The 222735-nt window shown below is 46.7% G+C and overlaps 5 protein-coding genes across 5 annotated transcripts; 4 read left to right on the forward strand and 1 right to left on the reverse strand.

The window, feature by feature from the left end:
- Window positions 1-12924: 12924 nt before the first annotated feature.
- Window positions 12925-53966, forward strand: LOC122944439 (CREB binding protein). Its single transcript, XM_044302710.1, is given in 33 exon segments — window positions 12925-14060; window positions 31076-31737; window positions 38054-38230; window positions 38315-38564; window positions 38684-38797; window positions 39201-39419; window positions 39530-39629; window positions 40066-40212; window positions 40304-40421; window positions 41440-41632; window positions 41733-41786; window positions 42095-42219; window positions 42310-42492; window positions 42796-43218; window positions 43666-43830; window positions 44363-44546; window positions 44642-44760; window positions 44955-45194; window positions 45294-45382; window positions 46073-46153; window positions 46339-46395; window positions 46476-46553; window positions 46946-47013; window positions 47174-47324; window positions 47459-47605; window positions 47757-47870; window positions 48550-48715; window positions 49024-49191; window positions 49288-49449; window positions 49984-50091; window positions 50093-50266; window positions 50366-50767; window positions 50769-53966. Coding segments are annotated over 33 exon segments (7215 nt in total). The 5' UTR covers window positions 12925-13972; the 3' UTR covers window positions 52458-53966.
- A 15610-nt stretch (window positions 53967-69576) lies between these two features.
- Window positions 69577-85483, forward strand: TRAP1 (TNF receptor associated protein 1). Its single transcript, XM_044303248.1, is given in 19 exon segments — window positions 69577-69706; window positions 73563-73733; window positions 74766-74848; window positions 74928-75068; window positions 75255-75326; window positions 75415-75575; window positions 75743-75852; window positions 78768-78841; window positions 78924-79079; window positions 79200-79320; window positions 80013-80082; window positions 80811-80958; window positions 81910-82095; window positions 82175-82313; window positions 82395-82480; window positions 82565-82710; window positions 83737-83809; window positions 84831-84851; window positions 84853-85483. Coding segments are annotated over 19 exon segments (2133 nt in total). The 5' UTR covers window positions 69577-69612; the 3' UTR covers window positions 84934-85483.
- A 3634-nt stretch (window positions 85484-89117) lies between these two features.
- On the forward strand, window positions 89118-109593 carry SLX4 (SLX4 structure-specific endonuclease subunit). Its single transcript, XM_044304749.1, is given in 16 exon segments — window positions 89118-89155; window positions 92725-93106; window positions 93552-93704; window positions 93798-93975; window positions 94560-94766; window positions 95012-95199; window positions 95712-96031; window positions 96109-96325; window positions 96402-96493; window positions 96629-96775; window positions 97137-97306; window positions 98230-100306; window positions 100308-100821; window positions 101507-101609; window positions 103329-103664; window positions 108834-109593. Coding segments are annotated over 15 exon segments (5310 nt in total). The 5' UTR covers window positions 89118-89155; window positions 92725-92826; the 3' UTR covers window positions 109162-109593.
- A 2313-nt stretch (window positions 109594-111906) lies between these two features.
- On the forward strand, window positions 111907-130272 carry NLRC3 (NLR family CARD domain containing 3). Its single transcript, XM_044304853.1, is given in 20 exon segments — window positions 111907-112145; window positions 113784-113896; window positions 114465-114722; window positions 114815-116492; window positions 116575-116661; window positions 117843-117926; window positions 118011-118094; window positions 118531-118614; window positions 123703-123786; window positions 123868-123951; window positions 124538-124621; window positions 124711-124794; window positions 125338-125421; window positions 126123-126206; window positions 127245-127328; window positions 128574-128657; window positions 128751-128790; window positions 128792-128835; window positions 128926-129009; window positions 129987-130272. Coding segments are annotated over 19 exon segments (3213 nt in total). The 5' UTR covers window positions 111907-112145; window positions 113784-113889; the 3' UTR covers window positions 130078-130272.
- A 1633-nt stretch (window positions 130273-131905) lies between these two features.
- On the reverse strand, window positions 131906-190779 carry CLUAP1 (clusterin associated protein 1). The gene is made up of 12 exons (XM_044305027.1): window positions 190688-190779; window positions 187085-187196; window positions 182976-183060; window positions 172360-172539; window positions 171375-171470; window positions 154513-154596; window positions 150692-150825; window positions 150465-150606; window positions 137210-137282; window positions 136618-136731; window positions 134821-134870; window positions 131906-132567 (listed from the first exon to the last, which is right to left on the reverse strand). Exons 1-12 carry the CDS (start codon window positions 190707-190709, stop codon window positions 132388-132390), a joined length of 1272 nt encoding a protein of 423 aa, XP_044160962.1. The 5' UTR covers window positions 190710-190779; the 3' UTR covers window positions 131906-132387.
- Between the last annotated feature and the right edge of the window lie 31956 nt (window positions 190780-222735).

The following is a 222735-nucleotide window of genomic DNA, read 5'->3' on the forward strand; positions in this document are numbered from 1 at the left end:
CATAAAGAAAACCTGAATAAAAGATGATGAAAAACTTGCATGTACCCCAAAATAGAACCAATATAAACTACAGTTCACCCTGCAAAAAAAAAAAAAAAAACACCCACAAAAATATTAAAAGTTATGGGTGTCAGAAAATTGCCATGCAAAGAAAATGTTTATTTTTTCAAAAGATTTTTTCCCCCCCCGTTTTCCATTGCAAGCTATGGTAAATGATATGGTGCCAATATAAATACAACTTACCCTGCAAAATAAGAAGCTTTCATACCGTAGGACCATATGAATGAAAAATTTAAGGCAGGGTGGAAGCAATGAAAAAAACTAAACATTGGCCGGGTTAATAAAGGGGCTAATTTAGGTGATGTCATGAACCACCCCATGAGCGCCCCAAAACTCCTGCCAAAAAGTGGGCCCTGTGGGTAACTGGTGATCCTGCTTGTCTGACTGCTCACTGGCTACACGTGGCACCCTCATACTATAGTACCATGGATGCTGACTACCATACAGGACCCACATACTGGGCGCAACAATTATCTCTCAAAATGTATATGAGTGCACCCTGGTGTCAGACTTAGGCCGAATGCACGTGGCCGTGAGCGGTCCGTGGTATCCCGGCCTGGCATCCTGCTGAGAGCAGGAGTGCACGGCGTCATTGGTTGCTATGATGCTGTGCGCTTCATGCCGCCGCTGCACTACAGTAATACACTCGTATAGATCATTCGGCCTTAAAGGAATTTTCCAGGATATCCTCAGGATAGGTCATCAATATCTGATTGGAGGGGGCCAGAATGGCGGTATTACGGCCTATCAGCTGTTGGAAGGGGCTAAGCTGGACGCTGCGGCCTCTTCCTTGACCTGTGACGTCACACCCATGGCCTGTGTGTTGCTGAGGTTCTCAGATACACTGTAGCGAAACCTCAGTTGTATAGGCAGGATTAGGTCAGAACCGACTTTTATCTTCAGAATTCAAAATGGCGCCAGCCAGAGCGCAGAGTTAATATGAAGCCCTCATGTGGTGAGCAGATCCGTGTGGATTGTCAGATCTGTGTCTCCATAGGATTTACAGGATTGGGTTGTTATTGGCAGCAGGCCCCATCTTCTTTGTTGCTGCGGTAACGAATCCCATTCATCACCCTCCTTCATGGTCTGTACACCAACTCATGTCTGCACCCAGAAACAGAATGAGAACGCCATATGCCCTCGGCCGAGTGGGTAGCAAGTTTCCAAATTTTATACACATAAGTCCTGCCCTAAATGGTGACGACACTACCGCCATAAACAGTGACGACACTACCGTCATAAGCAGTGACAGCACTACCGCCATAAGCAGTGACAGACACTACCTCCATAAACAGTGACGACACTACCTCCATAAGCAGTGACAGCACTACCCCCATAAGCAGTGACAGCACTACCCCCATAAGCAGTGACAGCACTACCTCCATAAGCAGTGACAGCACTACCACCATAAGCACTACCCCCATAAGCTCTACTGCCATAAGCAGTGACAGACCCTACCCCAATACGCAGTGACAGCACTTACCCCCATAAGCACTACCACCATAAGCACAACCGCCACAAGCAGTGACAGACACTATCGCCATAAGCAGTGACAGACACTACCTCCATAAGCACTACCGCCATAAGCGCTACCGCCATAAGCAGTGACAGACACTACTCTCATAAGCACTACCGCCATAAGCAGTGACGGAGGCTACCCCTATAAGCAGTGAAAGCACTACCCACATAAGCAGTGACAGACACTACTCCCATAAGCACTACCGCCATAAGCAGTGACAGCACTACCTCCATAAGCAGTGACAGCACTACCCCCATAAGCAGTGACAGACACTACCTCCATAAGCAGTGACAGCACTACCTCCATAAGCAGTGACGACACTACCTCCATAAGCAGTGACAGACACTACCTCCATAAGCAGTGACAGACAATACCTCCATAAGCAGTGACAGACACTACCCCCATAAGCAGTGACACCACTACCCCCATAAGCAGTGACAGCACTACCCCCATAAGCAGTGACAGCACTACCTCCATAAGCAGTGACAGCACTACCACCATAAGCAGTGACAGCACTACCACCATAAGCAGTGACAGCACTACTGCCATAAGCAGTGACAGACCCTACCCCCCATAAGCAGTGACGGCACTTACCCCCATAAGCACTACCACCATAAGCACTACCGCCACAAGCAGTGACAAACACTACCTCCATAAGCAGTGACAGCACTACCTCCATAAGCAGTGACAGCACTACCCCCATAAGCAGTGACAGCACTACCCCCATAAGCAGTGACAGCACTACCTCCATAAGCAGTGACAGACACTACCTCCATAAGCAGTGACAGACACTACCTCCATAAGCAGTGACAGCACTACCTCCATAAGCAGTGACAGACACTACCTCCATAAGCAGTGACAGCACTACACCCATAAGCAGTGACAGACACTACCTCCATAAGCAGTGACAGACACTACCTCCATAAGCAGTGACTGACACTACCTCCATAAGCACTACCGCCATAAGCAGTGACAGCACTACCCCCATAAGCAGTGACAGTCACTACCTCCATAAGCACTACCGCCATAAGCAGTGACAGCACTACCTCCATAAGCAGTGACAGCACTACCCCCATAAGCAGTGACAGCACTACCCCCATAAGCAGTGACAGCACTACCACCATAAGCAGTGACAGACACGACCTCCATAAGCAGTGACAGCACTACACCCATAAGCAGTGACAGACACTACCTCCATAAGCAGTGACAGCACTACACCCATAAGCAGTGACAGACACTACACCCATAAGCAGTGACAGACACTACCTCCATAAGCAGTGACAGACACTACCTCCATAAGCAGTGACAGACACTGCCTCCATAAGCAGTGACAGACACTACCTCCATAAGCAGTGACAGCACTACCCCCGTAAGCAGTGACAGCACTACCCCCATAAGCAGTGACAGACACTACCTCCATAAGCACTACCGCCATAAGCAGTGACAGCACTACCTCCATAAGCAGTGACAGACACTACCTCCATAAGCAGTGACAGCACTACCTCCATAAGCAGTGACAGACACTACCCCCATAAGCAGTGACAGCACTACCCCCATAAGCAGTGACAGCACTACCACCATAAGCAGTGACAGACACTACCTCCATAAGCAGTGACAGACCCTACCCCCTTAAGCAGTGACGGAGGCTACCCCTATAAGCAGTGAGAAACATTGCCTCCATAAGCAGTGACAGCACTACCCCCATAAGCAGTGACAGCACTACACCCCCAAACAGTGACAGACACTATTCCCATAAGCACTACCGCCATAGGCAGTGATGACACTACCGCCATAAGCATTGACAGAGGCTACCCCCATATGCATTGACAGACCTTACCTCCATAAACAGTGACAGAACTGCCCCCATAATCAGTGACAGAGTTACCCCCATATGCATTGACAGACCTTACCTCCATAAACAGTGACAGAACTGCCCCCATAATTAGTGACAGAGCTACCCCCATATGCAGTGACAGCACTACCGCCATAAGCAGTGACAGACACTACCCCCATAAGCACTACCGCCATAAGCAGTGACAGCACTACCTCCATAAGCAGTGACAGACACTACCTCCATAAGCAGTGACAGCACTACCTCCATAAGCACTACCGCCATAAGCAGTGACAGCACTACCTCCATAAGCAGTGACAGACACTACCTCCATAAGCAGTGACAGCACTACCTCCATAAGCAGTGACAGCACTACACCCATAAGCAGTGACAGCACTACCCCCATAAGCAGTGACAGCACTACCTCCATAAGCAGTGACAGACACTACCACCATAAGCAGTGACAGCACTACCTCCATAAGCAGTGACAGACACTACCTCCATAAGCAGTGACAGCACTACCTCCATAAGCAGTGACAGCACTACCTCCATAAGCAGTGACAGACACTACCCCCATAAGCAGTGACAGCACTACCTCCATAAGCAGTGACAGACACTACCTCCATAAGCAGTGACAGCACTACCTCCATAAGCAATGACAGACACTACCCCCATAAGCAGTGACAGCACTACCTCCATAAGCAATGACAGACACTACCCCCATAAGCAGTGACAGCACTACCTCCATAAGCAGTGACAGACACTACCCCCATAAGCAGTGACAGCACTACCCCCATAAGCAGTGACAGCACTACCACCATAAGCAGTGACAGACACTACCTCCATAAGCAGTGACAGCACTACCACCATAAGCAGTGACAGACACTACCTCCATAAGCAGTGACAGACCCTACCCCCATAAGCAGTGACGGAGGCTACCCCTATAAGCAGTGAGAAACATTGCCTCCATAAGCAGTGACAGCACTACCCCCATAAGCAGTGACAGCACTACACCCCCAAACAGTGACAGACACTATTCCCATAAGCACTACCGCCATAGGCAGTGATGACACTACCGCCATAAGCATTGACAGAGGCTACCCCCATATGCATTGACAGACCTTACCTCCATAAACAGTGACAGAACTGCACCCATAAACAGTGACAGAACTGCCCCCATAATCAGTGACAGAGCTACCCCCATATGCAGTGACAGCACTACCGCCATAAGCAGTGACAGACCCCACCCCCCCATACGCAGTGACAGAACTACACCCATAAGCAGTGACAGACACCATAAGCACTACCGCCATATGCAGTGACAGCACTACCCCCATAAGCAGTGACAGCACTACCCCCATATGCAGTGACAGACTTTACTTGATTTTAAGGGAGCATCCATGACAATCCAGATGGTTGGCAAGCATGAGATAGAGAGACAGGCATAGAGAAGATGTCGGTGAAGGAGAAGACAGCATGATGTTTGAATATAATGTACAGTTGCAAGAAATATTAAGTGAACCTTTTGCAATTACCTGGATTCCTGCACTAATTACTAGTAAAAGTTTCAAGTCAGAATTCTAGAAAAACACAATCCAACTAAACTAACACACAGACCGTTGTACCGTTCATGTCTTTTATTTAGCACATTGAATAACTATCCTCAGTGCAGGGAGAAAAAGTAAGCGAACCCTTGAATTTAAAGGGGTTATCCCATGATTATGTTAGAAAATGAAAAAAGACATCATATAGAACATAATGATGTCCAGCCCTGTACCTCACATGGATCCAGAGATCTCCCCATTCTTCATTCTAATTGCTCTGCTACATTTATTTCAAGCTGGAAGCTCAGGGCACATGTCGTTTCTCAGGGGGCATGTCGTTTCTCAGGGGACATGTCGTTTCTCAGGGGGCATGTCGTTTCTCAGGGGACATGTCGTTTCTCAGGGGGCATGTCGTTTCTCAGGGGACATGTCGTTTCTCAGGGGGCATGTCGTTTCTCAGGGGACATGTCGTTTCTCAGGGGGCATGTCGTTTCTCAGGGGGCATGTCCTTTCTCCAGTTAAGTGTCCTTTTTCTGGGGATGTGTCCTTCCTATCTTCCTGTAACTGTCACCACTTTTAACAGTACATAGGGCTGATGGCAAATAAAGAATGGAACTGAGCATGTGCGTCCACCTAAGCCCAGTGGACAGAGAAATAAGGAAAAGCTGGTGGCACAATACAGAAACATTTTATTGAATAATTTGGCGGCTATACTGAGTTTTTAATTACATGCAATTATAAAAGTATTCAGAGCCAGGTCCTGCATTGCAAAATGTTTAATATTTTTTGTGATACAACTCCTTTAATAACCTGTAGATCCCCTTTAGCAGGGATGATCTCCACCACATGTTCCTCCAGCTGCAAATAAGACTACTTTCACACTCGCTTTTGGTGCGAATCCGTCATAGATCTGCACAGATGGATCTGCACAGACGGATCCGTTCAGATAATACAACCGTCTGCATCCATTCAGAACGGATCCGCTTCTATGATCTTTAACATAGCCAAGACGTTTTCTATTGTGCCAGATTGTGTCATAGAAAACGGATCGTCCCAATTGACTTACATTGTGTGTCAGAACGGATCCGTTTGGCTCCGTTTCGTCAGACGGACATCAAAACGCTGCAGGCAGCCTCCAGAGTGGAACGGAGACGGAACGGAGGCAAACTGATGCATTCTGAGCGGATCCTTTTCCATTCCGAATGCATTAGGGCAAAACTGACGCCAGTGTGAAAGTAGACTAAGATTTTCACAAGGTTGAGGAGGATTTTTGGACCATTCCTGGGATGTCTTGTCATTCATACCAACCTTTAAGTTGATTAATTGGGGCATCTAAATGTCCCAACTCTGCCTGGGAACACCCACTTGTGTGCAGTGTTATCGTTAGCCCGCCTATTTTCAGTCCGGGACAGCCCGAATTTGCTGGGACTGTCAATTTTCAGGGACAGTCCCGGAAAATTTGGGACAGTTTGCAACTATGTCTTGTGTGCTTAGACCTCTTCAAGTCAGTCCACTGCATCGCCATACGAACTTGGTCATTCTAAAACACAAATCTTTTTCAACCATTCTTTAGTTGATTTACTTGTGTGCTTTTGGCCATTGTTATGTTGTACCATCCAAAGTCTTTTCATCTTGAGTTCATGGTCGCTGCCCCTGCATGTTTTCCTACAGATTAGAATTTATTGTTCCCTCAATGATCACTAAGCATCCAGTCCCTGATGCAGCAAAGCAGCCCCAAACCATGATGCTCCCTCCACTAGCCCCAAACCATCATGATCCCTCTTCCAGCCCCTTACCATTGTGCTTCCTCCTCCAGCCCCAAACCACCATGCTCCCTCCACCAGCCCCAAACTAACATGCACCCACCACCAGCCCCAAACCATGATGCCCCCTCCACTAGCCATAAACCATCATGCTCCCTCCACTAGCCCCAAACCATCATGATCCCTCTTCCAGCCCCTTACCATTGTGCTTCCTCCTCCAGCCCCAAACCATCATGCTCCCTCCACCAGCCCTAAACCAACATGCACCCACCACCAGCCCCAAACCATGATGCCCCCTCCACTAGCCATAAACCATCATGATACCTCTTCCAGCCCCATACCATTGTGCTCCCTCCTCCAGCCCCAAACCATCATGCCCCCTCCACCAGCCCCAAACCAACATGCACCCTCCACCAGCCCCAAACCATGATGCCCCCTCCAGCAGCCCCAAACCACGATGCCCCCTCCACCAGCCCCAAACCATCATGCTCCCTCCACCAGCCCCAAACCATGATGCCCCCTCCAGCAGCCCCAAACCACAATGCCCCCTCCACCAGCCCCAAACCATCATGCTCCCTCCACCAGCCCCAAACCATGATGCCCCCTCCACCAGCCCCATACCATCATGCTCCCTCCACCAGCCCCAAACCTTCATGCTCCCTCCACCAGCCCCAAACCATCATGCCCCCTCCACCAGCCCCAAACCAACATGCACCCTCCACCAGCCCCAAACCATGATGCCCCCTCCAGCAGCCCCAAACCACGATGCCCCCTCCACCAGCCCCAAACCATCATGCCCCCTCCACCAGCCCCATACCATCATGCTCCCTCCACCAGCCCCAAACCTTCATGCTCCCTCCACCAGCCCCAAACCATCATGCCCCCTCCACCAGCCCCAAACCAACATGCACCCTCCACCAGCCCCAAACCATGATGCCCCCTCCAGCAGCCCCAAACCACGATGCCCCCTCCACCAGCCCCAAACCATCATGCTCCCTCCACCAGCCCCAAACCATGATGCCCCCTCCAGCAGCCCCAAACCACGATGCCCCCTCCACCAGCCCCAAACCACAATGCCCCCTCCACCAGCCCCAAACCATCATGCTCCCTCCACCAGCCCCAAACCATGATGCCCCCTCCACCAGCCCCATACCATCATGCTCCCTCCACCAGCCCCAAACCATCATGCTCCCTCCACCAGCCCCAAACCATGATGCTCCCTCCACCAGCCCCAAACCATCATGCTCCCTCCACTAGCCCCAAACCATCATGCTCCCTCCACCAGCCCAAAACCATCATGCTCCCTCCACCAGCCCCAAACCATCATGCTCCCTCCACTAGCCCCAAACCATCATGCCCCCTCCACCAGCCCAAAACCATCATGCTCCCTCCACCAGCACCAAACCATCATGCCCCCTCCACCAGCCCCAAACCATCATGCTCCCTCCACCAGCCCCAAACCATCATGCTCCCTCCACCAGCCCCAAACCATCATGCTCCCTCCACCAGCCCCAAACCATCATGCTCCCTCCACCAGCTGTTACTCTTGAACTCTTTCTCCCGTTTCAGGATTGCCCATGTGTTCTTGGAGGATGCCCACAGGAGATTAGGAACAGTCCAAATTTTTCTCCATTTGTAGATAATTTGTCTAACCATGGACTGACATACACACAGGTCTTTAGCAATGCTTTTATAGCCTTTCCCAGCGTCGTCCATCCCTATAACACTTCCTTGGATGTCTTCTGAAAATTGTTGGAATCAAGGTATGGTCTACACTGACCAGTCTTTCTTGGAAAGAACAGATTTGTCAGTAACCAGGCTTTGTGTGCCTTTAATAGGCAAAGCACCTGTTACACCCATGTTTCCAATCTCATCTTCTTAATTATAACACTATTTTGCCAATTGGAGAGGTCATTAACCTCTTCACTACCGAGTCACTTTTCACCTTAACTCCCAGGTCGATTTTTGCAAATCTGACATGTGTCATTTTATGTGGTAATAACTTTAAAACACTTTTACTTATCCAGGCCATTCTGAGATTGTTTTCTCGTCACATATTGTACTTCATGACAGTGGTAAAATTGAGTTTAAAAAAATCAGTTTTATTTATAAAAAAATACCAAATTTACCAAAAATTAGCAAATGAGCAAATTTAGAATTCTTTACTTTTATAATAGATAGCAATAACTCAAAAAATTGTTATTACTTTACATTTCCCATATGTCTACTTCATGTTTGGATCATTTTGTGAATGACATTTTATTTTTTGCTTAGAAGGCTTAGAAGTTTAGAAGCAAATCTTGAAATTTTTCAGAAAATTTCCAAAACCTACTTTTTAAGGGCCAGTTCAGGTCTGAAGTCACTTTGTGAGGCTTACATAATAGAAACCACCCAAAAATGACCTAATTTTAGAAAATACACCCCTCAAGGTATTCAAAACTGGCTTTACAAACTTTGTTAACCCTTTAGGTGTTCCACAAGAACTAATGGAAAATGGAGAGGAAATTTCAGAATTTCACTTTTTTGGCAAATTTTCCATTTTAATCAAATTTTTTTCCGCTAACAAAGCAAGGGTTAACAGCCAAACAAAACTCAATATTTTTTGCCCTGATTCTGTAGTTTGCAGAAACACCCCATATGTGGTTATAAACTGCTGTATGGGCACACGGCAGGGCGCAGAAGAAAAGGAACGCCATATGGTTTTTGGAAGGCAGATTTTGCGGGACAGTTTTTTTGACACCATGTCCCATTTGAAGACCCCCTGATGCACCCCCTAGAGTAGAAACTAAAAAAAATAAAATTACCCCATTTTGGAGACTACACCCCTCAAGGTATTCTAAACTGATTTTTACAAACTTTGTTAACCCTTCAGGTGTTCCACAAGAATTAATGGAAAATGGAGAGGAAATTTCTGAATTTCATTTTTTTGGCAGATTTTCCATTTGAATCCATTTTTCCCCGTAACAAAGCAAGGGTTAACAGCCTAACAAAACTCAATATTTTTTGCCCTGATTCTGTAATTTCCAGAAACACCCCATATGTGGTTATAAACTACTGTACGGCCACACGGCAGGGCGCAGAAGGAAAGGAACGCTATATGTTTTTTTGAAGGCAGAGTTTGCTGGACTAGTTTTTTGACACCATGTCCCATTTCAAGACCCACTGATACACCCCTAGAGTAGAAAGTCCAAAAAAAGACCGCATTTTGGAAACTGCGGGATAAGGTGTCAGTTTTCTTGGTATTATTTTAGGGCACATATGATTTTTAGTTGCTCTATATTACACTTTTTGGGAGACAAGGTAACAAAAATAGCTGTTTTGGTACCGTTTAAATTTTTTGTTATTTACAGTGTTCATCTGACAAGTTAGATCATGTGGAATTTATATAGAGCAGGTTGTTACGGACGCGACAATACCAAATATGGTTGTTTGTTTCAGTTTTACATAATAAAGCATTTTTGAAAAAAAAAAAATGTTTGTGTCTCCATATTCAGAAAGCCATAATATTTTTTACATTTTGGGCGACTGTCTTATATAGGGGCTCATTTTTTTCAGTATGAGATGACGGTTTGACTGGTTCTATTTTAGGGTGCATATGACTTTTTGATTGCTTGGTATTACACTTTTTGTGATGTAAGGTGACAAAAAATGGCTCTTTTGACACACTTTTTTTTCATGGTGTTCAACTGAGTGGTTAGGTCATGTGATATTTTTATAGAGCAGGTTGTTACAGACGCGGCAATACCTTATATGTATACGTTTTTAAAAATGTATTTCACTTTAGCACAATAATAGCAGTTTTGAAGCAAAAAAAACATATTTTAGTGTCTCCATTGTAAATTTATTTCACTTTAGCACAATAATAGCATTTTTTAAGCAAAAAAACCCCATATTTTAGTGTCTCCATTGTTTAAGAGCCATAGCTTTTTTATTTTTTGATCGATTGTCTTAGGTAGGATCTCTTTTTTTGCGGGATGAGGTGACGGTTTAATTTGTACTATTTTGGGGGGAATACGCCTTTTTGTATCGCTTGGTGTTGCAATTTTTGTGATGTAAGGTGAAAAAAAATTGCTTTTTTTGGCACTGTTTTTATTTTTTATGGTGTTCATCTGAGGGGTTAAGTCATGTGGCATTTTTATAGATCGGGTTGTTACGGACACGGCGATACTTATTTTTGCTACATTCAACACAATAAAAGCATTTTTAAAACAAAAAAAAATCATGTTTCAGTGTCTCCATAGTCTGAGAGCCATAGTTTTTTTTATTTTTTGGGCGATTGTCTTAGGTAGGGGCTCATTTTTTGTTTCTGAATGAATCAACCTTGGATCTACCATCCGAAGCACGTTTCGCTCCAGCCTAACTGCAATATACATGCAATGAAAGTATTCTTAATTTTTCATGTACTTTAGAGTTTCCTCCCCGGTAGCGCCCCCTACTGTTTCTCCTGTGGCCAAAATCCTAGTCCACTTTTCCTGCCTCCAGTGCTGGACCCAATGGGTCAGTAGATCCCCTGCTCACTTCTTCCGCTCGTAGTGATCTCATGGTGAAGGCGCCCAGACCCTTTCATTCATTCGTCGGTGCTATTTACTAGTGGAATAATTGGGGCTGTGGGTGAAGACAGGAGCAGTCAGGTAACTGCAATCCACTCCTGGGAGGTGCAGGTGCTTGACGGTCACACGGGAGGAGCTGCTATTGCAGCGGGCCACCCCCTGGGGCCCTAAAGGATGACCCGAGTACCCAGGTGTAGGAATGGCCGAGTGGTATAGGGTGGCCTAAAATGTCCCTTTATGTTGAGTGCGAGTGTCACAGTGTTCCTACCTGGATACAACTGGAACCCCAGGCGTTGGCCCTGAAGCAGACAAACAGGGGGTAGTAAACGAGGGATGAAAGAAGTAACTTGAGTCCAGATCTTGTATGCAGTTGAATAACAGCTTTACTTTCAATAAACGTTCTCCAAAACGGTTTACAGACTTTATCTTGGTCCCAGCAGGCTTTAGCATTAAACTTGGCAGGCAAACTCAACTCTGCTACATCTGTTGCTCTCTGACTCTGCTGTGCCGACAGGCTGGCTGTATAACTCAGCTTCTTCTGTATACTGCACTTCTCTCTTTGTAGTCTGACTCTTGATTAGGTTATGCCAGGGAATCTCTCTCCTGAGGTTTTTAGGCTTCTTCCTCCAGGGCCAGCAGAGCTGAGGGTGCTCTGACTGGCTAAGCTAGGGCACATCCAGCAGAACTCCTAGAGACTAGTCCCCACACTTCCTACGGGTGTTAGAATGGAACGGGAAGGTCCATTCTACCTAACTGTAGCTCTGCAGTGTTTGCTGCCACCTGCTGATGAACCAGGCACATTACATATAAACATAACGGTTGCAAAATAGGAAATGCAAGGTGTTTGGACCTGAAATAAATACACATGATGACATGAGGTTAACCAATAAAGACAGTAACTGGGTGAAAAGGTGGTAATGCCACTCTGGGGCGTTACCCACCTACGGAAAATGAAGAGACACCTGCTCCAAATATGTAAGTAAAAAGGATATTAGCGGAACTAGACGGAACTACAGAGCGCCATCCGTAGTGTTGTAGAGGGAGCTGGTAACTGCAGCGCTGCTCCCAATGAAGCTCCGCCCACTGTGAGCGGGTGTCAGAATTATCCTGAGGATAAGGAGTGGACAACCCCTTTAAGGTCTCCATACACATGCATGCTCGGACGATCCCGTAGGTTTTTCTTCAATAGGGAGAGGGCTGCGGATTACAAGGCACAATTTACACACAGATTTTGCAGGACAACATTGCAACGGGTACAAATTTGGAATTGACAAAAGGTCTACTATTAGCGCTTTGGAGGGAAGCAGCCATTGGGTTTCACCCCTCTTAAATGGCTGTCCCTTACCAGTCCTGTCACCTGCTCCCACGTGACCAGGCTACATAGCAGCCTTCAGCCCTTTACATTCTAGGTGTAGCCAACCAAACGTAAGCAGCGGCGGCCAACCAACGTGGGCGTGTCCTACCACGCCCTACAGGCGTGGCCGGCCCCTCCCTCCTCCCCAGCAGGCTACGTGAGCTTCCCCATCCACCGGGCTCCTTTCGGCTTCATTCTCCACAGCATTACGTGCTCCTCCCCCTCCTACCCTCGTACGTGCTGTGCGTCTTGCGTGGCCCCGCCCCTACTCCCGCCGTCGTAGAATAGAGGGGAAAAAAAAAACTTTTTTTTTTTTTTTTTAATTGAGGAATCAACAGCCGCCATCTTGTCGCGGCTCGGTCAGCGACGGAGATCTCCGGGGCCCTGCGAGGACTACAGGGGATTAGAGGGCCGCCATTCAGGACAGCGGGGGCCTCCGGAGGCAGCAGAGGGGGGGCCTCTTCTTCCCCCCACGGAGGTGGCGACAAATTTTTTTTTCCTCCTAATCCGAGGCCCCGTTTGGTGGCAGCAGCGGCGGCGGCTCCTTCATTGTTTTCCCTCCCCTCCCGGAGGAGGAGGAGGAGGAAGCAGCGAGCGCACGGTTGCGTGGGCGGGCGGAGGAGAGCACCGGAGGGGGAGGGGACCTGGAACCGAGGCCTGACGCAACCCTCTCCGGCGCCCCGCAGGGCCTACCCTCGGCCTGACACCCCGGCAGCCGCCACTTTTTGGGGGGCCGGAGCACCCCCATATTTGTCGCCCCTCCTTTCATCGCGGGGTCATTACCTCATCCCACTCAGGGGGTCTCCGGCTGCTCAGATTTAAGGGGGGCCCTGATTTTTTTGGGCAGAATCTGGACTAATTTTGGGGGGTTCCCTGGTAGTCAATCACCTGCGCCCGGAGTCACCTGCAGGGGGCGCTCTAGTATCTTGCCGGTGAGGGTTCATTGTAGGTCCTGATTTTTTTTGGGGGGTCACTAGACTATTTTGGGGGACCCTCGTGTTTTTTTTTTTTGTTTTTTTTTTACTTGTCTGCCGGTGACTTCAGCTGCCCCCTCCAGTGAGCAGTTACCCCCGGGGCAGGGGGCGCTCTCCGGGCAGGCTGTGTTTTTGGGGGGTGACAGCGGGGGGTGTCCTCCACTTGCTGGGATCGGGGGGCTCTGTCCTCGGGCCCCCCTCGGGATGCAGGACTCGGGGGGCCGCTGAGGTGTTGGCCGCTAGTAGTAGTAGTAAGAAGCCGGGAGGGGGTGGTGGCAGGGCCCGGGCATCCCCTCCTCCTCCTCCCCTGCACGCTGCTCCTCCTCCGGGGAGGGAGTCTTGTCTGTCTTCGGTGACCGATCAGAAAAGGGGAGAAGATGGCCGAGAACCTGCTGGAGGGGCCGCCCAACCGGAAGAGACCCAAGCTCAGCTCGCCGGGCTTCTCCGCCAGCGCGGACAGTACAGGTAGGAGAGGCCGCCGCTCGGGCGCCCGCACTAGGCCCGAGGATGGGGAGGGGGCTGGGGATGAGGAGAGACCGCTGCTGCGGAGAAGAGGCCGGGACCTGGTGTGGGCCATGATTGGGAGGGAAGAGCAGATGTCAACATGGAGCGGAGCGAGCTGCACTGGTGTGTGCAGTGCATTACGTGGGGCTGGCTGTGGAGCGTGCAGTGCATTACGTGGGGCTGGCTGTGGAGCGTGCAGTGCATTACGTGGGGCTGGCTGTGGAGCGTGCAGTGCATTACGTGGGGCTGGCTGTGGAGCGTGCAGTGCATTACGTGGGGCTGGCTGTGGAGCGTGCAGTGCATTACGTGGGGCTGGCTGTGGAGCGTGCAGTGCATTACGTGGGGCTGGCTGTGGAGCGTGCAGTGCATTACGTGGGGCTGGCTGTGGAGCGTGCAGTGCATTACGTGGGGCTGGCTGTGGAGCGTGCAGTGCATTACGTGGGGCTGGCTGTGGAGCGTGCAGTGCATTACGTGGGGCTGGCTGTGGAGCGTGCAGTGCATTACGTGGGGCTGGCTGTGGAGCGTGCAGTGCATTACGTGGGGCTGGCTGTGGAGCGTGCAGTGCATTACGTGGGGCTGGCTGTGGAGCGTGCAGTGCATTACGTGGGGCTGGCTGTGGAGCGTGCAGTGCATTACGTGGGGCTGGCTGTGGAGCGTGCAGTGCATTACGTGGGGCTGGCTGTGGAGCGTGCAGTGCATTACGTGGGGCTGGCTGTGGAGCGTGCAGTGCATTACGTGGGGCTGGCTGTGGAGCGTGCAGTGCATTACGTGGGGCTGGCTGTGGAGCGTGCAGTGCATTACGTGGGGCTGGCTGTGGAGCGTGCAGTGCATTACGTGGGGCTGGCTGTGGAGCGTGCAGTGCATTACGTGGGGCTGGCTGTGGAGCGTGCAGTGCATTACGTGGGGCTGGCTGGAGCGTGCAGTGCATTACGTGGGGCTGACTGTGGAGCGTGCAGTGCATTACGGGGGGCTGTCTGTGGAGCGTGCAGTGCATTACGGGGGCTGTCTGTGGAGCGTGCAGTGCATTACGGGGGGCTGTCTGTGGAGCGTGCAGTGCATTACGGGGGGCTGTCTGTGGAGCGTGCAGTGCATTACGGGGGGCTGTCTGTGGAGCGTGCAGTGCATTACGGGGGGCTGTCTGTGGAGCGTGCAGTGCATTACGGGGGGCTGTCTGTGGAGCGTGCAGTGCATTACGGGGGGCTGTCTGTGGAGCGTGCAGTGCATTACGGGGGGGCTGTCTGTGGAGCGTGCAGTGCATTACGGGGGGGCTGTCTGTGGAGCGTGCAGTGCATTACGGGGGGGCTGTCTGTGGAGCGTGCAGTGCATTACGGGGGGGCTGTCTGTGGAGCGTGCAGTGCATTACGGGGGGCTGTCTGTGGAGCGTGCAGTGCATTACGGGGGGCTGTCTGTGGAGCGTGCAGTGCATTACGGGGGGCTGTCTGTGGAGCGTGCAGTGCATTACGGGGGGCTGTCTGTGGAGCGTGCAGTGCATTACGGGGGGCTGTCTGTGGAGCGTGCAGTGCATTACGGGGGGCTGTCTGTGGAGCGTGCAGTGCATTACGGGGGGCTGTCTGGGGAGCGTGCAGTGCATTACGGGGGGCTGTCTGGGGAGCGTGCAGTGCATTACGGGGGGCTGTCTGGGGAGCGTGCAGTGCATTACGGGGGGCTGTCTGGGGAGCGTGCAGTGCATTACGGGGGGCTGTCTGGGGAGCGTGCAGTGCATTACGGGGGGCTGTCTGGGGAGCGTGCAGTGCATTACGGGGGGCTGTCTGGGGAGCGTGCAGTGCATTACGGGGGGCTGTCTGGGGAGCGTGCAGTGCATTACGGGGGGCTGTCTGGGGAGCGTGCAGTGCATTACGGGGGGCTGTCTGGGGAGCGTGCAGTGCATTACGGGGGGCTGTCTGGGGAGCGTGCAGTGCATTACGGGGGGCTGTCTGGGGAGCGTGCAGTGCATTACGGGGGGCTGTCTGGGGAGCGTGCAGTGCATTACGGGGGGCTGTCTGGGGAGCGTGCAGTGCATTACGGGGGGCTGTCTGGGGAGCGTGCAGTGCATTACGGGGGGCTGTCTGGGGAGCGTGCAGTGCATTACGGGGGGCTGTCTGGGGAGCGTGCAGTGCATTACGGGGGGCTGTCTGGGGAGCGTGCAGTGCATTACGGGGGGCTGTCTGGGGAGCGTGCAGTGCATTACGGGGGGCTGTCTGGGGAGCGTGCAGTGCATTACGGGGGGCTGTCTGGGGAGCGTGCAGTGCATTACGGGGGGCTGTCTGGGGAGCGTGCAGTGCATTACGGGGGGCTGTCTGGGGAGCGTGCAGTGCATTACGGGGGGCTGTCTGGGGAGCGTGCAGTGCATTACGGGGGGCTGTCTGGGGAGCGTGCAGTGCATTACGGGGGGCTGTCTGGGGAGCGTGCAGTGCATTACGGGGGCTGTCTGGGGAGCGTGCAGTGCATTACGGGGGGCTGTCTGGGGAGCGTGCAGTGCATTACGGGGGGCTGTCTGGGGAGCGTGCAGTGCATTACGGGGGGCTGTCTGGGGAGCGTGCAGTGCATTACGGGGGCTGTCTGGGGAGCGTGCAGTGCATTACGGGGGGCTGTCTGGGGAGCGTGCAGTGCATTACGGGGGGCTGTCTGGGGAGCGTGCAGTGCATTACGGGGGGCTGTCTGGAATATACATGACATGGCATTGACTAGTGCCTACAGTGCATTACATGAGACTAGCATATGCAGTGGTGCAATGGGGCTGGCTGCGGTGTATATACGTACAGTGCGTGACATGGGGCTGGCTGCGGTGTATACGTGCAGTGCGTGACATGGGACTGGCTGTGGCATATATACTTTTATTGAGTGACGTGGGACTGACTGGTGTATACATTCAGTGCGTGACATGGGACTGGCTGTGGTTTATATACATTCAGTGCGTGACATGGGGCTGACTGGTGTATACGTACAGTGCGTGACATGGGGCTGTCTGCGGTGTGTGTATACGTACAGTGCGTGACATGGGACTGGCTGTGATGTGTATATACATTCAGTGCGTGACATGGGACTGACTGGTGTATACGTACAGTGGGTGACATGGGACTGACTGGTGTATACGTACAGTGGGTGACATGGGACTGACTGTGGTGTGTATATGCGTACAGTGCGTGACATGGGACTGGCTGTGATGTGTATATACATTCAGTGCGTACATGGGACTGGCTGTGGTGTGTATATGCGTACAGTGCGTACATGGGACTGGCTGTGGTGTGTATATGCGTACAGTGCGTGACATGGGACTGGCTGTGGTGTGTATATGCGTACAGTGCGTGACATGGGACTGGCTGTGGTGTGTGAGTACAGTGCGTGACATGGGACTGGCTGTGGTGTGTATATGAGTACAGTGCGTGACATGGGACTGGCTGTGGTGTGTGAGTACAGTGCGTGACATGGGACTGGCTGTGGTGTGTATATGAGTACAGTGCGTGACATGGGACTGGCTGTGGTGTGTATATGCGTACAGTGCGTGACATGGGACTGGCTGTGGTGTGTATATGCGTACAGTGCGTGACATGGGACTGGCTGTGGTGTGTATATGCGTACAGTGCGTGACATGGGACTGGCTGTGGTGTGTATATGCGTACAGTGCGTGACATGGGACTGGCTGTGGTGTGTATATGCGTACAGTGCGTGACATGGGACTGGCTGTGGTGTGTATATGCGTACAGTGCGTGACATGGGACTGGCTGTGGTGTGTATATGCGTACAGTGCGTGACATGGGACTGGCTGTGGTGTGTATATGCGTACAGTGCGTGACATGGGACTGGCTGTGGTGTGTATATGCGTACAGTGCGTGACATGGGACTGGCTGTGGTGTGTATATGCGTACAGTGCGTGACATGGGACTGGCTGTGGTGTGTGTATATACGTACAGTGCGTGACATGGGACTGGCTGTGGTGTGTGTATATACGTACAGTGCGTGACATGGGACTGGCTGTGGTGTGTGTATACGTACAGTGCGTGACATGGGACTGGCTGTGGTGTGTGTATACGTACAGTGCGTGACATGGGACTGGCTGTGGTGTGTATATACGTACAGTGCGTGACATGGGACTGGCTGTGGTGTGTATATACGCAGTGCGTGACATGGGGCTGGCTGCGGTGTGTGTGTATACATTCTGTGCGTGACATGGGGCTGGCTGCGGTGTGTGTGTATACATTCTGTGCGTGACATGGGACTGGCTGCGGTGTGTGTGTATACATTCTGTGCGTGACATGGGACTGGCTGCGGTGTGTGTGTATACGTACAGTGCGTGACATGGGACTGGCTGCGGTGTATATACGTACAGTGCGTGACATGGGACTGGCTGCGGTGTATATACGTACAGTGCGTGACATGGGACTGGCTGTGTGGGGCCTTCAGTTAGTGATGCATCATGTATATGGAATTTACCAATACATGTTCTGTGTAATGTGAGCTCTATGTTCGACAGTCCTATGTCAAATTTTGTGTTGTGCAACATTTTCTATTACGCAGGACTGACCCTTTATATTAGAGAACATGTTTTGTGCCGCATAAGATATGAGAGCACTCTACCACCACAGACCGCCGTTCCGTGCTGCGCAGTTTTTGCTATGTCACCTGTTAGGTCCTATGAAGGTTCATTCACTCTGCTGCCCTCCGTGTGTCTGTGCGCCCGGCATCGCTCTGCTGCCCTCCGTGTGTCTGTGTGCCCGGCATCGCTCTGCTGTCCTCCGTGTGTCTGTGCGCCCGGCATCGCTCTGCTGTCCTCCGTGTGTCTGTGCGCCCGGCATCGCTCTGCTGCCCTCCGTGTGTCTGTGCGCCCGGCATCGCTCTGCTGCCCTCCGTGTGTCTGTGCGCCCGGCATCGCTCTGCTGCCCTCCGTGTGTCTGTGCGCCCGGCATCGCTCTGCTGCCCTCCGTGTGTCTGTGCGCCCGGCATCGCTCTGCTGCCCTCCGTGTGTCTGTGCGCCCGGCATCGCTCTGCTTCCCTCCGTGTGTCTGTGCGCCCGGCATCGCTCTGCTTCCCTCCGTGTGTCTGTGCGCCCGGCATCGCTCTGCTTCCCTCCGTGTGTCTGTGCGCCCGGCATCGCTCTGCTTCCCTCCGTGTGTCTGTGCGCCCGGCATCGCTCTGCTTCCCTCCGTGTGTCTGTGCGCCCGGCATCGCTCTGCTGCCCTCCGTGTGTCTGTGCGCCCGGCATCGCTCTGCTGCCCTCCGTGTGTCTGCGCGCCCGGCATCGCTCTGCTGCCCTCCGTGTGTCTGCGCGCCCGGCATCGCTCTGCTGCCCTCCGTGTGTCTGCGCGCCCGGCATCGCTCTGCTGCCCTCCGTGTGTCTGCGCGCCCGGCATCGCTCTGCTGCCCTCCGTGTGTCTGTGCGCCCGGCATCGCTCTGCTGCCCTCCGTGTGTCTGTGCGCCCGGCATCGCTCTGCTTCCCTCCGTGTGTCTGTGCGCCCGGCATCGCTCTGCTGCCCTCCGTGTGTCTGTGCGCCCGGCATCGCTCTGCTGCCCTCCGTGTGTCTGCGCGCCCGGCATCGCTCTGCTGCCCTCCGTGTGTCTGCGCGCCCGGCATCGCTCTGCTGCCCTCCGTGTGTCTGCGCGCCCGGCATCGCTCTGCTGCCCTCCGTGTGTCTGCGCGCCCGGCATCGCTCTGCTGCCCTCCGTGTGTCTGACTGAAGCGACCAGCAAACTTTACTCGGCCCTTTGGCTTGCACGTTACAGGAGCAGAGCCAGCAGCGTCACTGCGGACGATTCGTACACCCGTCGTTATGGACTTGATCTCTGGGGACCTCCAAACCCTGCTTGGGGTTCATTCACACCTGGCATCTTCAGTTTGTTCTGTTGCTGCACTGTTGTGTAAAGATGACAGGACAATGTTTGAATGCAGCACATGTGAGCACGCTCCTAAGGATAACGTCCACGCAGGACGGCTGCGCTACGGATGTTGCATTGACACGCGCACAACATTGTAATGCGTTTTGCACTCGCGTGAGAAAAATCGCGCATGTTTGGTACCCGAACTTCTTCACAGAAGTTCAGGCTTGGGATCGATGTTCTGTAGATTGTATTATTTTCCCTTATAACATGGTTATAGGGAGCATTCTGAATACCAGAATGCATAGTAAAATAGGGCTGGAGGGGTTAAAAAATAAATAAAAATATTTAACTCTCCTTAAAGGGAGTCTGTCAGCAGATTTACCCCTTTTTAACAGTTGCCATACCGCTGTAGCCGCAACACAGATGATTAACACAGTACCTTTATTTGCTTTGGTGGACTTTTAAATATGCCAAAAACGAACTTTGATGAGGGCTCGCAAGTGCCCAGGGCGGAGTCCACCGGGTTGGAGCCCAGGCAGCTCTGCCTCTTCGGCTCTTATCCCCGCCCAGCCTCCTCCTCTGCTCGCCTATCTGTTGTCTCTCCCCCTCAGCGAGATCCCGCGATGACTTCCTTGGTCGGGGCATGCGCATAAGCTACTGCGATGCCGTGTCAGCAATGGGCATGGCAGTGCGCATGCCCCGACCAAGGAAGTCATCGCGTCGGCGCGGGATCTCGCTGAGGGGGAGAGACAACAGATAGGCGAGCAGAGGAGGAGGCTGTGCGGGGATAAGAGCCGAAGAGGCAGAGCTGCCTGGGCTCCAACCCGGTGGACTCCGCCCTGGGCACTTGCGAGCCCTCATCAAAGTTCGTTTTTGGCATATTTAAAAGTCCACCAAAGCAATAAAGGTACTGTGTTAATCATCTGTTTTGCGGCTACAGCGGTATGGCAACTGTTAAAAAGGGGTAAATCTGCTGACAGACTCCCTTTAATCCACTTGATTGCGTAGCCCTGCTTCTCTTCTGTCTGTCTTCTGTGCTGTGTGCAGCAACAGGACCTGTGGTGACATCACTCCGGTCATCACATGATCCGTCTGATCCATCACCATGGTAAAAGATCATGTGACGGACCATATGATGACCGGAGTGACGTCACCACAGGTCCTGTTACTGCACACAGCAAAAAAGAAGACAGACAGAAGAGATGCTGGCTACGCGATCAAGTGGATTAAGGTGAGTTAAATTATTATATTTTTTTTTTTTAACCCCTCCAGCGCTATTTTTACTATGCATTCTGTATTCAGAATGCTATTATTTTACCATATAACCATGTTATAAGGGAAAATAATAATGATCAGGTCTCCATCCCGATCATCTCCTAGCAACCGTGCGTGAAAATCGCACTGCATCTGCACTTGTTTGCGGATGCTTGCGATTTTCACGCAACCCCATTCATTTCTATGGGGCCTGCGTTACGTGAAAACCGCACAAAATAGAGCATGCTGCGATTTTCACGCAATGCACAAGTGATGCGTGAAAAACACCGCTCATGTGAACAGCCCCATAGAAATGAATGGGTCGGGATTCAGTGCTGGTGCAATGCGTTCAACTCAGGCATCGCATCCGCGCGGAATACTCGCCCGTGTGAAAGGGGCCTTATGTGAATTAGACATTAAAGGGGTTCTCGGGGCTACCAATATTGACCTGTCCTCAAGATAGGTCATCACTATGAGATCGGTGGGGGTCCGACGCCTGGCACCATCACCAATCTGCTTTTTCAGGGTGCCACAGTGCAGGGAGCTGAAGCCTAGACTGCTCCGTGCACAGTGTCGCTCCCACAACAGTGCGGTGGGGTTACCAGGTGTCAGCCCCCCACCAATCTGATATTGGTTACCTATATTGAGGACACATCATCAATATTGGTAGTCCGGAGAACCCTTTTGAGTTGGCAGATGTGTGTGGCGTTTCTAGTTGGCATACGTTTTCTCATCAATCTGCTGCTGCAAGCTTTCCACATGCAATATGGTTGCCACAAGTCCACAGCTTATCTGCCACATGTGGGCAGGATTGCGGGCAGCAAAGTGGATGAGATCTTAAGAAATTGCATCCACACTCTGCATCAGTTCTCCAGTGGAAATTGACTGCGATGTGGAATCGGATTTTAAAGGGGTTGTCCTATCTTGGACATTGGAGGCATATAGTTAGTATATGCCCCCAATGTCTGATAGGTGCAGGTATAAACTCTGGAACCCGCACCTCTCCTTAGAATGGAGCCTGCAAAGTGATGGACCGCGCAATTGCGGCTGCTCTCCATTCATTTATATGGGACTGCTGAAAGTAGCCGAGCAGCACACTCTCCTTTTTTCTGAAGTGCACCGTGCAAGCGCAGCCAGCGCTCCATTCGGCTCTATGGGCTTATGGAAATAGCCGAGACGGTGCTTAGCTATTTTCGGTTCTCCCGACGGAATAAATGGTGGACCGCCACACATGTGCGGTGTGCCTTCCGTCACATTGCAGGCTTCTTTCTAGGGATAGGTGCGGGTCCCAGCTCTATTAGACATTGGGGGGCATAGCCTAGCCATATGCCCCCAAAGTCCAAAATTGGACAACCCCTTTAAATCTGCACATTTCTTTAGCCTTTGCAATGCACACATCCGCATGTAATGCACGACCGTATCTCTTTTACAGTCCTCAAATCGCGGATCAGCAAAATAAGCATGCGGCTTGTGTACCGTCCACACTTTATTTTATTTTTTTGCAGACCCCAATGACTTCAGTGGGTCCCTGGTCCGTATTTTGCCGACATATTTTATCTACCGCGTCCGTGTGTCCATTCCGCAAAAAAGATTAGAGGGGGAGATTTATCAAACTGATGTAAATAAGAACTGCCTCAGTTGCCCCTTTCATTTTCCAAAGGAGTACTGAAAAATGACAGGTGGAATCTGATTGGTTGCTAGGGGCAACTAAGCCAGTTCTACTTTACACCAGTTTGATAAATCTCTTATACTTGGCCGTAAAATGCGGACCTCTTACCCATTGAAGTAAGTGAGTCCACAGAAAAAGCAGATGCAACATGGACGCTATCTGTGTTTGCAGATCTGTAATTTGCGGACATGTGCGTGAGGCCTTCGTAGCAGTTCTTTTTTATTTACATTTTTTTAATGTCAAATATGGACAAACCCTAATGTAGAGCAGGTAAGAGGAGCATGATGCTAAAGCTATAGCGGTGAAGTTGTGTCCCGGTGTGCCCTCCGGGTACTGGAGAAGACGTGATTCGTGGGCTAGGGATTTGGGCAATTGATTGCTTTGGTCTGTACCAGCGCTGTTTCTGCACCGTGTGGGTGACTTCCATGCCTATTGGGTCGCTTTCCATGTTGTGACTTTAAGATCAAGGCTTTATTCACACCAGCCAGAAAATGCACAGCAGGAATTTTTTTGCACTTTAATGTAATTTTATTTATTTTTTTACTTTTGGCTCAGGCTTTGATAACATTATTTTATTATTTATTTTTTTAAGTTTTTTTTTTACTTGTGACATGCAAAGTGTGCACGTTTTGTGGGTTCGCTATAGCCTTCGACCTCTCGTATGATGGAGGACTATTGGCTTTTCGCCTGCTGAATTATTGGCATGAACACTTGTTGGGCTGATCTGTACTACAAGCAAAGAAATCTGCGGGGCCCGATGGTTTCCTGCCTTGTCTTACGATGCATTATTATTATTGCTGTTATATGCGTGAAGGCAGCATGTGGCGGCACACAGTATGGAACCGTATGGTTGTGTGTGCCATGCGTAAGGGCGAGGAGTGGACAGGATGTGAGCAATGGCATCAAGAAGTCAGTTGTCCAAACCCAGGCTCACAGTATTCCTGGTAAAGCTGCCCACATTCTGCCAATGGTTGTGGCACACACTGGCGTGTCACATTGTGACTGCGCTGGAACCGAATATCGCCGAACCCAACAGCTTCTGCCTGTCCTGCCGTTTTCAGTTGTCTTGGAAGAGATGAGGTTTTGGCTGTACCACTAAATGTAGCCGAGCTGGGCACATGCCACCCGCTAGCTATGTGCCACAGAACCTAGAGCTGAAGCAGGGTTGTGAGGCGGGGGCAGGTGGTTAACAGGTCGGGAGAGGCGACGGGTCCTCCTTAAGGCCTGTCTGATCATGGCTCCCCATCTCCTCATTGATTTATAGCGCTCACAAATTTGGCAAACAAAATGATGTCTTTGTTGTAGAAGTTTGCCGGAGCCGAGCGCCTGGTTACTGGCGATTGCTCTGCTTGTCATAACCACATTTCCTCATATGGCCCGCCCTGATTTCAGTGGTCTGTTTGATAACCGTCCTGCTGCCAATAGCAAGTTCCCCCTTCTGCTGAGTGACTGCGCGGCTGTGATTCTTGGGACTCTGCGCGATTACCTTCCCCTGAAGCTCAGCGTTCCCGATCAGTTTGGTCTAAGAACTTGCAGGCGGTTGTAGTTTTGCGGTTGCGGCAGCCGGAGAGGCACAAGGCTGTCGGGGCATGCTGAGAGTTGTAGTTTTGCAGCAGATGAGAAGGCATGAGACTGTCAGGGCATGCTTGGTGTTGTAATTTTGCAGCAGCCAGAAAGCTGTGAGGGCATGCTGGGCGTTGTAGTTTTGCAGCAGCCAGAGAGTCACAAGGCTGTGAGGGCATGCTGGGCGTTGTAGTTTTGCAGCAGCCAGAGAGTCACAAGGCTGTGAGGGCATGCTGGGCGTTGTAGTTTTGCAGCAGCCAGAGAGTCACAAGGCTGTGAGGGCATGCTGGGCGTTGTAGTTTTGCAGCAGCCAGAGAGCCAAAAGGCTGTCAGGGCATGCTGGGCCTTGTAGTTTTGCAGCAGCCAGAGAGCCAAAAGGCTGTCAGGGCATGCTGGGCCTTGTAGTTTTGCAGTAGCCAGAGAGCCAAAAAGCTGTCGGGCATGCTGGGCCTTGTAGTTTTGCAGTAACTGGAGAGCCATAAGGCTGTTGGCATGCTGGGCCTTGTAGTTTTGCAGCATCTGGAGAGCCACAGATTGGGCAACACTGATCTGACTCTCCATATGTGCCGGCGGCACTATATAGTGAGTGACTCCACCATGCGTAGTGTCACGTGTTGCTAGGCAACAGCTCAAACTTCTTCATGCCGTGCTTAGCAACCATTGCAGGTTCGTTCTTTTCTCCTGCCTATAAACACCATTTTAGCAAAATTTGGGAAGCGTAAAAGGCATTAAAAGCAGCTACTGACTTTGACAACCAGTGACAGTACTGTGCTACGTTCTCGGGTTGCGCGCGCAGAAGTGTGAACATTATTCCTGATCACGCTCGCGTCTTGCACATTTCCATCCCGCGCGGTCGGCCAGATGAAAGCTGCACGCTGGGGATCCTGACCCCTCAGAGGAGGTCACCGATGCAGCGTCCACAATGCAGTCACCCGGGTCTGTTAGGGTTGCTTCTGTAGCATGGACATGGATTTCTGCAAGCCCCTGAGACGAGATACATGTAGCGCGCTGCGGACCGGACCCTCTAATAGAGCGCAGCCTAGATTTGCTTTGAAGTACCCTCAGGCCCTGGCATCCTTGGTCTCGTGTCTGCCTGGCGTGCAACGCTTGTGTACCGAGGGCTGTAAATACATCTAACTTAATGTAGAGTACACGGGCGTCTGCCAAGTGCCGGGTGTCATCAGCGGCTTCACACTTTGTTCTCCCCTTTTGTCTGTCTACCTGGTGTGGCTGTAACCAGAGACGTCTGTCTCCTCGCCGTCCTCCGGTACGCATTACAGCAGCTTGATTTTGGGCATCAGATGTGATTTAAAGCAGTGTTTCCCAACCAGTGTGCCTCCAGCTGTTACAAAACTACAACTCCCAGCATGCCCGCACAGCCAAATGCTGTCCGGGCATGCTGAGAGTTGTAGTTTTGCAACAGCTGGAGGCACACTGGTTGGGAAACACTGATTTAAAGGGTCTTCCCTCTAAACGCCATTTATCATGCATGTATGATCACTGAGGGTCCTAATGGGACCCCCACCGATCAGGGGCCCCTGAGTCTCCTGTGTGCATGCGTGACTGTAGAACCGGTGAGTACAGCGCTCGGATGTCTCAATAGACGGTCCTCAATTCACACAAAGGGGGGAGGTTTCATCACAGACTTCGTCACATCCTGCACGCAGAACTTTTTTCTCCGCTAAAAAGAACTGAACGGTAACCAAACGAATCCCATTAAAGTCAACGGGATCTGATAGTGTCAGTTATTTGCCGAATTTGCCACTCCCGTTATTCCTATAACGGATCAAAAGAACGGGAAAGAATAGCGCTAATGCGAGCGAGCCCTTACACATATATGCTTTAAAGGGGTTCTCCAGGGTGTTGATTTAAGCCTAGCTTGCAGACAACCTGTGGAAGGTAGATCATTTCACCACCACCTCTGATACTTGACAGATCGCGCGCCGCCGCCACCTCCCTGGTTCTGTTGATCCGGCTGCATTGGCGACATCACTTGACCACTGCATTCGATCGCTGGCCTCAGCAGTTTACTGAAGATGATGATCCTTACCTTACTGAAGGCGGATCCCTTGTCTGGTCCCATTTCTTCCTTAAACCGGGCAACCCCTGGTCAGGCCGTGACCAATCCAAATAACACGGAACACGGACCCTTTAAAGGGACTCTGTCACCACTTTCTAACCCCCACTTTTTTAACTATCGTTTTATTCATGGTGCCCTTCTGATTACAGTTGTCATCTTATATGTTAGATCTGCGGTGCCGTTTAGGTAAAAAATCGATTTATATCACCTGTCAATCAGCTAGATAAGGTGCCCAGGGCGTTCCTCTCCTCTTGAATCTGCCGCCTGCCGCCGCCGCCGTTGGTGCCCAGCTCCTCCCCCGGTCTCGTCAGCGCTGCTTCAAACAACACAGATCCGCCTCCGGCTCTCCCTCAATGCCCCCTCCTTTTTTTCGGAAATCTCGCCCGTGCGTACGCATCCTTTCGGCATCATCGCTCTAAGTTCGCGTTATGCGCATGCGCGAGAAAAGGATGCGTACGCACGGGCGCAGGCCTGTGCGCACACGCGAGATTTCCGAAAAAAAGGAGGGGGCATTGAGGGAGAGCCGGAGGCGGATCTGTGTTGTTTGAAGCAGCGCTGACGAGACCGGGGGAGGAGCTGGGCACCAACGGCGGCGGCGGCAGGCGGCAGATTCAAGAGGAGAGGAACGCCCTGGGCACCTTATCTAGCTGATTGACAGGTGATATAAATCGATTTTTTACCTAAACGGCACCGCAGATCTAACATATAAGATGACAACTGTAATCAGAAGGGCACCATGAATAAAACGATAGTTAAAAAAGTGGGGGTTAGAAAGTGGTGACAGAGTCCCTTTAAATCCGGCCTTAGACTCTGTTCACATTTCTATCAATTTTTTTATGCTTCAGTTTAGCAAAACATGGCCTAAAACCTCGATACCTCCCCAACCCCTGATCACCGCCTTGGGCTACTTTCACACTAGAATTCGGCAGGCAGTTCTGTTGCTGGAACTGCCGTCCGGATCTGTCAAACCGTATGCAAACTGATATAATTTTTTTCCTTATCCGTTAGACGGATCCGGTGATATACTGGATCCGTCTCATCCGGTTTCAAACGGAATAACTGATCCGTTAGATCAAAAGCGAAACCAGCTCCTCCTATATCATATAAAACCTGGATCCGGCGATGCGGCAAATTTCCGGAACACTTGGTACTGGATCCGGCATTGATACATTTCTAAGGAAATTAATGCCAGGTCCGGCAAGTGCGGTATTGTTCCGGGATTTTGTCTGGAAAAATACGGTCAAATACCGTATAAGGGACGGAACGGAAGACATCCTGATGCATACTGATTGCTTTCTATTCCGAATGCATGGGGACAAAACTGATATTTTTTTTCCGGTATTGAAACCTTTTACCTGATTTCAATACCAGAAAAGAATAACGCTGGTGTAAAAGTACCCTTAAGGGTCCATTCACACGTCCGTTGTTTCTTTCCTGATCTGTTCCATTTTTGCGGAATAGATCTGGACCAGTTCTGTACCCATTCATTTTCAATGGGTCCTGAAATAAATCGGACAGCTCAATGTCTGATTTTTTTTTTTTTTTTTTTTTTTTTTTTTTTTTTCAGGACCCATTGAAAATGAATGGGTACAGAACTGGTCCAGATCTATTCCGCAAAAAACGGTACAGATCAGGAAAGAAACAACGGACGTGTGAATGGACCCTAACTGGGTTTTGCCTAATTGCGGTTAATCTCTCCCCAGGTTCCTCGGCCCCTGTATGTTGGGGCCAGAAAGTGCTAGGATCGGCCCCTAGAAGTGTCTTCCTGTCTAGTATACGGGGGTCAGGGACTGATGATCCACAGATCTCCGTATTCTTCTTGTGGCAGGCTGGGTGATTGGCAAAATAAACCAAGAAACGCGTCGGCTCAGAACATTTTTTCCCCCCCTTCTCTCCTCCTTTTAAGCGTCTCCAATAAAGCGAGCCGTTCTTGCCTTTTTTTTGTCCGCCCTGAGTTATAAAGTCGTCTTGAGTTCTTTTGTTTTCAGGCGCTCGCTGCCAAGGACTATCCAGTCGGTGGAGTTTACATGCAGTGATCATGCCTTATCCCTAATTCACCTTTTGGAAGTTTCCTGAGGTCATCATGTCTGGTTCCTGATGATTTAATGGCGGCTTAGGAAGGGAATAGATATACTATACTCCGAGAGCCTTTGTGGGTAACTTGTGACTTCTCTCCCCTCCCCCGGTAGGGCTTTGAAGGATTATTGTGCAATGATTTTAATGTATGCATGCATGAGGTCTCTGTGAGCGCAGGCCTCCCTTACACCGTCCGTAGTGTAGACTCTACAGTCTCCAGGTGTACAATTTCAAGATAACTTTGCAGGAAGTCCTGATTTTTTTTTTTTTTTTTTTTTTTTTTTTTTTAATACGTCCACATGAGATACCCTTGGTGCTCTCTTGAGGTGGCTGCAAAGTGGGACCCCAGCTGTTGGCTCTATACCACTGAGGACGGTGGACTTGTGCAAACTGGCAAATGATGGGCTGCATTTGGCCGATCGTGTACCATGGCTGAAAAGATCTGACATGACAGATCATTTTTGGGCTGACTAAAGTTCTCTACCATTAGGGGGTCTGTGTACGTCTGTCTAGTGGTCTTAAAGGGGTTGTCTCACTTCAGCAAGTGGCATTTATCATGTAGAGAAAGTTAATACAAGCCACTTACTAATGTATTGTGATTGTCCAGATTACCTCCTTTGTTGGCTGGATTCATTTCTCCATCACATTATACACTGCTCGTTTCCATGGTTACAGACCACCCTGCAATCCAGCATCGGTGGCCGTGCTTGCACACTATAGGAAAAAGCACTATCCTATGCGCTACCATTGTCCCGGTCACCAGAGAGGCTGACCCTTTTTCCTATAGTGTGCAAGCACGACCACCACTGATGGATTTGAGTGGTCTGTAACCATGGAAACGAGCAGTGTATAATGTGATGGGACAATGAATCCAGCCAGCAAAGGAGGCAAAATGGACAATCAAAATACATTAGTAAGTGCTGAAGTGAGACAACCCCTTTAATGACGGATTACACTTCCAATGTGAATTCAGTGTGGAAATGGGGGCTTCTTGCTTGTTCCCTACAGTCCAGGAGAGATTTGTCATTAATTTTTTAAACTTCACCCCCCCCCATCCCAGATCTGTCAGTAGTGAACGTGTAGGAGGGGGCGTCAAGCACCTCCTCATTCTAAGCATCGCTGGGGGTCCCAGAGGACTGCCCTCCCTAACCTTGCTCCATTCCCACGATGACCTAGCCTGATGATATTCCGTCACTGTATTGTATGGCAGTACCCCCTTTCAAGAGGGAGTCTTGTTCTATGGTGGTTTCACACTAGTTTTTGTTGGCTTTTTTTTGCCAGGCAACCTCCATGACAGGTTGTTACATGTTGGGCAGTCAGGAGATATATATATATATATATATATACACACCGCAGCACATCCATCAGGTGAAAAAATAGTGGGATCCTTTTATTCACCCAAGTATCTATATCTCTCGCATTTATTTTTTAAACTACAGCGTGCTCTGGGTATAACTTATTATTTTTTTTTTCTTTGCGTTTCCCCTAGACATCTCACTAGCGTACTTTCACACTAGCGTTTTTCTATTGAGTTCCGTCCTAGGGGCTCAATACCAGAAAAGAACTGATCAGTTTCATCCCCATGCATTCTGAATGGAGAGAAATCTGTTCAGGATGTCTTCAGTTCAGTCACTGAACGGCGTTTTGGACGGAGGAAATACCGCAGCATGCATTGAAATGTATTAGTGCTGGATCCGGCATAAAAAATACCGCAATGCCGGATCCGTCCTTTTTAAAAGGTGAAAAAATATATATAACTGATCCGTTTCTCCGGATGACATCCGGAAAGACGGATCCGCATCCGGATCAGTTTGCATGCAGATTGCCGGAACACTGTGCCACAATGTGAAAGTAGCCTAAAGCAAAAAAATATATAAAAAAAATTGAAAAACAATTAGACTAAAAAACACCAAGAAAGTTGTAATAAAATGCTTACATTTTATTCATTTTTTATAATTTTATTTTTTCAATTTTTTTTATTTGCTTGCAAAAATCCAGCGTGGCAGCTCCCTTACCTGGGTATCGCGGGTGTTGCTTTTATGCCTGGGTGTGACCGATGTTCAGAGCGGGGACCCCGTAGACTCCGTAGCGATGGTTGGGCTGGCTCGCTGCCACCTCCTCGGGGCGTGTGGGGAGACGGTTCAGCTCTTTGATTTGTATGTTGTATTATTAACCAGCTTGTAATTGCTGCACTGTTGACACTCCCCAGATCTGCTGCTCGGCACGTGTTTGGTTAAACGTTTCTCATTCATGTGGGATGATCGTGTATGTCGTGTTTTTTTTATTTATTAAATATGCAGCTTTTCCGTGGTGGGGGGGGGACAGATGCAACATGTGGTGTCAGGGTCCGACCTGTGGGATCATAAAGCGAAGGCACATCCGAGCGGTATACTGTTGCTTTACGGAACTGGAACTTAAAGGGGTTTTAAGTTAAACAGTTGTGACTAGGTTTCAGATGAAGCCCCCTCTGCCGTCATCTTTGATGGGGTCATTCATGCATTTTCTTTTTGTCTTTCCAGATTTTTCTTTCTTTGACTTGGAAAATGACCTTCCGGACGAGTTGATTCCAAATGGAGATCTCGGCCTCTTAAACACTGGCGGAGGACTAGGACAAGATGCTTCCTCCCAAAACAAGCCGCTCTCGGACCTTCTTCGTGGAGGGAATCCAGCACTGGGCATGGGAAGAGGGGGCTCTGGTAGCCCCGTACAGCAGAACAGCCCAGGCCATGGCAACCTGGGAGGCCTCAACAAGAGCCCTCTGAACCAAGGGCTGTCTGTCACCCCACCATCTGGATTAAACAAGCCTGCCGCTGGCACCTCTGGTCCGTCTGTTCCCACCTCGCAGTCTCAAAAGCAAGTTGGCATGGTGGCAGGCAGTCCTGCTGCTCAACAGGCATCTGCGGGTATCTGCATGAACTCCAACTTCAACCAAGGGCATCAAGCACTGTTGAATAACAGCTCTGGGCACACACTAATGGGCCAAGCCCAGCCGGCACAGGGACAGGTAGTGAATGGTTCACTGGGACCTGGAAACCGTGGTCGGGGAGCGGGCTTACAGTACAGTTCACCCGCCATGCAAGCTAATCCAGGGAGTGTACTCGCTGAAACGTTAACACAGGGGTCGGCGACTATGCCAGCTCACACAGGAATGACCACCACCCAATCGGGACCCATGGCAAAGGTAGGTGCTGGTGAATGGTGCCACTTCTATACATTTCTGTATGTTTTGTGTGTGTGTGTGTGTGAATATTTTTAATTTTTTTTCTAATTTAGGAATATGTGGCACTGTATGTCCTGTGACACTCCAGGTGTTGTAAAACTACAATAGCATGGTGAGAGTTGTAGTTTTGCAACAGCTGGACTACCACTGGGTGGGGCAGCGCTGCATTAAGAGAACCGTCGTCACATCACGGATAAACTGTTTAAAGGGGTTATCCAATTCTCAAAGTGCCCCTCCTATAGATTGTCACTCCGGATTCCTGCACGGCCGCCACTGCATCTGCCCATCATGGGAATCAAAACATCCGGCGATGTGGGAGTACAGCCAATAGCAGGCCGCGCCGGTGACCAGCCTCTCCTAGCGTCATGGATGGCTGTGCAGGTATGCAGAGTTACGCAGGTGCCGGGGGCGCGGGGTAGGTATGATCTATAGTAGGGGCCTGGGCATTGTGGGGGGCATTTTTAGAATTGGGTAACCACTTTAACAAGGAAGCCATTGGGGTTGGCTGTTGAGACCTTAGCACCCCCCCTTCCCCTAACCAAGAACTTGTTTGGATGATGATGCTCATTTCTGCTGTAGCGGTCTCTACAGTGAAAATTGAGTCTTGCAGGCAGCCATTCAGTTGAAGGGGATTTCCAAGATTTTACGGTTGTATCTGCAGTACCTGATTGGTGGTGGTACACCCTGGACCCCCGCTTATCTGCTGTTTGAGAAGGCAGTGGCACTGGCAGTAGCTTTGCAGCCTTCTCGCAGCTGTCCCCTAGGCCAGTGACGTCATGTTTATCAGTCACATGGCCTAGGTCAGTGATGGGCAAACTGCGGCTCTCCAGCTGTTGTAAAACTACAAATCTCATCATGCCCTGCTATAGGCAGACTGGTCATACTGGGAGTTGTAGTTTTACAACAGCTGGAGAGACGCAGTTTGCCCATCCCTGGCCTAGGCGAAGCTCAGCCCCAAAGAAGTGAATAGAGCGGAGTGTGATGCCAAGCACGGCCGCTATACAAGGTACGGCGCTGCGCTTGGTGAGCTGACAGAAGACGGAGGTGCTCACATGAGCTCAGGGTGTTGGACCGCCACCGATCAGATGCAGATGACCTATCCAGAGGATCTGTAGTAAAATCTCAGAAAATCCTGATCAGATGTGACAGACACTGGGACAGATTTACTAATCCTAATCTGTTTAAAATGTAAAGAACATAAGCTTAGACTGGTTGTCTAAAGATGCGCCAAATTTCTCACTGGACGATACATTTGGACGGTGCATGGCAAGATATTTTTGCATGACTTTACACCAACTATTGGTTGGCTTACTTTGCACCAGTATTTTGGTGTATGTTCTTGCCTCCCTGTCGAGCTGGGAGACCAGAACAGATGAGCAATTTATTCTTTTTGGTGCGTTTGGTCTAAAAATTGACCTTGAGCACCAGGAACGTGCCAAATTTTGACGCACCTTAGGACAGGATTTTACAACATTAGTATTTTTTGCCTCATTATTGACATCATCATGACGGTAAAAAATCTAGAAACCGTTGGCTTCTAACAGGCTTTTGAAGTCTGCAATATCTTGCCAACAGCAGGTCTCTTCTGCAATACCGGACATAGACCGTGGACAAGAGTGGCGCTGTTTTTGGAGGGGAAATCGCCTTTAAGGGTTTATTCTCCTCTCTTGGTGGTGGATCTGCCTTTAGATCTGATCTTCTCGAAGGCTTTTCAGGGTCCCGTGTCAGACGTCTTACCTAGTATATCACTCAATCGCTGCGCAGGTCTTGGTTAGATTTCTAGGCCATTTCTTCTGTATTGTGGCTTTGACATCCCGGTTACTAGTTTTTGCTTTGAAGTGGTTTTACTTGTGTGTTCCCATTTACTGTGATAGGAGCCATTAAAATACTGTCAAGTTCTTTCACCTGTGTTTTGTAGAATGGGTCAACTTCTGCTAAAACAGAAGGCGCGATGCCCTCGTACATGTCCGCAGTTCACGGAGCTGCTTCTGCCATGTGACCACTTGAAGCACAATAGAAACAAAAAAGACAAAGTCTCTGATACGTTGCCTGGACTCTTGGCGCTGCTGATCCTAGAGAGTGACGTGGGTCACCATGTAATTCACTGTATTTCTTGTATAGGACGGCGCTGGGATCCCTCTTTACACCATAGGGCTCCTTCTTGTTAACCTGGACATGGAAAAAAGATGGATTCCACAGAAACTTCTCCCCTAAGGCCTCATGCACACAACTGTTGTGTGTTTTGCAGTCCGCAAATTGCGTATCCGCAAAACACGGATGGCGTCCGTGTGCTTTCCGCCATTTGCGGAACAGCACGGACAGCCAGTGATATAACTGCCTGACCGCTTTTGTGGCCCCGTTGAAGTGGCCCCACAAAAACATGCAAACAACCAAAACAACGGCCATGTGCGTGAGGCCTAATCCACACAACCTGTAGAATGCCAAGGGGTCGCAAGATGGTGAAGCACTTTCCTCGTCCGTTTCAAATAAAATTCAATTATACTCCCAAGCATCCACTTGCAAAAGGCATATCGCAAAGATAAAATCGCCACGCGTCTAGCATGCCTCAAAACATATACGTAACCTAAAAAAAGGTCTTGAAATGGGTAGTGTGTCTTTACACTTTAAGCAGGCTCCCCAGAAGAACCCAGGAGGGCTGCGGTTTGTGGGAGTGGCGGTCGTGAAGGCGCCTATACGATCAATAAACGGGAAGTTGAATGGATGTATAAGTTGGGCACCTGCATCCCCATGGACTGAATAGAGAATGCGATATCGCACAATGTATAGTTTAAGGTTTTACATAAAAATTAGGTTTCCTTTTGCCGCTCCCGTAGTTGAATAGGTTTGAGGACCTTTTGGGTAGGTGGAGTCAGAATAGGGATCGGCTAGGATTGTGACGTAGTAAATAGGTTTTATGAATGAAGGGAAGAGTAAGGCCTCATGCACACAACCGTTTTGGTCCGAGCCGCAGTTTTTGCGGCTTGGTTGTGGACCCATTCACATCAATGGGGCCGCAAAAGATGCGGACAGCACTCCGTGTGCTGTCCGCATCCGTTGCTCCGTTCCGTGGTCCGCAAAAAAAATAACCTGTCCTATTCTTGTCCGTTTTGCGGACAAGAATAGGCAGTTATGTCAATGGCTGTCGTGTGCATGAGGCCTAAACCGTATGAATGTATTCCTGGAGGCTCGGGGAAGATAAGGGAAATGGTGCAATAAAGGAACGTAGAGGCTGAATATAATTGTGATCCCGTATAGATACGGGTATGTATTTTAGGGCTCTTTCACACTTGTGTTCTTTTCTTCCGGCATAGAGTTGTTCCGTCGTCGGGGCTCTATGCCGTCTATGCCGGAAGAATCCTGATCAGTTTTATCCCAATGCATTCTGAATGGAGAGAAATCCGTTCAGGATGCATCAGGATGTCTTCAGTTCAGGACCGGAACGTTTTTTGGCCGGAGAAAATACCGCAGCATGCTGCGCTTTTTGCTCCGGCCAAAAATCCTGAACACTTGCCGCAAGGCCGGATCCGGAATTAATGCCCATTGAAATGCATTAATCCGGATCCGGCCTTAAGCTAAACGTCGTTTCGGCGCATTGCCGGGTCCGACATTTCGCTTTTTCTGAATGGTTACCATGGCTGCCGGGACGCTAAAGTCCTGGCAGCCATGGTAAAGTGTAGTGGGGAGCGGGGGAGCAGTATACTTACCGTCTGTGCGGCTCCCGGGGCGCTCCAGAGTGACGTCAGGGCGCCCCAGGCGCATGGATGACGTGATCGCATGGATCACGTCATCCATGCGCATGGGGCGCTCTGACGTCATTCTGGAGCGCCCCGGGAGCCGCACGGACGGTAAGTATACCGCTCCCCGCTCCTACTATGGCAACCAGGACTTTAATAGCGTCCTGGCTGCCATAGTAACACTGAACGCATTTTGAAGACTGATCAGTCTTCAAATGCTTTCAGTTCACTTGCGTTTTTCCGGGTCCGGCGTGTAATTCCGGCAAATGGAGTACACGACGGAGCCGGACAACGAAAGTGTGAAAGAGCCCTTATTGTTGTATGTTTTTATTGATATGTGGGAGGTATCTAGTGTGTGTGGGGAGGGGGGGGGGGGGTTGTTTTTAGGGATTTAAAACAGCTGTGTTTTGAGGCATGCTAGACGCCCCTGATGCAATGATTATGATGCTGGTTCTCAGCAACCCCTTACTTTTAGCTAATGAGTGACACACCGCTGACATCAGCATTTCTGGCCCTCCGTGAGATCAGCATAAAGTTGATGACGGGTTCCCTTTAACAACCTGCGAGACCGTTATCAGCTGATATCCATGTGTGCATAACTGGGCATCGCCATATTTATGACCAGTCTTGTCTCATCCAGGGTTTACCGTCTGCTGAGACACTCCTCCTCTGTCTTGATGGTCACTGTAAGGACGGGCTTGTTCGCTGTGTCAGATTTGTTGTCCCTGGAACACGCATGTTGTAGGGGGGCGCTTCAGGGCCTTCTCTTTAGCATTGGATTAAAGCTGGAGCTACATGGAGATTTTGGCTCCCACGGCTGATCCCTGTGTAGCACTGCAGTCATTGAACTGAATGGGGCCACAGTGCAACCCCAGAATTGTGCGCACACACAAAAAAAACAAAAACAAAAAAAAACAGCCATGTATTTTTTGAAAACCTTAGGGTCACTGCAACTTGCGAGTTGTGATGCGACCCCCTATTCGGCTCAGTGGCTGCACTGCTAACGCGGTGAACCTCAGCCTAAGGCCTCATGCGCACGATCGTTCCGTTTTTTGCAGTCCACAAACCGCGGATCCGCAAAAAACGGAAGCCGCCAGTGTGCCTTCCGCATTTTGTAGAACGGGGACGGCCCATTGTAGAAATGCCTATTGTCCGCAAACCGGACAGGAATAGGACATGTTATTTTTTTTGCGGGGCCACGGAACGGAGCAATGGATGCGGACAGCATCTTTTTCGGTCCCATTGGAGTAAATGGGTCCGCTTCCGAGCCTCCAAAACTGCGGCTCGGATGCGGACCAAAACAACGGTCGTGTGCATGAGGCCTAAACCTCCTGGTGTTAGAAGAGTTGTCCAGGGTGAGAAGTCGTCGCCTATCCGCTTCATAGGTGATAAGTGGCCGACGGCTACGACGCCTGAATCCTCAACGAACCAGCCGGCGCTGCCACTCTATTCACACTGAGAATGCCAGAGATAACTTCAGCAGGCCCTCCATTCAGCTTGAGACCCCAGTTGTTGTGACGGACGGGGGTCCCAGCGTTCAGTTCCCTGTTGCTGTGGATGGGTAATAAGCTGTCATTCCTAGTCTTGTCTATGGCCGGTACGTGTGCGCTAGATTGTAATATGTCATCTGGGCATTCTCTCATTGATGATGCCTCTGGCTTGAGGGTAGAATCTGGGCATATGATGGCAGTGATGTGGCTAGCAATTTGTCAAATGCTTCTGGTCGTCGCCCAGTTGGCATTGGAGGCTTTTGAATGGAATGGTGGTCGAGCATTTGTCAGGTCGCTCCATTCAGAGTCTATGGCACTGATGGAAACTGCTGACCACTGTGCCACAACTGCCCCGCCTGTGACGTCAGTGGGCTGCTCGCATCCTGACAGCCTCTCTGAGATGTTCATTGACAGCATGCCGTTGTCTGGAACTGAAATATTATACGCTATAACCTGTCTTCTGGATAGGTCGCCAATATCAGATCGGTTGGGGTCCGGCTCCCTGTTTAAAGGGGCAGCGGTACTTGGACAAGCGCTGTGGTCTTTTCATATTGTACCAAGCACAGTGCCATCCATTGTATAGTGGCTGTGCTTGGTATTGCAGGCTCAAAAGCCATGTGCAGGTGATGTCCCAGGCCTCGGAGGAGGCAGCAGTGCTTGATTGGCGAGGGTGTCTTGAGTCGGACCACCCTTTCAGCAGCTTCTGTATTCTGCTGCTTGTCCTCCATACAGATAAATGCTATCCTCCCGGGGCAGAATTACTGCTTAATACATTGTCTGCTTTGTAAGATGCTTGTAGAGCAGGGGTCAGCAACCTTCGGCACTCCAGCTGTTGTGAAACTACAATTCCCAGCATGCTCCATTCACTTCTATGGGAGTTCAGAGAAGAGCAGAGCAGGTATGCATGCTGGGAGTTGTAGTCTCTCAACAGCTGGAGTGCTGAAGGTTGTCTAATCCCGGTTGTAGATGGACCTCATTCATGTTTTGATTATCCTTGTGCAACTTTTTGCATTCTCGTACCATTGCTTTACACTTTTCCTTCTTCCCCCATAGATGGGACTCCAAGGCAACAACGGCCCTTTTGGACAAGCGTTCAACCAATCACCGGGGCAACAAATTCGAGCCCAGGGGGTAAATCCTCAGCTTCCCAACAAGCCTGCCATGGCAAATAGCCTTCCACCATTCCCTTCTGATATGAAAAGCTCACCCGTCGCAAATGTTCCCAACATGGTAAGTTGTAAGAGCATACGCTGCGTTCGTTGCATGACGTTAATATCAGGAATGCGGTTGATAGTCTCCATTTTTGTTTTGCAGTCTCCTTTGCAAGCGCAGGTTCAGCAAGTTGGCATCGGCACCACGCCCTCGATGGGAACCGGCCCCACTGCCGACCCGGAAAAGCGCAAACTCATCCAGCAGCAACTGGTCCTCTTGCTGCATGCCCACAAATGTCAGCGGCGTGAGCAAACTAACGGTGAGATGCGGGATTGCGCCCTCCCACACTGCCGTACCATGAAGAACGTGCTGAATCACATGACGCACTGTCAGGCCGGGAAAGCTTGCCAGGGTAAGCGGCTTCATAGTGTGCGCATGTTCATCAGGTGTACACGCAGACTTGTATGTATGAGAGTAGCCGGAGTCGCCCTTTTTACAGTATGATTTTTTATTTTTTTTTCCTTTCTGTAGTCGCCCACTGCGCTTCCTCAAGACAGATAATCTCTCACTGGAAGAACTGTACGCGGCATGATTGTCCGGTGTGCCTCCCTTTGAAGAATGCCAGTGACAAAAGGAACCAGCAACGTGAGTCTCTGATGGGTAGCGGTTACCAGTCAGGTCTTTGGCCCTTGCCATGAAGTAGCTATATACATGCACATTACATGGACAAACATCTGATGTGTATGGCGGCTTTCCCGACTCTCCGATAACTAAGGACAGATTGGACATCTTAGATTTGAATATGCCAGATCCTGGCACCGCTGTCTGACGCTGAATTATTCCTCGTTCCCCTCTGAACACATGGCACGTGTCTATGTGTATGGGAACAGGGGTGTCGGGAGGACTAGCTGTTGGCCAAGCTATGTAAAGTTGTCCAAAATCTTTGCTGTAGAATAGGTACAGTTGACATAACCCCTGCTCTCCTGCATATACTTGAACTATCTTGTCTTTACCTGGACTGCATGGGCTTACGCAATTCTCTTTTCAGCTCTCCTTGGATCTCCTTCCAGTGGAGTTCAGAATCCCCTTGGGGCAGTAGGAACCCAACAGACTACTCCTACCCTCAGCAGCCCCAACCCAATTGACCCCAGCTCCATGCAAAGGGCGTATGCTGCACTGGGTCTTCCTTATGGTAACCAGTCTCAGGGCCCTGGGCAGCAAGCACAGTCTCAAGTTCATCAGCAGATACGTGGCATCAACGCACTGGGTAAGGGTTTGTAACTAATGTGTGACTTGGACTCTGTATGTTGCAGCCAGTCTACGCGTGAGCTGATTGCCCTGTATGTGTTTAAGAATCTTCTTCTCTTGGCCATCTAGGTGGTAATCAGATGAACCTCTCCGCTGGAGGAATGGCGACGGAACAACAGACTAACCTGCTCAATGAAGCTTCTCTTCCCACTGCACTGGCAAATACAAAGTAAGTAACTCACGTTTTTTTGTTTCTCCCTGTAAATCTAGTGATCATGACAGATAGTAACTGAAATGAAGACGTTGTGCTGTCAGACATGCATTGCTGAGTATTGTGTAAGCCATTGTCAATCATTACAGGCCGGTTCTCCTAGCATACCCCCCTGTCTGATCTTACATCGGGCGTGGAGAGACACCTCTGAATGCTGGGCTGTTGAGTTCCCGCGGCAGATATCGGATGCCCAGCGAGTGGTCTGCATGGGTGCTATTTAATGGGACCCATGCACGATGCTTTCCGGGTATCGGACAGATGCTGAGGCAACTGTCTTACCCTGTGTGCAGGTGCGTCTCTCCACTCCCAATGTCCTAATAGGCCGGCGTGTATGCATGGACAACCCCTTCACGTGAACATCCCACGTAACTTATATTTTTGTTTCCTGTTGCAGCTCCTTGTTGGGTGATGGTAACAATCCCAGCTCTGTTGGCAACTTGGGTACCATGCCTACAGCAGCACCACCTTCTTCAACAGGGGTTAGGAAAGCCTGGCATGAGCATGTGACCCAGGACCTCCGAAACCATCTTGTTCACAAACTGTAAGTAAAGCGTGTGAATCTTCACAGTAGTTATGAGGTGTTTTGGATCATGGACTCTCATGAAGATCTGTCACTGGTTTTCCTCTTGTAGAGTCCAAGCAATCTTCCCCACTCCTGACCCTGCAGCCCTGAAAGATCGGCGGATGGAAAATCTGGTGGCTTATGCCCGGAAAGTGGAGGGTGACATGTACGAGTCCGCCAATAGCAGGGTATGTGACCAAATCGTTAAAAGCCTCTTGTAATGCTGGGGCCTCTCTCTAGGATGTATTATGGTACTTGGAGGTTTGACCTCTGTGCCAGACCTGGGGTCACTTCAGCATTTTCCACAGTGGTGCTCAAAAGGTAACTGTAATAGTTAGGGTGTATTTACACTGTCACGTCCATATTTTGCGGACTGCGGACACCAGCTGTGTGCACCCCGCATCGCAGCGCAGACCCATTGACTTCAGTGGGTCCGTGATCCGCATATTGCGGCCAAAGATAGGCAGTGTCCTATCTTCGGAACAAAATGTGGGTCCTATCTTTGGCTGTCGATCGCTGACCTATTGAAGTCAATTGGTCTGCACCGTGATGCGGGAAGTGATGTTTTGTGGTTTGCATAATGGAAATGGCCGTGTGAATACACCCTTATTCAAATAAAAATGCGGTTCTTTTCTGGGAAAAACTTAAATAGGTATTACCATCTGAGACAATGGGGGCATATCGCATTGTCTGACCCACACGTATATCGAGAATGGAGCGGGGAAGGTGGTGGCTCGAGGACCCCAGTCCAGCCACCGCCAAGCGTTCTCCCTATAGAAGCGAATGGGAGTGCACTGCTCTTGCGTGGCCACCTCTCTAATTCATTTCTATGGGGTCGACAGAAATGAATGGAGGGTGGCTGCACATTTGAAGTGCGCCCTCCACCACTTTTTCATGGCTCTGTTCTCGGTGTAGCTCTCTCCTAGCGATATGCCCCCATTGTCTGAGATGGGAATACCCCTTCTAAAGGGCCCCAGTGCATAACTACTGCTGCGGTGCCTTCCTTCTGAGGACCGTGGGCTAGTCAGATATACACGTATCAGGGAGTGGTGAAGCATCCCATCGATTGTCAGATGCTTATTAGCAACAGGTTGGAAACCACTTATGTAAATGTGAACGTTAGCTCGTTTGTAGTCTTTCATGAAGACATGGGTTCGGATGCTTTCTGCATTTGCTTTACTAAGTCTCTTGTGTTTTACCATCCAGGACGAATATTACCATTTACTCGCTGAAAAAATCTACAAAATCCAAAAGGAACTGGAAGAGAAGCGAAGGTCTCGTTTGCAGAAACAAGGCATTCTGGGCAACCAGACCTCTCTACAGACACCTGGTACACAGGCTCCAGCTCTTCCACAGGCAGCTGCTGCTCTTGGCCAAGCACAGCCTGTCCGGCCAGCCAGTAAGTTTCATGGAGTCTGAAGACTATATGGACCAGTCGCATCCATCATGTTGTGATCTAAGATGGCATATCACAATTTTTTTTTCTGTTTCCTCCTTAGATGGCCCACTCCAAATGTCTCCGGTTCCTATGAGCAGGATGCAGCTGCCTTCAGGTAACAATCCCTAATGCTCTCTAGTACTACGATTCTTTTCCTTATTACTCTTGATATGGAGTTTGGCAGTTCAGGCCTGTATATTTTAACTGTTGCTCTGCCAACCAATTTTATCTAAACCTCTCGAGGATGATTTTTGGCTGATGAAAGCTAAAGTACATAACATCTAGGAATGCAGTGTATCCGTTCTGCAAGGCGTGTTTCTTTAATAAAAGATTGGATGAGCTTATCCATGCTGCATTAATACTTGATGCAAGCCTTTTGCAACTGATTTACAGTTTAGTAAAAGTCTGTCCTTCCCTCTTCAGGAATGAATCAGTTTAACAACCTGCCCATTGGAAATGTACAGATTCCTCCTGCTCCGATGGGACCCCGTGCAGCTTCCCCGCTCAACCACCCCACACAAATGAACAACATGGGATCGGTGCCGGCTGTAAGTAACTTGTGCCCCAGGACTCGCCATGCCTTAACCGTTTTATGTAGGGGTCATGTTAAATGTTTGATTGGTTATTTCTTCCCGTAGATGGCAATGTCTCCTTCCCGCATGTCCCAGCCACAGACCATGATGGGCGCACATGGCAATAATCTAATGGGTCCAGCACAGACTCAGAATCAGTTCTTGCAACAAGGACAGTTTCAGCCCAATAATGGAGGCTTAGGAGTGACACTAGGGCAAACGGGGGCAGCAGCGGCTGCGGTGTCACAGGTAAGGAATGCTCCATATACATTCAGAGTGCAATTTTTTTTTCTTCCTCTTTCTTTGAGAGGTTTTCCTTAAATATATATCTCTGACTTGTCCATAGGTTCTTATGTACCCAGCATATGTTAAGAGTATGATGCCATATGCTGGGATATTATGTGTAGGCATGGAATTTTTACAATGGGAGTCAATGGTCAGTGTATGGCTATACAGTGGCAAACATTAGGGATATATGTCTGGGAAAACTCGCCAAAAATGAGATGTGAACATTTTTTTATTTTTTTTATTTTATTTTTTTTACTTTACCAGCAGGGACAGGCGCCCACTGCATCTTTGCCAATCAGCAACTCCATGAACATTCTGGGCCCTCAAACCAGTCAGCTTCCAAGGCCGGCCCTCTCCCAGTCTCCCCTCCATCAGACTTCTCCTTCTGTTGCTGCTGCTGGTATGCCTCCTGTTCAGCACCCAACACCAGCCGGCATGACTCCACCACAGCCAGCAGCGCCAGCCCAGCCATCCACTCCGCTGCCACCAGCAGGGCAAACCCCAGCACCCACCCCTGGCTCCGTCCCGAACGCCATGCAGACGCAGAGCACCCCAACGGTGCAGGCAGCTGCCCAGGCTCAGCTCACTCCACAGCCTCCTACTCCTGTGCCCAGCCAATCTGTGCCGACCCCCCAGCCAGCTCAGCTGCAACCAACATCTGTACATGCAGCAGCTCCTGGCACTCCAGTAAGTATATTACATCTCGGGGTCTATTCACACGGCAAGTTTTGACTGTCAAAATCTGCCGCATATACTGTGCCAGAGACCGCCCCGGTTGTTCATTCTGAATGCCATGGGCCTGCTTGCGGCTTAGCTCCACTGAATGGAGTTAATTCACAAGCGGACGCCCACTGTGGCTCCGCTCGGCGGCTGCCCGCTGACTACACCAAGATGGGATGTCCCTTCTTGTCACAGCTTTGAACCACTGGGCTGAGAAATGCAGAGCTGCATCCCGTATAAAACAGTGGGAGGCAGGCACCACGCAGCCGCCGTCTGAATCTTGATGCGGTGTCCGCACCAAAATTTTAACAGCATATTCCGCCATGTTAGTGGTTGTTAGCTGGAACTTGCGTATAATACTTGCACGTAATCTGTGCAGATGAACTTCTGCTGAAAAGGCTGTTGTGTTTTCAGCTTTCACAGGCAGCTGCAAGTGTTGAGAATCGTGTGCCTACTCCTGCCTCGGTAGCCAGCACAGACAACCAATCAGCCCCTGATCATCCAGTTAATGATGTCAAGCCAGAAATCAAAACTGAGGAGTCTGAGCCTAGTGAGAACCCAATGGAGCCCAAAACAGAGGTAATTTTTAGCTCAATCGTTCTGAGCATTGGTTGTGCTGTATTTCTTATTACGAGTGCCAATGCCTGTAGATGACATGTTACTGATCATGCTAAATTTTCGCAGTCAAGTTGACCATACACTTCAGATAGCTGAACAGATCGCCTAAGCTTGAATGTGTTCTCAGTGGTGACAGGGCTGTTGCCAAACCCCTCTAGCGGATGCCTATCTTCCCTGAGAACAAAAGGATTGGGCATATTGAAATCCAACTTCCCTAACCCAGAAGGAAGAGTCTGGACACTTTCATACATGTCTGATGGTCGGTTAGACCTGCCTACGTTTAACTAATACCTGTTGCCATCTTTTAGGACTTAGGTCTGCATCTCGACCACACTGAATCCAACAAGGTGTTTGGATGCATCCTCTGTCCTACATCTCTCTATGGTGTAGGCGTTAGTAAGCCTCAGACTCATGACATTTATTTTAGTGCGTCCTACATAGGCGTTCCTAACCGAAGAGATGTATATCAAAGATTTCTATCCATAACTTATAGGTGGAAGAAGAAGTACCCGCTCAGGTAAAGGAAGAACCAGTTGAAGGAACAGAGACAAAAACAGAACCAATGGAAGTTGAGGAAAAGAAGCCAGAGGTAAAGGTAGAAACCAAGGAAGAGGAAGAGAATTCAAGCAGTAACACTACACCTCCGTCCACATCGCCTTCTCAGCCACGGAAAAAGAGTAAGTGCAAGAAAGGGTTTAAGCTTTTTTAATACCTGCTGTGACATTGTAAACGTCAAGATATCAAATATGTTTTCTGTCTTCCTTGGTTTCAGTATTTAAACCAGAGGAGCTACGCCAAGCCTTGATGCCTACCCTTGAAGCGCTATATCGACAAGATCCGGAGTCATTGCCTTTCCGGCAACCCGTCGATCCTCAGTTACTGGGCATACCAGTGAGTAACGTAAGAACCTCATCCATGATGATGCGGTTTATTTACTACAGCAAGGATGCTTCACTATAGAGCCAAGTGACCACCTTGCCTCCCTTCCCCCTAAACTGCCTGATGTCCTTGCATTTCTAAGCTTTTAAAAGTAAACCATATTAATTTGACACACGTTCTAATGCCCCGCGATACTTTGATCTTAGGATTACTTCGATATTGTGAAGAACCCCATGGACTTGTCAACCATAAAGCGGAAACTTGATACGGGGCAGTACCAGGAACCATGGCAGTATGTGGATGACGTGTGGCTCATGTTCAATAATGCCTGGCTGTATAACCGCAAGACTTCCCGGGTTTACAAGTACTGCACCAAGCTTGCCGAGGTGTTCGAGCAGGAGATTGACCCTGTTATGCAGTCACTGGGCTACTGCTGTGGACGGAAGGTAAGTTGTGGATTGAATGGTTTTTGCTTTATATATATATATATATATATATGAGGAGGAACTTCAGTTTCTAAAAATCTGTGTTTTCTTTCCCCCTAGTTTGAGTTCTCCCCACAGACATTGTGTTGTTACGGGAAGCAGCTTTGTACAATCCCTCGTGATGCCGCCTACTTCAGCTATCAGAACAGGTAACTTCCCCTCTGCGTTGCTTTTAAATCAGGTGCTAGATAACTGTGCAAACAGTCAGCTGTCACCTGGCCAGGCCTGAAGTAGTGTCCTTCTGTCTAGAAAGCAGGTATCATTCCGTCTATTGAGCGGTTTCTTTTTGGAGCCATATGAATGGCTATGCTGATGCATTTACATTAGTATACCCATATAGATAATGTGCGCCAGGTTAATTTTGTGGTGGTATCTTGTGGACTGGGGTTCAACCTAAATTCACACAGGAAATTCATCTTGTAGAGAGAATCCAAGACACCTCCTGGTAGAGTATAAGCTGCTCTTTTCGGAGCACAGTAGTCAAGAACAGCGACGTTTCAGCACGCAGGGCCATGTACAGCTTGAGAAAGGCCTGTTTGCCAAAGGGTTGCTGTTTTGGGCTAATATGCTCTAAATAAAGAAGTTTATACTTCATCTTCCCAGGTGCATTTGCATAGGGCACTGTTCATAGTGTACGTCAGTTATCCTCTGGTCCTGTAGTATGCTGCACGGTAGGTTGGGTAACTGTATGTGAATAGTGCAGCACCGCAGTGCGATTTTGCCCTTAGACAAGATCCCAAGAACAATGAATTATAGGTGTATCCTAGGGATCACCATTATAATGCAGTTTTCGTTAATATTCTGGCTGTAATGCACATTTCTTTCTTACCCGATTTTAGGTATCACTTTTGTGAAAAGTGTTTCACTGAGATTCAGGGGGACAACGTAACTCTGGGAGAAGATCCTACCCAGCCTCAAACGTAAGTTATACCACTTTTAAAACCGTACTGTGTTGTCTATGGTGACATTGAGCTGTTGTGTAACGGAACTATGTATGCTGGATTGTATATAGGGTGCTTGTAGGCGCTGTATGAGAGAGGCAGGATAGGTGCACACAAGTAACAGGCTGACCAGGCGGCTTTTTTTTTTTTTTAATTTTATTCAGGACAATCTCCAAAGAACAGTTTGAGAAAAAGAAGAACGACATGCTGGATCCTGAGCCGTGAGTACCACTTCTGCAGTCTGGTATTTTTCCAATGCATCCTTGCAGCTTTTCTAATCTCCTTGCTCCGTCTTCCTCAGGTTTGTGGATTGTAAAGAATGTGGCAGGAAAATGCATCAGATTTGTGTGGTACACTCTGACATCATTTGGCCATCTGGGTAAGTTCCTGGGTTGATGCACCCGATCTCATAGCGCCTGCATATTTTTTTTTTTTATATCTGCACGTTTGGTCAGGGGTTTAAAGTTGTTTTCCAGGTTATAGATATGGATGACCTATCCTTAGGATAAGCCATCAGATTGGTGCTGGGTGCCCCACCAATCTGCTTCCGCCACCTGAAATGCCACAGAGAATGGAGCTGTAAGCACAGCTCCGTTCTCTGCGTAGTGGCCGTGCCATGTTACTGCGGCTTCGCTTGAATGCCATTATTCAGAATGGACCTGTGCTTCTGTGGCTGCTGCAAATGGTGAACATAGGTAGTCAATAGCTATAACCCAGAAAGCTGCCTTTATAATTGATTTGGGCTTAATCGCAACCTTTTTTGCTTTTCAGATTTGTCTGTGATAACTGTCTGAAGAAAACTGGAAGGGCACGGAAGGAGAACAAGTTCTGCTCAAAGAGTGAGTGATTTGAAATTGTTGCCAATTTAATGTAATGTGGCCCCCATTCCTAAGTGGATCTGATTTGGGTCCATCTGCATTGATTATGGTGCCTGTATATGAAAAATGATTTTTATACCTGCACATAGTTTAGATGGGTTGATTTTCTTCTTTTCTTCAGGACTCCAGTCAACTCGACTAGGAAGTCATCTGGAGGACCGTGTTAACAAGTTCCTTCGGCGGCAGAATCATCCTGAAGCTGGAGAGGTTTCAGTCAAGGTGGTGGCCAGTTCTGATAAGATAGTGGAAGTCAAGCCCGGCATGAAATCCAGGTAAACCATTTCTAGTTGATGGCTGAGCCGGCTGCACAGTTACGGATCTTTCTGTATGTGCACCTTTTTAGTTGAAATATATATATATTTTTTTTGTTATCACTAATCCATTGTCTTGATCTCTCCCTTTCAAGGTTTGTTGACACAGGCGAGATGCCGGAGTCCTTCCCTTATCGTACTAAGGCACTTTTCGCTTTTGAGGAGATTGATGGGGTGGATGTGTGCTTCTTTGGGATGCATGTTCAGGAATACGGATCAGATTGCCCGCTTCCCAACACCAGGTATATAAGACAGCCGGTCTGTGCATATCCCACATCTATACCATCCGCTGTATAAAGCCTTGCAGTGCCATCATACGGGCGCAGTCCCTCTGAAGTGGTGCAGATGTGCTGCGGTTTCTTGTCTTATCTTGAACTCGCTCTCTCTCCGCAGACGTGTGTACATCTCGTACCTGGACAGTATTCACTTCTTCCGGCCACGCAGCCTTCGAACAGCGGTTTACCATGAGATACTCATTGGCTATCTGGAATATGTGAAGAAACTTGGGTAACCCTTCCTTCACTCCAAATCTTTCATTTCAATGGTCATATAGATATGAGTGATCACAAACACCAGTAAAATAAAGGGTTAAATGGTTTAGCCAACAGAAAGCGGATTACAAGAGGTACCCGGCCGGGACTTCCAGTGATCCCATACCTGTTTGTTCCCCTCTTTTCCGCCACAATCACCGGGGAAACAAAGCCCTACATGCCCACTTGACATAAGTATTGTGTCCATGCAATGCATGACATGGGATGTTATCCAGCGTGTTCTTTGATCTGGCTAATAAAGGGACCCTCTCTATTAAAAGGGTGTTCCCATTTTAAAAACTGATAGCAGTGTCACTAAGATTGGTTGGGACCCCCACAGATCCTGAGAATGACTAGGCCACAGCACTGGTGTAGCACCGCATGCTGCATAGCCCCTAAACCAGTGCTGCTTCCCATTTTATTCACAGGATGAGTGGGTGTCCCCAAATGTTGGACCCCAGTCAGTCATAAAGTGATGGCACATCCTAATATATGCCATCACTTTGTAAGATGGAAATATGCCTTGAACTCATCGCATAGTATTTGAATTAATAGTTTTTTTTGTTTTTTAACCACCCACCTCATTATTAGTAGGTTAGTTTTGTTGTTTATGGATTTATTTTTTATTTTCGACCTTTCTCTCTCATTTCTTTTAGCTATGTCACAGGACATATCTGGGCCTGTCCCCCTAGTGAAGGAGATGATTATATCTTTCATTGTCACCCAGCTGACCAGAAAATTCCAAAACCAAAACGTTTACAGGAATGGTACAAAAAGATGCTGGATAAAGCTTTCGCAGAGCGTATTATACATGACTACAAGGTATGGTTTAGGCTTTTTAGAAGGTACGGTAAATTTCGAGGGGGTTTCCATAGAATACAGTTTATATCGTAAATGGGATAAATGAGGGTGCAGTTGTGTTTTTTGCTCATTATGTAATTTTTTTTTCTCTATACACGGTGACTACAAACTCCTCTTTAGTTTCCATATCTTTCAGCTGAAGCAGCCTTACCTCTGCCGCTTAAATTATGATCTATCAGACTAACCTGTCCCTAAATGGTTTTCACTGGAAAATCCCTTCTTTTACTAAGCATCGTTTCTTTAACACCCGTCATGCTTTTGCCATACAGGACATCTTTAAGCAGGCCACAGAGGATCGCCTTACCAGTGCCAAGGAGCTTCCGTATTTTGAAGGGGACTTTTGGCCTAATGTGCTGGAAGAGAGCATCAAAGAACTAGAACAGGAGGAAGAAGAGCGGAAAAAGGAGGAGAGCACAGCAGCCTGTGAGATCCCCGAGGTAATGATTGAGGTGGGGCAAACTATGCTGGGGGGTCTAACGGGATATTTGTGGCAGTAATCCATGAATGCTAAAGGTGACTTTTGCATTTAGCAGGGCTGCCAGGGCGACAGCAAGAATGCAAAGAAGAAAAACAACAAAAAGACCAACAAGAATAAAAGCAGCATGAGCCGGGCTAACAAGAAGAAAACTAGCATGCCCAATGTGTGCAATGATCTGAGCCAGAAGCTGTATGCCACCATGGAGAAGCATAAAGAGGTACAGTCAATGGATGGCGTGAAGGATCTTGATTCTGGAATGTCCTGTGTTTAGTCAATTTTGAGGAGATTTTGCTTTATTTCGAAGGGTTAGTCTGGGATTGTAATAGTTACGACCTGTTAAGATAGGTTGTCAATTTCTGATCAGTGGGCGTCCGACGAGTACCTGTTTAAAGGGTCCACAGGGCTCTGACAAATGTTTGCAGCCTTTTCATAGTATACCATGTGTCGTATAATGGCTTTGCTTGGCTATTGCAGCTCAATCCCACTCACTTGAATGGGATTGAGATGCACATAGGCCGTGTGAGCGATGGACATAGTGTCCTTGCCTAGAAAGAGGCTGCAGCATTCATCCAAGCACTGTGCCCTGACTGGCGGGGTGCAGGGAGTTGACCCTCGCTGATCAGATATTGATTTATCCTGGGGATATTAAAATCTCAGACAACCTATTTAAGTCATGGCGGTAACGGAGTTGCATCTGTTCTGAATATTCATCCATTGCTTGGTCAGTAATATTTTTGACTTCTTGTTGTAGGTGTTTTTTGTGATCCACTTCTACGCGGGTCCAGTGATCAACTCCCTTCCTCCTATTGTGGATCCGGATCCACTTCTGAGCTGTGACTTGATGGATGGGCGTGATGCAGTTTCTGACTCTGGCCCGTGACAAGCACTGGGAGTTCTCCTCGTTGCGTCGATCCAAGTGGTCCACGCTGTGCATGTTGGTGGAGCTGCACACACAGGGACAAGACCGATTTGTGTATACCTGTAACGAATGCAAGAACCACGTGGAGACGCGCTGGCACTGTACTGTATGTGAGGTGAGCAATCATTTGGCGCCTTTATTAAGTAAGCTTGCTGTGTGCGGTGCAGTACATTGTGCTGTAAAGGGACTAACTCTTCCTCCCATCCTTTTTCAGGATTATGATCTGTGTGTGAACTGTTACAACCTGAAGTGTCATGAGCACAAGATGGTCAAGTGGGGCCTGGGTCTGGATGACGAGAGCAATGGTCAAGGAGAAGCGCAGTCTAAGAGTCCACAGGAATCAAGGCGTCTGAGCATCCAGCGCTGTATCCAGTCATTGGTGCATGCTTGCCAGTGTCGCAATGCCAACTGCTCGCTGCCTTCATGTCAGAAGATGAAGAGGGTCGTTCAGCATACAAAGGGTTGCAAGCGCAAGACGAACGGCGGGTGTCCTGTCTGCAAGCAGCTTATTGCATTGTGTTGCTACCATGCAAAGCATTGCCAGGAGAACAAATGTCCTGTCCCCTTCTGTCTCAACATCAAGCAAAAGCTACGGCAGCAACAGCTACAGCACAGACTTGCAGCAGGCCCAGCTCATGAGGCGGCGTATGGCCACCATGAACACACGAACCGTTCCTCAACAGCCTCTACCTTCCCCTACGCCTGCAACTCCTGGCACACCCACACAACAGCCCAGTACTCCACAAACTCCACAGCCTGCCCCTCAGCCCTCTCCTGGAGGAATGGCCTCACCAGGCTTCCCTAGTGTGGCTAGGCCTCAACCTACCAATGTGGCATCACAAGGGAAGCCATCAAATTCATTGCCCGTAGCGCCTCCTACCCAGCCACCTCCAGCTGCTGTTGCAGCCGCCCGTCAGATAGAGCTGGAGGCACAGCAACAGCAGCAGCTGTATCGGGTTACGAATATTGATGGCATGCCTGGCGTACGCCCAGGCATGGTAAATCCAACTGTTGGACCAGTAAATTCTTTGCAGCAAATGGGTATGAATGTGCCACGCCCTGCTCCAATCAAACCCCCTCCCATCATCACGGGTATGCAGCCAGGAGGACAGTGGCCTGCCAATCCTATGCCTCAACAGACTCAATTACAGCAGAGTATCCAGCGTCCAGCCGTGATGCAAATGACTGCTGCCCAGCAGGTAGTGGCTGGGCCTCGAATGCAAGGCGTTCCACAGCAGCAGCCACGCAACATATCGCCCAACGCTTTGCAAGACCTTCTACGTACCCTCAAGTCGCCCAGCTCTCCCCAGCAGCAACAGCAGGTGCTCAACATCCTTAAATCGAACCCTCAGTTAATGGCTGCTTTTATTAAGCAAAGAACTGCGAAATATGTGGCCAATCAGCCCGGCATGCAGCCTCAGCAGGCTCCGCAACAGCCACCGCAGCAGCCCGGCATGCATCCTCAGCCCGGTCTGCAGAACATGAATCCCATGCAAGTTGGGATGCAGAGGCCCAATGTTCCTCAGCAGCAGCCAGGGATGAACCCACAGAGCCAGGGCATGGGCCTTATGACTTCAGGTCACAATCCCAGTCTAGCAAATATGAACCCGCAGTATCGAGAAATCTTACGACGGCAGATAATGCAGCAGCAACAGGGCGGAGCAGGCATGGCAGGTGGAATGGCAGCTCACGGGCAGTTCCAGCAACCACAAGGAGGGTACCCACAGTCTCAGCAAGCGCTACAGCAACAACGTATGCAACACCTCTCCATTCAGAGTGGAGCCATGGGACAGATGCCGCAGATGGCACAGCAAGGGTTGGGCACAGATGGGACACCGACAACCCTCCAGCAAGCATTACGGATCCAGCAGCAGCTCAAGCAGCAGATTGCTTCCTCCGGCCAGCCTAATCCCATGAGTCCTCAGCAACATCTCCTGACGGGCCAGCCTCCGAATACTCATCTTCCCCCTGGCCAACAGATTGCCACCTCCCTGAGCAATCAGGTGCGCTCGCCTGCCCCCGTCCAGTCTCCCCGCCCTCAGTCGCAGCCTCCACATTCCAGCCCTTCACCCCGTGTACAGCCGCAGCCTTCTCCTCACCACGTCTCGCCACAGACGGGCTCGCCTCACCCTGGCCTGGCAGCTTCGATAGGAACCTCCTTAGACCAGGGCCACCTGGGAAACCCCGAACAGAGCGCCATGCTTCCCCAGCTGAACCCTCCCAACCGTGGCGCCCTGACGAATGACTTGTCTCTTGTGGGAGATACTTCAGGGGATACCTTGGAAAAATTTGTTGAGGGATTGTAGCATCCCCCCCCCCCCCCCCCAAAAAAAATAAAAATATGCAGCGAACTGGAGAACTGCAATGGTGGATGGGAAGGGGGGCTCTTGTCTCGCTCTCTGCCCCCCATTTGTTATATATAAATATAAATATATAAATATCTATCCCCCCCCTCCCCCATTCCTTCCACCCCTCAATGGACTTTGTTATAATTTTTATTTGCCTACTCATTGCTGGTCTGCACATCAGGGACACCGGGCCTCAGTCTGGACTGAGACCACCGCCCATTGCCAGATTCCATGCCGGCACTGTTGGAGAGGATGGCAGAGCGCTGCTGAGCACCGCCTTCACCTTTCTCTGGCACTGTCAGTGGCTGCTCTGAGTTTCGACACAGTTGAACCTATTTGTGTATCGGGAGAATTTTTTTTTGTTTTGTTGTTTTTTTTGTTTTTTTTTTCTCTTGAAAGCCGACCAGAAGGCCAACATTTAAGATGTCTCCACTGCCTGGTCTGACAAGGGGAATATCCGGCCCAGGAGCGATTTGTAGAGGGGAACTACCCTTCTTTCATCCTCGCTCTACATGTGGGGGTGAAACATTTCCTTCCCTGCCAGATCGGTGCAGTATTGCGTCTGGCAGTGAAGGGGTGAACTCTTAATTACGCTGACGTGTGTAATTATATCCTTTTCTTCTTTTTTGAGGACTGTCTTATTGGGGGGGGGGGGGGGGGGGGGTGTTCTCCTGCAGCTTCAAGAGCCTAAAACAAAGTAGTGGACGAGGTTTCACTTTTTGCCACTTGTAACTACATCGATCTTTTCCAATCTGGTATTTTTTATTTTATTTTTTTGGACCGCTTTTAAAGAGGGTGAAGGATGCTGTAAAAAAAAAAAACACACAAAAAACTGTCATGGTTTACTTTACTTTCCCCTTTCTGGGGAGAAAAAACCCGAGACATCAGAAAGCTCTTCCACCCGATATTCCCAGCATAACCCCCTCCTCTCCCCCTGTACAGTCTTTTTCTGCGAAGCCGAAATCGTGCAATCCGATTTCACCACTCTCTAGAAAAATTCCCCCCCCCCCCCCCCCTTTATTTTATTATAATTATTTTTTTTATTTTATTTTTTTGTAACGGCTGGGGCATGAAAAACGGAAAACTGCTCCCTCGCAACTTTTTTTTTTTTTTTTTGAACTGTGTATTAAAAAAAGAGGAAAGAAAAAAAAAAAAAACAATGGAGAGAATCGAGATCCGAGCAATCAGTGCGGAAATCATGCTGGTTCTACCCCTTTGGAATAGGCGCAAAACAAGGCGGGAAACACAAAACTTAAAAAAAAAAAAAAAAAAAGACTTGAATCATTGTACAGAATGGTAGAACGCGTGACGAGACGTTGGGAGCATTTCTTAACCTATGACATTGTTAGCCACTTTGCTGTCAGATGGGAGAGGCGATTCTTTCATCCCTCTGGCAGGGAAGGGGTGGAAATACTGTCTTGACAGCAGCTGTTTTCATGCTGAGTAAAAGTGTACATGGTATTAAAACTTCAGTGTTCTGTTTTTTTTCTTTTTCCCCCTCCCCTCTTGGTTGTTCTGTTATGCAGATGCTGTTTTTTGAACATTGTACGCTGGACTATGCATGTTTTTATTTTATTTTTTATATATATTTTTTTTTCTTGTATATAAAGTATTGCTTAAAATCGATATAAATTACTGAAATTTTTACCATGTAGTTTGTTCCTTATGGCCCCTAGAGCATGACCGGATCCAGGTGATTATAGAAAGCTTCCTCCGGGGACAAGTTCTCTCTCTGCTTCCCTATGTAGGGGTTACTTGCAAGGAAAGACGGGTGGGGGAGGTTTGTGACCACTCCTGACATGTCTGTTTTAGGCCTCATTCACACGTCGGTGGATCATCCATCCCATCCGTGTTTGGTCCGCGTGTCATCCGTATTTCACCGGAACGGCTAGGCTGAAAAATTCAATGCCGGAGCATTTCCTACTGAAAACCGCAGACCAAACACAGGATGCATCCTGTTGTGCCTATGGTTTGCACGGACCCATAGACTATTATGTGTGTGTGAGACATCCGTAATCACGGATGAAAATAGGGCGCGTCACCACAGACCCAGGATCTGTGAGATGTAAATACATTAAAGACAATGGGTGCGTGTGCTGTCCATGGAGACCACAGACGGCACATGTACGTGATTGACTGACGTGTGAATATTAATGTTCCCCATGAAATAATTACCTTTTTTTTTTTTTTTTTTTTTTTTTTTTTTTCTTTCTCAGCATTTTGCATTTCCTCTGTTATTCCTCCTAGAAATGTACTGTGACTGGTTGTTACTGTTTCCTTTGTCATTGGGGCGTGTCTCAAAGGGCTCATGCACATGACCGTATGTATTTCGCATAACACGGATCCGCAAAAACCACGGATGGCGACCGTGTGCATTTCGGAACGGAACAGCCGGCCCCTAATGGAACAGTCCTATCCTTGTCTATAATGCGGACAATAATAGGACATGTTAGGCTACTTTCACACTCACGTTTTGGGCGTATCCGTTACAATAATACAACCGCATGCATCCATCATGAACGGATCCGTTTGTATTATCTTTAACATAGCCAAGATGAATGGTTCCGCACGAGCCCTTACTCAAGCACTATTAATGGAAAAATCCAGTTGTCATCTTTTTTATTTATTTTTTCCCTCCATACATTTCCAGGAGGAACAATGTAGATTTCTGGGAAAAGTTGCTTCAGAATTGGTATTTCATGGGCAGGGTAACAATTGTCATCAGGACAAGTCCCTCTTATATTTAGGGGGCAAGCTCTGCACAGGTGAGGTGTCCCCCTAGGTACCAGTCAGTAGTGCGCAGGAGAAATGCTGTGGATTTTCCGTAGCTTATTTTCGTGCAGCAGGTCCGCAGCGTTGTACGGTACCAGCAAAGTGGCTGAGGTTCTAAGACCTCTCATCCACACGCTGTGGTTTTATCTTTTGTAATGGAGAGAGGAGATCCCACAGCCGTTTAGTGGGAAAAACCGTGTGTAAAGTGGTTGTATCCTAAACGTGACCCTCTCCTCTCGTGCATACAGCTCTAAAACACCATGCTTCCCTCGGCCAGAGCGGAGGTTTTACAGACTGACTGAGTCTTCTGAGATTTTTATATTGAGACCTTGGTGAAGAACTTTTCCCAAATCTCCTAGTTTAGGTTTAAAGGGACGTCCGTGCAGTCCAATCTGGAGGCAGCAGGTTAGAGAGCAGGAGGAGCTGAGCAGACTGATATCGTTTTATAGGAAAGGACTCAATGGAATGTGTTCTATTTATAGATCTAAATCCCTGCTTTTTCTAGGTTTGGGAGTCCAGGGGGTGGTCCTATCAGGGATTTGACGGCTATCTATTTGCACTTTTACACATTAAGACTGTCAATCACTGATTAGACCGCCCCCCTGGACTCCTAAACATAGAAAAGATCTATAAAATACAAGTTGTGCTGAGGCTTTTCCTATAAAACTATGCTCCGCTCCTCCTGCTCTATAACCTGCTGCAGATACCAGTTCCCTTGACAGGGTTTCCTAAGACTTTTATGCTGAAGACCTTTTATTCTGGATAGGTCATCCGTATCTGATTGGTGAGGTCTGGCACCCGGGACCCCCGCTGATCTGCTTTGAGAAGGAACCGGTGCTCACAGTAGCGCCGCTGCCTTCTCTCGGCTTTCCCTAGGCCATGTGATGTCACGTTTATCGGTCACATGACCTAGGTACAGCTCAGCCCCATAGAAGTAAAGGGAGCTGAACTGCAATACCGGGTACGGCCGCTATACAATGTACAGCGATTTGCCTGGTGAGCATGGAGAAGCCGTGGCATTACTGCAAGTGCCGGTGCCTTCTCAAACAGCTGATCTGCGGAAGTCCTGGGTATTGGACCCCCACTGATCAGATACTGATGACTAGGGATGAGCGAACCTGACAAATTCTATGACTGAATGCAAAACAGAAGCCTTTAAGAGGCATTCCGTCCTAATAGTAGTCTATGGCCAAGCATAACGGATCCTTCTGGCTTTGTTTTCTTTTTAGCTTCTTCATTCCCCTCTGCAGCTCTGGTCTCTTCAGTTTCTGAGGGTGGGCAGCAGCTCCCAGAACTGTTGTGTAGTGCAGAGACATGGATGACCTATCCTCAGGATCGGTTGTCAATATCAGATCGGTCGGGGCCTGCCTCCTGATCAGCTGTATGAAGGGGTAGCGGAGCGATGCTTCCACCACAAAACTACCTCTGCGTCGTCTTGTCCCATTCAATTGAACACTACGGGCGGTTGTAATTAAACTGCACGACTGCTGCAGAGGAGATGACGCGAAAGTCATTTTGAAGAGGAAGCAGTGCTCACATGAGCGCGGCTTCTCCTTCAAGCAGTTGATCGGTGGGGATGCTGGGAGTTTGACGGATAGGTCATCAATATCTTTGCACTGCACAACCCATTAAATGATGTCTGCAATGCATTCCTGGGAGCTGCTGCCCACCCTCAGAAATGGAAGAGACCAGAGCTGCAAGAGTAGGTCATTTGTAATGCATACTTTTCCCGGGATAGTCCCTTTAACATGGCCGGCAATGGCGTCTTCACAATTTCTGTCTTGGGCTAGGTTCACAGCGGCGGCACATTTTCTGGTCTCTCTTCTGGTGTAGGAACAAATAAAAGCGCCAAATCCAACAGCACGTTACAGATCACAGCTATATTGGGGCGTGTTAGTCTGTGTGAAGAATTTTTGTGTTGAAACTTGCAATGGTGGCTTCTAATAGAGCTGCTGGTCCCTGCCACAAGGCATGCTGGGAGTTGTAGTCCTGCAACAGCTGAAGCGCCACATGGTGGTGTAAAAATCTAATACCCTAACTTTTCTGCGATGTTCAATGCTCCCTCTTTGTCAGCCATTTGTATGGAGTCTGGAAACCTGTCTGCCCTAGTGACGCTTGTCCACCCCCCCCTAGCCTGAAGTACTGCTATGTGCTATATGAGGCTAGTATCTCTTTGGGAGGGGGTGGCATATTCAACGCTATCCTAGGATTAAATTTGCCTCCATTTAGGAAATTGTCAGCCTCCTGACATTTATGACCTATGAGTTGGGCCGGACCACCTGCAACCTCCGATGCTGAAGCCCTTTCAATGGAACAGGAAGCACAGCGCCCTTCAAAGTGTAGTGGTCAGACCGGGTTACTGCAGCTCGGTCCCCATTCAATGGGAAATAAGCTGCAGTAGCTCAGCATCACCACTACACTTTGAAGGGCGCTGTGCTTCCTGTTCCATTGAAAGTGCTAGGTCCAGGGCTGGAGGCTGCAGGGAACAGCTGAGCAGTGGGGGTGTAGGTTGACCCCCCCACTGATTGGATATTAATGACCTAGATCAGGGATGCCCAACCTGCGGCCCTCCAGCTGTTTTAAAACTACAACTCCCACCATGCCCTTCTGTAGGCTGTCTGGGAATGATGTGAGTTGTAGTTTTGCAACAGCTGGAGGGCCGCAGGTTGAGCATGCCTGACCTCGACTGAGGATAGGTCATCAGTATGGAGGACCTGGAAAACCCCTTTAACTGTGCACTTACAGCACAAGGCTGATTGATTGGCTGCAGTGGTCACGGTACTCGGATCTATAGTATGTGATTTCTGTAGGGAAGCAGGTGAGGATCGGTCAGGACTTTTTTTTTATCGCATTTCCTTATAAACAAACTTTTAAAAATATCAACCTGCCCCTTTAAAAGAACCTTTTATTTTTTTTAATTAGGGTCTAGTTATTACCCCCCAAAAACTAACCCCCCATATATAGCATTGTGTCCGTACAGCAGATGTGCTCTCCTCAAGCGTCAGGCAGTGAATGAGAAGTGGAAGCTCCTCCCCCAGCCTCAAACACCAATCAGCTGCTTGCAAAAAAAAAAAAAAATACTTCTCTTGCCGCCTATGTTACGCCCTCGCTTCTAGGCTCCTCCTCCTCCAGGATGATGATGGACGGCAGAGAAGCGGTGAGCGACTGATGCAAGAAGATTCCTCCGTCCATGCAGATTCTTCCACATTACTGAGCGGCGGATGTATTGCTGCAGCTTCCTATATACATCTGATTTTGGCTTAAAGGGGTTCTCCAGTTGACGTATCCTCAGGATAAGCCATCAGTATCCGATTAAGTGGGGGTCCGACCCCCCCCTGTGCTCCCAACAGATCAGCTGTTTTCAATAGCTGCCAACGCCGTGCAGAAAATCAAGTGAAGTGCGCTAAGCTGCGATGCCCTGGACAGACCCATCTGCTTCTGACGCCATGCACGGTTTTGTTTAAAGGGAACCTGTCACCGGGATTTTGTGTATAGAGCTGAGGACATGGGTTCCTAGATGGCCGCTAGCACATCCGCAATACCCAGTCCCCATAGCTCTGTGTGCTTTTATTGTGTAAAAAAACCCGATTTGATACATATGCAAATTAACCTGAGATGAGTCCTGTCCCTGAGATAAGTCAGGGACAGGACTCATCTCAGGTTATTTGCATATCTATAAAATAGTTGTTTTTACACAATAAAAGCACACAGAGCTATGGGGACTGGGTATTGCGGATGTGCTCGCGGCCATCTAGCAACCCATGTCCTCAGCTCTATACACAAAATCCCGGTGACAGGTTCCCTTTAATCATCTAATCGGTGGGGTGGTCCCGGGCATCAGACCCCACTGCTCTCATACCGATGACCTATCCTGAGGATAGGTTATCAAAATATTATTTTTATTTTTTTAACTTTAAGATGAGCGTGAAGACATTTAGCAGCCGCTCATTTTCCCACTGCTTCCATGGAGGTGCACGTTTAAGGGGTATTCTGATATTGATGACCTATCCTCAGAACAGGAGGGGACTGACTCCTGGCACCCCCCATAATCAGGCCTCTTTCTAAGCAGTGATGTCATGTCCATCGGTCACATGGCCAAGGCGCAGCTCAGACCCATTCAAGTGCACTGCAATACCAAGGACGGCCTCTATCCAATAGGTGGCGCTGTGCTCGGCCTATATTGAGGAGTCTTGGAAAACCCCTTTAACCCCTTCAGGACCCTGCCATTTTTCACCTTAAGGACCAGGCCATTTTTTGCAAATCTGACACTTTATGTGGTGATAACTTAAAAACGCTTTTACTTATCCAAGCCATTCAGAGATTGTTTTTCTCGTCACATATTGTACTTCATGACACTGGTAAATGTGAGTCTAAAAAATTTATTTTTTATTTATAAAAAAAATACATTTACCAAAAATGTTTAAAAGTTTGCAATTTTTGTGATACCTCCTAAAATAGTTATTACTTTACATTCCCCATATGTCATTTACAAAATGATCCAAACATGAAGTAGACATTACCTTTTTTTGGGACATTACAAGGCTTACAGGTGCAGCACCTGAGAGGTTAATTGTACAGATCACAGCCCCCTGTAAGAGATTGGGTGCTGCCAGGCAGCAGGGGGCAGTCATGTACACAGTTCTTAGTATATTCTAACTAGAAGTGTCCCCATCACTATGGGAACGCCTCTGTGTTAGAATATACTGTCGGATCTGAGTTTTCACGATGTAACTCAAATCCGAAGGTATATTCTAACATAGAGGCGTTCCCATGGTGATGGGGACGCTTCAAGTTAAAATATACCATCGGATTGGAGAAAACTCTGATCCGATAGTATATTAATAGGGACTCCTGACTTTACATTGAAAGTCAATGGTGGACGGATCCGTTTGCAATTGCACCATATTGTGTCAACGTCAAACAGATCCGTCCCCATTGACTTGCATTGTAAGTCTGGACGGATCTGTTTGCCTCCGCACGGCCAGGCGGACACCCGAACGCTGCAAGCAGCGTTCGGGTGTCCGCCTGCTGAGAAGAACGGAGGCCAAACGGAGCCAGACTGATTGGGGCAGTATGGATCCGTTCGGGGCCGCTTGTGAGAGCCTTCAAACGGAACTCACAAGCGGAACCGCGAATGCAAGTGTGAAAGTAGTGAGCTAATTCTGTTTAACCCTTCAAGTAGCCTGAGGCTACTTTCACACTTGCGTTCGGTGCGGATCCGTCTGGTATCTGAACAGATGGATCTGCACCTATAATGCAAACGCTGGTATCCGTTCAGAACGGATCCGTCTGCATAAAAGCTTTTTCAGATCTGAGTTTTCACATCGTTCCCATGGTGATGGGACGCTTCAAGTTAGAATATATTAAGAATTAAGAACTGTGTACATGTCTGCCCCCTGCTGCCTGGCAGCATCCGATCTCTTACAGGGGCTGTGATCCGCACAATTAACCCCTCAGGTGCCGCACCTGACCACCAATGAATTTAATACTGGGGAGGGAGGGAGGGGGGGCTGCACTGGCCACCAATGAATTTAAAACTGGGGAGGGAGAGGGGTCTGGCCCCTGCTGCCTGGCAGCACCCGATCAGGGGGCTGAGATCCGCACAATTAAGAAGTTTACAAGCAAATCTCAAAATTTTTAAAGGGCTTCTGGCTAATTAGTGCGATTATTCAATATATAGGGCTCTTACATTTTTCTGTGGTTTAGTTTCTTTAAAAACGGCACTTTTATAATATGTAAATTACCTGGCTACCAGCAAGTAGGGCGGTAGCCGCTGCATCCTCCTTTAAAAAAAAAACGCCCCCTCCTCCTGTTGATTGACAAGGCCAGCGAGCGCTCTGCGGATAGATCTGCGTATGTGTGAATGAGGCCTAAGGGCTGGATCTCACAGGCTTCCGTGGAAGGCATCGGGCTTGCCTTCTCTGCCATCAGGTCCCTGCCACTGCAGCCGCAGCATACAAGGGGTTAACACGCAGGCATCGGTGTTTTCCTGCACCCTCCCGATCAGCGCACCGTACATGTACGGCGCTGGTCCTTAAGTCACGTCCATCAAGGCCGTACATGTACGGCGCAGGTCCCTTTACGGGTAAGGGTATGTTCACACACAGCAGATTTGCTGCAGAAATGTCTGCAATTAAAAAAATATATAATTTTGTGAATCTGAATGGGATTGCGGGCATGTGAATTTCTACAAGCACCACTCTGATAAATAGGACCATTACAGAAACGCCTGCGTCAAACCTGCAGCGTTTAAATTTAGCGTAAGGGTGAGAAACATCTGCTGCAGAAATCCAAGGTTGACGTTTGTTTGTCACGGATCTGACAATGGATGAACCCCGTTCTGGAAGGAACATGTCCTTTCGTGGCCTGGTTTTAAAAATGTGCGCGGAAAAAAAATAAAAATAAATCGTAGTGTGGATTCTGTGCTAAAATCCGTGAAAAAGTGGTCAGTGATCCATTTGTGAAGGAGTGTCCGTTTTTTTTATGTCTGTGTCGTCTGTGTTTCGCTGACACTGAACAGCTGAGAAGTTTCAAAGCATCTCTATCTAATAATCAGTGAAACATGGATGGCATCCGTGGATTTCACGGACCCATAGACTATAATGGGTGTGATGGATCTGAGAACACGGACAAAATAGAGAATGCATCCGAGCTAAAAACACTGATGTGTGAATACATACATTAAAATGAATTGGTAAGTGTGTTGTCCGTGGAGAACATGTACAGCCCTCGTCCGTGGAACACAGACGTGTGAATGAGGCCTTAGGGCAGGCATCCTCAAACTGTGGCCCTCCAGCTGTTGCAAAACTACAACTCCCACCATGCCTGAACAGCCTACAGGTATCAGCCTACAGCAGGGCATTGTGGGAGTTGTAGTTTTACAACAGCTGGAGGGCCGCAGTTTGAGGATGCCTGCCTTAGGGTGTATTCAAACCCTACAGGTATAAACCACACTGGGGAAAAATACAGGTTTTTGCCACAGTTTTGGACACAAATGTGTTTTTTACACATTTACCATCTCACCAGTTGCAGTCCAATTGTGTTTTTTTTTTTTATATACAGGTCCTTCTAAAAAAATTTGCATATTGTGATAAAGTTCATTATTTTCTGTAATGTACTGATAAACATTAGACTTTCATATATTTTAGATTCATTACACACCAACTGAAGTAGTTCAAGCCTTTTATTGTTTTAATATTGATGATTTTGGCATACAGCTCATGAAAACCCAAAATTAATCTAAAAAAATTAGCATATCATGAAAAGGTTCTCTAAACAAGCTATTAACCTAATCATCTGAATCAACTAATTAACTCTAAACACCTGCAAAAGATTCCTGAGGCTTTTAAAAACTCCCAGCCTGGTTCATTACTCAAAACTGCAATCATGGGTAAGACTGCCGACCTGACTGCTGTCCAGAAGGCCATCATTGTCACCCTCAAGCAAGAGGGTAAGACACAGAAAGAAATTTCTGAAGGAATAGGCTGTTCCCAGAGTGCTGTATCAAGGCACCTCAGTGGGAAGTCTGTGGGAAGGAAACAGTGTGGCAGAAAACGCTGCACAACGAGAAGAGGTGACCGGACCCTGAGGAAGATTGTGGAGAAGGACCGATTCCAGACCTTGGGGGACCTGCGGAAGCAGTGGACTGAGTCTGGAGTAGAAACATCCAGAGCCCCCGTGTACAGGCGTGTGCAGGAAATGGGCTACAGGTGCTGCATTCCCCAGAAACAGCGGCAGAAGCGCCTGACCTGGGCTACAGAGAAGCAGCACTGGACTGTTGCATGTCATTCGGAAATCAAGGTGCCAGAGTCTGGAGGAAGACTGGGGAGAGGGAAATGCCAAAATGCCTGAAGTCCAGTGTCAAGTACCCACAGTCAGTGATGGTCTGGGGTGCCATGTCAGCTGCTGGTGTTGGTCCACTGTGTTTTATCGAGGGCAGGGTCAATGCAGCCGCTATCAGGAGATTTTGGAGCACTTCATGCTTCCATCTGCTGAAAAGCTTTATGGAGATGAAGATGTCATTTTTCAGCACGACCTGGCACCTGCTCACAGTGCCAACACCACTGGTAAATGGTTTACTGACCATGGTATTACTGTGCTCAATTGGCCTGCCAACTCTCCTGACCTGAACCCCATAGAGAATCTGTGGGATATTGGGAAGAGAAAGTTGAGAGACGCAAGACCCAACACTCTGGATGAGCTTAAGGCCGCTATCGAAGCCTCCTGGGCCTCCATAACACCTCAGCAGTGCCACAGGCCGATTGCCTCCATGCCACGCCGCATTGAAGCCTCCTGGGCCTCCATAACACCTCAGCAGTGCCACAGGCTGATTGCCTCCATGCCACGCCGCATTGAAGCAGTCATTTCTGCAAAAGGATTCCCGACCAAGTATTGAGTGCAGAACTGAACATAATTTTTGAAGGTTGACTTTTTTTGTATTAAAAACACTTTTATTTTATTGGTCAGATAAAATATGCTAATTTTTTGAGATAGGAAATTTGGGTTTTCATGAGCTGTGGCCAAAATCATCAATATTAAAACAATAAAAGGCTTGATCTACTTCAGTTGGTGTGTAATGAATCTAAAATATATGAAAGTCTAATGTTTATCAGTACATTACAGAAAATAATGAACTTTATCACAATATGCATATATATATAGATTACTGATTTTGTTGTACAGTTGTGTTCAAAATTATTCAACCCCCACTGAAATTGAGTGTTTTGACCAGTTTGACATTGATTTTGATCATTTCAGTCATCTTGCTTACAATTAAATCAAAGAGGCCCTTGTAAGTCAGACAAATATAACATAACATTTATAATGAAATAACCACAAATGTCTTTTCTGTGCTCACATCATTATCAGTTTTATTCAACCCCCAAGTGACATTCAATCTTAGTACTTAGTACAACATCCTTTTCCAGTTATAACAGCTTTTAAACGTGAAGCATAGCTTGACACAAGTGTCTTGCAGCGATCTACGGGTATCTTCGCCCATTCTTCATGGGCAAAAGCCTCCAGTTCAGTCACATTCTTAGGCTTGCGCGCTGCAACTGCTTTCTTTAAGTCCCACCAGAGGTTCTCAATCGGATTTAAGTCTGGTGACTGCGATGGCCACTTCAAAATGTTCCAGCCTTTAATCTGCAACCATGCTCTAGTGGACTTGGAGGTATGCTTGGGATCATTGTCCTGTTGAAAGGTCCAACGTCTCCCAAGCCTCAGGTTTGTGACGGACTGCATCACATTTTCATCCAATATCTCCTGGTACTGAAGAGAATTCATGGTACCTTGCACACGCTGAAGCTTCCCTGTACCTGTAGAAGCAAAACAGCCCCAAAGCATGATTGACCCCCCGCCATGCTTCACAGTAGGCAAGGTGTTCTTTTCTTCATAGGCCTTGTTCTTCCTCCTCCAAACATAGCGTTGATCCATGGGCCCAAACAGTTCTAATTTTGTTTCATCAGTCCACAGAACACTATCCCAAAACTTTTGTGGTTTGTCCACATGACTTTTGGCATACTGCAGTCGACTCTTCTTATTCTTTGGAGACAGCAAGGGGGTGCGCCTGGGAGTTCTGGCATGGAGGCCTTCATTACGCAGTGTGCGCCTTATTGTCTGAGCTGAAACTTCAGTACCCACATCTGACAAATCTTTTTTCAGTTCCTCAGCAGTCACACGGGGACTTTTCTCCACTTTGCGCTTCAGGTAGCGCACAGCAGTCGAAGTCAGCATCTTCTTTCTGCCACGACCAGGTAGCGTTTCAACAGTGCCCTTTGCCTTGAATTTGCGAATGATGCTTCCTATGGTGTCTCTTGGTATGTTTAACATCTTTGCAATCTTCTTATAGCCATTGCCCTTCCTGTGAAGAGAAATCACCTCTTCTCTTGTCTTCCTGGACCATTCTCTTGACTTCACCATGTTTGTAAACACACCAGTAAATGTCTAGAAGGAGCTGAGTATCACAGTCCTTTTAAATCTGCCTAATTGGTGCTTATTATGCTTGATTGCTGCTCCTTGACATCCACAGGTGTTTTCAATACCTGATCGAAAACACTTGAATGAACCTCTGTTCTTAAGAGTGGTAGTCTTTAAGGGGTTGAATAATTGTGTCAATGAAGAAATCACAAAAAAAAAACATTTAATACTGTATTACAAAAACAATTGATGTCATTTTAGTTGCATTTGGTTCTTTAAAAAGTCCTTGTAAGATTTCATTCTGAACACAATTACAAATGTACACTAAATTCCCTAAAACCCTTTACAGCATTGGGGGTTGAATAATTTTGAACACAACTGTATATACCAGTGGACTTGAAGTGGGCACCAAAAATTTCCCTTCTCCCCAGACCCCCAACCCCTAACAGGAACAAACTGTCTAAGATGAAACCATCTAATACAGCAAAGAAATATAACATTATCTCAAATATTCGGACTTCACTTTTTTCCAGCATAACAGTATGCGTGTTAGCTAAATAATAGAAAGAAATAAGGACATTTCTACCTGTCAATCATAGCATAAACCATGTCGGGCTTCAGGTGGTAGCAAAGATGCCCTGCGTGAGTACCTCAGAGGTCCTCGGACCGATATAACAGGGGACCAGGATGTCCTCCGCGATTCCCTCCCACGGTCAGATCATTTCAGGGGTGCATTATGACGGCAGTTTCAACAATGAACCATTAGGTCATCTTAACATATTCTATAACAGTGATGAAGATACTGAAGGGACTCTCCCTATGTAGTGTATCAAAGGGTTACTGCCCGAAATGAACTTCTCCCCTTCGGTGTAGTTAAAAGGAATGAGTATACACGGTCAAACATCTTTGGGGAGCCATCCGTAATAAGTAGAGTTTTGACCAGTACCGATGGGCAAACAAAAACTGAAATTATAACCGTGAATCGCCCATTAGATTGATCACTTACAGTTCGTACGTAGATCTGTACAAATGAAGGTGATTCCCGCCACTGGCGACTTGACTGTTGCAGATTACGACAGCCTTCAGTTCGTATATTCAGGGACAGTGTAAATCGTATCCCCTGATAAAAAGAAAGGCTCGACTGTATATATACTCAGGTGTTCGGTTGTCCCGAGTCTTGTGTATCTCCATTGGGAGGGAGTTCATTATGGCGGGAAGAAGGCAAATCGTCTCTTGATGTTGTTTTCCTAGGTTGTCTGTGCGGTTTGGGAGTTAAGGAACTCTCCGTGTACTCCAAGGCTGGTAGTAGATGTCGTTCTGAGAGAGTCTCTCCGAGATGCATCTTCGCCTCTTCTGGGCTATCAAATGATATAGATAAACCATCAGGCAGTGAGACCCGGAGGATAGCCGGGTACAGTAGGGCAAAGAGGATTTGCTTCTTATGCAGTGCAGAGCAGATTGGAGTGAATAATCTCCTTCGTTTTGTGACCTCGGCTGAGAAGTCCCCAAATATTAAAATGCGCTGACCAATTAGCGACACTCCAGTGTCCTTCTGCTTGTATGCGCTCAGCAGTGCGGCCTTGTCAGAGTAGTCCAGGTACTTAACTATGACCTGTCTGGGTCTTGCATTACTGGTCCGAGCGCACTTGTGTTTTAACTGATCTGCCTGAGGGCTCTGGAGGTATTGCCTGGCCCACCCTGTGTGCTCGTTCAACCTTGCAGCAGGATAGTAGTCCCATGGCCCTGGGGAGCTCCAGTTCGCAAATGGTTATAAGCTCTTTTGCTGGGATTTGTTCCGGTAAACCCACTATGTGCAAGTTGCTCCTTGCCCATAGTTTAGTGTTCTCATCAACCGCCTGGGCACCTCGCTTCTTGATCACTGCCTTATCTGTCTCCACCGCCACCAATCTTGTCTCCAGATCCTCCAGGTGAGCTGAATTTATCTCAGCCTGTAGTGCCCCCAAGGGATTGGGCCACGGTGGAAGAGAGAGCTTCCTGTAGATCTGGTATTATGCGAGTGGCAACCTCCAGTGCCAGATGTTTATAGTCGATGTTCGACTTGTTAGTGTCTTGGAAGAGATCCCCAGGATTGTCTGTCGGTGGCGCCGGAGATCGCGCAACCTCGTGCTCTTCTGGTGGGGCCTGCCATCTTGGGATCCGCGGTATGTTTGTCAGCTTTCGCCATTTTCTTCTTTCCGCTTTGCTCCCCATATGAATCAGTCCATAAACCGAAGGTCTGGAGTCAGAGTGTTTGTGTCCAGCTGCAAGTCTGTTCCTGTAGCTGGGAAGGTGAGGGAAGCCGTATTTAGATTGCTTCAGGTACGGAGCTCCTGCTACACGCTGCCGCTCATGCTGGCGCCGGAACCGGAAGTCCCAATTGTGTTTTTTCTACTGCAAAATGCTGGGGTTTTTGTGAACTATTTCTGCAACTGCATACTAAAACCTAGAAAGACTTTAATCCAGCTCACCTTCCTGGTTTGTAGATAGTCCCAACTCCAAAAACCCTAGGGGTGTGTCCCCGTTGCAGGCTGCAAGTAACTTTAAAGGAGAAAGGTCTCGGATGCAATGGAGGTCCTCTAAAACTTCATCTTTATTAAATACATCATATTTGTAACTTACTAATGTTCAGTAAATAGCAATGTAAATTGTTACAATAATAATAACTTGCTGCTTCTGGTTTAGTATTAATTTGAAATTAAAGCATATATGTATTTTTTTCAATCTGTAATCCACTGGAAGGTATTAGGCCATTTTTGGTTTCGAAATATATGTTTTTATCTGTTGTATGGATTATGTTGTAACACTGTGCTGTTTCTCTCCTTTCCCTGTATTTGCGTTGCAAGAAAGGATCATAGCACCCTAAGGGTTAAAATGGATTGAGAGCTCCAGCACAGTGTGCAATCAATGTAACATGTGATTAGTGTGTTAAAAGAAGGGTGTGATGCACAGCGTGATAACCAATAGTGTTAGTGGCTCCCCCCCCTGAATTTTGGAGGGATGGGCCCTAAACTCCTTTAAATAGTGGGGTCACACTGTGCAACTCTGTTACGACTAAGGGTCTAGAACCTGAAACGCGTCAACGTTTGTATTCCGTGTACCAAGTGGCTGCGTCCGCTGTTTATTTATGATTAATAAAGATGAAGTTTTAGAGGACCTCCATTGCATCCGAGACCTTTCTCCTTTAAAGTTACAATATAAAACCTGTCCGGTCTGCAGAAAAGGGACGTGATTCCATCCATGTGGGGTCTGCATCCTCTCTGACAGTGATCCATTTGCCCGTTTTTGTGTTCGCATGGTGTTGGAACGTTATCACTTTTTCACATCTGTCAGAAAAACTGAAGAATGCCCCCTCAGCATTAAGTAGCCACCATCCATCAGAGATGGCGTCCGTGGGCAGGTTTTTTTTTTCCCCTCCACAAACACACTGACTAGAACGGTCAAGTCTTGAGTGGACTGCGGGACCAAACAGCACATTCTGCCATTTCTCTTTGAATTAGCCTGTTCAATGCATCAGTGAAAATCGCCGATCCCTAGGGCTATGTTCACACACACGTTGGATTGGCACAGGTTCTGCACCCTGTGCATGTGAAAAAGGTTCCGCAGCTTCTGTTTAGAGGTCGTGCAAAATTTCCACATAGGAAAAAAAATAAATCCACAATAAAAAGCAGCGCGCTTCTTCCTGCGAATTCAGCGTGGGAGAGCCTCGCCCCGTTGAATACGGTGTCAGATTTAGAGACTGTGTGTGGACGTAGCCTAATGCACATGAACCTGTGCCGTGCATTGGGGACAGCAAATTGCAGTCGCCAAAAGCACGGGGCACCATTTGTGTGTCCGGCGCTGACTGATGCAGATCCATTCAACTTGAATGGGTCCGTGATCCGTCCGCACTGCAAAAAAAAAAACCAGCATGTTCTATCCGAAACACCACGTTAGCACTCTGTACTGCCTCCGCACCGTATCTTCCGGATTGCGGAGCCATTCAAGGTTATGGGTTTGCATCCGCAATACTGTGCGCACGCGGCCTATGTCCGTATATAGGTTTGGATTTCTGACAACTGGTGGGTCACTTACTGAGCTGCAATTTGACAACACTCACTATCAAGTCACCGTGTGGCCCCTGCCCCTAATACATCGGGCTCCCAAGCTTTGGTCCCACTTTATAATGTCCTGAGTGGACAACTCCTTGTAGTTACTGGCTGACAACCTCTGTCTGTGGCTGTAATATTGGTTGTCACCCGGACTGAAGCAGCCGCCTTGTGTGCACACGATGCGTTACTGCTCTGGGTCTGTACATTTAGAAGCCGCGCTCAGGCCCTCCCAACAGTGCGCCGAGACGCGCCCCGCGATGACGTCATTGAGGACGTACTCTCTCGGTCGCGCACGGCTGACGTCACTCACGTGCGTATCATCCCTGAGAAACAACATGGCGGCTTCTGCTCTGCTCAGAGGAAACCTATGCCGGGCGCTGAGATCGTGGAGCCCGTCCGGGGCAGTCGTGTCAGGGAGGAGCCTGAGCGGTGAGTCTGACGTCAGGCTTAACCGGTCTGACGTCATATTTTTATTTATTTTTTTGAATCCTCTACGGCTGTCATACCCACGTGGTGCCAGTGAGCACTGTGTCCTCTAATGTCCTATCCAGGGAGCAGTGTGGAGTGTCACAGGCTCTATTCTAAATTGGTGACTGATGAACTTTTACTTATCGTGGGCACTCTTTAAGGGTTAATTCACACACAGCAGAGTTAAATATTTTTTGCAGAGAATTTCCGCGACCGTCCTTCCGGATGAGGCCTTATGCTCATGACAGTATCTGTTTTGCGGACCGCAAAATAGGATGACGTCCACGTTGCATCCGTTTTCGCAGACCGTTTAAAGTCAATGGGGCCTCAAAAACGGATGCAGCACGGACGCCATCCACATGTTGCGTACTGCAAAATACATTACGGTCGTGTACATGGAGCCTGGCATCCAAATACTTACCCCACCATTCAGAACTGGTTTTCAGTCAGCCAACATTTTACGCAATGGATTTGCCGTGTGTGACTGTGCCCCGAGGTTTGTATTTTTAGAAGTCTCACATTTTTGATGGCGTGCATCGGCCTGAGCAAAAACCGCTGCACGCTGCTGTATTTCTCTGGCCAATTCTTGGCGTGTTTGCCGGATCACCGCCGGACGCCATTATAGTTAATAGGGCCGGGCAGCATTCCGACAGGCTGCTCCCAGTCTGGAACAGCCTGCTGGATCGGCAATCAAGAAAATGTTTAAAAAATATATATATATACCAAACAAACACCCTGTTCCTGATGGAAGAGATGAAGCGTGACGCGGTAGGAGGGAATAGTATCCGTCATGTGGTACCCCCTGCATTGCATGTGTATGACTGGTTGCCCCCTAGACTCTTGTAATGGGGGGAGGGATGCAAGTCCTTTCCATTGGCTTCTATGCAGCACCTCAGCGCCGTCTCCAGTCGTCACCGCGCTTCTCTTTCTTCGCGTCTTGTGCCGTTTGTAATGGAGGAAAAACAACTCTCTTGGTAATCTGGCAATGAAAGAGTCAGCGCAATGTCACAGAGGACAAGACGACCTTTATAGAGAGGATGACCGCCGGCTGTGTCCAGTACGGTATGTGATCTGTCAACATTGCGACACCCACTGACCCCCGGTCAGGACAAGATGAAGAGCGTTACCACATAGTGACCGGCGCCCTGCTCTGCCATGCGACAGTTTTCATCGTTATACGCTTGTCCGAGATTTCAGTGTCGGAATCCTAGATCTTGCCTTTAAAAGGATTGTCAATGATGTTTCCAGAAACAGCGCCATTCTTGTCCATAGGATATAACTGGTATTGCAGCTCAGCACTCTTACACTCGAAGGCTATGGCCCCCTTTAAGGATTTTTATTTTATTTTATTTTTTTATGATTGCATTTTACTCATTTTGAGCTAAAAATAATTTCTTCAATTGGTCTTTATTAAAAACATTGAGCCATTCTGTCACAAAGGGTTAATTTTTTTTTCCTTCACTTTAACTTTGTGCCCTCCTCTAATAAACCTCAGCTCTAAACTACTGAGAGGTCATAAACACTTTTTTAAGCCACAGTCTTATCAGGAACTGAGCTATAAAGAGTGTTTATAAGGTCAGAGATAAGGAGCCGTCAGTTGAGCTGCCTGATGGAACAGAGTGAAAATTCTGAGAAACTCACGGTTGCACAGAGAAAGGGGCTCAAAATGTTTAATAAAAACCAATTGAAAAATGCTTTTTTAGCTCAAAATGAGTACACCGCAATAATAAATTAAAACTGCCCCAAAGGTGTACATAGCCTTAAAAGACACCTTGTAATTGCAGACATGACCTCTGGGGGGCACTGTTTCTTGTCCTACTTTTCTATTCTATGAAATCTTTGGGCAAAATCTCTGTAGTATTTAGTGGGTGGGGATCAACCATACTCATGTGACATCAGCAGTCTTTGCTCAGAGATGTGCTGTTTATATACCCCCCTAACCCTCCTCCTCCCGAAATCTTTCTTGGGCCGGCCGTACAGAACACATAGCATTTGACCAACAGGCATCTCCCCCCATCCCTCCCATACACAGGCCGGCTCGGCCGAGCATGCATGTGTCCTAAACGGGGCGAGGGGTGAAATCTGCTGCCAAGCACATCTCCCTGAGAACAAACGGGTTGGACATGTTGAAATCCAGCTGCCTGATCCTTTTCTCCCTCCGATATCTTCCGTCATTGGAGAGTTGCCACAATCGCCTGGATCTGTCAGGGCATGCTGAGAGTTGTAGTTTTCTACAGCTTTGAAGCCACAGGTTGGGAAACTGCTGTGAAGTCATTTCTCCGTCCTGGCTCTCACCGGTCTTTTATGAGCTCCCATATTGGGGAGTAAGGCCCCTATAGTCTTTGGCCGCCCCCGCCAGTGGCGCGGAGGAGGAGAATATTTGCCCATGTCGTGCAGATAAGGGGAATCGATTTCCTGCCGCCTCCATGTTATTGACACTGCATAGCAATAGCGCCATATCGCCGACAGATGGAAAGATTGGATTTTTTCAAAGGGGCGCTAATGATTGTTGTAAATGCGTGAAATGAGCAATTCCAGATCGTCTATTCTCACTCTCCAATTTTCCATCCCTCTGTCGTTCCTCCTGGAAATCTGTGACTAAGTTGACTTTGAAATGTTGTTTCAAGCTTAAAAAACTCATATGGCAGCCAAGCTCGTCATAAAATCACCTACTGATGATATCAATGATGTGACTGGCAAGGATGATTGTTAAAGGGGTTGTCAGACATTTTGAAATTGATGGCCTATCCTCGGGATAGGTCATCAGTATCTGGTCAGGGGGGGTTTGCCTCCTGTTACTGATCAGCTGATTAAAGAAGCCGTGGTGTTCCATGAGCACTGTGACCTCTTCACAGCTCGCCAAGCACAGCGCCGTCCATTGTATAGTGGCTGTGCTTGGTATTACAGTCCAGGCCCATTTACTTGAATGGAACTGAGCTGCGCCTAGACCATGTGACCAATGAACTTAATGTCACTGGCCGCAGTGATCACTGCAGAACCACAGCCTCTTCTGATTGGCGGGGATGCCGGGAGTCAGGCTGCCACCCGAGGACAGGTCATCAATAATGTACTCCTAGACACTGGAATATGCTCTTGTCCAGATGTTGAAATGTAATAATTATATACCGTATTTTTCGCCCTATAAGACGCACTGGCCCATCAGACGCACCTAGGTTTTAGAGAAGGACAATAAGAAAAAAATATTTTTCATTAGACCTCAGATCAGCAATCAGACCCCCAATATTAATCAGATCTCAGCTCACGGCCCCAATCAGACCCCTAATGTTAATAAGACCCTCAATCAGACCTCAGATCAGACTCCAATGTTAATAAAACCCCAATCTGACCTCAGATCAGACTCCAATGTTAATAAAACCCCAATCGGACCTCAGATCAGACTCCAATGTTGATAAGACCCCAATCAGACCTCAGATCAGAGCCCAGTATAAAGACCCCCCTTCCGATGAGACCCCATGCCTCATATTAGTCCCCTGCTATATCTCATAACCCCCCAGCCATGTTTGATGAGCCCCAGGCTCAGATCAAAAAATAAATAAACCACTTACCTCTCCTGCTCCTGGACGCGGCTGCTCTTCACAGCCACTGCACAGCCGAGGACCAGGAAGCAGTGAGTACAGAGTCTTCACCGCTTTCTGGTCCTCCGGTACTAATGAGCGCTTCCATAATGGAAGCGCTCATTAGTATTCACCCCATAGGACGCAGGGGGAAAAAAAGTGCGCCCTATGGGGCGAAAAATACGGTATATATAGTAAATTGTTAGACGTCTGTAGAAACTAATAGGATCTCTGTGTCTCAGGTTGCATCACCAGGTACCAGCCGTCTCCCTGGCATTTGGTGCCCACTTCTGGGAGGAGCCACTGCTTGCTGAGTAATGTAACGTATCGGAGATACACTACACAAACCGCAGAGAACAAGGAGGAGGAGCCTGTGCTGCACACCATCATCTCCGATACTGAGAGCGTCCAGGGTGAGTGGTTCGCCGTGTGCGGTGGGGGGCAGGCGCCTTCTGATTTCTTGTATTTTCATTTTTCACCACTACGGCCAGTTCACACTGCAGGTTTTGTCCACAGAAGTTGGTGCGGATTCCTTGCCAAAAACTGTGTGGCGACCGCCCTGTTACCACCTCCTATTGGTTTATGTCCTGTGACCAGGCTAAGAAACAACATATTTTCTTTCTCGGGGTGGCCACTGAAAACTGCAGCGTGTCTGGTTTTAGTTTAACTCCTTTTATTGGGGCTAAATCGCGAGGGGGTCCGCCACATTCAGTTCGATTTTTGCTGTGGAATACATGGCGGATTTTATCTCTGGCGTGTGAACCAGTCCTTGGATTACTGTATTGTACCGGAATATGCCTACATGTCATTGCATTGAGCGTATGTGTAATAATATGCAGGCGTCGGGTAAGGCAGTGATCGCTAGACTACAACTCTCAACATGCTCCGTAGGGAACAATGGAGTTCACATGGCTTTTCCATTTGACCTTTTAGGTAAAGTTTTTTTTTTTTTTTTTTTCTAAGGGGCTCATTTATTAAGACCAGCGTTTTAGACGCCGGTCTTAATAAAGCCCCTGCGCCGGCAGTCTATCCCCCACAGTTATGAAGAAGCGCAGGCCTCTTCATAATTTCGGCGCATCCAGCGCCAGTTCTAAATGTAAGACTGCTTCCGAGCTGTCTTACATTTAGACCTTTTTCTACGCCTGAAACAGGTGTAGAAAATGTTAAATGAGACGGCTCGCCGCTCAGTCTCTAAAATGGGACCTGTATTAGTTGGTCACCTCACGGATAGTGTTGGGCGAACTTGTGTTTTCAAGTTCGGCCTCCAAAGTTCGCGTCATCTAAGAATTCAGTTATGGATTCAACTACCACTGACCATGAGTTACGGTTCGTGGTAGTCGAGGCGTCTATAACGGAATTCTTAGATAACCCAAACCTTGGACGCTGAACTTGAAAACAGAAGTTCGCTCATCTCTACTCACGGAGCGTCTGTAAATGTCTTGCAGGTGTCGCCTCCAAGCACGAGTTTCAGGCTGAAACCAAGAAGCTCCTGGACATTGTTGCTCGCTCGTTATACTCGGAGAAGGAGGTGCGCGGTCTGTTCTCTGCTGTTTTTGAGATGAGTTTCCATTAGGTTGCTGTATGACTGACATATGTACCTTCATCAGGTGTTTATCCGGGAGCTGATCTCAAACAGCAGCGATGCCCTGGAGAAGCTGCGCCACAAGCTCATGTCTCAGGGGAGCGGCTTGCCCGAGATGGAGATCCACCTGCATACAGATAGTGAGAAGGGCACACTCACCATCCAGGTAAGAGGAACGGAGTGACAGCTTCCAACTATTTAAAGGGGGGGCACTGAGGAAAAGTGGACTTTGCCATTGTCTCTCCAGAGCTTTTTAGGCAGTGATTGAATACAGGCGGTGGCCAATGGAAGAGTGGAAGGTGACCATGAAAGCACCAGCGGCCCCTCTTTAACTGTGACATTATTCCCATAGGACACTGGGGTGGGGATGACGCAGGAGGAGCTGGTCTCCAACCTGGGAACCATCGCACGCTCTGGATCCAAGGTAATCCTGCTGACAGCCTTGTTTTCAGATGTATTACATCTATGAGAATATATTTTATGTAATATATTCTGCTATGGTTTTTGTTCAGGCCTTTCTTGAAGCCCTGCAGAACCAGACTGATAGCTCTGGGAAGATTATAGGTCAGTTCGGCGTCGGCTTCTACTCCGCGTTCATGGTTGCTGACAAAGTCGTCGTCTACTCTCAGTCGTCGGAGCCGGGTAGCCCTGGGTATTGCTGGACGTCCGATGGGTGAGTACAGGAAGGTTCAGATGTCAATCTAGCACTGCAGACCAAGGTGGAGAACTCTCCTTATTGATTTCCTGCTGTTCATGCAGCACCAGCATATACTGTAGGACTGTACCACCCTCAAACGCATCACGTGACTTTGCATTCACTAAATCCACTTCCTTCCTTAGATCTGGTGTCTTTGAGTTGGCAGAGGCCGACGGGGTGAGGTCAGGGACTAAAGTCATCATTTATCTCAAAGAAGACTGTAAGGAGTTTGCCAGTGAGGACCGAGTAAGAGGTGAGTCACCGCCATATGCCGTGAAGCGGCATTGAAGGTCGGCATTTACTTTTTAATGTGGCCTCGCTGGGATTGTAGCTTTATGACTGCACACCCGCTGTCCTACAGTTTGTCAGTAGCCTTGTTTACCTGCATGTGTAATATTAACCCCTTCCCGACATATGACATAATAGTATGTCATGGCAGCAAGTGACTTGCCCCATTTTGACGTACTATTACGTACTAATAAATAAATAAAGTATACATATTGGGTATCGCCGCGTCTGTAACAACCAGCTCTATAAAAATATCACATGACCTAACCCCTCAGCTAAACATCGTAAAAATAAAATCTGTGCCAAAAAAAAGCAAATTATTTTTTATTTGTCACCTTACATCACAAAAATTGCAATACCAATTGATGAAAAAGGCATATGCCCCCCAAAATAGTACCAATCAAATCATCACCTCATCCCGCAAAAAATGAGATCCTAACTAAGACAGTCGGTCAAAAATAAAAAAGCTATGGCTCTCAGACTATGGAGATACTAAAACATCATTTTTTTTTTGTTTAAAAAATGCTATTATTGTGTAAAACTTAAATAAGAAAAAGTATACATATTAGGTATTGCCGCGTCCGTAACGATCTACTCTGTAAAAATGTCACCTGACCTAACCCCGCAGGTGAACGCTGTAAAAATAAAAAAAAATTGTGCCAAAACAACTAATTTTTGGGTCACCTTACCCCATAAAGTGTAATAATGAATGATCAAAAAATCATATGTACCCAAAAATGGTACCAATAAAAACGTCAACTCTTCCTGCAAAAAACGAGCCCCTGCACAAGATGATCGGCACAAAAATAAAATAAAAAAAATATGGCTTCCAGAATATGGAGACACAAACATTTTTTAAAAAAACACATGTGGGGTGTTTCTGTAAACCACAGAATCAGGGTAAAAAAATTATTGAGTTTTGTTTGGCTGTTAACCCTCGATGTGTTAAAGAAAAAAATAGATTAAAATAGAAAATCTGCCCAAAAAATGAAATTTAGAAATTTCATCTCCATTTTCCTTTAATTCTTGTGGAACACCTAAAGGGTAAACAAAGTTTGTAAAATCAGTTTTGAGTAACTTTAGGGGTGTAGTTTCTACAATGGGGTCATTTATGGGGGTCTCCACTATGTAGGCCCCACAAAGTGACTTCAGACCTGAACTGGTCCTTAAAAAGTGGGTTTTGGAAATTTTCTTAAACATTTTAAGAATTGCTTTTAAAATTCTAAGCCTTCTAATGTCCTAAAAAATAAAATGACATTTACAAAATGATGCCAACATAAAGTAGACATATAGGGGAATGTTAAGTAATATACACTCGCCTAAAGAATTATTAGGAACACCTGTTCCTATTTCTCATTAATGCGATTATCTAGTCAACCAATCACATGGCAGTTGCTTCAATGCATGTAGGGTTGTGGTCCTGGTCAAGACAATCTTCTGAACTCCAAACTGAATGTCAGAATGGGAAAGAAAGGTGGGCTACAACAGCAGAAGACCCCACCGGGTACCACTGATCTCCACTACAAATAGGAAAAAGAGGCTACAATTTGCACGAGCTCACCAAAATTGGACTGTTGAAGACTGGAAAAATGTTGCCTGGTCTGATGAGTCTTGATTTCTGTTGAGACATTCAAATGGTAGAGTCCGAATTTGGCAGTAAACAGAATGAGAACATGTATCCATCATGCCTTGTTACCACTGTGCAGGCTGGTGGTGGTGTAATGGTGTGGGGGATGTTTTCTGGGCACACTTTAGGCCCCTTAGTGCCAATTGGCCATCGTTTAAATGCCACGGGCTACCATGAGCATTGTTTCTGACCATGTCCATCCCTTCATGACCACCATGTACCCATCCTCTGATGGCTACTTCCAGCAGGATAATGCACCATGTCACAAAGCTCGAATCATTTCAAATCGGTTTCTTGAACATGACAATGAGTTCACTGTACTAAAATGGCCCCCACAGTCACCAGATCTCAACCCAATAGAGCATCTTTGGGATGTGGTGGAACGGGAGCTTCGTGCCCTGGATGTGCATCCCTCAAATCTCCATCAACTGCAAGATGCTATCCTATCAATATGGGCCAACATTTCTAAAGAATGCTATCAGAACCTTGTGGAATCAATGCCACGTAGAATTAAGGAAGTTCTGAAGACAAAAGGGGGTGCAACACCGTATTAGTATGGTGCCCCTCATAATTCTTTAGGTGAGTGTATATATTTTATGAGGTATCCCTTTCTGTTTTAAAAGCAGAGAAATTGACATTTTGAAAATTGCTAATTTTTCCAAATTTTTGTTAAATTTGGGGAATTTTTCATAAATAAAGGTGAAATATATTGACTCAAATTTAATAAGGTTAAAAGTATAACAGCCCAAAATCAATGGAACTGTGGTGAGCGTGGCCGGCTCCCAGCAGCTCTCCAAGCACAGTGCCCCATATAGTATCGCGGCTTTGTTTAGTAATGCAGCTCAGCCCCATTCACTTCTATGGGGCTGAGCTGCAACTAGGTCATGTGACCGATGTACATTGACGTCACATGGCCTAGGAAGAGACCGGCACTCACTGTATCTTCAACAAACTCAATGCTTTTATTGGTCACATATAATTATATGTGACCAATAAAAGCATTGAGTTTGTTGAAGATACAATGAGTGCCGGTCTCTTCCTACAATACACGTGAGATTGCCATCTCGGATGCGTGCACCACGCTCTTGCAACAGAGTGCCGGCTGATCACCAACTGATGGCCTAGGAAGAGTCCTCTCCTAACAGCTGATCAGCGGGGGTCCCCCACCAATAGATGGATAGATCATCAATATTATTACCAGGATTGCCCCTTTAAGGATACATCTCCCTTAATGCATTGCTTTGATGTTTCAGAGGTGGTGACGAAATACAGCAACTTTGTCAGCTTCCCTCTGTATCTTAACGGCAAGAGGGTTAACACTCTTCAGGTAGGAGGTCGATTCCCTCCCTTCAGCCCCATCGTAGAAGTTTCCCTCCACTTGTCTGACTTTGGGTGCGGTTTGTCTGCAGGCTCTCTGGATGATGGACCCCAAAGAGATCGGAGAATGGCAGCACGAGGAGTTCTACCGGTTTATTGCCCAGGCTTATGACAAACCTCGCTACACGCTTCACTACAAGGCAGACGCTCCTCTGAACATTCGGAGCATCTTCTATGTACCCGAGATGGTAAGTAATCTCTGCTTCATCCTTACTCAGTACAGTGACGTGTGAGTCTTATTGTCAGTGGTGCAGTCTTTGTGGATTGTGACTTGCCTGCTGTAAGGGATGATTTTTTTCTTTGTGCAGAAACCGTCTATGTTTGACGTAAGCCGGGAGCTGGGGTCCAGTGTGGCACTTTACAGCCGCAAAGTCCTTATCCAGACCAAAGCCGCGGACATCCTGCCCAAGTGGTTGCGCTTTCTACGGGGTGAGCACTGCATGCATGCAATTACAAGCAGGTGCTTTGGAGTAGAGGAGTGAAAAAGGCTGCTTCTGACCTGTTACCCTGGTGGGACAGCCTACCACCATGGTGGTCTTCTTATTTCAGGTAGACATTGTGGCAAGATGTTGCCAATGTAGGCGTGACCTATCGCTACAACTTCGGGGTTGTCCTGGATTTAGCTACTGATAACCTGTCTTCGGATAGGCCCTCAACAGTTGATGGGGGGGGTTTGGTCCAACACCCTTCCGCCTTGCCGATCATCTGTTCCTGAGTACTTCCAGCGTTCAAAGTTGACTCTAGAACTACACAGCCCCGTCCATTGTGTAATGGAAGGAACTGGTTAGTTCAGCACTGCTCCCATTCACTTCAGTGGGAACATCACTGCAGTGACCATATCCATCCACCACACAATGGACGGAGCTATGTAGTTCCAGCGCTAAAGCTACTGCAGAAGAGTTGATCGACAAACCCTCCAGATCAGCTCGAAGGCCTATCCTGAGGATAGGCCATAAATATTAAACTCCTGGAATACCCCTTTAAGAGGGAAGTGCTTGTATACTGTCACGCATATTAGTGCAGTTTTCCCTCATGTATTTGTAGCCCTATTGGATATGTTGTGATGATAATCAATGGATAAGAAGCATTCATTGTTGGTTACGTTCCATTGCTTTCTACAGGGGTTGTGGACAGTGAGGATATCCCCTTGAATCTCAGCCGAGAACTGCTACAGGAAAGTTCTCTGATAAGGTAAGAAATGGAATGTAGTATCATAGATTATTTCTAGTGATGATCGCCCATTGTATTACCGTGAATTCTCAGATACGGGAATAAATAGGCTTAATGAGACTTAGGGTGCATAAAAAGCCTACTAGACTATGATAAAAGAAATGAAAAGATAGAACGTACGTCATCAAAGCCGTGAACAAATGAGCCAGCTCCCAACATGGCAAATTGCCAACACCCATATGATACAAAGAGAGGTGATGGTAGCAAGACACATCTTATCCTAATGATATCCTCAATGGGGCCGAGCTCTTTGTTACATAGCTAGATGCTTTCTAGCCTCTTGGTCCCTCCTAAAGGTCTTCAGCGTTCTATACGCATGTACAGTTACTTCAGACCTCAGGAACGCGGCCTGGTACCAGATCCCACTAACCGACTACATCACAAGGAATTAAAGGGAAAAGAACCATTAAATACCTTGCTACACACCATTCGTATATAATCTCTGAAGGGGAAGATGTGCTGTCTATCACTGACCATGTACAACTCTGGAGGAGCGAACATAGTCCAGGGGTTGGTTGAAGTTCTGGATATAATCTAGACCTAGAGTATTAAAGCCAAGTGTTTCCCCTTGCCTGGGTGGTGATGCTTTCAGGATCTCTCTTCCTGTGGCATGGATGTGAAGTCATACAGGACATTGGGGGGTTATTAGTAATAAACATTTATTTTTATTTTTATTCCCTTTCAAACAGGAAGCTGCGAGATGTGCTTCAAAGACGACTCGTCAAATTCTTCCTCGATCAAAGCAAGAAGGATCCCGAGAAGTACAAAAAATTCTTTGAGGACTACGGGCTTTTTATCCGAGAAGGGATTGTGACAACCCAAGAGCAAGACGTCAAGGTGCGAGTGCACATTTATGCAACAGGGCAGATAAACGTGCTGTGTATAGGAGATCCCTTCAGTGAGTAGGTAATACGGATTTCCATAGTAGACTCATCTAGGGCTGAAACGATTGAATCGAGTAATTCGACACAAAAAAATCCTCAAGGATTTGTTTGTGTTGTGTGACCACGGAGCGGGAGTGAAGCGCTTGCTATTACTTAACGCATCGAGGTCACCCGCCGGCCCGTACCACGCTGCACTGGGTCCTGATACATCGTTGGGTCATAGTGCACGTAAGCGCGCACTATGACCCGACGCTCTGTGATGTCAGGATCCAGTACAGAGCTCGGAGAAGAAGAGGAAGGAGCTGTGGAGCGGCGCCCATACTGGAAAGGTAAGTATTTTTATTTCACTGGCGCTGGGGACATGGCACTGAAGGGGGACATGGAGGGGCTGACTGATGGCGGTGGGGGACATGGATGGCACTGGTGGAGTGGAGGGGCTGATCTGATGGCACTGGGGGAGTGGGGGATATGGAGGGGCTGATCTGATGGCACTGGGGGAGTGGGGGATATGGAGGGGCTGATCTGATGGCACTGGGGGAGTGGGGGATATGGAGGGGCTGATCTGATGGCACCGGGGGAGTGGGGGATATGGAGGGGCTGATCTGATGGCACTGGGGGAGTGGGGGATGTGGAGGGGCTGATCTGATGGCACTGGGGTAGTGGGGGACATGGCAATGGAGGGGCTGAAAGCACTGAGGGAGTGGAGCTGAAGGCACTGGGGGAACGAAGGGTGTTGGATACTGATGGCAGGGGATCTAAAGAGTTTTTATAAAGGGAAACAGTCTATTAATTCATTTTTTCTTATTAGAGTGCTCGGTTAATCGTAAAAATAATCGGTAGAATACTTGATTTCTCAAATAATCGTTTACTGCAGCCCTAGACTCATCCATCTTGACTCTTTCAGGAGGACATTGGAAAACTGCTGCGTTTTGAGTCTTCGGCCCTGCCTGAAGGAGAACAGACCAGCCTTTTAGATTACACCAGTCGCATGCAAGCCGGATCACGCAACATCTACTACTTGTGCACCCCCAACCGGCACCTTGCAGAACACAGCGCTTACTATGAAGCCATGAAACAGAAGCAAACAGAGGTACTGCTCATGTCCCCTCTGCTATTCTTCCCCACCTCCTTTGCTTGCACTGTATAACCAGTCCTCCTTGTCTCTCCAGGTCCTCTTCTGCTATGAGCAGTTTGACGAGCTCACTTTACTGCACTTGCGAGAGTTTGGGAAGAACAAGCTCATCTCGGTAGAGACAGATATCGTGGTCGATCATTACAAGGAGGAGAAATTTGAGGACAGCCGTCCAGGTAGCCATCATTTCACCTTGAACTCCTTTCCATGAGGAGGTGACTTTGGACGCTTACGTCTTGTCTCACTTGTCTTTGCAGCTTCTGATAGATTGGCCGAGAAGGAGTCTGAAGATCTCATGGCCTGGATGAGGAACGGCTTGGGGACTCGAGTGACCAATATTAAGGTATATACAGTCACTGGATCCTCAGTGTACAGTAGGGATATTTCTTGTAACCTCTTCTTGAAGCTACAGTTTTATTCCCTGTAGGTCACACCACGTCTGGACACTCACCCAGCCATGATTACTGTGTTAGAGATGGGGGCGGCCAGACATTTTCTGCGCACACAGCAGCTTGCAAAAACGAATGAAGAGCGTGCACAACTCTTGCAGCCCACCCTGGAGATTAATACAGGGTGAGTGTCTCTTATGAGGCAGTAGATCATCAACCTGTCCTGGTTGCTGAGATGTCATAGATTTTCACGCTGTTGGTTGGGTCACAAAGGCTCGTCTGGCAGTAGGTCAACCCTCCTTGCTTTTGGTGTGCCTTTTTTAGCTGTAGCTGTTGCTGTTTATTATATCTTTAAATAGCAATTCTTATCTTGGCCAATGTTGGCATACCTAGAGGATAGCTTTCACCTGCTTCCAGATTGTGGAGTCCCCGACCCCTGACCTACGAGGTGAGGTGGCCATTGGCTTTGCATGTGCAAGGCTCTCTCCGCTAATTTCTATAGGGCTTCGGGAAATAGCATAGGGCACTGTACTTGGCAGTCCCATGGAAATAACTGGAGCTGTAGTAATTCATGCTATCACCTCTCCATTCTTGTAGGGTACCATCATTTTTATGACGCTTTACTTCTGTCCTGTGGATAGGGAATAAGTAGTGTTAGTGAGAAACCCCTAGTAAGTGTCCATCTCGACCTCCAGTCCCTTCCTTCATCAGCGTAACACGACGAGAGTGCCAATATCCTTATCGCCTACGTTTCCTGTGTCGTGAGATCTATTCACTGAGATTTCCTATTACTGCGCCCCCTGGTGGTTGAATTTTTTTATATTTTTGTTTTTGTTAAATCATTCATTCTACCAGAACTATTGGAGGACACATTAATTGTCTATGAATGTGTGTAGGATGGTCCATGTAATACCTGTCTATATGAGGATTCGTAGTCGCTTGTGTAAGGCTGGATGTCCACTTTCCGGTTAATCCTTGAAATTTTTGGGAGCCAATGCCAGGCGTAGATTCAAGAAGTGTAGAAGACAGGCCTTTCCTCCATTTATGATTGGCCTCTGGCTTTGTCTTCAAAAACCACAGTCAAGAAACCTGAATGTGGGAACCCAGCCTGACACAGCACCTTGTAGATTCACGGGTCATTGTCATTTGAGATCTGATGTCGGTGCCTGATGTTTTTTCCATGACATAATATTGTACAATTGCTTTCCAGGCATCCTCTTATTAAGAAGCTCTGGCAGCTGAAGGACGCAGACCAGGATCTGGCCAAATTACTTCTCGATCAGGCAAGTGATCAACCAAAAGCTAGACCTGTAGCTGGACTATATGCAATATGGACTGGACTATGGGTTTTCGTCTATAAAAATATAGCTGAGCGCAGTTATATCTAAAGTTCTTAGTTGATTGCATAAATAACTCCCTAATTTGTATTATAAGCTGAAGGAATCGATAACCAATCTCTCCACGTGCTGTCAGTAGAAATACATAAAAAGTGATTCTTTTATTTGTATCTTGCATTGAGTTGTAGGGTGTAGTATAGTGAATTCGGAAAGTCTTTAGACTGGGGATGGCCAAACTGTGGCTCTCCAGCTGTTGTAAAACTACATCTTCCACCATGCCCTCCTGTGGGCTAATAGCTGTAGGCAGTCTGGCATGCTGGCACGTTGTAGTTTTGCAACAGCTGGAGAGCCGCAGGTTGGCCATCCCTGCTTTAGACCCTTTCACTTTTTGTTATGGGAACTTCAGTGCAGCAGAAATGTTTTTTGACACCTTCCCCAGGTCTGTGTCTCCACACACTCCTGTCTCTGAGCTCTACAGGCAGTTCTTTCCTCCTCTACGGCTTGGTTTTTGCTCTGATATGCATTGTCACCTGTGAGAACTTATATAGACAGGGCTGCATGTTTCCAAATCATGTCCAGTCATCTCAATGTACCTCAAGTGATTCCAATCAAGGTGCAGAAAGATCTGAAAGATGATCAAAAGAAATGGGAGGCACCAGAGCTAAATGTCAAGTGTCAGAGCAAAGGGTCTGAATACTTATGTCCGTGTGTTTTTTAGTTTTTCCTTTTTAATAAATTAGCAAAAATGTCAAACATTCTGTCCTCACTATGTCATTATGGGGTATTGAGTGCAGAATGATGGGGGAAACTTTATTTTTTATTTATTTTAGCACAAGGAGCAACATATTAAAATGTGGAAAAAGTGAAAGGGCCTGAAGACTTCCGGAATGCACTGTACATGCATCACGTATTGGGAGTCTTTGCAGAATTAGAATGTGTTCTATAATCTCTATCTTCTCTTACACAGATCTATGAGAATGCAATGATTCGCAGCCGGGCTAAACGATGACCCCCGACCTATGGTAGGACGTCTTAATGAGTTGTTGACTAAAGCTCTGGAGAAGCATTGATCGCGTCCACCCTCGCTGCATCATCATCTTCCTGCAAGATCTGCTCTAGGTCCTGGAGGAAGTCCATCATGGATGTTGGAAAGACTTATGGGAATCTAGACATGCAGTTTGGCACAGCCGCCATGTTTCCTATGGAAAGAGAGACTAGAGCGATATAGTCTGATGAAATCTATTTATTGGCCCAAGCATTCCTCAATGTCTACAATGTCCGGCCGTGGAGTAATCTGTGGTACTTCACTGCCGTTGTAAATGTTACTAAGAAATATTAAAGATGCCAGAAATTTGTAGAAAATCACTGTATTTTTGCACCATGTTCTCAGATCATGTTAGAGGGTGGATCGGATTAAATGCCCCCATGTGAAGGCGGGAGAAGCTCCCTGTAGCTCACTATATGATAAAGCACTAAATTATAGGAAAAGAGACACAAATAAAGGATTCCTCAAGAAGGCAAAAAAATATATGAACAGAACCTTGTGCCAACTTTATACATGGTATGTGCATGTGTGTGTAAGTCTATGTGTAGGCATATTAAAGGAGATTGGAAACAAGAGTCTGGTTTTTTTTTTTCCCCCCTGGAACAAGCACCTCTCTTCTCCACGGCCAGTGCCAGGTATTGCAGTGCCATATACAGCCTATGCCAGCTGCTGTAAAGGGGTTATCGGAGACTATAAAAAGCTCCCCCATACGCTGGGACCCCTCACACTGAATATACTTACCTGGCTCCCCGCTCCCAGCGCTGCTCCTGGTCCTCGCACCGCCACTGCCGCTTCTCTCTGTGCGCGGATGAAAACATCAGGTGTCAGGGGGTGGGTGGTGGATGGGCGGGCTCAGACTGGGATGAGCCTTTCCTAGCATTGCGGGTGACACCAGAGGGGCTCGTCCCTGTCCCCAGCCTGCCATTGGCTGCTACCCCCTCCCCGAACACTGGATGTTTTAATCCGCGCGCGGTGGGGAGAAGCTGCAGAGGTGAAGCGGACACTAGGAGCAGCGCGGGGAGCCAGGTAAGTATATTCAGTGTGAGGGGATCGGCATATGGGGCAGCTTTTATATTCTCGGAAAACCCCTTTTAAATGGTAACTCTAGGACTGATCACAGAGCTGCAGGTGGGTATGTAATAGTGTCAGGAATCACATGCATCCTATTCTCAGGATAGATCTGATCAGTCGCGGTGCTCTTCCTAGGCCAGTGATGTCACGTTCATCAGTCACATGGCATATGTCAGGCATGCTCAACCTGCAGCCCTCCAGCTGTTGCAAAACTACAACTCCCAGCATGCCTGAACAGCCTACAGCATGGCATTGTGGGAGTTAGTTTTACAATAGCTGGAGGGCCGCAGGTTGAGCATGCTTGGCATATGTGCATCTTAGTACCTTTCAAATCAATGTGCCTGAGCTGCAATACCAAGCACAGCCACTATACAATGTACAGCGCTGTGCCTGGTAAGCTGTGAGGAGGCCAGATTGCTGCAGGCTCTTCAAACAGCTGATCGGAGGGGGTGCTGAGAAGTCCTCAGCAATCAGACGGCCTATCCTGAGGACAGACCATCAATATCGATTAGATATAGAGTCCAAAGAAAGTGACATTCGCTGGCATTCAGCTATTCCCGGAACTCCCATAGAGATGAATGGAATGGTAGTGTGCATGCCCGACCTGCAACTCCATTCATTTCAGGGTGCCTAGAGGTGTACGGAGGTCCCCGTTTTCATGATTGGTGGGGGTCACAGTGGTAGGACCCACACCGATTTAATAGTTATCCAGGATAGGGGACAACGTCTCGCAACCAGAATACCCTTTTAAGGCTGGCCATGTGCATTAGATAGCATTTGTCCGACAGCTGTTCTTCCCGACCCTACCAATCACATGCATGTCCAGCTTGGCCAAGCATGCATGTGTTTTGAAAAGGGAGATTATCTTGCTTAGTCCTCATTCAGGCAGCAGCAATGTGGGCAGCTTTTATCTGTTTTACAGATGTAAATCCTGAGCCTACCGCAGGTCTAATGATTTAGTTACAATTAGCGTTTCATAGGTCCCTACATTTGCAAGAAAAAATTTGTGAACCCTGTGGAATTAGCTGGATTTCTACATTGACTGCTAATAAAATTATGTTCTGATTGTGTTTGTTCTATGATCTAGTCACAGGCAATTAAAAGGGTTTCCAAGATTTTTACTGCTGATGACCGATCCTCAGGATTCTTCGATAAACCGAACTTTAGACGCCGAACTTAAAACACAAGTTCGCTCAACACTAGTCACTGGCGTTGGAAAATCTGGTAAAGGCCCCAACGCCACTGCCTTCTCAAATAGCTGACTGTCGGTGTCCCAGGTTTCAGACTCCCATTGATCAGAAACTGATGACCTATCCAGAGGTTAGGTCATCCGTAGAAAAGTCTTGGAAAACCCCTTTAAAAATTGCACAATGTTGAGGAGGAATTCTGGACCATTCCACCCTGCAAACATACGTCAGTTCTTCCACATGTCTTGCGGGCATCTTCAGGTCATCTCGCAGCATCGCGGTAGTTTTCGGTTTCTTCCAAAGCTAGTGTCATGGATGGTCTAAAAAACCATTGTGGTCACCTCACGTTTTCCTGAGACCACCTTGGATGTTCCACAATGCTTCTGAGAATAGGTTCTGTGGACAATGAGACAAAAGTTTTTTGAGAAAATGTTATCTCAAATGCACAGCGTTATGTTTGGAGTAAGGCCTCATGCACGCGAGCATTGTTTTGGTCCCCATCCGAGCCACAGTTTTGGCGGCTCGGATGTGGACACATTCACTTCAATAGGGCCGCAAAAGATGCAGACAGCACTCCGTGTGCTGTCTGCATCCGTTGCTCCGGTCCGTGGTTCGCAAAAAAAATATAACCTGTCCTATTCTTGTCCGCGCTTTGCGGACAGGAATAGGCAGTTATATTAATGGCTGTCCGTGCAGTTTGGCAAATTGCGGAACGCACACTGATGCCATTCGTGTTTTTTCGTGGCTCCGTGGTTTGCGGACCGCAAGACACACAACGGTCGTGTGCTTGAGGCCTAAAAAGAATCCTGCACACCAAAACCTCATCCTTAGGGCTCATGCATACGACCTTATGTATTTTGCGGTCCATAAAGCACGGATCCACAAAAAACGGATGATGTCCATGTTACATCTGTTTTTAAGGCGGATCCATTGTAACAATGCCTGCCCTTGTTCTCAAAACAGACAAGAATAGGGCATGTTCTATTTTTTTGCAGTACGGACTTGTGGACATATGGGTATGGAACGCACATGGAGTAATTTCCATTGAAATAAGTGGTTCTGGATACGGGCCGCAAAGAAAAAAAATATGTAACGGACAGGGACAAATTATGTTCATGTGCATGAGCCCTGACTGTGTTACTGGCAAATCTGCAGAAAGCAGCCCCTCCATGGGCTGTGAAGGGGTGTGATGCACAAAAAAAAGGGAGTGAGAAAGAGGTGTGCCCATGGACTGAAAAAAATTTGGTGGCTTCATGTGCCGCCATCAGGCAACTCAACTATCTGAAAAAGCAGACACCTCCTAGATATGAGCCCCTAGCGGTGTGCAGGGCTGGGACGGACTGTGTCCAGACTGTGAAGGGGGTGATGTAAAGAGGGTGGGGCCTGTCTTTAAAGGGGGTGCAACTTGCAACAAATGGGGGACATGTCTAACTGGCACAAACCCTGGTCTCCCAGACAGTTCTGCCAATAAGTTGACCAGTATGATCTTGGGCGTGCTGCCTCATTTCAAAAAATGCACAAAAACGCCAATGAACACAGGTGCGCTTGCACAGAAAGGCGGCCTAGTTCTGTCCTTTTATGTGAGGGGACAGGAACCTATTTTTGGTTATCAGTGCTGGGATCATCAGAAACATATTTGGGAGGTATCACAGGACACAAGCAACTTATAGTTGTAGCCATTTTATTTTAGACATTCTTTTGCATATTTTCACATTTTGTACTAATGCCATGGAGAAATTCAAAGCAGCCTGCGGATCAGTGGCAGGAAAACCCTACAGCAGACTGCACAAGGCTCCATTCCTTCGGGGAGAGCTGCATCACAAAACACAGAAAGAGGCGGCGGCCATTTTGTCGAAGACTCGTCCCCGCCAATGGCGCCAGTTTCCAGTTTGAATCCGTCGTCATGGGAACAGCTGAGCACTCGCTCGCGTCGCGCGGTGACGTCATGCGGCGTCACTTCCGGGTCCTAGGACGTACGAATGGTCTTAGGTAAGAGACATAGGGAGATAATGATATGAACTGGGCAATGGCGGGAGTAGCAGTGTCATAAAAAGGCTCTACCTGCTGTCACTGACATGTCATGTGACCCAGTAGGGTGGAACCAGAAGTCCCAGCATGCTTGCTGCTGTGGAACTACAGGTCCCATGAGTGCAGCTGGGAGTTCTGATAGTCTGGTCTGATTTCATGCTGTGATCCATTGGTATTCCTGACCTTCTAATATGCAGTGTATGGGAGACCACCTGTCATAGCCATGTGCAGCTATTGCATGGACTGAGCTATGTTTGTTAGATCTCTGCTTGCTTTCAGAGAATAGGAAAACATAGGGTCACATTTCATATACTTTATTCATTAGACCTTTGCTTCACAGAACTGTCTTCATAAACAGGCAGCACAGGACATGCACTGGCTGAAGACCCTCCTCATGTCCAGGTCGGGGCTTGTGAGCTCTGATACGCGGGGATGAGCTGCTCGCCTGCGTCAGCCGGACATGATCAGAACAAGTGTGCAGCCTCTGAATGTTCTCAAGAATGTTCCCATTCACTGACAGCAAGCATGCAACACCTACTACATAATACATGAGGGTAGATGTGCGTGTATCTGACAATGAGTGCATATGGTCATAAGGCAGTGATGGCTGATCTCCGGCACTCCAGCTGTGATGAAACTACGACTCCCAGCATGCTCCATTCATTTCTATGTAGTTCTGAGAACGGCCAAGCAAGTGAACATCTTGAGAGTTGTAGTTTTACCACAGCTGGAGTGCTGGGGGTTAGCCTTCACTGCCCTAAGGGTATGTTCACACGTCACAGATATGCAGTAGGGATGAGCGAGCTTCTGTTTTCAAGTTCAGCAGCGTACAAGGTTCTGGTTATCTAAGAATTCTGTTATGGATTCCGCTACCACGGATCATAAGGAATCCATAATGGAATGGAATTTCTACCAGAAATCCATGGCAGATAAGAACACAGTAAGGGCTCGTTCAAACGAACTTTTTTTGCGTTCCGTATATGGGCCTTTTTTTCATTTCCGTATACGGAACGATTCATTTCAATGGTTCCACAAAAAAAAACTTAATGTACTTTGAAATTGACCTGCTACGCGGATTTCACCGTTTTCGATGGAAAGAAATTCAATTAGAAATTGCGGATTTTGGTGCGGAAATGATGCAGAAATGCACATAAATCCACACGGAAATTCATGCAAATCATTTCTGTGCAGGTGGCCTAAGGCCTCTTTCACATGAGCGAGTTTTCTGCCCGGATGCGATGCGTGTAGTGAACACACAGCATCCGGACTGAATCCTGACCCATTCATTACAATGGCGTTCTTTTACGTAGCCTCTTCTATATTGTGCGTTTTTCACTTCCATAGAAGTAAATGGGGCTTCACACACGTGAAAAAAGCATGCAATCCGGACGGAAAACACACACACAGGACGCAATCACAGAAAAAACTGATGGAACTTGTCTGTAAAACCATTTGTTTTTACAATCCGCATCGCTCGTGTGAAGGAGCCCTAAATGATGCGATTTCTTTTAGCGCAGAAATGCTGCTGTTTTGGTGCAAATTTCACACTTTGCATTGCATAAGGGCTCGTATGTATTTTGCAGTCCGCAAGAGACGGATCCTCCAAAAAAAACTGATGACATCCATGTGAGGTCCTCGTTGGATCCGTTTTTTTTTTTTTTTTGTGTGGATACATTGTAACAATGCCTGTCATTATCCGCAAAAAGGACATGTTCTATTTTTTTGTGTGGAACGGACACAGAATGCACACAAAGTCATTTCGTTTTTTTTTTTTTTTTTTCAAGCCCCATTCAAGTGAATGGTTCCACATATGGAACTGTAAAAACACGGAATGGAAACGGGAAAAAAAGTATATTTGTGTGCATGAGCCCTAAATTGCATATTTAAAATCCGCACCACTGATCAATTTGCAGCGGATTTTTTCTGTGGCATGTGGATGAGAATTGGTAAAAACATGTCCTGTAGCCGTGTGTCCACGTGACGGATTGTGACCACATCAAATACGCCGCGTATCTCACTGTGGTTTCTGGAGATTTCATTTTGAATGGTGCGGTCCATTGAATAGCGCTAATCCACAAGCAGTATCCACACGGTATGGAAAACCGCACAGGGAAAAATAATGAACATACCATTAAACGATTCAAATTTTCTGCACACAAGTCTGGGACAGAAAAATCTGCAGCGTATCATCTACATGTGAACGTAGAACGGTAACAGCGCGGATTGCACACAGAAAATCCGCAGTGTAAGGGCTCATGCACACAAACGTATTTTCTTTCCCTGTCCATTCCGTTTTTTGCGGACCGTATACGGAACTATTCATTTCAACGGGTCCGCAAAAAAAATGGAAGCTACTATGTGTGCATTCCGTTTCCGTATGTCCGTATTTCCATTCTGCAATAAAAATAGAACATGTCCTATTATTATTGTCGGCATTACGGACAAAGGGAGGACTGTTCTATTAGTGGCCAGCTGTTCCGTTCTGCAAAATATGGAATGCACGCGAACGTCATGCGTATTTTTTGAGGATCAGTTTTTTGCGTGTGCATGAGGCCTAGGGCTACCTGCACATGACCGTATGTGTTTTGCGGTCCGCTAATTGCATTCGCATGACATCCATTTTTATTTTGCGGATTCATTGTAACAATGCCTAAAACGGACAAGAATAGGGCATGTTCTATTTTTTTTTTTTTGCGGGGCTACGGAACGGACATACTGATGCAGACAGCACACAGTGCGCTGTCCGCATTTTTTGCGGACCCATTGAAATGAATGGGTCCGCATCCTATCCGCCCAAAAAAAAACGAAATGGACACGGAAACAAACAACGTTCTTGTGCATGTAGCCTAAGGCCCCTTGCAGACGAACGTGTCCGGATTAGGTCCGCATGTGTCGCGGATGCGTCCAGGGATTTTGCAGGCATAGTCATTCAGTTTTGCCTGTGATCGCGTTCAGTTGTTCAGTTTTTTTGCATGGGTTTAATACGTTTTGCGCGCGCGTGATAAAAAAACTAAATGTTTACAAACAACATTTCTTAGCAACCATCCGTGAAAAACGCATCACATCCGCAGTTGCTTGCGGATACGATGTGATTTTCACGCAGCTGCATTCGCTTCTATGGAGCCAGCATTGCGTGAACATCGCAGAATATAGAACACGCTGCGATTTTTACGCAACGCACTAGTGATGCATGAAATCCAACGCACATGTACACAGCCCCATTAAAATGAATGGGTCCGGATTCCTTGCGGGCGCAACGCGTTCGCATCACGCATTGCACCCGCGCGGAAATCTCGCTCGTGTGAAAGGGGCCTAAGTGTTCAATTTCTCCATAGGGGGAAATGAAGTATTACCCTGTGTCCTTTCACAGTAATGCAGAATTGGACAGAACAGGTCCTCCAGAATGAGGGACACTCTTTGCTCTCTACTTTGACCAAGAGGACAGGACTCTCTAATAGAGTGCATGAAAATGGGTTTTGTAAACTGGACAGCCCCTTCCAATAGTGATGACCTTTCTGTTTTTCTAGCAGCAGCCGTCCCTTTTTGATGCGGGAGCGGTGAGATGAAGGACCGGCCTCCCTTTTGCGCTCTCATTTAACTGTCTCACCGCCGCTCCACGAACAGCTTCACTAATGGTTGAGTCAGATGAAGAATTCGCTGAACTTTGCTCCAAACTTTTGAAACGGGTTAAGAAAAGCCACCACCCCTCGGAGAGTCAGAATGCCCCCAAGTCCAGCACAGCAGCACGAGGAAAGGTTAAGAAGGCCAAACCATCTGGGACCAAGAAGCAGAAAAAGGATGGGGGCAGCAGACAGTCAGAAGTGGGTGCCATAGCAGGACCTGATGGTGACAAGGCCGAGGAAAGGAATGGCGCGGCGCAGAGCTGCCTCACTAGCGGGCTGCTACAGAACGGTAATAAGGGCCATGAGGCCACCGGCCTCTTGTTTGGTGGGTCAGGACTTAAAGGAATGCTGTAGGTGTGCCTAGTGCAGGACCTGAGGGGGTGGCATGACACCAGAGAGAGAATGCCTATGCCATGCTTCATCCCTCCAGACCATGCCGGGCTTAGACCAGTAGTCAGCAATCTCTGGCACTCCAGCTGACGTAAAACTACAGCACCCAGCATGCACACTTGCTCAACCCTTATCGGGACTCCCTTAGAAGTGAATGAGAGTAGTAGTTGCACAACTGCCTATTTTAACTTCTGCCCCGAAATATTAGCTTGGTCTTACCATGCCTAGATTTCGGGAAGTATTTAGGCCATCTTCCTGATCGTGGCCTGCATATTCTGTGCCACTTCCCACTCGTGCCCCATATAAAAAAAGCCTTCCTTGATTCAATATAGAATATTTTTCAGATGGCAGCAGAGCTGACTGTCGGGAAGGAGGCACCAGACCCCCCGGCCCCGTGAGTGTAAAAAATCTGGTCTTGGAACGGATGCAACAGTTTAAGAGGGCAGCCCCCAGCCGCATGAAGCTGGAGTCCACAGAGTCCATCAGTGAGGAACACGGTGGGTGAGAACACAACGTATATCACGTGTAGCTTTCTCTGTCCTACATCTTGTCAGCATTTTCCTTCTTCTGTCTCCCTTTTCTTCCTGCAGTCGGATCTTCTATGGCATGTGGCAGTGCACAGAGTGACGAAGCTCTGGCCCTGGCTCTGCAAATGGATGTCAAGGAGAAGCCAGCTAGTTTAGAAGATGAAGGACTCTTTTTTTGCCAGCTGTGCCAAAAAGACTTGACAACCATGAGCAGCACCCTGAGGGAGCAGCATGTTAACAGGTAAAGGGACACCTTACATAACTGTCTTCTGGCAGGAGGTTTCCAACATTACATTTCCACATATACTAGCTTGCCCCGTTCTGGCTCCCTGGTTCTCTTCCTTGGTCTTCTGGTCCCCATCCTGCCAACTTACAGATGGGCTGCTGCTGCCAGTGATTGGCCTCAGTGGTAACGTGTTCCCAAGTGATGTACCACTGCTGAATCAAGTCATTGGCTGCACGGTGCACGTGACCCCATTCACCCGTAAGTTTACAGATGAGGACTGAAAGACCAGTTGAAGGGAGCAGGAATGGAGTGGTTGGGAGCAGGTGGGTATGGAGTCGTACACAGGCTGGGGTGGAAATTTGAAAAAGAAAGAAGCAAGCTTGAAAACCCCTTCAAAGTTGAAAATGTTGCACTGCCGGTCGCACCTAGCGATAGTGAATGTGGTGGAGCAGAAGTCTAGCAGGTTTGGATGACTCTCGCTGTATTGGCATTTTGCCGGTTACAAAGTGACCACGGTGCGTTGTAGTAGAGCGATATTGTGCTCTCAAGTCACCGTGTAGCTGTGGCCTAACTCTACATTGGTTCCTTGATTTCACCAGGTGCCTCGACCAGGTTGAGAGTTTAGGAGGAAGCTCAGCAGCTCCCGTGGTTCCTAGTTGTCCATTGTGCGGAAAGCCTTTTAGCACAGAGAAGAGCCGCGCATCTCACTTAAAACGCTGCGCTGCAAAGTTGGATGTTCCAGCTCAGACATTGCTGCAGGCTGTTCAGAGGCAGGCAGTTGAGGCGGGAGCAGGGCTGCCACCACGGTAAGATTACAGACGTATCTTCTTCTCTAAGGCCTTATGCACATGACCGCAATGCATGTCTGCATCTGATCCGCGTTTTTTGCAAAAAATGCGGGCAGCACACTGCAATTTGTTGGATGCAGAACGGTTACGGTCATGCGCATGAGGCCTAAATGGGAGGTTTCTTTGAATTTATTTTACCTTGAAAGTTTTTATTGTTATTTTATCAAGTCCGTGTCTAAAGTTCCCATATGTCATCTTTACAGGGTGGTCGGTGGGAAGAGAAGAGGTGTACCAAAACTGAAAGAGCCCTCTAAAAAGAGGAAGGTGGTCAAGACTGGTGCAGAGATGGAGGATTTGATGGTTGCGATGGCATTGTCTCGTTCTATGCAGGAAGACAAGAATGCACAGAATACAGCCGGGGCTCAACCTTCCATGGAATTGCCTACTAAAGGTACATGCTAAGAAAGTTGAGGGCATCTGGTTTGTAGGGCACCTCCAGTGGTAAGGATAGGTTACCACTTTATGATCAGTTGGGGTTCAAACTTTGGGATCCATCAGTGCTATACCAGGACCCATTCTGGTTGCAGTTCCTTGCGCAGATGGGTGTTTGTGGCCCCTTCATGCTCGGAATGGATGGGAATGTCTCAGAGCTCAGACCCTCACTGATCATAAAGTGATGCCATACGCTAGCCATAGCCAACACACTATACCAGCACAGCATTCCCTTCCCCCAGTCACACGTTGGGTAGGACCCATTCTGGATGCAGTTCCTTGCATAGATGGGTGTTTGTGGCCCCTTCATGCTCAGAGTGGATGGGTGTCTCAGAGCTCAGACCCTCACTGATTATAAAGTGATGCCATACTCTAGCCATATTTCATCACTTTATTTGATGTGAATACCTATGTAATGCGCCTATGTTGGCCACTTCTCTGTTCCATTCATGGAATGTAATTTTTATTTAGGCAAGAAAAGTCGACGGAAGCAGAAGGATAAACCTACCCCTCTTCTTCTGGTCCAGGCCCCCGAGGAGACCGTGATGAAGTTGCAGAAGAGGTTGTCCATGCTGCTGACTGAGGAAGCTGTGGAGAACAAAGAAGTCATGGCCTTGCCTTCAAGTCATTTCTGGACAATGGAGGAAGAAGAGAGGGAGAGCTGGAGACTGCGGGGAGGAAAGAGATGTCTTCTGTGGGATATCAGTAATATGACGGAGAAAAGAGACACCCTGAGCTACTACACAGCAGAACTGAACCCCCCAATAACCCAGTGGAAGTCTCCTTTGAAGGTAAGATGCATACACTGTCACCAGACCCTGTAGACAGACAGTATGGATGGAAAATCTCACCATTTATCTTGCTTTAGAAGCTGCATACTTCACAGACACGTGTGACTACAGCCATATTGCATTCTGAAAAACCACAAAGCCAGACTGCCATTGACAAGGATCCCCAACCTGCGTCCTGTGAGGATAAAAGCCCATTCTCGGACAGTCAGACGGCATTGCTGGATCTGGCTGATCTGGCAGGAGAGGGGATGACGCTCACTCAGTGGAATGGTGGAAATTTCAATGAGCGTACAGGTAAGAGAGCATCGGAGTTCTTTAGGAAAGTTAAGCCCAACATTTACTGTATGCAAATAACACCATCGTACCGCAGGCCGAGAGTCACCAGGCAGTATCACATCGAGCGGATTCATCCCAGCGCAAGAGGAAAAGGTCTCAAACGAGAGCCATGGACTTGGTAACAAGGTACGCAAGTAAGAAATCTATGGGATCTTTTATAATACCTTTTGGATATTTGTACAGGACAAGCAGAACTTCCTGCATACATGAGCCGGTACTTAGAACCCCCAATTTATTTGTCTTTTTATTTTTTTTTTCCAGATCCCGTTGTTCGTTCTATCAGCAGATTTCATGGAGATGGTGAACAACCCCCATCTGAGTGATGCTCAGCTGCAGACTGACTGCGGGGAGGTGCTAAATGCCCATATGTTTGTGCTATATGCACGCTGCCCCCTGCTGGTCGAAGCCGTAAGTGTGGAAGGAGTTTACATTGATAGCTGATTGTTAGGATAGGCCATCAAATTGTGACTACATTGGAGACCACCACCAATAAAAGTAGATGAAGGGGCAAGTGGTCTTGCAGGAAAGCTGCAGTACTGACACTATGACACCCACGTCCATGCATAGAGTCTAGTACGGCAGCGCAGCCAAATTCACCGGAAACTTCTGGTGCATGGACGTTGCTGTGTCAGGTACTGTAGGGAAGGGGCCCACTTCATTGTTCGGGACCCCTGTCTGTCACCCGTTGAACCGAATTTCTTTGATTGCTAATCTTACCATTCTTGTTGAAAATTGTTTGCACTAATGCACATCTGATGTTTTCTTTTAGATCCACTCTGAAGGTTTCTGGGTAGATGAATCTGGCATGGGGCGAGCACGACGTCTCCTAATTAACGATGTGTCTGCCGAGGCTGCCCTCTGTTTTCTCCGGTTTTTATATGCCGCCACCACTGACTTCCCAAGTCACTGCCTGCCACATGTTTGCGAGCTGGCACGCAGGTATGTATCATACAGTTAGACATATCTGGGAACCCCACCCTGATATTCAAATCCCTGTTCTCAGTCAGAGAGCGAGGTGAGAACGCAGTGTACCTCCATAGAGCCTCCTGCAGCCCCATTGAGTTCAATGTATAACATGCCGTACTGAAGCGCCCCCTCGTGGTGGCTGCAGGCTATTAGAGCAATGGGTTTTAAAGGGGGTTCTCCGGGCTTTTAATATTGATGACCTATTTTCAGGTAGGTCATCAATATTAGATCGGTAGGGGTCCGACACCTGGCACCCCCACGAATCAGCTGTATGAAGAGAAGGTGCATGCGTGCCATCTCTCTTCCTGCTCGTTGCTGCTTTGCCATGAGACATCCCCTTCAAAGAAGCACTATGCTGTGAATTTGGTGTTAAATAGTCACAAAACACAGTTTTGTGGCTTTTTAAATGCTATTCTGACTAGATTTAGTTGCAGCTGCCATTTTTATGCCGCCCTCTCTAGTTTTTGAAAAGGGGACATGGCGAGGTGTGGGCGGTACCATCGGTCCAGACACATTTATCATTTTCGCCAGAAAAAGGCGTAAATGACATAAATTTATGAGCTGGAGTAGGTTTCAGTCCCTGCTCTGGTAGCACACGCTGGACTTGATAATTCAGGGCCACAGTGCCTAGTGCAGGGGCTAAGGGGACAGGGCATGACACAGGGCCACAGTGCCTGCTGACGGGGGTGGGGCATGACACAAGGAATCTCTTTGGTGGTCAATGACTCCCTGTATCATGCTCCTCCCCCTTAGGTTTAAAATAATTTATCGGTTTTTCCTGTTACTTTAATGTGCTGACTCTTTGCAGCATGTATTTAGACTGTTTAAGCTTATTTGTGTGGCAACTCATCGCTTTGAGAAAACTTGTAATAAGCCAGAGATTGTCTTTCTTCCAGATTTGGTTTGAAAAGTCTCATAGACGCCTGTGAACGTCTAGTTTCTGGGACTTATAACACAGAAGGTCAGCTATCCACAGAAGAGGAGGGTGATGATGGAGGAGAACGAGCAGAGACCTTCCAGGAGTTGTTGAAATCCATGTGGCTTAACGAAGGTGAGGACATCTTTGAAAATGTGCAGGCTGACCGAGAAGATGAGGAGAAGCTGGATGATGGAGGTGTAGGAGAGGGCGAGCTGGAGGAGATCTATGAATTTGCTTTGACTCAGCGTAAGATATCAGCACGGCAAGACTCCGAAGGTGGAAGTGAAAGTGAACAGGAAGTAGAGGATCCAGAGAAATCAGACAACAACTCTCCCAAATCCAGAAATCTAAGTTTAGAAGACAAGGAGAAAAGGGATTTGATAAGCACAACTTCACTTAAAGCGTCTCCCAGAAAATCGCTCATGTGCATTCTGTCCAACAGCCCTGAATACTCTGTGATTTCTCCCTTATCTGCCTCTACGGAGCTCAAAATGCAGCCGTCATCTTCATCCTCTGTTACAGGTGCTTCTCCAGTGAAAAAAGTCAGTACATCGCGCAATCCTTCCTTATCAGAGTCTCCTATCCCTGTCATTTCTCTGATCTCCCCAAGCAGAGATGAAGATCCTGAGGCAGATATGTTTGCTCCGCAGAGTCCTCCACCTCTCGATGATAGTTACGACCGCATGTTCTCGCAGACTTGTGGTGAATATGGAGAAACTTCAGATATTGGCGAAAGCAAATCCCAAATAAATCCAGTTAGCCCTGAGCAACCCATACTTACCAGCTCACCCACCGCTATGCCATGTCCTTCTCTTCCCGAACTTGGGTCTTCTCCTAACATCAAGCCACAAACACATTCATTTTTAGATGGTCCCTCATACTCCGTTGAATGTGGAAAATCTCTGCACTCCAGCCTCAGAGATTCTCATCATAGTACATCTACTCAGAATAGCAAAGATACTTCTCCCAAAGCCTCATCTCAAGATGCAGACATCATCCTGATCCTGTCATCAGATGAAGAGATGGAGTCCAACGATCAAGCTGCACCACTGACCAGAAGTGGACAGTTTGACATGCCTGATATAGCTAAGGTTATGAAAGAGTCTCCAGTTAGTTTCAATCAGGGGAGGAAGAGCAATGAAGGGTTTTCCCGTCTGGAAATGAGTAGTAGCTCCGAGATGTCTTGGTTGGTGCCTGCTACACCCTTACCTCAAAACGCAAGCTCAAAAATCTCCCTGCTGCAGACATCATGTTTATCCCAGTCGCTTCAGAGTTTACAGAAGACGACCCGTGCAGCTAAGTCTCCTCCGAACTCTCAGAAGACGTGCCATCCAGGTCGGTCGTCTCAGAACTCACAGATAATGTCCCATCCAGGTCGGTCGCCTCCAAACTCACAGATGTTCTTTCCAGGTTGCTCACATCCGAACTCACCGAAGGCGTCCCACCCAAGTCAGTCACCTCCGAATTCACAGAAGACATCTCATTCAGGTCGGTCACCTCCGAATTCACAGAAAGCATCCCATCCAGGTCGGTCGTCTCAGAACTCACAGATAATGTCCCATCCAGGTCGGTCGCCTCCAAACTCACAGATGTTCTTTCCAGGTTGCTCACATCCGAACTCACAGAAGGCGTCCCACCCAAGTCAGTCACCTCCGAATTCACAGAAGACATCTCATTCAGGTCGGTCACCTCCGAATTCACAGAAAGCATCCCATCCAGGTCGGTCACCTCAGAACTCACGGAAGATGTCCGATCCAAGTTGGTCACCTCCGAACGCAATGAAGATGTGTGATGTGGCTCACTCATCTCCAAACTCACAGAAGACACCCAGTGCAGCTCAGTCACCTGAGACTTTACAAAAGGCATCAAATGTAGTTCAGTCACCTCCAAACTCCCAGCAGACACCACAGTCATCTCCAACATCCAAAAATTTGGATCTTGATGTCTCTTTCCAAAGTTGTGTTTCCCAAACTCAGGCAAGCTCAGTGTCCCTTCCTTTGATGTCTCCAAAGTCACCCAGGACTCCATCGGTTATTGCGACCCTCCGTACAAGAAAAGCTCCAGACGGGTCTTGAGGCACAGCCTAGTGTAAGTAGTAAAACCACTTCTTCACCATCAATTTCCATCTCTAGCAGCACTGTGTTTGAGGTAGTGGACAGTGAAGACGAGGCCCCGGTAGCAGAGCCCCAGGCCAATATCAGTAACACCAGCTTTCAGTTCAACTATGACGAACTACCTATCCCCATGGAGGAAGATCTGTGGTGCAATGTCCTTGAGACTCCAAGAAAGCCGTATCCTCCTTCTACTAGGACACCCTTACCTTCAAATGAGAGCCCAAACAAACCCTTGGATTGCACACCTCTCAGCCCTTCACCAGCGAAGAGCACAACACCGGCGAGTATTGAGGATTCTCCACAGACCACAGTCCACCAGAGCCATCATCAGAGTTATCTCAACTCCAAGCTGTGGGAGGACTGGGAAGATGAAGACCCTGAGCTACCCGCTGTCCTCCCTCTGTCTCAGCGGCTGTGTAAAGTCCCAGAGGTACAGAAGGAGCTGAGGACTCCAGGTAAGTCACTCTCTGTATCAAGTAGATTGTGCCCTTAATAGACTTCCTTCATGGTGGCAATTTTGAGATTTAAAGTGGGCGACCTAAAGGGTTTATTTTAATTTTTTCAAAGTGCCCGGACCTGGTAAAATAATAAAAACTCTTAACTTACTTTCCTGCATCGGATCGAGCGCCGCTGACCGTCCTGTTCCCTGGGCTGCAGCCAATCATGTATTGTTGTGGCTGCAGTGGTGATGTCCCGTATACTGCTGCAGCCAAGCATTGGCCTCATGTCGTACACGGAACATCACCATTACAGTCCTAAACTATTGGAAGGGGCTAGAGGTAATGCTTATTATTTTAGCAACTTCCTGAAATAAAAAAAAATTATAATAGGACAACCCCTTTAAAGTATTTGTCTGTTCTTACAAAATTAAGCAGTGTTCACACCCATGTTTGGTGCGTATGTTCCCTGCATATGCCGGGGTCTGTGGACATGGTCCTAAATAAAGTATACCGCATAAAGAGATAGATTTGAGATAGGATAGTAGATAGATAGGGGATAGATAGATAGATATGAGATAGATAGTAGATAGATAGTAGATAGATAGATAGATAGATATGAGATAGATATTAGATTCTTTACATTAAGCATTGGAACCATTTAGGATTCCGCCGTCTAACAATTCATCTGCTTTCTCCATAGTTTCTATCGTGCGCAGAAGAGAGCTCCCACCCAAGGTACCCATCACCCCGTTACCTGACTATTCTGACATGGACACCCCAGTCCTGAAAAAGGAGTTGAGCAAGTGAGTGACGTGTTTCGGAAATCTTATTGTGTGAGCCATAGGTTTCCTTCTCTTATCCCTGCAGTAGAATGGCCTATAAAGGGAGTCTCCTCTAAACTCAAGTTTCAAAGTAAGCAAACCCTGTCCTTTACTCCTGGGATTTGCTTCATTCGATTTTTATGCAAATGAGGCCCTTCAGTGCACTGGGGGTGGGGCTGCTCTGTTTAGTGCACCTGAATTCCTCTACGTCATCGTTACCAATTCTGAAATCGCAGTGACTGTCGAACAAACAAGATGCAGAGGCCTGGGTGGTGTTACTGGCAGAGTGATGAAGAGACCCTGCCCACCGAGCGCCGAGAACCTAAAGCCAGGTTCACATCACCATTTTTTTTTTCCCGTTCCTCTGATCCGTCAGAAGAACAGAAAAATAAAGAAAAAACAGTATCCTCTATTTTAAGCATCTGTTATGCACATTTGGCATTCGTTTTAACCATTTCCGTCTAATATCTTTTAGATGGCAAAATGTTGAGCATTTTAGATAGTGTCAGTCTCTGCCACCCGGTCACAGTCACCCTTTCTACAAGCCTGGTAGCTCACGTTACGCTTTCCACTGCTACCCTCTTCTTTCTAAGTTTAGGTCAGCTCACAATGGTGTTTAGGTTCTGTTTCCACCTTGTTTGGGCTATGCAATGTAATGTAATGTAATGCGTTCTCCACTGCTGAATGTAGAAAGATGAATAGGATATTGTAATAGGGAGACTCTCCGCCACATTCTGTCACCTCTTCAAACAGGGGTGCACAAATGTACTTAAGGGCATCTGTCAGCAGTTTTATACCTATGACACTGGCTGACCTGTTACATGTCCGCTTGGCAGCTGAAGGCATCTGTGTTGGTCCCATGTTACATATGTGTCCCGCATTGCTGAGAAAAATGATGTTTTAATATATGCAAATGAGCCTCCATGAGCAACGGGGGCGTTACCATTACACCTAGAGGCTCTGCTCTCTCTGCAACTGCAGCGCCCTCTGCACTTAGATTAACAGGACCAGGTGTGATCACATTTTCAGTGCCTGGTCCTGTCAATCAGGGTGCGGCAGTTGCAGAGAGATCAAAGTCTCTATTTGTAACGGTAACGCCCCCGTTGCTCCTAGAGACTCATTTGCATATATTAAAAAAAAATCTCAGAAATGCGGGCACATATGAACATGGGACCAACACAGATGCCTTCAGCTGCCAAGTGCACATGTAACAGGTCAGCCAGTGTCATAGGCACAAATCTGCTGACAGATGCCCTTTAAAGGGGCAGTAGGACATTTTGACACTTTCTTTTCATTACATTATGTATAACTTCTTCAAGACATTTTCCGGGCTCCTCATATTTATGACCTATCCTAAGAATAGGTTATTAATATCCAATCAGTGAGGGTCCGACACCCCGCAGCCCCACCGATCAGCTATTCTCCAGCACTGGAAAGAGCACTTTGAATGGAGCAGGCACTACAGCGCCGTTCAAAGTGTAGTGACCGTGCCAGGTTACTGCATCTAAACTCCCATTGAAGTGAATAGCTGCTCTTTCACTGGATAACAGCTGATCGGTGGTGGACCCTCATGTCGGACCCTCACCAATCGGATATTAATGACCTATCCTTAGGATAGGTCATCAATATCAGGAGCCTGGATAACCCCTTTAACAGCACTTCAGTCAAGAGCACTAACATGAACTTCACTCGTCCCTTTAGGTTTGGTGTACGGGCACTCCCCAAAAAGAAGATGGTGCTAAAGCTGAAAGAGATCTTCCGCTACACACATCAGGTCATGAACTCGGACTCTGAGGATGATGTCCCTCCATCCCAGCCCCATCGAAGTGTAGCTCGAGCCTTACAGAAACCTACTGGTGACAAGCAGCAGCCTCAACACACCACTAAGGGGTCAAGCAGCTCCCAGTCGGGGAGGAAGGGGCCATCTGTGTGCGCAGCACCTGAAGTAGAGACAGAAGATGATCAACCTCTGACTGCATCACAAGAGTCTACTACGTCCTCCATGGGTGCAAGCGACACGTCCTCCTTATCCCAAAGGTAATGAGAACCGGCGGAGCAGAACCATCTGCTTTGTTCGTACTGATAGCGGTAGGGGGTGACCAATGTTGCTGTTACCCAGGGTGGCACTGTGATGGTCATCCGTGGGGTATCTGAGGTCAAAATTAATTCTCATACATGATGATAATTATCCTGATCATGTATTTGGATTTGTTAAGAGTACGACCTCTGGAGGGCGCTCATTAGCTTTGAGGATTCGGTGATCAAACTTCATGCATGTATGCCAGTCCGGCCATACAGCGGCATTAGGGTCCGTTCACAAATGTCGGATTTCGGCACAGATTCAGTCAATCCACACCCCATGCATGTGGCCTCAACTACACATGCTATGGAAAATTTCTATATGATTTCTGCTCTGTGGAAATAACTAGCGGAAAAGCTGATGATTTGCCCCGTTTAATGGCAGTGGGGCTGATCCTCTTGGCACTTCAAACCGCACATCCACAGAAGAAATCCGAATGCTTGCCTTAGATTTCTGCTGGAAGATCCTGTAGTAAATACTAGACTTTCTGAAAGTCATCAGGCCCTTACACTTTTTTCATATTTTGTTATGTTGTGGCCTTGTGATAAAAAAAAAAAAATATATATATATACAGTGAGGAACAGAAGTATTTGAACACCCTGCGATTTTGCAAGTTCTCCCACTTAGAAACCATGGAGGGGTCTGACATTCACATTGTAGGTGCGTTCCCACTCTGAGAGACAGAATAAAAAAACACATTTCAGGAAATCACATTGTATGATTTTTAAATAATTTATTTGTCTTGCTCTGCTGAACATAAGTTTTTGAACATCTGAGAAAATCAGTGTTAATATTTGGTACAGAAGCCTTTGTTTGCGATTACAGAGGTCGAACGTTTCCTGCAGTTCTTGACCAGGTTTGCACACACTGTGGCAGGGATTGTGGCCGACTCCTCCACACAGATCTCCTCTAGGATCTGTCCGGTTTCGGGGCTGTCGCCGAGCAACACAGAGTTTCAGCTCCCTCCAAAGATGTTCTATTGGATTTAGGTCTGGAGACTGGCTAGGCCACTCCAGAACCTTGATATGCTTCTTCCGGAGCCGCTCCTTGGTTATCCTGGCTGTGTGCTTCGAGTCGTTGTCATGTTGGAAGACCCAGCCACAACCCATCTTCAATGCTCTGACTGAGGGAAGGAGGTTGTTGCTCAAAATCTCACAATAAATGGCCCCATTCATCCTCTCCTTACAGTGCAGTCGTCCTGTCCCCTTCACAGAAAAGCACCCCCAAAGCATGATGCTACCACCCCCCCTCCATGCTTCACAGTAGGGATGGTGTTCTTGGGATGCAACTCATCCTTCTTTTTCCTCCAAACACGACAAATGAAGTTTAGACCCAAAAGTTCTACTTTGGTCTCATCTGACCACATGACTTGCTCCCCGGCCTCCTCTGGATCATCCAGATGGTCATTGGCAAACTTCAGACGGGCCTGGACATGTGATGACCTGAGCAGGAGAACCTTCCGTGCAATGCATGATTTGAAACCATGGCGGCGTAGTGTTCTACCAACAGTGACCTTTGGAACTGTGGTCCCAGCTCTCTTCATGTCATTGACCAGCTCCTCCCTTGTAGTTCTGGGCTGATTCCTCACCTTACTTATCATCAGTGATGCCCCACAAGGTGAGATCTTGCACGGAGCCCCAGTCCGAGGGAGACTGACAGTTGTCTTTAGCCTCTTCCATTTTCTAACAATTGCTCCAACAGTTGATCTATTTTCACCAAGCTGCTTGGCAATTGCCCCGTAGCCCTATCCAGCCTTGTGGAGGTCCACAATTTTGTCCCTGGTGTCTTGCCAGCTCTTTGGTCTTGCCCATGGTAGTAGTTGGCGTCTGACTGACTGTGGGGTGGACAGGTTGTCTTTACAGAGCTCAGACAGTTGCTACTAAGTTAGATTAATGAGTGGAGTAGAGGTGGACTTTTTAAAGGCGCAGTAACAGGTCTTTGAGAGACAGAATTCTTGCTGTTTCTCAGGTGTTCAAATACGGTACTTCTGTTCAGCAGTGCAAGACAAAGAAATTCTTTAAAAATTATACAATGTGATTTCCTGATTTTTTTTATTTTTTTATTCTGTCTCTCAGAGTGGGAATGCACCTACAATGTGAATTTCAGACCCCTCCATGATTTCTAAGTGGGAAAACTTGAAAAATCGCAGGGTGTTCAAATACTTCTGTTCCTCACTGTATATCTACCTCCCCCCCCCCCCCCATCATTCTGCACTCAGTCCACCATAATGAGAAAGTGAAAACAGAATTTTAGAAATTTTTACTAATTTATTGAAAGGGAAAAATGAAAATTTTGCTTTGACATAAGTATTCAGACCCTTTACTCAGGACTTAGTTTAAAACCCCTTTGGCAGTAATTACAGCCTCCAGTCTTCTTGAGATGATGCCATGAGGTTTGCATCCTGGATTTAGGGATATTCTGCCATTCTTCTCTGCAGATCCTCTCAGGCTCTGTCAGGTTGGACAGCCATTTTCAGGTCTCTCCATAGATGTTCAATTGGGATCAAGTCAAGGCTATGGCTGGGCCACTAAAGGACATTCACAGAGTTGTCCCTCAGCCTCTCCTGTGTTGTCTTGGCTTAGGGTCGTTGTGTTGGAAGGTGAACCTCCGGCCCAGTCTGAGGTCCAGAGCTCTGGATCAGGTTTTCATTAAGAATATCTCTGTACTTTGCTTCATTCAGCTTTCCCTCAACCCTGACCAGTCCCCCTGCCCCACCAGCATGATGCTGCCACCACCATGCTTCACTGTAGGGATGATATTGGGCAGGTGATGAGCAGTGCCTGGTTTCCTCCAGACATGACTTTTAGGCCTCTTTCACACGGGCGTCATGGATTTTGTCCGGATGCGTCGCATGTGCATTGCGGCAAACCCACGTGAGTAGGTACGCAATTTCAGTCAGTTTTTTCTGCGATTGCGTTCCGTTGTTCAGTTTTTTCCGTGCGAGTGCAATGGGTTTTGCACACACATGATAAAAAACTGAATGTGGTACCCAGACCCAAACCCGGACTTCTTCACTGAAGTTCAGGTTTGGGTTCGGTGTTCTGTTGATTTTATTATTTTCCCTTATAACATGGTTATAAGGGAAAATAATGGCATTCTGAATGCAGAATGCTAACTAAAATGTCCATTGAGGGGTTAAAAAAATAAATAATATAAACTCACCTCATCCACTTGATCGCGCAGCCGGCATCGTCTTCTTTCTTCTTCCTGCAGGACCTGCGCTGACGTCATTGCGCATTTCACCCACGCGGAATTCTCGCCCGTGTGAAAGGGGCCTTAGAGTTGAGGTCAAAAAGTTAAATCTTGGTTTCATCAGACCAGAGAATTTACAGTCTCACAGTATCACAGTCCTTTAGTGTCTTTTATTTATTTTTTTACAAACTCCAGGCGGCTTCCATGTGTCTCCTACTGAGGACAGGCTTCTTTCTACTTTGCCATAAAGCCCAGACTGGTGGAGGCTGTAGTGATGGTCGACCTTCTGGAAGCTTCTCCCATCTGCACACAGGATCTTTGGAGCTCAGCCAGAGTGACCATTGGGTTCTCAGTCACCTCTCTTACCAGGACCCTTCTCCCCTGATTACTTAGTTTGGTGGGACCAGCTCTAGGAAGAGTCCTGATTGTTCCAAACTTCTTCCATGTAAGAATTATGGAGGCCACTGTGCTCCTGGGAACTTTCAGTGCAGCAGAAGTTTATGTCCCCTTCTGCAGATCCGTGCCTCCACACAGTCCTGTCTCTGAGCTCTACAGGCAGTTCTTTCCTGCCTCACAGCTTGGTTTTTGCTCTGATATGCATTGTCAGCTGTGAGATCTTATATAGACCGCGCTGCATCTTTCCAAATCATGTCCAGTCACCTGAATTCACCACAGGTGACTCCAGTCAAGGTGCAGAAACATCTCAAAGACCAGGCATGCTCAACCTGCGGCCCTCCAGCTGTTGCAAAACTACAACTCCCATCATTCCCGGACAGCCTACAGCTATCAGCCTACAGAAGGGCATGGTGGGAGTTGTAGTTTTACAACAGCTGGAGGTCCGCAGGTTGAGCATGCCTGTTAAAATGAGAAATAGGAGACCCAAATCTAAATGTCAAATATCATAGCAAAGGGTCTGAATACTTATGTCCAGCTTAAATTTTAGTTTTTCCTTTTTAATAAATTAGCAAAAATTTCGAATATTCTGTTTTCACTTTGTGCAGATTGATGGTGGAAAACGTAATTTTTTTTTATTTTAGCACAAAGAGCAAGAACATAAAATGTGAAAAAAAAAGTTGAAAGGGTCTGAAGACTTTCCAGATGCACTCACTGTATGTGGATTAAATCTGTCACATGTGAACATGCCCTTAGAGTTGTTGGTCATCTGCTTCATTGGATGTTGTGGACAGGCAGTTAGCTGCAGGGGGTCTGTCATTACCAGTGGTGGGAGCAGGACCTCCGTAGCCATAGTGGGGTTATCCTGTTGCCTTTTTGTGGCTGTAGGGGGAAGTCCCATGCTTCTTCTAATACAGTAGATAGTCGTATGACATTACGTGTAAGGACAGACAGCAGGGGGTCCTCATGATATTAGGTAACGGCACCTACGGCAGGGTCTACAGCTACTCCTCTGTCTATCTTTGAGACCATTGGCTGTCTCCTGCCTCTAGGGGGCAGCATGAGATTGACATAGTAATTACTATGGGCGAAACTGAGTGATCGAGTGTTAGAAAGGTTTTGATGAAGGTCTCGTAACATTTCCTAGCATTTGATGAGCGCAGAAATCTCTAAATATGACTGATGTATCAGAGGTGATCAGAAGTTGGGGGCCTCCACTTTTAGACATGGACGTCTTGTTTCTTGAGTCAGTTCAGACTGTACAGTTGGTAGCAGAACAGCAACTGAAGCTGAAAATATAATTGTGAGAAAAGGACCGGACAGGTGATACATGTCTGATTTCTGGGATCCCCACGACCACAATGGTGCATGCTCGACTTCTGCTTCCGCAAGTCCCTTTACTTTCAGATTTTCGCCCCCCTATAAGCAACCAGCACACTGCATTATATTGTCCATACACGCCGCTGCCACTGGGCAGAATCCTCATCTGGTTCAGACGTTCTCCGTTCTCAGACATATTTTTTTTTTACGTCTCTCCATAGCGCCAACACCAATGAGTTTGAGACGGCATTCGCAGACGAAGATGACGATGAGCTGGTGCCGGCCTCGCAAGCAGCCAGCAAAGAGGCTCTGACAGCGGAGGCCGTGAGGAGGTTTATCGAAGCGCAGCCCGAGCTACATCAGCAGATCTTACTTTATCAACCCCTGGACCTGGCCGCCCTACATGCAGACCTCAAGCAAAATGGAATCCGAATCGCGGCCGGGAAGCTGCTTGACTTTCTAGATTCGCACTGCATCACTTTTACAACCGCCGCCGCACGCAAGGAGAAGAAGAGCCACACGCGGAGGAAAGCAAGGAAGCGCTACTGAGACGTTTTCAAGGGTATCTCTAATCCTGACAACCCTGGGCCTTTTTTTTTTTTTTTGTATGGTTGTCATAGGAAGCTCTCATGACAATGTCATTAGTGGTGGCCACAGATGACTGCTGCTGCCGCACGGGGGCATCCTAATACTTGGGGTAGTTCCAGGCTCGGCACCTGCCGAAAATTGTGGCAGGAAATGCAACCCAGAGAGTGGGGGGGTCTGGCTGACCAGGCAACTGTACAACACCGGACGCCATTCCTGCAAAGCATCTTTCCGGAAGAGATGTAGGCAGTGATATGGTACCCCCCCCCCCCCCCGATACCTTGACCGTACTTTGGCGGAAGACGCGGCTGGAATTACCAATCAGTGAAGTAGAGTCTGTGTACAGATGTAAAGATTTTAAAGGAAAAAAAAAAGTGCATGGCATTGTAAATTATGTATTTTCAGTTTATTTAAAATGAATTTGTAATAAATATCAAAAAAAGGAAATCGTCTATGTGTTCTTGAGTAGATGGCGGGTGTAATATTCCAGCAGGATGGTACTGGACAGGACTGAGAGGTCTGCTGCGGGCACCCATGGTCCTATATACCCAGGTGTGTGGGTAATACCCTCCATCGGAGGTCCTGGCAGCGGCCGCCTCGTCCACACACAGCAGTGCAGCAGCTCGGTGATCATACACATCGAGCTCTGTCGCCTTCCTCATGTGGTTTGCTACATCCTGAGTGTGACCTGTCTCAGCCGCGCAGCTATTGTTCCTGAAATATATTTATATCAATTGCACAAAATGTCAGAACCTTTCACCCGAGCATACGGATGTAAAGGCTGACCCCCGACCGCAGCCTACAACATCCCCTATAGCATGAAACTGTATAATGGGTGCACAACGCTGGTCTGTTCCACTAATATCACTGCGCGTACATTCAGGGATTAAATGTTCACACATCAGATTTAAAGGATGGTTACAAATGCGCAGAGTATTTAAGCACAGGTGTTAAAAGGGACAAGTAGAGGGGACAGGACTGTATGTGACAGGAGCAGTGTCCAGTATGAAGGTGAGAGAGCGGTCAGAGACTGAGAATAGAAGGAGCAGGGTCCTCCAGTGACACAGAGTATTTCAGGAGGTTAGTTCACTGATCTTGTCGAAGGCATCTATCTACCTATCATCTATATAGCTATCATCTGTATATCTATCCATCATCTGTCTGTCTACCTATCCATAATAATCTCAATCTTTATGTATATAGTACCACATATTGCACATTGCTTTACAATTACAGGGTAATTTATATATATATAATATCTAGAAGCAAACATACACTATATACAGCAGCCCACTGCTCCATGCACAAGGACACTTGCAAACACTGGAAAGGTGGATAAGGCCCCATTCACATGTCCGCAAAAGGGTCCGCACCTGTTCCGCAATTTTGCGGAACGGGTGCGGACCCATTCATTCTCTATGGGCCCCGACGTGAAGCGGAGAGCACACTATGTGCTCTCCAGCTTCCAGCATTTGCGGAATGCGGCCCCGAACCTCCGGTCTGCAGCTCCGCAAAAGATAGAACATGTCCTATGCGGACGTGTGAATGGACCCTAAATCTGATTTACTATAAGATAATTAGAAGCTATTTGCGCACATTATTGATCAAGCGTGTCAGTGCCCATCTACTAGCGACAAGGTGACCTCTGCAGATGGGACCTACTCTATCAGACCTGCCTCTTCTGGGCCTAGACCTACTAAATTCAGGGCAATGTAGAATCCAGCTAATATTATACTCTGCTTAAAAGCCCGGTCTCAATGGAGGCAGCCGATCTCCCATAGGTGCAATGCAAAAATCAAAGACCAGCTCACAAAGAGCTTCTAATTTCCATACAATAAGTATAGCACTAATGTAATTCAGGTTTATCCATGTTTCCGGTGTTGGCATGTGTCCTGGCACACGGAGCAGAGTGCTGCTGCATATAGAGTTTGTTTGCTTTGCATGCCAGCCATGGTAGCGTGCACCTGCACTTTATTTCATAGTGTTTGGGGGTGCTGGTCTAACTTTGTTTTGTGTATCTATCATCTACCTACCCATCATCCATCCATATATCTATCTGCCTTCCCACCCATTTATCTACCCACCCATTCATCCATCTTTCTATCTACCCATCCATCTATTTACCCGCTAATCCATTCATCTTCTCATCTACCCATCCATCTATCTAATCACCCATTCATCCATCTATCTACCTACCTACCCATGCATCCATCTACCCACCCATTCATCCATCCATTTATCTACCCACCCATTCATCCATCTTTCTATCTACCCATCCATATATTTACCCACTGATCCATTCATCTTCTCACCTACTCATCCATCCATCCATCCATCTAATCACCCATTCATCTATCTGTCTGTCTACCTACCCATGCATCCATCTACCTATCCATCCATCCATCTTTTCTATCTATCTGTCTATTCTACACTCCTGGTTACAGGCTCCACCGTTGATTATCAGACCTTCGGAATTACCCGATGGCGACTTGCAGGAAATTTACGGAATATATTTTTTTGACATGTTGCATCTTCAGTTCTCACTTCTAGGACATGGTTCCTTCTCTTCTGCTCTTTTTGTAAATTATCTCCAATCGAGGAGCTGATCTTTATTCTCTTTTCTTCTAACTGAAGTTTCAAGACCTAAGACAGGAAGCCAGAGAGGGCGAAACACTGAGCAGGAAGAGGTAAGACGCAGAGCTCTGTGGACCAAAGAGCACCTCCGTATAGCAGAGCTCATAAGGCACAGGCAACATCACAGGTCGGATGGTTGGAGAAGAGCTGATGCACCTGGGGCTGTCGGTGGAGGCGCAGTGATGTCCAATTACAATCTGGTGACAGCAGAGGTATTGAATGTCAAAGAAATAGTGACGGTCTGTCACCGCCAATTGGATGAAGCAAGTTGAGAAGAAAGACCAGCCGTGAAGATACAAGACCACCACTCATACGTAAGAGAAGACAGCAGCACATCCCAGCTTGAGTCTAGCTGCTGCAGCATTGTCCTTAGGGCAGGGGGTACACTATGGGGTTTGTACCGTCCAATGGGCAGTATGGACCTGGGTAGGGCTTCTTGCAACAAACGGGGATGAACCACCTTAGGCCTAGTTTACACGAACGTATGGCTTTTATAGTTTTTTGCGGTCCGTTTTTCACGTATCCGTTGTTCCATTTTTGAGTTCCATTGTGTTTCCGTTCTGTTTTTCTGTTCCGTTTTTCCGTATGGCAGATACAGTATACAGTAATTACATAGAAAAAATTGGGCTGGGCATAACATTTTCAATAGATGGAAGACATACAGATGCATTTAAGTATGTGTTCAGTTTTTTTTGCGGACCCATTGTCTTGAATGGAGCCACGGAACGTGATTTGCGGGCAATAATAGGACATGTTCTATCTTTCAATGGAACGGAAAAACGGAAACTGAATGCTTACGGAACACATTACGTTTTTAATGCAGAACCATTGAAATGAATGGCCTAGTTCACACAATTGTTTTTTTTGCGAGTGTACGGGACTTTTTTTGTGTTCCGTATACTGTCCGTATACGGAACCATTCATTTCAATGGTTCTGCAGTAAAAACGGAATGTGTTCCTTAAGCATTCCATTTTTTCATTCCGTTGAAAGATAGAACATGTCCTATTATTGCCCGCAAATCACGTTCCGTGGCTCCATTCAAGTCAATGGGTCCGCAAAAAAAAACAGAACACATACGGAAATGCATCCGTATGTCTTCCGTATCCGTTCCGTTTTTGCGGAACCATCTATTGAAAATGTTATGCCCAGCCCAATTTTTTCTATGTAATTACTGTATACTGTATATGCCATACTGAAAAACGGAACAGAAAAACAGAACGGAGACACAACAGAACTCAAAAACGGAACAACGGATCCGTTAAAAACAGTCAGCAAAAAACTATAAAAGCCATACGTTCGTGTGAACTAGGCCTAAGGTGGTTCATCCCCGTTTGTTGCAAGAAGCCCTTCCCAGGTCCATACTGCCCATTGGAGGGTGAGGAGATCCATTCAGGTGCAGGAACGTGCTGGAGGGGCTCCGCGGCGGTCCTGGCCTCTACCTTGTGCACAACATCTGATATATGGTGCTGCCCTGTGCCTCAGGCCAGACCCAGAAGGGGCAAGCTTCATTTTTTGACTGGGGTACTGTTATTTGGTCACTGTATGTTGGCATTAAGTAGGGGTTCTCCAAGACAAGAAAAAGATGGCTGCTTTCTTCCAAAAACAGCACCATACCTGTCCGGGTTGTGTGCAGTATTGCTGCTCTGTCCCATTGACTGCAATATCATACACAACCCACGGACAGGTGTGGGGCTGGTTATAGAATACATTTTTTTCTATAATGGGGGTTGCCTTCTGACATTTTTAATTTTCATCACTATAGAGGTGCTGAATGCTGGTTCCTATTTCTGTTGATCTTTTTTATTTCGGCCATGTGTAACCTGCAGTGAAGGACGAGGCTAATAATTAGGTTTGGACATTGATGCTCGAGGCGTCTTGTGTCTTTTATGTGTATGTCTATTTTTTCCATTCCATGTCTCCTGACTGATCTGAGTGAACTTTGTTATGGCAGGATTGTGTCTGGACGGTTCATTCCGCCTTCCGTTTAGATGAAGAGATGACATGGACCTTGATCACGTTTGGAATCCTGGAGCTTCGTGGTGTGTCGAAACAATGATATGGAAGGTTTGTAAATCCCCCTATAGGCCTTATAGTATATTGTGCCAGTCGCGGGCACGTGTCCTTAGCCAACCTCTTTATGATCATAACACACCATGGCTCTCTACACCCTCTGGTCGTCAAGTTATTTAGGAGAGTTTAGGACTTTTGAAGGAGCGTTTCCCCATAATAAAACTTGAGTCCTTGAGTTTTCCATGGTCCATGTTTTGTAGAAAGCTGTGACAACCAATGTCTTGGACAGTACTTCTTAATAAGTGTTGTCAGCCAGTCTTCCTATATCCTGTACTTGGAGAAGATGACACATTGCTGCTTAACTAGACTGATTAGTCATTCTGGGATCTTGGAAAAACTAGACAACAACTTGACAGAAGAGGACAACCATATGAGACAACCTGTGTACATATGTCCTGTTAGGGCATTTGCTTGTCATCTAGGGGATTCCTCTGCTTTGTGAACCAAAATGGGGGACAGTTGCTCTTTGGGATTTTTTCTTTTTTTGTCCATGGGTTATTTTCCAATATATGTTTTTAGCCTTTTCAGATATCTAGTTATTTCTTAACTAATTCTCTCTTAGGCCTATGGATTCTCCGGTACAGGAGACAGCTGGCATCCAGCGCCTGTCCAGAATCCCTCCAGGAGATCATGACAAAGCTACAAGAGCTGCAGATGTTAACCACAGATGAGGTGAAACGCCTTCAGGAGTTACCATTGCCCAAGCGGGCAGAGACCCTAATGGACACTATAGGTGGAAAGGGCAGGACACCTCTTCAAGCTCTCCAACACTGCATAGAGAACAGTCGCACCTGCCTTTACCTGCGCATGCGTCACTACGGTCAGTGATGTGCTGTGTGTGAGCTCTAGGGTTTTGTTGATCATGTTTTTGTTGTATCATGTCTACTTCAACCACATTGATCTTTTTTCCAGATCCATTGGTTCGAAAACATTTGGACAGCGTGGAGTACGATGACCACCCTCCACTGCTGGCTCAGCTAGGCTCCATGATGATGGTGGAAGGTCTCACAGATGCCCAGCTTCAAGATCATGACATTGTACAGCTAGAACTAGAGCAGGCTAGGCGAGGAGGACCCAAAATGTTGTCTCTTCAAAAAATGCTCCTCCCATTGTCTCGAGTCAGTCTTCCCCCACGTGTCACCCTAACTGTGGGGGTGGCAGGAGCTGGAAAGAGCACCCTCGTTAGACTGTTTGTGGAAAAGTGGGCTCGTGGAGAGCTGTGTACGCACATCAAATCTGTGTTGTCTCTGAATCTGTGGGAACTGAATATTTATGATCGTCTTTCTGCAGAAAAGTTGGTACGTATTGCTTGCCCGGGTACTACCACACCACCGCCAAGTTCTCTTCTCATTTTGGATGGCTTGGATGAATTACGAGCTCCGCTTGATTTCTCAGACTCTATTGGCAGCACAGACCCCCAGAAAGAACTTTCTCCTGAGTGTCTCATTACCAACATTTTACGGGGCAACCTTCTTCCAGAGGTCAACGTTTGGATCACGTCGAGACCAGGAGCAGCTTCGAAGATTCCTGGCGGGCTGGTGGATCGGATGACAGAAGTATCTGGTTTAGGGCCAAATGACATCAGGGACATTCTAGATCAGCTAATACATGACACCAATGTCACCGTGGAGAAAGTCTGGGGTCACCTACAATGTCATCCAGCCTTGAAGGCCCTATGTTCAGTGCCTATATTGTGCCATATTGTAGGACTTTCTCTAGGCTTTACCTTACATGCTCAAGACTCCACATCTCAAGCTCTTCCAGATACGCTGTCTGCCATATTTTCCTGGTACTTGAAAGCCCAGTTTTGTGACTCAGAAGGCTTAGATCAACCAACGAATGCCCGGAGGACGGTTGGTAACTTAGGGAAACTGGCATTCCAGGGACTGCTTAAAAAAAGGACTGTTTTTTATGAGTCAGATCTGAAATCTTGTGGGATTGAAACCCCTATTCTACCCGGCAGCCTATGTTCTCGATTGCTGGTTTTTCAAAATTCCCCCTCATGTTCATCTTTCTCCTTCTACCATATTTTGCTACAGGAGTTCCTGGCAGCTGTCCACTACCACTCTTCTGCCAAACGTGCCATCTTTGACCTGTTTGCCGATGGAGGAGTCTCTTGGCCCAAGTTGGGCTTTCTAAATCACTATAAAAGTGCCACCCAACGTGCTTTACAACCAGACGGAGTCCAGTTATCCATTTTTATCCGTTTTCTATCTGGGCTTCTTTCACCCAAGGTCCTGCGTGTCCTAGCTGGATGTCTTCCAAGTAAAGAGGAGCCAGGCAACCAACGTGGACCGGCCATCGATCACCTGAAGCGCTTGCTGAGTGCAGGAAAGACTATTTCCAGTGGGATGGTGAACTTGGTATGCTGCCTCCATGAGATGGGGCACACCGAGCTGATCAGTGCCGTGGATGAGGCTCTGACGGCTGGAACTCTTAAGGGTCAGTTGAACCCATTGACATGTTCTGCTCTTGCATACTTGCTTCGAGTGTCGGACAGTTGTGCCCAAGAAACAAATCTCAACCAGTGCCTGAATTATGGACTAGTCCAGGACTTCCTCCCCCAACTCCAGTACTGCACCAACCTCCGGTAATCGCTATAACTACCCGCGACATGCATTTACACACGTTGACCTAGAGAGCTTGCATCTCATATACCTTTCTTTGTACAGAATGGAGAATAACAACTTTAAAGACAATGTCATGGAATTGTTGTCCAGCATCCTGCGCAATAAAGACTGCGCCATCCAGAAAATCAGGTGAGCAGACATCAATTAATAAGAACATGAGTCTTGAACTCCTCAAGACATAGGTTTACTGATTGAGTATTTGTTGGGGGTCCAACTACTGCATCTCCCATTGACATGAGTGGAGAGAGACTACATATCTTGCCACCTCCCTGTGAAGCACAAGGACTGGGGCCTGGTCAGACTCAGGACTGTAGAGGTCCTGTGGGTCACACTTTTATGGTGTCCAGACTTCTTTAAGTGTCATTTGTGACCATATTGGAGCAAAAAAATTTTTTGGTCCTACCTATCGTTGTCTTGGTCAGGGTATCAGCACTTGAAGATAAAAGCTCAAATCCTTCAGGTCCTTTATTCCTAAACCCTGTTTTCAGCCAGCCATACACAGGAGATAACTGTCAGGTGAATGCTCGTTCGGTTGACAGTTCTCTCTCCTGATCCTTCCTATAATCATGCATGCTCAGCCGAATAGGAGAGGAGAGAAAATACCGTCAGACACCTCTGGCAGCAGCTTATCTCATTGAGGACAATAGGATCGGACATTTAGAAATCCAACATGCCCAAGACTTCTTTCCCTACGAGGTAGAATTGAGAGGCCCCCATATACATAGGTGGTTGGGCGTTTCCTCCAAAATCGGCTGCTGTGGCGGACATATCTCTATTGATTTCTGTGTGGATTCCCGTGTGTGCTTGGCAGCTGAAGGCATCTGTGTTGGTCCCCTGTTCATATGTGCTCACATTACTGAGAAAAATTTAGTTTTAATAAATGCAGATGAGCTTCTAGGAGCAACGGGGGCGTTGCAGTTACACCTAGAGGTTCTGCTCTCTCTGCAACTGCTGCGCTTTGATTGACAGGGCCAGGCATGGAAAACATCATCACACCTGGCCCTGTCAAAGTGCAGAGGGCACGGCAGTTGCAGAGAGAGCAGAGCCTCTAGGTGTAACGGCAACGCCCCCGTTGCTCCTAAAGGCTCATTTGCATGTATTAAAAGATCATTTTTCTCAGTAATGCGGGCACATATGTACATGGGAGCAACACAGATGCCTTCAGCCGCCAAGCGCAGATGTAACAGGTCAGCCAGTGTCATAGGTACAAAACTGCTGACAGATGCCCTTTAACTTGTAAGCTCTCTCAGTCTAGTGTTAGTAGTCCCCAGTCGTTATCTGTGTCCTATCGCAATGTTCTTCATTTCCAGTCTTGCAGAAAACCAGTTGGGGAACCGTGGTATTAAAGTGCTGGGGAAAGCCCTACTGGTGAACCAAACTCTTTCATCTCTCGAGTAAGTCACCATGAATCTGTGGAAAACCTGTATCATCTCACTGAGGGATTTACGTTCTGTTAACTGCCTCCATTCCTCCCGTAGCCTTTACAGCAACATCATTGGACCCAGTGGTGCCCGGGCCTTGGCAGAAACTCTGAGGAGCAATCAAGTGCTTACAAGTCTGAAGTGAGTAGGCTATTGCAGTTTACGCCATCCACCTCCGCCCATCCTTTGTGGTCAACTGTGCAATTAACTATACCATACGATGCCTAATAATTGGCATTACAGAGCATGCCCACATAACAATGCTAAATAACACTTCCAGACAGTAAATACCACTTTGCAGTGCTCAAATAATACCGACGTATAATGACTTGGATAAGAAATATACTAACTGTGCTACACAATGGCTGTCTGATGCTACTATACCATAAGATTAATGGCAGTCACACTGTTTAGATGTTAGTCCATTGGTGTCGCCCCTTGCAGGAAAGGCTTGGTCCCCCCTGTTCCCATGTTATACACCCCTAACGCCAGCCCTGTTTATGGCCATGTAAAAATTTGGACCACCAAATCCGCTGACTCTCACATAATTCGGGTCATGCCTTTATCTTCCTTGCAGTCTACAAAACAATCGCATCAAGTCAGAAGGGGCTCAACACCTGGCTCAGTCTTTACGGATAAACCACACGCTGAAGTCCCTGAAGTAAGTGGAGAGATGTTAGATACGTGAACCTTAGAGAGTTACTATACTTTCAGACAACTTTACATAAATCAATAGCACAAGTGACCACAAGAAACTTTGTAATATGTTTTATCAGCGTGAAATGTCTAGTTCTTATGTTATCAGCTGTTTACCTCCCCCGACCATCTTTGAGACAGAATGCTTTGAATTCCAGCTCAAGACGGAGGAGCTCCACAAGAGGCTCACATTACACATGTCAAAACAAGTCTATGGAGAGGGGAGGGGGGGGGACAAGCAGCAGCATGGGTGAGACAGGACTCACAGAGAGACACTAAAGAGACTACACATGTACACAGGAGATTGATATCTCAGCAATAATGTTAAATTTACAACTGATACAGGTATCTCTCTGTATTGTCCTTCATGATCCCGGGGCATACGTCTGAGTGAGTAAAGAAGGTTAGGAAGAAGATTCTCCTCTACTTTCTGTGTGCAGTGGATGGCAACTACTCTCTACCCACCAGCACTGGGAGAGCTGAAAACTAGACATTCAGCACACAGAGGGGAAAACTGCTAGAAAAATACCAGGTACAAGTCACATAATGGCCAGAATTAGTGTTATTCCTCATGTACTATTGGTTATTGCAGAGTCTGGTGAAAGGTTAGGTATACTTAAAGTGCACCAGTGTAACTGATTCTGGGGGCCCACCTTAGGGCTCCTGCACACTAACTTATTTTTTTTCCCATGTCTGTACCATTCCCTTCACTTCAATGGGGCCGCAAAAATATGACTCCGTGTGCATTCCGTGTCTGTCTGTCCGCATGGCCGTTCTGCAAAATGATAGAACATGTCCTATTACTGTCGGCATTACAGACAGGACAGGACGGTTCTATTAGAGGCTGTTCTGTTCCGCATAATGTGTAATGCACACACCCGGGATCCATGTTTTGCGGATCCGCAATTTGCAGACTGCAAAGCATCCAACAGTCGTGTTCATGAGCCCTTACAGTGATAACAGGAATATTACAGATGAAGTATGATGGCCGACACTCACAGCACAATGCACTTAAGTCAGTCAGAAACAAGACACATGCAGCGCACACCGATCACTCATCGGACACATGTGGCACACAAGACACTTCTACGTGGCTCACATGCCACTGATGCATATGTCACATACTGCACATACACCACTGATACAGTGGCGGAAATAATTATTTGACCCCTCACTGATTTTGTAAGTTTGTCCAATGACAAAGAAATGAAAAGTCTCAGAACAGTATCATTTCAATGGTAGGTTTATTGTAACAGTGGCAGATAGCACATCAAAAGGAAAATCGAAAAAATAACTTTAAATAAAAGATAGCAACTGATTTGCATTTCATTGAGTGAAATAAGTATTTGAACCCCTACCAACCATTAAGAGTTCTGGCTCCCACAGAGTGGTTAGACACTTCTACTCAATTAGTCACCCTCATTAAGGACACCTGTCTTAACTAGTCACCTGTATAAAAGACACCTGTCCACAGAATCAATCAATCAAGCAGACTCCAAACTCTCCAACATGGGAAAGACCAAAGAGCTGTCCAAGGATGTCAGAGACAAAATTGTAGACCTGCACAAGGCTGGAATGGGCTACAAAACCATTAGCCAGAAGCTGGGAGAGAAGGTGACAACTGTTGGTGCGATTGTTCGAAAATGGAAGGAGAACAAAATGACCATCAATCGACCTCGCTCTGGGGCTCCACGCAAGATCTCACCTCGTGGGGTGTCAATGGTTCTGAGAAAGGTGAAAAAGCATCCTAGAACTACACGGGAGGAGTTAGTTAATGACCTCAAATTAGCAGGGACCACAGTCACCAAGAAAACCATTGGAAACACATTACACCGCAATGGATTAAAATCCTGCAGGGCTCGCAAGGTCCCCCTGCTCAGGAAGGCACATGTGCAGGCCCGTCTGAAGTTTGCCAATGAACACCTGAATGATTCAGAGAGTGACTGGGAGAAGGTGCTGTGGTCTGATGAGACCAAAATAGAGCTCTTTGGCATTAACTCAACTCGCTGTGTTTGGAGGAAGAAAAATGCTGCCTATGACCCCCAAAACACCGTCCCCACCGTCAAGCATGGGGGTGGAAACATTTTGTTTTGGGGGTGTTTTTCTGCTAAGGGCACAGGACAACTTATTCGCATAAACGGGAAAATGGACGGAGCCATGTATCGTGAAATCCTTAGCGACAACCTCCTTCCCTCTGCCAGGAAACTGAAAATGGGTCGTGGATGGGTGTTCCAGCACGACAATGACCCAAAACATACAGCAAAGGCAACAAAGGAGTGGCTCAAGAAGAAGCACATTAAGGTCATGGAGTGGCCTAGTCAGTCTCCGGACCTTAATCCAATCGAAAACCTATGGAGGGAGCTCAAGCTCAGAGTTGCACAGAGACAGCCTCGAAACCTTAGGGATTTAGAGATGATCTGCAAAGAGGAGTGGACCAACATTCCTCCTAAAATGTGCGCAAACTTGGTCATCAATTACAAGAAACGTTTGACCTCTGTGCTTGCAAACAAGGGTTTTTCCACCAAGTATTAAGTCTTTTTTTGTTAGAGGGTTCAAATACTTATTTCACTCAATGAAATGCAAATCAGTTGCTATCTTTTATTTAAAGTTATTTTTTCGATTTTCCTTTTGATGTGCTATCTGCCACTGTTACAATAAACCTACCATTGAAATGATACTATTCTGAGACTTTTCATTTCTTTGTCATTGGACAAACTTACAAAATCAGTGAGGGGTCAAATAATTATTTCCGCCACTGTACATAGAACATATATAGCACACACCAATCACACATAGGAAACACGCAATACACACACCAAGACATTTATGCCTAACCCTATTAAGTATAGCACACTTCAAGGGGTTGTCTCACTTCAGCAATTGGCATTTATCATGTACAGAAAGTTAATACAAGGCACTTACTAATGTATTGTGATTGTCCATGTTGCCTCCTTTCCATCACATTATACACAGCACGTATCCGTAGTTATTACCACCATGTAATCCACACTATAGGTAAAGGTGTTGGCCTATGCACACTTCCAGCCTTGCCCTATAGTGTGTAAGCACGGCCACCACTGCTGGATTACACGGTGGTAATAACCACAGATACGTGCTGTGTATAATGTGATGGAAAGGAGGCAATATGGACAAGCACAATACATTAGTAAGTGCCTTGTATCAACTGCATGATAAATGCCATTTACTGAAGTGAGACAAACCCTTTAACCCCTTTAAGCATAAATGTCTGGCATGAAATTTACCAAATCATAACCTCCTCAGATTGCACATAATCTACATTATTATTAAAAGGGTAATGACCTATTATGACCTATCGCCTATCTACAGGATCGGTAATAAATATCAGATTGCTGGGGTCTGACTGCTGGAACACCCACTGATCATGAAAAAAGGGGTCCTGAGACATTCAATTACATTACCACCAATCTATGTACACAAGGGTCTCGACCACGTTCCCTTGATCATTGGGGTCCCAGCAGTCAGACCCCCACCAATCAGACACTTATCACCTGTCGTGTCATAGCTGTTTCACCTTTTCACATTCCCTATCCTTAAAAGGTTTTCTTTGGGTGTAAAAAAAATTAATAAAAATCTGGCCCAAAATATGTGTCAAACTAAAATAGAAATGCTCGCCTGGTAAAGGGCCTGTGTCCACTTTTCTAGTTATCCTCTATCCACAGGATCGGGGATAACTTAGTGATGCGTGGGGGTTTGAACATTGGAGCCCCCACTGATCCCCCTTCTTAACTGAGTGGCAGGTCGAGTATATGCCCTGCCTCTCCATCCATTCTCTATGGGGTCGCTGGAGATGGCGGAGTACAGCGCTGGCTATTTCCAGTAGTCCCAAATAGAATAAATGGAGCAGCAGGGCGTATGCGTGGCCTGCCACACCATCAAAAAGGGGGAACGGGACCCGTTCCTGGGATCAGTGGGGGTCGCAGAATCGGACCCCACTAATCATATAGTTATGCCCTATGGTGTGGAGAGGATAACTTGAAAACCTGGACAACCCCTTTAAATCCTCCACCACCAGTATCTCTTTACATGGCAGCAGTGATGCCTGTAAATACGGAATATCATCACTGCCGCCATGTAAACCATACGTGTCAATACTGGAGAATGGGACGCACTGTGCAGAATTTTTGGGCATAAGTCCAACCCTCTTTGCAGGTCACAACCTTTAACAAAGCCCAAGCAAAGGCGCTAGAGGAGCAACGTGAGCAAAGGGCACAAACGGAGGGTCATAACTGAAGCAGAGGGTCACCTGAGGCAGGGTAATAGTGGGGATCCTGGAGCAGGGGTAACTGGAGAAGAGGCAATATTAGGGGTGCATTTAGAGTGGGGGACCTCTGTGGACATAAAGCAGAGTCATTGAGGGGACCTAGGGCAGAGTCCCCCCAATGCCACTCTGAACTCTGCAGAGAGCAGCACACATACACAGATATGAGTCTGCTATAAGCAAATCCCCTATTTCCCCCTTACAGTCTCCGACAGCTCACTACTGTCACACACCTGAGAAATCAGCCCAGCACCGCAGAGGAGTCCTTCTCTCCAGCAACCACAGTTTTCTGACAGCAGGGAGGGCAGGAGGATGGCCCGACATGTTCTCTCCTCCTTCAATGCCAGCAGCCGGGAAGCTTAGAAGATACTGCAGGGCCTCCTGAACAATTTACACCAGTAGGAGGCTGCATCGCTGTGTATACTGCCACCTAGTGGTTACAATAACTATCTCTCCTGAGAAACAAGATAAATAATTACTCTTCTGTCTTATCTCTGGGCGCAGGAGTCCCCCGCCTCCCCGATGGGCCAGTCCAAGCCTGTTTAAGTGTAATGTGAAGCTCCTGGGCCCCCACCTACCACGTGCAATTAATAATACTGGTGCCTTCTTATTATGTGGCCAAGGAGCCTTTAGGACCCCCTCATGCAACAGGGCCAAGTGTAACTACTATAGCTCTTCCCCCACAATGGGGTCCCATGTTATGATCCTTGTTTTATCTATCCAGCAAAGATAAACTCTCTTGTCACCCTCCAGTATTGAGAAGAACTGCATTGAAGCTGCTGGAGCGGAGAGCCTGGCTTCCAGTCTGAAGGAGAACCAGGTCCTCCAGGAGCTGTGGTCAGTGATCTGTCTGCCCACCATGTGGCGTCGTGCTGAGGAGCTCACTCCTGATTTCACCTCCTCTGGTTTTTCCTACAGGTTATCAAGCAACAACCTAGGTGACCGAGGAGCTGCGGCTCTGGCTGAAGCTCTCGCCGCAAACGCAAGTTTAATCACCCTTGAGTAAGTCATACCTGGGAGTAATGGAAGGAAGGGTGGAGAAGAAATGGGGAAGAACTTTAGAAAAACCTTAAAGGGGTTCTGTAAGGTTAGGAAAACAGGATCATCTTTTCTTTCTTGGGAACAGCGCCACTCTTCTGCAGGGGCTGTGTCTAGTATTGCAGCTCAACCCCCTATAATAGAATACTGCAATGCCAGACACTGCCTATAAGCTGCCATTTATGGAAATAATTACCCTGTTATAGGGTATGTGGATATGCCATAAGTATCCCATATAGGACAACGCTGGTCTGACTATTTTTGGAAGTGCTATTGAAGATGCGCATGAGCATGAGCAGCCACCTCTCAATTCCCGACCGCGTGCAACAGGCCCCCATTCCTGATAAAGGAGCGGGTCTCAGAGATGGAACCTGCATCTATCAGATATTTATGGAGTATCCTACCGATATGCCGTAAATGTACAGATGGAACACCCCTTTAAGTTTCTACAATTAAAAAGAGGTGGCATGTCCCTCTTGCTTATTTCCACTTCATGTTGGGTTTTGTGGATTTCCCGTTTCTGAGGGATCTTCTCATCATTTATGTTCAGCCTGCAGAGTAATTCCATCAGTAATCATGGCCTGAAGTCCCTGACCAGCGGCCTGAGCCTCAACCACGGTCTCAAACATCTTAAGTGAGTCTCCCACGTTTCGGAGTCCTATAGACATTGACTTGTTAGTATGTACGGCATAATATGATTGTCTTCTCCTCCTTGTTCCTCAGCTTGAGGGAGAACTCCATCAGCATTGAGGGCGCTCAGGCCTTGGCACAGTCTCTCCAAAAAAACACCACTCTGACACACTTGGAGTACGTATGGTCAACCGCTCAAAGGGATACTAATACTAATTAGGAAATCTTCCTGTTCACGTTTTCTCTGTACTCTGTGGTGTCTACATTGCTTTTTAAATGGATATAATTTTTTAATATAATTGCTTGGCATAGAAACCTATGAGGAGGTGCAAATGTCAGATACTGTGCATAAAAGGGGGTGCACATGGTTACTTTCCACCATAGTCTGCTCTAGGAACTTTCCTCCTCCTCCATAGACTTCCATGGAGGGTGAATGCACCTGCCTCCTCTACATTGGGAAAGTCCTCCATGAATGTGTTCTAGAAACTTGTCTCATCTAATGTGCTTCTGAATCATCCTTGGTAGAACGGCCATATGTGGCTCAGAGCTGCAGGAAGTTGTCACCATTCTCAGCCATATTGGATCCAGTGCGGTCACGGAGCATGCTCTTTCCTCCCGGGATGTCCGTGAGGTTTATAAGTTGCACCCCTGCCTTATGTACTAACCTGTACGATAAAGAAGCAGAAATTAAAATGCAGTATATTTGTGACCCCCTTACAGTCTGACGGCGAACCTGCTGCACGATGAAGGCGTGGAGGCTCTTTCACGAGCGTTGAGGGAGAATCGGAGTCTGGAGTCTCTGCAGTAAGTTCTCCCAGTGGATGTCAGTCATAAACTGGCCTTTTCCTGCTTTTGTCATTCAGGCCATGTTCTTGAAGGAGCTGTCTCTTCGAGAGGTAGGGCATATGGACAGCATAGATAGGGGCCCCCCTCTCTGTCCTAATGGACCAACATATCAAAAGCCAGACACAAATTATGAGTACTAATATAATATATTATCTGCATGTCTATGGAAGTATCAGAAAGCTGGAAAGCATGCCCGGGGTCCCTTCCTCCTGGTGTTTATATGTCTCTACTACCTCCTAGAGTAGGTTGCAACTTATTAAAAGGTGTTTTCTGAGGTGGAGATTTTTTGTTAAAAGAGGACAGAATGATAAAAAGAAAAGAAAAGCTGCATTACTCACCTCACTGATCCCCCAATACTCTCCACTTCCTGCTCTTGCATCAACACACAGTAAATGACTGAAGATGTCTGCTCAGCCAATCAGTGGCCACAGCAGTATCCTGCCTCAGTCCGTGATTAGCTGAGCAGGCACCTCCAGATATTTATTGCGTGTTGATTCGAGAGCAGGTAGTGAAGAGTAGCGGGGAAAGGTGTATCCGAGGGGATCAGTGAGGTGAGTAATGCTTCTTTTTTTTTTTACATTTTTAACTCATTCTGCCATTTAAAAACTCATTCTCACTGTGGAAAACCTTTTTTACACTGTGAATTTTCTCTCCTTCAGTCTCCAGTGGAATTTTCTGGGGGTGGGGTCAGCGCGGTCACTTGCCGGAGCCCTTCGTGTTAACCAGTGTCTACGCTGCTTGCAGTAAGTATGAACAGAAACCAAACGCAGACACCATGAATAAACAAGGGTTAAATGAACTTCTGGTTTTCTACCAGTATCCAGAAAAGAGGAGGGAGCAGAGGTGACAGCAACTATTCACTTAAAGAGGTTTTCCGAGATTTTCCTATTGATCATGAATATGAGATCAGTGGGGTTCCAACTCCCGGCACCCCCGCCAATCAACTGTACTAAGAGGCTGCAGCACTCAGACCTCTTCCTAGGCCATGTGGCGTCACCTTCATCGGTCACATGGCCTAGGCGCAGCTCAGCCCCATTGAAGTGAATGAGCTGCAATACCAAGAACAGCCACTATACAATGTAGGGCGCTGTGCTTGGTAAGCTGTGAGGAGGCCGCATTGCTCACCAGAGTGCATTGGCTGGGGTGTCGCGAGTCGGACCCCCAGCTATCTCATATTAATGACCTATTCTGAAGATTGGTCATCAATATGTTAATCCCAGAGAACCCCCTTAAAGTGATTGTCCAACTTTCACAACAACATTCACTATTTTGTGGTGAGTAATTTCCTATAGGGATCAGAGCTCAATTCTTTTTCTTATCCAAAGCTCCTAATCCCCCCACATAGAGCAAAATGATAAATTTGACTGTATGCAGCCACCACTAGAGGGAGCTCACTGTATAGTTTTAGAACAGATCTCACTGTATAAATTCTATGCCATGAGCTCCCCCTGCTGGAGACTATAGGCAGCCATTTTTTAAATACTATTTTTAATTCAGAGTTTCCTTCCCAGCATGCTTTGGACGAGGCAGATATTTCATATTCTCCACTCTGGCAGTTTCGCCCCTGCTAAATAATGTACCCACTAAGTGGAGTGGAAGAAGGGAAGGGATACCTGGTCAACACATTTCAGGCTGCCAAATAGGACATCCTCTGCTCAAGTTCATTCAGTCATGGCCCTGACAAATTAGGGTGGGGTAGTAAGGTATCTACCGCAATGTATATCTGAATAGGTAGGAAGATTTTTCTACTTAACTGGAGATGATTTTTTTTTTCTGATTAGCTTGCAGGAAAATGCCATTGGAGATGAGGGCACGGGGGCACTGGCAAGTGCCCTGCAAGAGAACTGTACGCTTTCTGCTCTTTAGTAAGTCTTAGGAATCAGGTTACAAAATAAGAATTGTGGAAGTAATGACATAGAATGGGTAACACAAAGTCAGATGGTCATGAGAAGGATGAGGAGCACCTGAAGAGGGCAAGGAGGACATGGTGAGGTGAGGGAAAGTGACCACATGGCCTCAAAATCCAATTATAGGTCTGAGAAGCCGGAATAAGCAACCAACATGGTGTCATTTATGAATGTGTGTAAATGGTCAGAAATATGTTCATAGACTAGGGGTCAGCAACCTACGGCACTCCAGATGCTGTGAAACTACAACTCCCAGCATACACACTTGCTTGGCTGTTCTTGTAACTTCCATATAAGTGAAAAGAGCATTCTGGGATTTGTAGTTTCAGAACATCTGGAGTGCTGGAGGTTTCTGTTCCAGCCAATAGGGCTCATGCACACGACCGTATGCCCTCCGAGATATGATATTATGAGTGTGGGACAATAGCTACGCGGGCGACCCGATGCGCACAGCATCATGGTAACCTATGACATGATGTATGCCGCTCCGGGACATATGGCCACATGTCTCGGAGGGCATACGGTCGTGGGCATGAGCCCATAGGCTAATATAGTCTCCAGGAAGTAGTGGCGCAATGCCCAGAGACTGGAGGTGGCAGGGGAGCTGCATACAGAGCCTTATCTGTATATCTTGCCTGTCTAAGGGTAGGTTCACATCGGCAGTAGGTAAATCCTGTAGTCGGTGACGGGACGGGAGCAGACTGGAGTTAACGTGTTCGGCTTAGTTGGACACTGCTGGGCACCACTGGATCCCCATTCACTTTAATGGGATCCGGCGGGTTTCCGACAGAATGCAAGCATTTTTACTGGAAAGCCGTCAGATCCCATTATGGTGACTGGAGATTCAGCGGTGTCTGGCTATGCCAGATACGGTAACTGCTGCTAATGTAAACCTACCCTTATGTAGGCCTCCGGCAGAATAGAGCTGTTATTAAATGCATCCCTCTAATAATGAGATGGCTCTGCTGACTCTGTCCCAATCTACAAAGCAAAACTAAAAAGTCAATTAGAGGAAATGTCAGTGTGTTGCGTGTACTTCAGTGACCAGTAATAGAAAAATAAAATTTATGCAATTTTCATTCAAATGAACTGAACTGATTTTCAGTCATATTATAACATATCTGCCATGTGTGAATGGGCCCTAAACCTCAGCCCAATATATTCTCTTCCATGTCTGGTTATCATTTCTTCTTTATGTCGCAGTCTGCAGGGAGCGGCTGTCGGACCTTCAGGGGCACAGTCCCTAGCAGAGGCCTTAATGGTGAATAGGAATCTGACCACACTCGAGTGAGTACCTCTGGGGAAGCACATGTTTTTGGGAAGGGTGTGGCTCCCAATTATTTGGCATGGATTCCAATGTTTTTTTTTTTACACCTTCAGTTTACGAGGGAACAATATTGGGCTTCGAGGAGCTAAGGCCCTTGGCGGCTGCGCTGAAGGTTAACAACACCCTGCAGATTCTAAAGTAAGGTCTATAATGTGAGGCAGGCAGGTACAGATCCTACATACAGCTTATTAAGACCTACCATAGCGAACAGCCATCTTGTTTTTCCAGCTTGCAAGAAAACTCCATAGGTATGGACGGCGCCATCTGTATTGCCAGTGCAGTCTCTGCAAACCCGTCTCTTGTTTCCCTCAGGTACGTCTTCTCATATATGACCGTGTATTGTGGAATTAACAGAGGTTAATTCAGGACTCTCCTCTATCAGTGAGACCGGGCCATACACAAGTGTCAGCTGACTGCTTGCTGGTCTGACCGTTCTCTCTTCCGATCCCCCTCTACATAGGCATGGTCCGATGCAGTGGCGTCTTAGTTCCCCAAGAACAAAAGGATCGGGTTTGTTGAAATTGAACATGCCTGACCCTACTCTCCCTCCATCTACTGTTGGGGAGGCGTCCATACACTGGTTAGGCTAACACATCTAACATGTATGGCCAGCTTAAAGAAGTATTCCAGGACAGGAGATAACTATTAGACTGGTAGGGGGTCCCAGCAGTAGGAGAGAACGGGGCCCCTAGAAGCCCCCCCCTCTCCTGAAATGTAGGCAGAGCAGGCAAGCTTCTGCTCCATTTATCTCTATGGGAGCTCTGGAAACAGTAGAGACGTGAATTCCCAGGTTTTGTGCTTAGTGGGGGTTCCAGCAGTAGGACCCCCTTCCCATAGTTATCGCCTACCCTGTGGGTAGGGAATAAATTGTAAGAACTGGATTTTTTTTTGCGGTGGCCATCTGTATGAAAGTGCAATCTACGCTGGAGGAGTAAAAAGGACACCGTTAAGTGGATGGAGCTCTATGAGAACTGTGTAAGGCATGGATGTCAAACTCATGGCCCTCCAGATGTTGCAAAACTACAACTCCCATCATTCCCTGATAGCTGTAGTATGCCCAGGCATGATGGGAGTTGTAGTTTTGCAACAGCTGGAGGGCCACGAATTTGACATCCCTGGTGTAAGGTAATACTTCACTTCTGCTGTGGTGGCGCTACAGGGGGCACAGAGTGACAGCCGGCAGTGGGGCGGGGGTGAGGTGCTATACGAGATAGATGCCAAGGACATGATCATGGGCAAATATTCCACCTGCCATTCCGATATATCTTATCATATCTCTATCGAATCAGTTTACAGGGAAACCACATTGGCCAATCTGGAGCCAAGGTCATTTCGGATACGCTGAAGAACGAAGCTCCGCACTGCCAAGTGAACATATGAGAAGCCACCTGACCAGAGGAGATCACTCATGATGGACGCTGGAGGAACCATAAGGACGATGCCTACTAAGCATTAGCAAGTTCATTAAACGCTTCCTTACAAATTCTACTGAAGGTTCCGTTTTTCCCCATTTTTTGGGCATTTACCTTTTTAAATTATTCAACAATTTTCCATTTTTGCAACAAAAAAAAATAAACAAAATTCCAAAACGATTGCTTGGTTGTTCTATCATATTTAGGCCTTATGCAAAAAGCCTTTAGTATTTTGCCGTCTGCAAATATGGATACTGTCCGTGCTGCAGCCGCCTTTTTGTGGACCCATTGACTGCAGTGGGTCTGTGGTCCGCGTTTTGCTGCCAAGCATAGGACATGTTTTATCTCTGTGCAGAACGGACATACAGAACAAGGATCATCCGTGTGCTTTCTGCAAAAAGATAGAATATGTCCACAAAATGCGGCCCACGGACCCGTTGAAGTCAATGGAACCGCCAACAAAAATGCGGATTGCTCACAGACGCATCTGTAAAACGGATACGGTCATGTGCATGAGACCTTCAATGGAATGGAGAGCAGGGGTTGCACCTAAAAGCTGGTGCAAGAGGGGGCCACACATGAGACGAGTCCTACATATGACACATGGCAGGTAGGGGGCCCGTTACAGATTTTGAACTAGAGTCAAGTAGCCTCACCACCCCCCCCACACTGAGTCCGCTTATCATATATTCTAGAATGTCCTCTCCTTTGTCTTTCTTTCATAGGGAAATATGGAGAATCGGCACAATATTCTTTGTTTCTTTTGTATTTTTAAACAAAATGTGTACAAACTGGTAATAAACAAAGGGTGAATAAATACAAGAAATCTGGAGGAAGGTAACAGTGTTTCCCCACTTGGTCAGTTAAAGGGAGTGTGTCACAGGAAGTTCACTGTTACACCAGGCACAATGCCTGATCTGGATGTAATGATACCTTTCACTTAGCGATCCGTTGCCTCATTCTCGAGGAAAAGTACTTTAAATCCTTATGCAAATGAGAAGTTAGGTGCACTGAGGGCGGGCCCAAACTACTCTGCGCTCCTCTTGCTTCCTCTGCCAGCCCCTCCCTCTCCTTGATTGACAGGGCCAGGCAAAGTGACTATGCAGCAACCTGATGCTGTCAATCAAGGAGAAGGAGGGGCTGGCAGAGGAAGCAAGGGTGCACAGTGCTTGGGCCCGCCCTCAGTGCACTTAACTGCTCATTTACATAAGGATTACAAGTATTTTTTCTCCAGAATGAAGCAATGGATCGTTGGGTATTAAATTCATACATGACCCTACAGGGCCCTGTGCCTGGGGTAGCAATGGATAGGTCCATATTTTGTTCCCCAATTCTGGGACATCTTATCTTACAACTGTTGCTGTTCCTTTGTTATTCCTTAAAGGAGTTGTCCAAGTTATTTTTATTGATGACCTATCCATAGGATAGGTATTCAATATCAGATCGGTGGGGGTCTGACGCCTGGCCAATCAGCTGTTTGCCGTGCCAGCACTGCCTCCTCTTCATTGTTTACCGGCTCGCCGTCGCATCCGCAGCGATGATCAGGTGTAATTACACCTAAGGGTCCATTCACACATCTGTGTGTGTTTTGCGGATCCACAAAACACGGACAGCAGCAATGTGCGTTCCGCATTTTGCGGTTAGATCGCCGGCACTAATAGAATATGCCTATTCTTGTCTGCAATTGCGGACAAGAATAGGACATGTTCTATTTTTTTCGGGAACGGAATTGTGGACCCGGAAGTGCGGGTCCGCAATTCCATATCCGGGCAGCACATCGTGCTGCCCCATAGAAATGAACGGGTCCGCAATTCCATTCTGCGGAACGAAATTGCGGATGTGTGAATGGACCCTAAGCTGTCCTATTCACCGCTGCAGATGCAACGGCGAGCAGGTAAACATGTGAGCATGGAGTGCGGCCTCTCTCCTCAAAAAGCTGATCAGCGGGTGTGCCAGGTGTCGGACCCCGGCCGATCGGATATTGATGACCTATCCTGGGGATACGTTATAATTAAAAATAACTTTGACAACCCCTTTAAGGAAATGGATGAATAAACTGACCCCATAGGGTGTGTCCCAGCACAGCACTGACCGGATAGTGTCAATTTATCCATACCTTTCTAGGAGGATTAACAGAGGAACAGCACAATGCAGAGAACTAAGAAAAGATGCCCCAGAGTTAACATTTTTGGGCGAATACAAGGTTTTTACTGAAACAGACATGTAAGAAGAGCTGACTGAACCCCTTTAAGAACTGCTGTGATCAGCATGCACCATGTTAGAAGTCATTGTCACTCTCCACAAATGACTCATTTTGTCGCAATAGTCTGCTGGGCTTTCCCAAGTCTCTCTTGGGACCCCTTGCCCTCATGATTTCTTCCTCATCATCGTCGTCCTCATCATCGTCCTCCTCATCATCTTCATCATCCACATCCATCTCACTGTCCTCTAAGGCGTCCTGTGTGAAGAAGCGATGGTGAAATATTAGTACAAGCATCTCTCCCATGATGCAATGGTCTGAGCCTCATCTGACACCACAGTAAGGATGGGTCTATGGGTGCTCCTGCGGGTAAGGTGCATGTACCAACCTGCTGGTGGCTGCGGACAGCCTCAGTATTACTTATAATGGCAGGAGTGTCGCCCGCCTCCATGTAATGACTAGCAAGGAGATAAAAAGAAGACATGAGATATGAGGAGCGGAGAGAAGGAGAGCACACGACCAGTCACTGATGAGGGAAATGGAGAACTGGGATGGATGAAATAAGCAGTCTACCTGGTGACGTCTAACGTGGGTATCCAGACTATGCTCTCACCTGTATGGAAGCCTCCCCCTGACAACCCTTAAGTCTACAGTACTTGGATTGTAATGGGGTCACTACATCATGCATTAAAATCCAACTATTCCAGAAAATAAGAACAGTTAGTGGCTCACCAAACGTTCCAGATTACTGGATGTAAGAAACTGTGCAGGCGCCTGGACTTCCAATACTCTGGACTGCATTTGTGTGGTTGTCTCATTACGTCATCGTTAGGAAGCACCATTTTATTTTATTTTTTTGGTCAGACTGAATCCCAGTAGCGATGAACGAACTGGTGTTTTCAAGTTTGGCGTACAAGGTTCGGGTTATCTAAGAATTATGTTATGAAATCCGCTACCACGGACCATAGCTTATGGTCCGTGGTGGCGGAATCCATACCAGAATTCTTCGATAACCCGAACCTTGTAAGCCGAACTTAAAAAACTCAAGTTTGCTCAATACTAAGTCCCAGCACTCATGCCGGAAACAGTCCTGATCCCCGCAGGTCCCATTATAAACAATGGGGCCTGGCGATGCTCCGGCCCTTTCCAGCTATGAACTCTGGCAGGCTGTTCCTCTGCAAGATAGTGTTAATGCTACTGAGAAACTAGCCTTAGCAATGTGCGGGGCCCTTGCGGTCACACCTCCGGTCATTGGACATTGCTCATATTGAGACAACCCCTTTAAACTTCTACCGCTGTACGGACAAAGACGGTGCCATATAAATGCATAATAATGAAACCTATTTGCAGCGATTGTAGTTTCTTTGCTCAGCCACTAGGCTGCAGTATATATAGATGGCTCGATCTGGTATACGGTAGGAACCCTGCATTTCCCACCTTCAAATGTATCTGCACCCTGAAGACGCAGATACAGTTGAATACAACGGTGAAGCAGGGAACCGATCGCCCCCAGCTTCACCATTCCCTATGCTGAGCCACAGACGGCAGAGCACAAGAAGGAGCGGACGTGCTCTGCTAGGGATAGGCGAGTATTTAAACTAGAGGCATAAGTCTGTGATTAGGTGGGGGGCATATATATATATATATGTGTGTGTGTGGGGCCACTAAAGGGGGCATCACTGTGTGCGGTGCCATCTAAGGGGGCGTAACCATGTAAAGGGGACCACTAAAAGGGGGCATAACTATGAGGGTGGCCAGTGGCATAACTAGAAATGACTGGGTCCCACAGCAACTTCCTCATAACCCCTTTCTCCTGTGCAACCCTCACTCCCGATTGCTCTCTGAGACTAAGGCCCAGCAGCTGTCCGTTTCCCACATTGTCACTGTATATAATGTCATTGTATAATACTGTTTTAGTCCTCCTTCTGGATGGGCCCCTTCTAAGTTTGGGCCCCAAAGCAGCTGCTTCCCCTATAGCTACTCCCCTGTCGGTGGCATCACTGTGTAGGGGGGCCCTTAAGGGGCCTTGACTCTATGTGGGCGCACTTGAGAAGGCAGCACTGTGTAGGGGCCACCTACTGGGGCATCACACTGGGATCACTAAGAAGACAACACTCTGTCAGGGGGCATTGTACTTTATGAAGGGGGCACTTAGAGAACATCACTTTGCTTTGGAGGCACTTTAGGGGGCCTAATTCTGTGTGTGGGGCACTTGAGCGCCATTCCACTGTGAGGGTGGCTTTTAGTGGGCATCATTATTGTTAGGTGACACCAAGAGAGACCTTCTTACTGTTGGGTAGGCTTTAAGGGGATACTATTACTGTAGGGTCGTCAGAATGGGGATCAGGTGGGCTTAAAGGTGTGGCTTATTGCAAAAAAAATAATTGCTGCAGCACTAAATGCGACTGGTGTTGTCCCTCCTTCCGTTTTTTTTGCGTCTCGGACCTTCACCCGATGGCAGACTTTGAATTCTGAATAGATACGTTAAAGCTCCTCTGTCCAGTCACTTACCTCATCGCTGTCTCCTCCTTGCATGGTCCCCACAATGCGGGCGCCCCTCCCTGTAACAACACATTCATTATCTATGGGGCGAGATCGCATCTGCCTCTCGCTCTGAGTGAGCGCATACTTCCTATTATCATTAATTTCATTACAATGTGTAAATGAGACACTGCGGTAATGAAGGTTATGGGGCTCATTCACGCTTACACGCTGAACTGGTTTTATTCACACATCCAATTTTTATATGCAGATGTTCCTGTATTGATGCCATTTTTAAAGGGGTTTTCCATCAGTAGAATTCTGAGTGATTGACAGCTCTCTCTGTATACACAGCCATAGAGGGAAGGCTGTCAATCACTGATAGGACCGCCTCCCGGGACGTCACAGCCCAGAATGAGCAGGAACGTAAATGAATGAAAGCTCAGACATCATATTTAGTGACTAGTTCCCTTTAGATCTAGAACTGCACAGAGACTTTAAGGCTGTGTTCACATGTTGTGACCGCAAACTGCGTCCAGATGGAGACTGGCAGGTTTATAAATGCCCGCTGCTAAGCAAAAGCGCTTTTACCTGCAGACATTTAAAACTGGGCTGATCTCTGGGTCGGCGTGGGGTTTTTAGATGCACCGTGGGCTCACAATGGACACAAAGTTTGAACACTCCCTAAAAAGCGCAACCAATTGATATGACTAGATTAAGGCCCCGTGCACACGACCAGATTTTTTTTGCAGATCACACACGGACCCATTCATTTCTATGGGCCCACAAAAAATGCAGACAGAACATGGATGTCATGCGTGTGCTCTCCGCATCTGTGCTACACATTATAGAGCAGGCATGGCTAACCTGCGGCTCTCCAGCTGTTGTAAAACTACAACTCCCACCATGCCCTGCTGTAGGCTGATAGCTGTAGACTGTCCGGGCATGATGGGAGTTGTAGTTTTGCAACAGCTGGAGAGCCTCAGGTTGGCCATCCCTGTTATAGAGCATGTCCGATTCTTGTCTGTTTTGCGGACAAGAGTAGGCATTTTGAGAAGCGCAGAAATTGAGGGATGCACATGGCCGGTATCCGCATTTTGCGGACTGCAAAACAGATACAGCATGAGCCCAAAGGCTAGGGTTACACAGATAATTTTTGCAGCAGTGCCACTGACTGATTTTAACTATTGAGCTGTTGCTACAGTCCATGGAATACATTGGGTTGTATGCAATGTCACTAACTGCAGCGATCACTCAATAGATTCAATCAGTCTAATTCAATCTAAAAATAAAATAAAAAAAATGGCGGTGCTGCCCCAGTCCTTAGTAAGTGACAAGCAAACCTTACAAGACACAGTATTAATACCTGCCTAGATCTAGCCTTGCAAACACACCAGAAAGAAAGTTTAAAGTAATTGTCTCACTTCAGCAAATAGCATTTATCATGTTGAGAAAGTTACTACAAGGCACTTACTAATGTATTGTCTTTGTCCATATTGCCTCCTTTGCTGGCTGGATTCATTTTTCCATCACATTATACACTGCTCGTTTCCATGGTTACGACCACCCTGCAATCCAGCAGCAGTGGTCGTGCTTGCACAGTATAGGAAAAGGCACCTGTCTCTCTGGTGGCCGGGACCGTGGGAGTGCGTATAGGCACGCAGGCTCAGCATCTCCGGCCCCTTTATCTCCATGATAAGTGCCATTTGCTGAAGTGAGACAACCCCTTTAATGCTGCTAGAGAGCAGTTGTTGGGGCCGATAGATGTTCACAGCTGAAGAAGCAGAACTCTGTGGCAGGAATATCCTAGATACTAGAGACCAGTACCTTGTACGGGTATGCTGCGCCCCATCTGAAATTTACCGAGTCTCCTGTCCTCCTCCTCCATGTCATCAGAGCCTTCGTCATCCTGGATCTCACTATCCGAATCTTCATTGCTATCTAAAGAGCAAATAAAACAATTAATTCGCTACCAGGTAGCAGAGGTACTATGTGATGACAGGTGTGTGAGACGTACAGGTAGCGGAGGTAGTATGTGATGACAGGTGTGTGACGTACAGGTAGCGGAGGTAGTATGTGATGACAGGTGTGTGACGTACAGGTAGCAGAGGTAGTATGTGATGACAGGTGTGTGACATACAGGTAGCAGAGGTAGTATGTGATGACAGGTGTGTGACGTATAGGTAGAAGAGGTAGTATGTGATGACAGGTGTGTGACGTACAGGTAGCAAAGGTAGTATGTGATGACAGGTGTGTGACGTACAGGTAGAAGAGGTAGTATGTGATGACAGGTGTGTGACGTACAGGTAGCAGAGGTAGTATGTGATGACAGGTGTGTGACGTACAGGTAGCAGAGGTAGTATGTGATGACAGGTGTGTGACGTACAGGTAGCAGAGGTAGTATGTAATGACATCTTACTTGCTGACTTCTGCAGCCTGCTCTCCTCCTCCCTCAGCTTGCTCTGCATCAGCCTCAGTGTGTTTTCTGCCTCCTGTTGGGCATAGTTCACATGATATCAGGCACAGTCTTACATATTCTGGGGTTATGTAAAGCTCCGTATCCAGAGCTGAATTTTTAGTCTACAATGACATCACTGCACGCACTGTATTTGGTTTTAGCGGAGAATGACATCACTGCACGCACTGTATTTGGTTTTAGCGGAGAATGACATCACTACACGCACTGTATTTGGTTTTAGCATAGAATGACATCACTACACGCACTGTATTTGGTTTTAGCATACAGGGAGTGCAGAATTATTAGGCAAATGAGTATTTTGACCACATCATCCTCTTTATGCATGTTGTCTTACTCCAAGCTGTATAGGCTCGAAAGCCTACTACCAATTAAGCATATTAGGTGATGTGCATCTCTGTAATGAGAAGGGGTGTGGTCTAATGACATCAACACCCTATATCAGGTGTGCATAATTATTAGGCAACTTCCTTTCCTTTGGCAAAATGGGTCAAAAGAAGGACTTGACAGGCTCAGAAAAGTCAAAAATAGTGAGATATCTTGCAGAGGGATGCAGCACTCTTAAAATTGCAAAGCTTCTGAAGCGCGATCATCGAACAATCAAGCGTTTCATTCAAAATAGTCAACAGGGTCGCAAGAAGCGCGTGGAAAAACCAAGGCGCAAAATAACTGCCCATGAACTGAGAAAAGTCAAGCGTGCAGCTGCCAAGATGCCACTTGCCACCAGTTTGGCCATATTTCAGAGCTGCAACATCACTGGAGTGCCCAAAAGCACAAGGTGTGCAATACTCAGAGACATGGCCAAGGTAAGAAAGGCTGAAAGACGACCACCACTGAACAAGACACACAAGCTGAAACGTCAAGACTGGGCCAAAAAATATCTCAAGACTGACTTTTCAAAGGTTTTATGGACTGATGAAATGAGAGTGAGTCTTGATGGGCCAGATGGCTGGATTGGTAAAGGGCAGAGAGCTCCAGTCCGACTCAGACGCCAGCAAGGTGGAGGTTGAGTACTGGTTTGGGCTGGTATCATCAAAGATGAGCTTGTGGGGCCTTTTCGGGTTGAGGATGGAGTCAAGCTCAACTCCCAGTCCTACTGCCAGTTTCTGGAAGACACCTTCTTCAAGCAGTGGTACAGGAAGAAGTCTGCAAGGTAAGAAAAACATGATTTTCATGCAGGACAATGCTCCATCACACGCGTCCAAGTACTCCACAGCGTGGCTGGCAAGAAAGGGTATAAAAGAAGAAAATCTAATGACATGGCCTCCTTGTTCACCTGATCTGAACCCCATTGAGAACCTGTGGTCCATCATCAAATGTGAGATTTACAAGGAGGGAAAACAGTACACCTCTCTGAACAGTGTCTGGGAGGCTGTGGTTGCTGCTGCACGCAATGTTGATGGTGAACAGATCAAAACACTGACAGAATCCATGGATGGCAGGCTTTTGAGTGTCCTTGCAAAGAAAGGTGGCTATATTGGTCACTGATTTGTTTTTGTTTTGTTTTTGAATGTCAGAAATGTATATTTGTGAATGTTGAGATGTTATATTGGTTTCACTGGTAAAAATAAATAATTGAAATGGATATATATTTGTTTTTTGTTAAGTTGCCTAATAATTATGCACAGTAATAGTCACCTGCACACACAGATATCCCCCTAAAATAGCTAAAACTAAAAACAAAACTAAAAACTACTTCCAAAAATATTCAGCTTTGATATTAATGAGTTTTTTGGCTTCATTGAGAACATGGTTGTTGTTCAATAATAAAATTAATCCTCAAAAATACAACTTGCCTAATAATTCTGCACTCCCTGTAGAATGACATCACTGCACGCACTGTATTTGGTTTTAGCATAGAATTACATCACTGCACGCACTGTATTTGGTTTTAGCCTAGAATGACATCACTGCACACACTGTATTTGGTTTTAGCATAGAATGACATCACTGCACACACTGTATTTGGTTTTAGCATAGAATGACATCACTGCACACACTGTATTTGGTTTTAGCATAGAATGACATCACTGCACACACTGTATTTGGTTTTAGTCTACAATGACATCACTGCACACACTGTATTTGGTTTTAGTCTACAATGACATCACTGCACGCACTGTATTTGGTTTTAGTCTACAATGACATCACTACACACACTGTATTTGGGTTTAGTCTACAATGACATCACTACACACACTGTATTTGGGTTTAGTCTACAATGACATCACTACACACACTGTATTTGGTTTTAGTCTACAATGACATCACTGCACACACTGTATTTGGTTTTAGTCTACAATGACATCACTACACACACTGTATTTGGGTTTAGTCTACAATGACATCACTACACACACTGTATTTGGTTTTAGTCTACAATGACATCACTGCACACACTGTATTTGGTTTTAGTCTACAATGACATCACTGCACGCACTGTATTTGGTTTTAGCATAGAATGACATCACTGCACGCACTGTATTTGGTTTTAGTCTACAATGACATCACTGCACGCACTGTATTTGGTTTTAGCATAGAATGACATCACTGCACGCACTGTATTTGGTTTTAGCATAGAATGACATCACTGCACACACTGTGTTTGGTTTTAGTCTACAATGACATCACTGCACGCACTGTATTTGGTTTTAGTCTACAATGACATCACTGCACGCACTGTATTTGGTTTTAGCATAGAATGACATCACTACACGCACTGTATTTGGTTTTAGTCTACAATGACATCACTACACGCACTGTATTTGGTTTTAGTCTACAATGACATCACTGCACGCACTGTATTTGGTTTTAGTCTACAATGACATCACTGCACGCACTGTATTTGGTTTTAGTCTACAATGACATCACTGCACGCACTGTATTCAGGTTTCTGGAGCAGAATTACACAACATGGTTTCTAGAAATTTCTCGAAAGATAAAAGTGACAAAAGACCCTTTTTCCTGAATCCCATATTACTTCACATTTACTTAGAAAGCAGAGTAAACGTCTCCATTAAAGCCCCGCGGGCCGGCGACACTCCGCTGCAGACATACTAAAGCGGACAGGTCTCAGATGAGCAGATGTGCCGAGGGCGGGGGGAATGGTGTTCGGCAGCATGGCTGAGGATCGGATGAGACAGGTTTATTCATCTGGAGAAGATTCCCGGCACTTAAGATCTGCCCCAGACACATGAGCGAAGTAACCCATAGTTAGGCAGAGCTATTCCTGACTAATACAGCTGGTGACACGGTAAACGAAACATCCCACTGGCGGCAGGAGACGTGACCGACGTATAGCATATATGTAATTTGGTCGAATTACATATATGTTATTATATGGTCTGGAGCCATGTTCCTCATACAGAGCTCCAAATCTCCTGCATCATTTAGCATAAGCAGTTTCTTGATAAAAACGTCTCTGCCTGCAGCCACCACTAGGGGGTGCTTAGGAGCTATCTGCATATAGATTTCTGCATTGAGCTCAATACTAGGGCTCACACTGCGTTATTGCCCTGGACTACATACTAAACGTGTCCATAGGGCTCTGTTCACACTGGCATCTGCACTTCCTCTTTTCTCTGCCATCATAGGAACTGAAATGCAAAAACGGCAGCAACAGGACACCAACAGCACGCTACGGACCCTACTAATTGTGAGGTTTGGTTGAACCCCTGAAAATTCAATGTCCTTAGATAAATCCACAGGGGTTGTACAGGATCTGAAAAGCATTGCTGCTCTCTTCCGAAAACAGCGCCACACTTGTCGTCCACAGGTTGCATGCGGTACTGCGGCTCATCTCCATTCACTTCAGTGCATGTGGACACAACCCTGGACAGGCGTGCTGCTGTTTCTAGAAGAAAGCAGCCATGTTGTTCTAATCCCGAACACAATGGCGTCCTCTACCAAACTACTGGAAAAATGGAAAAGCAGGTCAAACGAAGTCTGGAGGCCTGATTTCAAGTAAGTGCATCGCCCTGGCGGAAGGAGAGCCAAAATGTGATGTGAACCGTGGCATCTGTCACCCCTACGCTATAACGGGCAGCTCATGACATATACATTACACGGGTGCCATTATAGTCTGTGGGTGACGATCCATCACAGCCTCCATATACAGTATATGTTGGGAGCTTTATATGGCGTATATGGTAAATGGAGGCCAAAAAACGCCTACCTCTATGCAGTAGGTTGTAGCTCTGTAGGCTGGAAGGTGGAAATGAGCCTCGTCCGTGCGCAGCACACAGCAGATTAGCGCAGCGGGCGAATGGTTACTGGCTGATCATTGCGATGTCTGATTAGGAAAAAAGCCCAGCGTGTAGAAATCATCTAGAGAGTCCTCCTGAAGGCACAGGGACATAAATGCCTCTTACTTCACATCAACAAGGTGGAAAACTGTACATTATAATCAGCGTTCATACTGAGGGTCCGGGAAATAATCAGCGCCTCCTGTCAGCTGCATATTGATCAGCCCCTCGCCGGCACCTAATCCTGGGGGAATTATAGCCGCACCGGAAGAGTCCTCTCTATAGGAAGCCTAGGACACCCTAGCAGGGGCCCACCAGTGCACAAGCTATACACGGCGTGTGTATATATATATATATATATATATATACACACACACACACATATATATCTTCTATAGCATTGTCTCATTTCTCAAAGGGTTAGGCCCACGACTAGCGGTGGTAGTGCACATGAGTGACCACTGCTTCATTCACCTCTATGGGTGTGGTGAAGACAGACGAGCGCCACATTCCCCAGTCCCATAGGCCCATGCGCACCAACGCTCCATTCATACACTGGACTCAGGTTCTCCTGGGAGGGTCCCAGCAGTCGGACCCCCGGCAATGATACATTTATCACCTGTTCTCTGGATAAATGATAAAATGTCGTTCGTGTGGCACAATCCCTTTAAAGGAACAAACAGATACTATGTCATGTTCAATGCAGTGCCGGGGGCAGAGCATGACCAAGGGGTCCTCTCTTTGGTGTCATGCTCCGCCCCCCAGGGTCCCTGAACTAACAAAGTATGTAGGTTTTACCTGCAGTGTTCCTTTTAAAAAATGTCAGCAATACAGAATGCCCAGTCCAGGTCATGTCCAGTGTCGGGGGCGGAGCATGACCAAGGGGTCTTCTCTTTGGTGTCATGCTCCACCCCCAGGCCTCTGTACTAACACAGTATATATTGTAGGTTTTACCTGCAACAATCTTCGTCAGAAAGACTGGAATTCTTGGAATAAAGGCAGCCGCTCTCTTCGTATGGACTCATAGTCCATGTTTCAGATTTGCGCTTGTCCTATTTTTTTTCGGACCAGATGAATAGAATTCCAGCAGATGTATTGATCTCTCCTGACACAATCACTGGTAGCGGTGGTTTCCTGGCAGAGCGATTACGGCTCGTGTGAAGTGGATGTTTGCTCCACTAAACTCTATCATCTCGGCAATGAAGGAAGCCTCTTCAGCAGATGGGAGCAGGAGGGGGGGGGGGGGGATTCTTAAGAGGGAAGACAGGGCTTCTAAAGATATATGGGATCAATACGAGCCTTCCGTATAACAGCAGCAATCTGCACTGTGCACTAGAGACCCGCCGACATCTGCTCCGCCAGCTCATTCCTTGGTAGCCATGGTAGCCAGGTAAGTGGTCATGGGATGTCCATGTACTGACTGATGTATACAGTACATCACAAACGCACAGTATATACAGTGTATATCTATATTGTACCGTGCAACAATTTTAGGTGTATGAGGCAGAGAAGGATCAAGTCAAGTGGCAGCTACTGAAAGTGTATGGGAAGCTTTAGGGGGCTCCACACGGGTGCAGGTTAACATGCAGAAGATCCGTTTTCGTACCAAAAACTGCAGCTATTTATGATTTTCTGCGTTTTGCCACAGATTTTTCTGCACAAAAGATCCGCAGAAAGACCGCATTTTTTGCTTTATAAGATGCACTTTTCCCCCCCCAAAAGTGGGGGAAAAATGGCCGTGCGTCTTATAAAGCGAATACTAGTCAGCGCTTCTATTATGGAAGTATGAATTAGGTGCCGGAAGCGGAGCGCCGCAAAGCTCTTGTGGTACTCACCCTCCCCGGTCTTCCTTCCTGGGGCCAGCGCTTCACTGTCCTGGCCGCATACAGTCTCAGGACGTAGTGTGCGCACTATGACCTGACGCTGCATGCAGTCAGGTGACGGAGCAGCGCAGGCCGGGAAGACAGGGGAGCGCGACTTCTGATGGGGTCTACCATTGTGGGCTGATCTGAGGTCTGATGGGGGTCTGACAACGTGGGCTGATCTGAGGTCTGATGGGGATCTGACATGGAGGGCTGATGTGATGTCCTGATATTTATGGGGGCCTGATCCGATGTCCTGATATTTATGGGGGTCTGATCCGATGTCCTGATATTTATGGGGGTCTGATCCGATGTCCTGATATTTATGGGGGTCTGATCCGATGTCCTGATATTTATGGGGGTCTGATCCGATGTCCTGATATTTATGGGGGTCTGATCCGATGTCCTGATATTTATGGGGGTCTGATCTGAGGATCTGATATGAGGTCTGATGAAAGAAATAAAATTCTTAATCTTCCTCCTCTTAAACCTGGGGTGCGTCATATCATCGGGTGAGTCTTATAAAGCGAAAAATACGGTAATTGAAATGCTGCACACTTCTAAATCTGCACGCAGGGGTGAATTGGCGATAGACCTTGCAGGGAAATTTTCCAGGGGACCGATGCCCGGGGGGCCGACCAAGCCCTCCTCTCTGCCCCTAGCCAGATACATTATGAGCTCTTGGCGGTATTTAACGCTGTAAGTCATGGTACACATTTACACCAATGACAAAGTCAGGGGCAGATGGAAGGTCCTTAAAAACGATTTTAGGGAACTAGGTGAGAAGCTCTAGTCCAGGACCTCCAAGGTAGTGTTTTTAGAAATACTACCAGTGCCACGAGCGTCACCAGAGAGACAACAGGATACAAAAAAAGAGAAAGGAGCTGATATCTGTGGCGCCGAGGCTGTTAGTACATCCAGGGATATACACAGTTGGCTAACTGTAGATATGGTCCAAGAGAAGTTAAATAGGGTAAATGTGAACAAGGCTCCGGGTCCAGATGGATTACACCCAAGAGTGCTTAAAGAGCTCAGTTCAGTCATTGCTGTGCCCCTGTTTATAATTTTTAAGGATTCTCTAGGTACTGGTACAGTGACCAGTGATTGGCGCAAGGCAAACGCGGTGCCCATATTCAAAAAGGGATCAAGGTCCTTCACAGGTAATTATAGACCAGTTTAACTTCTGTTGTGGGAAAAATGTACGAAGGAATCTTAAGGGACTATATACAGGAGTATGTGACTATAAATAATATTATAAGTGATAACCAGCATGGGTTTACCAAGGACTGAAGTTGTCAGACTAACCTGATTTGTTTTTATGAGGAGGTGAGTAGTAGCCTGGACAGAGGGTGGCTGTGGATGTAGTGAGGTCAGTAGTAGCCTGGACAGAGGGGCGGCTGTGGATGTAGTGAGGTCAGTAGTAGCCTGGACAGAGGGGCAGCTGTGGATGTAGTGAGGTCAGTAGTAGCCTGGACAGAGGGGCAGCTGTGGATGTAGTGAGGTCAGATAGTAGCCTGGACAGAGGGGCAGGCTGTGGATGTAGTGAGGTCAGTAGTAGCCTGGACAGAGGGGCGGCTGTGGATGTAGTGAGGTCAGTAGTAGCCTGGACAGAGGGGCGGCTGTGGATGTAGTGAGGTCAGTAGTAGCCTGGACAGAGGGGCGGCTGTGGATGTAGTGATGTCAGTAGTAGCCTGGACGAGGGGCGGCTGTGGATGTAGTAAGGCAGTCGTAGCCTGGACAGAGGGGCGGCTGTGGATGTAGTAAGGTCAGTAGTAGCCTGGACAGAGGGGCGGCTGTGGATGTAGTGAGGTCAGTAGTAGCCTGGACAGAGGGGCGGCTGTGGATGTAGTGAGGTCAGTAGTAGCCTGGACAGAGGGGCGGCTGTGGATGTAGTGAGGTCAGTAGTAGCCTGGACAGAGGGGCGGCTGTGGATGTAGTGAGGTGAGTAGTAGCCTGGACAGAGGGGCGGCTGTGGATGTAGTGAGGTCAGTAGTAGCCTGGACAGAGGGGCGGCTGTGGATGTAGTGAGGTCAGTAGTAGCCTGGACAGAGGGGCAGCTGTGGATGTAGTGAGGTGAATAGTAGCCTGGACAGAGGGGCGGCTGTGGATGTAGTGAGGTCAGTAGTAGCCTGGACAGAGGGGCGGCTGTGGATGTAGTGAGGTCAGTAGTAGCCTGGACAGAGGGGCGGCTGTGGATGTAGTAAGGTCAGTAGTAGCCTGGACAGAGGGGCGGCTGTGGATGTAGTGAGGTCAGTAGTAGCCTGGACAGAGGGGCGGCTGTGGATGTAGTGAGGTCAGTAGTAGCCTGGACAGAGGGGCAGCTGTGGATGTAGTGAGGTGAGTAGTAGCCTGGACAGAGGGGCGGCTGTGGATGTAGTGAGGTCAGTAGTAGCCTGGACAGAGGGGCGGCTGTGGATGTAGTAAGGTCAGTAGTAGCCTGGACAGAGGGGCGGCTGTGGATGTAGTAAGGTCAGTAGTAGCCTGGACAGAGGGGCGGCTGTGGATGTAGTGAGGTCAGTAGTAGCCTGGACAGAGGGGCGGCTGTGGATGTAGTGAGGTGAGTAGTAGCCTGGACAGAGGGGCGGCTGTGGATGTAGTGAGGTCAGTAGTAGCCTGGACAGAGGGGCGGCTGTGGATGTAGTGAGGTCAGTAGTAGCCTGGACAGAGGGGCAGCTGTGGATGTAGTGAGGTGAATAGTAGCCTGGACAGAGGGGCGGCTGTGGATGTAGTGAGGTCAGTAGTTGCCTGGACAGAGGGGCGGCTGTGGATGTAGGGAGGTCAGTAGTTGCCTGGACAGAGGGGCAGCTGTGGATGTAGTGAGTTCAGTAGTAGCCTGGACAGAGGGGCGGCTGTGGATGTAGTGAGGTCAGTAGTAGCCTGGACAGAGGGGCGGCTGTGGATGTAGTGAGGTCAGTAGTAGCCTGGACAGAGGGGCGGCTGTGGATGTAGTGAGGTCAGTAGTAGCCTGGACAGAGGGGCGGCTGTGGATGTAGTGTTTCTGGATTTTGCTAAGGCTTTTGATACTGCCCTCATAGACGCTTAATAGGTAAAGTAAGGTCTATAGGCTTGGAAAGTATAGTTTGTAATTGGATTGAAAACTGGCTGAAGGACCGTGTCCAGAGAGTTGTGGTCAATGATTCCTATTCAGAATGGTCCAGGTTATAAGTGCTGTACTCCAAGGTTCAGTGCTGGGCCCTCTATTTAATTTATTTATTAATGATATTGAGGATGGGATTAATAGCACCATTATCTATTTTTGCAGATGACACTAAGCTGTGTAGCACTGTACAGCCTATGGAAGATGTCCATAAACTACAATCTGACTTGAACACTCTGAGTGATTGGGCATCAACATGGCAAATGAGGTTCAATGTGGACAAATGTAAAGTTCTGCATCTTGGTAGTAATAATCTCCGTGCTTCATATGTCCTAGGGGATGTAACACTGGGGGAGTCACTTATAGAGAAGGATTTGGGTGTCCTTGTGGATGGTAGATTAAATTACAGCAGACAATGTCAATCAGCTGCTTCTAAGGCCACCAGGATATTGGCATGCATGAAACGAGGCATGGACTCGCGGGGCAGGGATGTAATACTACCACTTTACAAAGCGTTGGTGCGGCCTCATCTGGAATACGCAGTCCAGTTCTGGGCACCAGTCCATAGAAAAGACGCACTGCAGCTGGAAAAAGTACAGAGGAGAGCGACTAAACTGATAAGGCTACTTTCACACTAGCGTTCGATCGGATCCGTCTGCATTATATTGGCAAAAAAAAGCTAAGTGTGAAATTAGCCTGAGCGGATCCGTCCAGACTTTTACATTGAAAGTCAATGGGGGACGGATCCGTTTGAAGATTGAGCCATATTGTGGCATCTTCAAACGGATCCGTCCCCATTGACTTACATTGTAAGTCTGGACGGATCCGCACGCCTCCGCACGGCCAGGCGGACACCCGAACGCTGCAAGCAGCGTTCAGGTGTCCGCCTGCTGAGTGGAGCGGAGGCTGAACGCCGCCAGACTGATGCAGTCTGAGCGGATCCGCATCCATTCAGACTGCATCAGGGCTGGACGGAAGCGTTCGGGTCCGCTCGTGAGCCCCTTCAAACGGAGCTCACGAGCGGACAGCCGAACGCTAGTGTGAAACTAGCCTAAGGGGCCTGGAGGGTCTAAGTTATAAAGAAAGATTAAAATAATTGAATTTATTTAGTTTTGAGAAGAGACGTCAGGGGGGACATGATTAACCTGTACAGATATATAAATGGGCCATACAAAAAATACGGCGAAAAGCTGTTCCATGTCAAATGCCCTCAAAAGACAAGGGGGCACTGCCTCCGACCGGAGAGGAAAAAGTTCAGTCTCCAGAAGCGTCAAAGCTTCTTTACTGTAAGAACGGTGAATCTGTGGAATAGACGACCTCGGGACGTGGTCACAGCAGGAACAGTGGGCGGTTTTAAAAAGGGTTTAGATGAATTCTTAAAAATAAATGACATTACTGCTTATGAAAACGTGTAGAAATCTGAGTCTCACTTCCTTCTGGGATTTGCATCCCCACCTATCCCTTGGTTGAACTTGATGGACTTTTTTCAACCGTATCAACTATGTAAGTACCAGTATGTAAGAATCAGGTATGTACTCACGTAGCCCGACCAGCATCCGCACGAGCGCTGTGGCCCACATCTCACCTCTCACGTCCCCTACTGCATATCTTAGGGAGCATTCACACGACCGTGTTTTTCTTCCGTGTCCGTTCCGCAATTTTTGCGGACAATGCACGGACCCACTCATTTCTATGGGTCCGCAAAAATTGCGGAATGCCTTTCATTGTCATCCGTGTGCTGTCCGTTCCGTGTGTCCGCTCCTTTTATTTTAGAACATGTCCTATACTTGGCCGCAAATTGCGGTCCGTGGCCCCATAGAAAGTCATTGGGTCCGTAAAAAACGGATAGCACACGGAAATGCATCCGTATGTCAACCGTTTTTTGAAAACATTCTAGGAAACCCCATTTCAGTTTTTTGCGGACCGTGAAAAAAGGATGACACACGGAAGCACCACGTCCGTATTATACAGACTTACGGAACGGAAAGATAACTGAAGACATACGGAACACACGGATCCGTGATTTGCGGACCGCAAAACCAACACGGTCGTGTGAATGCTCCCTTAATCAGAGACAACTGGAGATGGAGGACAGCTATTGATGGCCACCATAGAGGGACAGATTTGGGTGAATATATTGTGCTGCACTGTGGTTTATGGTTATGCTGGTACGGTATTTTCTCGCTATGGTATGGCTGACCCCGCCTACTTGTGTTGTCCCACCTTGGGCCAGCATTACATGGGGACACTTTGTGTTTTTGTATTTTTTTTTCCGGGGCCACTTTAGGTTCCCAGTCCACCCCTGTCTGCATGGAAAAAAAAGAAGCCAAGTGACCATGAGATTTCTTTAGTCTGGTCTTTCTTTCCCATAAGAGTTGTGGTAGTACCATCCTTGTCACTTAAAACCTTATTTAAATTTCCTAAAACCTTTCTATAAAGCCGATAATTTGTGGGTCCGCTGTCACGGACTAATGGAGATGTGACGTAGACGTGCAGGGAAAATAAAAAGTTTTTAATTGCTTTTAATGCCATACATAAATATGAATAACAATTGCCTCATATATAAATCTATGGGGGGAGACACTTCAATCAGAATTCCTTCCAGAAAGATAATGTATAAATCCTGCATTTATTCATAGCATCGTCGCTTCAATGAGCAGTGACATAATCCACCCGGGCGTGATTGACAGCCTCATACCGAGGACGTGTACTCAGGAGTCAAGTAGATGAGCTCCTGGGTTACCGAAATGTACTCTGCGGAATAACACATCACTACGGCACAGAAAGTGACAGATCTATGGCCGCCGGGAACGATCAGGAGAGAAGAACTCATCAGGGCTCAGGAGAGCCATCTCCACGTGATAGAAGAAAAACATGAACAGATGGGATCTAAGAAGAAGCGCTGCGCACATGTGGAAAGACTGGCCCACTCCTGGAGGACAGGCACAGCGAAGGGAGTGGGCAGCTCCAGGTTAGGTTTGGAGAACACCGCCATCTTTGTTACCCTCTGGGTTCTTGCTGGTCCACATTTATGACCAGAGATGATGAGAGCTCCAGCAGAACAGTCTCAATGACCATTAGGTATCATTCTACCTTAAAGGGGTTGCCCAGCGAAAAAAAAAAAATAAGATATTTGAAAGATATCAGTTAGGCGAGACATGGTCACCTCACTGATTCCATGTCGCTCCTCTTCCAGTTTAACCCCATAGAATTCCCTCCGAAGACACAGAACTGACAAGATAAAATTCAATCTGCCTGCAGGCACCACTAGAGGGAGCTCAGGAGTTGACTAAAACTCTCTCATTATAGCGTTCACTGTATAAACAGTATGCAGTGAGTTCCTGAGCTCCCTCTGGTGGCAGCTGCGGGCAGACAGAATTTTATCATTTACTTCTATATAAACTAAAAAGACATATTGAATTAATTTGTTACATACAGGAACCTGGATCTAAAAAAATAGATCTAACAAAATAAAAATAAAATGACGTGTTTACAAGTGGACAATCAGTTTGAAATTTTTTACCCATAGAGACTGTGCGTTAATGATCGGATTATTAAAAATTGTAAACTCAGGGTGGTGACAGTGTGGGAGAAGTCTAAGGCTCTGTTCACATCACGGCTATGGCTTTATGGTTATGACCTCTTTAGATATCCATTACTACTAGTGTAAGAAACCGCATATGTTTATGCTACTACTCCATTCCATACCAGACGTATACTGCCCATGCGGAGGCCAAAAAGATGGTCTCCATCCTTCTACTCTAATCCTATGGACATCTGTCCCACCATACCCGCTAAAAGTACAGCATGAACGTGAGGTGAGAATAGTGTTATACTCTGTTCACACTCGTTAGTTCTTTTCCATCAGGTTACTTTGGTTGCTGACAGTCAGAATATCGCTGCACGCTGCGCCAGGTTACCCCGTGCCAAAAAAATAAAACAGAAGCCATTACACCATTGGGAACAAAGCCATTGCACCAAATCGTGGTCCTCACCTCGAAGCGCTCCTGTTCCACTCGATGATGGTCCTCCAGCTGCTGTTCTAGGAAGCAGAGGTTGCGGTACTTGTCCATGTAGATCTCATACTGCTTCTGCAGCTCTTCCTCTAGCTTCTCATACTCATCCATGAAGGCCGGCCTGTAAAGAGGTGGACATGGTGCCCAATGTTAACAAGGACGACTGATCCATAACCGGTCAGTGCAGTGAGAAACCGAGAACAAACCTGACACTTTGGAGAGTCTGACGTCTCGCTCGATTCCTCTCCAGCTCCTTTTTTCGTTTTTCAATTTTGGACTCCAGGTTCACCTCGTCGCAGGACGCGTTTGTTAGGAAGTCCCTCATCTTCTGACATTGTTCCTGCAGTAACAGGTATAATGGGGGTGAAGGACTTCATATAAAAAACATTTGTCCATGTTCTTGATCATCTGTACACCCCCCCCAGCCATTGTCCCGAGCTGTGAAAGTGACACGCCCGTCCATAGACCAGAATGGAAACCCAGTATTCTGACTGATGAAAGAGACGTCAGCAGATGTAGGAATTCCTAAAAGAGACGTATGATGCGATGTGACAGGGTTTCACAGCGGCCGATTCTCGCAAGGCTGAGATAAGTATATTGGAAACTCTCTCCTGCAGACAAGTTAGGGTGAATTCAGGTGGGCAACTGGGTCCTGGAAAACGCCTTTAATGCTGCCCCCCTGGCTTGTCACCATTAGAGTATCTCATGGGTCACAGGATAACAGATTATTAGATCGACGGGAGTCCAACTGCTGGGACTAGCCACCAACCTCACGAGTGGGGCCTCATATCACATAATGAGTGGAGCATCTGGTTGAACATGCATTGTGCCATCGCCATTCCTCGGTGGTTCTCAACCTTTTCACGCCAAGTACCCCCTAGTGACAAGATGTACGCCCAAGGAAGTCATCAGTGATAAATAGGTTATTGTGACACCGCCGTCATGGGCGCTCTACTAAGCCTCTGTCAGCAGTTCCTTCAGATTTGACAGAAAGAGTAGCACAGCAGGCTTCCAGATTAGGACCCATGCTGGATGACCAACTTTTCAAACTCCATTCCGCACTACCAAACATACAGGAGAATACAGCAGTAATGATGATGTCATCGTGCCCCCTGTGCTGTTCTCTGATAGGCTTCAGGCCTATGAGCGTGAACAGCAGGGCATCAACTCACATGTCCTGCCGCAGTGTTCAACTGTATCGCTGTTCTGATGATGCCTATATATATCAAGAGGCTCTAGCAACCAGAAACAGAACATTTCTAGGGCAGTCCCACGTACCCACTTCACCCTGTGCCACGTACCTCATGGGGTACACGTATTTCCAGTTGAGAACCACTGCTCTATGGGACTGCTGGAGGTAGCTCTAAGCCATTTGTAGGTAATTAATGGGGAGCTCGTTCACAATCCTGCTTCCAACAAGTACTTCTCGTGTAAAACAGTAAACAAAGAGAAGAGGGGGAAGAGGGGGATGCAGCTGCAGTGTCAACCAGCGTTTCACTGAAATGGCATTGGAGGAGAGAGGGGGCGGAGCAGCACAAAGAGGCATCTTATTGGCTTAAACCATACAGGGCATATCTTATATCACACTAGGAAGAGCCCGCCCACATTTCGGGGCGCACTACATCTAATACACATCTACAGCTCATACGGAGCGATTGCATATCAGTTGGTGTTAAAGGAACTTAGCACAACTGATGTACGGTGTTATTCATATTGCAGGACATGAGGGTGTGGCCTGACAGGTATTTTTTTTTTTTATCTGTGTCATGCCCCGCCCCTTGCACTAGATATAAAAGAATGGATCAGATTTGCAGTATTAAAGAAGCACTCCCACAAAGAAATTATTCTCTAATCCAATATAAACAAGGAGCGTGATGTAAGCTGTAGTGAAGGGAATCTTCCTACCAGAATCTGGATTTGTGGGTTATAACCTTCCTTCTGATCCAGCACCCTTGACTTTCCAAATAACACAGTATCTTAGGCTACTTTCACATCAGCGTTTTTGCTAGATCCGTCATGGATCAGCAAAAAGGCTTTCGTTACTGATAATACAACCGTCTGAATCCGTTATGAACACAACCAAGACGGATCCGTCATGAACGCCATTGAAAGTCAATGGGAGACGGATCTGTTTTCTATTGTGTCCGAGAAAACAAATCCGTCCCCATTGACTTACATCGTGTGCCAGGACGGATCCGTCTTGCTCCTCACCACATCGCGGACAGAAAAACGCTGCTTGCATCGTTATTCTGACCGCGATGGGAGCGCAACCAAGCGGAATGGAATGCATTTTGGTGCATTCCGTTTTCATTCAGTTCAGCTTTGCCCCCATTGTCAAAGAATCCTTTCTGATCTCAATAGCGGGCGAAAACCAATGACGGAAAAGGGAAAGCACAAGTGTGAAAGTAGCCTTATGTGTGGACAGGAAGTCAGTCTCTGTGTATTCCTATAGGAGCCTCAATGTCAGTCTCATAGGAATGAATAGAGAAGGAACTGACTTCCTGCCCTGTCTCAGTTGGAGAGGCAGAGTGTTGGTCACATGACACGGCTGAGGATCAGAAGGGAGGTTATAACTCACAAATACAGTCACTGGTAAGAAGATGACCTTCACTACAGATTACACCATGTGTCTTAGTAACAGGTCAGAGAATAAAAATGTTTGTAGGAGTGCTTCTGTAAAGAAAAAAATAAATCAATACAGAGAACCTAAATCCTCTAATCACAGCTCGATGATTCATCTGAGAGTGGGAGGATTTCTGAACCACAATGGCGGCACATACATGCCTTTAAATTATTGATTGCAAGCACATATAGCACGATCTTTGAGTGGGCAGGTTTCTTTCTTTTTTTTGTCAAGCATCAAGCTAGCGGTGGATCTGAATTATTCTCCCCTCCTGCGGTAGATGGAAGGCCGTATAATCACCTGTTCTGATGGCTCCTCCAGGGCAAACCGTACAAACACACAAAGTGCAAAATGTAGAGAATGAGCTCCAACGGAGCGCTGATAATAAATCAGTCACTTGCCATGGAGCGGTTTTCTGCGCCTACTCAGTATGTATATATCTAGTAGCATGGGGAGATTGAGAACGGATTAGAGAACGATCCGCCATAGAAGGGCATGAGGTGTTCTCTTATGTCTGGTTACTGAAAATGCTCCTCCGCAATGTCTGTATCCAGAAAAGCTGGGTGGTTGACACCTGTATTTACAAGGCTCCTCCACGGGAGATATACTGGACACTCAAAGTATTGCCTTACCTGCCGCATCTATCAGACATTTATGGTGTATCTTAAAGGGGTTATCCAAGCACTATAATGACCCCCCTGATACCCGAAATGCTAGGGAGGTTCGCCCGTCGCATGATGTTTTGATCCGCGCGACGGGAAGATGCACCGTGCGGGCATCAGGAGCAACGCGGGTGCCTGTTGGAGCAGGGTAAGTATAACCTATCTGAGGGGCCCAGGCATTAGCGCGATAATTATAGAGGTTGGATAACACCCCTTTAAGGAAAATGTGTAACCATTGGACTCTTCTCAGCTGAAGACTGGCACTGGTTCTCATTATCAGGGCAGGAACAGACCCTTAAAGAGTTATACCCATCTCAGACATTGATGGCATATCGCTAGGGTAGGAACGGGTGTTAGGAGGTGGGACCTGCACCTATCTCCAGAATAAGGGCCTCCAAAGTGAAGAAAAGAGCACTGCGCATGGGGTCCTGTTCTGGAAATAGGAGTGGGTCCCAGAGCTGGGACGCGCACCTTTCGGGCATTTATCTCCAATACCTCTTTAAGCTGGCATTAGACATAAGATGTGTATCAGCCGAACGTCCCAACGGCTGATGTCAGGGGAGATAAGGATCAGACATGTTGGATTCCAGATGCCCAATCCTTTTGTTGTTAGGAGATAAGCCTCTCTCTTCTCACTACACACGCATGCTCGGCTTAGCGGTATGTATGCTCAGCTGACGATTATCCCACGTGTATAGCCGGATCAGACAGAACTACTGCCATCACATGGATGAGCACTTACCAAGACTTCTCTGATGGACATCCTCAGCACCTTCTCTGTCTCATTAATTTCCAGAGGACGGGCGATAGCGGCAGCTCTCAAATCCTGCAAGGAGGCAAAGAACATTGTTAAACCAATAACCACAGGTTCATCCCCATCATGCATAACTCTAAAGAGAGAGCCGCAACCTCCTCCGGGCTCTCAACTATGTAAATGCTTACGCAGCGGATAAAACCGACCTGCCACCGTCACTGAGAAATGGTCAATTCTGCAAAGAGAGGCAAATGCTTTAACGGCAAACGGGCCCTTGGATACAACACAAATAATATCAGGGCAAGAAGAATTGGGGCCCATTTCTGGAGGATCAGGTGTCAATCCAGCTCTGCTATGTCATCACGTGCAGGACGTCGCCAAGAAACAGACGGCATGAACAGGAGAGATCCGTGGACTGACATCGGCGAGCCCACAGGCGACCTGCTGATATCAGAATGACACGAGACAATTTATTTCGAGCCTCCCACAGGGATTCGCACCTGGGACATTCAGGGAGTCTTCTCCATCCACTGCTATGGGTCTTCCGAAAATAGCTGAGCCAGTGCGCTGTGCTGTTTTCAGGTCCCATAGCAGTGAATGGAGTGTAGCTGCGCATGCGCAGTGTGCTCTCCATTCACTGTGGGGCCTCATTCTTTCAACAGGAGCAGGCTGCACAGGTCGGGCATTTATGGCATATCCTATCAATATACCATAAACACCCCTTTAAAAAAAATCCAGATAGTAAGCCCGTTCAAGGTGTCATCCAGACACTATTTTTCCTCAAATGTGCTCATAATACTATAAAATAATTTTAAAGGGGTTTTCCAAGATATTTTAACAGATGACCTATCCTCAGTATAGGTTATCAGTATCTGACCGGTGGAGGTCCAACACCCGGGACCCCCGCTGATCAGCTGTTTGAGAAGGCAGTGGCGCTCATACTAGAGCCGCGGCCTTCTCGCAGCCTTGCCTAGGCCAGTGACGACACGTTCATCAGTCACATGACCTAGGTGCAGCTCAGCCCCATAGAAGTGAATGGGGCTGAACTACAATACCAAGCACAGCCACTATACAATGTACGGCGCTGTGCTGGGTAAACTGAGAGAAGGCCGTGGCACTACTGCGAGCACCGATGCCTTCTCAAACAGCTGATCGGCGGGGGTCCTGGGTGTCAGACTCCAACAGATCAGATACTGATAAAAAATAAAAAAAAATCCTTAGGTTAGTTTATTAAATTACAGTGTTCTGAGTATATTAAAAAAAATAATATTGCGCTAAACAACCCCTTTAATGACACAGAAGTACAAAAGACATTGATCTGTGCGATAATAACTGGTACCAAATATCCATTTCAATGGTGCAACAGTGTTATAGGTGTAGTTATGTACATCTTTGGGTCAATTTTTTTATTATTTCTTTTTTTCAATTGGTCTTTATTAAAAAATGTGGAGCCCTTTTTTCTGTACAGGGCTGAGATGCTCTAGTATCAGCCTTTGGATTTTTCTCTCTTTTCCGTCAGTTGGGGAGCTGATGCGCTCCTTATCTCTGACCTTAGAAACACTCATTATTGCTCAGTTCTTATCTTACTGATAAGAATGTGGATTAAATATGATAAATTATGACCTCTTAGTAGTTTAGAGATTAGGTTTATTAGATGACCGGCACAAAGTGAAAGTACCAGTCACACAGTTAGAAACACAGTTAACCCTTTGTGACGGAACACCTTAATATTTTTTTAATAAAGGCCAATTGAAAATATGATTTTTAGCCAAAAATGAGTAAAATGCAATCATAAACAAAAATTGCCTCTAAAAGGTGTACATAGCCTTTAACCACTTCAGCCCCGCTAGCTGAAACCCCCTTCATGACCAGAGCACTTTTTACACTTCGGCACTACACTACTTTCACCGTTTATCGCTCGGTCATGCAACTTACCACCCAAATGAATTTTACCTCCTTTTCTTCTCACTAATAGAGCTTTCATTTGGTGGTATTTTATTGCTGCTGACATTTTTACTTTTTTTGTTATTAATCGAAATGTAACGATTTTTTTGCAAAAAAATGACATTTTTCACTTTCAGCTGTAAAATTTTGCAAAAAAAATGACATCCATATATAAATTTTTCGCTAAATTTATTGTTCTACATGTCTTTGATAAAAAAAAAATGTTTGGGCAAAAAAAAAAAAATGGTTTGGGTAAAAGTTATAGCGTTTACAAACTAGGGTACAAAAATGTGAATTTCCGCTTTTTGAAGCAGCTCTGACTTTCTGAGCACCTGTCATGTTTCCTGAGGTTCTACAATGCCCAAACAGTAGAAAAACCCCACAAATGACCCCATTTCGGAAAGTAGACACCCTAAGGTATTCGCTGATGGGCATAGTGAGTTCATAGAACTTTTTATTTTTTGTCACAAGTTAGCGGAAAATGATGATGATTTTCTATTTTTATTTTTTTCTTACAAAGTCTCATATTCCACTAACTTGCGACAAAAAATAAAAAATTCTAGGAACTCGCCATGCCCCTCACGGAATACCTTGGGGTGTCTTCATTCCAAAATGGGGTCACTTGTGGGGTAGTTATACTGCCCTGGCAATTTAGGGGCCCAAATGTGTGAGAAGAACTTTGCAATCAAAATGTGTAAAAAATGGCCTGCGAAACCCGAAAGGTGCACTTTGGAATATGTGCCCCTTTGCCCACCTTGGCTGCAAAAAAGTGTCACACATCTGGTATCGCCGTACTCAGGAGAAGTTGGGGAATGTGTTTTGGGGTGTCATTTTACATATACCCATGCTGGGTGAGAGAAATATCTTGGCAAAAGACAACTTTTCCAATTTTTTTATACAAAGTTGTCTTTTGCCAAGATATTTCTCTCACCCAGCATGGGTATATGTAAAATGACACCCCAAAACACATTGCCCAACTTCTCCTGAGTACGGCGATACCAGATGTGTGACACTTTTTTGCAGCCTAGATGCGCAAAGGTGCCCAAATTCCTTTTAGGAGGGCATTTTTAGACATTTGGATCCCAGACTTCTTCTCACACTTTTGGGCCCCTAAAAAGCCAGGGCAGTATAAATACCCCACATGTGACCCCACTTTGGAAAGAAGACACCCCGAGGTATTCAATGAGGGGCCTGGCGAGTTCCTAGAATTTTTATTTTTTTTGGCACAAGTTAGCGGAAATTGATTTTTTTTGTATTTTCTCACAAAGTCTCACTTTCCGCTAACTTGGGACAAAAATTTCAATCTTTCATGGACTCAATATGCCCCTCACGGAATACCTTGGGGTGTCTTCTTTCCGAAATGGGGTCACATGTGGGGTATTTATACTGCCCTGGCATTTTAGGGGCCCTAAAGCGTGAGAAGAAGTCTGGAATATAAATGTCTAAAAAATGTTATGCATTTGGATTCCGTGAGGGGTATGGTGAGTTCATGTGAGATTTTATTTTTTGACACAAGTTAGTGGAATATGAGACTTAGTAAGAAAAAACAAAAACAAAAACAAACAAAAAATTTCCGCTAACTTGGGCCAAAAAAATGTCTGAATGGAGCCTTACAGGGGGGGGGGGGGGGTGATCAATGACAGGGGGGTGATCAATGACAGGGGGGTGATCACCCATATAGACTCCCGGATCACCCCCCTGTCATTGATCTTTTACGGATCCATGGATACATGGATCCGCAAAACACATGCGGACGTCTGAATGGAGCCTTACAGGGGGGTGATCAATGACAGGCGGGTGATCAATGACAGGGGGTGATCAGGGAGTGTATATGGGTGATCACCCGCCTGTCATTGATCACCCCCCTGTAAGGCTCCATTCAGACGTCCGCATGTGTTTTGCGGATCCGATCCATGTATCCATGGATCCGTAAAAATCATGCGGACATCTGAATGGAGCCTTACAGGGGGGTGATCAATGACAGGGGGTGATCAGGGAGTGTATATGGGTGATCACCCCCCTGTCATTGATCACCCCCCTGTAAGGCTCCATTCAGACGTCCGTATGATTTTTACGGATCCATGGATCGGATCCGCAAAACACATGCGGACGTCTGAATGGAGCCTTACAGGGGGGTGATCAATGACAGGGGGTGATCAGGGAGTGTATATGGGTGATCACCCGCCTGTCATTGATCACCCCCCTGTAAGGCTCCATTCAGACGTCCGCATGTGTTTTGCGGATCCGATCCATGTATCCGTGGATCCGTAAAAATCATACGGACGTCTGAACGGAGCCTGACAGGGGGGTGATCAATGACAGGGGGGTGATCACCCATATACACTCCCTGATCACCCCCTGTCATTGATCAATGACAGGGGGGTGATCAGGGAGTTTATATGGGGTGATCATGGGTGATCAGGGGTTCATAAGGGGTTAATAAGTGACGGGGGGGGGGGGTGTAGTGTAGTGTGGTGTTTGGTGCGACTTTACTGACCTACCTGTGTCCTCTGGTGGTCGATCCTAACAAAAGGGACCACCAGAGGACCAGGTAGCAGGTATATTAGACGCTGTTATCAAAACAGCGTCTAATATACCTGTTAGGGGTTAAAAAAATCAGATCTCCAGCCTGCCAGCGAGCGATCGCCGCTGGCAGGCTGGAGATCCACTCGCTTACCTTCCATTCCTGTGAGCGCGCGTGCCTGTGTGCGCGTTTACAGGAAATCTCGGCTCTCGCGGGAGGACGCGTATATGCGTCCACCCAGAAGAGCAGGGCCGCCGGCAGGACGCAATCCTGCGTACGGCGGTCCTGTAGAGGTTAAAGGGGTTGTCCAGTTTATAGAGGGGGAAGTGGGGTCCTGTGCTCTGGATCCTCATATCTTGAGAGTGGTTACCAAGAACATCTCTCTATGTGGGAATCGTCCTGCGTTACACAGATAACCCCTCAATATGAAAGGGCAATGTGTAATACTTAATTTATCCTGCGGTGGAGCTGCAAGGAAACTGAGCAATTACTACACAGTTTACAGCAGACCGCTGGAGGTCCCAGCGGGAGGACAATCTGCGATTCGCATATTGTCAAGGGACTAAATAAATATATACAGGTGAAACTTGAAAAATTTGAATATCGTGCAAAGTTCATTTATTTCAGTAATGCAACTTAAAAAGGTGACACTAACACATGAGACTCATTACAGGCAAAGCGAGATATTCCAAGTCTTTATTTGTTATAATTTGGATGATTATGGCTTACAGCTTATGAAACCCCAAAGTCTCAATTTTGAGGTCCCCTTTGCTCAGGGGGTATGGATTAATTAGCTGACTAGAGGGTGACACTTTGAGCCTAGAATATTGAACCTTTTTACAAAATTCTAATTTTAAGCTGCATTAATGCAATTCCTTTTAATTTGCATTACTGAAATAAATGGACTTTTGCACGATATTCAAATTTTTGGAGTTTCACTTGTATACATATATAGGGTAGGGAGGTGGGGATGAAGTTATATAGTTAGTACAGTATTTAGGTGAATACAATTATGTAAATCAGTCTTCCGTTTGCTCCCCCTGGTGGTGGTCTCTTGCTGTCAAAGTCTAGGCATTAACATACAGTAAGGGTCCATTAAGACGTCAGTATGAATGGTTATGTTAAGATTTTGGGCGGCACTCCGTTAGACTGTGGGTGCTCGGTCAGCGGGTGTCATCCCAGATAAGCGGATAAGGAGAAAACCGGCACTCCAATGGATTGCTGAACGATTCTTTTATTGGTCACTCATGAATACAGTGACGCGCGTTTCGGCACGTACATGTGCCTTTGTCAAATAATGAGTGTACAGCTGTTTACTGTATGAATGGGCCCGCATCCGTTCCATAATTTTGCGGAACTGGTGCGAACCCATTCATTTCAATGGGGCCGCAAAAGATGCGAACAGCATACAGTGTGCTGTCCACATCCATAGTTCCGTTCCGCAGCCCCGCAAAAAAAGATAGAACATGTCCTATTCTTGTCCACAGCCACGGAACAAGAATAGGCATTTCTATCATAGGGCTCGCCATGTGCGGTATGCAAAAGGTGCCGTGTTTTGCGGATCCGTATTTGGGAACACCTGCGGACGTGTGAATGGACCAGAAGATGCATCAGGCCTGGAGCCAGAACAGCTCATAGTGAGTTGCCTAGACAAGACACACATACCGTGCCACGATCTTGGACCTGTATGGCACCTTTCATTGTGCAACATTTAAGTCACTAAGGGCCCTTTACACTGCCGGATGTTCGGGCAGATCATCGCTAACCGGCGTTCATACCGACGATCATTAGCGATAATCTGCCAGTGTAAAGGTGCCGTCGATTACCCGACGAATGAGTGAAACACTCCTCCATCTGTTAATACATTGCTGGTGCCGTCACCTAATTCATCTTTTGCCGGCAGCCGATCGCTCCGCCTAGACAGCGCCCTGCTGTAAAGGTTTCCTTCTTGACAATCGTTCATTACATCAGGCCACATAAAGGGGCCTTCAGGCTGAATTCACACTGCAGTGTCCATCTGACATCGACACTGGGAAAGCTCCCTGCAAGTCCATGGTGGGAACAGACCCTTAAAACTGAGATACTCCTTTGGGTATGTCTACACATGGCGGAACTATCCAAAGCAAATCTGCCTCAAGATTTCACTAAAATCCATGGGAAATCCACAGGAAATTCTGCTCGTGTTACATGCAGCCATTGCTTCGGATTTCCAGAAGGTTCACCCACCCGATTTTACCTCTCGACAAGGAAAGGGGACGGGAGACGCTGCAGATATAAAAAGCCACACTGCAGGCCAATTACTGGACGGAGAATGTGTGTGGATGAGGTTTCTTCATATGTCGTCCTCTCGGTTGTCGTTGCAGGATTTCCACAAAACAATAACCTGGGGTAATTGGCTTTGTCCTCTCGTCAGTATCTCCGCTGCCCTTACTAATTCGCAGCCATATTACGCATGTAGTGGCAGCCTGCCGGTGATTGGTCGCACGCCTCTTCAGCTGGAGATCTCATTACAGACCTGTCGCTGTATGTTATAGAGCACTCGTACAATGGATAGAGAAACTGAAGAACGGCGGAGTTATGATTCACAAAGGGAAGATGTCCCCTGCCACGCATGTAAAAACAGCAGGCGTGTGAGGCAAACCTAGAAATGACAGCGCTGGGATGTTAGCCCTATGGAACCGCTGATTGCGCTCCGCAGCATGGCATTTTTAGGAATAGACTATAGTCCTGTTAGCGTGTGACGAACAGACGGGCTCAGACTGGCAGATGGCATCCTGGCAGCGCTGGCCTCGGGGTGTGTTCACCAGGCGCTCATCTGGGGCAGTCTGCTTGGCTTCTGCAATCTAATGACAAACTGGCTCCTAGATAAACCCTCTAGGGCGTCAGTGCCCCGCTGACAGCAAGGATTGCCAGGGCAGGAGACGTTCCCAGAGAATCGGTGGGGGTCTCAGTCTCAACACCCCAGACGATCAGCTCTTTGGAGAGGCCAAGGTGCTTGTGTGTGAGCTGTAGCCTCGTCCTCACATACATCAGTCCTGGACGCTCTTGTCCTGCACCCGCTGTGCTTTTAGTAGTGGTGGGAAGGGTGCTATGGCTCTGTCCCATTGAGTACTGATATAAACAATGTAGTGGCCGCAATAAAGTCGTAACCCCCCCCCCCCCTCCTTCCCGTATGATATTGAGGACGTAAAGGCCCTTTACGCTGGCCAAACACATTAGATAGATTACGCACACACACCCCTCAACATTGAAATTGCGACACAGAAGCACAAGTCGTAACGTTATGCAAATCGAGGACGCAGCAGATGAAGACATTTTCAAGCACCTAGCTCCAATCTGTAGCATGTGGGAGCGACATAAAAGCCAGACTGAAAGCAACATTTTGTTAGCCATATGAATGCTGAAAAATCAGATCAAGTCGTTTGGGATGTTTGTTTGATGCCTCCTGTACATCGACTGAGAGGGACAAATAATTGAATTGAGAGACCTTGGTTTATCACTCCGGTAGATCGCTACGTGCCTAGGCCGAGATATCAGCGCTGGTTAACGTTGCGTGTCCCGATGGTTGGGAGAACAACAAGGAACTGGAATGACAGCAAGAGGTGCACAGGGGAGAACCTCTGCACGGACGGATCGTCTGATTAAAATCGCGTGTAGTGACACATTCTGTACTGCAGGTAAAATGAGACGTCACATCCCAAGCCTGGGGCGGCAAACAGTGTCTACACAAACCATCAGAAGGCGTCTGCACAAGATACGGCTACGAGCCAGACGTCCAGCTACAGGGGTGCCACTGACCTCACGTCACCAATCTCAATGGTTATTATGGTGCACAGCAAGGCAGCAGTGGACACTGGAATAGAGGTCTAACCTCTTCAGAGACGAGTCTTGCTTTTGTCTCAGACGTAATGATAGCCGGAGATTGGTCTGCAGACCATAAAAGGCCTTCACAAGGGAAGGTCACACTGGTCCTACTCCCTGGGAGTATGGTGTGGGGTGGCATAATGTATGGTAGCCAGACCCTCCTAGAGTCTTCATTTCAGGTACACTAACCACCCGACTTTACATTGATTTAATTGAGGAATCAGTGGTCCGGCTATTTCTACAAAGTGTCCCAGGAGCCGTTTTTTATGCCAGGCCGCATTTTGTTCATGCTATTGTGAGCAGCCTGTGTGGCTTAAACGTGCTACCGTGGCCTGTAGAGTCTCCGGACTTGGGAAGAGAAGCGCCAGCAGCAAATCTTGATGATTTGCGTGCTTAAGTGCATACAGCATGGCAGAACCTTCCTCAGGCAACCATTAATAACCTCATTAATAGCATGCCAAAGCACTTTGGGGGTCATTTACTATGCTGAAATAGGCCTTAATTAGGTGCATTTCTGGCGCAGATGGTGGCATGACTGCAACTTCGCCCCACCCATGCCAGCTCTAAAATTGTGGGTGTGACGTGGAAGCGGACGGGGCGGCAGGCCCGTCTCATTCACCATTTTCTACGCCTGTTTTAGGCGTAGAAAATGGTCTAAGGCTACATTCACACGTCAGTATTTTTCTATATCCCGAATTTCGGTCCGTTTTTTGCGGATCCGTTGTTCCTGAAAATGTTTCCGTATGTCATCCGTGTGTCATGTATAAATTTCAATAAGCAAATAAAGTTGTTTGGATTTCTTTAAAAAAAAGTGAAAAAAAAAAAGTTTCTGTTTGCAGGATTTAATTTCCAGGAACGGAATCCGCATAAAACGGATGACATACGTAATGACATACGAATGTCTTCCGTTTTTTTCGGATCCATTGACTTTGTATTGTACCAGGATCCGATTTTTGCGGAAAAGAATAGGACATGTTTTATATTTTTTCGGACATGCGGAACGGAACAACGGATATGGACAGCACACATTGTGCTGTCCGATTTTTTTCAGGACCCATTGAAAATGAATGGGTCCAGATCTGGTCCAGATCTGTTCCGCAAAAAACAGAACAGATCCGGAAAGAAAAAACGGACGTGTGAATGGACCCTAAATGTAAGACAGCTCGGAATCTGTCTTACATTTAGAACTGGCACTGGATGCGGTTCTGTCTAAAACGCCGGTCTTAAATGTGCCCCTTTATTTCTGCAAGTTGACGCTCATACTCAATACTGAATAAATTGAGATGCTTTATTTTATTTTTTGTTTTATTATTTGCATATTATAAACATGTCTATCCATCCAGTGATTTCCATAGCTCCATGACTTTTACTTCTTGGTGTAGCAATTTCAATGTTGAGGAGTGTGTGTAATTATATATATAGTCACATACAAATAAAGTCGGACATCATATGGGTATGGAACAGCTATGACTTGGCTCCTTTAATTATAAATTGGGTTGCACTGAATGGAGGGCCCCTGTCAGGGTGAGACCCATGGGATCAGAAGGCTCATTAGATGTGCACTTTCCGCATTTCTTATCATCCTCGTCAAAAGATTTATTGAAGGATAAAACCGGAGCTCCTGGTGGGGCAGCAGCTATTACACTGCATCATACATGGCGGACACGTATGTATTACAGTCAGTAATCTAGGCCAAGCACAGGACGGCAGCGCTCTCCAGCTGGATGGTTGGACTTTTTATTTTTTTAATACACTGTGATAGCGCTAGTTACATAGGTAGTCTTAATGACAAGAGGTCTCTGGCAAGATCAATATATCCCCTGAAATACTCTGTGCTTCTTTTAAAAGTATAATGTGATTAATTGGAGGATGGTGTAAGCTTTGGCTGAGCTAAGATTAGTCTTAGAAAATCAGCTTCTGTGTCTTTTAGGGCTCATGCACACGACTGTATGCCCTCCGAGACATACGGTCCGTGAGTGGGCCATATGTCCCAGAGCGGCATACATCGTGCGCACGGAAGCGCACAACATCATACATTAATATGATGCTGTGCATGTTGGGCCGCCCACGGGGCTATTGTATAATATCATATGAGTGCGGGACAATAGTCCCGCGGGCGGCCCGATGCGCACAGCATCCTAGTAACCTATGATATGCCGCTCACGGACCGTATGTCTCGGAGGGCATATGGTCGTGTGCATGAGCCCTTAGACCCAGGATGGGTAAGGTGTAGCTGAGGAACCACATACGCCAGGCCACGAGGCTTAATCAGAATTGAAACAAGCACCTAAGACTGAATGAGATCGTCCTGGACTCCAGGCATTGTACTGGAACGCAACATGCGGCTGCTGATTGGCTGAGCGCTTTTAAAAGGGATTTAGATAAATATGGATGCTTTTATAAAAAAATAAAAATAAAAAAACAATGCTACTGCCGTCTATAGGTGGTGTGTAGTATTGCACCTCCGTCCATTCAATTCAAATAGAGTTTAGCTGCAATACCACACACAACCAGTGGACAGGAGTGATGCTGTTTCTGGAGGAAAACCAAATTAATCTTACCGGTAATTTCTTTTTCACGAGACCTCCACGACGGCACCTTAAACATAGGATGATGCAGCTCCCGCCGGGCAGGGGCAGGGGCAGGAAGCTTAACCGCTTCATTTCCAGAGTGTTTATCCCCCCTCCTTACCAAGCTAATTTTTCAGGTTTAGCAATGGGCCTATCTAACCTAAAAACTGTGAAAATTATGAAAAAAATAAATATTTTTCCTTTCTTATCAATCTTTTCTGTTTTCTATCAAACATTTCTAAAAAAAAAATAATTTTTTTTAAAAAAAGGAAAAAAAACGTGTGTATGTTTGTATATTTTACACACAAAGTCTGGTATACTATTGCTAAAACTAATATTTTTTTATTTTATTTTTTCATGAATGAAAAAGGTGGAAAATGTGTGTGTCCGCAGTCTACTATACTATTGCTCAAACTAGTAACTATAGCTAGAACTTTAGATTTTTTTTTTAATTTTCTTTATTTCACTTTTTATTGTCTGGGTTCAGAGCTGAACCGGGACATAAGCTCCCCTTGACTCATTTAGCCCGTATGAGTGGCGCATCGGAACATTTCTAGCTCCGATGCTCCCCCTTACTCTGCGCTGCATAGCGCAGGACAAGAGCTGGTGACGTACCCGGCTTGCTAGGTGGAGGCTTCCACCTAGCAGTGATCCTGGTGACGTCACCGGCACTAATGGGCGGTCTTTAGCGCTGCCCCGGCCTCTAAAAGAGCCTAAAGACCCACCCATTTGTGCCGGTGATGTCACTGGGCTCACTGTTAGGTGGAAGTCTCCGCCTAGCATACCCATGGGAAGTCGGGTATCCGATGCTCCATTTAGACAAGGTAAATGAGTGAATGGGAACTTATGACCGAGTTCAGCTCTAAACCCCTTTAATTTTGTATTAGTTTATTTAATTTAAAAAAAAAAAAAAAAAATTTGCTTTTTATTTCTTTTTTTTATTTCTTTTTTTTAAATGAAAAAAAGCTAATTAACCCCTTTCTGCCACAATTCACAGTCTGCAGGTTCAGTTAATTTTACAGCCAGCAGGGAGTGCTCTCAGAGGAAGAAGAGCGTTCCCCTGTCGGCTTTTTCAATTTACAATGGTATGTACCCAGTTACTACGATGCCACACAGCGAGACCGCTTCTGCTGGTCTCAGGCATACTTACTGTGACCGCAACTCTAGGGAGGGCGCTGGCAGATCACAGTGTAACTGGACACTTATATACGTCAGGTTACAGTTAAAAGCCTAGCCGCCACAACGTAGAGTCGTGCAAAGGAAGGCAAAAGGTTAAATAGGGCCCTGCTCCATCTTCTCTTCAGTGTCTTCCATACCTGACAGAACCTAAAACCTTGCAGCATGCAACCATCCATTCTCTCTCTCAGATTTTAACTATATACCTTCTATTTATTAAGTAAATTAGATGGTTCGTCGTGGAGGTCTCATGAAAAAGGAATCACCGGGGAGACTAATTAGTTCTCTTTTCATCCTCCATGACAGCACCTTATGAGCCTTCAGACTCCCTGGTGCATCTTTCCCCATGTTTTTGTAAGGCTCACAAATGGCTAACCTAATCCATCAAGCAATCGATGATTTAGATGCCTTCATCCCTTCTTGTTTCCTTGGATTTTAATAGAGACTTTCAGATTTCCTCCAAGATTTAGTGGCCTCCAAATTATTAAAGAACACCACATCTTCTAACATTCAATTTATGAAAGAATTCCACCCCCATCTCAGTTTTCGGGTTTTCACAAAAAGAACGAAGAACGACCTCCTCTCATCTGTGAAAATCTGACACTACTTTAGGTAAGAAAGAATAATCACATTTTAAGATCACCCTATCACATCCCTAAGAGTGAAGAAGGGTTCCTTGACTGAAAAAGCCTGGATTTTGTTTACCCTTCTACCAAAAACACAGTCTTAAAGGTTAAATATTTTAACCCAATCTCCACCAATGGTACAAAGACCGGAAGAGTCAATCTGGATAAAACAAGATTCAAACTCCAAGGGGATACAGAAGGTCTAATTCTGGGTCTGAGTCAATCCGTACCTTTCAAGAATCTTATTATCCAAGGATTATCGGCTATCTTCTCATAAAACACGACGCCCAGAGCAGATACTTGAACCTTTGATGTAATGGGCTTCAGACCTTTATTAAATCCTTGCTGTAAAAAATCTAAAATTGAGGGGATATGTATCTTATATTCTACAGAAGACCTACACCAGGATAAATACTTCATTTGGATCTTATGCTATATCTGACATGTTGTCACTTTTCTACTAGCCAACATGGCATCAGTACGTCTGGTGAGAAGAAAGGATAAGGATATGGAGATACGCATCTTTAAGGTCCAGAGAAGCCATGAACACCCCCTCCTGTAGGACATGTACAACATGCACTGTTGACTTTACGAAGTCCACTTTGAACTTCTCGTAACTCAGCCACTTGTTTAATTACCTTACGTTTATTATTACCGTAAATTATATTTTCCATTTGGCTTGCGAACCAAGAAAACTGTAGAGTAATATCTTGTACCTATCTGATCTTAGGGAACAGGAACCAATACCTCCATGTCTACCAAATCCAATATTGCTTTTTCCAGTAATTGTTTTGTAACATCTCTGAGTTTTGAACTGCCTTAGGTATGAAATTTGTGGGAGAATCTCCTAAGAATGTAATCTTGGAACCTTAAGACAAGATATTTAAAAACCAAGAGCTTGAAGGGGTTTCCTTCCAGGGCTCCAAGAACCTTCTCAGTCTGCCTCCCACAGGACTTCTGGCGTCATTTCTTTGTGGACTTTGAATTACTGGTATTAAACAAAATTCCTTTTTCCTTCCTCTGTGTATTGCACTTATCCCACGTATTTTTCACTCCATAAGACGCACTTCTCCTTCCCCTCAAAAGTGGGGGAGAAAGTGGCAGTGGGTCTTATGGAGTGAATAGTAATGAACGCTTCCTTATGGAAGCGGTCATCAGTATGCAGAATGCGCCAGGAACGGTGAGTGTAGCGCTGCGCTGGCTGTACTCGCCATTCTCTGGTCTTCCTCCGGGCGCCGCACTATACGTGTCCTAACTGTGTATAGATCAGGACGTAGTGCACGTAGGCGAGCGCTATGACCTGATGTTGTGCAATGTCAGGTGACCGTACAGCGCTAGGCTGGCAGAAGACCAGGGAGCGGTGAGTTTCAGCGCCATCTGGAGAAGGAGAGGCAAGTTCTTTTTTTTTCCTCTGATGTAGCTTAGGGGTCTGATCTGAGGTCTGAGGAGGAATGGGGGTCTGATAGGGGTCTGAACTGAGGATGGGTCTGAGAAGGAATGGGGGTATGATAGGGGTCTGATATGAGGTCTGATGGAGCTAGGGGTCCTATCATAGGTGCATCTTATGGTCCGGCAAGTCTTATGGATTGAAAAATGCGGTGCCTCCAGGTGCTGGTTTGAAAAATGTAGAATATATTCTAACCCAGATTTCTGCATAGATTTTAGTTTCACAGCGGCATCCCCACCACCCTATACTAAACACCAGAGCGAGAGAGACAAGTGTTAGTCACGGTACTCTCACTGCAGCACTGATGCCTGGCAGTACAGAAAGCGGCATGGAAAATGTAGGAGATTGGAGCATTTTACTGGGGGCATCACTGGGCACTGGGCTCACAACATTGGACTTGAGGTTACACCTAGGTTGGCTGTAAGGCTGACAGACATACCTGCCGGCCATCCCTGGTCTAGGCTATGGGAATCAGACATAATACAGGACTGGTGGGTAGAATATGCCGTCTAAGATCCCACAAGAAGCAATGGCCCCTGCACATACTAAGACGATCTGCAGTCTTACAGGCCTCCACCTTCATCTGACGTTCTTCAGGACTTGTTAGCTCTCAGCACTGGCTATTTAAATCTCTGAGCGTAAGGAATGGGGGAAGGGGAGCATCACGGTGCTCGGTACTGTGAGCAATGCAATCCATCACACCAAGGTACAGCTCATTTGCAGGTGTGAGTAATGGGCTCACGGTGGCACCATGGCAGTCACTGTGTGCATACACTGCGTCAGATAGCTAATTATAAGCATGTATGCCACCGATCACCACGTGGCTAGTCTGTGTCACCTCGGCAGGTGCAAAAAAAAAAAAAAAAAAGAAGTAATCGGTAAATATATTAGGCTACTTTCACACTCGCGTTTTGCGAGGATCCGTTCAGATAATACAACCGTCTGCATCCGTTCAGAATGGATCCGTTTGTATTAAACATAGCCAAAACGGATCCGTCTTGAACACCATTGAAAGTCAATGGAGAACGGATCCGTTTTCTATTGTGCCAGTGAAAACGGATCCGTCCCCATTGACTTAGGCTACTTTCACACTTGCGGCAGTACGGATCCGACAGGCTGTTCACCATGTCGGATCCGTCCTGCGGCTTTTTCGCCGTGCCGCCGGACCGCCGCTCCATCCCCATTGACTATAATGGGGACGGGGGCGGAGCTCCGGCGCAGCACGGCGTTGCACGGCGAAAGCCGCCGGACTAAAAAGCCTGACATGCAGTAATTTTAGTCCGGCGGCATTTCGCCGTGCTGCGCCGGAGCGGCGGTCCGGCGGCACGGCGAAATAGCCGCAGGATGGATCCGACATGGTGAACAGCCTGTCGGATCCGTCCTGCCGCAAGTGTGAAAGTAGCCTTATATTGTGAACGGATCTGTTTGGCTCAGTTTTATCAGACGGACACCAAAACGCTGCAAGCAGCGTTGTGGTGTCCATCTCCAAAGCGGAATGGAGACGGAACGGAGGCAAACTGATGCATTCTGAGCGGATCCTTTTCCATTCAGAATGCATTAGGGCAAAACTGATCTGTTTTGGACCGCGTTTGAGAGCCCTGAACGGATCTCACAAACGGAAAGCCAAAACGCCGGTATGAAAGTAGACTTACACAGCTATGACCAGAGGTGCTGATATGTGGGGTCCACAGATATTAGAGTCATCAATATCTAATTGGTAGGGGCCCAACTCCCGACACCCCCACTGGTCGGCTGTTGAAAGGGGTCACGGCGCTAAGGTGAGGCATCCTACTCAGCCTGTGTCACCAGGTCCATCGGTCACATGGGCTTTCATCAGAATAATCCTATTCAAGTGAATTGGATTGGGCTGCAATACCAAAAACAGTCACTAAACAATGTATGGCGCTGTGGTATGAAGAGGTTGCTTCAAACAGCTGATCGGCGTGGGTGCCAGGAGTTAGACCCCCACCTATCAGATATTGATAAGCCATCCTGAGGATGTCATCAATAATTCCAGGAATACCCCTTTAACCCATTTGCCACCCTAGACTATCAAGTATGCTATAATTAAGCTCTTTACCAAGGATGTTATTAACCGAACTACAAGTGACCCCATCACGAGCCTAAAGCACTAGGAATAAAATGCATATAGTACCTAACCACAAAAATGTCATCATTAAAGGGGTTTTCCTGGGAGTATAATATTGATGACCTACCCTCAAGATATGTCAATATGTGATCCAAATCCTGGCATCATTGCCGATCTGCTGTTTGAAGAGGCTGTGGTGCTCCAGTGAGCGCTGCAGCCTCCTCATAGTATAGCAAGAACAGCGCCATCCATTCTATAGTGGACGTGCTTGGTATTAAACCCCAGCCCATTCAATGAATGGGACTGAGCTGCACATAAGCCATGTAACATCACTGGCCTTAGAAGAGGCTGCAGCACTCAATGGAGCACTGCGGCCTCCTTCAATAGCTGATCAGCCGGGGTGCCGGGGGTAGAACCCCCACCAATCAGATATTGATAACCTATCCTGGTGAAAGGCAATCAATATTCTACTCCCGGAAAACCCCTTTAACCCCTAAATTACCTGGGGTCACAAGGGAAAGGTTTTCAGCACTCTTTTAAACCAGCCTTTCATTTCTGACATATCGATATTTCTATCCCACTGTCTCCGAAAATGGAGTTCATTACTTACTCGCAGGTCAGCCTCATTGCCCAAGATGTCATACAGCAATGCTCCCTTCGAGGTGATTTCAGATGCAAGTTGTCGGGCCATCTTCAAGTCAGTAATCTGAAGAAAAAAGGTGACATGCAGTGATAATTGTGACCGATAACACCCGGAGCCAACAGCAACATGTTAAGTGTGGACACAACAATGTGATGCGAATAAACTTAAAGTCTAGGTACACCTTTGGGAGCAATTTTTTTTTATTATTGCACTGTACCTATTTTGAGCTAAAAATCTTTTTTTCAGTTGGTCTTTATTAAAAATGTTGAGCCCCTTTCTCTGTACAGTCTTAAGATTCTCTAATAGCAGGCTCTGTATTTTCACGGTGTTCTGTCAGGCAGCTCAGCAGACGGACGGCTCCTTATCTCTGACATCCTAAACACTCATTGTAGCTCAGTTCTTATCTTACTGATAAGTGTTTATGACCCTTTAGTAATTTAGAGATAAGGATTATTAGATGTCCAGCACAAAGTAAAAGTACAATTCACACAGCTAGACAAACCGTTAACCTTTTTGTGACAGAAGGACTATTTTCTAGAACAATTGAAAAAAATGATTTTTAGCCCAAAACTAGTAAAATGCAAATCATAAAAAAAAATGCTCCCAAAAGGTGCACATAGCCTTCAGAGGGTTTCTCCGAATTGTACAATTGCAGCTTGTTAGAAGGGTTCCTTGACAATAAACAGACTATAAAAGGACCCTTATGCTGTGACCTCCAGCGATCAGCGAGGCAAACTGGTAGCCAGTGTACAAATTCCCTGCAGCACCACCACAGGAGAAATTAGGTATTACATTCAAATGAGTGAGCTGGCTGTGTAATGCAGGACAGGACGGGTCCTCCAGGGCAAGAGATGCTCTTTGCAACTGCTCTCAACTCCAGGGCCAATGTGATCACCATTACAGTTCACACTGTCATGACCCCCTCTCCACTAGAAAATCCAACAATACTCACTTTGGTTCCTAAGTCAAACTTGAAGGTGGTCGTGTCCTCTTCCCCAATCTGAATGTTATCTATGCCTTTGGTTTTCATTGCATTGTACAACACGGTGGTGACCTTCAGCAGCTCCTTCACAGAGTAGCCGTCGGCCTGGTACAGCTTCTTGGTGTTCAGCTTGATGTGAGCTTTTGTGGCCTGAAAAAAAAAAGTGAGAGAGGAACCTCACTGTGTACTTCTGAATTAGGGCTCATGCATGTCACCATAGTATGGTGCTGTAAAGTGGCACCTGGACAGTTTGACTTTGGGCTAGTCCTAATTCACCATTGAATCCCTACAGGGATCTGGACTTCGCTGCAGGGGATCCACCAGGCCGCCACAGAGTGTGAAGCACCAGGGTGTCAGGCAATACTCGCAGTCGGTAAACAGGTAGGAGTCAGGGCAGGCATTGTTTATGCAAATCCATGAAACTATCCAAGGTCAGAGGAAGCAGCAAGGGTTCAGTACAGTAGATAGGCTGAGGTCAGGGAAGGCAGCAGAGAATCAGAGTCAGTTAACAGGCAAAAGTTTGGTATACAGGCAGACAGCCAGAATAGCAAACCTTCACTAGTAAACTAGGAACCTAAGCTCAGGCACGGAGTGAGAGGGCAGAGCAGCATTTACAGCAGAAGCAGCCGGGCAACTGTACACAGAGCAAGGAGAGGAGGGGAGTGGTGGTCAAGTAAAGAAATCGCACTAGTTCAACAAAAAATGTTCCCAAAAAAAGTAACAGGGCAGTAACGGACACAGGTCACTGATGTAACACAGGGGATTTGGAGCTCTGTATCAGACTGCTGTGCAGATATATTAGTGAATAAGTACACATTAGTCATTCACGTTAAGGGGGGCTCAAAATTAATAGGGCCACCAGCAGTTACGAGATCCTTACATCTAAAACTGCTTTTTTTTCTCTTTCTTTTTTTTTTTTATAAAAAAATATTAAAATCAAATGTAGAATTTTTAACCTGGCTCCTTTGATTTGCCTTAAAAGCGAACGTTTCGGCGGATGCACAGAACATAATGTCATACGCACACAAAGAGAAGCCACAGGATCACCGCGTCCTCCTGATTAAAAGGTGCATGGACTGTGAGACATCGGCAATTATTATAATAATGAGACCCCAAACATCAAAACTAATCATCTCTCTTTTTTTCCCCGTACGTAATTGCTCAGGAAGACTCTGATTAATCGATGTAGGAACTCTATAGGGGAATATAGGGCCTACAACGGATTCCTTAGAAATGTAACTTAAGATATACAAACTGTACATATAGCTTTGTATCTTGATCATCCGGTGATAGAGTCATTATATGTGATCCAAGAATGCTAAGGATGTCAAGGGCCAACCTGCCACACAAGACTACATTAAAGCATGGGTGTATAATATATATAAATGCCCAAGATCAAAAAGTCTTCATACAACATCCAGTGAATGAGAAGCAGAAAACCAGCTCCATGATGACGGACATGGCAAGCGATCTTCCCTCAGCTAGAATTTATAAGGGTCACTTTATAACAGATAGTATATTATAGCCTAGAGAACATCTCTTCATTAAGATGGTTCCAGGTCCACCGTGAAGGCCTAAAACACTAAGTGGTGTGTACCACGAAATGGATCTTGATGTTTTGTGAGGTGACCCAAATGTTCTTCTTGAAGAAGCCACACGTCCATATATCAGTTTCGACAAGTGGCTTTATCCGACCGGGATATTATAGTCCAAATAACTATTATTCTTGTCATCAAGTTGATTCTGACTCATCCATATGGACTGTGTTTCTTCTAAAGGGTTAGTCCCAACTGGGGATCCATTGGTTGTCAGTAGAGATGAGCGAATTTCATATTTTGGAATTCGTTCACGATTCGTTTACTGGTAAAAGGTGAATTGCGTTATGGATTCCATTACCACGGACCATAACGGAATTCTATGACGCAATGCCTTTAGAGGCATTCCGTTATTCATTCTGTCATAATAGAAGTCTATGGGCTGCAAAATGGATCCGTCCGTTTCCGTTATGCAGGGGAGTCCTCTCCTGCATAATGGAAACTGGACGGATCCGTTATGCAGCCCATAGACTTCTATTATGACGGAATGAATAACGGAATGCCTCTAAAGGCATTGCGTCGTAAAATTCCGTTATGGTCCGTGGTAACGGAATCCATAACGCAATTCACCTTTTACCAGTAAACGAAGCGTGAACGAATTTCATAAGCGGAAATTCGCTCATCTCTAGTTGTCAGGTTATCCCCATATGTCTGACAGCTGAAAACTCCAGTGGCCGCTTCAGGAGAAATGTAATATACATAGTAGTATGGAGTGATCAGGTTGGGTCCTCCAGATCTGGAGTTGTGGCCACCATTTCTGGTTCATTGTGTGGACCTCTCTCTAAGTCTCCTACATGCTCTAAATGGACAAACTGACAAGGATGCTCCTAATGGAAAAACCTTGATTGCGGTGATAGCGCCCCTCCATGCTGCTGATGGCCCTTCTCTCTTTCCATAAAAGGTGGCTGTGCAACCTAAATAGCCATCAGCCAAGCCCTAGTTTGCCCCAACCTCCCAACCTCAGCATACACAGGCTCAGCCAAGCATACACGTGTACTTGTTTTAACGTGAATTTGACGATTTGAGAATAAATAAGCTCAAACAGGCTAAGTGATAAAATTATTTACCAAGTGTGATTAAATAGATATAAACAGATAAATCACATACAGAATAGTAAAGGTAAATAATAATCAATCAAGTGACCTGCAATACAATGCAATGGGGGGGGGGGGGGGCTCATGCTGCCATGTTGAAGCACACACTTAGGCCTCTTGCACACGACCGCATGCCCTCCAAGACATACGGTCCGTAAGCGGGCCATATGTCCCGGAGCGGCATTTATCGTGCGCACGGGAGCGCACAACATCATACATTACGATGATGCTGTGGACGTCGGGCCGCCCGCGGGGCTATTGTCCCGCACTTATAAGATCATATGAGTGAGGGACAACAGATGCTGTGTACTCCCGTGTGCACGATCAATGCCGCTCCGGGACATATGTCCCGCTCACGGACCGTATGTCTTGAAGGGCATACGGTGGTGTGCAAGAGGCCTAAGTGTGTGCTACAACATGGCGGCATGAGCTCCCCTCCCCCTTATTGCATTGTATTGCCACTTGATTGAATATTATTTACCTTTACTATTCTGTATGCGATTTATCTGTATATATATATATATATATATATATATATATATATATATATATATATTTAATCACACTTGGTAAATATTTTTATCACTTAGCCTGTTTAAGCTTATTTATTCTCAAATCATCAAATTCACGTTAAAACAGTACTCCATATGGAGAGAGGAGTAAGTTGCGGGCAGTCAAATCTGATGGCCATTTTATTTCATTTTGTCAGTACAAAGAATTGGGCATGTTGAAATCCAACTGCCCGATCCCTTTTTCCTTCCAACATCTTCTGTCAGGGGAGAGTTCAAACACCACCATACACATTAAACGGCTAGTCAGTCCTTCGAAAATTGGCAGGTTTGGCTGACACTCATCTAAAGTGCATGCCCACCTTAACCCTCTAAAATAATTACTTTTCCACTTGTCCAATGACCTGGTTCTTCCCTGATCATCTCTGCCTCACGTTGAAGAGCGACTTTCTCCATGCTGGAAGCAATATTTTTTCTGCCTCGTTTCTTTACTCTTCAGTTCCCTCATCCGTACCGAGCCTCAGTAAATACCATCTCCTTAGTTTTTAATGTTTTCATTACACTTGAAGGCTTTCCTAGATCTTTCATCCTTGATCTGGATGTCTTTCCTGCACGTTTTTGACAGCTGGATCTTTCTCAGTACAGCCTGCCATTCTTAAAGGGGTTTTCTGGGACACAGTGGGCCCTGCAAACCCACCCTAATTACACAGTACACGTCTGTAGGAGAAAACCTGTAATATACTTAAAGGAGTCTCTGTCAGCACGATCAACCCTATTAAACCAAGCATACTGCCTGGTAGGGCTCATCATGCTGATTAAAACAACAACTTTTTTTTGTCTGCATGCTAAACAGCTGCAGAGATATCTACGTTTTTATTCATATGCAAATTAACAAGTTGGAGCCCCAGAGGGCAGGGCTGTATCCTTGGAGCACTGCTTTTGTAACACACTGTCACTCGCGCCTCCAACTGATTGATAGGGCTAGACATCAACATGCTGCGGGCAGACCTCTGTCCTAGCATGTACATATCATATACACTACTTATTGTAGCCTCACCATTTCGGGGACAGGGGATTTCTATGCTTAGAAAGCTAATATACATATTCCTTCTTTAATAATAGGCACAATATAGGATTATAATGAAACCAGTAATATGTGTTAGCTTTCTAAGTATAGAAAAACCCACAGTCCTCAATATGGTAAGGCTGTAGTGAAAGTCTATATCCTTATCATATTGAAAAAAAAACTTGTTATACTTAGAAAGCTAATACATACTGCTAGTTTCTTTATAATCATATATTGTGCCTGTGAATAAACCAGCAATATGTTGTATGCTTTGTTTCTAAGCATAGAAAAACACTATTCTTAATATAGTAAGGCTAGGCTTTAATAATGTGTTAAATGAGGGAGCCAAAAAAATAACAGAAAAAAACATATATAAAAGTCTCTTATGACTTGAACTAACGATCTCTACATGCAAGCCTTACCATATGGTGAAGAATGTTTTTTTTCTATACTTAGAAAGCTAATACATATTGAATTCTTTATAATCATATATTGTGCCTATAAATAAAGCAGTGATATGTATATTAGCTTTCTAAGGGTACTTTTACACTCGCGGCAGAGGATTCCGGCAGGCAGTTCTGTCGCCGGAACTGCCTGCCAGATCCGTCAAAACGTATGCAAACTGATGGCATTTGTCAGATGGATCAGGATCCTGATCCGTATGATAAATGCATTGAAATACCGGATCCGTCTCTCCGGTGTCATCCGGAAAAACAGATCCGGCATTTTTTTTTTCTCATTTCTTGCGGTCTGAGCATGCACTGACCCAATGCTGGATCCGTTTTGTCGGATCCGGCATTAATGCATTTCAATGGGAAAAAATGCCAGGTCCATTCTGGCAAGTGTTTCGGAATTTCGGACGGAGATAAAACCGCAGAGGTATTATTTCCATCCTGAAAAGGCAAAAAGACTGAACTGAAGACATCCTGATGCATCCTGAATGGATTGCTCTCCATTCAGAATGCATGGGGATAAAACTGATCAGTTCTTTCCCGATATTGAGCCCCTAGGACGGAACTCAATGCCGGAAAAGAATAACGCTGGTGTGAAAGTACCTTAAGACATGGAAATCGACTCCTTTCATTATGGTAAAGCTACAGTACGTAGTGTACATGATATGTACATGCTAGGACACAGCTCTAGCACACAACGCTGCCTTCAGCATGCTGATGTCTAGCCCTGTCAAACAAGGGGAAGAGCGTGCAGAGCACAGGGGTGTTACAAAAGCAGTGCGCCAGGTGAGCTCCCCCTCACCTAGGTCACCCGCCAGGTGAGCTCCCCCTCACCTAGGTCACCCGCCAGGTGAGCTCCCCCTCACCTAGGTCACCCGCCAGGTGAGCTCCCCCTCACCTAGGTCACCCGCCAGGTGAGCTCCCCCTCACCTAGGTCACCCGCCAGGTGAGCTCCCCCTCACCTAGGTCACCCGCCAGGTGAGCTCCCCCTCACCTAGGTCACCCGCCAGGTGAGCTCCCCCTCACCTAGGTCACCCGCCAGGTGAGCTCCCCCTCACCTAGGTCACCCGCCAGGTGAGCTCCCCCTCACCTAGGTCACCCGCCAGGTGAGCTCCCCCTCACCTAGGTCACCCGCCAGGTGAGCTCCCCCTCACCTAGGTCACCCGCCAGGTGAGCTCCCCCTCACCTAGGTCACCCGCCAGGTGAGCTCCCCCTCACCTAGGTCACCCGCCAGGTGAGCTCCCCCTCACCTAGGTCACCCGCCAGGTGAGCTCCCCCTCACCTAGGTCACCCGCCAGGTGAGCTCCCCCTCACCTAGGTCACCCGCCAGATGAGCTCACCCTCACCTAGATCTCCCTCCAGATGAGCTCACCCTCACCTAGATCTCCCTCCAGATGAGCTCACCCTCACCTAGATCTCCCTCCAGCTGAGCTCACCCTCACCTAGATCTCCCTCCAGATGAGCTCACCCTCACCTAGCTCTCCCTCCAGATGAGCTCACCCTCACCTAGGTCACCCGCCAGGTGAGCTCCCCTCACCTAGATCTCCCTCCAGATGAGCTCACCCTCACCTAGATCTCCCTCCAGATGAGCTCACCCTCACCTAGATCTCCCTCCAGATGAGCTCACCCTCACCTAGCTCTCCCTCCAGATGAGCTCACCCTCACCTAGATTTCCCTCCAGATGAGCTCACCCTCACCTAGATCTCCCTCCAGATGAGCTCACCCTCACCTAGATCTCCCTCCAGATGAGCTCACCCTCACCTAGATCTCCCTCCAGATGAGCTCACCCTCACCCAGATCAGCCTACAGATGAGCTCACCCAAATCATCCTCCAGACAAGCTCACCCTCACCCAGATCAGCCTGCAGACGAACAAACGCTTGTTTTGTTAGCTGATCACTTCTTTCATGTGGCACCAAAAATGTAGCTGATTTTGTTGGCCTCTCCCTGTCGCATGAGCAGATGAGGTAGATTCAGGAGTCTGCGCATGCACCAGGCAGAGGAATACTTCTGGCTCCGTACACAGAGAAAGTGAAGTCCCGTCCATAGCCCCGGTCAGAAATCTGGTAAAGCATGGGACGTCAGCGGAAGATGAATTTTCAGAACAGGAGCGTCACATCACCGGATGATCCACACAACTTCTGAGTGTTCAATGGGCTCTAACAGCATGATCAACCCTATTAAACCAGGCGAGCTGCCTGATAGGGCTCATTGTGCTGAATAAACGATACCTTTCTTTTGTCTGTACGCTACACAGCTGCAGAGATTTCAGAATTTTTATTCATATGCCAATGAGCATATCGTAGCACTAGGGGTTCCGGGTTGAATCTTCGGCGGTTGACCTGGGTGAGCTCGTCTGGAGGGTCATCTGCCGCATGTTTACACGGGACAATGATTGGGAACCAGGCGTCTTTCGATTATTATCTCTACTAAAAGGCTGCAGTACCACAGCTCGGCCCGTCCGGCTGCACAGATTTGAAGGATTTTACTTACAATGGCAGCAATTTTCGTTAATTTTAAGCAATTGCTATGGCTCACTTACATGAGGTGATCACGAAATGATTGAAATTAATTGCATCCAAAGCAGTAATATTGTACCAAGACCCCCTCCACCCCCCGCCGCAGACTGACAGGTATTGTCACCAAGAGATGACAGCTCTACTGTCCCCAATCTAAACATCTTCCTCCTTCCTTACTGAAGACATGACTGGGCCCCACAGCAAATTTTTGTGAAACTTCTTCACAAAACCCTCCTACCGTGCCACCCGCCACTCCTGAGGCTAGTCCAGATCGCTCTCAGAGACAAGGCCCAGCAGCCGCTTCATCCGTTTCCTACAGTGTCACTGAATATAATGTAATTGCATTATAGTATCACTGCCTTCTCAAACAGCTGATCGGTGGGGGTCCCAGATAGGATAGGTCATCAGTATAAAAATATCCGAAAACCCTTTTAAAAATACAGAAAATATTGGGGGGGCTACATATGGGCGATGTGTAATAAAAGTAACTACAGATACAGACTATACCGCTCTCACAAGATGTTATTCTGAGCGACGCAGACTTGGTCTCTTGTGATAGCGGGTCTCACGTCCTCCACGGTCTCCAATCTCATATGAACACAATGAAGCACCGTCTACTGATCCAGGTGAGGAAGAACTATAAGGGGGTGTAACAAGAAAATTGGGAAAAACAGCGAGGAGGAGAAGCCTATAGCTTATCTGGTTAAACTGTACTAAAGTGGGGATCATCATATAATCCTCAGCCAATCCTTGATTAACTTGGCGCACTGTGGAGGGGTTGACCTCTGGGACCCCCACTGTTCTGGAGAGTAAAGAGACTGAGGTCAATGGAAGTTTTGGTGCAGTTCTCTATACAGTTCAGGGAGGGAAGGGATGCAAATGAGCTCTTAACAAGCTCGGCCTCTGATGCCACCAGATGTAAGGCAGCTATCCTATGAGTCAACATTCAGCTCTTAAAATAAGCCTTGAGACATGACTTGGATATTAAATAAGCCAGCATCTCATCTGCAGACAGCTGTTTCGAGGTGATTGCCCGTCATCAGTGCAGAGCAGAGAGTACTGGCTTAACTGGGTGAGAGGCCTGTGTCCGGGTCAGGGGGGAACTAACCCTCCTTAGGGAGAGAGCGCCTTAATCAGTGTGAGGATACTTATAGGCCATAAATATGGCCTATAAAAGTCTCCTCACACTGATTAAGGTGCTCTCTCCCTAAGGAGAGTTAGTTCCCCCCTGACTCTATACAGTTCAGGTATGGGGCAGTCAATGACGTAACTACCACAGAGACAGATCTTGTAACTGCTATTGGGACCGGGATGAGAGCGCTCAGCAGTTAAAGGGCATCTGTCAGCAGATTTGTACCTATGACACGGGCTGACCTGTTACATGTGCGCTCTCTGCAACTGCCCTGCTCTCTGCACTTTAATTGACAGGGTCAGATGTGAAAACATCATCACACCTGGCCCTGACAATCAAAGTACAGAGGGGGCGGTAGTTGCAGAGAGAGCAGAGCCTCCAGGTGTAATGGCAACGCCCCCATTGCTCCTAGAGGTTCATTTGCATAAATTAGGCTACTTTTACACTAGTGTTTTTGCTGGATCCGGCAGGGCTCAGCAAAAACGCTTCCGTTACTGACAATACAACCTTCTGCATCGGTTATGAACAGATCCGGTTGTATTATCTTTAACATACCCAAGACGGATCCGTCATGAACTCCATTGAAAGAGAATGGGGGACGGATCCTCATCCCAGGACGGTAAGAAAACCGCAGCATGCTGCAGTTTGCTCTCCGGTATGAGAACGGAACGGAATTCATTTTGGAGCATTCCGTTCTGTTCAGTTACGTTTTGTCCCCATTGACAATGAATGGGGACAAAACGGAAGCGTTTTTGACGGATCTCAATACTGGAAAATAGAAACGCTAGTGTGAAAGTAGCCTTAAAACATAACATCACACATCACAGCCACTATATAATGTACGGCGCTGTGCTTGGTAAGCTGCAAGAAGGCCGCGGCAGTACTGCTAGCACCTTTTCAAACAGCTAATTGTCAGGGGTTCCGGTAGTCGTAACCCTACCAATCTCAAATTGATGACCTATTTTCATGATAGGTCATCAATATATAAATCCCAGGGAAACCCATTAAGTCCTTCTCTCGCTTCCAGGCATTCTCTCTCTGCAGTCGTCACTATGGGGCGCTCAGTGTGAACAGATTTTACAGTTTCTATGGAGTTCAATGGTAACTGTATATATACTCCAAGCTCCCCCTAGTGGTGGCTGCAGGTAGCCAGTTTTATCATGTAATGTGTGAAGTAGGAGATTTTGAATAGTATGGGGGGAGAGATTTACCAGTTTATTTATGCCAGCTGTCTGGTGTAAACAGGGGAGAAAGAGTGCACAGGGCGGAGGTCATACTAAGTTTTGCTATGGGGCTGTACGATATCTGTGCAAGCTCCTGGTGGCAGTGCGGGTAGACAATGCGAAGGAGCTGAAGTGCTGAGGCCCCCTTTAGTCTTAAAGGGGTTATCCAATCCTATAAAAGCCCCACCCTATGCTGGGCCCCCCACGCTGAATATACTTACCTGGGTCCCCGCTCCCTGCGCCACTGCTGGTCCGTGCACCGCCGCTGCTGCTGCTTCTACCCGTGCACGGGTGAAAACATCCGGTGTCAGGGGAGCAGCCAATGGCAGGAGGTGACGGGGACGAGTGACCCCTTTAAGATCCACACTGATCAATCAGATGACAAATACTATAGATCTTAGTAGAGTGAGAAAACTAAGAGGGAGCGACCACACATCAGACACTTCTTCACCAAAGAACTGAAATAAAACAAGCATCTTGGTATTTCAGTGTAGAGAAGGTGACGCACACGGCTCAATCATCCAGAAGTTCTTATCAAGATATGATATTGATGATAGCTAATTGCTCGGACGCATTCTCGGACATGAGAAGCTTTGATTCCCCGGGGCGCCATTTATAGACTGGTAAGGCTGCTCAATAGATGGCCTTAGAATCAAACAGTAGGGAATGTGAATCCATGCAGCAAATCAGAATAATGGCTCTCTTCTATATTCATGACATTATATAAGCACAGATAACTTATAAGTGACCTGAACACACATGTTCAAAGCTTGTAAAGTACCGTAAAGCAATGTGGTCCAACATCTCGGGGTCATGACGAAAGTCACTGATGTGTACATGCAGCCCCCCCATGAGGGAGGAACACGTGCACAGGGTGCTATCTGACGTGCATCAGTTTTACAATGCAGAAAAGTCATATAAATAAGGCTTATCTAGGAGACAGGGGGCACAAATTAAAATCTATTACAATCAGACCAGAGAGTGACAATAACCTTACCATGGACTGTGCGACCGCCTTAATGAAGAAAACCCTGTCCTGCTCCGTGTCCACATCCACAGGTAAGGTCATGTTAGGCTCATACCTGGATAGGAGACAATATAAGCAAAGTGATAGAAATGTCAACACAACGTAGTTTAACTATATACAGTATCCACGTCTAGCTCTGAGCAGCTTTATAAATGCCTCATATTACTTATCCTGAGTTGCATCCTGTATTATACTTCAGAGCTGCACTCACTATTCTGCTGGTGCAGTCACTGTGTACATACATTACTTATCCTGTACTGATCCTGATCTACATTCATCATACTTCAGAGCTGCACTTTTTATTCTGCTTGTGGAGTCACTGTGTACATACATTATATTACTTATCCTATACTGATCCTGAGTTACATCCTGTATTATACTCCAGAGCTGCACTCACTATTCTGCTGGTGGAGTCATTGTGTACATAGATTACATTACTTATCCTGTACTGATCCTGAGTTACATCCTGTATTATACTTCAGAGCTGCACTCACTATTCTGCTGGTGCAGTCACTGTGTACATACATTACTTATCCTGTACTGATCCTGAGTTACATCCTGTATTATACTCCAGAGCTGCACTCACTATTCTGCTGGTGCAGTCACTGTGTACATACATTACTTATCCTGTACTGATCCTGAATTACATCCTGTATTATACTCCAGAGCTGCACTCACTATTCTGCTGGTGCAGTCACTGTGTATATACATTACTTATCCTGTACTGATCCTGAGTTACATCCTGTATTATACCCCAGAGCTGCACTCACTATTCTGCTGGTGCAGTCACTGTGTACATACATTACTGATCCTGTACTGATCCTGAGTTACATCCTGTATTATACTCCAGAGCTGCACTCACTATTCTGCTGGTGAAGTCACTGTGTACATACATTACATTACTGATCCTGATTTACATCCTGTATTATACTCCAGAGCTGCACTCACTATTCTGCTGGTGAAGTCACTGTGTACATACATTACTTATCCTGAACTGATCCCGAGTTACAACCTTGCAGAGCAGTCACGTGCACTGTTTTATCACAAGTGTGGGGTGGACCTTACTATATCGAGTACCATTACAAAGTACAGCAATTACGTCCTGTACTGATCCTGATCTACCTTCTGCATCGTACTCCAGAGCTGCACTCACTATTCTGCTGGTGGAGTCACTGTGTACATACATTACTTATCCTGTACTGATCCTGAGTTACATCCTGTATTATACTCCAGAGCTGCACTCACTATTCTGCTGGTGCAGTCACTGTGTACATGCATTACATTATTTATCCTGTACTGATCCTGAGTTACATCCTGTATTATACTCCAGAGCTGCACTCACTATTCTGCTGGAGGAGTCACTGTGCACATACATTACATTACTTATCCTGTACTGATCCTAAGTTACATCCTGTATTATACTCCAGAGCTGCACTCACTATTCTGCTGGAGTCACTGTGTACATACATCACATTACTTATCCTGTACTGATCCTGAGTTACATCCTGTATTATACTCCAGAGCTGCACTCACTATTCTGCTGGAGGAGTCACTGTGTACATACATTACTTATCCTGTACTGATCCTGAGTTACATCCTGTATTATACTCCAGAGCTGCACTCACTATTCTGCTGGAGGAGTCACTGTGTACATACATTACTTATACTGTAATGATCCCAGTAGGATATATCCCCAAATGCAAATAAGTTGTGCAGCCTGGGAGATTTCATTTCCAAAGGCTGCAGTATAGAGAGTGCAGCTCCGGATACTCAGCATTGTGCTGTAGGAGCATGATATACTAACTGGTTGCCACTTCCGCCACGACAGGTGGAAAGAGGCTATGAAACTGCATTTATGAATAAGCAGATTCTCATCGCATCTGAAAAGCAGAACATTGAACCCAATGACAGTTTCAAAAACTCCGGCGACAGAAATCAGAAGTAAGAAGAGGGAAGTGATTGACGCCTTTTCACTTTCTAACAAGAAGCCTAAGGGCTGTTTCACACGAGCGGATGCCGTGCGTGACATCCGCTCCGTGAAAGAGTGCCAAGACCCGATGGACAGAAGAAGCACGGAGCATTAACATGACTGATAACGCTCCGTGCCTCTCTGTGACCTCTTTACTACGAAATCACAGCGATAACTTTATCTCACTGTGATTTCGTAGTAAAGAGGTCACAGAGAGGCACGGAGCGTTATCAGTCATGTTAATGCTCCGTGCCTCTGCAGTCTGCATCGGGTCTTGGCTGTCTTTCACGGAGCGGATGTCACGCACGGCATCCGCTCGTGTGAAACAGCCCTAAAAGTGAATAATTACAGATCCATTTATAGAAAACCTCATTAATGCCTTAGCTGGAGATCGTCCTGACGTGACTGCTCCTCCTTCTTTAACGGCGGCTCAGCGCCCATCCAACTGCACACGTCTGACAGTCTGGTTGCTAGGGACGCACTGCCTAACAACCGTGCACACGACATATGGATGCAGAAGGATGTCTTCAATTGTCCTCTACTCTCGGCTGTACAATGCAAAGCATTAAAGTTAACAGGGCCGCACAAAATGCGGACGCAATACGGTATCCGTATTTTGTGGATCTGTGATTTGCAGACCGCAAAATCCATACGTACATCCATAGCAACCAGCTTGTCTCAAGTCCCACGTCTCAAGGCTAAATTGTGAAATAACTAAGGACAGAAGGAAAACCAGGAAAATAAAAAAATTAAAAAGTTACCAACATTTGTGTTGGTCAATTTGGGGCATTCCCGCAGGACACGCCCCAAACCTAATCAGAAACACCCACTTATGGGCATGGTTTACATACGTCCTACCCATTTCTGGGACCAGGGTATGCCGAATTTGTCTCTACAAATTTGGGACAATCTCAACAAAATCTGCAACTGTTAGCAACTATGAAAATAAGGTGAAATAAATTGAAAGGCGGTTTAGTTGCGGCCAATCAGAAAAGACAATATAGTGGAGTTAAAAATTAAAGGGGTTTTCCAGGATTTTTGATGTTGATGGCCTATCCTCAGGATGGGCCCTAAAGGGGTTGTTTCATCATGGACAATGGGGTCATATCGCTAGGATATGCCCCCATTGTCTTATATGTGCAGGTCCACACCTATATCGAGAACGGAGCCCTGCAAGGTGGTGGCTGGAGGACTCCGGTCCGGCCACCACCAAGCCGGCTCCCCATAGAAGTGAATGGGAGCGCACCGCGCATGCGCAGCCCCATTAATCTTCCTTTCTATGGGACCGACGGAAATAGCCGAGCCAGTGCTTGGCTATTTTCGCCAACCCCATAGAAAATTAATGGAGGGCTGCTGCGCATGCGCGGTGTGCCCTCCTTCACTTCTTCACTTGCGGGGCTCCGTTCTCGATATAGGTGCGGGTCCCACCGGTGGGACCCGCACCTATAAGACAATGGGGGCATATCCTAGCGCTATGCCCCCATTGTCCATGATGAGACAACCCCTTTAACGGAGCAATTGTTTTATGATTGCATGTTTTCTTTTTCAATTGGTCTTTATTAAAAATATCGAGCCATTCTGTCACAAAGGGTTAACTTTTTCTAGATGTGTGACTGGTACTTTCACTTTGTGAGGTCATCTAATAAACCTCTAAATTACTAAAAGGTCATAAACACGTATTTAAGCCACATTCGTATCAGTAAGATAAGAACTGAGCTATAATGACTGTTTATAAGGTCAGAGCAGAGATAAGGAGCCTGTCAGATACCGGACTGAAAACAGACAGCCTGCTACTAGAGAATCTCAAGGCTGTACAGAGAAAAGGGCTCAACATTTTTAATAAAGACCAATTGAAATAATGATTTTTAGCTCAAAATGAGTAAAATGTGATAATAATAAATTTTTTTTTAAATTACCCCCAAAGGTGTACATAGCCTTTAAATATCTGCGGTGTAGTTCCAGCAAAGACTTCGTCTTATTAGGAGGAGTTGCAGGGTGTCAGACCCCCACCAATCTAATACCAATGGCCTATCAATATAAAAATCCTGGAATACCCCTTTAAGGCTGAACTGTGATTGGCTGCTATATTAAAAAAATATATATTCTGTACCTTTTCACCAACCAAATAAGCACTTCGGAGACCAGAGGAAAGTTGGGGCTGCGAAAATTCTCCATGGAGATGAGGCGAGGGTAGCCAAGCGCCCGCATCATTTCTGTGAAATCTGAGGAAAGAGGAGAAAACGCATAGATTACATGCATGCTTGTACATGTTTCAATAAACTTTATTTACAACACACTGGAGAACAATACAGAATGCAGAACTCCTTGAGGCCCCTCTTATCAGAACAGGTGTAGTCATGAGCGGAGTGATCTCAAACTAGAGCAGGGCATTGGAGAGTGATCATTTATCCCCCTGGCCCTGAAAACCCATCAGCAGAATACAGGCTGCCGCTTACAGCAGCAGTCAGAGTCTGATTCCATCATCACTGCTTGGCTCTCACTCCTTCTCGGATGGCGAGCGCCATAATACTCTTTAATGCACTCGTTATAATGAGAGGGAGGAGTTCATTAATGTAAACCGCAGAACGTTCTCTCCATGTGGAAAATACGTAAAGTGCTTTTCCTCCACTGCACCGGCGAGCCTCCGATGTGCGGTAAATCAGCCATAATTATCACCCTGAAGAATTGTATATACACTTAACTTTCTCCGTTCAAGGACTCCAATAATAACGTGCAAGGTGTTAACCCCCTCCCCTCCACTATAAAAATCATAATCCCAAAGGGTGCTGTCATGGGGGCCCGCGGCCATCTCATACACTACAGCTGTGGAGGAATTACTGAAGGGTGCTACCTTGGCATCCGGCAGCCATGTCACACACTACAGCTATGGAGGAGATTATTGAAGGGTGCTGTCATGAGGGTCCACAGCCATGTCATAAACTACAGCTGTGGAGGAGATTATTAAAGGGCGATAACATAGGAGCCTGTAGCAATGTCATACACTACAGCTGTGGAGGAATACTGAAGGGTGCTGTCACGGGGGCCCGCAGTCATGTCATAAACTACAGCTGTGGAAGCAATTATTGAAGGGTGCTGTCATGGGGGTCTGCAGCCATGTCATACACTATAGCTGTGAAGGAGATTATTAAAGGGAGATGTCATGAGGGCCGGCAGCCATGTCATAAACTACAGCTGTGGAGATGATAGAAGGGCGATGTCATGGAGGCCTGCAGCCATGTCATATACTACAGATGTGAAAGAGATAGAAGAGATTATTGAAGGCCGATGTCATGGGAGCCTGTAGCAAAGTCATACAATACAGCTGTAGAGGAAATGACTGAAGTGCGATGTCATGGATGCCTGGAGCCATATTATACACTACAGCTGTGGAGATGATAGAAGGGTGATGTCATGGGGGCCTGCAGCCATATCATACACTACAGCTGTGGAGATGATAGAATGGCGATGTCAAGAAGGCCTGCAGCCATGTCATATACTACAGCCATCAAGGAGATTATAAGTATATGCTTCTGATGCCATTATGATCATTCATTATACCACACTGTGTTGTTTTATTGCCTTTTTTTGGGCTTGTAAAAAACCGCTGTGCACATATCTGATGTGGCATTTTCTAGTCACTCAACATTTTTTTCAGACATTTTTTTCCCATCATGTGCACCGCCGAGGCCAGTTAAGGACCGCGGTGGTCCACATGACAACTGACTGGACGTCACAGTTCTGGACCACAGGGGACTAGCAGCAGGTATGGGCCCCTCAGCCCTGGAACATGCTGCTTGGAAGAGGTGGGTAACTTTTTCTTTATTGATCTGGCTCTTAAAAGGGGATGTCCACAATTTTTAAATACCAGCCCCTTGCCAATGAACCAGCTCCACTGGTCCCGGGCTGTCCTCACTGCACTCCAATCCCTGCAAGTAAACTTTCTGCATGGACGGGGTCCCCAAGCGGCACATGTGATTCCCCTCCGTGCCCGAAGTGCAGCGATGGAGCTGGAAGCGAGCGCTGGAGAGCAGGTAAGTACGCTTCTCCTACGTCCTAAACTCTCATTGTAGTATATCAGGAAGACAGGCATATGTCGCCCATAGGGTCCATACTGCATACTGTACCTTTGCAGTGGGTTGACAGATAGGTATGCCGACACCTACCTACCTGGGGACACCCTTCAGGTGAATGTAGCCCCATGAATATATATTACATATAGAGGCCAGAAGCAAGTTTTTTCCAAGGATGCTCCCATTTTTGAGAGGAACTTAAAGGGGTTGTCTCACTTCAGCAGAAGTCATTTATCATGTAGACAATAATAATACAAGGCACTTACTAATGTATTGTAATTGTCCATATTGCCTCCTTTGCTGGCTGGATTCATTTTTCCATCACATTATACACTGCTCGTTTCCAGGGGTTATGACCACCCTGCAATCCAGCAGCAGTGGTCGTGCTTGCACACTATAAGAAAAAGCGCCGGCCTCTCTGGTAGTTGGGACCGTGGGAGTGCACATAGGTCGGTGCTTTTTCCTATAGTGTGCAAGCACGACCACCACTGCTGGATTGCAGGGTGGTCGTGACTAGTGATGAGCGAACCTCTGTTTTAAGTTCGGCGTCTAAAGTTCGGCTTCCGGTTAGCGGAGAATCCCGATCTGGATCCGGATATGGATTCCGACTTCCGTTGTGGTCCGTGGTAGCGGAATCAATAATGGCCGATTATTGATTCCGCTACCACGGACCACAACGGAAGTCGGAATCCATATCCGGATCCAGATCGGGATTCTCCGCTAACCGGAAGCCGAACTTTAGACGCCGAACTTAAAACAGAGGTTCGCTCATCACTAGTCGTGACCCCTAGAAACGAGCAGTGTATAATGTGATAGAAAAATGAATCCAGCCAGCAAAGGAGGCAACATAGACAATCACAATACATTAGTAAGTGCCTTGTATTAACTTTCTCTACATGATAAATGCCATTTGCTGAAGACAACCCCTTTAAGCTGGGCACTTTTTTTTTTAGGAGAACACCTGGGCCATCCACCTACTGTGGCACCGGATGGAGGCACGTATGGCGAATGTTACAAGGACACTGGAGACAGCCACTTATGGGGCATTTTACAAAAGTCTGAGGTGGGCAATTTAACAGGTCATCTAAGGAAGCCATTTTTGGGGGGCACAGGCGGCACCAGGGACTATTTTAGGACAATTAAAGGGCACTGTTGGTAGGTTCTGTGGCTTACTATCGGGAACATGGAGGACAATGACGACGCTAATGTGACAAACCTGTGCTGCTCCTGGTAATGCATGACTGCTAAGAGAGAGACTGATATATTGGAGGATATGTTTTATATAGGGAAAGCAACTTCAGGCACCCTAGCTGTTGAGAAACTACAACTCCCAGCATTAACACTAGAAGGTGTGCATGCTGGGGGTCGGAGTGTCACAGCAGAAAAAAAAAAATACCAGTCACAACATAGGAGTCATATCAGGCAAATAGTTCAGGCCCCTATCAACCAATCAGATTGCGGCTTTCATCAAGCAAAGCAGAGAGCAGGGATCTGATTGGTGGCCTCTCAAACAAGAAACATCATCAGAGCGCTCTCCTGTGACGTCATCCACCCTCAGCGCTGTATCTGAGGCGCCCAGGATGGCGTGAATTATAGCTATAGAGCGAGGCTAGGTAGAAAAGAGGATAAGACGCAGCTCTTACTCCTTAGATCCCGGTAAGACATGGTGCCGTGTCCCGCTCCACGATAAGATGACTGCAGCGACTAGGCCGTTACCAGGTGGAGGCGTTTCGCTGCCATGACAACTAATGCGGGTACGGATGCGCCCTCAGACCAGAAAGCAGCGGCGCGAAGGCTTGAGCATGCGCATTGTGTGTATATATATATATATATAATTTTTATTATTATTATTATTATTATTATTATTATTATTATTTCTTTATGGTAGTGAAGTTTGGTCGCCTGCAGGCGGGGATGCAGGAACTGAGTATGAAGCCAAAACCTCTGCAGTGCCCCGATAACAATGCCGGCAACAGTTCCTAATAAAATTAGGCTTGCTGTTTGCATCCTATGTGGTTATTTTTCTGCGTTATCTCTGTACTGTGACATCACTGTGTTTATTATCCCTGCACTGTGACATCACTTTATTTATTATCCCTGTACTGTGACATCACTGTGTTTATTATCTCTGTACTGTGACATCACTGTGTTTATTATCCCTGCACTGTGACATCACTTTATTTATTATCCCTGTACTGTGACATCACTGTGTTTATTATCTCTGTACTGTGACATCACTGTGTTTATTATCCCTGCACTGTGACATCACTTTATTATCCCTGTACTGTGACATCACTGTGTTTATTATCCCTGTACTGTGACATCACTGTGTTTATTATCCCTGCACTGTGACATCACTTTATTTATTATCCCTGTACTGTGACATCACTGTGTTTATTATCTCTGTACTGTGACATCACTGTGTTTATTATCCCTGCACTGTGACATCACTTTATTATCCCTGTACTGTGACATCACTGTGTTTATTATCCCTGTACTGTGACATCACTGCGTTTATTATCCCTGTACTGAGACATCGCTGCGTTTATTATCCCTGTACTGTGACATCGCTGCGTTTATTATCTCTGTACTGTGACATTACTGTGTTTATTATCCCTGCACTGTGACATCACTTTATTTATTATCCCTGTACTGTGACATCACTGTGTTTATTATCCCTGTACTGTGACATCACTGCGTTTATTATCCCTGTACTGTGACATCGCTGCGTTTATTATCCCTGTACTGTGACATCGCTGCGTTTATTATCCCTGTACTGTGACATCGCTGTGTTTATTATCCCTGTACTGTGACATCACTGTGTGTATTATCTCTGTACTGTGACATCACTGTGTGTATTATCTCTGTACTGTGACATCACTTTATTTATTATCCCTGTACTGTGACATCACTGTGTTTATTATCTCTGTACTGTGACATCACTTTATTTATTATCCCTGTACTGTGACATCACTGTGTTTATTATCCCTGTACTGTGACATCACTGCGTTTATTATCCCTGTACTGTGACATCGCTGCGTTTATTATCCCTGTACTGTGACATCGCTGCGTTTATTATCTCTGTACTGTGACATCACTGTGTTTATTATCCCTGCACTGTGACATCACTTTATTTATTATCCCTGTACTGTGACATCACTGTGTTTATTATCCCTGTACTGTGACATCACTGCGTTTATTATCCCTGTACTGTGACATCGCTGCGTTTATTATCCCTGTACTGTGACATCGCTGCGTTTATTATCCCTGTACTGTGACATCGCTGTGTTTATTATCCCTGTACTGTGACATCACTGTGTGTATTATCTCTGTACTGTAACATCACTGTGTGTATTATCTCTGTACTGTGACATCACTTTATTTATTATCCCTGTACTGTGACATCACTGTGTTTATTATCCCTGTACTGTGACATCACTGTGTTTATTATCCCTGTACTGTGACATCACTGTGTTTATTATCTCTGTACTGTGACATCACTGTGTTTATTATCCCTGTACTGTGACATCACTGTGTGTATTATCCCTGTGCTGTGACATCACTGTGTGTATTATCCTGTACTGTGACATCACTGTGTGTATTATCCCTGTACTGTGACATCACTGTGTTTATTATCTCTGTACTGTGACATCACTTTATTTATTATCCCTGTACTGTGACATCACTGTGTTTATTATCCCTGTACTGTGACATCACTGTGTGTATTATCCTGTACTATGATGACATCACTGTGTGTATTATCCCTGTACTGTGACCTCACTGTGTTTATTATCCTGTACTATGATGACATCACTGTGTTTATTATCTCTGTACTGTGACATCACTTTATTTATTATCCCTGTACTGTGACATCACTGTGTTTATTATCCCTGTACAGTGACATCACTGTGTTTATTATCTCTGTACAGTGACATCACTGTGTGTATTATCCCTGTACTGTGACATCACTGTGTATATTATCTCTGTACTGTGACATCACTGTGTTTATTATCCCTGCACTGTGACATCACTGTGTGTATTATCCCTGTACTGTGACCTCACTGTGTTTATTATCCTGTACTATGATGACATCACTGCGTTTATTATCCCTGCACTGTGACATCACTGTGTGTATTATCCCTGCACTGTGACATCACTGTGTTTATTATCTCTGTACTGTGACATCACTGTGTTTATTATCTCTGTACTGTGACATCACTGTGTGTATTATCCCTGTACTGTGACATCACTGTGTGTATTATCCCTGTACTGTGACATCACTGTGTATATTATCCCTGCACTGTGACATCACTGTGTTTATTATCCCTGTACTGTGACATCACTGTGTTTATTATCCTGTACTGTGACATCACTGTGTTTATTATCCCTGTACTGTGACATCACTGTGTTTATTATCCCTGTACTGTGACATCACTGTGTGTATTATCCCTGTACTGTGACATCACTGTGTGTATTATCCCTGTACTGTGACATCACTGTGTTTATTATCCCTGTACTGTGACATCACTGTGTTTGTTTATTATCCCTGTACTGTGACATCACTGTGTTTATTATCCCTGTACTGTGACATCACTGTGTGTATTATCCCTGTACTGTGACATCACTGTGTTTATTATCCCTGTACTGTGACATCACTGTGTTTGTTTATTATCCCAGTACTGTGACATCACTGGGTTTATTATCCCTGTACTGTGACATCACTGTGTTTATTATCTCTGTACTGTGACATCACTGTGTTTATTATCTCTGTACTGTGACATCACTGTGTTTATTATCCCTGTACTGTGACATCACTGTGTTTATTATCTCTGTACTGTGACATCACTGTTTATTATCCCTGTACTGTGACATCACTGTGTTTATTATCCCTGTACTGTGACATCACTGTGTTTGTTTATTATCCCAGTACTGTGACATCACTGTGTTTATTATCCCTGTACTGTGACATCACTGTGTTTATTATCCCTGTACGGTGACATCACTGTGTGTATTATCCCTGTACGGTCCGTCACCTTCATCCCAGACATCAGAAGGAGATCACATAGGTACAATTGTACAATTAACCCTCGTGTGACCTATGAGCCCTATGTATGGCTTGTAAATCAGGTTGTAAATGCACATGCTGCGACTCCTATAGTTACACCGCTGTGTACCGGCCCGGCAGAAGCCAAAAGGACACTCTTTTGGCCTCCGTTAGGCAAATGAAGCCCTGGGTATGTGCCAGGCATATAGTCAAGTGTAGGGCCACAATGAGATGTAAACTGGCCCTTTGAGTGCATACCTACCAACCTTCTAGTTGGTACATATAAGTCTGCCCCCCCAAAAGTACCTAAGAACGCCCACTTATGGGCAGAATTTACATAAGTTTCAGCCATGGACAGCCCAAATTTTCCAGAACGGTCTCTGAACATAAAGGACACTCCCTGCAAATATGGGACTGTTGGCGACTATGAGAATGAGGAACTACTGGCTGCATGTAATTCTACGTCTCCCCTGTAGTGGCCGCTGGAGGACACAGGAGGTTGATGAGGTGTAATAACGCCCCCATTACCACATGTTCACCTTAGGTGGTCTCGTTCTTCAGACAGAGCGCATCCACAGTCAATAAAGGCGGTTATCATCAAGGCCAAAATATAAGAGGTAATAAACATATTCCATTCACAGTTTGCGAGAGAAACTTCTAAATGATTTATTCTTTGAGAGTCAAGGCTACAGAAGCGAAGTGACAGAGTCTACACCGCCTGCGCCACGAGAAAGAAGAGGTCTACATACAGGTCCTGTTACTCAGCATAAAGAATAACCTCTTACTGTATTATTTATTATCTGGATTCTGCAGGCTTCAGAGCTGGGATTTCTCAGCCCGTGCTGGTCATTGGCATTATAAGAAGTGTAGCCTTCACACCATGCGTTGTACAGTCTTGTAGAGAAAAAAAAACTTTCCCAATGCATTAAAGGAACTTAGCTAAGCTGTTAGGGGTAGAGTAATGAGTGCAGCTCCGGAGCATAATACAGGTTGTAACTCAGGATAAGTAATGTATGTACACAGTGACTGCACCAGCAGAATAGTGAGTGCAGCTCTGGAGTATAATACAGGATGTAACTCAGGATCAGTACAGGATAAGTAATGTAATGTATGTACACAGTGACTGCACCAGCAGAATAGTGAGTGCAGCTCTGGAGTATAATACAGGATGTAACTCAGGATCAGTACAGGATAAGTAATGTAATGTATGTACACAGTGACTGCACCAGCAGAATAGTGAGTGCAGCTCTGGAGTATAATACAGGATGTAACTCAGGATCAGTACAGGATAAGTAATGTAATGTATGTACACAGTGACTCCACCAGCAGAATAGTGAGTGCAGCTCTGGAGTATAATACAGGATATAACTCAGGATCAGTACAGAATAAGTAATGTAATGTATGTACACAGTGACTCCACCAGCAGAATAGTGAGTGCAGCTCTGGAGTATAATACAGGATGTAACGCAGGATCAGTACAGGATAAGTAATGTAATGTATGTACACAGTGACTCCACCAGCAGAATAGTGAGTGCAGCCCTGGAGTATAATACAGGATGTAACTCAGGATCAGTACAGGATAAGTAATGTAATGTATGTACACAGTGACTCCACCAGCAGAATAGTGAGTGCAGCTCTGGAGTATAATACAGGATGTAACTCAGGATCAGTACAGGATAAGTAATGTATGTACACAGTGACTGCACCAGCAGAATAGTGAGTGCAGCTCTGGAGTATAATACAGGATGTAACTCAGGATCAGTACAGGATAAGTAATGTAATGTATGTACACAGTGACTCCAGCAGCAGAATCCTGAGGGCAGCTCTGAAGCATGATGCAGAATGTAGCTCAGGATCGGTACAGGACACAATTGCTGTACTTTGTAATGGTACTTGATACTGTAATAAAACAGTGCACGTGACTGCTCTGCAAGGTTGAGGCATATTTTGCATCAATTATGTCATTCCTCCCCCATGATGATCAGGTTGCCTCCCGGCATCGTTGCCAAGTGATGTCAGGATGGTGCCATGGGGTATCAGGGAATAATCCAAAAAGGGGTTTTACAGACCAGACAGCCCTTGTATTGTTTGTCATCTCATGTAAGCGCTGCGGAAAGTCACAGTAAGATGTATTATGTTAGCATGCAGATTCCAGTTCGCTTTGTCTTAGCGATATAGATGGGGCCAGAAAGCCTTGCCTTTGGCATAAAATCATCGGTCCATTAAAATTATGTAAAGTGTTCTCATTGTAACAGCGACGTCAGGGATGTAGCCAGAGGGCACTGAGCTGGCAGGAGACCCAGTCTGCGCCACTTATCTCAGGGCTTCCATTATGATGTTGACAAGAGGCACCCTGGGGTGGGAGGGGGTCTCTATATATCATCTTCCTGTAAGTCCTAATAAATGGTCCAAAGATGCCAGTGTCATGTACAGTCTCTTCAGAATACGTACAGCTGTGGAACAACCTGGATTCTGCACATTTCTTAGCTGGCACACAACCATTTACATACATATGGTACTTTCATTAAAGGGGGCATATCACTAGTATATGCCCCCAATATCTGATAGGTGCGGGTCCCACCTCTGGGACCTGCAGCTACTGCATCTCTGGAATGGAGCCCGCAAAGTGAAGGAGAGCGCAGCCACCCTCCATTCATTTCTATGGGGCTTCCGAAAATCTCTGAGCACTGGCTTGGCTATTTCCGTCAGGCCCATAAGAAGTGAATGGACAGGTTGCCCCGCTTCTTCAGTGCGCTTCCCATTCATTTCTATGGGACTTACAAAAATAGCCGAGAGCTCCTTCATTTAGCAGGCTTCGTTCTAGAGATAAGTGAGGGTCCCAGATATAGGACTCGCACCTATCAGATACTGGGGGCATATCCTATCAATATGCCCCCGAAGTATGAGATGGACCAACCTGGATTCTGCACATTTTTTAGCTGGCACAAAGCCAATTACATACATATGATACTTTCATTAAAAGGGTTGGCTCATCTCATACATTTGGGGGGAATATCACTAGGCGCACCTCTGGGAGCTGCAACTATCTCTAGAATGGAGCCTGCAAAGTCAAGGAGAGCAGACCACGCATGCGTAGCCACCCTCCATTCTATGGGACTTCCGAAAATAGCGAAGCACTGGCTTGGCTATTTCCATCAGCCCCATAGAAGTGAAAGGAGCAGTGGCCACGCTTGCGCAGTGTGCTTCCCATTCATTTCTATGGGACTTCTGAAACTAGCTGAGAGCTCCTAGAGCTAAGTGCGGGTCCCAGAGATAGGACCCACACCTATCAGACATTGGGGGCATATGAGATGGACCAACCCCTTTAAATGCTATGGACACCATTTGGAGCCATTTTTTTTTTTCTTTTACTTGGGCTAAAAAAGAGCTTTTGCAATAAGGTTTTAATTAAAGATATTGGTTCTTTTGGCTTCTGCAGATTCTATGTTTTACAGTACACAGCAGCAGCTGAAAAGGATGCGGACCAAAACAACGGCCGTGTGCATGAGGCTTTACTCTGCAAAATTCCTCTATTACTCCTACTATCACTACACTCAAATTTATTGCAAGTGAGCCAGGAGTCCGGCCGTACCCAGGTAGGAGACACCGTGACACAATTATCACCACCCTATAGAGACATTATAGGCCATTACACTACTCTGGCATTCCTAATCTGGGATGTGCGTTATAACACCTGGGATTGTTCCCTGCGCACGCTGCAATTGGCGTCACGACAAATACAGAACATTAACAACCTAGTCCTGGCCACTGCAAAAGTGGCGTCAGTGAACAGGATTTACCTTTGTGCCTATACACTACAGGCTATAGTAATCACCAAACCCCCAGAAAAAGAGACTTTTATAATTTTATTGCATGTACTTATTGCTGAAGAGTGTGGGTTTGCATCAGTTGCAGGAAAGTGGCAGAGCAGGGGTTAATCGGCCATCTTAGATACATCCACCCAGCATTGGGGAGGGAACCAAACAGCCCGCCTCCACAGAGAAACCAGTCTTACAGCAGCAGGAACTAAAGTGCTGAATACAAGTTCCCAGGAGGACAAAGAAATTGCTGCATTTGCCCATACAGGAAGGGAAGCGGCGGCCATCTTAAAAAAGGGAAAATACAGTCTTTTCTGCCTTGGATGTTGGAGAAACATCAACCGTGGATCTGAGTGAGTACTACTGTGAAAATAACCTTGCTAAAGACTGTTAAGGGTTATAATCTGTCTGCCACTATACTTTCCGAAAATGAGCAGCTGCAGCGATTCTCAAAGGAGCCACGCACCAATTCTGCTGCGGTCGCCCATAGCAACCTGCATCTAAACTGCATTGTAGCCAATACTGATCCCTCCAATCTGGTACTGGGTCTCAAGGGCCATGTCTGACAACGAAGATAACACCCACTTAGACTACAGTGATGCAGCAGCTGCAGCCACATGCGACATGCCTTTAACTATTACATTAATAGAGTCAGAGAAGGACTGCTCTGTGGCCATTGTCATTGCCACAAGAGACTTTCAACTGCTGCAACAACAGCGAAGAAGTCTTCCAGTCCCTCTGGTAGGGAGCAGCGGGCCATCTGCCAGGAGTAGCTACTGGAGTAGCAGAGCCAGAAAAGAGCAAGTCTGTGGCTATTATCACTGCCACTACAGACATCTCGGGGCCTACTACTACTACTGCTACTGCTGTACAGCCTGAGCCCGCCAAACAGGAGCACTGCCCTGAGGTTTGCGAGGATAAGGAGTAGGGATCGACCGATTATCGGATTTACCGATATTATCGGCCGATATTCAGGATTTTGAACACTATCGGTATCGGCATCTATTTTGCAGATATTCCGATAGTGTATGGGAACACAGATCGCGCTGCTGACAGCGCTCTCCGTGTTCCCTCAGCAGCACAGGGGAGAAGGAGCAGTGTCTCCCCCCCTGTGCTGCTGCTGCCGCTGCCGCCAATGAGGACAGGGGACAGGAGGAGGGGAGGAGCTATGGCCACTGCGCCACCAATGAAGATTAATCTATCATTCATTCATATACAGGAGGCGGGAGCTGCAGGATCACATAGCCGGCTCCCGGCCTCTATGAGCGGTACTAGCTGCGATCCGCGGTAGTTAACTCCTCAGGTGCCGCGGATCGCAGCTACTTGTCATAGAGGTCGGGAGCCGGCTATGTGATCCTGCAGCCAGCTCCCGCCTCCTGTATATGAATGAATTAGAGATTAAGCTTCATTGGTGGCGCAGTGCGCCCCCCCAAGCCCCCCAGTATCAGACATTGGTGGCGCAGTGCGCCCCCCCCCCAACCCCCCCCCCCCCCCAGTATTAAGCATTGGTGGCGCAGTGCGCCTCCCCCCCAAGCCCCCCCAGTATTAGGCAGTGGTGGCGCATAGGGCCCCCCCACCCCAGTCGCAGTGCGCCCCTCCACAGGATCCCCTCTCCCTTACTCCTCCGATCTGAGCCCCAGCAGTGTAATGCTGGGGCTCCGATCGGTTACCATGGCAGCCAGGACGCTATTGAAGCCCTGGCTGCCATGGTAAGCTCCAAGCTGCTGTGTGCACAAAGCACACAGCAGCAGGGACAGTGTGAGCTCCTATTCCCCCTATTCATCAGGGTGAATAGGACAAGGGTTCTAGTCCCTAAGGGGGCTAAAAGTTAGTTAAAAAAAAAAAGTTACCAAAAAAATAATAAAAACACCAAAATATTAAATATAAATGAAAAAGAAAGATTTACAAAAAAAAAATACACATTAACAATAAACATTAATTTTCAGCAGATTTGTGGGAATTTTTTTTTTTTTTTTCAAAAATGAAAATTCCCAGAATATCGGTATAAATTATCGGCTATCGGCCTGAAAGTTCACAAATTATCGGTATTGGTATCGGCCCTAAAAAATCAATATCGGTCGATCCCTAATAAGGAGGCGTCCACTGATACTGCTCCATGCCCTCCGGAACCACCAGAAAATCTGGAGCTCCTTGCTAAGAAAGACTAAGGGTCCATTCACACGTCCGTTGTTTCTTTCCTGATCTGTTCCGTTTTTTGCGGAACAGATCTGGACCAGTTCTGTACCCATTCATTTTCAATGGGTCCTGAAAAAAAAATCGGACATTGTGCTGTCCGATTTTTTTCAGGACCCATTGAAAATGAATGGGTACAGAACTGGTCCAGATCTGTTCCGCAAAAAAGGGAACAGATCAGGAAAGAAACAACAGACGTGTGAATGCACCCTAAGGGTCTATCCTTTTGTTGCTGTCCGGAGAATCTGTCACCTACCAGGAAAAGGCCAAGGCTTACAGGGGATTTTCTAGAGAAAGTTCCAAGTTCTGCCACAGAAAGCCACCAGGAGATCACAGATGAAGTTTCTGCCATAGTTACAGCTGCAGAAAGCACCAGAGCTAGCAATCACAGTGATGAGGATGTCACACAGCTTAAAGAAGGACTTTTGCGCCCCCAAGAATGGGACCCTGGAGGAAGACTTCCATTGCTTCCTGTAAGAGACCTCATGCTGTGAGGAGAACCATCCATTAGACTATAGGAGCCAAGCCAAGGACACATTTTTACTGGTAAGGAACATTGCCACCTGTTTATGGTTTACATTTTGGCCTTTTTCATCTAACCTTTTTGCGCCTGGACTTAATGGACTCCATCTATCGGCCAAGCCATACCTCATGTTGGATTACAAATTATTTTAGATTTTTTAGTTTTTCCTACCTGTTACCAGTCATGCAACGTTACAAGCCAGCACCCAAAAAAAGGACTCAAACGTGTACCTGAGCTCTTTGTCATCTCTATTGTTATATTTTTGCACTCAAATTTACAGGTTGAGCAACGTTCAAGCACTTATGCCCATTGTGTGTATTCTTTACAGGTGCCGCAATGTGAATCTATGCACTTTTTTTTGTGAAATTGCACTTACCTTTGCACTTAGCCAGATCTGTAGCACCTTTCTTTTGTGTCACTTTGCTTTACAGCTCTGTTCTATTTAAACGGACTGCCTTTTGTGGACGCTAATACTAGTGGCCTACTCTTGGTGCGCGGGTAGGACAAGTGGTCAGGTCCAGCAACTACAAGGGTAACCCCGCTGCTTCGGGAATGGCTAGGGGAGTAATATACCGCTCCTTCCTGTTTGTTATATGTGCCAGGATTGGTAATGGGACTACTAAACCCCCATCCTGGGTTGTCTCCAGGAGTTCCATGGGATTATTATACCCTCCTCCGGTGATATTGCCAGAAGTATTGGGAGAACTATACTCCTCCACCTTCTGTGCCTTTGCCTTAGGCCTAGTGCACCGCCTTAGAGCCACTTTGCTACCCTTAGTCACCATAGTGATCGTGCTACAAGCCTTATTTTCAGGCTTTGGTGCAGAGAAGGGAATACAGGATAAAGCCACCCTTCTATTTGCGGACATTCCATTACACAATGGTGGGACTACATAGTAAAGACACCCCAATGCTTTCTTTGGTATCAGTGGACAATACTTCAAAGTCAGTCAGTAGTGATTGCTTAGTGCAGACCGTTGGTTCACTGGTTATACCGAGAGAGAAACTGTTAATGAGACACCCTACTCATGCGGGCAGGAACCTTAGGGTAGCCGTTATGTGTTTGTCTTTGTATGTCTTTATGTGTATCTCATGCAGCACTTTGTATTACATTGGGTACCCCAGAGCTCATTTCCTCTTATCCTAAGTTGAACTTCATCTCAAGGTCTGGAGATCATTTCCTCTATTACTCCTACTATCACTACACTCAAATTTATTGCAAGTGAGCCAGGAGTCCGGCCGTACCCAGGTAGGAGACACCGTGACACAACTATCACCACCTATAGAGACATTATAGGCCATTACACCACTCTGACATTCCTAATCTGGGACGTGCGTTATAACAGCTTGAAAGGGCCCTGGGATAGTACCCTGCGCACGCTGCAATTGGCGTCACGACAAATACAGAACATTAACAACCCAGTCCTGGCCACTGCAGGTGGCATCTTTCATGATGTTTATATCAGTGACCTTCATGGTAGTGTGCCCTGGGTTTCAATAAATGTTCATCATCGGAGCTCACAGTTGCCTGGATACTCTAGCATTTACCTCTGTCTGCAATACGACCCATAACGGGTTATATCGAGAGGAGACAGTGAAGTGCCAGGAATCAGATGTTCTGTGTAGACGTCACATGGAGAGGACGTGGAGAACAGCTGGAAGAAAAACGCTCAGTTACCTGCTAGATGATTATATATAATCCACCATTCTTATATACATCAATAACCACTTATATTTTAAAATTATTGTTGAATATTCGAAAAGCACATTTTTATCGCGAATATCAGCACTTTGAGAATTCACGAATATTTAGAATATAGTGCTATATATTTGTAATGACGAATATTCGTGTTTCTTTTAACACAGTACACATCAGGTGATCATCCCTCCCTTCTTCTAGCTCGTGGGCCAATGGGAAGGCTTTGTCACAGCTTAGAAACATCCCTAGCAACCAATAGAAAAGTTGCCTGCCCCTTACTATACAAGTTGCACGTATTGCGAAAAAATATGCGCATCATAAATTGCCGAAAATTCGCAAGCGCAAATATATTGGAGCACTCTATCTGCATATAAAGCTATTCTAATGTTCTGCCGTGTCAACCATTTTCTCCAGTCTCAGGAAACTTATACCAGCGTGAAAAATGTAGCATAAGTGACCCACGCCGGTATTTTGCGCGCATTACGCGAATAATACAGTGCAGATTTTCGCAATCAAGAATATAATCTTGAATTCGCAAATATATGACGAATATTCTACAAAATATTTGCGAAATATTGCGAATTCGAATATTGCCCCTGCCGCTTATCACTACGGTACTTTAAATTTCTATCTTTAAAAGCTATGTGCGCATTTTTCATTGTTGCATTGTGCTCATTTTGACTAAAAATATTTTTTTTCAACTTATTACAATTTTTGATCCTCTTTCTCTGTACAGCCTTGAGATTCTCTAGTAGCAGGATCTGAATTTTCAGTCTATGCAAAACTCCAGCTCACCCTTGTCTTTGCCCACATGCACGGAACAAACCAGGTCAGTTCTTTGATTGTAGGAAAACGAAAAAGAAGGGTTCCAGCACTTGTATATAGTTTTGTAGCGTAGTCTTTATTTCCAAACAGCTTTACATATATGGACACATCCCTGCACTCCTACACAATTGACGCGTTTCAAACTTTATGTTCTTAGTCGTAATTGTGTGTCAGGCAGCTCAGATGACGGCTAATTTCTGATCTCTGACCTCCTAAACACTAATTTTAGCTTTATTTTTTATCTTACTGGTAAGAATGTGTCTTAAAGAGTTGTCTCATCTCGCCATTACTAATGTAAGATGAGACACAATCTTGACCACCGGTCGGCCAGAGAACAGCAGAGCTTGCTGTGCTACGCTGGTACTGTAGCTCTTATGCACAGCAATGGGACAACACCTTAATAAGTGTTTTTGAGCTATTAGTTATTAAGTAGGATTCACACAACTAGACAAACTATTAACCCTTTGTGACAGAATGGCTCAATATTTTTAATAAAGACCAATTGAAAAAAAAATATTTTAGCCAAAAAGGAGTAAAATGTAATCATAAAAAATTGCCCCCAGAAGTGTATATAGCCTTTAAATTCAAGAGTCCAGCAGTCATGTTATTCTTTCTCTCTCTTCTCTATCATCAAGTTGTTGCTTTATCAGTGCTGTGAATGACAGGCAGTATTGGTGACTACATCTTTTATAGGAAGTCAGGGAGGCAGTACTATCTGTGCTTGCATCATTTATAGATAGAGACAATGAACCATGACTTTTTGTACCTACATTATGTTTATGTAGTGGCAGGGAGGCAGTAGTTTCAGTATCTATATCATTTACATGGAGATAAAGGGAGACAGGACTTTCTGTACCTACATCATTTATAGGTAGATGCAGAGGCAGTACTATCTGTACCTACATCATTTACAGAGAGATACAGGGAGGCAGTACTGTCTGTACCTACATTATTTATAGAGAGAGACAGGGAGGCAGTACTATCTGTACCTGCATCATTTACAGAGAGATACAGGGAGACAGTGCTATCTGTACCTACATAATTCGTAGGGAGAGAGAGGGAGGCAGTACTATCTGTACCTAGATAATTTTCAGGGAAAGACAGGGAGGCAGTACTATCTGTACCTAGATAATTTTCAAGGAAAGACAGGGAGGCAGTACTATCTGTACCTAGATAATTTTCAAGGAAAGACAGGGAGGCAGTACTATCTGTACCTAGATAATTTTCAAGGAAAGACAGGGAGGCAGTACTATCTGTACCTAGATAATTTTCAAGGAAAGACAGGGAGGCAGTACTATCTGTACCTAGATAATTTTCAGGGAAAGACAGGGAGGCAGTACTATTTGTACTGACTATCAGGAAGAGCTGGTGCCACCAGTCAGAAGATAGAGGAGGGTGGTATGCCAATCCAAATGTAATTATCACAAGTAAGCGATGCTGCATGTGTGACTACATTCTGTGTATATGTCGTGAGTGTTATTTACCTCACACATTTTATTTCAAGTATTACTTTCCCTTGAAATAACTTCCATCATCTTCAATGGTAGAATATCGACCGTCTTCCAGAAAACATTTCTTGGAGAGCTGCAGAACATTGATTATCATATTGATAGACAAATACTTACATCCGGGATGCTCCTCAACTGCGCTGTCTTAGGAAAACAATATATCAACATATATTTAGCCCAACATGGGCTGAACATAGGAATTTAATGTTTGAAAAATCCTATTGCATACAATAGGAGGCAGAATACAAGCAGATTTCATATAGATTGCAACACAGAATATGTGTTGGAATCCATGTAAACATATTGTTTATAAAGAAGTATTTTTCTGGCATTGTTTACGAGGAAGCATTCTGCTGGCAGTGTTTATAAAGAAGTATTTTTCTGGCAGTGTGTAACGGGGTGCCGAATGCGCACTCGGTCTCCCATCAGCCGCAGACCTGCTGCTTACGTTTGGGAGCGAGGATCTGTGTTTAACCTCGTTCCCAGGGCGGATTTTCTAGCTGGGAGACTCCCTGCTCCTAGGTCTGCCTTAAGCGCCGAGCTGATCACTCGGTGCTCGACTGGTCGGTCTGTCACGCTGGCCACGTCACATGACCCTCATTTCCCACTATAAATACAGGCAGCCTGCTGGCCACAGGTTGCCTGTTAATTCTAGGTTCCTGGCATTTAGTTGGACTACTGAATACTACCTGACCCTGTTCCCTGACGATCCTTTGCCTGCTCCTCCTGTACTGCGCGTCTCTCCTGGTATCCTGACCCCGGCTTCCACCTGACGATTCTTTGCGGACTCCTGTTGTACTTCGTTTCTATCCTGGTATTTGACCTCGGCTTTTCCTGACTATTCTCTGCTCATTTCTTAGTACTGCGTAGCTCTCTAGGTATTGACCCGGTCTGTTCACGTACCGTTATTTGTCTTGTCTGTCTTCCCAGCACGTATCCTAAGTTAGGGACTGCCGTCTAGTTGTCCCCTGTCATTAGGACTTGCGAGGCAAGTAGGCAGGGCCAGGGGTGAGGGTGGAGCGCAGTGGTCACAATCCTCCCCCCTGTGTGTAGTGTACGTGACCGTCACAGATTAACAGGCCATAACCTAACCACTGTATCATGAATCCTCTGGTGACCCTGACTGACCATGTCTCTAACCTGACGCAGATGGTGCAGGAGCTAGGGGAGAAACTCTGTTCTTTTGAGCTAGGACAAGGTACTTCCATCCCTCAGGCCTCCAGTCCGCATTTAGAGCCCCAGATTAAGCTTCCTGAACCCTTTTCTGGAGATCGGAAGAAGTTTCTTTCCTTTAAAGAAAATTTTAAACTTTTTTTCCGTTTGCGCCACGTATCCTCTGGCCCCGAGAGTCAACGTGTGGGCATTGTCATTTCCCGGTTACAGGGTGATCCCCAGGACTGGGCATTTTCTTTACCTGCTGACGCCAGTTGTTTAACATCAGTGGAGGTTTTTTTTCAGGCCATGGGTACCCTGTATAATAAACCAGACAGGACACTGGTAGCCGAGACTGCTCTAAAGGTTCTGGTTCAGGGCAATCTACCTGCGGAGGAGTATTGCACCCAATTCAGAAGGCGGTGTGTTCCCTCAGGATGGAATGAACCAGCACTTAAGAGTCAGTTCAGGTCAGGTCTGTCTGATAACTTAAAGGATCTTCTAGTGAGTTATCAGCTTCCAGAGACTCTAGAGGAGATGATGACCCTTGTAGTCCGACTTGACCGACGGGTTAGAGAGAGACGACAGGAACGACAGTTCTCTCCTCAGGTGGTGGTTCAGCCTGAGGTCTATCCCAGAAATAACGCTGAGGTCTCTACCGAAGAACCCATGCAGGTCGGCATTACTCAAGGGAATCTGCGCCGCAGACGTGGAGTGTGTTTTTACTGCGGAGATCCTGACCATTGGATCAACCAGTGTCCTAAGAAGGCCCTCTCTGTTAAGTCTCCCAAGGCAACATAAAGACCAGGTACACCCTGATATTACGAAATGTAAGCTTTTGGTACCTATAACAATATCTCTGGGGGTTAATAAATGGCCGGGTAAGGCCTTTATTGACTCTGGTTCAGCGGCCAGCTTTATTGACTCTGAGTACGCCATTAGACTGGGTATTCCAGTTTTTTCTCTTCCTACACCTATCCATGTCATGGCTATTGACGCCACTCCCCTGGTAGGTGGTATGGTGAGGTCATGTACCTCAGAGATTTCTTTAACCGTGGGGGTGTGCCACTCTGAGAAATGTTCCCTCTTAGTCCTGGAGAACTTACCGGTCGAGGTGGTACTAGGGTTGCCTTGGCTCCGATTACACAACCCTACTATTGATTGGTCCAGGGGGGAGTTGGTGAAATGGGGACCTAAGTGTGACTCGTGCTTGTCTGTGGTACAAGCTGGGGTCTCAGTAGAATCTGATATATTACTCACGGTCATTAGGGAATATTCTGATTTGTTCTCATCACCTACCCCGGAGGTTCTACCACCCCATAGACCTTATGATTGCGCCATAGAGTTAGTAGAAGGTGCCAGGTTTCCTAAGGGGCGTATTTATAATCTCTCTAAGCCTGAACACAAGGCCATGGAGGATTATATTAAGGAAAGCCTTGGTAAGGGGCACATTAGACCTTCTGTCTCTCCTATGGGAGCGAGGTTTTTCTTCGTTAAGAAGAAGGATGGTGGTCTTAGGCCTTGTATCGATTACCGGAAATTGAATAAGATCACTATCCAGAATAGATACTCTCTCCCATTGATTCCGGATTTATTTAACCAGGTTCTGGGGGCAACCTGGTTTTCTAAGATTGACCTGAAAGGGGCATATAATCTAATCCGAATCAAGGAGGGAGACGAATGGAAGACTGCGTTCAATACTCCGGCAGGACACTTTGAATATCAGGTTATGCCTTTTGGACTCAGCAATGCCCCCGCTGTGTTCCAAAACTTTATGAACGATATTCTTAGAGAGTTTTTAGGTAAATTTGTAATTGTCTATCTTGACGACATTTTTATATTTTCTCCTGATTTCAAATCTCATGTGTCTCATGTTAGACAAGTATTAGAGGTGTTGAGGGAGAATCAGTTGTCTACTAAAAAAGAGAAATGTGTCTTTGGTGTACAGGAGATACTGTTTCTAGGGCATGTCCTGACCCCTCACGCCTTCAAGATGGATCCTGGTAAGGTACTAGCTATTAAGGAATGGGTAAAGCCTTCATCCTTAAAGGCTTTACAACGGTTCTTAGGTTTTGCCAATTACTACCGTAAATTTATTAAGAATTTTTCAGTAATTGCTAAACCGTTGACCGACCTTACTAAGAAAGGAGCGGATTTGGAGAACTGGTCTACTGATGCCATTACTTCATTTGAAACACTAAAAAAGGCATTCAGTAGCGCTCCTATTCTGATCCAGCCAGATCAGGAGAGACCTTTTATTGTGGAGGTGGATGCGTCTGAGGACGGCGCAGGAACTGTCCTTTCACAAGGTCCTGCTAGTCTAACTAACCTGAGACCGTGTGCATTCTTTTCCAGAAAATTTTCTTCCACCGAGAGAAACTACGATATAGGGAATCGGGAGTTGCTGGCCATTAAGTGGGCATTTGAGGAGTGGAGGCATTTTCTGGAAGGGGCAAGGCATTGTGTAACTGTTGTCACTGACCATAAGGACCTTATGTTTCTCGAATCTGCTAAGAGGTTGAATCCTTGTCAGGCTAGATGGGCACTGTTTTTTACTCGTTTTGAATTCTCCATTACTTTCAGGCCTGGAAGTAAAAACGTGAAGGCTGATGCATTATCTCGGAGCTTCCATGCTTTTCAGCCTACAGAGGCACCGCCTGAATCCATCGTACCAGCAAATATCTTCGTAGCAGCCTTAACCCAAGATATCTCGGCTCTCATTAAGGCTGAACAACATCTGGCACCGGCAACCACCCCAACAGTTAAGTTGTTTGTCCCCATACAATTTCGTCTCCAGCTGTTGGGTGAGTGTCATGATTCTGCCTTTTGTGGACATCCTGGTTTTGAGGGCACTAGAGAGCTGGTTTCTAGATCTTATTGGTGGCCCACTCTATTTAGGGATGTCAAGTCCTATGTGTCAGCCTGTGAGGTTTGTGCTAGGTCTAAGACACCTAGGACTCGCCCTGTTGGTAACCTACGACCTCTACCCATTCCCAGTAGACTGGTCCCATATCTCGATGGACTTTATTACTGACCTGCCGCCGGCGGTGGGTAAGACTGTTGTTTGGGTAGTGGTCGATAGGTTTAGCAAGATGGTTCACTTCATTCCTCTGTCTAAACTCCCGAATGCCAAGACCCTGGCATCTATTTTTGTGAAAGAAATTGTACGGTTACATGGTATCCCGGAAAATATTGTATCTGACAGGAGTGTGCAGTTTGTGTCCAAATTTTGGAGGGCTTTCTGTCAAAGATGTCAGATTTCATTGTCTTTTTCCTCCGCCTACCACACTGAGAGTAATGGGCAGACTGAACGCCTTAATCAGTCTGTGGAACAATTCCTGAGGTCGTATGTTGCTGATGACCAGCAATTATGGGTTAAATACCTTCCGTTGGCTGAATTTGCTTTGAATAACCGTGTTAATTCTTCTGATGGGGTCTCCCCTTTCTTTTGTAACCATGGTTTTCATCCCCGTTTTCATTCTGGGTCGTCCGTCTCCTCCTCTATCCCTGAAGCAGATAAACTCTCCTCTGAACTGTGCACAGTTTGGGCCCAGGTTAAATCGAACCTAGAAAAGGCTCAAAGTTCTCAAAAACTCAAGGCCGATAGGAGACGTTCCAAGGGGGTGAACTTTCAGGTTGGGGATAAAGTATAATTGTCCTCCAAGAATCTATCTCTCAAGGTAGCTTCTAGAAAATTTGCTCCTCGTTTTATTGGACCGTATAAGATAACGGAGGTGATTAATCCGGTATCGTTTAAGTTGGAGCTGCCCGAGTCGTTCCACATTCATAATGTATTTCATAAATCTCTACTTAAAAAGTATTTTGTAACCTGTTGTACCGTTGAAAGCCTCGCCTCCGCCGGTTCTTGTTAGTGATGCTGTCGAGTATGTGGTGTCTCAGATAGTGGATGTCAGGAGAGCGCGCAATTCCTTACAGTACCTGATTCACTGGAAGGGGTATGGACCTGAAGAGAGATCTTGGATACCCGCCAGGGAGGTTCGCCTGAAGTCTTGGGTCTGGTGGCCCCTCGTAAAAGGGGGGGTACTGTAACGGGGTGCCGAAGGCGTACTCGGTCTCCCATCAGCCGCAGACCTGCTGCTTAGCTTTGGGAGCGAGGATCTGTGTTTGACCTCGTTCCCAGGGCGGCTTTTCTAGCTGGGAGACTCCCTGCTCCTAGGTCTGCCTTAAGCGCCGAGCTGATCACTCGGTGCTCGACTGGTCGGTCTGTCGGTCATGTGACGCTGGCCACGTCACATGACCCTCACTCCCCACTATAAATACAGGCAGCCTGCTGGCCACAGGTTGCCTGTTAATTCTAGGTTCCTGGCATTTAGTTGGACTACTGAATACTACCTGACCCTGTTCCCTGACGATCCTTTGCCTGCTCCTCCTGTACTGCGCGTCTCTCCTGGTATCCTGACCCCGGCTTCCACCTGATGATTCTTTGCGGACTCCTGTTGTACTTTGTTTCTATCCTGGTATTTGACCTCGGCTTTTCCTGACTATTCTCTGCTCATTTCTTAGTACTGCGTAGCTCTCTAGGTATTGACCCGGTCTGTTCACGTTCCGTTATTTGTCTTGTCTGTCTTCCCAGCATGTATCCTAAGTTAGGGACTGCCGTCTAGTTGTCCCCTGTCATTAGGACTTGCGAGGCAAGTAGGCAGGGCCAGGGGTGAGGGTGGAGCGCAGTGGTCACTATTCTCCCCCCTGTGTGTAGTGTACATGACCGTCACATAGTGTTTACGAGGAAGCATTCTGCTGGCGGTGTTTATGAGAGAACATTCTGCCAGCAGTGTTTATGTGGGAGCATTCTGATAGCAGTGTTTTTGAGAGAACATTCTGCTAGAAGTATTTATGTGGGAGTATTCTGCCGGCAGTGTTTACGTGGGAGCATTCTGCCGGCAGTGTTTACGAGGAAGCATTCTGATAGCAGTGTTTACGAGGAAGCATTCTGCCGGCAGTGTTGATGTGGGAGCATTCTGACGGCAGTGTTGATGTGGGAGCATTCTGCCGGCAGTGTTGATGTGGGAGCATTCTGCCGGCAGTGTTGATGTGGGAGCATTCTGCCGGCAGTGTTGATGTGGGAGCATTCTGCCGGCAGTTCTTATGAGGAAGCACTGTGCAGGCAGTTCTTATGAGGAAGCACTGTGCAGGCAGGGTTTACTGATTGTGATGAGATCAGATACAGAATTTAGATGGTAATGTAACTTCACAAACTGGCATTCTTTACCCATATAAAAAATTACATTTCAGTTTTTACATCGGTTAGTAATTGGAGCGTTACATAGAAGCCATTCTAGAGCATTAAATGTAGAACATTTCTAACAGATGTAGCAGAGCTAAATTTGTTATCAGTAGCTTTTCGCTGCAGTTAAAATGACCTTGAAGAATATACAAACTGATGCAATCATTTTTATTGCTCCAATGCATTGTACTATAAGAAATTTAGGCCACTTTGCAAATAGTCTTAAAAGTTTTTTTTTTAGATTTTAATACTGATGACCTATCCTCTGAATAGGCCATCAGTATCTGATCAGTGGGGGTCCAACACCCGGGACCCCCACCGATCAGCTGTTTGAGAAAGCATCAGCACTCGTAGTAGAATTGCGGGCTTGCCTCAGGACGAGTGATCATCAGTATTAAAATCTCAGAAAGCCCCTTTTTTTTTTTTTTAAACTGTCTTTATTGACAAAGTTAACAGTCCCACATCAATATACAAATATGTTATCCGGTACAGAATATGCATGACAGATTCAAGACCTTTATGGTCTCAGCTCCTTGATTCATTCAACAACAACAACAACAAAAACTAATAAGAATAATTTGGTTACTGTCTTAGGCTACTTTCACACTAGCGTTCGTCGGTCCGCTCGTGAGCTCCGTTTGAAGGAGCTCACGAGCGGACCCGAACGCCTCCGTCCAGCCCTGATGCAGTCTGAATGGAGCGGATCCGCTCAGACTGCATCAGTCTGGCGGCGTTCAGCCTCCGCTCCGCTCGCCTCCGCGCGGACAGGCGGACAGCTGAACGCTGCTTGCAGCGTTCAGCTGTCCGCCTGGCCGTGCGGAGGCGTGCGGATCCGTCCAGACTTACAATGTAAGTCAATGGGAACGGATCCGCTTGAAGAGGTCACCATATGGCTCAATCTTCAAGCGGATCCGTCCCCCATTGACTTTACATTGAAAGTCTGAACGGATCCGCTCAGGCATCTTGCGCACTTAGAAAATTTTCTAAGTTATTAATGCAGACGGATCCGTACTGAACGGAGCCTCCGTCTGCATTAATATGATCGGATCCGTTCAGAACGGATCCGATCAAGCGCTAGTGTGAAAGTAGCCTAACTATTCTTCTGACCGGCAATCTACTTTTTGATAACATTTGAAATACCGTGCTGCCCATAATTATTCATACCCCAGGCAAATTTTGACTTAAAGTTACTTTTATTCAACCAGCAAGTAATTTTTTGACGGGAAATGACATAGGTGTCTCCCAAAAGATAATAAGACGATGTACAACAGGCATTATTGTGGGAAAAAAACATTTCTAAGCTTTTATTTACATTTGAGCAAAAAATACAAGATGTTCCGCACTGTGGAAAATCTCAGAGGACGTGGTGGGAAGCCAAAAGTGACACCTGTGCTGGCCAGGAGGATAGTTAGAGAGGTGAAAAAGAATCCAAGGATCACCACCAAGGCCATCCTGGTGAATCCGGGCTCTGCTGGTGGCAATGTCTCAAGGCAGACAATCCAACGGACACTGCACACTGCAGACCAAGGAGGACACCACTTCTCCAGATAAGGCACACAAAAGCTCGCTTAGCCTTTGCAAAAGCTCATCTGGACAAAGAAGAAGACTTCTGGTCTTCTGTGTTATGGTCAGATGAAACAAAAATGGAATTGTTTGGTCACAATGATGTTTCCTTCATTTGGTGTAAAATAGGAGAAGCCTTCAACCCAGAGAACACCATCCCCACTGTCAAACATGGTGGTGGGAACCTAATGCTTTGGGGGTGTTTTTCAGCCAATGGACCAGGGAACCTAATCACAGTAAACGGCACCATGAAAAAAGAGCAATACATGAGGATTCTCACCGACAACATCAGGCAGTCTGCAGAGAAACTTGGCCTTGGGCACCAGTGGACATTTCAGCAGGACAATGACCCAAAACACACAGCAAACGTGGTGAAGAAATGGTTAGCAGACAACAACATGAACGTTTTGGAGTGGCCCAGCCAGAGTCCAGACTGAAATCTAATTGAGAATCTGTGGAGGGAGCTAAAGATCAGGGTGATGGCAAGAAGACCCTCCAACCTGAAAGATTTGGAGCTCATTGCTAAAGATGAATGGGCAAAAATACCTGTGGAGACCTGCAAAAAGCTGGTCTGCAATTATAGGAAACGTTTGATTGCTGTAGTAACCAATAAAGGCTTTTCTGTCGATTTATTTATAATAATTTTGGACTGGACACTTTTTGCTCAAATGTAAATAAAAGCTGAGAAATGTTTTTTCCCACAATAATGCCTCTTGTACATCGTCTTATTATCTTTTGGGAGACACCTATGTCATTTACCGTCAAAGAATCACTTGCTGGTTGAATAAAAGTAACTTTAAGTCAAAATTTGTCTGGGGTATGAATAATTATGGGCAGCACGGTATAGTGATTCAATGCATACAGGATTCCTAGAAAGCCCCTTTAATTAAAAATACCCCACCGTTTTGTGTATACAGCTCTTGTGCAGGCCTAAGTGTCTCCAGGTAACCTGACCAGAATCCCGGCTTGCAGCTCTCGCCTACGCTTAGCGTAGTGTATGATTTATGTCAGAAATATTTCTTTAAGGCAAATATATCTCTTCTACATTATGATGAAATATTCTGTCTTGGGCAACAGGTGTCCAAAAGTCCTAGTGAGATTGTCCCCTGCCCTCCACTAGTACAGCGGGTGACACCATCACATCTCCACAGAAACGTGGAGAGTCAGCTGTGCCACCCATTCCCTGCATATCTGGTTACTAGGCAACGGCCTCTACATCAATGAAGAGTGTCAGTCAGTAATTAACCATTGGATGGGACAGATATATATATAAACTGTCTAGGGCTAGTGTTTTTTTGTTTGTTTTTGAGGTGTTTTGAGGTATCTGCTGTGTTTTTTTTTTTAGCAGCGTTAGGCCTCATGCACACGACCGTTGTGTGTTTTGCGGTCCGCAAATTGCGGATCCGCAAAACACGGATGGTGTCTGTGTGCGTTCTGCAATTTGCGGAACGGCACGGACAGCCATTGATATAACTGCCTATTCTTGTCCACAAAACGGACAAGAATAGGACAGGTTATATATTTTTTGCGGATCACGGAACGGAGCAACGGATGCGGAGACACATCTTTTGCGGCCCCACTGAAGTGAATGGGTCTGCATTCAAGCCGCAACAACTGCAACTCGCATGCGGACCAAAACAACAGTCGTGTGCATGATGCCTTAGGGCTCGTTCACACGACCGTGCCTGTGTTTTGCGGTCCGCAAATTGCGGATCCGCAAAACACGGATGTTGCCCGTGTGCCTTCTGCAATTTGCGGAACGGAACAGGAGCCCCATTATAGAAATGCCTATTCTTTTCCGCAAAACAGCCACGGAACGGAGCAACGGATGCAGACAGCACACGGAGTGCTGTCCGCATCTTTTGAGGACCCATTGAAATGAATGGTTCCGTATTCGGAACACAAAATACGGCCCGTATATGGAACACAAAAAACGTTCGTGTGAACGAGCCCTTAGGCAAATAAAAAAGCTCCACATGTTACTTAGAATTCTATGGGGAATATTTAAAAAAACTTGTGTTTGTAGTGGTTTTTTTCAACCTTTTATTTTTTATTTTTAGTTAATGGCTTTTTTGTTTGTTTTTAAATCACAGCATGCTCTGGCCATTTTCCCCCTTTTTATCTCCTTTTCCCCTATGGACCTCCATTTTTTTTCTTCAGTATGAAATGCCTATTTTAATGGTGTTTTCACATAGAGGATTTTGTACCAGTGTTTGCATATGCAAATGAGCAGTTCAAGTGGTTGTCACTTCAGAAAGTGGCATTTATCATGTAAAGAAAGTTAATACAAGGCACTTACTAATGTATTGTTGTTATCCATATTGCTTCCTTTGCTGGATTGGTTCATTTTTCCATCACATTATACACCGCTCGTTTCCATGGTTACGAACACCCTGCAATCCAGCAGCGGTGGCCATGCTTGCACACTATAGGAAAAAGCAATGGACTAGGCACACTTCTGCAGTTACAGCCACCAGAGAGGCCGACATTTTTTTCCTATAGTGTGCAAGCACGGCCAGCTCTGATGTATTGCAGGGTGGTCTGTAACCACTGGTTATAAGCAATATGTAATGCGATCAAAATGAATCCAGTCCAGCAAAGGAGGCAATATGGGCAATCACAATACATTAGAAAGTGTCTTGTATTAACTTTCTCTACACGATAAATGCTACTTGCTGAAGTGACACAACCCCTTTAAGTGCGCCAAGGATGGGCCCATGCCACTCTGTGCACCCTTTTCCTATTTCCTCTGCCAGGCCCTACCTCTGTAGTGCCGTGGAGCACAGGTACTTTGAAGTCTGAACATTTGTGGACATTTTAGTCATCAACCTTTTACTTTATTTCACTTTAAAGGGTTAATTTGTATTGCTTTATACTGTTTAACTACATTTTATATGTAGGTTGTGATATATATCCAGTTCATTTGCACTGTGTTTGCATGACACTGTGGAAGGGGTTTATGAACACTGAGAGGCTTTAGGGACTTTCTAGCTAATAATGAGAAGCTGGTAATTTTCCACAGCTACCAAAGAGGGGAAAAATCAGGACTTGTTTACCACCAAAACCAGACAGTCTGAACCTTTGAATGTCTGGTTTAGCTCTGTTATTATGTCTGAAAACCAGTTTTTGTCTGGAAAAACTGGTGGGTCATTCCTATTGAGTATCATTGAAGCTCTGATGCAAGTCTATGAGAGACGGGAGTTGTAACATTGTATTTGTTTGTGCTGAGTTTCTCCACTCCACCTCTCCCTCTAGAAGTTTCCAGTTCAGCTAGAGACTGTAGAGCAGTCAGAGCCCCTAGTGTTCAGTAGTTAGGGATTGGTGCTTAGAAGAAGAGACTCTGCCAGACTGCATGGGTGATCAGAGGAAGATGCTGAGATGGGGATATTGAGCCACAGACCATGGGTCACCAGCCCTGTCACCAAGGAGCCAGCCAGACTACTGAGCCTCAGACCATGGCCCTCCAGCCTTTGACCAGGGTACCAGTCTTCTGAGAGAGAGAGAGAGGAACAGCTAGCTCAGGCATCAAACCCTTCTTCTGCCAGAGGGGACTGGAGAAGCCAGCCCAGTGCCTCGCCTGTATTGTTAACACCTGAATTCCTCCAGTAAAGAATCACACTGGTTTACTGCAGGCCCTGACTCTTTGTTTCTTATTTCACATTGGGGTGCACCACGCCTCTGGAGAGCAGCAACACGTGGTGACACCTCGAGGGGGACCCAATGTAGAGTTGGGGCCACCCCAAACCCTGCTACTGCACCTCTCCTTCTTGGTTGACAGGGGCAGGGAAGGTAACTGCAGGAACCTAGCTCTGGCAGGAAGGAACTGGCAGACAAAGCAGGAGTAGCAAGGGTGCACAAGGTGCACAGATCCCGCCCTCGGTGCACTTAACTGCTAAATTGCTTATGGATTAAAAGTACTTTTTATCCAGAATAAAGCAATGGATCACCAAGTGAAAGGCATCATTACATTCAGCTGAGCCTAGCCCTACACTGTGCCTGGTTTAATAGTGCATTTCCTAGTGACATACTCCCAGATTAATCCTTTGATGTGACTACAGGTAAGGTCTGTACAAGCTACGTTTTCATGAATTGGGGACCTCAGGTGCTATAGATCACATTCATTCTAAGTATCTATAGCGGAGGACGTCATGTTCCCACTTCACAGTGAACCTTCGACCAGATGATTTATTGCCTAGTGGAACATAAAAGAGAAAATCGTCTCTATACCATTGAGTAGATGACCCGCATCTGGCAGGCAATGCTCGGCCAGACTCCCCGGGACAGATTGTCCTTGAAAGACAGATGCTTAGATGTGGATATAGCAAGAGGTGCTCATCCAAACACAATGCCAGTAATTGGCTGGGACTGTAGAGGACTACGGGTCAATGGCTGTAAGACCTATAATATTGTGTTATCTTCATGTATTCTTTACTAGGGGCATTTCCAGTGTAGCCCTGGCCATAGATATTACAATGCAGGTGACTGTCGAGAGCAGCGAACTCCAACCAGGGGTGCCCCTAGCCTTTCTGCTGCCTGAGGCAAAAACTGAAATAGGCCCCCCCCCCAATGCCAATTTCTTAACCTAACCCCTTTGCCACAATAAAAGTGCCCATTGCCCATGGCCCTTCTGCTGCCCCCCTCTTGCCCCTACCTGGTGCTGCCTGAGGCGATCACCTCACCTGGCCTCATTGGTGGTGCACCTCTGTCTCCAACCTGTCGCTCTTCAACTGCTATAGCACTACAACTCCCAGCATGCCCGATAACGGGTAACCAGGCGTTGCTGCGGATTGGCGCCATTTGCAATGCAGTAAATCTGTGTTATAATACGCACACATTCGAAAATGTAAAACATGCCTGTCAGGGTACTTTCACACTAGCGTTAAAGTTTTCCAGTAATGAGTTCCGTCCTAGGGGCTCAATACCGGGGAAAAAAAACGCATCAGTTTGTCCTAATGTCTGAATGGAAAGCAACACGTTCAGTATGCATCAGGATGTCTTCCGTTCCGTCCCTTCACGGTATTTGGACGGAGAAAATACTGCAGCATGCTGCAGTTTTTTCTCCGGCCAAAATTCCGGAACACTTGCCGGAATGTCCGGATCCGGCATTCATTTCCATTGAAATGTATTAGTGCATTAAAATTTACGCATGCGCAGACCTTTAAAAATGGGAAAAAAATAAATACCGGATCCTTTTTTCTGGATGACACCGGAGAGATGGATCCGGTATTTCAATGCATTTGTTAGACGGATCAGTAAACAAATGCGTAAACATACGGATTTCCGGATCCGGCAGGCATTTCTGGCAACAGCGATTTTTGACCGAACAGTGGGTATTACCATGTAGCCCCAGCCTAACCTCCATAGACTTTACAGTATAAAAATATGTGTGTGTGACATCCATCCGTGTGTCACACGCCATCAGCCATATCAAACATAGCTCCATTCTTCTGAAAACAGCACCACCAAGATCAACAGGTTGTGCGAGGTATTGCAACCTAGTCCAATTCACTTCAATGGAGCTGAACTGCAATAACAGACACAACGTACGGAGAGGTGCAGCACAGTTTCAGGAAGAAAGACAGCAGCCATGTTTTCCTGGTCCTGGACAATCCTTTTGGAGAAAGACAGTTGATTTTTGTGTCCCACTCCCTTTCAATGTGACCCTAGGCAGAGGACTACTCTGCCTTCCCCTCATCCCAGCTGTTAGACAACCAAAATTAGCATTTGTGACTACTCCCAATCAAAAATTTTAACTCAGCTTCTGATTACATAGACTGCTTTGCTTTTGAGGAATGGAGGATGAGGGTTATACTTGCCCTATAAAGATGTCCTTTTCCATGTTCTGATAGCAACGCTATTCCTCTCATTTCAGCAGAACCTGTCGGGAAGTAAGAGCCGCCATGAGATTAGGAGTCTTGTCGTATTATAATTAATTGTATTAGCAGAGACCGGAGAAGATGACGGACAAGAGATCCGGACAGGACATAAAGGGGGTAGAGGAGAAGATATTAATGGCTGAAGCCGAGGTATCACAGGGACCTGTCAGATGAGGTAGAGATCTGATGGAATAAAAGAGAAAACCGTGTAGAGCTGAATCCGTGGATGTTATTTATAATAGAGCGCCCAGGCCTAGAACGTGACAGTTGTCAGGAGGTGTCAGCATGTCTGTTATATGTCTACTGGTGCAGGATTGCTGGTCCCATTAATGGTACCATCATTAAGTTATGACAACGAGTGGTTGGGAATTATATCCCTATGTCACGTCAAGATCTATATTGTCGTCTCTGTGCTGGGTACAATATAGTAAAGGAACATAGATTTCTTTCCTGTCCTTCCATTATATATATATATATATATATATATACATACAGTCAGGTCCATAAATATTGGAAAATCGACACAACTCTCACATTTTGGCTCTATACACCACCACAATGGATTTGAAATGAAACGAATAAATACAAGAGAAGCAGTTCCATTGGCAGCCATACATGCCCACGCCATGACACTACCACCACCAGGCTTCACTGATGAGGTGGTATGCTTAGGATCATGAGCAGTTCCTTTCCTTCTCCATACTCTTCTCTTCCCATCACTCTGGTACAAGTTGATCTTGGTCTCATCTGTCCATAGGATGTTGTTCCAGAACTGTGAAGGCTTTTTTAGATGTCATTTGGCAAACTCTAGTCTGGCCTTCCTGTTTTTGAGGATCACCAATGGTTTACATCTTGTGGTGAACCCTCTGTATTCACTCCGGTGAAGTCTTCTCTTGATTGTTGACTTTGACACACATACACCTACCTCCTGGAGAGTGTTCTTGATCCGGCCAACTGTGGTGAAGGGTGTTTTCTTCAGCAGGGAAAGAATTCTTCGGTCATCCACCACAGTTGTTTTCCATGGTCTTCCGGGTCTTTTGGTGTTGCTGAGCTCACCGGTGCGTTCCTTCTTTTTAAGAACAGTTGTTGTGGCCGCGCCTAATGTTTTTGCTATCTCTCTGATGGGTTTGTTGTGTTTTTTCAGCCTAATGATGGCTTCACTGACAGTGACAGCTCTTTGGATCTCATCTTGAGAGTTGACAGCAACAGATTCCAAATGCAAATCGCAGACTGGAAATGAACTCTGGACCTTTTATCTGCTCATTGTAATTGGGATAATGAGGGAATAACACACACCTGGCCACGGAACAGATGAGAAGCCAATTGTCCCATTACTTTTGGTCCCTTAACAAGTGGGAGGCACATATGCAAACTGCTGTAATTCCTGCACCGTTCACCTGATTTGGATGTAAATAGACTTAAATTACAGCTGACAGTCTGCAGGTAAAGCACATCGTGTTCGTTTCTTTTCAAATCCATTGTGGTGGTGTATAGAGCCAAAAATGTTAGAATTGTGTCGATGTCCCAATATTTATGGACCTGACTGTACTAGCAGAGGGACCCGGCTTTGCACGGGTATATTTCATCTATTTCATTTAATGTTTTTGTGTGTCGTTAAAAAATATCGACAGTATCCCCCATAACAGTGACCTCTACAATACCCCGCACCCTTAACAGTGAACTCCACAGCCCCTCGCCCCTTAACACTGACCCCTCCCCACTGTGCCCCGCCTCCTTAAAATGGGAACTCCACAGCAGCCCATCCCCTTAACTTTGACCTTCACAGCAGCCCGCCCCTTTAACAGTGAGTTTCACAGCACCCCACACTCTTGACATTGACCTCCTCGGGGGCCTGCCCCCTTAACAGTGACCTATACAGCACCCCGTCCCTTAACACTGACCTTCATAGGGGACCGTCCCCTTATCTGTGTCCTCCACTGTTCCCTGCCCCCTTAACAGAGACCCCCACAGTACCTGTCCTTTTAACAGTGACTGCCACAGTACCCCGCTCCCTTAACAGTGACCTGATAATGCCCTGCTGACTTAACAGTAACCTCCACAGCAGCTGCCTCTTTAATAGTGGCCCCTGCCTTCTTAACAGAGACCTCCACGGCGCCCTGCCCCTTTAAGGCTAGGGCTAGACGATGACATGTGTCATTTCGCACCAATGTCGCACAACAATTTTTATAATGATAGGCTATGGTTTCGCACTGCGACATGACACAACGATTTTTCTGTGACTGTCGCGTCACAGTCGCAGCATGTCGCAGTGCAATACCATAGACTATCATTATAAAAATTGTCGTGCAACATCAATGTCGCAGTGTAGTTGTGCCCTATGTGTCGTGTGACATATTGTCAAGCAACACATGTCGTCGTGCAGCCCTAACCTAAAGCTGACTTACAGCAGTGAAGAAAAATGGCTGGGTTGTTATGGAAACCTGGAGTAAAACTGTGTGTATGTGTAGACTAAGAGCCTGCAAGCTTCTATTGGCTGATAAGGGACATGTGACCGTGTGTATGGCCCTGGGTTGTTATGAAAACCTGGAGTAAAACTGTGTGTATGTGTAGACTAAGAGCCTGTGAGCTTCTATTGGCTGATAAAGGACATGTGACCGTGTGTATGGCAGTTGGGTTTTGAAGAGAAAGACTTGCAGGCTTGTATTGGCTAATGCAGGTCATTTTTTGGGAATAGCTCAGGAACAGTATGTCCTAGAGAGCTGAGACCAAGTCTAAAACATTCCCGGACACCTGATGTACCTGTGTGCCAAATTTGATGAAGATCGGTTCATTTGTTTGGTCGCGCATAAAGAACAAACAGACAGACTTCGGGACAGACAGAAACTCATTTTTATATATATGAGACTAGCAGAAGGACCCGGCTTTGCACAAGTATATTTAAAGGGAACCTGTCACCGGGATTTTGTGCATAGAGCTGAGGACATGGGTTGTTGGATGGCCGCTAGAACATCCGCAATACCCAGTCCCCATAGCTCTGTGTGCTTTATTGTGGAAACAAAAATGATTTGATACATATGCAAATTAACCTGAGATGAGTCCTGTATGTGAGATGAGTCAGGGACAGGACTCATCTCAGGTTAATTTGCATATGTATCAAATCGTTTTTGTTTCCACAATAAAAGCACACAGAGCTATGGGGACTGGGTATTGCGGATGTGCTAGCGGCCATCTAGCAACCCATGTCCTTAGCTCTATACACAAAATCCCGGTGACAGGTTCCCTTTAATCTATTTCATTTTATGATTCCGCGTGTCGTAAAAAGATATCAACAGTTTCCCCCATAACAGTGACCTCCACAGTAGCCGCCCCTTTAACATTGACCTCCACAGTGCCTGCCCCTTTAACAGTGACCTCATCTTTAACAGTGACCTCCACAGTGCCCGCCCCTTTAACATTGACCACCCCTTTAATAGTGACCTTCATAGTGCTCGTCCCTTTAACAGTGACCTCTACAGTACCCACCCCTTTAACATTGACTTCCACAGTGCCCGCCCCTTTAACAGTGATCTCCACATTGCCCGTCCCTTTAACAGTGACCTTCACAGTGCCTGCCTTTTTTAACAATGACCTCCACAGTACCTGCCCCTTTAACATTGACCTCCACAGTACCTGCCCCTTTAACATTGACCTCCACAGTACCTGCCCCTTTAACAGTGACTACGACCGTACCGGCCCCTTTAACAGTGATCTCCGCACTGCCTGCCTCTTTAACAGAGACCTCCACAGTGCCCGCCGCTTTAACAGTGACCTCCACATTGCCTGTCCCTTTAATAGTGAACGACCCATTAACAGTGACCTCCACAGTCCCCGCCACTTTAACAGTGACCTCCACATTGCCCGTCCCTTTAACAGTGACCTCCACAGTGCCTGCCTTTTTAACAATGACTTCCACAGTGCCTGCCACTTTAACAGTGACCTCTGCAATGCCTGCCCCTTTAACAGTGACCTCCACAGTGTCCGCCTCTTTAACAATGACCTCCACAGTGCCCGCCCCTTTAACAGTGACCACCCTTTAACAGTGACCTTATAATGGCTGCCCCTTTAACAGTGATATCCACAGTGCCCGCCCCTTTAACAGAGACCTCCACAGTGCCCACCCCTTTAACAGTGACCTCCACATTGCCCGCCCATTTAACAGTGACCTCCACATTGCCCGTCCCTTTAATATTGATTGCCCCTTTAACAGTGACCTCCACAGTACCTGCCCCTTTAACAGTGACCTCC

Source organism: Bufo gargarizans, chromosome 8 (genome assembly GCF_014858855.1).
Source record: "Bufo gargarizans isolate SCDJY-AF-19 chromosome 8, ASM1485885v1, whole genome shotgun sequence".
Taxonomy (NCBI): domain Eukaryota; kingdom Metazoa; phylum Chordata; class Amphibia; order Anura; family Bufonidae; genus Bufo; species Bufo gargarizans.

Coding starts and splice junctions, on each gene's coding strand:
- CLUAP1 (XM_044305027.1), bottom strand. CDS start 190,709: ATGTCTTACCGGGATCTAAGGA. Junction 154,597..171,374: donor GCAATGAGGCTGACCTGCGA/GTAAGTAATGAA, acceptor GCCTCCTTGCAG/GATTTGAGAGCTGCCGCTAT. Junction 136,732..137,209: donor CAGGCTGCAGAAGTCAGCAA/GTAAGATGTCAT, acceptor TTTGCTCTTTAG/ATAGCAATGAAGATTCGGAT.